The 288358-nt window shown below is 42.9% G+C and overlaps 6 protein-coding genes across 18 annotated transcripts; 2 read left to right on the forward strand and 4 right to left on the reverse strand.

The window, feature by feature from the left end:
* Window positions 1–944: 944 nt before the first annotated feature.
* MSANTD1 (Myb/SANT DNA binding domain containing 1) lies at window positions 945–21152 on the reverse strand. 3 transcript variants are annotated; one of them, XM_033160683.1, is made up of 5 exons: window positions 21036–21152; window positions 13226–13490; window positions 10754–10804; window positions 4566–4850; window positions 945–1378 (listed from the first exon to the last, which is right to left on the reverse strand). In XM_033160683.1, the coding sequence occupies exons 2-5, from the start codon at window positions 13477–13479 to the stop codon at window positions 1138–1140; spliced, it is 831 nt and encodes a 276-aa protein (XP_033016574.1). In that variant the 5' UTR covers window positions 13480–13490; window positions 21036–21152; the 3' UTR covers window positions 945–1137. The 3 variants fall into 3 exon arrangements, with proteins under 3 accessions (XP_033016574.1, XP_033016573.1, XP_033016575.1); XM_033160682.1 differs by lacking the exon at window positions 21036–21152 and adding an exon at window positions 13609–13697; XM_033160684.1 differs by lacking the exons at window positions 10754–10804; window positions 21036–21152 and adding an exon at window positions 13925–14015.
* Window positions 21153–31863: 10711 nt separating this feature from the next.
* HTT (huntingtin) lies at window positions 31864–133136 on the reverse strand. 2 transcript variants are annotated; one of them, XM_033160422.1, is made up of 67 exons: window positions 132910–133135; window positions 126169–126252; window positions 123217–123337; window positions 122863–122922; window positions 121450–121529; window positions 119135–119273; window positions 117623–117764; window positions 116169–116347; window positions 115001–115205; window positions 108294–108341; window positions 103851–103928; window positions 102285–102646; window positions 100843–100966; window positions 100555–100670; window positions 100014–100125; window positions 98218–98358; window positions 97225–97383; window positions 97033–97130; window positions 95872–96011; window positions 95656–95719; window positions 94380–94480; window positions 92820–92966; window positions 91020–91140; window positions 90761–90837; window positions 89437–89591; window positions 87072–87274; window positions 86361–86487; window positions 85011–85138; window positions 84267–84377; window positions 82553–82630; window positions 82239–82462; window positions 80530–80608; window positions 79637–79798; window positions 78230–78285; window positions 77226–77374; window positions 76549–76685; window positions 75432–75548; window positions 73837–73959; window positions 73274–73512; window positions 72843–72985; window positions 71403–71610; window positions 70319–70460; window positions 68059–68238; window positions 67239–67415; window positions 66693–66769; window positions 62376–62514; window positions 60843–60965; window positions 58906–59116; window positions 57511–57656; window positions 56240–56417; window positions 55687–55782; window positions 55312–55499; window positions 54002–54128; window positions 52369–52469; window positions 51878–52032; window positions 49820–49959; window positions 49119–49201; window positions 47875–48005; window positions 46595–46724; window positions 44941–45096; window positions 43879–44069; window positions 43277–43391; window positions 42263–42476; window positions 40433–40538; window positions 37436–37598; window positions 35806–35966; window positions 31864–32386 (listed from the first exon to the last, which is right to left on the reverse strand). In XM_033160422.1, exons 1-67 carry the CDS (start codon window positions 133095–133097, stop codon window positions 32173–32175), a joined length of 9369 nt encoding a protein of 3122 aa, XP_033016313.1. In that variant the 5' UTR covers window positions 133098–133135; the 3' UTR covers window positions 31864–32172. The 2 variants fall into 2 exon arrangements, with proteins under 2 accessions (XP_033016313.1, XP_033016314.1); XM_033160423.1 differs by lacking the exons at window positions 31864–32386; window positions 35806–35966; window positions 37436–37598 and adding an exon at window positions 39700–39810 and having other exon boundaries at window positions 40395–40538; window positions 132910–133136.
* A 3836-nt stretch (window positions 133137–136972) lies between these two features.
* NOP14 (NOP14 nucleolar protein) lies at window positions 136973–158717 on the forward strand. Its single transcript, XM_033160005.1, has 18 exons — window positions 136973–137276; window positions 138852–138986; window positions 140095–140236; window positions 140859–141001; window positions 141235–141369; window positions 143139–143261; window positions 144749–144877; window positions 145562–145844; window positions 146802–146932; window positions 147049–147134; window positions 148501–148636; window positions 149678–149779; window positions 151441–151594; window positions 151828–151984; window positions 153605–153752; window positions 156184–156299; window positions 157621–157776; window positions 158599–158717. The coding sequence occupies exons 1-18, from the start codon at window positions 137064–137066 to the stop codon at window positions 158690–158692; spliced, it is 2583 nt and encodes an 860-aa protein (XP_033015896.1). The 5' UTR covers window positions 136973–137063; the 3' UTR covers window positions 158693–158717.
* A 19711-nt stretch (window positions 158718–178428) lies between these two features.
* Window positions 178429–199611, forward strand: MFSD10 (major facilitator superfamily domain containing 10). Of its 2 annotated transcripts, none has more exons than XM_033160611.1 (14): window positions 178429–178526; window positions 179285–179402; window positions 180178–180372; window positions 181796–181892; window positions 182190–182293; window positions 185324–185482; window positions 186921–187109; window positions 188984–189092; window positions 190274–190376; window positions 192937–193045; window positions 194089–194179; window positions 196160–196207; window positions 197670–197759; window positions 199193–199611. In XM_033160611.1, exons 2-14 carry the CDS (start codon window positions 179388–179390, stop codon window positions 199294–199296), a joined length of 1413 nt encoding a protein of 470 aa, XP_033016502.1. In that variant the 5' UTR covers window positions 178429–178526; window positions 179285–179387; the 3' UTR covers window positions 199297–199611. The 2 variants fall into 2 exon arrangements, with proteins under 2 accessions (XP_033016502.1, XP_033016503.1); XM_033160612.1 differs by having other exon boundaries at window positions 178446–178526; window positions 179296–179402.
* Window positions 199612–204552: 4941 nt separating this feature from the next.
* On the reverse strand, window positions 204553–252103 carry ADD1 (adducin 1). Of its 8 annotated transcripts, XM_033160110.1 has the most exons (17): window positions 252001–252103; window positions 241256–241465; window positions 239650–239812; window positions 239066–239217; window positions 234641–234721; window positions 231296–231445; window positions 229865–230008; window positions 229662–229760; window positions 229100–229276; window positions 227604–227948; window positions 224483–224584; window positions 223228–223317; window positions 222387–222479; window positions 215976–216129; window positions 212124–212219; window positions 210029–210062; window positions 206656–206785 (listed from the first exon to the last, which is right to left on the reverse strand). In XM_033160110.1, coding segments are annotated over exons 2-17 (2073 nt in total). In that variant the 5' UTR covers window positions 241448–241465; window positions 252001–252103; the 3' UTR covers window positions 206656–206784. The 8 variants fall into 8 exon arrangements, with proteins under 8 accessions (XP_033015998.1, XP_033015997.1, XP_033016000.1 ...); XM_033160107.1 differs by lacking the exon at window positions 210029–210062 and having other exon boundaries at window positions 204553–206785; window positions 227697–227948; XM_033160106.1 differs by lacking the exon at window positions 210029–210062 and having other exon boundaries at window positions 204553–206785.
* Window positions 252104–255905: 3802 nt separating this feature from the next.
* Window positions 255906–284169, reverse strand: SH3BP2 (SH3 domain binding protein 2). 2 transcript variants are annotated; one of them, XM_033160418.1, is made up of 13 exons: window positions 284082–284169; window positions 270565–270704; window positions 269740–269842; window positions 268733–268850; window positions 267052–267122; window positions 266084–266172; window positions 263937–264002; window positions 261467–262049; window positions 260157–260280; window positions 258368–258423; window positions 257845–257926; window positions 257673–257732; window positions 255906–257078 (listed from the first exon to the last, which is right to left on the reverse strand). In XM_033160418.1, exons 2-13 carry the CDS (start codon window positions 270698–270700, stop codon window positions 256941–256943), a joined length of 1626 nt encoding a protein of 541 aa, XP_033016309.1. In that variant the 5' UTR covers window positions 270701–270704; window positions 284082–284169; the 3' UTR covers window positions 255906–256940. The 2 variants fall into 2 exon arrangements, with proteins under 2 accessions (XP_033016309.1, XP_033016310.1); XM_033160419.1 differs by lacking the exon at window positions 284082–284169 and adding an exon at window positions 283592–283614.
* Between the last annotated feature and the right edge of the window lie 4189 nt (window positions 284170–288358).

The following is a 288358-nucleotide window of genomic DNA, read 5'->3' on the forward strand; positions in this document are numbered from 1 at the left end:
AGAACCTAAACAGACCAAGCCGTCAGCATTTTATTAAATTTAAAACTGCATACAGCCAGGGTTTAATTATTCCCCCCCCCCATATCGTGCACGATTGGCTCTTCTGCATCTCTTGACATCCAATGTAACCTAAAGGTCTGAAGTTTTTACACACACTGAACATAGGAAACGTGTGCAGGATCAGGCCAAAGGGCCACCCAGTCAAGCTTCCTGTTCTCACAAGAGCCAACTAGATGCCTCTAGAAAGCCTGCAAGCAGCACCTGACTTCAGCGGCCACTCTCTTGCGTTGAAGGTCCAAGAAACATGGATTGAAGGTCATACTGGCTATCCTCTTTTGGTTTAAATCCTAAACCTCCTTGCAGCTGACCACACAGTTGGTACTGTTTGGTGACCAGAGGCGTACCTAGGGGTCCCTTTCGCAAAGAGCTGTATTGGCAGCAGGGCACCCCCCCCCCCATCACTTTACTGCAATAGTGACCCAAGTACTTGGTGTGGCTGGAAAGAGGGCAAGGTGACGGGGAAGGGTGAAAAAATTCACACGACTATGTGCTGCAGTGTGACAAGGATGGGAAGCTTCTCTCGCGTTTGATTTTGTTGTGATAGCAGCGTCGCGTCGTCATACACTTCAGCGCCATACTGTCTCCAACTGCCTTGCCACTTCTCCTACTTCTCAGCTCCAGCTGTTGTCGAAGCTCATGACCTTACACAGATAATGGGAGACAGATTTCAGGGGCGATTTTTTTTTTTTTTGCGCCAACCCCTCTTCCTCTCCCCTTTGTCGGGGGCAGACGAATTGTTCACTCATAAATCCATTCTATCCTGTTTCTGCATTATTCTCAGGTTTTAAAAAAATAGACACGAAAACATTGAACAGAAAATAGTTGGGTGCCCTAAACTGAGCATCCCAGTTCAAATAAACTGTCTAGAATCTAGAAAAAAAAAATTCACAAAGCAAGACCACATTTTATTTCATTAAGAAACACCCAGTTGTCTAGATGGCTCACCTCCTACACTGATTAAACTCTTCATAATTACATTACATTTTTTTATTTACCTGGAAGGAAGAGGCAATCATAGGATATGCAATTTCTGTAAAATAGATAAATATTGTATTTTCAGGAGCACTGCAAAAGAAACTAAACATTGGCTTTAGATATCATTTTCTCCAATAAATTCATCATTCTCTCTTGCAACTGAAGGCTCTGAACTTGGATGATGTTCTGCTGATCCAGAATCCTTCTTACTTCCCTGCAAGTTTCTTCCATTGCCCTACTCAGTTTCTTTTGTTCCTCTAGCATTGCTTCCATTAACTTTAGTTTCTTCTTTTGAAAGCTACAACTCTGCATTTTCCTTTTCTTTATGGGCCTCTCTTCAGCTCTGAAAAGCAAACATTTCGGCATTAAATCTGCTTTTGTGATCTGCTATATCACATGGTTGGGTAATATCTAATGTTCACCTGGATGGGGCAAAAGCAGGGCTGCCCTGCGCATGCATTCACTTGAACTCAAGAAGCGCCTTCCATGCTGCTGGGGACCCTGGCAAAGCAAGGGGACACTCCTGTAGTTTCTCAAATTTCTCTCAAACTTGTTGGGTATTCCATGCTCTCCTACAACCCAGGTGGAAGCATTATTTGATATACTCACCCAGCACTTAGCATTGTTTTCACAAGGAATACTGTTTGTCCACACATCCCACCAACCCAAGGTCCCAATCCTCCTCCTCCTATCTGAAAATAATGCTTTATATAACATAGCCAGAGGGCTGGCTATGTTAGGCAGTATAAACAACACAGAGTCTTTGGCACCTTAAAGACTAGCAAGTATATTATGACATATGTTTTATCAGACTAGAGCCCACTTCACTGTAGCTGTTATCTTCTGTTGTTAGTTCCATATGTACCTAGTGTGGAGAAAACAACGCAAGGAGTGATGAGAGGAAAGAAATGCAAAAAACCAAAAACTGTCAAATTGTATTGTTTAGCGTTTGGGGTGGGGTCAGTCTGGATGAAACCCTGGTTTGCCTTCCAGGCCTGCAATCCTATATCTATGAGAGCAGAATCTATGAGAGGGGAAGCTTGACAAACTAGTTCCTCTGCCGAGGGGGGCCTTTCTCCTCCGCCCCACCCAAACTGGCTGCTGAACAATAGCCAGAGATGTGTGTGAGAGTTGGAAGCTGGAGAGACAGAGATTTGCATGATCTGTGCCGGATCTTAAGTTGTGACTAGTGGAGGAACAAGATCTGTTGGGGTGTTAATGCTGCTAATAAGTCTTATGCTCAGGTTATATATATGTGTAAATGAAACCACATATCCTAAACACACCACCTCTGACCTTCATTCTCAGGAAACTGAACCCTGGAAAAAGCACTTGGAACACCTGGAGTCTGTCACTGCGTAGAGATTGTGGTGGAACATAGCAGTATCTTTTAATGAAAAACTTTGCATACTTAAAATAATTCATAATAGAAGAGTTCTAAGGGTCTAAAAGGATCTAGGTGACTTAGTAGACCACAAGCTTAACATGAGTCAACAGTGCGATGCAACAGCAAAAAAAGATAATGCTCCTATAGGCTGCATTAACAGAAGTATAATGTCCAGATCAAGGGAAGTCATGGTACCACTCTATTCTGCCTTGGTCAGACCACAACTGGAATACAGTGGTGCCCCGCAAGACGAATGCCTCGCTAGACGAAAAACTCGCTAGACGAAGGTATTCGTCTTGCAGAATGCTGCCCCGCTAGACGAAAAAGTCTATGGGGCTGCCTCGCAAGACGAAAAATTTTCGTCTTTTTTTTTCGTTTAGTGAAAGCGCGGCTGTCATTGCTGCTTTGCTAAACGAAAAACCCGCTAGACGAAAATTTTCGCAGGACGAATTATTTTCATCTAGCGGGGCACCACTGTACTGTGTCCAGTTCTGGGCACCACAATTTAAGAAGGATGTTGACTTGCTGGAATGCGTGCAGAGGAGGGTAATCAAGATGAAACCAAGCCTTATGAGGAATGGTTGAGGGATCTGGGTATGTTTAGCCTAGAGAAAGGGAGACTGAGAGATGATAGCCATCTTCAAATATCTCAAGGGCTGTCACATGGAAGATGGAGAAAGCTTGCTTTCTCCTGCTCTGGGGAGGTAGGGTCTGAATCAATGGCTACAAGTTGCAAGAAATGAGATTCCGACTAAACATTAGGAAGAAGTTTCTGATGGTAAGAGCTGTTCAACCGTGGAACGGAGTGCCCTGGAAGGTGGTGAGAAATCCTAGAATGGAATTAAGTAGCAAGTGCGCCTTCAAAAAACAAAAGATAATTGCCCCCTGCCAGCCCAAATCTAGTTAGTGTTCAAATGCATACAGAAGCTTGATGCTCCATTGACTTGCACACCAAAAGGTGTTTTTTTTGCCAATGAGCAATTGAAGGGTTAATGTAAAATCATTACACACATGCATATTGCAAACAGATATTATTCATTTCCTTTGGACACTAAAGGGTTACAACAATAATTATCTGAGCATGCACAAAGGTGAAGGAATTTGGCTGATTAGTCAGGCCAACCATGACTAAGGTGCAAGTTAATATCTAGTAACTCATAATTAATCTTGGTTTGAATTACGTTTTTTTTTTAAAGGATCAAAGTCATGGTTTGTTATAAGTTTGAGAATTACGATTTCTGTCTAGTGAATTCTATCTAGTGATAGATAGAACTCAAAACAAGTCACTTTACGAGTTTTGTCAGGGTCACTAGTCTTGACATTCATGGTCAAAATATACCCTTTGAGTAAAAGCTGGACTACCTTTTTAATTGCTTACTACATTTACAGTATATGTTGTCTGTGTGTCAATGCACTCAAGGCAACTCACAGTTTAAAACAACGGCTTACAAGTAACTCAATGCAATACAAAAAGGAACAGACAGTGAGGGAAGAGGAAAATAAGCCTGTGATGGTTCTAGGAGGGGAGGATCAGATGGAGGTTGGGTCCAATTGATGGAGGAGACCTCACTGTATCACTTCTCCCCTGATACTGCAAGAGTTGCTGATGGAGATGGTCTGGAATCCCACAAAAGGGAGCCTATAATTTTTCACATTAAAAGACAGCAGCCCTTTGCATGTTGTTGTTGTTCAGTTGTTCAGTCGTGTCTGACTCTTCGTGACCCCATGGACCAGAGCACGCCAGGCACCCCTATCCTCCACTGCCTCCCGCAGTTTGGCCAAACTCATGTTAGTAGCTTCGAGAACACTGTCCAACCATCTCATCCTCTATCGTCCCCTTCTCCTTGTGCCCTCCATCTTTCCCAACATCAGGGTCTTTTCTAGGGAGTCTTCTCTTCTCATGAGGTGGCCAAAGTACTGGAGCCTCAACTTCAGGATCTGTCCTTTGCATACATTTGACTAAACTTTGCATACATCTGACTAAACTATAACTACTACTAGACCCTTCACAGCTGAAGAAAACAAGAGAGCCCCTGAAGCCCCCAAATTAAGTGGTCCTTAGAGAAATAGATTTTTGCAGCTTTATCCTATATCCCACATAGGGCCCAATATGTAAAATATCAAAGTAATATATAACTGTTACCTTAACTTATAAGAAAGTAAGCTGGAAGAGCTCTCAGAATGCTCATCTTCAAAAAATTCTTCTCTCCCTTCATAAGTGAACTGGTTATAAGGCAAATAGAGTGGAGTAGACTTGGCAGATGGTGACTGTGATGCCTCAGTCTGGGATGTTGAAGGACCTGGCAGCTGACTGTCATGCATTTTCACATCATTGTGCTCTGACACTTTAGAAAGTATTCTATCAATGGTTTTAAAGTAAGGCCAATCAGGTGCAAGCGTTTCACTATCAGTCATACATTTTAATTTCCTGCAATGAAAGAAATAATCATGAAAACCCAGATAGTAATTTCATGCAGGTTTCAAAAATTCTACTATAAAAATGTGTGTGTGTGTTTGTGTGTGTTGGGAGGGATGTAAGTTGAGCTGTTCATATGTGCACATCATAATCTGTTCATTAATTGTGCACATTTCCTGGTCAGTATACATAATCTCCAAAAGGTCTTAAGGAATGTGCATATCTCAAATGCATTTTGTACACCATCCAACTGGCCTTGGAGAATGTGCATATCTCAACTGATTAATTGCATTCCAACTGAACTCCCATTCAAGCAAACCAAATACTTGCTCTTCATTTCTGACTCCAAACTTTTGCAAGAGGCAACGATTTATACAAACTGTCAGTTCTGCTGAAGAACTTGTAATATTTTAAGAGGCCAGGAAAGAACACTTTGACAGAAAATGCTATTCAAGCACACAAGTGTTCGAAGAATGGTCACTCCCATCATTTTCCAACCTGGGCCTTAAGGTCCATGGGAGATACACTGCTGTAATTCTATCAACAACTATGGTTAATAGCATGACAACATGGAGCAGGACCTCCCCGCTTTCTGGCTGTTAAATGAAATACAATTGTCCTCCGCATTAGAAGCTTTTTGGTATTATGAAACACCTTCAGATGTTTGGGGCCAGCTGAACTAATGAATTCTCTTTTTACTGTTACGCTGGTTGTTTGTTTATGAGACGTACTGGTTTTATATTATGTTTCATAGTCTTTTAATATAATACTGCGCATTGTCCTGCAAACCTTCTGGTTGAAAGGTGGATTCTAAAAACAATAAATAAACAATTTAGCAGAAATTATCTAAGGTGGCATGGTGGACTAGCACAAGTCTTGATCAGTGGGCTGAAGTGTATTTAACTGAGGAATTTAGAGCACACCCTTATTTTAAAAAATACATCTCAGAGCGGGTTGCACTAAAAACATTATAAACAATAAGACCAAGCAGATCAACTTCTGTATAACACATTAACAAGACCAGCACATCCATAAGGAAAGGCCAACTCTACCTAAGCAAAAGCCTGAGTGAATCAGAGTGATCAGAAGAATGTTTATTTGCATCAGCCACTAGCCGTAGCAATAAAATAAAATGTACTGAAGATTGAGGTTAAAACTTAACTATACAAAATACATTTTGGAGGTTTACATCAATAATCAAGTAATAGATCCTATTCTAATGTAAATTGTTTCTTTTATTGTATGCAATGTGTATTTGTAAAATTTGTAAAAATTTGTAAACTATTTGGAAATAAAATAAAGATTTTATTTTTAAAAAAGTAATAGATTCTATTCTAATTGCCCCTGCTATTTTTTTGCAGTTTTTGCTGTCACCTGATCATCTTGATCTGCTAGGAAAAAAGGACTCAGTAGCAAAGGTTGAGTGACCAGGCATGGACAACAGTAGAGGGCTAATAACCTCACTCCTCAAAACTTTATATAAAGAGTGCAAGCCAGAAGCACATGAGCCACTGACTCCATACTGCCATCTCCACATAGACATAACAATTTTCCCAGCAGAATTTTTCGAAATTGACCCTCAAGTTCAGCCAAAGGCAGTATATTCAATCTTGCAAAAGTGAAAGCGCGTCTGTATTTTGGAATTGTTAAATTTTGCAAATAGGGTGCCAAAGGGTCAAAATGACTAGGTGGGAAATAATCATGGCATGGACAAAATTTCCTTATTGTGGCTAAATTATTCTGTCTCTCGATATCATATAGGCACTGTCTAATTAAATTATTTGCTTTACAGAAGCCCAGTGTTAATAACTGTAGTGGTGATAAACCAGAAAAGTAAAGCTTCTGGTTGACAATTTTTGTCCAAGCGCTCTCGTGGCAATCTTGCAATACTAAGGGTAGTAGACCGGTGGGGTTTAAATTTAGATGAAGCCAATAATTAAATCCTACACCAAATCTGTAATTCAACAGAGGCGAGATTAGCCTCCAGGCGCAATGAAGCATTTGGAACACAGGATGGAAAAGTTAAAAAAAAAAACCTGCCTTAGGAGGTTAGATTGAACAGCTTCTGTAGATCCAAGGTGAGCACCTGTCCAAATCTGAAACCCATATAATAACTGTGCTAGGGGTTTAGCTTTAAGGTACACTTCAAGTGCTGATGGTATCTGATTGCCACTTTTTGAATGGAAAAAGCATGCCAGAATTTTGGCGCTTTGAAACGCTTTTTCCTTTGCATATTTCTGATATTCTCCCCAAGACCCTGTTGACTGAAAAATAAGTCCGGGATATTTAAAGACCAGGTGTATGTTTACCATTCAAAATATAGCATTCCTGTCTCTTGGATTCTCTTTTTATTATTATGGTGTTTTGTTTGCTAATACTCTACTTGACCTACTGAATGAAAACAAGATTAATCTCTTGAGGCTTGTAAAAAAGCTTTCAAAATAAATTATAAATAACATTGCTCATGTGCCAATCGGTGGCTAAAGGGAAGAGAGGGGTGCAAAAGTGCAGTACTTAAGTTGTGTCTCTGCTATGAATGAATTATTCAAATAGAAGAGAAAACTGGTAAAATATTCAAATGCAACTTTCTGAAGCGATTTGGGTGATTTCTCCCTCTCCAATTGCGACATCAAAGAATCCACACTGAAAAGCATGGCAACTCCTGCACCCAGCGACTCTTGAGAAAATTTTGACGTTTAAAAAAAATATAAATCACATTTTATGAAGTTTGGAAATTGGATATGTAAGTGTGCTTTATACAGAGCTTTTGGAGGGGTGAAAAATGAGGTGCCAATACAAAATGGCTGCCAAGGGCAGCAAAAAAAGAGGAGACAATACTCCATTCCAGTGAGTTCCATCCCTAAAAAAGGACCTCTTGAGAGGGATGACACCTCTTTTCCTTTCCCACCTCCTGTGCTGTACAACTTATCACTGGAGGGCTCAGATTTGGGGCTGGCTGTCAGTCTTGAACCTGAGCATTTTATTGCTCCATAGCAGGATAAAGGATTCTCAGAAGGTGGCAAAAGGGAAATAAAGCTGTCCTTCCTTCTCAATATCCTTGTAAACAGAGCAGAGAGTAGAAATGTGAAGAGTGGGGGACAAAAATTAAGATTGGGGTCAAATGGTTCCTGGCCTCCTTTCTTCCTCTGATGGTTTTATTTCCCTTTTGTTGGAAAGTTGGAAATCTGGAGGGATTTCATTTTATTTTTTAATCTTTTAGAATAATAGATGAAAGTTTTTTTAAAAAAAAAAACAGAACAAAATTGTTTTAGATACCTTTTACTTCTACAAAACAGGTTCCAATAAAAAGGGTTTCTAGTAACATTGTAAAATAATATATAGTACTGGGTAATTTAAATGCCAATATACTGTAGACTGCTCCTCCATAAACAACAATGTATATGTCAGTTTCACATGTGATCATTCTATCCATTTTCTCAATTAATGTGTAATTTCTTCCCCCAAAGTTCCAAACAAATTTTTTACGAAAGAAAACTGATTGGCTATTTGATAAAATATTACTGTATCTTTTTTTTACAATCCAAGTCATCACTCCAAGCAGCTAGAGAGCCTGGCTGCTGCTTCTGTTTGCAATACACACATTCAAAATAGGGCTGCAAATTCCACTGGAACGAAGAGATGCAAGGATGTTGCTGTCCCTCCCAGGGATAAAGTAAGGAAAAAACATGACTGCCTCCATTTGCAGCCTCTAGCAACTTACTTGTAAATACATACATTTGTAAAATTGAATTAAAAGTAACCTCCAGACCACATTGTCACCTTGTCAAATTTGTTGCAAGGGCAGATTCCGAAAGATAAATATGTTCCTATATACACATTAATCCAGAAGGTGTGGATCAGGTGGGCTGCTTTGGAATTTGTACGGAGAAAATTCATCAGACTTCCTTAATGTGCTTGCTACTCCATCTCTAACTCTGGATATACCATATTTCTCCGTGTATAAGACTAGGTTTCCCCCCTAAAAAATAATGTCAAAAATAAGGAGGCGTCTTATACATGGGGGCGTCATAGGTGGAAAAATACGTTATTTGTTGCTGTGCTATGCTAGGGCTTATATATAACTCCCCATTTACGCAGGGATTGCGTTACTAGGCACTGCATGTGTCAGTCGGACATGCATAAGTCTGCCCCGCCCCCTTGCCGTGCCAAAATGGTGTGTGCATCAGTGGTTGCACATGTGCCCATCGCACGCAAATGGGGATATGCCTGTATACCACTTTTTGGCCAAAAGGTCTCCAAAGCAGTGGAAAACATATCAACATGAAAGAAAAATGCCATAAATAAATCAAAATAATACAAAATACCCATAAATCGCACTGGATATGTGTTAGGAACTCCAACAAGAAACAAAGAAAGCACCAATCCAGCCACCCCTCTCTCTAGCACACCTTGGGTGTCTCTCCTGCCTCTCACACAGCAGGCAGGTTCCACTAAAAGGCTCTCATCCTAGAGCGGAAACCACTTCTGTTTCGTACTGCAGCCAACAAAGTACTCATTAACTACACATTACAATAACCAGAGCCTAGAGAGAAAAGAAACACAAGTCTGCAAGCCCAGCATGGAATGGGTGGGTGGTGGGCAGGATCCACAAGAACAGGCTCACACGCTGGAGTGTAGAGCAACTGCTCTCCCTCTCCTAACATCTCCACCAGCTGATAATTAACATTCCATACAACTCAACACTTTTACACAAAGGCCTAGGTTTTATTTTATTTTTTTAAGTCAGCAAAATAAAACTCAAAAAGGGCATGGCACCCTTTGGGGGTCATGCTGTCAAGGTTGCTCCACTGCATCATGTCGGCTGGATGCTTTCCAGCTGAGGAGGTCCAGCCCTGAAGAGAGTCACAGGTACCCAGAACACCCTCACTGCCTTGCCAAGGAGCTGGTCTTTGCCGCAGGTGCTTCTCAACTAGGCAAGCAAGGTTACTGGGTGGTGGAAGGTAATTTGTAATGATTTTGCTTGAATAAACTGAGGCACCTATGCTTTTAAATTTAATAAGTAGAGCAAAACAATGCCCTTTTCAATTACGGGGTCAAACTGCTAAAACAAAACTTGAAATAACAGTGGATCCTTATTATTATTATTATTAATTAGACTTACCGCATATACCCGAATATAAGCCGACCTGAATATAAACCGAGGCACCTAATTTTCCCACAAAAACCTGGGAAAGCTTATTGACTCGAGTATAAGCCGGTTCACCTTTGCCGCTGTGGAGGAGGAGGAGGAACGAGCAGCCCGAAAGCAGCTCCTTCCTCTTCCTCCTTTGCCAAGTTTGCATTTATGTGAGCAGCTCAGGAATGGAACAAGCTGCCTGGGGAGAGCAAAGAACCGCTGTTCTTGTACGCTTCTTAAGGAATGGTTGACTGGAGAGAGCGGGTGGCGGCACGAGCGGAGAGAAAGGGCTTCTTTCTCACCGCCCCTCACCGCCCACCTCACTCAAGTATAAGCCGAGGGCAGCTTTTTCAGCACAAAAAATGTGCTGAAAAACTAGGCTTATACTCAAGTATATATGGTATATACTAAATCCTTCCCAGCCACTCCGCAATTCATGCTACCTGTTCAAGAGGAGAGTCTGACTGAGGGCGGGAGGCGGAAACTCTGATGTGGAACTGTCACTTTCTCTATCCACAATGAACCTCAACAGAAAACCAAAGCGCAGCAGAATCCTTATACATTTATATGTTGCACGTAGGCTTATTGCAGGCTCTACAGCATATTTCTAATACCTAGTTTTCTCTGGTTTATCTATATAAAAAAAGTTGAACTATGTAAATCTTAAGCACTTAGCTCAAGTATTAATTGAGAGCGTGGGATGACTCCTCACCCCAGGCAAGGACCTTTCCTCGTGTGATGCTGCCTAACCAGCAAGAGGGAAGATTTATTTACTCACCACTTGACTCTTCTTACATCACTGCTTGGTTCTCCAATTATATGCATGCATCTGGTTGTAAAATTAAACGTTACAAATGCTAACAAGTGTTACAAATGTCCTGTTTATCACTTTTTAAAATTTCACGCATGCTTGATAGTGCTTTTTTTGGTGATATTTGATTGTGAGCAGGGAAAAGAGGAAGCACCAAAAGTGGTATCTGCCATAAGTCTCTCTCGGGAAGAGGCCCATCTAGATCACTCCATTTTGCAAACAGCATGATGAATAATAATTGATATTTACACCTTCCCTTGTGAACTAGAACAGTCTCAGCCACAGCTGAAAGCAATAAGGCGGTGGGGGGAGAAATTGCAATTCCTCTAGTAATCTCTACTTCTGGACTAAAGCAGGCTTTGCAGAATCTTAGCTATTGGACTGAAGCAGAGCTCTTCAGAACATTTCAGCTTTTTTGGAAATTAATGAAGGCATTGCTGTATGTGTCCAGATTATCATTCGTATACACAGAGCCGTAATATTTAAACTTGAATGTCTGCAAATATTTAGATGCCTTTGTTTTTAGCATAGTTTAAGTTTATGAGGGATGCGGGTGGTGCTGTGGTCTAAACCACAGAGCCTAGGGCTTGCCGATCAGAAGGTCGGCGGTTCGAATCCCTGTGATGGGGTGAGCTCCCGTTGTTCAGTCCCAGCTCCTGCCCATCTAGCAGTTCAAAAGTACATCAAAGTGCAAGTAGATAAATAGGTACCACTCCAGCGGGAAGGTAAACGGAATTTCCATGCTCTGCTCTGGTTTGCCAGAAGCGGCTTAGTCATGCTGGCCACATGACCTGGAAGCTGTACACCGGCTCCCTCGGCCAATAACGCGAGATAAGCGTCGCAACCCCAGAGTCGGACACGACTGGACCTAATGGCCAGGGGTCCCTTTACCTTTTAAGTTTATGAGCAAAAGAAATGGAGTGATTTATACACACTAGGATGCTCTCAACGCCAGTTGTATTCTGAGTCCTGTCCCGGTGGTTAAAGTACTGTGAGTATGTCACGGTCAGAGGGTGGTGTCAAAGCTCCCAGTATTGTACTTTCAAAACATTTTGGTATATTTTTTTAAAATATGGATTATATGTGTGTGTGAGATAGTGTTTGTTGATATATTTCTATGCATACACATTCATGTGTTGTGTGAGAGAAAGAGATGGAGCACCTCTTATTCCTTTATGCTTTGGGAGCCATCTCAATTTATGAACCAAAGGCGGGCCTTCAGACTAAAAACTTCAGCCCACTTTTTTCTGGATTTCTCACTCTCTTGTCAGACTAAGGGCACAAACTACCGTATGTGTTTCAGATTGTACATGTGTAAATGATACTGGTGCCATATCGTTTTGAGAATATTCACCGTTTCATGCAAAACACATATAATAACTTAAGAGGTCACCAACTTAAGATGATCTAGCCAAAAGTGAAAATGAAGGCACAAATTTATAAATGCTAATAGGGAGTCGTAGATTGCACAGCATATGGTTTAAATATAAAAATGATGTTCTAACCTAACCCACCCAGGCCCAAAAAAACCCAAACAAGCAGATTTAATATGGATGCCTGTTACTTTTTTATAATCACCATTTTTCTGCGCTGAAAGGAGATTAAATAAAGGAATCGTGTATTTCAGATTAATGAATTATAGTTAACCTCCAACAGATCCATATTAGAGATTACATGTTGTCGCAAATTAGAACATAGCTAAAAGCAGATGCCACATAGGAAAATAGGAAAATGCTTTTCAACACCATGCAAATATTTTTCTGTCCCTAGGCTGCAAATATTTCATTTTCCTAAGCCAACTTCCTCTCCTGATGGGCTCTATCTGCTTCATTATCTCATTTCGGATACCTCAGTTTCCTCCCCCAGCTGGAACAGTGTTTACAGTGTGCACTGATTTCTGTCTGCAAATGTAATTGTTCCTTTGCTAATGCTAGCTACTACAATTATAGCAACGTGTGTCACTCAGTGGTGAGGCATGCAGTTATTTTAGTCCTCCGGAGGGTAACTTCCTCAGTCTGCGATTGCAAAATTTAGAGATTTTAAAGCAATAATTATTTTATTTAAATTGTATTTAGTTTTCACATTTGAGAAGACCAGTTCAAAATCGATCTAAGCTGAGCCCGGTTTGAAGTGCAAGTGAAAGCTAAAATAAAAACAAAAAACAAAAAAATAATTCATACTATCTTTTGCATCCCCTTGTTTCATAAAAAAACAGTAATTAACAAAAAACCACCACCAAAGTTATGCTACCATTTGAAAGCAGTAAGGAGAAAAAATAGGAATGATAACATGGTGCTGTTAAGAGTGATTTTTAAGAGCCCTATGAACAACCTTTAATCTTTCATCTGTGGTTTCTCTTTGCAAGATATTTTCAGAAAGGCAAAGAGCCTGATTAATATCTAGAAATCACCCAAATAAAAGGAATTAACTGAAGCTTACCTGTACTGGAATGTCATGTTTGTAATTTTTATCTTTATTTCTTCTCCATGTCGAATTTCTCCAGTCATTTCAAAGAGTTTGTTAGCCATTTTCTCATAAACTTTGGCATTCCTTTTAGTTTGTTTCAATTCATCAAAAAATTCTTCCCAAACCAGCATTAAGCCCCTCATTTCTGCATCAGTCCAGTTCCTGGCCCTCCTGTGCTTCTCAGTCTGAGAAGAAACAATATAACTGGGGATTTCTGCAGCAGCCATTCCTGATTGACCTAAAAGGGTTTTAAAAGAGAACACTTAATATAGATTTCAGTTTTTAGTTTAGGATTTTGCAGTGCAAGGCATGCATATGCAGCTACAGGATTTGAATGACAAGAGAACACATGAAACCTCTTTGCAACAGCTTGAAGCTTGAGTGCACAAAATGGGGCCTACATCTGACAGGCAGGAATTTAGTTAAAAGCTTTTAAACAGAGAAACGTCATTTTGATGTCACGTTTCCATAGCAACAGAGCAACTGCATAAGCTACAACAACAAAAACCTTTTAACTGAAAGCCAAAGAATCAGGACAAAGTTGACAGGCCATCAATATTAAAGCTTTTAAACACTTTAGGTTTAACACAAACAACAACAACAAAAGATCTATGCAGCCTTTGAGAAGCTACTTTTAAGTTTTTACTTGTTTTTAGATTTTTCCACCCTTACCTTTTAGGCAATCTGCTGCAAGCAGGGGGCCATGGCTGCCTGAATGAGCTTTTAAGTTGTGCCTTGACAGATTCACTAGGATGAGGCAAAGACATGTACACACACACAAAAAGACCCCTTTACAGCAATTGTGTCTAAAAAGTCTCACACCTTTGTGGAAGCATAGTTAGCATCTGAAGTACATAGCAGCAGCACTGAAAACAGTTAAGCAGCTAAAATGGTGCCAGATTCCTATTTCAGGAACATGCACACAGATTTGTGTTTACATATGTGTGTGCAAGGGAGAGAGAGAGCCAGAGGCCGATTTGGGCTCCAAGATGCTTGTCTGCTGCTAAGCAAACCCATCCAGCAGCCCCTGTCAGCATGAATTTGCCTTTTGTAGGTTCATATTACCACATATGTATTTGCAATCTGAACAATTTCAATGCTGTTTGGAGTCATTTATTCAGCCGTGTGCTGCAGCCTCAGGACTGCAGCGGAGGCATTTTAAATCTGCCTTATGGTGAACCCATAAAGATTATTTACTGTGCAAAAGCGAATGGAAATGGGGAGAACGGCATGAGGATTAAAAACTCTAAATAAATTGCTGTTTTTATGTGGTAGTTTCCTTCATACGGAAGGCTAGACCTTGTTCCCTGTTGTAATAGCAACGCAGCATCTCATTTCCCAAAGCACCATTCCAGAGTCTGCGCTGTGCCAAACATGATGGACTCAGCTCTGGCTTTAAGGTCCAGGCACTTGATCCAGTGAAGCAATGCTGACGGCTAATGCACAGCGCATTAATTCTCTGTATTAGAAAGGAAACTACTGTTCACATTTTAAAAGAAATACCAGATAGCTAGCAGTGGGAAGAAAAAAAAAATGTTTGTGTGTGTTCATTTTTAAGACAGCAATACGGACCTCAGTGCTGGGCATTTCCTAGAGATTAATGGCAAGCAGAAAACAATGTACTCCGTAGGCTGTTAATCCCCAGGAAAGGGTTCTCACGTGCTTTAGTCCACACTTAAGTATCCTATACACTAATTACACGCTCAGTCTGAACAAGCTGAAAGTACAGGATCCTGAAGGAAGGGGAGGTCACAAAATGCCCTTTTCAAGGCTGTAAACACAGAACTCCTGTTCCATTCCTTGTTAATGCCCCCCCCCCAATTTAATGTAAGGAAGTCAGAATTAGGATTCCCTAGAGCAAAAGCTTTAAGTGCTGTTTGAATAAAAAACACAATTCACTTTATTGATGAGTCACAGGTTCCTATAGAAGAATCTGGCACTCAAAAGGCACCTTCTGAGCAGCTACTGTCAGTGGTCCTGTGCAGAACAACCTTTTTAAGGCTGGCAAAGTGCCACTGTATGCTAGTGGGGGGGGGCATATAATGGAGACCCAGTTGGGAGGCGTCATGTGACCAGGTGACAGATGGCAGCCAAGAGGAGGATTAACTAGAAGCAGGGTCTCCTTTTCATTCTCTGTGTGCATTTTAGACTTTCCAAGCATTGCCTCGGGAAGCACCAATGATAAAATCCAAATTTAACTGTGGCTGGCTTGGAGAAAAGATTGGGAGTTGTTTTCAGGCCACTGTTGTATAGATCTATCCCAGGGGTGGCCAACTCCCAAGAGACTGTGATCTACTTTCAGAATTAAAATCTGGCAGTGATCTACCCCCGTTTTTTTGGGATCAGCTCAAAGTTGTTGACCTTTTTTGGGGATGAGGAATGCCCCGTTTTTTAGGTGTTCGGTTCATTTTTAGTTGTTGAGCTTTTTTTAGGGACTAGATCTTCTGAAATAATTGATTTAAAAATATTAAGATTAAGATTACTTCAACTTCCTAAGCATCTAGGTATGCTTGCCTAAGGAAGAATGCTTTTAGCAGGTGCCCGAAAAGAGTCTAGCAAAGGCACGTGCTTTGCTGCAATAGGCAGGGAGTTCCAAAGTGCAGGTGCTGTCACAGTAAACAATACAGTACAGATATTATGTGGAGCCTGTAGTAGTGCTTGAAACTACTGGAGGGCAGGTTTTATTTATTTATTTATTCAGCTCCACTGAATTGAAATTTCAGCCAGGCATGTCCAAAGTCCATTTCGGGGACCTAATTCGGCCCACCAGTTGGTTTAATCTGGCCCCTGTGGCAGTTTATTTCCTGGGGTAAAATCCTTTAAAAACCTCAACAACTTCAACCCTAGAAAAGATTAACAACTTTGGTTGGCCTTTTGGTCAGCCCTCACGGCCCTTCACTTCATCAAATCTGGCCCTCTTTGAAAAAAGTTTGGACACCACTGGCTTACACCATACTAAATTTGTTAGCCTTTTAAGGTAACTCTTATTTAAAGAAGGCCCCTACCCACCCCCAAAAATACTTTTGCAGCACATTCCACCTCAAAACAAAATATTAAACAGTAAAAAAATATAACTCCTGTTAGGATAATTAAACCAATCTTACACATAGATTTTATGGGCCAATTTATTCACACAGGCTTTCCCTATGAGGTTTTGACAATTTGAGAACTCAAGCAGTGAAATTGCTAGGAACCATAATATAAGTTTCACAGGTGCAGTATGCACAGATGTTGGTCACATAAGTTGGCATCTCTTCATATATTCCTTTACTTCTCAACTACTTTATAAGAATCTGAAAGCAAGGAGACATAGCAACTCACACTTCTTCCATGCAGCAGCATATCAGAACACTAACACTTTATGACTAAATAGCTTATAATTTACTTTAATTACTTGCATGCAAGCAAGTGTTAACCATTAAGTGACAAGATGTATTCTGAAATGCAAAGAAGTGAGTTGTTTGAAAAGCACAGGAAAACATCACTGCTTATTTATACTCCAAAACAAAATAAAACAAAAAAAATCCTTCCAGTAGCATACTATAAGGGTCTGTTGACTTCTGTTTCAGTGTATCTGAAGAAGTGTGCATGCACACAAAAGCTCATACCAAGAACAAACTTAGTTGGTCTCTAAGGTGCTACTGGAAGGAATTTTTTATTTTATTTTGTTTTGACTATGGCAGACCAACACGGCTACCTACCTGTATTTATACTCCAGTCATTAATCCAGCAATAGAAAGCACATCAACACACAAGCACACCGAACCATGTGTGTTTGTTTACTACCAGTTAGGTAGACTTTGTTTAGTTTTAATTTAGATTTGAAAAATCATCCAAACACTTTTCTTAGGGGTTAAAAAAGGCAGCGGGGGGGGGGGTTAAAGGCAATGGACAAGGGGGTAAACTCACTCACAAAAAGATTGCTGTGGATCAAAACAGCAGCACAGAGAAAGCTCCGTCTTCCCTTCCAGAGATCATACAACCATGGAGGGTGGGGGCGAGGGGGGAGGGGCAGGAGTCAGTTTTAGCGACCAGGGCCATCAACTGGGATTAGGCGTTAATAGGTCACAGAGTCTAAGGTGGGTGAAAACGGCACACTTCCCTCTTTGCTCAGTCTCAGCGAACAAGCACTCAGCAATGGTAGCAGCGCTGCTTTTTAAGCCAGACACAGGAGACGACTGATCATTTTTGTAAATGGGACGGACTGGGGGGGGGGGGAGGAGAGGAAGTGAAAGAGAAAGGAAGAAAAGAGGGCTTCTCTTCACACCACGGCCAGGTTGGGGGGCGATGGAAGACGCAGGAACAAATCCCACCCTAAAGATTGTGTGGCAGGGGAAACAGCCTCTCTCTCTCTCTCCCTGGTGTCTGCTTTTAAAAAGAAAGTCTACTAGCCTTCTCTCCCCAGGAGGGCAACTGCACTGAGAAGGAGACATACAGCTGCTGAAGCCACGCCAGATATCTGGGAAGCCGGGGTTAGACCACGCCCCCCCCACCGGGACCAGCTGTGTGTCGGCAAGAGGGAAGGAGCTCTCCCTGCAATTGCCCATTGTTATTGTGATTTTGGGAGGGGGAGAAAGACAAGAGTCATTGAGCTTCTTTTAAGGGCAGAGCTTTTTCCCCCCTTTAGGCTAAGGAACCCACGATCTACTGGCGATCGACCAGTAACATCCTGGCGATCGACGGGTAGATCGCGATCGACCTGTTGGACATGCCTGATCTATCCAAATAAGGCATGGGTTGGGAAGGATTTATACCCGCATCTTCTTTAGCCAAAGGTATGTGAATGCCAGCATGTGTCTGACCCACAAATGTAAATATGCATTCCTCCCAAACTGCATGAGTTTGGATTCCTCCAGAATTGCAAAGTGGTTTACAGAAGAATATCTACGTATAAGCAAGACTTCTCAAAGTGTGGGCTGCAGACCACCAGTGGCCCATGAGCTTCATTCTGGTGGTCCACGATGGTGATTCTGCAGAGTGGTATAGCTACACGTGAGAAAAGAGCTGTGTGTGTGTGAAGAGCAGCTGGCACAACTGCCACATGTGTGGGAAGAATTGTGGTTACAGCGACTGCTCTGTTCTTATCCTGTGGGCCACCCAGCAGATGAGCAGAACAAACTGGAAGTGGACGCTGGTGGCAAGATGGTGGAAGCTCCCAAGCGAGGGAAGGGGGCACTTGAAAGGAGCAGAGAGTCAAAACATGTGGAAGAGGGAAGCCGTGAGAAAGACAGGAAGAAACTAAAAGCAAGTGGATGCAAAAGAAATGCTTTGGAATATTTTCTTATTTAGTTCAGATAAACTATATGACTTTTTGCTGATTGGAGGACATGCTGATTTTTGCATGGCTAAAATCCGGTTTTCTACTAACTGGCAATAACAAAGTAAGGTTACTGAACGCTACATTCAAAGGTCTAGTTTGCACATTACATTAAACAGAGCTAAAAACAAACTGTAATGTGAATGAGTTCTCACTCCACTCCTTTCTTGTTGTTGCTGCGCTGCCAGGAAGCAAATGACATCTGAACCCGCATTTGTGGTTTCCCCCAAGCAAACCACAAGACCAGATTCAGACATCAAAAACCAGACTTGAGTCCTGGTGGTGTGGCAGGAGTGAACTGTGTGGCAGCACTGTGAACCAGTACAATGTGCATTCACATGAAACCACCACTTGTTTTCAGTTATGGTTTATATGACAGTGCTGGTGCACTTTTTTATAAGTTATTTAGAGGAGTAAAGATTATGATGGTTGAAATGGTTCCTACTCAGGGAAATATCTACACAAACAAATCACAGATAAATCAGAATTGTGAAAAGTAGGAGAGGTTTGGAATAAATATTTAGAGAGACCAATTATTTACTTGGTCCATGGGGTCACAAAGAGTCGGACACGACTAAACAACAACAATTATTTACTTGCTATGTTTATATACTGCCTTGTGCCAATGAATCAAAGCTACAATCCAAGCTTCCCTGATTACAACAGGGAACTAAATCCTGACAGGGAGGGAGACAATAGTACTGACAACAGGGGAACACCTGGTAATGGGGATAATAGCTTCATTGATGCACCAGAAACTGAGACAGTACTCCAAAAACCTACTAAAGAGCAAGAAACTACAGGAAGGAAGCCACTGGAGGGAATGATTAATGGTTTCAGTTGTCTCTATACTAATGCACAGAGTTGGGAAACAATTATGACAAATTTGAGCACTTAATACAGGGTGGCAAAGTTACCTAATAGGCTTTACTGAAACCTGGTGGGATGAGACTCATGACTGGAATGTATAAATTGCAGGATATAACCTATTCAAAAGGAAGAGACGAAACAGGAAGAGAGGAGCAGCAGCATTATATGTAAAGGATGTGATCATGTCCTCTTGGGTTTCAAATCCGAAAGGCTAGGGAGTAAGGGCAGATAGCAGTAATATGTGTGTAAACACTACACACAACACATTTGTATACTCATGAAAACAACAACAACATGACAGTCAGTTCACCCTGATTAAATTAAAGCCCAGACCAAATTAAAACTTCTTTGGCAAGTGCATTTGAAAGATACTCAGGTTTACTTGTGGTTCAGTTGTCTCTATACTAATGCATGGTGTATGGGAAACAAGAAAGATGAATTAGTGGCGGGATGAGACTCATGACTGGAATGTAGAAATTGAGGGGTATAACCTATTCAAAAGAAATAGACCAAACAGGAAGGACAGAGCAGCAGCATTATATGTAAAGAATGTGTATATTTGTAAAGAGATCCATGACTTGGAGAATGGAAGAGAGATAGATAGTATATGGGTAAAAATGGTAGGAGAAGGAAACAACTGTAACCTAAGTGTGGGTGTCTGCTATAGCCCTCCAAGCCAGACTGAAGACTTGGATGATGCCTTCAAATAGCAGATTAAGGTAAAGGTAAAGGGACCCCTGACCATCAGGTCCAGTCGTGTCCGACTCTGGGGTTGCGGCGCTCATCTCACTCTATAGGCCGAGGGAGCCGGCGTTTGTCCGCAGACAGCTTCCGGGTCATGTGGCCAGCATGACAAAGCCGCTTCTGGCTAACCAGAGCAGCACACGGAAACGCCGTTTACCTTCCCGCTGGAGCGGTCCCTATTTATCTACTTGCACTTTGACGTACTTTCAAACTGCTAGGTGGGCAGGAGCAGGGACCGAGCAACGGGAGCTCACCCCGTCGCAGGGATTCAAACCGCCGACCTTCTGATCGGCAAGCCCTAGATAACCAAACAATAAAAAGGAGAGGTTTAGTAGTCATGGGAGGCCTCAGCTACCCTGATATCTGTTGGAACTCAACTCTGCCAAGAATGGGAGGTCCAACAAATTTCTCCTTTGCCTCACTGACAATTTCCTTGACCTCTGATGGGAGGGCATTCCACAGGGCGGGCGCCACTACTGAGAAGGCCCTCTGTCTGGTTTCCTGTAGTTTTGCTTCTCGCAGTGAGGGAACCGCCAGAAGGCCCTCGGAGCTGGATCTCAGTGTCTGGGCAGAACGATGGGGTGGAGACGCTCCTTCAGGTATACAGGACCGAGGCCGTTTAGGGCTTTAAAGGTCAGCACCAACACTTTGAATTGTGCTCGGAAACGTACTGGAAACGTATTTATCCACAGGAGGGCTTTCTCTCTTGAGCTTAAGGGTTCCTACCGCATAAGTGATGTAAGTTAAAAAGACCCACTAGACTGGAGAGCAAGAACACACTGCTGCCGTCAACTCCCATATCCCGCCTGTACTACCACAGTAGGCATGTCTGGGGTTGTGCCACCCACTCACCTGAGCATAACAGGCACCAGATTCTGATGATGGGGCGTTTTCCAGGACTCTGTCTCCATTAGGGCTGCCATGCATCTGGACATTACCAGGATTTCAAAGGCGGAATTGACATCCGGGGGGGGGGGTTTCCAAAAGGCGGTGCTTTGTCCTGGATCTTAGGCAAGTCAATCGGGAAAATCGTGTTGCTCCACACCTTGGGGGTTTGTATTAAAAAGGCTCAACAACTTTTAGGTTGTCCTTAAAAAAACAAAAACTCAACAGTTTTAGGGTGTCCTGGTTTTTACTTTTTGAAATAGGGCAACCCTAGACTCTCCATGCTGAGTTTCTCTGCACCTATTGCAAAACCATTTGGCAAGCCCATGAAGGAATAGCTGGCAGCCCTCTGGTTAGTCATTTTGTCCGTCTGCCGGCCGTGCTAGGTACACCTGCTGCAGAACTGCCTGTGGACGAGAGAGAGACAGAGAGAAGGCTGCAGCATTTGGGGGGGGGGTGGAGAAACCCAGAACAAACACACACCACAATTCCATCCTATGCAATCTCACACGTTTCTATTTTAATTCTGAAATTACATTTCCTACATTTCTGAAATTACATTGTGACCCTTTCTTTGCATGTTTTGTTTAACATAACATCCAGTCTGAAACAAGAGTTCGAAAAAGCTTGCTGACTATTTTGAAACTATTTTGGTTGGTCCTTAAAAAGATCTGTTGGATTTTTAAAAAAGAAATTGTAATGGAGCAATGCAGCTGCAAAATATACACAAACAGCCCAATTCACAAAGCCTTATTTTTTCTGGCCTTTTTTCATCGCAAAGTCATAATTATCTGTTATACTTTTTTAGGGCACAGGTCTGGATCTTTTGGGGGGGGGGGAAATCAGATAGTGTAGCAGCTTAAATCTTCTAGCTACAGTAGTGCATCTGGCAGCCTTTTCCATAACTTACCACAGACAGTCTTTACACTGAACCCATTTTCATTCTGGATGCTTTTACTTATCAAACCTTTATTAGGCATTTACATATAAAATTGCAAGATCAAGAATCACGTACAAAAACTTTAAAATATATATACACAAAGAAACAACATTTAAACTCATAGGCTGATGTATGGTGTGTGTTAGTAAAATCTAAAATTTCCTCCTGTTAAAGTGCTCCTTGAAGCACTGCTGCCAAAAATTCAGCTACCCCCGCAGTCACCCCTTGGTCGATGTCAGAGAGACAGAATCCAACACTTCCACCCTGCTGCGGTTCCAAACCATCCAAACGGGATAACACACGTTCACGCAGCGTACTGTGCAGTGGACAATAAAAGAGAATATGCTCCACAGTGTCCGGGACATTCAGGGGACATCTGCAGTATCTCTTGTTTCTGGGAACATTCTGATATCTACCCCTGGATGCTTTTTAAACTCTACTTTCCTATTTAGTGAATTACCTGAAAGGCCTCGTCTGTTTTGAAAAGGTGACGGATTTATTAGTGTCCTGCAGCTTCTTTCCGTTCCCTTTGCTTAGCCCCCTTGCTCTTTCCAGCTGCCCAGTCTGATTTGTATTGCGGCCAGATAGGGCCGTACGTAATACGTTTGTGTGTCTGCTAGACATTCACTTGCAAATATCTGGGGCCTCTAAATCCAACCAGCAGCACTGGCTCCTTCTGCCCTAGGGGTCAATTATGGTGCTTTGTCTCACCCACAAGCTGTCCCTTCCGCTCGCCTGTGCAGCTGGCATAAGGCACTCTGGGACTGGTAGTTCTTCACAGAGTATGTCACATAGTTGCTGTTTCCAGGACACTGGAGAAGAAACTGACCATCATTGCCCCACCCCACCCCACCCCAAATTTGCCTTTTGCTGCCATCAGCCTCCTCTGGAGTAAGCCTATGGGAATCAGCTGTAGGTTACCTCCCTCTCCCCTCAGAACTGTATGCAAGCAAGGCTCCTTAGCAGTGCCAGAAACATGGTTAACTCTTGTTCTGATACAGGTAGGTAGCCGTGTTGGTCTGCCATAGTCAAAACGAAATAAAATAAAAAATTCCTTCCAGTAGCACCTTAGAGCAGTGTTTTTCAACCACTGTTCCGCGGCACACTAGTGTGCCGCGAGATGTTGCCTGGTGTGCCGTGGGAAAAATTGAAAAATTATTTTATATATAGTCAATATAGGCACAGATTTAATTTTTTTTAACATTTTCTAATGGTGGTGTGCCTCGTGATTTTTTTCATGAAACAAGTGTGCCTTTGCCCAAAAAAGGTTGAAAAACACTGCCTTAGAGACCAACTAAGTTAGTTCTTGGTATGAGCTTTCGTGTGCATGCACACTTCTTCAGATACGTATGTTGTTCTGATACGTATTTATGCCTAGATGTTTTGTTTTGCTGAATTTATTCTGGTGTTTGCCAAATTGTTTATTTTCATCATTTTTGAATTTACTGGCATGGCCTGTATTTTGTATATTTGTATTTCCAGTGCTCTGTATTTGGATGTTTTCGAGTGTTTGCCGCAAGCTGCTTTGGGCAAAGCTCGTTACGGGAAAGTGACATATATGTAAACTCAGTCAAACTCAATAAATCACATAGGAAAGCACAAATCTGTCTCTATCCACCTCTGTTCTAGTTTAACTACAGACCCACCACCCCATTCTGGGGAAGGGTGTGGCAGCAACTCACTGATCGAAATGTTGCTTGTTCTGCTGTAACACAGCTGTAGATTGGCTCCAACATATCTCATAATCCTTGGGTACAGGTGTCTAGATATACAATATGGGCTGTGCAATTTATTTATACTGCAATTTATCTCTTCCCGGTGGTAATGAGGCTGCAGCCCCCTGGATCTTCTGGCCCTAATAAGCATCATACCCTGCCTGGCTCACATGTCTGGGCTCTGCATGGAAAGAGTAATGAGTCAGTGTTAGGGATGGAACATCCCAATAATTCTTGTGCTGCCCTTGCCGCAGACTCCCCACCCCTTTGTGAGGGAAGATGTGGCTGTAGTGACTGAGCCAATACAGTACTTAATCCTTCACAAAGTGTTATGTACTCAGCTAGGATAAGAGTCAGAGTCAGCGTTGGTTCCAAATGTCCTTTATTATTAACAACGGAACTAGAACTCAAGAACAACCCATGCTGCATGTGAGCCTGCCCGAGCCAGACTGACTCGCTCCCGCCTAAAAACTGTGTTCAGAGAAAAGAGTCCTTAGTTAGCTTGTTTCTGATAGGAGTGTTCACCCTCCTAGCTCTTCTGTAATTGGCTAGGTCACACCAGGAGGCGGACCCTGTAAGGTGGTTGAACAGCTCCTATTGGTTCCCATACATAACACAGACTATAGCAAATAATTGTTGGTTTACAGATTGCGTTTTTGGGGGAGCACAATAAACCATGATCCCTGCCTGGCTTGGCTGTTAAGCCTGTGATTAGTGGGAAGGAGACAAGCAGCCTGGAGAGATGAGTTCACATTTAACCATGGTTTACTGAGGCATATGAACTGGGCGAGAGTGGCTTAACCTCAAAACAGAAATGTAGCATAGTGTTATTACTGTATATTAATAAATCAAGTGCATCCATGGCAAAGAACTCAAAACACGTGATCATAAGAGGAAGTGACCCAAGTCACAAATAGCAACTGAAGACACGATACAGATATTGTGTGCAAAAGGTGTAAATCATTCATAATTGCTTAGAGCAGGCCTAGGCAAACTTGGCCCTCCAGATGTTTTGGGACTACAACTCCCATCATCCCTAGCTAACAGGACCAGGGGTCAGGGATGATGGGAATTGTAGTCTCAAAACATCTGAAGGGCCGAGTTTGCCTATGCCTGCCTTAGAGAATCCTTCCCAAACTCGGTGCCATCCAGACTACAATTCCCACCAGAGACTTGTAAGGCTATGGGGGACATTGTATGGATAAATAGGAAGATGGGAGGAAGGCAGTCATCTTTGTATGTACTCATGGAAGAGGCTGCATGTTATCACGCGCAGTCACTCCCTGAGAGTATTTTAAAATCATGTGACCATAGCACTGCTCGAAGCAGCTTAAAATGCCTTAGGGGAAAAAGGAGTCTTTGGACCACTTTGTAAGTATAGTATGGACCCTTGATTATGTGGCTTAATCCACAGATCTATGTTCTGATCCATACATTGGTCTGAGGGGCATGAAATGGGAAGCCTTGCTTCAAAACCTGGAGCAAATTGGAACCCTCCACAACCCTTTGCTTCAGCAGGCAAAGACAGTTGAAACTGATCCAGATAAACAGAACGAGATTGAGCCTCCAAAACCTCTGAACCCCAGTAAAGTAGAAAGCAAAGCCGCCTTAGTGGCCACCAAATGCCTCAGGGCCAAATTTGATGAATGCTTAAATATGTACACAACACACATTTAAAGTGCACATGCGCCATAGCAACCCTGGAGAGTGTAGTTCATGGGCAGGCAAACTAAGTCCCGGGGGCTGGATCTGGCCCAATCGCTTTCTAAATCCGGCCCGCAGACGCTTCGGCAATCAGCATGTTTTTACATGAGTAGAATGTGTACTTTTATTTAAAATGCATCTATGGGTTATTTGTGGGTCATAGGAATTTGTTCATTTCCCCTCAAAATATAGTCCGCCCCCCCCCACAAGTTCTGAGGGACAGTGGACCGGCCCACTGCTGAAAAAGTTTGCTGACCCTCTGGTGTAGTTTATCCCTCACAGAGCTAAAGTTCCCAGGATTCTTTGTGGGGTGCACTTTAAATATGCTTTAAAAGTTTGAGGTGTACTAGCTCTTGTTTTTCTGTGCTTAGTTATAGGGGTGGGAAGCATGGAAATGGGAGACTTCTCCCTCTGCCTTGCAGTGATCAGAATGGAAATAGCACACTCACACCAGGGGTGGACTCTGGTAACATAGCACCCTGAGTGAGGACAACATTTAGTGCCCACTCTAAATATTTCTTATTTTCACAATCATTCATATTGGTGCAGTTGCTTTTTTTGAATAGATCTTCTCAGTAGGTACATGTATAGAGTGGGGGAACCACTTGAACCGCCCTAAATCCGATGGAGGAAGGAGATAATGAAATTTATCTGGGCGGGTAAGAGGCCAAGAACAAAATACAAGGTACTTATAGATAAAAAAGAAAGGGGTGGACTGGGTCTCCCCGACCTTAAAATATATTACGATGCCGTTTGCTTGGCTTGGCTGAAGGAGTGGCTCTTACTCCGTGACAATATATTATTAGATCTAGAAGGGTTTGACCTAAGATACGGATGGCACGCCTACCTACAGTACAGTAAATACACAGTACACAAAGATTTTACCAATCACATAATCAGGAACGCGCTATTCAGAGTGTGGGAAAAATATAAAAGGCTATTGGAGCCAAAAATTCCAAAATGGTTATCCCCCGTAGAGGCTAAAGCAATAAAAAAGAGAAATATGAGATCTAATTGGCCTACCTATAACACTCTGCTGGTAGAGGAAAATGGAGAACTCAAGTTAAGAAAATATGAAGAGATAAAAAACCAATTGGGAGGGTGGTTGGATTACCACCAATTGTATGGAGTATTCCAACAAGATAAAAAAACGGGGTTTGCCAAAGAAACAACAAGATTGGAGGCTGATATAATAAATAATAACCATAAAGTTATTTCAAAAGCCTACCAATTACTATTGGAATGGGAGGTCATGGAGGAGACAGTGAAGTCACCTATGATAAGATGGGCTCAAGACATTGGGCGACCAATAATGATGCAGGAGTGGGAGTATCTGTGGAGGGTAACTATGAATTTTACAAACTCTACCAGGATAAAAGAAAATATGTGGAAAATCCAAAACAGATGGTACCTCACCCCTTCAAGATTGGCAAAAATCTATAAAGGAACTAGCAGTGTATGTTGGAGATGTGGGGGAAACAATGGTGATCTATTTCATATGTGGTGGGCTTGTCAAAAGATAAAGAAGTTCTGGGGTACGATTTATGAAGAGATTAAGAAAATGCTTGGAATCACTTTTACTAAAAAACCTGAGTCCCTCTTACTAAATATCGTGGATAAAGGAATTCCAGTGAAATTGAGAGAGGTTTTCCTCTATGCCACGGCGGCTGCAAGAATTTTAATTGCAAAAAGATGGAAAGAGCAAGAACCACCTTTAGTGGCTGAATGGCAAAGCGAGCTACAAGAACTCGCGGAAATGGCTCACCTAACTAACAATCTGAGAGGGGGATCAAGGGAAAAGTTTCAAGAAAAATGGGGTACATACATAAACTATGTACAAAAATATACTAAGGGACAAATATCTATGCTAGCCTTTCAATAGTCTTGGAGATAGAAAGAGGAAGATTATAATGATAACAGGGTACCGATTGATATTGTAGTGGAATGATGATGTAATAAAGATATGTGGACTTGTCGACCTACACTTACAAGTAAGAACCGGTAATATGTTTGGGTTAGACAGGAAGTCAACTGGGTTTGGATTATATATTAGCATTGATTTTTGTTGTTTGGGTATATGGGAATATGGTTTTGTTTTGTTAATGGTGGGTGGAGGGGTGCCCTTTTTTTCCCTTTTTTTTTTTCTTTTCTTTTAAATTAGGTCTTTAATTTTTTTATTTTTGTTTCTTTTTTCTTTTTTCTTTTTTTGGTTTCTAATATCTATTTATTTACATGTACATTATCTCTAGCTTAGTGGATGATGTGATTTTTAGGTGTGGTTTAAGACTAATGAATGTATGGCAAACGATAATTGAATAGTATGGAAAAACAATATGATGTGGGTTTAGAGATAAAGATAAAGCATAAAGAGTTATGGAGCAATAACCAAGTACGACAAAATGAGACTACAGACTTCTGTTTAAATTTTTTATTACTTATTTACATTTGTATTTGGATATTTACTGTACATTTTTGTATAATACTGTATAAGATCAATAAAACTTTAAAACTTTAAAAAAAAAAAAAAATGAACCGCCCTAAATCCAGTGTTGTTCACACACACAGAACCAGGAACCTGGGGGGAGGCCCCATTGGAACAGAAGGGCATCAATGCTTCTAAATATGTACACAAATACTCAAAAAAAAACAAAAAAAAACCTGCTGTTGCAACCAAGTACCACCTCTACCGAGGGCTGCAGTCTTCCTCCAGATTTCATTGGGCTCCATCAGCCTCAGCCAGCATGGCCAATGGTGAGCAATGATGAAAACCCACTTTTTTTTGCCAAATGTATACTGTTCCGTTCTGGCAGGCAGTGTTTTGCTTGTTCTAAAAAGTGCATGCCTTAGTGTTGTAGCCTGTCCTGGGACTGTCTGCTGAAGGGTGGTTGTTGTTCAGTCATTCCCGACTCTTCCGTGACCCCATGGACCAGAGCACGTTCAGGCACGCCTGTCTTTCACTGCCTCCCGCAGTTATTTATGCCACCTCATCCTCAGGGACACAGGCTTGTCACCCCTGGCTGTACTCCTGGAGGACAGGCTGCTCAGAGTCTGGTGACATTGGCTCAGAACAGCATGTTCTGCCACATTAAGAGGAGCACAATGTGGGCAACGTTGGGTCTTTGGTTTAGACAGATCACTATAAGGATCTCAGGAAGGGGAAAAACAGGAAATCTTGCTGTGTATTCTTGTTTGTGGGTTGGACTGGGGGGCCTTCCTCTGATAGGGAAGACACCTCTACCTGGGAGTGACAGGAAGGGCCCTAGAAAGTCTTCTGTCTCCTCTCCAGGGGGAGGGGGACACCCCACTAACTGCATTGACTGATGGTGCAAATAACAACCCATCCCTCCAAATACTCACAGAACCATTCATAGCAACCAATGAGAGAACCATTGAACTATTGAGGAAATAGGAACAAAACAGCCCCTCAGCAAGACATCCACTGCAGCTGGCCCCAAACAGACTTAGTGCGGTGGGGGGACTCTACCACAACCCCATACCCTCAGCGGCAGAAGAGGCGAGCGGAATGTCCTGTGGCCCAATCCATCAGAGGTGTTTCAACCACTGAAGTTATATCATGCAGTATTTCACTCTATGTACAGGAAATGTCAGTGGTGGGATTTTTTTTATTTTTTTTTGCAGTGCAGCCTCCAGATTCATACTATCAGGAGAGACCATAGCCATGACCCCAGAGGGTCCAAAACTTCAGGCAGTATATGTGTGTGTCTGATAGTGTGTGCATATAACCCAAAGGGCAGCAGTACACAGTGTAATATGCACTGCAAACCTGTGCATTGTTTCCTGGGCAAAGGTTAAAATGGCAAAACCACATTGGACTTTAACAAAAGATCTGCAGCCAGCTGAAATGCAGTGCTTTTAAAGAGATTTCCAAACCATCTTGCAAAGAACTGTTACCATACACTGCTTGCGTGAAGTAGGAACTGTACCAAAGAAAGCAAAATAAGTGTAACACCAGTCCTGAAAGACCTACATTGGCTCCCAGCACGTTTCTGGGCACAATTCAAAGTGTTGGTACTGACATTTAAACCCCTAAACAGCCTCAAAGGCCAAATATACCTGAAGCAGCATCTCCACCTCCATCGTTCTGCCCAGACACTGAGGTCCAGCTCCGAGGGCCTTCTGGCGGTTCCCTCACTATGAGAAGCCAAGTTACAGGGAACCAGGCAGAGGGCCTTCTCGGTAGTGGCACCCGCCCTGTGGAATGCCCTCCCACCAGATGTCAAAGAAATAAACAACTATCTGAGTTTTAGAAGACATCTGAAGGCAGCCCTGTTTAGGGAAGCTTTTAACATTTGATGAATCATTGTATTTTAATATTCTGCTGGAAGCCACCCAGAGTGGCTGGGGAAACCCTGCCAGATGGGTGGGGTATAAACAATAATTTATTTATTCATTCATTCATTCCTTATTTCCCAACTTCCTCCGTGCTAGTTTGTCACAAGAAGGGGTCACTGCCTCTCAGAAGCATCCCCTCCTTTGTGTGCTGGTGAACTGGAGATAGGTGAACTGTCAGCTCTCAGCTGGGCAAGCTTCCATGCCGCTGCTCAGGGCTGCCCTGGGCCCCCAGGAGCCAGCAAACAGACAAAAGTCACAATTTCATCTGGAGAATTTCATAAGTGGGGATGAGGCAAAGTTATCACCACATGGTCTTTAAACAGACATTGTTTATGTATCCATCTAGTACAGGTGAATTAAATACTCCATAGCTTATAGAAGCACCTTGAGCGCATTCTTCTGTTCTTGAATGAACAGTCTCACCATCACCATGCAAAACAAAGTTATGCATATTGCACTCCTATCATTGCTACTTACAAAATATATTGTGATATCTTAGAAAGTAGCATTTTTTTCAACATATATTTTTAGACACAGAGAGAGAGGGAGAGAGGGAGAGAGAGAGAGAAATATTTTACAGAATATGTGCCATTAAACTCTGCATTGGCATTTATAAATGTGCAGAATTTTTTTTCTAAAACAGTAGCCTAACAGAAGTACTCACTAGAATCAACTCTGCTGGGGGGAGGGGTCTTTCTATTGTTAATTGTTTTTGCCAAAATGAAAACAAGAAAAAACAACATGTGGATAAATTGCTTTTTAATCAAATTATGTTCAGATGCAATAATGCTTTAAGATGTTTAAGAACAGGAAACAGTTTAAATCCATCAGTTTAATAAATACAAATATACACATGTATACATCAAATGCAGTCACATGTATAATTTTACATATATTATATACACAAAAGCACAGTCCACATTCCTCCTGATAAAACTATTGTTTTGTTGGTGAAAATGTTAAGAGATGAATAAAAATACAGCATAATAGAAAATCAAAATATTGAACTTTCCCCACCCTGTATTTCCATATGTGAAATCAATGTTCTTTCCCTAGAAATACTATTTATGGGGGATTTTAAGATGAATTACTACTTATGCTATACATCTGTACTGGCAAAGTGCTGAGCCATAGAATAATGCTTGCATATTTATCAAATATTTGAGCCAGCTCCAGAGAAATCATAGTTAGACCTCGTTCTTAATCTGCATACAGAGTACATGGACTGCATTTTTTTTTCCAATCAAAAGACTTATCTAAAAACGTCTGATGATTTGCTGCTTACCAGGAATTTTTTTTTGCTTACCTAAAAATGTTTTGCACTAAAGAAGGAGTGGCTAATTTAATTTATTTCCCCCATTCACTAGATCAAAGTAAACCAAAAGCATCTGCAGAAAATTAATGATATTTAAAACCAATTTAAACTAATATATATATATATTCCAGTTTTTCAAATAGTGACATACAAGAGACGTAATACAGGGTTTTAAAGATGACTTGTACATCAAAGTGATATATATATATATATATATATATATATATATATATATATATATGTCTGTGTTTGTGTGTAAGAACATCCAATAGGAAACTGAGGGATGGTGCCAAGATACTCCGCTAGAGTGGCTATTATTAATTTCAAACTGCAAGTGCTTTTCCCAGTGCTGCACCATTTTACATCTTTACATCCTATACATGATACAGAAATATTTATAGAAGTTTTTTTTTAACCAATATATCGTTTGAACTTTTAAATCCTGAGGTAAAAAAGGAAGTATGGTTACATATGTCTACTCTTCTCCCCCTCCCTCCCTCCAGAACACAACAATAAGGTCAGAGAGCATCCAAACACAGTATTACATGCTGGGTATAAACTTTTTCTTTCTATTTTCTTTTTACAAGACATATTAAGGGGGGGGGGAAGCCTCTGGTCAGTATTATGCCACAAATGAATACGTACAACTACCAAAAAAACCACAAAAAAAACCTGAAGCATTTTGGTTTTTAAATGCCTGTAGCTTGCCTTGTGGGACAGGATGTTATTAATCAGGTTCACTATTAGCAACAATAAGGTGACTTACGCTGACATTAACAAGTTGCTTGGCGTTCAGTACTTGTCCGTTATCTTACACAGTAATGCTAAAGTTTATCCCAAACTTTGCAGCAAATGTGACCAGACATTCTTTTAGCACGACCCTGTTAAGAACCATGTCCAATTTCATGTCGTTTGTGTAGTTCAGCTTTATGCAAAGGAAGATGGAAAAATATAAACCTATAAAACCGAAACCCAGGACGGGACCTGAACATTTGGCAAATGTTCACTTGTCCTCATGTGCCAATCGACCCATCAGGTTTCGATATTCCGTTTCTTCATACCACCACTGTCCCCGATTCAGCATGCTGCTACCTTGTGGACATTTTGCAAACAGGTTAGAAGGCGCTGATACGGGTTACCTGGCGAGGCCACCACCTCAAAGACAGACTGAAAGGCTCTGCGATCCAATTCTTCATCTATCTGATGTCTGTAAAAGTCTATAGCCACCAAGCAGAAGAGGTTAATGTCCACTTGCTCTGATTTTCCCATTCTGCTGATAATATGTGGAAGACTTTCAAAACAGTCAAGGATATAACCAAATAGCATCATATAAAGCATTATGAGTTTTAACCACATCACTCCCCATTGGGGAAAGTAAACTTTACTCTACACATCAGCATAAAGAAACCTGATATAGTGGCTTTCAGGAAATCTCCTATTTTGCTTCATTTCTCAACTGCTTCATACAGCAGCTTTTTTTTTTTTTTTTTTTACAGAAACATGTATGGCAAAAAATAAAAATAAAAATCACCCAGTAGACTGTGAGGATAAAGATATCCTGCCTAAGTATTCTGTATTAAAATTCAGTGGAACTGATGGAACAGAATCAAGCCTCAGCATAAGATGGTGATAAATGTTATTCAACATGCTGATAAAACATATCTGTTGGCTAAAATCAAGTTTGGTGAAACACTGTGTGGTTTCTTGCTTTGAGGATACAGTGGACGCTTGGGTTGCAAATGTGATCCGTGCAGGAGGCACGTTCGCAACCCGCTGTTACGCATCTGCACATGCTTGGGTTGCAATTTGGCACTTCTGTGCATGCACAAAGTGCAATTTAGGAAGTAACCCGTTCTGGTACTTCTGGGTTTGGCGCATCCGTAACCCGAAAACGCACAACCCGCAGCGAGCGCAACCCAAGGTATGACTGTACTGAGACCAGCACAAATCCTGACGGCTCTTTCCTTGGGAAGCTTTGAAAGCGAGTCAGATGAGTCTGCACTTTCAAAAGCTTCTGTCCTCGGGCAAAAGGCTGCCCAGCCACCCAGGACAGATTTGACCGTGTGGATAAGACTGGCTGTAACCTCCACACCTTCAAAGGCATCCAACACTTCCTCCCCTACCCACCATTTATTGAGCCAAAGGTCAAGTGGGGAGTATGTGCCACAGGCCAGATGAAAGCGAGCAGCAGCTTGGATCTGGTTCTGGGAGCTGCTCCCCCAGCCATGCCTTAAACTGTGGTGAATCACAGCTTTGGCTTGTTGAAGCAAGTCACCTTTATAAGACGCCATTTTGAAGTTGGCTTGTTACAAAGAAACTGTTCGTCATGTGTGAACCACACAAGCTGTGTGGAAGCGAAACCATCTGCACTCTTCCTTGCAGCCACACCAGCGGAGAAGGCAGCATGAAACTGAGAGGAGCTTATAGGCTATGGTAAGTCCTGCCAATTCTTCGCCGAAGAATTGATGCTTTTGAATTATGGTGCTGGAGGAGACTCTTGAGAGTCCCATGAACTGCAAGAAGATCAAACCTATCCATTCTCAAGGAAATCAGCCCTGAGTGCTCACTAGAAGGACAGATCCTGAAGTTGAGGCTCCAGTACTTTGGCCACCTCATGAGAAGAGAAGACTCCCTGGAAAAGACCCTGATGTTGGGAAAGATGGAGGGCACAAGGAGAAGGGGACGACAGAGGATGAGATGGTTGGACAGTGTTCTCGAAGCTACTAACATGAGTTTGGCCAAACTGCGAGAGGCAGTGAAGGATAGGCGTGCTCTGGTCCATGGGGTCACGAAGAGTCGGACACGATTGAACGACTGAAAAACAACAAGAAGTCCTGCCACAATAGATCATAAAAAATAAAAAATAAAAAATTCCTTCCAGTAGCACCTTAGAGACCAACTAAGTTTGTTCTTGGTATGAGCTTTCGTGTGCATGCACACTTCTTCAGATACATGCACACGAAAGCTCATACCAAGAACAAACTTAGTTGGTCTCTAAGGTGCTACTGGAAGGATTTTTAAAAAAATTTTGTTTTGACTATGGCAGACCAACACGGCTACCTACCAGTAACTGGAACAATAGACCATGACTTACTGCGACATTCAAGCATAGCCACCATTTTAAAAAAATGATTTTACCACTGCATCCTGCTGATAAACCCAATAGAAACCTTTAAAAAAGGCAATGGGAGCTTTTGGCATAGAGTTTTTCACCCATCAAATTCCAAATGATCACTTGCTGCTCTTCTGACAGAATCTGTGGCCCCAGAGACAAAATATTGTGGATGAGACATCACTGAATCCCTGATGGAGACCAGGTAAACTGGTGGGGGTTTCATCAAGATTTTTTTTTTGGGAGGGTGTATAAATAACTTTGGTCACATCCACACTATACATTTAAAGCACATGGCTTTCCCCAGAGAATTCTGGGTACCGTAGTTTGCTAAGCGTCCTGAGAATTGTAGCTTTGTAAGTATTAAACTCCTGCCCACCTAGCAGTTCGAAAGCACGTCAGAATGCAAGTAGATAAGTGGTACCTTGGGTTACAGGCGCTTCAGGTTACAGGCGCTTCAGGTTACAGACTCCGCTAACCCAGAAATAACGCTTCAGGTTAAGAACTTTGCTTCAGGATAAGAACAGAAATCGTGCTCTGGCAGCGCAGCAGCAGCGGGAGGACCTATTAGCTAAAGTGGTGCTTCAGGTTAAGAATGGACCTCCAGAACGAATTAAGTTGTTAACCCAAGGTACCACTGTAAATAGATACTGCTCCGGTGGGAAGGTAAACGGCGTTTCCGTGTGCTGCTCTGGTTCGCCAGAAGCGGCTTTGTCATGACCTGGAAGCTGTACGCCGGCTCTCTTGGCCAGTAATGCGAGATGAGCGCCGCAACCTCAGAGTCGGACACGACTGGACCTAATGGTCAGGGGTCCCTTTACCTTTAAGTATTAAACTACAGCTCCCAGGATTCTTTGGGGGAAGCCATGTGCTTAAAATGAGCTTTAAATACAGTGGTGCCCCGCTAGACGAATGCCCCGCTAGACGAAAAAGTCTAGGGGGCTGCCTCGCAAGACGAAAAATGTTCGTCTTTTTTTTTTCCGTTTTGCAGAGCGCGGCTGTCATTGCCGCTCCGCAAGACGAAAAACCCGCTAGACGAAAATTTTCGCAGAACGAATTATTTTCGTCTAGCGGGGCACCACTGTATATAGTGTGGATGTGACCTTTTGTGAACACTGCGGATCATCTAGAAGTCAAACATCAGAGTCCTGCACTGAAAGCGCAGGTGGTTGATTTAAGTTAAGTGCAACTTCTTATGAAATGGACAGATCAGAACATGGAGATAAAGAAAGAGAATTTATAAGCTGGGGATGAGTTCTTCAGAAATCCTTTTAACTGCTAATGGCTCACTATTCTGGAAACCAGGGCAAACCCCCACTCCGGCTGGTGTTCAGTCGGTAGAGCATGAGACTCTTAATCTCAGGGTCATGGGCTATGAGTCCCATGTTGGGCAAAAATATTCCTGCATTGCAGGGGTGACTCTTGAGGTCCCTTCCAGATGTAAAACTCTGTGATTCTTTGAAAGCTCACCCTGCCTCCCACCAAGAGGAAGTACTCTTCCAAAGTGAATACTGCCCCATCCCAGCACCACTGGGAAACGGAAGTCTTTCTTTAGGCTTTAAAATGAGGCCTATAGAAAAATTATCTGTTTAGGATACATTGCTGAAATCCACTGGCTGGTGGAAGCACTGACAAAAAAACAAGACAGACTCCACATTGCCATGGCGACCGGTGTTCTCTGCGTGAAGTTGGAAAGGGACAGCATCACCCAGTCACGGACCATGGATGACTGGCCAGTGGTATGCAACGTTTGAAATACCTGCAAGAGTTAAAACAGATAGATCATATGCGAAAGAAAACGTTTATTAAAGATTCTCCTGCAAGAAACACACAGATATACCATACCCAGTTATATATAACTGCAGGGCTGGTTTTGTGTTTATGCTGTTAATCCTGTTATTCAATTCAATGTCAATTTTCAGGTTAATAATCCATAAATTATAAAACAAACTACATTAGGAACAAGTACATTAATTAGCAGACAGAATACTAGCACAAAACAGACTTAAAGCTAACAAATCTAGAAGGCTCGGGGAAATAAAAAGCCTTCACAAGCTTCACAACTATGTGGGTTGTGTATGCTTTAAAAATCTGCTTGATTTCTTCTTCTTTTGCTAGTCACGGAGGTGAACAATTCAGGGCACAGCATTGGGAAGCCAAGTCAGCAATGTGGCCTCACTCACTGCTCACTACCCAAACCCTGATGAAGTGTGGGTGGGGGAAACTGACACATGAGCAGCACGATAACGTGTTTCTTTAACCATGACTAATCTTTCTAATGTTGTATTAAAAGCAATATAAGCCTATTTTTTCCCACATCATATGTCATGTACTCTTGCAGTAAATAAATAATTTGTTTTCGGTATTTCAACACTTTCCCCACAATGACTATGTTTTTAAAAAAGATCTCACTAACAGGACAATCCCAATGTAAATAAATGTGTTAGGGGAGAGAGGGGAAAATGAAAGACTGCATGCCCAAATGCTGATGGATTCCAACTTCTATCAGCAGAGCCAGCTACACCTCTACGGCTGATTTGCCACCCTTGCTTTAATTATTACGTTCTTTTCATACATAGAAAGGATTCTGAGCTGTGGAAAAGATGCATGAATGTGCTATTAGGGATCTGAGACCCCAGAGGAAACAACACTACAGATCTCAAAAAACGTTTTTTGTGGAGTCAGTGTGCTGACGACTCTAAAATACAATTTTGTGCCTTTCTTACATGATTTTATTTGTTTATAAAAGTATGTATATATACTGCCCTCTCATAAAATATCAGGGTGGTGTACAGCAATATAAAAACACACAAAAATTAAAGCAGTACAGACTAAACATTAACATGATGGGCTACTCAATTTGATTTGAACATTAAATTAGAATCAGTATCAAATACATTTAAGAACTGTTACTTAAATGGGGTCTTATTTGTGCCCCCCCCAAATATAAGATTATCAGATGCTTTTTAGAAGCAGAAGATTGTTAAGGCCTGGCTAGAGTTAAGGCCTTGATCCTCAGAGACTGTCATTGCTTGCTGTGAATAATTTGCCACATACTTCACAGACCCCCCCCCTTTTTTTGTTTCACCCTAGTAGTCGCAGCTAGTGAGCTAGTGAAAATGTCTAAGCAAAAGGGAAAAGTGGAAAACCAACAAAGTGTTTGAAGTGAACAAACAAAAGAGGTCAGGGGGAGACATGTGGAAAAAATACAATTTTAAAAAATCTTACCTTATATACTACAGTTGCCATAAATTGTGGATATGGCTGCTGGTTAGATAGAAATTCTCCAATGACTTTATTCATTACATCTTGTGGAGGGAAAAAGTCGTCAAGAAACTGAGGGAGAATCCGAGTTACGACTCTGGCTTCAAAGGGAAATCCTTTTCTAACCCTAAAAAACAAACACATGTTATAACAAGCAACTATCATATTTCTCAAATATTCAGCTTCATGTAACAAGACATACCAGATTTTTTGCGCCATAGGGCACACCGGACCATAGGACGCAACTCGTTTTTAGAGGAGGAAAACAAGAAAAAAAAAATATTTTTCCTGGTTTTCTTCTAAAAGGCTGGGAGGGATGGAGGGAAGAGAGAGAGAAGGAAGGAAGGAAGGGGTGAGAGAGTGAAAGAAAGAGGGAGAAGGAAGGAAGGGGTGAAAGAGAGAGAGGAGAGAGGGAAGGAAGGAGGGAGGGAGGGAAGAGAGAGAGAAGGAAGGGAGGAAAGGAGGGAGGGAGAGAGGGGTGAGAGGGAGAGAGGGAAGAGAGAGAAGGAAGGAAGGCGAAGGAAGGGGTGGGTGGGTGACTGGGTGAGAGAGAGAGAAGGAAGGGAGAGAAAGAAAGAAAGAAAAAAAGAGGGGGGAGGAAGCCTGCTCTTGCAAGAGCCGGCGGTGGGATGAGCGCCCCAAAAGGAGCGCTTTTGGGGTGTTGATCCCATTGCCACCTCTCGCAGGGGCAACCGTGTCTCCCTTCTCCCCGGCTCACTGTGGGGCGGGCGGAGGGAAAGCGGCCCAGACGGAGCCCTCCCTCACCACTCGCCCCAAAGCAGCGGGGCTGGGCAGGAGCTAAGTGTCTCCTGTGCAACCCCACTGCTCCAAAGCAAGCCGCAAGGGAGGTAAACTGAGCCCTCCCTCGCGGTTCGCCCCAAAGCAGCGGGGCTGGGCAGGAGCTAAGCGGCTGCTGCCCAGCCCTGTTGCTCTGCAGCTGGCGGAGGGGGGCGGAGAAGCCCAATTTTGGGCTGCTCCCCCTCCCCCACCGCTCTGCCGCTGGCGGAGGGAGGCAGAGAAGCCCGATTTCGGGCTGCTGCCCCCTCCCCTGCCGCTGGGAGCCATGGCTCTGGCAGCAGAGGCATCCCTCCGCTCAAGGGATCCCACTGCCGTCCAGTGCCTTCGCTCCATAAGACGCCTAGACATTTCCCCTTCGTTTTTAGGAGGGAAAAAGTACGTCTTATGGAGCGAAAATACGGTATTCATCTCAGTCAGTGACCACAACAGAAAGGGCTTCCCTGCTGCATCCAGTGCTGATAAATTCTTTAGTGTAATCAGGGTGAGCTCCTATAAGATCTCTTAACTGAAGAAGGGTTCATAACACAACTTCTTTTTAATGAACCATCGCAGCTATTTCGGAACTCTCAGGCTGCTCATTTGGAGCAAATGAGCTTCTCAGTCAGCACTTTTAGCAACAGAATGTGAGTTTTTAAAAGTATTCTAAAAAAACAGTAGGACTTCTCTAGGTAATGTAGATCATGGAGAATGTGGAATGGCAGAGAGCACTCAGGCACTGTTGGTTCCTTCAGGAGCTAATGAGGCAAGCTCTCCAGCTGGAGCATCTTCTCTTCTGCTTTCCCACAGGGCACAAAGTTAGAGACAACCAGCTGCCTATGTGGAAGTATGTCCATCACACTGTAACCACTTGATAAACAAACGTTTGTCTTTTCAGCCGTTGTGTTTTTCAGCTGTGACAGGCTTCTACAAACGACTTACGGGCTCTAAAAATGGAAATATTGCACTTTCTCCAAATGTGTATTATTCTGCTGATGTAGGGGAAAGAAAGTGGTCTGGAAAACCTACAACTACATTTTGCGATCAATTCATTATGAAAGCATTACCAATCACGGTTTATAGGATCATAAAATACATGCTTGATTTTTTTCTAATAAATATATATGTGGTTGTTCCACTGTTGACACATTTGAGTATTGACTAGGTGTAGGATTTTCAGCAATTAAATCAATCTTGAGAGACTTAGTTTCAGATAACAAAGGTATTAACTTGATATATATGCACATATCCAAAATCTTTGCACTGAATTTACATTAGATTCATATTCCTGGAAATGGAATTTACTGTACTTGTATGCTTCATCATGACATTTTGACCCAGAAAGATGGCTGGGCTACTGGGATCAACCAAAAGGTTGCCACTTTTTCTTCTTTTCACAAAGGAAGGCAGTGTGTGTGTGGGGGGGAATCTTTTGGACACTTCATTTTTTCAAAATAAAACCCACCTCCCCTGAAGATTCTTAAAAATTTATCCTCCTAACCTGCCATGAAAGTGTTTGTGGAGCATATCTGACATATCTTTAATCTCACCTATAAATACAACCCCTGGGCCATTCCATGAAAAATGAGCCTGATAAGAATGCTAAATGAGCGCTGGACTTTGGTGAGGAAGATTCCAAACGTGCAGTCTAACCATTTTTTTAAAAGCTAAAGACAAAAGAAGTTTAGTTTATGGACCTTCTTTTTAAAAGTCTGCCCACGTAGTCTTCACAGAAGTGTTCAAGTTTAAAGTTTTCTGATGATTGTCCCACCCGTGACAGCATTTTTTCCTTAATTTTGTATCGTTAAATTTCTTAAACTTAATTTCTGATTGCATAGTTGTAACCAATAAACATTGATTTAAATAGATATGCTGAGTTTATCATTGATTCACCTCCCAACTCACAGAGTTTTTCCATAAATCAAACTTATCTCAAGCTCCATGTCCTTTTTTTGTCCCACCCGTGACAATACTTAATAAAATTGTCAAAAATATCCATAAAAATAATAAAAAAATGTGTTCATTATCTTATTAAGAACACAGTTTAAATTTTGGTTGTTAATTTTTATGTATATTTACATTGTTACACATGTGTGAATACCAAAAAACATGGTCCAAGTGTCCCACCCGTGACAATGGAATGGCCCCCCTGCCAATTACATTTTCTTTAAAACAACCATTTCCTACCTGTCAAAAAGAACAGAAACTCGCTCCATAGCCACAATGACAGACTCGCTGTCTGGAGCTGCTTGATTTTGATCTGCAACTCGCCCTGGACTTATTTTCTCTTTTCCTAAAGGCAAAATACCAAGAAAACACAGTTTTAACATACAGTACAAGGGAACCAGATAATTTAAATAAAGGCAATCAAAGTAACACAGGCACTAGAGGGACTGGCATCCATTGGCTAAGTGCTACAAATGCCACGCAGTTGGCCCCAGCCAAATCAGGATTACCAGAGTTTGAATGCTGAATCTGGAACCACCATTCATTACAGAATTAACCTCCTGCCTGACCTGACCAAATAGCCAGGAAGGGAGCCCACCATCATTGCTGAAGTGCCTGATATTAAGACAAGTTCTCTAAGGAAGAAGAGAGCACTGAGCTATCTCTATTTGAACGTGCTTTCTGGAATCCCTGAACAGCTGCACTTCTAGAAGGCTTCTTTATGCCATAGTAGGTATGCAAGCCACAAACTCTTGTCTTCAACATACCAAGCAGACAAGCTTCCCATTTTGGACTTGGGCCACAATCTTAGAAATGTGCAAGAGGTCCCTGGGTAGGTGTTACGTGTGCTATGCTGTAAAAAGCACCAAAGGGGGGTGGGGAACCAAAATACATCCTGGAGATAACAGCTTGGATTGAGACTAGGTGTTGAATTGTCCTGCTGAAGGCTTGATGCTTCACTGAATCCCTCAGGCAAGGAGATGCTACAAGGAACCAGGCAGAGGGCCTTCTTGGTAGTGGCGCCCACCCTATGGAACGCCCTCCCATCAGATGTCAAGGAAATAAACAACTATCCAACTTTTAGAAGACATCTGAAGGCAGCCCTGTTTAGAGAAGCTTTTAATGTTTGAAGCTTTATTCTGTTTTTAATGCGTTGTTAAAAGCCACCCAGTTCAGTTCTTGCAAAAGGGAAACTTGCCAGTCTGTCCCAGATCTATGTCCTAGTTCCTCAGCCAAATTATTCTTCTGGCCACTGAGTTCTCTATCATTGCCTTGGATCTTAGATCATGGGTCGGCAAACTGAGGCCCGGGGCCCGGATCCGGTCCAATTGCCTTCTGGATCCGTCCCATGGATGGTCCGGGAACAGCCGCGTGGATCGGTGTGGGGATTCTGATTCTTTGGGCTGTGCCATTCCCCTGCTCCCTCTCACACACTGCGGTGGTGCCTCCTCCCTCCCTCCTCCTGGCTTCTCCCCACCCTGCCCAGAGGAGGGAGGAGGCTGGGGTTTGTTGAGCTGAGCGCCATTTTAAGCAGCCTCTCTCCGGAGCCAGCCCTTTCGCACCCTTATCGTCCCTCCACTGCCGCCAGCCCCTGCCACTCGCAAGGCACAGGTAAGCAGCCACTGGGGCTCGTCCGGTGCTGTGATGAAGGGAGGGGAGAGTCGGGATTCCCCCCCCCCAAAAAAATATAGTCCGGCCCCCCACAAAGACTGAGGAACAGTGGACTGGCCCTCTGTGGAAAAAGTTTGCTGACCCCTGTCTTAGATGATGTCCAAGGAAGAATCTGCTAGCAGGTTATAGAAAGCACCATCTTTCTGAAACCATCTCTCACTGGCCCACTTTACCTATACACCATGAGGCAAGAATTAGAAAGTGGGAGGCAACCGAAGTAATCTAGCATTTATTTCACTGTCGGGTCAGCATTAGCTTGATAATCCTTACTCCAGAGGGCTACAAATGACTGAGAATATGAAAAAAGTAAATGTATGAGCTATGAAAACAGTTTCTGGGAAGTGTTCTTTTTATGAGGTGTGCATGTTCAGCGCTGAAAACATGTGAAGAGATCCATACCTGTATACATGCATGTCAGCATTAACCCCAATGCTGCCATGGCTCTGTGTGGGCTGTGCACATTCACTCTGTCCACACTCAGTTTAACTAATGATTCACAATCCAGCCTGGAGAGTTGTTCTGAAAGGAGGAGCCGTTCTAACCCTCTCAAGACACAGTGATAAATAATGGATGGCGTCAATTCTTCACTGCCAGACAACATCACTCCACACATCTGAAACAAACAGGAAATAAATGTAAATATCCACAGGCAGGTGTGGACTCACAACAATAAGGCCAATATGTGAAACTCAATTTAAAATAAAACAGAACTCAGCAACAGCAAATTCATTTTGACAGAGGCGCATTAAAGCACAATTTATTACCACTATGAAGCACAGTGAAGTCTAGCACCACACTGGGCTCCCATCTCTCGCAAGCATTTTTACAGATTATACCCCCAAAGAGGGCCTTTTCTCAGACTGAAATGGCAGGAAACTATCCAACTTGCTCAACATTTCCCCTTATTCCCAAATAGCTTATTTACAGGATGGTGGAAAATAACTATGACACAGCTGCATGCTTCTAATGTGGTTTGGTATTCACCGGTGTCATAAGGAAGTGAATCTTAAGCAGGTGCACGGAAGGTTCAGTGGAGTCACCTGTCACATTTTGCAGCAGACAAAAATGGGCAAAGGTAGAAGAGAAACATGAGGATACAAACACATGGCCAAGCTCTACCTGATAAACCTTAACCACAGCAGACACAAAATCTCCTTACATGCAGCTGTGAAATTCAACCTCCAAAAGTGTTTTCAGTCTGGTAACTGAGGTCACTCCAGCTCTCAGCTATGCTTTCCAAGAATAGGCTAAATTCACACCACTTAATGCATACTAAATATAAAAGCACACTGTTATGTGTTGAAGGTCATTTCCTTATATTCTGCCACGGCCATTTATGCTAATTGATCAATTCTATTTTACTTCTCAAGATAAAAGCGAATGCAAAGCCTCTCACACACACGCCATACCTACCTGTATAATTCCTGAAGAGAATTCAGGCCCTACATCAAGAGGATAGTTTTCTATTAAATAGAATGCCACTGCGCACATTACCAAGACATGCTGCTGGTTGTGGGCATTCACACAGCTGTTAAAAAGGAGAAACATTGATATATCAGTGGGTGGGAGTCTTCCTGTAGAGTGTTAAAATCAAGTGCTCTGTTCTATAATCCTTACATAGCAGGAACTACAACTCTTTGTAATGAGACTCAGAAGAAGTGACTAGAAGAAATAACTGTTTTATGGTTGTAGCTTTTTTTTTAAAACACACACACACACACACACACACACACACAAAATATCTATCAAACCAACTGTTAGCTCTTGTTAAAAAGGAAGTTTCCCTGGCTAGGTGACTGATAGCCACATATTTATGCAAGATCAAAGTATCATAAGATGCTAACGATTTCTAAAGTTTTACCCACTGTTTCAAGCTTGCTGATAACTTTTACTAAAATGTCCATTAAAGCAGACAGAAGAGGTTAACCACATCAGGTTGTGTTGCATTTTTCAGTTCCACAGCTCAGAAATTCTGTTAAATGAAGGCCATAGTATATCATTACATAAACACCTACTGTGATATTCCTCTTAGGTTGGAAAGCAGATATTCAGAGATGATTGGAATAAGCTGCTTTGCTGTTTCATCAAGCAGGTCACATTCAAGGATGTAAAGAATTCCATGTAGGGCTCCTATGCGGCTTGGCATGTGAGTGCTGCGTAATGTTGATTCCAGCAGGCGGCTCACGGGCTCTGCTACCACTTTATCCTAGTGGGTGTGAAACAATAGATGCAAAATTGTGCTGAATTAATTTACAAGCTGGCAACTATAAAGTTAGTAACAATTAACATAAAATAATGATGCAAAAGTTTATAAAATCCATAAAATATTCTTAAGTATGATGAAGTATGTCCAAGTCATTAACATTCTATCCATTCACTTACATGTGTATTATTTTGAAGGAAAACAGCTTTATATTGCAATACACGACACCAGCAACTCCTGGTGTGTCATTTGGTAAGCATTGACACACATTGTGCTGAAATCAAGAGAAAGACTGAGGAGAAGGGCCAGAATCTGGAAACAAAACTGGAAAAATACACAGACACCCTACTTTGTTCCCCCACTTTCGCTCCTTAAGAAGAAAATTCCACCAACGTCACCCACATCTGTTCTAATCAGCACTTTCCAACCGGTGGGTTGCAAGGCCTGTGCAAGCGGGTTTTATAAGTAAACCCAAAATAATTTTTGCTTGTAATTTTTAACTGGTATGATGAATACCTCTTCCAACTTGTTTTGATGAATTTATTGTTGTTTTCTTTATTTATATGTAACTTGTGGTTGATATGATGGTGTTTACAATGGTTCACCCCTCCTAATGCTATTGTGATTATTGTAAGCCACTTCGTTCTCAACATTTGTTATTGGGAAAATTGAATACAAATATCAAATCAAATCAAACTTATTAAAAAGCCGCTGAGAATTCTAACAGAATTAACAGGGACGTACTCCTCTTAGTTAAGCTCCCATGAAGGTCATCCATACCAGAAGATCAACGGCTGATTCAGTCCTGTTACTAGGCCAGAAACCAGACTGAAATGGAACTGGGAAATGTCTTGTAAATTAAAAGAAATCCTACCATTCCAAGAACAGCAGCTGCCTTACATGTAGCTGGAACCAAATACTGTATAAGGATTTCATCTTCTGATGGGTGTGTCTTCCGCAGTTCTGTTAATGTTGTGTACATCATTTCAAACTGATTCCTTTCTGTAAATAAGTCAGATACTGCTAAAAGCTGCAAGTACAAAAAACATTACAAATTAAGTCTTTTTAAAGTTGTTTATGTAACAAGTCATTTCAATGAAGTATACATAACATATATGAATACAACTTTACTAGAAATAAGCTCAAAGGTGAAAATGTTAAAATATTTCATTTAAAAAAATGTGTGTTAAGATTAATCACAAAAAGAACACTGAGATCATTGAGAGAGTTCTTTCTCTGCTTCTGAGATGGAGATTATATTTGGACTTTGGAGATAGCTAACTAAGCAGCCTTTTGTTCTTCATCAGTAGGAGAGATTCCCTCCCAGTTTGAGATATGTGGCAACTGGGAAATCCATTCTGTTTTTACAACTGTGTGTTATATTGTGGTAAACTGACGTGAGACCTTTTGGTTAAGGAAGGGTGGAAAATCCTATGAAGAAATTATAAAAAATAAAATCCCTACACATCCAGAATACTTACAAGCAGCTGTTTAATTGGTAGCCTTGAGCCCCCAAAAATGGGGAGGGAGGGGAGAAGTGATACATTAAAGTTTGTAACTTGGGATCATATTATAGGGTGGTATCTTTCATCAGGCAGATGAAGCATTTTCATTGTTTTTGTGGTCCTTAGATATACAGTGGTACCTTGGTTCTTGAACTTAATCCATTCTGGGAGTCCATTCGACTCCCGAAACCGTTCGAAAACCAAGGCGCGGCTTCCGATTGGCTGCAGGAGCTTCCTGCACTCAAGCAGAAGCTGCCTCGGACGTTCAGCTTCTGAAAAACGTTCGCAAACCGAAACACTTACTTCCAGGTTTGCGGCGTTTGGGAGCAGATTTGTTCAGGAGGCAAGCCATTCAAGTACCAAGGTTACTTGGTTACTTGAATGGCTTGGTTACTAGTTAACTCAAACCCCATGAGTATATGAGATCAGCCTGCTCAGTGACTGGCTTCAGCTTTGCACTTCTTGAAATGCCCAACAGATCTTGAAATCTCTAATTTTAGGAACTTTGTGCTCAAGATTAGGACTGTTCCAAGAATGAAAATAGATTAGATTGCTGGCCTTTGAGTATATCAGTTGTGTAATCAAGTCCCAAGGTCTGTTAAGATTTCGCTGCTCTTTAAGAACTGAACCAGATCATCCCAGGCTTGCTGTCCACAAATCTTTAGAACTCTACTTAGCACCTGAAATTCATACTAAAGTACTGGAATTTGTAGGCAAATTTAAAGAAACAGAAGCATTTATTTATGATAGCCCAAAATAGTGTTAAGACTTGGGAATTGCAATCGTATATACAATATAGGTTCTCTGGTTAATTTGCACCCCAGCCCAGATCACCTCACGTTAGTTTCCCTTCAGTTCAGTTCCTCCCAGTTAATTTGCCAACAGATCCTGTTCCAAATCAATTCAACTCACTTTAAGTTGCCCAGAAAGCTTCTGAACTTACGCATTTTTTCCCCTTTATTCACCAAAATTTCAGAACAATATATTCGTTCAATATGACACTGAAAACACTATGACACTTACAGATCGGACAACTTCACTGATGAGGATAACTGGGGTCCTTTTGCCTGGGTTGGAGGGCAGAATCCACTGACTATACAACTCCAACAAGAATTGAGAACAGGAATGTATATCTACACCGGCACGATGTTTCCTATGACCAGATACAAGCAAAGTTAATAAGCTACTACACTGCAGTTATCTTATAATAATTTATAATAATCAAAACACGTTCAGCAAAGACTGGGTCTTAGGGAGGAGAAACAGCTTTGCCATGAATTTGAAGCACTCATTCAGCTGTTGGAAGTAGAGAATGGAGATCTGCCGTCAGGTAGGACAACGTATTTCTGGCTCCAAGTTCCTACTTACTAGCAACACAGGCAGTGCTTTGATATTTTTGACAAACATGTTATTTAATTGCGTTCTAAAAGAGCACACTTGAAGGCCAACCAGGAAGTCAATTGTGGCTGTGGTTAAGATTCATATTAATAGGGAAAGGGTGCTGTAACTTAGGACTGTCCAATCAACCTTTTATTGAAGAGTGGGAGCTGGGCAATACATTTTAAATGATCCCATTCTGCCAAAACATAAGGCAATAACTGAATATTTGTTACAGGCAGTAATGCCTTTTGCAACTACTGAAAGGCAGAGTCTTCTTTAGGATTAGAGTGGATGAGAAAGACTTTTGAGTATAGCTGAAAAGGTTAAATGCAAGAAGAATAAAATAAGCGGCTACCCTCTATTCAGTGCTGAAATGTTTACTGTAAATAGTCTCCTTAGAAATGAATATTCTCTTTGGTAATTATGGGAGATGTGATTGTATAATGTCTTTTGGTTCATGTGTGTTTCTGTGTGTGTGTGTGCGCGCACACACACACACACACACACACACACACACACCAATCAGTAAATCCACTGATTAATGAAGGCACAAAAGGATTTTCACTTCCGAATGCAAAACTAACTGCAGATTATTCAGATTACAAATATATCTTACTATATAATAAAATCATATACCAACTCCAACATGAGAGAGCAGCAGGCACGCGAGCAAGAATGGGTTGAAGTTCAAAAGAGAGTGGGAGGTGTTTCAGAGATCAGTTTGCCAAACTGCTCTCTGAAGTGACTCCCATCAGCCTTTAATAGTGGGCAGGGGTGAGCCATGGGGCGGCAGGTGAGGTGTAAAGGGAGGAGGTGTTGGCCAGGTGTGGGATAATTGGGGCTGGTAATGGGTTGGCAGGCAGGTGGGGTTGGCAAACGGAGCAGAGGTGGCAGCCGTGTGTGTGCGCAGAAAAATTCAACACCTGGAATTCATGGGAGAGGATGGTGGTGAGGAAGGGGCAGGCATATCACTCTCATCGTCTTCATCTTCATCCCATTCTTCTTCCCGCAGTGGAGTGATGTTATTTCCTAGCCACACAGAGTGGATAGAGACCTTAAACAAGAGGGGAAAGTATGTTAAGTAATTGAGTATTTTTACTTCTTAAAATGCCTTCACACTTTTGACATAATGAAAAACCACAAATTAGTTTCTAGCCTGTATACAAATGACATCATTACATTTGCATCTGTAGGCAGCATCTACGGGAAACCAATAATGAAAAGGTTAATGCAGTATGTTTGCCGGAGGCTCACATAAGCCTGTATCAGCAAAAGTTTCTGGAGAACTTTCAAAGGCAGCCCCATATATGACAGTAATCAAGCCTGGGTGTGATTAATAATCTAGCCTTGCATGACTAACTGCAACCAGCCCCCTTCCAAGTTAGCATCCCAAACAAAGTTGAAGTAACATGGTCTGATGCCACTTAGATTTTTGTTTGTTACTATGGTATGTATTTCTGTGTTTTTATAGTGTAAACTGTCCTATGATCCTCAGATGAAGGGCAGCATAGAAATTTAATAAATAATAATACCTGTAATTTCCTACTATGTATAGAAATGCTATATTCACCAGTTCCTTAAGCAGAATCTCTGCCTTAAAGCAGAATTTCCTGCCTATTGGCTCCCACAGAGGAGTACTGAACCTGTTACAACCACAAAATATTTTACAAATATAGGTTTTACTTGATCTCAGCATGATAAGGCTAAGCCAGTGCAGCTTTACAGGATGTTTGCTCTTTGTTCCGCAAATAACCCTGGTATTTTCCATCATCTTGTTGGGTACAATGGTTCCTTAGCGGTGCACCAATAGATATCCAGAGGGATGGGGGAGTGAGATTTGTTTCTTGCCCCCAACCAATGCACTTTTCAGGAATGGGGACCATAGGGAGGTAATAATTCCTCTACCCCCCCCCAAAGAATAGGAGACGCATCTGGTATGAAGCTTGCTCCCTAACCTCTACAGAAGATCCAAATGGGGTCCTGATAGCCAGAGCCATCTCATCACAGTTAATGAGATCACATGTCTGTTGCTCTGCTACTTCATTCTGTTTTCAATCATAATTTGTCTTCCCCTAAAATAATATTCCTACAATCCCAAGATTGTAATTCAGCAATTCTTGTTACACTGGAAAGTCAAGAATACAAAGGTTCAGACGTTTGAACAAACCTGTCCTAGTTTATAGCCCATATTTCCCATTTCACGCTCTGTATTGATCTGTAGTAAAAGCTTTTCATGGCCGATAAGAACACCTAAAATAAAAAGAAAAATATAAATTTAGTTTAGGCAAAGCCCACAATAAGCCTGAAAGTACACATTATCACCGTGGTCAACATATAGTGCTGACCCTTTTTGCTGCTGAGATGCTCAACTTGCCTTCTCTGTGCTGGAGATTCTGCTGATATGCTCTATTTCTCCTATCACTTGGGCTACGTTAAGGAACCTCAGCTGCTTTCTTTGGGTTCAATGGAATGCCCAGCAGAGTACCTTTATATACTCTCTGGAAGCCACTTGCCTGACCCAAGGTACAGTAAGGCATGGGTGGGTGCAGGGCTAGTGCCAATCCAATGGGCTGAGGGAGAGCTTAAACAGAGAGAAAGGCTCTTCCACAAGCAATGTCAAATGGGCAAATTCGGGGACAGCATGCTTCCCTGGAGCCTTGGAAGTTAACATTTGGGTGCTGCTGCATATTTCCCTTTGCCAGTTACTGCAGACAAGACTTAGTAAGATGCAGCAGTGGTGTTAGAAGAGTATATGCCAAGGATGGTTCAAGTCTGAAGAATACTTCCACAGCAAGTAACCTAAGGTTACTTTCCGTTTCCATTTCAAAAACTGTAGAACTTCTGCATAAGCAGCCATTGAGCATGTACCTGTAGCAGAAGGAGAAAGAGACGGAACAGGATCCCATGCTTGGTACAAGTGGTGGGTGGCAATGTTGTCTCTTTTGGATGCCATTTCTTGGATTTCTTGTTCTACAATTCCTCTTATGACATTTAATTTCCTCCCAAACCTGAAGTTCAGTAGAAATAATCATAAATGACTAAAGCATCTTCTACAGTCAGGAAACATTCACTAATAAAATGACCAGGATTCACTTCTGTAAAAAAGGCAAATCAACTAATTTAAAATGCATATCAACTATTAACAAACCTAGGCTTGATTTGCTTAGAACTAGCCTAATTTAGAGATTTCAAAATTAACCAAATGCTGTGAAAAGAAAAGCCTATCATTATACAGATACAGGTATTACATAAGACAACATGGGAGTTTATTACCCATAAATTCGCTCTTTGGAGGGCATTCCTTAACAGTGGGATGGCACCCTTCCTCCAAAAATAAGGTTGGTTGACAGCACTGCAGAGGGTCACCAACTATGAGAAATACCACACCTGCAAGGACCTTTGTTGGTGTCCCCCCTGAGGCAACCAATTTAACCCATATTTTCTTTATTGACGAAAGGGAATCCTGTGAGGCAGAGCAGTTCCTGGAGTTGGGAAAGTCCATCCCCTTCCTCTTTAGTTGGCTGGGCAGGCAACTTCTCCCCTCTTTGGGGTATGAGAGAAGAAGTAGGAATGGGTTTCCCACTTGCCTTGTGGGCTGCCTTTCTGCATTTTCCTGTCCCTGCAGACATTTTGAATAGGGATTGGGAGAGATGAGGCTCCTCTGTTTGCTTTTTCTTGTCCCAGAGGGCATTTTGATCTGGAGCTTCATGCCTTCACCATGAGGTGCACCACACACTCATTTAATGCCCATTGGAAGGAGGTGAGTTGCGGTGGGTGTGCATTGCCAGCCTTGCTTGGCTGCGGTACACTTGACTTCCCACTCTGCCCCGTCTCTGCAGTTTGTTTTTCTAAGTCCAGCTTGCCTGCTTTCCCTTTCCAATGAGATTTCCCTCCCACTTTCAATCTTGGTAGTAGCCAACTACCAAGTAGTGGTAGCCTAATTCCAGCACATGGCCCCTTCCCCTCTGTTCATTGGTCTTTCAGCTGACTTGGATCCTTCCCCCTCCCTCTTTCTGGCTGCAGTAGGTTTCCTGTCAGTTGGTCACATGCACACAACATAGGGGGAAAGCTAAACTCCTCACTTCTCTGGTGCCTTGATATAAACTGGAGGGCTTCCCATCTCTTGGGCTGCTGCTTTTTATTGTTTTATGTTGGTGGTGGAGGGGGCTGCCAGCTACCCTGCCAATTTGTTTGTTACAGCAAAGGGGGGAATTCCCACCTGTTCGGCTGCCTCCGTCCTGCCTGGCCAGTTTTTGTTTCTTTGCTACACTGGAGGAGGAAGGCAGCCCATGCCTTGTGCTGGACCCAGAAGGCCTTTAGGATTCTTGCTTTTCCTGTGTGTAAAAGGGGTGGAGGAGCTGGCATGGCATTCCCACACATTTATTTACCTGCCTTTACGGGTGATCATGGGCGTCAGTGGGTGCTTCCTTGGCCTCCTGGGTGAATACATATGCATGTGTTTGCCACCAAGTATTACCCAGGGCCGGCCCAGCTATTTGGCGGGGTGAAGCCATTGCCTTAGGTAGCAGAAGCCCCTGAGGCAGTGCCTCTGCAGGCATCCAACATATCCCTGCCACCTGTGAAGAAGCAACACTGGCACTGATTTCCAGTGAGATTTTGCCAAAATTATGCAAGAGCTCACTAGAGATTGGTGCCAATGCCAGTAGCGGTGGCAGCAGGGCAGGCGGCAGCAAGGGTGGGGGGTGGCGGCGGCGCAGGCGGCACTTCCTGTTTTGTCTCAAGTGGTGAAATGGGATGTGCCACCCCAGCACTACAGAATGCTATGTTCTATATTGTATTTCTGTATTTTGGACATTGGTATGAAAAACTGATTTTTTAAAAAAATTCTGAAAAGGATTCAGGGAAAGAAAAGTTGGGATGGGCATCACCACAGACAAGTATGAAGAGCACCAACACCAGAAGTACCTTGTATCTAGAGCTTTTAAAGCTTTGTTTCGAGGCTGCTGCTCCAAGCAGCTAACAGCTGGATTGCCTGCGAGTGGTATTGTCATTGCACTCAACACCAAGGATGTTATGGCTTGAACAGCTAGAACGTTTATTTGGGTCCTCTCTGTATCTTCCTGAAAAAATGTACACATGAAGCTAAAGTTAATGAGTGTAATTCTACAATAAGAAAAGAAAAACCTGCAAAGAAGCATCGTTTCATACCTAATAAATTAGGATTACAACTGTCTTCTTGGCAGAGCTCCAATTTGCAACTAAAGAGCAGAAACATGTTAAAAAAAAAAAAACCTCTCTTCATAGACAATTTGTACATTCTATTCAGTTTTCCTTGGGAGCTCTGTCTCCTTTTGTACTCAGGCCCATCTGTTCCAGTAGCGTTACTGGAAAATCCAAATCGGCAACAATATGGAGGTGGAATTGACAAAATAAAACCATTCATTGGATTATTTTACCTCTTGCTGGCTTTCCTCTTGGTCCAATACAATTGGCTGGGTTACAAGAACACCAAGTAGAGTAGCCCATGTCTCTTCAAACTGCATGCGGTTTGTCCACCCTGAGGGAAGAGCCAATGATGTTTACCACTTCAAATAATAGAGAATTACCAAAGTATAGGTTCCACAGCTGTATTTTTATGCCATTAGCAAAAGAAGTTTTTAGAAATCTCTGAATTTCTATCTGCCAGGGATGGGGAAGATACGGATGACTCTTTATGACACACAGAGTTTATGTGCAGAATTAACATATAAAACTTGCATTCTGCAACCATAATTGCATATTTTGGCCAGTACTAGAAATTCTTTCCTTGAAATCATAGTTTTATCCATGTGAGAACCTACAAAATTCCCGCACCCCAACATTCCATCCTGCTTTCTTCTGTGGAACACTGACTTTTGTTATGTCATTTTATGATTATAAATATATCCCATTAAAAAAAACTATGACAAATGTAACAATTATATCTATGCTCACACTCCAATCTGTGCATTCATATTAGAAGCCAAAAAATTTCCCTCTCCCCATCTACATTTTTGTAAGCATGTGGAAATGAACTCTTCTTTCCAAGTGGAAAGTTGGTTTAAATTGCAAAAGTAACTTATTCTGTAGTGTTGCATAGGTCAGTGTTTTTCAACCTTTTTTTGGGCAAGGGCACACTTGTTTTATGAAAAAAATCACGAGGCACACCACCATTAGAAAATGTTAAAAAATTTAACTCTGTGCCTATATTGACTATATATAAAGTAATTCTCTTGAATAGGAATCAAATAAACACAATTTTTCCCACGGCACACCAGGCAACATCTCGCGGCACACTAGTGTGCCACGGAACAGTGGTTGAAAAACACTGGCATAGGTAAAGGTAAAGGGACCCCTGACCATTAGGTCCAGTCGTGGACGACTCTGGGGTTGCGGCGCTCATCTAGCTTTACTGGCCGAGGGAGCCGGTGTACAGCTTCCGGGTCATGTGGCTAGCATGACTAAGCCGCTTCTGGTGAAACCAGAGCAGCGCACGGAAACGCCGTTTACCTTCCCGCTAGAGTGGTACCTATTTATCTACTTGCACTTTGACATGCTTTCAAACTGCTAGGTTGGCAGGAGCAGGGACCGAGCAACGGGAGCTCACCCCATCGCGGGGATTCGAACCGCCAACCTTCTGATCGGCAAGCCCTAGGCTCTGTGGTTTAACCCACAGAGCCACCTGCGTCCCTGTAGTGTTGCATAATGACAACATAAAATACATATTTATATTTGAAAATGTTCCTTCAGATTCTATGAAGTTAAAAGTTTATTTTGGATATGCAGGAAAGGGCATCTCAATTTTGAAAACTGATAAGCCATGTCCCATATTCAGAATCTGACCTAATGAGATATGCCACATACTGCAGTGTTCAGTGTAGCAGATCAGCAAACTGAAAAGGCCTTTGCCTCTGACTTCAAAATGCTAAGGTACCTCAAGGTCACCCACTCACAACCAAGGCTTACTTTGTATTAAACAGTTTAAAATAATGTTAGTTCACCATGAACAGTGTTTTAAAATAATAAAGATTAAACTACAACTCATATATTCAGCTCAATTTATCTACCTACCCAATGTGTTAATTCGATAGATAAACTCCTTGAATACTTCTCTCTCCTGAAGAAATTCTACTGGTATTTCTGGGAAATTTGTGCCAAAATCACCTGTGGGCTTTGGAGACCAACCCAGTTTCCAGACCTGTTATAGAGACATAAAGAAATATAAATATCTTGCAGTTTGGAGCCCTACCTTTCCACAGACATTAAGAGCAGCACGCTCTTGTCTTTAAGCTAGCACCCTCTGATTTGTCAACAACCATAGAGGGAGACAGGGAAGACATGTTGACTTCTTTGCATTTGTAAGAAGCTAAGACCCGATGTCCACAAAATGACACTCCCGCTTTTAACCAGAAGGGATTCTCATAAGACCACCACCAAATTCCTAATAATAATAATAATAATAATATTTATTATTTGTACCCCGCCCATCTGGCTGGATTTCCCCAGCCACTCTGGGCGGCTTCCAACAGAAATCAAATACAAAAATATTACACATTAAAAACTTCCCTAAAATGGGCTGCCTTCAGGTATTTTCTGAATGTCAGGTAGTTGTTTATTTCCTTGACCTGTGATGGGAGGGCGTTCCACAGGGCGGGCGCCACTACCGAGAAGGCCCTCTGCCTGGTTCCCTGTAGCTTTGCTTCTCGCAGTGAGGGAACCACCAGAAGGCCCTCGGCGCTGGATCTCAGTGTCCGGGCTGAATGATGGGGGTGGAGACGCTCCTTCAGGTATACAGGACTGAGGCCGTTTAGGGCTTTAAAGGTCAGCACCAACACTTTGAATTGTGCTCGGAAACGCACTGGGAGCCAATGTAGATCTCTCAGGACCGGTGTTATGTGGTCCCGGCGGCCACTCCCAGTCACCAGTCTAGCTGCCGCATTCTGGATTAATTGCAGTTTCCGGGTCACCTTCAAGGTAGCCCCACATAGAGCGCATTGCAGTAGTCCAAGCGGGAGATAACCAGAGCATGCACCACTCTGGTGAGACAGTCCGCGGGCAGGTAGGGTCTCAGCCTGCGTACCAGATGGAGTTGGTAGACAGCTGCCCTGGACACAGAATTAACCTGTGCCTCCATGGACAGCTGTGAGTCCAAAATGACTCCCAGGCTGCGCACCTGGTCCTTCAGGGGCACAGTTACCCCATTCAGGACCAGGAAATCCTCCACACCTGCCCTCCTCCTGTCCCTTTAGGCATGAAAACGTGTAATTTACATAGTTATATAATTTACTATGAGAAAAAGATACCTAGTAAAAATCAAGAAAAAACATGACAGTATGATCAGCAATAATTTTCAACATCAACTTTAGCAGTTAAACACATACCAATGGAGGAACTCTTGCATAGCTGTTTACTATGGGCAGTCTTGACAAGCTGATGATGATGTTCTTAAGAACAGGGGTGAGGAATGCTGGAATATGGCTATTTTTCTTGTGCCCCAAAGCCAAGACAGATTGCAAACATTCCACCAACTCTGCTACTATTTCACAAGTCGTTGCAATATACTCAAATTCTTGAATTGGGAAAGAATACAAAAATTCAGTGCAGAATACTCCAATACATGCAAACATACAGTATATAAGAAATGGTACAAAGATATAAAACATGCTACAGATTTAAAACAACAAAACTGAGTAAAAGTATCTACTAGTTAAATTAAAACACTATTATATGCATATTTGAAGCTTGAATCTCCTTACTTTCTCTTTGTGGATCTACTTCATCCTCACTTGCAGGTTTCGTAATGTTCTTCTTCCTTTCTGGACTAAGAAGCTGATTTCCAGGTTCAACTGCCACTATAACAGAGACACACCAAGCATTTCACAATGCTAATCTTTAATTCCCCTGAAGTAGCATTATTGGACAAGTATTTGTATTTGCAAGCTGAACAAAAATACTATAGTTCCGTAAGACAGGATTGCACAAACTGATGACATTTTGTTGAAGCTGTTTGATCTCATGGATTTTTGTACACTGAGAACTTCACTCGCTCCAGGTAAGTAAGCAGGGGCACAAGATGATACACAAACTTGGGATTGTATTTCGTGTTTTTTATTTTGTGTCTTATGCTGTAAACCACCCTGTGATCTTTGGATGAAAGGCAGTATGTAAATTTAATAAATAAAACAAAACAAACACAAAGCAGGTCCCAGGATGAAACTTGTAAAGGTATTAGGATGATAGAGACAAGATTCTGGGATGGGCCCCTTTGATTGAAGGAGCTTCCCATACTACTTCCACCAGGTAACTCACCTGCTTCTATGACGAATCTGATACAGTTGATTACAGAGCAGGCATGGGTCACATACGCCACTGATGCCAGCAGGTTCCATAAATTAGGTTGTTGTAATGCCAAACAGCAGCAATCTAACACAGCCTGAAGATCAATACTTAGTGGAATATTCTTATGTATCAAATGCCAAGAAAGTATCTAAGGAATAAAAACAATATGAGATGAGATGGGAACATTGGTACTTAACTGAAGGGTGTTTCTCTATGGCTGTTAGGATGCATCCATGTGGGAAGTTTCTCTCCCTAGCGCTCAAAGAGGAAGCTTCCCGTTTGCTCCAGTTTCTGTTTCTTGGCAAAGCTCCTAGTTCAAACTTAACATTATACCCAGAACAAGGGACCAAAGGAACGCAACAAAGAGAGAAAGGTTGGCCTTGGTACCCCAGAGCCAGTGCTGTGACTTATATGGTGACAGGCAGCCTGCAGATAAGAGTGTGGCCGTGGATCCATCCTGACACCCACACAGAAATACCCTTCAGGTGAGCACTGCTGGTTCCTTCTGCCTATTTGCCTCCCAGGGGGCTTGGTGCCACTTGGCAGGGCACCCCAACTGATTCTGCCCTTGCTGCCACTGAAGTGGTGGGAGATTGTGCAACTTGTGGGTGGCACCTCCAGTGGTAGGTGGAGACAAGTCCCCAGTCAATGCATCCTACATCCACTACAGAATATTTTATTCTTGTAGTTATGAGTATATTGTCTCTCCCTCCCAATTAGGAAAACAATAGACATAACCCATTCCAAACTAACTGCAAAAGGCTACAGAAAGGTTGGTGCCACCCTATTCACTTTCCAAACAGGTGTTGCAGGTGCTCACATCTGTAACATACTTTCAAACGGTTTCCACATATGCCATCTCAATAGAAGTAGAAAAGAAGAAGAGTTTGGATTTGATATCCCGCTTTATCACTACCGGAAGGAGTCTCAAAGCGGCTAACATTCTTAATTTCCCTTCCTCCCCCACAATAAACACTCTGTGAGGTGAGTGGGGCTGAGAGACTTCAGAGACGTGTGACTAGCCCAAGGTCACCCAGCAGCTGCATGTGGAGGAGCGGGGAATCGAACCCGGTTCACCAGATTACAAGTCCACCGCTCTTAACCACCACACCACACTGGCAGATAAAACTCCCCAAATCAAAAATCACTAGAACTATTACCTTGGATTATTTTATAGTAAAGGCTGTGATGACACACATATCTGATAAGCAATATTCTGTTTGCTATATTTGTGGCCTTACCTCTAGTAACATTACAACAAACTTCAGAATGTCACTTTCTTTGTCAGGTGGAATGCGAAGAGAGGGTGGCAGTTTTGAAAGTAACACCAGATGCTGACTTAAAGCACGAGACAAGACCATTGTGGATTGATACATCCCTGGGTCTCCTGCACAGTAAGGACATGTCATTAAAATGTTATCGGCAAATATCAAACTTTATAATTGAGGGGCACAGGGGGAAAATATCCTATGGGTAGCTTTCCATACTATGTGCAGAAATCATCTGGGATGAATGTAGAATATGGGAACCAACATAACCCCCTAATGTTGCCCAATTGACTAGTTGTTACAGGCAGAGAAGCCATGGCAGTCAATAAAAGTTGGCAGCCCTGATATATAATCTTGTTTAACTTAATGTTATGCTTAAGATACTTTGCATGTGAATTCTTGCCTTCCTTAAAGATGTGTGATTTCTTATTAATTCTGATGTTTCTTCCTTCTTCTCCCATTGAATTTCTTATTTTCAATTTCAAGCTTGCCTAATGAAAGCTGTAGGCACAGGTGTGATGCCTATTGTGATGCCTACAAGAGTTTGTGTCATGAACCTTGCTTAGTCATTTTAATTTTTGTATGGATAAATCCTTGTTTTCTGACTGACGGTTGAATAAAATTTTGATGATGATGTCATGAACCTGCATGTTTCTCTATTCTTTTTTACAGACCAGTGGGACGATGTGTCAAAATAACATGGGTTTCATGCTAAGTATGAGGTCCTCCAGTCTATATGAGGTCCCTCAAAAGGCGGGTCCTTCAAGTCTCACCAACACTACAGCAGGTAGATGGCAAATGAGCTTCCATGTAGCTAAGAACTATGCTGGAGTTATTTGGGCAACACAGGCCCCCCTCAGAAGCCTCCCACCTGAAAAGATATTCCACTACTTCAAGCAGGGAAACTGGGGTGCCAGAATCAGGCCAACTGGGACAGCTTGTGGCTTTCTTCTGAGGAGGTATGTACTGAAAACACAAAAACAATTCCTCCTCATGGTGCTGCTCAGGAGTACATAAACCAGCATGTAAAGAACGTTTCTGTGAAGTCATGTAAATTCCAGGCAGGAAGTGTGGGTATTCATGACACTGGCTCAACAGAAATAGGATCAACTCATCATCCTTTGACCTCACTAAAGATGCAAAATAAATGCTGGTGTCTCATACTAGCATGGTCTCACTTCCATTTCCTTTCTCCATATGCTAGGAAAACAGTCCCCAGCTTTCTGCAGGCTGATCTCACATGTCTTAATGATTTGATGGGGCAGGAATAGTTTGCCGGGGGTAATTGCTACCGCACAGATTTAGTTTTGTGAATGCTGCAATATAGCAAACTGCTTTATAAAAATAAATACTCTCTACTTCTATTACCAAAAATATCGCTCAACTTCTTCCAGTATGCTGATGTTTCATTTGGCTGCAATGGCTGAAAAACCTGGTGACTGGTGGGAAGTTTTTGTACGATAGCTGTCACATGACTGAGAGTTACCCAACGGGTAGCTTCAAAAAGGCTCTTCTGATTTTTGGAGATTTCATGCATGCCAAGACTTAAACATGGAGCTAGAAGGCTTAGGTTGAAGTCCTGAAAGAACAAATGATGGATAAAAGGTTGACAAAAAAACATTTTCACACAGAAAAGGAAAACTAGAAATTCTAACAAGCCTATATGGTTTAAAGTGCTAGCCTGGTTATATAAAGATTGTCAGTCAGGCTGGAATTGAAATAAATTGTTGAAAATTTTACATCATCAGTTCCTGTCAAGCTCAGATACAGCAGACAAATTGGAGGATACCTAGTGCAAGACTAGATTATCACAACACTCTGAAAATAAGAATAATTATATCTAATGCAAAAAAACTCACAAGGTATTTAGATTTTACACATATAGGCTTGAGCTTAATGCACCTCCTAATAGTGGCAAGCACTTCATCAGAATTTATGCTAAGCCACAATTGTATGAAATGGTGTTTTGTGTGTGTGTGTGTGTGTGTGTGTGTGTGTGTGCAGAAGGGAGGCACAGCTTCAGCCTCCAACTGAGTTTGATTTACATACGTAAACATAAACGGCATATCCAATGAAATCTACGGATGTTTCTATATTTGTAAAATACAAGATATAATTTATTAAAATTCCATTGAGCAAGGTGGCAAATGTGTAACCATTGCTCCTTTTTTTTACCTTTGCTCCTTTTAAACAATTTACTAATTAGCTATAGCTCAGGGCAGTCAATTAGTCACAAAGCTGCATATTTATTAAGTCACACGGACTTAATTCCAAGTAAGCATGCACTTACTTAGCCTTAGTAATAAATTTAATTAAGATTTTAAAAGGTCCTAACTTTTTATTTAAACGAGAGAAAAACATGGATATTTGATCATAGATTTCACGTGTCTGGATTCTTAAATAAAGAAGGTAACCATCTATTCCCTGATGTGAAGACTTGGCCCCCCAAATTAATTTAGCTTGGATATTTAAAAATACATATTCCATTAGGAAGGGGTGTGTAGGAATAGCCTACTGGATTAAGCCAATGATCATACAGTAACAGAATTGTAGAGGTGGAAGGGACCCAGAGGGTCATTATCTAATCCGGCATCCTGTTCTCACAGTGGCCAATGACCATGAGCCCCGTGGTCCTGACAGGCTAGGGTGGCAGTTGCTGTCAGATGAGGAGCAGGAGGATGCAGTTGGTAGGCTGTGCACTTAAAGGGGGGGATCTGTTGCCTTTAGGGGCTGGGGAGGCACACTAACTGGATGCTTGTCATTTCCTATCCATGCAGCACAGGGATTCCCAAGCAACGGAGGGAGGGCATCAACCTGCCAAGAGGAGAGGCTGGACTGCAGGAGGAGGGGGAGCCACAAGGGCTGAAACTAGGCACCGCATCCACTGTTGGGAACAGTGATAATGGAGTGGAAATGCTTTCACTACTATATTTTTCTGCATAAAATTTCCAACTGTTAGAAATGTGATGCTTATAAAATTAACTAGTATCATAATGGTGTCAAATTGAGCATCCGGGGGGGGGGGGGGATACAATACCAGTGAAGTCTAAAACAAATAGTTAAATTACTACTGAACAGTTTTCTCAGGCCTTAATATCTAACACGAAGTATGTTTTATTGAGTTTTTTATGTTCTAAAATAGCCACATTAAAAAAAGAAGATATGTGACATGTTACTTTTGTTTGTAATCATATTTTTATACTTGGAATTGTATTTTTGTTTGGATTATTTTGAAAAAGGAAAGCCAGTTCATAAAATTATATATTAAACCCCCCTTTATTTTGTAATGACAGCCAGCTAATTACCTTATGTAGCATAAAAGAACTCAGTTCGGGTTGAGGAAGCCGATTCACCAACTCTGCACCTTCTAACAGAGCCGAGGCCGACTTCGTGTAGCATTGTGAACTCACTAGTGAAACATACCAGTCCTTTCAAGAAAATAGTGTCAATCAACTACACATGCTTAAAAACAAAAAGAGATAAAACTATTTTGCTTTAAAACAAGCTTCTAAAAAGTACTCAAAAGTTGAAAGCACACCCATACTTTTGTGCTTGCTACCACCAGGGTTGTATTTACCTGATAATATAATCCTAAATTATTGGTGAGGGGACTGACCCCACCCCTCCTCTTTCGTACAGCATCCAAGGCTTCGGCTGGATCACCACAACCATTGTGGGTGACCAACAGAAGCCTCAAATGCCAGTAAGAAGAAAATGACAATTCTGAGCAAGTAGCAGTTCACCAGACATATGGACCCTATCAGAATTTTGTCAGCACAAACAGGGCAAGCAGTGCTACAGTGCTTTGATAATCTTTTAAAAGTCTGATTCACTTGGTTCTTGTCTTGCGATGCAAAAAGGTCCACTTATGCCTTCCCAAAGCAAGAGAGGTCACTAGATGAAAAACTGCTGCGTGAAGCTGCCCTTTGCCCTGACTGAGGTGCTGCATGCTCCGTCAGTTGGCCTGGACAGTTTTTTCCAAGAACGGAACTTGGCCTTCCAACGACAGGCTCACAGGTATCTGCACGCCACTGTACTGGCCACCAGGAATCTGTCCTGGACGGAATCTAGAGATGCATCTGCCAGAAAAGACACTGCCTTTGACACTTTTAGGAGAGACTTACAAAGTCTAACCAGGTCTTAGGGAGGATCGTCTAGGAGTTCCTCTAACCATATCAGAGTCACCATTATGTCCCCATGAGTCCACCCTCTTCCTGCATTCTCTACTACTACTGTATGTAAGCTATTGAGAAGGTGAGAGGTCAATCATCCTACAGCAAAACCCCATCTTTTTCTAGATGGAGACATACTTTTTTAATGCACAGGAATCCACACATTTCTGACTGCTTTCTGTAGCTCAAACAAAACCATTCCCCCACAAACAACAAAAGCATCACATTCTTAGCATTTTAAGAGGGGTGTGTGTGTGTGTGTGTGTGTGTGTGTGTGTAAACCAAGACATATCTGTTTTGTCCTTATTTAGACCACTGTATTTGATTCTGGGCATCCTATTCTGATGAGCAATTGCCAAAAATGATCAATTAAAAATTAATTAGGCCCACTTTTAAGGACAGCGTGTCCAAAAGGAACATTTTATCATGCTAAGTGTCTCTGAATACAATTGCTCTATAATATGGAAGCAGGAATCATGAAATTGCTGTGCAAACTCTTAACGTTTGAACAACACAGACACAGATTCTTGCTTTTAGCCAATTCAGAACAGAAAATGTACATCTATTTACTAAGTTTATTAGACTGAAAAGTGTTACCTGTACATTTCAAATAAACTTATAATTACAATAAATCTACAACAGTAAGATGTGTTTTCACGGCCTTACTTTATCTGGAATTACACTTTCCAGAGCAGGCTGGCTCTCCCCATCCAGTGGGTGTGAAGTAACCAAAGACGATGGGCTACTTGTTTCTGGTGCTACAGTAAGACGAAACCTATCCAGGAGTGAGTAGAGTCTTTGGTGTCTGGAAAAAAAGAAATGCAGCCAGATTATGCAGTGCCTAGGAGAGACAAAAACATTCTTGTAACATTTCCAGTGGATAAATGTGAACAATTTCAACAGTACAAGAGATATGGTGCACTTGATAAATTCAGCGGAACACTTCCATATATGATTTTTAAAAAGCAGGATGTGCTTAACAAGCAGGAAGTAATATATTTTAGCAGGCTCAAACCTTCCTCCTAATGAGAGGCAATAGACTCAGTGGGCCCTAGAGTTCTGTTCAAGGTAAATCAATCTGCAGAAGGAATTGCAGAGGAGAACAGAAAGGCTCTATATCCTTGAGCACTCTTCCTAACTAGTTTTTGAATTACTGTACAAAAATATTTTCCAAAAGAAAGAGCTTTGCTGTTACCAGCAGAAACCATCTTAGGTGCATCCAACTGATGCATGATCGCCAAAGTGCAGGTCCTTTTGGACCCAGAAGAAGGCAGAACGGGGGCAAAATTGGGCATGGTGCGCTTTTATGCACTCCACCGATGTGCACAGGTACCTCCTCCCTCTCCAGGGAAAATGGGACAATCAGAGCTATGATTGAGGTAGGCAGGTGTGTGGTTTATCTGAAGGTTCCCTCACTGGAGGTCAATTACATTAGCATTTGTTGATAGCATGTGCAGTTTCAGTTTATTTTATTTTGGCTTTAAGCCCATAGACATAACAAACAAGAACAGATAAAACACGGACATTCTGATTTACAATTACTAGCAACAGAATAAGTTAAAAGATATACAAATTAAATCAATTATAATGGAAATTAAAAATTTCAAGTTGCGTATAACAATCCATTGCGTCTCGAGTGTCACTACTGAGGTTAATTTTTTTGCCATTTGTAGAGTTACAATTGTATCAGAATCTTGCAACAAAAGAGCAAGATGAGACTCTTCATATAGTGGCATTAAATCATCAAACCCTCCCCTTCATTACATTAGATTATTCAGTTTTAAAGTAACACTAACCAATTAATGGTTTACACCTTTTGAAATGTACGATTAGTTCCTTTTGTTACTACCCTATTTTACACCATCTGCTATGCACAAGTGCTTAATCTGCAATTCTCTTTAAAGCTTCTACTGTATGAACTGTTACATTTCCTAAGTCTCGCAAGTCTTCCTGATGTCTCCAAATGTTTTCTTATCTACAACATAGCCTGCTTACCCTCTTCCAATCACATCAAATACGGCCGTACTTTCTTTCCCTCTAACAGTTTCTCTTCAAGACAACTTAACTAAATGATTTAACTACCGTATATCGCGGCGTACAAGGCGACTCGGCGTATAAGACGGCCCCCCAACTTTTCAAGGTGAAGAACAGAGTTTGGGGTATACTCACCTAGCCCGGGCTCCATGGTGGCTGAGGTAGCGGCGGCGGCTGGAGCGGCGGGGAGAGCGTCCCCTCTAGCCGCAGAGGAGTGCTCCGTGCTTGCCACCCACGCCCAGTGCGGGCTCCATGGCGGCGGCTGAAGCGGAGGGGAGAGCTTCCCCTCTAGCCGTACAAAGTGCTCCGTGCTTGCCGCCCACGCCCAGCGCGGGCTCCATGGCGGCGGAGGCGGCTGAAGCGGAGGGGAGAGCTTCCCCTCTAGCCACACGGAGCGCTCCGTGTTTGCTGCCGACGCCCAGTGCGGGCTCCATGGTGGCGGCTGAAGCGGAGGGGAGAGCTTCCCCTCTAGCCACACGGAGCGCTCCGTGTTTGCTGCCGACGCCCAGCGCGGGCTCCATGGTGGCGGCTGAAGCGGAGGGGAGAGCTTCCCCTCTAGCCGCACGGAGCGCTCCGTGCTTGCTGCCGACGCCCAGCGCGGGCTCCATGGCGGCGGAGGCGGCTGAAGCGGAGGGGAGAGCTTCCCCTCTAGCCGCACGGAGCGCTCCGTGCTTGCTGCCCACGCCCAGCGCGGGCTCCATGGCGGCGGCTGAAGCGGAGGGGAGAGCTTCCCCTCTAGCAGCACGGAGCGCTCCGTGCTTGCTGCCGACGCCCAGCGCGGGCTCCATGGCGGCGGCTGAAGCGGAGGGGAGAGCTTCCCCTTTAGCTGAATGGAGCGCTCCGCGCTTGGCGTCAGCTCGGGCTCCATGGCGGCGGCTGAAGCAGTGGGGAGAGCTTCCCCTCTAGCCGCACGGAGCGCTCCGCGCTTGCCGCCCACGCCCAGCCCGGGCTCCATGGCGGGTGAGGCAGCGGCGGCAGCTGGAGCAGCGGGAAGAGGCTCCATGGCGGCCGAGACTGCGCACGCACGCTGAGATGGCGCACGCAGCCAGCGGCGGGACGGAACTCCGCGTAGCGTCCCATGATGTTGCCGGCGTACAAGACGACCCCCGACTTCAGACAAGATTTTTCAGGATTAAAAAGTCGTCTTATACGCCGCGATATACGGTATTTTGTTCCCTACACAAGCAGGCAGAAATTGAGGTTGCTGCTTTCCCATGTTCGTTCCGCCTCTTTGTATTGTGTCAGAGATTAAGTCTGGCTAGAAAGTTCAGTCTTTGTTTACTAAACACACTTAACCTCTTCCAACTGCAAGAACAATTCTATTTTTATAATTACTACATTTATATACCCACTTGCTCCAAACTTCTTGAAAATGCAGTTTGTATTTCATAAAAAGCTTACAATCTAAGAGGCATGACACCAAAGAAAAAAGGAGCTAGGAGAGGATTGGTCAATAAGCAAATTTGGGCACTCTTTTGTATTATTACAAAATTAAAAAGGGGAATAGTCACTGCTTGGTGAGCAGCCAACCCAATGGAGTGTGTCTCAACATCCCACCTCTCCCTCTGGTGCAATCCAATGGTATGACTGAGGATCGGCATATTTACATCAGTTTATTATACAGATATGTACAAGTCAGAGCTCAAATTCCATGACCGTCTTAGTCACTCTCAGATTCCGGAAGTGGCGCTTTGCGAGAGCGCCTCCAACAAAACAACCTGGGGACCCCAAGTCTCCTCCTTTCCTCTTTCCGTTTCAGCCCCCTACATAATTGGGGCGACAGAACTACCGATTCCCCCTCCGTCCCTGAACTGGTGAGTTGGTGTCAGGACCCTGCAACATCTGACTTGCCCCCCCCCCGCCATGGAACTCCCTCCCTGCCTATTGCCCTCACAGGAAGTCTCAGGGCTTCTCTTGTGGTGCTGGGTACTTTCAACATCAGAGGTCCCTCCCTCCACCTCAGCCTGCTCTCTGCTGCCTCCGGAGGATCCCCTGATAGTGGAGGAGCCAAATCTGAGGCTGTTCTAGTTCTATTGGCCACAAAAAATAGCAGGGGGCTACCAAGATTAATATAAAACACAATTAAAAACCATTCTGTAGTATGTAAGCAATCCATAGCTAAAATCTAAATAGTGCAGAGTTGAGGAGTTGATACTGAAGAAATGGGATCAGGATAAAATCGTATGTTAAATGAACATTATAGAAGAAAACCATGGGGGAACTGGGCTTTTCCATCCCCACTGGGGCAGACAATGCTAGCTGGGGTAGTCCTAAGGGTAATCACGAGAGTTCCACCTTCTGGACTTGGAAACAAGTTCAGTTATCTCATTTCCCGACCCTCCAAGTACCCCTATTTTCCAGGGACATCCCTGATTTAGAAAAGCTGTCCTGTTTTCTGATTTGATCCCAGAATGTCCCACTTTTCCTTAGGATGCCCCTATTTTCATTGGAGAAATGTTGACGGGTATGGAGTTATCCGACCTCTGAACCATCTGAAGGCAATCATGTATAGGGAAGTTTTTTTCAATGCTTAATGTTTTATATGTATGTTGGAAGATGCCCAGATTGGCTGGGGGCAACCAAGTAAAGATGTGTGGGGTATAAATGCTAAAATTACCATTAGGGAATTGGATGTCCCTATTTTCATCAGTGAAATGTTGGAGGGTATACACTTCACAGATGGCATACACAGTATTACAGCCATTCTAATAACTGGAACAATTCAAAGGTGACAGGGAAAAGGAACCATGCCTCCCCCTGCCCCCCGTTGGTTGGGTTGGGGGACAAAAAGTTGGTTTAAGCAAAGCTTGGGGAGGACTACTATGATTTTCTCTCACAGGAAGCTGTTTAATGCAATTACTCCTTGTTGGGGGGGAAACCTAAGCAAAATACATTTTGAAAGATTGTCACATTCCATATTGCAGGAATACAGCATCACTAATGCATTACCTGAGTGCTAATCCAGTATTCTGAAGGTATTCCTGAATTCTATCCAACTCTTCAACTGGTAACTGAGCAGTGCTGTTCTATACAAAAACAAGAAAGGCAATACATTTGTATAAGTCTGGAGAATGAAAAATAAAACATACATTATGATAACTTAAGAATAACGCCAAGAAGCTGTGGTTAGCACTAATCATTGCTTGTTACTCTAATTTTACCTAAGACCACAAATATGAACTTAAATAACTTAACTTTTCTCTTAAACTGAAGTATTTTACATACTAGATATATGTATTTTTATTTAAAGCCTTGAGACTTACGCACATTAAATATATTGTGCCCCTCCCCTTCTCATTGCATTTAAATAGCTATGTTTATATACAACATTGCACATAACACAGTCAAGTCTCCCTATGAGACATGGTAAATAATTTTGTTCCCACAATTTACTTAACAGGCAGACTGAATGTATGTTAAATTTAAGAGCCTTGCACTGTATCAGAAACACTTGACAAACAAAAGTATACATAAACATGACAATGCATTTGGTACCTGCACCGTGGCAGCTAAAAGCATTTCTACTCGACGGCAAGCAAGAGTATCGACCATGCGAGCCAGCACACGGAATGGAGTACACAAAAGCTTGTCCACGTACAATATTAAGACAGCACCAGACTGGCTGAGGTGAATCCCCTCTAAGCATTGTAGAGTCTTCTTTACTGCAGTTGGCTAAACAGGGAATAAAAGAAAATTACAGGGCTACCCAAAAGCAAATGACAAATCAAAGTTTTGAACAGTTCTAAACAAAACAAATCATTCTTTAATGGAGTTATAGGTTAAACTCAGGCAGAGTCTAAACAAAGGCAAAAATGTACATACCACTTCCTTGAGTTTCTCTTTATGTCAACCTCGCCTCCCCCCCAAAATAACACCCAACTCTAACTCTTTTTTGCATCTAATCCTGACTAATTTAGAAGATACTCTAAGGAGTGCTGGGAGATAACAATAGGGTAGATGAATGCTAATAAACTGAATCTGAATCCAGCTAAGACAGAATTACTAGTACAGCAGGTGACATTTCTAAGCAAGGAGACTGTATTCAGCTGATTCTGAATAGGGTTACATTCTCCCTTAAAATTTACAGAATGGGATTTTTTATTGATCCAGCATTGCCCATGCCACACACACACCCAAGCCAATTTTGGGAGGTGCCGTGTGCACAGGGGAAGCAAAGGGAAGAAAGCCCCATTGCTCAAACAGAAATCCTTGCACAGGGCTTTTGCTGATGGGGCTCATAAGACGAATCCCAAGGTGAGGATAAGAGTCACTGAAAAAGGGCAACAGGGAATTTTTATAACTCTAAACAACTTACAGCTGCAAAGTTCTCACACCGCGACTGAATAGCCTGGATGAAAAGTCCACTCGCTGCTGAATTCCTGTGAATGGCACTAATGAAATCTTGCACAGGTGGTTCATGGGAGAGATTAATGAGATCTTGAACGTGATTCACTGTCAGCCAGGTTAAGTGTTCAGAATCATGCAGGTTTTGGCACTATAGAAGGGAAAAGAATTTGATTCATCAATTCTAAGGCAATGTCAACTGTCAACTGGGATAGCTCAGTTAGTAGAGCATACAATCCTTCATCTCCGGCTGCCTTCTGACCTCACCCCTCCCTTGTGGTTGGCTTTCACTTCTCTTCTCAAATGACATAATCTGCTATAATCCTGTACCTACCTACTTAGAAGCAAGTTGCTTTAGGTTTAATGGGATTTACGCCAAAGTATGTGTGTACAGGATTGTAGCCTAATGTCAGGGTCGTGTGTGAGCCTTTCACAAGAAAATCCACTTGCTAGCAGGCTTGCTTTAGAGTAGTATTTATTAAGTACATATTTACAAAGCAGAGCTCATTTCTCAAGCATCTGACCCCTCACTGTCAGTTGCCAGCACTGCCTGCTTGCAGGACCAACCCCAACATAGTATTTTTGGCAAACCCTGCTGATGGAATGAAGACAATCTCTTCATCTGTCCCTGAGCTGCTGGAAAATGGCTGTAACATCAGGGGCTCTCTCCTCCACCCCACTGTTTCCGCTTAACCCTTTCTCCTCCTTCCTCCCTACTGCTTTCCACAGCCTCTTGGTCGCCCCTCTCTCCCCCCTCCCTTTGCTCCGAACCTTGTTCTGACTGTCCTGTGACAGCTAAGGTATTTATAACTTTAAGGCTGCTATCTGATGATGGCTTTTTTGGGACTGAGTATTATTTCTAAGTAAATATACATAGAATTACTTGTGAATTTTATAAATATGCCAAGTAGTATAATTTTATATGCCAAGTTAAAATGATGCATTTTATGTTGTTAAAGTAGTAAAATAAATTTAGGTTTGATAAGAAACTAACTATTGCATATATTTTCAGGGAGTGTGATGGAAATACTGAAATGTCTAAAATATATAATTGTCAGAAAGCAGAGAATTGGGAATGAAGAAAGTACAGAAAATGGCAGTGCCACAAATACAGTGGTGCCCCGCTAGACGAAAATAATTCGTCCTGCGAAAATTTTCGTCTAGCGGGTTTTTCTTCTAGCGAAGTGGCAATGCAAGCCGCGTTTTCGCTAGACGGAAAATTTTTGTCTTGTGAGGCAGCCCCATAGACTTTTTCGTCTAGCGAGGCATTCGTCTAGCGGGGCACCACTGTACATAAAATGTTTATATGCAAGATTATGCATCAAAATCACTAAAGGTATTCTCTGGGAGTTATTATTTATTTAGCAGCAACACTGTGTACATGGACCTTAACAGCATAAGGCAACAGGTCTCTGCCCAGAAGAGTTTTCAATCACAATTACATAGGATAATAATAGTAAGTAAATAATCACAACTGACTAGTTTACACACACACAGTGTTAACATGACACGGGTAAAAGACACAAAATTAAAAGCAGGTCATTGCCATGGGGGAGGCTGTGGGAATACGTTTTCAGGTGCTCCTGCACCTTGCCGCAGTTTGGTAACCTTCTGCGCTATGCACGGAAGGCAAGGAGATCAGGCAAAGGTTTGTTGCCTGGATCCCTCCGCGCTTGAGGCAAAGCGCGCCAAAAAAGCCTTTGGTAACGGTCGGAAAGAAGTTTCCCGCCCGGAAACTCACCCAGATACAGTGTTGTGATTGGTTAATGATGATGTTATGACGTTGTTCAGTTTACTAATAAAAAGCCCCTGCTCTCTGTAGCGGTGTGTAGAGTGCACGAGACAAGCCAAGAGAGAACAACCGTGCGAGACAAGCCAAGAGAGAAAGCGAAAGAGAAACCAAGCCGCACAGAGCAGTAGAGTGCAACTTCACCATTGACTGCAGTCTCTTAGTCTTTATTTCTAAGTTTTATTTTTGGCCGCCTTCTTAGTTTTGGCCACCTCTTTTATCCTTTCCTTTTTGGAACCTCAAGCCTTCGTAACTCCAGAGGAGCCTTCGTGACTCCAAAGAAACCTTCGGAACTCTAAACAACAATCTCACGATCTTCAGTTTCATAACCAGCGGACCCATTCACGGCCAATAGGAGCAGGCACTCCGGGAATTACTGGCTGTCCCAGATGTTGGTTATCCCCACAGGAGGCGGCATTATTTTGAATAATTCAAAACTTACCACATAATCACAAAAAAGGATGAGTGCCCCTCTTCGGACTATCTCTCGATTACACATGCCAAGTTTGGTTTCAGAATCTGCTTCCATGTCATCTCCATGTTTCTCAGGCCTAAACAATTTTGTAGCGGAAAGACTGTGCCTTCTGGGGGGGGGGGGGGAGGGAAAGGGAAAGGGAAAGGGAAAGAGGGGTAATATTTTTACTCCTAAATGGAGACTTTGATTTCCAGAGAACAAAACTGTCCAACTTTCTTCCAGTTTGAACAATAACCCTTCGTTGTGCAATTAATTTATCATTTTCTTCTAAAGCCGCAAGGTGGACAAGTCTTCTATTATCTAAACCCCTCTGTACAAGGTGAGAGGAACAGAAGGGAGCTGACAGAGCTTTCCTAGATCCTGTTTTAGCAAACTGAGGCGAGTGGCGGGGGGCGCAGTCACCAGACAAACTAACATCTTCACTGACTCCCCAACTCCCAGACAAGAACCCAAGAGTCAAATGGAATAATAGCAGGAACAGGGGGAAACAAAATGGCAGACAGGCAACAGCAACAAGAAAAATACACACAGATTAACAAACAAGATCCCTTTAAAAATAAATAAGTTACACACTACAGGACACCCAGGTAAGGACAAACAGGCAACAAAGAGAGACACACAGAGGGTTGAGCACCACTTCGAAGCAGGCAAAATCAGAAATTGAAGTTGCATGCTGCTTGTAGTTGTGGGCAGGGCTGATGCCAATTGTGGGCAGGACCATAGGTAACTAGTCACCCTTTTCTGTACTCTCTGACACCTGCCTCTCTTCCTCTCCGCCCAGGGGGCCAAGGGATAACAGATCCATCTTCCTAGAGGTGTAGAGTGATTGCTAGCAGAGGTCTTCTGAAATTAGGCCAGGGGCAAGTGAAATTATACTACAGGTTGAAGGTTGCCAACCCCTATTAAGGACACTGCTTGAATGAACTATGGACAATTTGTATTTATTAAATTTATGTACCACCCTTCAGCTGAGGATCACAGGGCCCTTTACAATATAAACACACAAAAATGCTTAACAAGATACTTCTACCACTTTGAGAAAAAGCCTTACTTTGGAGTCTGATGCACTTCTGACCACCAGCTACAGTTAGTATAATTAACAAGTAGTAAGATTTGACACCACAGGAGGACTAAAGAAGGATGTGTAGGTATCATGGACTGAATGAGGTCATTTAAGCTTTCAAGGGTGTAGAAATCGCCATCTGACTCATCTCCTGTAAAAAGCTTAGTGGCTGCAGCTGTGATTCTTCTGAACATTCCTAAAACAGTGAAAATGGTTTTTAAAAACCCAAACAAAATTAGAAATAGCACATTATAACAGAGATCCCTCTGACAACTCATGGTTTAGGCCACTAAAATATTTAATTCTTATCAATCTGAATGTTAAATATTGCTTAGTTAATGAAATTTCTAAGTATCATGCTTGAAGAACAAAAACTTATAAAAGTACTCCTAGGATCTTTTTTTGACTGATTTTTAGCAGTGCATTTCACTGAAATTAGTCATACCCTATCCCGGCGAAATGCAAAGCTCTCCAAATATCAATGAGTATTTTCTTCAAAACATGATCAGTGGAAAACAATGAGGCCCAGATACAGATACAAGACTACCTTTTATTAAGGGACATGGCTGCATAATTGTGTGCCCCCCCCCATCCTTCTGGCATAAACCTCTCCAAGGAGAACTCAGATGTAACCCTAAACTGAAACCTTCCTCAGCTGTGATACACACCCTGCAATTAGGCTTGAAAGAAGGCCCTTACTGGTACTAACAGAAATCTGTTTTGAAGTCCAGCTGTGGGGCATGCACAGCAGGGATGCTGTGTATCAGAGGGCCCATTGGGTGCACCAACCTATGGGTTGCAGAGTCCCCCCACCCCAACAGCACTAGTTCATTTCATAGAATAACAGAATAAGAGTTGGAAGGGTCGTCTAGTCCAACTTCCTGAAATGCAGGAATCCTTTTCCCCAACGTGGGGCTTGAATAAATAATATAATAATAATAATTTATTATTTATACCCCGCCCATCTGATTCAGTCTTATGTTCTACCAACTAAGCTATCTCTCTCTCTCAATTTGAAAGGTTTTGAACTCTAATCTTCTCAGGGGAACTAGCTTAATCAAACAGTACCATTTTTTTAAAAAAACAACAACAAGTTTTTAAATTCAGGTAAAACGGAAACAGAACTGTTCAATGGGATTCATTCCAAAATACAGTGGTACCTCCGGTTGCGAACAAGATCCATTCTGGAGGTCCAGCTGGATCCCGGGGTTTTCGCAACCCGAGGATCACTGTTCTGCGCATGCACGTGGCGGTAGACTGTTTCTGCGCATGGGGCGAAATACTTCTGGGTTTGCTGCTTTCACAACTTGAAGTTTACGTTACCCGAAGTTAATGTAACCCGAGGTGCTACTCTAAATCCAAAGTAAAGCCATTATTTTAATGGCTGACAGAATAATGTAAGACAACATATTATCTGAAGGGCAATACCTGATTTGAAGGTATGAATTAAGCACATAAGCAATGTGCCCAACTCTTGGCAATAGAATGTGTGCTGCTGTTCATTCATATCCACGTTCAAGTGTTTGGTAGTGATATCTTCCAGGAGGATCCCCACTAACTGCAACAAGAACCTGGGGAGAGGGAGTTTTACAAAGCATCATGTAATTCCCCAAGTAAAGAACAAAATAGGGTTAAGATCTATTTGTCAACACAGCCCTGGAGGGGAAAAAGAATCCCATAAGTGCATACATAAATGTATGGACACAAGAAATAAATAACTTGTATTTTCCCGTAGTAAGATTTCATTGTTGGGTTACTACAAAATTCTAGTATGTCTCAGGTCTCCTTTTCTAATAAATACACACTTTATCCCGGTATGTATTATAAGGAAATTGTACAACGACAAAAAAACAGCTAACCTAGAAAATGTCTCCTCAGGCAGATATTTATCTTGCTCTTCCAGAGTTTGTTCGTGAGTTGAGGTAAGAAGGTTTTCACCATTTCGTAGTCTGTTAATTGTTTTGCACGAGATTAAATATGGTGAGAAGGAGAGCTCTTGAATACGAGAAAGAACAATGTCTTCTGTCGACTGTGATATCAAAACGCGAAGAATGGCAAGAATGCCAGATATCCATAATTGCACAGTGCTCACGGAGGCCTAGCAATGAGAGAAAAACCCCAAAAGAAGGAAAGCGATGAAGGAAGAAGACAACACCAGGCCCTGCCCAAATTGAACTGCCTCCCTTCCCCTCCAAGGGCCAACTTTACATTATTTTTATTTATTTTAGTATTTTTAAATTGTAAACTGCCTTGGCAGAAAGGTAGTATATAAATGTAATCAATCAACAAATTGTATGTAAAGTTGAAAATACTGATGGGGGCAGGGGTGTATGATTCCACCTTCCTTTTTTTTTTTTACCAGATTGCTTTAAGTTTCCATGAATTTCCACTCACATCTTGCCAAGTAAAAAATGATGCTTACCAACGTACTGGGAGTCACAAACATGCTCCTTAAAAGCATGTCCACTGGTCGGAGGGCCGATGGTGCCAGTATTTCAAATAAAGTGTTCAATACCCCCAGAGCTTCGTGAGAATCTATATGCATCTATTTTAAAAAAACAAACATAAATCCCATTTTTTTGTCACCACCAACATTATTATGTTTAATTGTTTTTAATGATAGGTCCCCCATTTTTAGCTTTTTTCTAACAATAATGATGATGATGATAATGTCAAAAAATCTACAAAGTCAATTAAATAACAATAATAAAAATAAATAAATGCTGAACTCATTTCTGAGAGCAACCTAATCAGACCGAATTCTAATGCTTGAGTCTTTCTAACACAAATCTCAGCATGGCATTAAAGCATACCGTAAATGTACATTCAACTTTTTCCACAAAGAAATATAAAGAGCTGGGAGCATCAGCAAGGCAGGCTTATGATGCAGACAATCATGATATGAAATTTACCTGACTTTATGAAGTTACTGATTTACATTTGCCACATACAGGCAGCAACCATTGGGCGCACATCATCCCAATTGATGCACGACTGCTGGAATGTGGGCCCCTTTTGGCGGAACTGCTGGAATGTGGGCCCCTTTTGGCGGAACGGGCTTATGCGGGACCGCTGACACAAACAATGACCCAGAACACAACCCCCGTATAAAGGGGGAATTCCCTGTATTTAAACATTTCACACATTTGGAATTTTCAAGCCTTGTGGGTTTCATGTAAACGATATGCAGAGCAGACTCACTGATGTCCTGGCTCTTGCTCAAAACACGACAACAGAGACTCCTACTTGAAAGTAAGGAAGATATATTTATTGAGGTACTCAGTGACAAGGCTAGAGTAGCCTCAAACTTCTGACTAGGTAATGGGAACTGGTGACGCTTACCAGGCTAGAAGCTGCCGTCAAAGTTCAAGGAGTTCAAGATCAAAGCAAGAAAAGTTCAAATGCATAAGGAAGCTTTGCTCATTGAGTTCTCACAGCCACTAGCAAGATTTTAAAGGCATGGCAGGGCAAGCTTATGCACAAGCCTCCCACGGCTTGTTGGAATGCCAAACTTGCAGATGTGCGCTGTGTTGGAGAGTGTGAGTCGCTCCCACTTGTGGCACCACAGCTGCATCTTGAGCAACAAGCCTGCGCACTCCCCATCTGACCCCTGTACACCCACCACAGGAGGGATTGGGTGGCTGGAAGTGCCACTTCCCCATCCAAAGCTGCCAGATTGCCAGCCCTCAAATGGGCACAAGCCTGACATCAACAAAGACAATACATAAAAACCAGCAGAGAGATATTTCATGATCCAAGGATTATTTATTTATTTGAACTTAATTTATTAATTGACCTTAAGGTGGCTATATTTGAATAAAGGAACTTCAAAGGGAGACTGCAGTAAAAACTGCTGAATTTTAATTCATCACAATAAATTTGTTAGTCTTTAAGATGCTACAAGTTTGCCTGTTGTTTTAGTTGGAGCACACTTAACAAGCCTACTGGTAGTTGAAACACACATACTGCAAACAAATAGTGGAACATATATTAGTTTAGGTAACTGATAGTTTTAACCTGCTGTTTTGCCAACATTGGGAGAATGATGTCTGCTATCTGTCGGGATAATCTTTTCCATTTGTCTTCATTTTCTCTGTGACACTGCTGCAATACTAGGATGAACATCTCCAGCACCTGAAGATAAATAAAAAAATCTCAGAACACGCCACATTCCTTTATATCATTAGAAAACTATTCCTTTCAGTTCTCTTTGCCTGCTTGTCTTGACACCTTGATGTTCTAGCATTTCCCATTAACTTTTCTCCCCAAAATGCAATATAAACTTCTTCAGGTGTTTCTGTGTCAGCCTCAGCCAACACATAGTAAAAAGAGAGAAAAATAGAAAGGGAGAACTCAACCCATGGCTGCTTTTTTCATAGTGGCCCCCATGTTTCATGTAATGTAATGTAATGTAATGTAATGTAATGTAATGTAATGTAATGCAATGCATAAGGCAGCTCCCCACTTGTGTGCATTCAAGACACACGTGGTGCCAATCAATCTAAACAAAAATAAAAACAAACATACAAAAAACAAACAAATATAAAGGATATATAAAAAAACAAAAATATATAAACAAAAATAATAAACAAACATATATAAACAAAATACAAAATAAATAAACAAAAGTATAAATGAACAAACACAAACAAACAAACAAGTAAATAAATAAATAAACTAAAAATATATAGTAAAAAACAAACATTCCTCAAGCATTCAGTGACTGCCTATAATTAATTTTGCTATTTTAATACTGATCCTCTTTCAGTTGTTGTAGTTTATTCGTGTCTAACTCTTCGTGACCCCATGGACCAGAGAACGCCAGGCACTCCTGTCTTAGTTTGCATTAAATATGACATATTGTGATATTTTATTCAAATTGTTTCTAATTGGTGTTATTGATTCTTACGTCACCTTGAAACCCTTACGATCAGGAGGCAGATAAAAGTATTTCAAACGAAGAAGAAAAAATATTGAAACGTATTTGAACTTTTTCCCTACAGAAAAAATATACAAGGCATTGGAAGACTGTCACAGAAAGGAACATAATATGGAATTCAAGACCTACAGCCCAAACTATTCTAAACAAAAATGGACATACTAGGCAGCCTACAAGCATGCCTACACAATTTACCTGATGGTACTGGATAAGCCTCAACAACATTGAGACAACCACTTCTTTTTGTGTCTCCAGTTCTTTCCCAGCATCAGCTTTGTTTGTTCCTCTTAATATAAACAGATCATGAACAATGGGCTGCAGAGCTGGTATTGCTACAAAAAAAAAGTTACAATATCAATTTTAAATTAAAATGTAACAGAACTAAAACATGTAAACTCTTAATGACAGATGTTCCGCTGTCAAACCTTAGGACTAATGTATCTTTAATGTGTGTGTTTTTATGACACTTGTATTTTAAGGTCAGGAGTAGGGGGAGGGATTCAGAAGCCAAGCCTTTTATCTCTGCTTAGTACAAGACACAAAAGCTTACGGTTAAGATGATCCAGATCTTGTCAATAAAGAATAACCAAACACCCAGATGGCAAAGAACCTAGCTAAGTTACAGTAACAAAAATATTCTTCCCAATAGAAGAGTATTTCTCGAATAGGTCAACAGCTGGTAGTGAAAAGTTTCGTGCATAAAGTCCCTTATTAAAAGCAGGAAAAGGAAGCATGTAAAGAAAGCACATAAACTCTCCTGCAAATTTTTATAATGACTGGAATAATTCTCAAATTCAATGCCACAAAACCCTTACAACTTTTTAGCACGTGATATACCAAACGTTAGTTTTGCAACTTTACTCTTTAATTACCATGTGTAACGGCTTTCCTTCCACTGGCCATTATCCCATCACACAGCTGAATAATTTTAGGAATTCCAATTATCTGTTTGGAGTGGTAGCGCTCATAAGACAACAATACCAGGAAGAAAAAGATACTAGGAATAATTGCTTCTGATTCCCTAGAGAGAGAAAAAGGAAGAGAAATGTTTTAAGAGACTTCTGAAACTTCCAATAGGAGGAGGACCACTCAGTTTTGGAGGCTCAAACAGCTGAGAACTAGATTCAGCTAATGACAAAACAATCTTAAGCCTAAAAACTCTACAATTTAAATATTCCTAAATGCAGAGCAGTGAGAAAACATCATCCCCATGATCTAATTTCTTTCTTGGTTGTGGGAGGATGGCATCCCATTTTTTAAAAAAGAAAAAGACAAACCACTGTTTTTGCCATCCTTTTGAGGCCATTTTCTTCTCCCATTGCATGATCTCAGCCAATTGTGGATCATACATTGCAATGACATAATGATGCTATATACCCAAATCTGATGACATATCAGCACCACTGCAAGCAAATTAAGTGGTATTACCCTTACTTGGATGGGGAGGGGATCTGCGCCAATGCTCCCCATTTAGTACACAACTGCTATGGTTCCAGTTACAGGTAGGTAGCCGTGTTGGTCTGCCATAGTCAAAACAAAATAAAATAAAAAATTCAGTAAAAAATTCCTTCCAGTAGCACCTTAGAGACCAACAAAGTTTGTTCTTGGTATGAGCTTTCGTGTGCATGCACACTTCTTCAGATACTTCTTCAGCTACTGGAAGGAATTTTTTTATTTTATTTTGTTTTGACAACTGCTATGGTGCAGCAAGCGGGGGGGGGGGGGCGGTCTTGGCAATAGGGATGTAATTTCCCATCTACCCCCAATTGCCACGAGGAAGCAATTTTTGGAAAAATGAAAATCATTTTAAAATTGGACCTGCATTCAAATTTTTATACATATAATTCCAGAAGTCTGTATGAGACTTGATCTATACCTGAACTGTCCCACTTCAATGTATTCAAACTGCTTTAGCACAAATCCAATGAAAACCTGCAAAAAAAAAAACCTGCATTAATTTATGCCCCACCAAAAGTTTAACAAGTCAAATCACTTAATTGGGATTAAACACCTGATCGGACTTTTTAAAACAACCACTTGCTGTTCATATTACTCCACATACTGTACATATTATTGCACAAATACAATTTACATGGGGCTCGTTCCTAGCATACACACCCTCCCCATCAAACTCGTGTGGCGGTGGTTGCACGTTTTTTGAATGTGTGCAAAATGGTCACCGCCTGTATGTTAAAAAGAAAATGAACAATTCTTTTACCAACCAACATTCCAGTTGCCAAATGTGTTTCAAAATTTACTATAAAGTTCCCTTTTCCTGCCAATGCAGTGGTTAGTTTCTCTGCACATCCTCATGGTAAGAAGAAGAAGAAGAAGAAGAAGAAGAAGAAGAAGAGGAGGAGGAGGAGGAGTTTGGATTTGATATCCCGCTTTATCACTACCCAAAGGAGTCTCAAAGCGGGTAACATTCTCCTTTCCCTTCCTCCCCAGCAACAAACACTCTGTGAGGTGAGTGGGGCTGAGAGACTTCAGAGAAGTGTGACTAGCCCAAGGTCACCCAGCAGCTGAATGTGGAGGAGCGGAGACGCGAACCCGGTTCACCAGATTACAAGTCTACCGCTCTTAACCACTACACCACACTGGCCTGAAGATAGGGTCACTTCTGACACCACTTAGGGGAAGAAGCTTCCTGGTTTTCTAGTCCAGAATTGGCGAGGAAACAGTTTCCTCCATTGGAAGTATACATGGTCAGGAGTGGGGGTGGGAAGGGAGAATGTAACCACAACCAAAGGAAACCTGAGAAAACTAAGAACGAACAATTGAAGTGGTAGGAACTGAAGTGGTTTGACCCTGCCAACCCCTTCCACAAATGTGCCTAGGAGAACAGAGCAGCCAAAACACTTTTTGGGGAAGGAGACAGCCCTCTGGAGTTAAGTAGGAAGGCAAATATTTCCCTCACTATTCCATGAATACACAGGCCAGTTTCTACATCCTGCAGGATCCTGAACTTATTCAATGAACAAGTCTGTGAGTAAAAACTTCCACCATATTTAATATGTACAGTATATCCAACAGCATAATCTGCAGCAATGCTTTATTTCAAAGGAGGTGAAGTGGCATTCAGCCAAACCAAGAACGAGAGTAAATTATTAGGTTTTACAAAATAAGGATGTGATTTTTTTCTTTAACACAAATTACATCTTCTCCACTGAAGTCCTAAGTCAAGCTTATTTGTCTATAATCATACATTATGTCAATTTGAGTAAGAACACAAATGACCACTCCTCTTTAATTGATTCCACATAAGTGAAACTGAAGGACTTACCTGATCAGAGTCTAGAAGACAATAGTTAACCCGCAGCTGAACCAGTTGTGCAAGAAGATCCAAAACTTGCCTCTGCAGCTGTACAGATGTTGTTGTGGTATACTGTTTTAACGCTTTGATGACAAGGGGCTCAAACAAACGAATGTGATTATGAATAATATTCTACGAAAAAGGGAAATGCAGGAATTAAACTGGATCCCAATGTGAAAATATTGCATTTGATTGTCAAACTAAAGTGACAAAACATTTCCATAGCTATCAACTTTCCCTTTTTTTGCGGGAAATTCCCTTATTCCAGCGCCGTTTCCCAATGCAAAAAAAGGGAAGGTTGACAGTTCTGCATTTCCTGTCATGATCACAGGCCCAGTTTCAATACTTCCAATAAATCTGGTTTGTGAAAAGCAGGCAAAGGGTTTGGGATTGAAAGGTTTTAGAAACACTTAGGTCACACTAGAATGGAAAATGTCAACCTCATTTCTTTATAGGCAAGTCTTCCATGATATTTTAATAAAAAAAGGGACTGCTGTGGTTCACAGGTTTGCAATGCAAAATATTCCCCCCTCAATTGAGCTCTAATAATGAAAGTGAGCACTACTTTGAGGGGGGGGGGGATTCTGTGTCTGTGGCAAAGGACACCACAGCAAACTGAAGGTATATCTCCTCTGATCTACATGCCTCTCTATCAGTGAATGGGGCAGACCTGGATTTAAAGAGAAAGGTCTGCTGCTGTCACAGAAAATTTCTGTCATTATGCTTGCATTTATGTAACTAATTCTGTTCCCTTCAGGTAAAACATGATAAAAATCCACTTAACAGTGACAACAACAAAAACCAATACCACAATGAATAAAATGCAACAAGCAGCAGTTTTAGAAATGTATTTCTGCTCGTACCTTGTCAGCACGATTCTTCACTGCACTTGACATGCCAGCTTTTAGTTGGGTAGAAACTTTTTGCAATATATCAAACCACCTATAGAAAACAAATATTAATACTTATTATAAGTGCACATTTATTTTAGAGTATCTATATTGTTGCAGAGAGTAGTGGAAACCACCCTGTGATCTTTGGAGGAAGGTCGGTATATTATGAAGAAGAAGAAGAAGAAGAAAAAGAAGAAGAAGAAGAAGAAGAAGAAGAAGAAGAAGAAGAAGAAGAAGAAGAAATTGATCTAATTTCAAGAAGGCCTATGGTCAGGCCTAAGTGGTTTATACTGCAACACAAGAGGAGCACTACAAGTGCAGTAAATACACAAATAATTTAACAGGTGACCTGCTTGGGCTTGGCTTCTGAATCCTTCCTCCCGCTCCTAGCCTTAAAATATCAGCTTTATTTATGGGTGTCATTTTTAAAAAAATGAATTTCTGTTTTCAGAGGGCTCCAGCTGGTATGGTCTAGTTAGAACTTTAAACAGTAAATCTGAACTCTTGTTGCTGAATCTATGAACCCATGGAAAGAAGAGTAGAGACCGCATCCTCAGAAACTTGGCAGCGCAGCGCATGTGTGACCTTCCTTGCATGCCCACATGCTGGCTAATATGAATGGGCTGCAAGACTTCTGAACTTAGGACAGGCAAGCCCAAGAGGCCTGGTGGTTTAGGCCACAGTGCCACTGACGTCCCTTACATGGCAGCACCGTATTTTTTTGCTCCGTAAGACGCACCTTTTCCCTCCTAAAAGGTAAGGGGAAATGTCTGTGCGTCTTATGGAGCAAAGGCTCCATCAAGCAAGTGGAGCGCACGCATTTACAGGGAGTCGGGAAGGAGGGGCGGGCGGCAGCATCTGCTCTCCCCCGCCGCCGCTTCCCGGCTCCCTGTCAAACATCTCCTCCATTGCCCGCCCGCCTCTCACAAAAGCAGGCTTTTGCAAGAGGTGGGCGGTGGCGGGGAGGAAGGAGCAGCATCTCCTCCGCTGTCCGCCGCCAAGCTTTTGCGAGAGGCGGGCGACGGTGGCAGGGGTACAGGAACGAGCAGCCCGGGCTGCTCTTCCTCCTCCGAAGCCGCCGCCAGTGGCGGGCAGCGGCGGGGGAGACGCTGTGCTCTCCCGCTTGCCTTAAAGCCAGCTGGGGAGGAGGGGAGGATGCTCCTGTTCGTCCCTTCTCCCCGCCTGGCTTTTAAAAAAAAGCAGGGGGAGAGCACAGCGTCAATGTGGCTCTTCCCCCACTTGCTTTAAAGCCAGCCAGGGAGGAGGGGAGCTCCGCTTGCTTGACCCTCCGGAGTTGCTCCCAACGTCACCTGCATATACTATAATTTTTTTCCCCTTGTTTTCCTGCTCTAAAAACTAAGTGCGTCTTATGGTCGGGTGCGTCTTATGGTGCAAAAAATATGGGCAAGTCCTACTGGAGAGGTCTTACTTCCGAGTAGATATCTATAGGATTGCACTGTAACAGTCATCCTATTGACAATTATCTGGGAATGAGCTCCACTGAACACAGTGGCACTTATTTTTTAGTACGCATGCATAGGACTGCAGTAAAATGTGTATTATATCCTGCTTCTCTTCATCTATGCATTACAAGGACAGTGTGTGTAGATGGGTGGATGGATAGATATAATGTAAATAAAGGAATATTATTGAAATAAAAGGATAAAAGTTACTCTTACCCAGAAGTATCATGTTCTTGTTCTGCCTGCATCATATTCCTTAAGCTTGCGTCAGCAAGTGCCTGTGTAAAATGTGTGTAAGGAGCCATGAAGCAATAATGATAAAGACCGGGCCTCAAGTTTGAAGAGCCTAGGCGCTGGGCTTTGCCTTGGGATCTGCTAGGATTTGAAGACAAGCAATCGTATTGTGATGCCAAGTTGGTGCCAAACAACGTCTTTAGCAACTAGGGGGAAATGGGAAAACAAGTCTGAAATTAGGCAAATTGAGACACGGTTAACAATGTTGAAGAAAACAGATTTTCTTTTCTTTTTACCTGCTGCACACATACAGTTGCCATCATTGGTTCTCTGTTGAAACAGGATTTCAGATAACCCAAAATTTCTTCAACATACTATAAACAGGGAAATTTCAAAAAGTTGCAGTTTAGCCAGACTTTATTTATAAAGATACTGCTACACACACACACACACACACACACACACACCCCACATGATGTGAGAAGCTTGTTATTGTCACATCAATTTTATTATATTGGACTATTAAATTAAGGAACAGGAGGGGAACAGAAAACAAAGAAGAAATATTGTTATCAATGATAAAACTGACATGGCTCCCAGAATATTTCTTTACATGGGCGTTTATAAAGTAATTGTAATTCTGTAATGTTACCTCAGCAAGTAGATCAGTGAAAACACTTGTAAATAGTCCTTCAAAATTGTGCATTTTAAACATTTCATTTTGATGGCATATACTGAGTGAAGCATACCTAAAATCTGAGGATATCTCGTAAGGACAGTGGTGGAATATCTGCTTTGCATATAGAAGGGACTCTAGTCAATCCCCTGGTAGGGGATAGGGGAAACCTCTGTCTGAAATCCTGGAAAGCTACTAGTCACTGCAGACAATACTGAGGTAGATGGATCAATGGTCTGACTCAAAATAAAGCAGGGAACCTTTTGGGCCAACAGGCCAGATTGTCATCTGTCCCCACCCCTGCAGGCCAACTTACCTGTCCATTAGCCACCCAGCTATCTCACTCAGCTGTCAAAATCCCTTGCCCAGTACTTCCTAAGCACAAAGCACTGAGCTGGCAAAGGTGCTTTCTGCAGGGACTGACTGCATGATCAGGCTCCCAAAGGGGAATCTCAAGTCTCACAGGCCATTCAGGAGGGTTAAATGCAACATCCACCAGCTGATGAGCATTGACTTCAACTCTGCTTTCTGCAGGGACTGGCCGTGCAATCAGGTTCCCCATGAGGAATGCAGTTGTGCAGCCAATCCATCTGTGTCTCTACTTGCCCCACAACAGACATCACATACAGGCCAAATTGTGAGCCATGGCAAGTTAAATTTGGGCCCCGGGTTAAAGATTCTCTACCCCTGGTATAAAGCAACTTCCTTTGTTCCTATGATTCAGAAATGGAAAGCAGTGCTATTTTTAATTTGCACCCCTACTCTAATAGCACCTCCTCCAACTGCTCTGGAGACTGCTAAGGAACCTCTCCAGAGTTTCAAGGATGGCTTATCATATAATGCACAAGGGCTGTGTCTGGAAACAGGGGACACATGGATGCCCTAAAGGAATAGGCAGATCCAACAACGAGCAAATCATAGCTTTGTTTACATATACTTAAGTTCAACTGTGGTGTACATGTGCACACAAACACACTCCTAGATTCTGTCAAAAATCATGGCCCACTGAACTACCTGACAAGCGTTGCATGTACACTGAGACTTCTGACTCATTTCCTTCTTATACGAGTCTGATAGGCTGCTTGTTAAGCCACTTTTGGGGATTTGAAAGCAGAAAGAAATGTCAAAAAATCTTGGACTGAAGGGGTTCTCAGGATAGGAGTCCAAATCTTTAAAGCCAACTTCTGGTACCAACCAATAGGGACAGGAATTATTTAACAAAATATACCATCACATCCAGTCTGAGGATAACTTATAAAATGATTAATACTTGTTTCTCTAGTTGATGTAGTGACACAGTCATTAAAAAGCATTACAAGTAATTATTAACCCACTTTTCCAACATCTTGAAGAGTGGCAAGCTCTAAAATCTGAGAGAGGACATCCAAAGCAGACCGCAGAAATCCACCAAACTTTTCATTGCTGTTCTGGAGATCCAGTGTAACCTTATCCACCGATACAAAATAATAAGAATAAGAATAAGAAATTGAGAGCATAATAACCATTTAGCAAGCTTGTAAAACTCTGCAACCAATTATCTGATAATAAACCCCATCAAACTACTTATCAACAGACTACTAATAGGCAGGCATAGGATTGCTATCAAAAAAGAAACCTACTACCAAAAAATTAAGCAACTGAAGCATTTCCAAGCAGAAAGAAAAAGGAGTGAGAAAACTTTATTTGCTTAATTTCATTGTATTTGTCTATGTTAAAGAAATAGAAGCAAAGCTAGAAAAGGGGAAAAGGTGACATCTACACAGATGGAGGAGCTTCAGAATCTGGAAAACCATGGTCCTGAAAGCTAAGCAGGAAAAGTTTTGGAAATAAGGCTGTGCTTCATTTAATTTTGTGGATTAAATTTAATATGCTTCATTTAGGTATTCTGCATGTTGTTTTTATGCAGCAAGTGGGCTCAAGAAATGAAGCAAAAAATACGCTTCTCTAATGCTTGCTGCTAAGCTATGACTTGGAACCCTAAGAAAATACAATTTACAATATGAATTAACTCGGTAACATCAGAGCATGCAGGCGCACTATGTTTTGAAAATAGATTTAAGTGCAGGAGGAGATAGTACCTTATAGTTAGCATGGGTAGCTTTCAAAACATCATACAGCTTGAGATATGAAGGGAGGTGATAGAAGTTACCCAGTGTTGACGATTTGCTTGTTGGAACAGGACCTGAAGCATCAGTTTGCCTGGGAGCTTGTTAATGAAAAATATATATATTAGTGTTAAACTCTTAGAACTGACCTCCAGAGATGACAGTGATTCTCTGTGTAATCACGTTGTGGATTAAATACATGTGCACTTCAAATATCTAAAAGGTTGTCTCATGGAAGATGGAGCAAGCTGGTTTTCTCCTGCTCTGGAGAGCAGGACTGCAACAAATGACTTCAATTTACAAGAAAGGAGATTCTGACTGAACCTTCTGATGGTAAGAGCTGTTTGTGGAACAGACGGCCTCAGAAGGTGGTGGACTCTCCTTCCTTGGAGGCTTCTAAGCAGAGGTTGGATGGCCATCTGCCATGGATGCCTTAGTGGAGATTCCTGCATTGCAGGGGGTTGGACTAGATGACATTTGGGGTCCCTTCCAACTTTACAATTCTATGATTCTAAGTGGGACTTGCATGCTCTTCACAGGACTGTTTTTTTTGGGGGGGGGGGATTCCGTTCTTTAGTTCCCCCCTTAGTTGTACTTCTGCAAACCACAGAGTTCTTTCAAGTATAGATGGGTCCATTTTGGCTGTATTTGGCCCAGCAGTTGGAGAACTGAAATGATCATTACCCAACCTAGTTAACCCTTCCTTATTCCACCGAAATTTGAAACTGCTATAGGTGATAAATTTAATTTCACCTTTCCCCTATGCTCCTGTTTTTTTAAAAAATTATCAATTAAATTTGCATACTGCCCTTCATCCAAAGATCCCATGGCAGTTCACAACAGAAAAATACAAAATGAGAAAACAAAACACATAATAAAATAAAAAAGTAACTCCCCTCTCACAGTAAGCATATTCTGTGCAAATGTAGACATCAAGCAGGGAGAGATCCAACATGGTGTGAGCAGGTGTCTGTTTGTTTAAGGGGCTTCTCCTTCCTCTCTTTTGCACTCTGCAGACCCTTCTACACTCACCAATGTGACTTGCAAACCTGGCCTTTATATTTAACCATCTTAGAGCTGCTATGAAAAAGCTAATAAACGAGCCAGCTTCATGTGTACCCATTATTCTGACTATAAAACAATTACAAGATTAGAAAGAAATGGCTTTGTCAGAAAACTCGTCAAAAAGATGCACAGTTTCCAAATACTGTACTATATTAGCAGAAATAGGACAATGCTGGCGGGGGGGGGGAACTGAATTGGAAAACACAAAAATATTAATTGGCTATTCTATGCATAGCTTGACAGACTCATCCTACCTACCTGGGCTGTTTTCACTACTCTTTTTAGGGCTCATTGGTACAGATGTCTGTTCAGCAACATCTTTCTCTTTTCCCTTGCGCCGAATTGGACTCAGAGAAGGTGGATTTGTTAGAGATGGTAAAGTTGCCTTTAAAAAAGCATCGGGGAAAACAAAACAAAAACACAACTATGCTTAGTAAAAAAAACATCAACTATGTTCCCAAAGAGCACCATGCACATTAACAAAATGCTGCAGGAAAACAAGGACCATGCCAAACTGTAGTCTTCTTAGCATTAACCATTTTAGCATATAAATGGCATAAATTGCAAATCATTACATTTTAGATAAGTGTTTTAAAAACTTTAGAGCCTAATTCAATCAAATTCTTTTATAAAGAACAGATGAAACACTCTTTCTGCATCTAAGTGAAATATTTATTTTAATTATGAAAAAAACCATAAACAATAGTCGTGTAACACCTTTAACTGAGAGCAACTACGATGCCATAAACAGCAACATCTATCTGCTTATCTGATGGGACTTTTCCTTACTCTCTCCCCACTCCCAGCCCTCCAAATTTGGCTCTGGGTGGCTGAGTGACAACACTGGAGTTTATTTAATTGCACTACTTTGTGACATTTCAGTTATTCCTAATGAAATGGGGGAAAGCATATACTACTATTGCTGCTTAAGTATATTATTAGCAATATTACTAAAAAACAAAGTCATACCTTTATTGTTGAACCAGGAACAACATCATCCATTACATGAGCACAAATATTAACGACCTTCAGTAAATGGGAAAAAATTTGCTCTACCAAAATGACAAGAGTTCTGTCTGCTAGAGCTGGCCAAGGCTCCTCCTGTTTAGCACCACCAGAATTAGCATCCTCTTCAGTAGTCCAGGGGTTCTTCAAAGATTTTGAAGCACTAGCTGAAATCATAACAAGCAGCAAATTCCTTAAGTTAATTATATATTAAAGAAGTCTTCAATATGTATTAGGTAAATGTTCCTTACCAGAGTTCACTCTATGTATGTATGTATGTATGTATGTATGTATGTATCTATCTATCTATCTATCTATCTATCTATCTATCTATCTATCATCACACATGGTGTGTGGGTGTGTATAAAACACATGGTTGATAAATGAGTAAAAGCCTTCCTCTTTTTAGGGGAAGGACTGTAGCTCAGTGGTAGAACACATACCTTGCACGCAGAGAGCTCTACGTTCAATTACCAGATCTCCAGGTACAGCAGGGGAGAGATCCTGGCAGAAAACCCTGGATAGCTGCTGCCAGTCAGTGTAGACAATACTGAATAAAACGGACCATTTGTCTGACTCAGTATAAAGGTAAAGGGACCCCTGACCATTAGGTCCAATCGTGTCCGACTCTAGGGTTGCGGCGCTCATCTCACTCTATAGGCCAAGGGAGCCAGCGTTTGTCCGCAGACAGCTTCCGGGTCATGTGGCCAGCATGACAAAGCTGCCTCTGGCAAACCAGAGCAGCGCACAGAAACGCCGTGTACCTTCCCACCAGAGCGGTCCCTATTTATCTACTTTCACTTTTGACGTGCTTTTGAACTGCTAGGTGGGCAGGAGTTGGGACCGAGCAACGGGAGCTCACCCCGTCGCAGGGATTCGAACTGCCGACCTTCTGATTGGCAAGCCCTAGACTCTGTGATTTAACCCACAGCGCCACCTGGGTCCAGACTCAGTATAAGGAAGCTTCAAATCATGGATGCATTAGATCTTATTATGTACCCTACCTGGCATTTTAAGCAACAGCACACACAGTGTGGTGGGCACAAGAGGTGGGGTGGGAGCTAGGAACAAGGTATAAATAGTGCCATCTTCACATTTTAATGAAACTATTTGTCCCTACCAATGATCAATGAAATTAGGGCAGCGTCACCCAGGGCACCTCACTCCCCAAAGACCTCCACCGAAGCATATGTTGTAAAATGCAGGATGTTATCTGAAAGCTTTATTTATTGAAGAAAGAAAATTGAAATATATAGGTTTAAAAAACACTTTAAATTGTGCTTGGAAATGGACCTGTAACTAGTATAAAAAAGGACCCCTGATAGTTAAGTCCAGTCGCAAATGACTCTGGGGTTGCGGCGCTCATCTCGCTTTACTGGCTGAGGGAGCCAGCATTTGTCCACAGACAGTTTTTCTGTGTCATGTGGCCAGCATGACTAAGCCACTTCTGGCGAAACCAGAGCAACGCACGGAAACGTTGTTTACCTATACAGCGGTACCTATTTATCTACTTGCGCTTTGACGTGCTTTTGAGCTGCTAGGTTGGCAGGAGCAGGGACCAAGCAATGGGAGCTCACCCCATCGTGGGGATTCGAACTGCCACCCTTGTAACTAGTATATTCACTGCAAAAATTGAATGTTTTCTATATAGGAATAGGAATAGGAATAATTTATTATTGGCCAAGTACATTTTCCAACATACTTGGAATTTGTTTCAGCTACATTGCAATGTAAACATACAGACACTGTTCCTCTCACAATACAAAGAAGCAAGGAAACCCCACCCATAATTTACCCCCCCTTCAGCTATACAACTATGAATTTAACAATTTAATGGCACAAGGGAAAAAACTATTCTTGTGCCTGGCCGATTTTGTATATGAACTCCTGTAGCGACGTCCAGATGGAAGTAAATCAAGCAGATGATGACCGGGATGTAAAGGATCTGCTACAATTCTCTCTGCTCTCTTCCTAACTCGGGTAGCATAAATTGTCTCTATTGAAGACAAGCTAACACCAATTACCCTTTCTGCAATTCTTACAGCTCGTTGGAGCCTTTTCTTGTCTCTCTTGGAGGCTGTACCGTACCAAGCTGTTATAGAATTACAGAGAACAGTTATCTGGTCTCAGGTTATAATCACACTACTGTATTCTGCCAAACATTAGTTTCTGAACAGTCTTCAAGACACTTTCATACACGAAACATTGCAACAGCCCAAACAAGATGCTACCAGTGCATGGAAAAGGAAAGAATGAGAAGAGAGAACCTGGGTGACAGCAGTAAGCTGTTGATTAAGATTAAATCATCATTGCTGAACTTTTTTCCTACCTGCAAGCAGGTTTCCAGCCAGTATTAAAGCATCTTGGTGTGCAGAAAGATCTAGTGGGAACCAAGCGGATGAAAGCAGAGACAGAACCAAACCAGCCATACCAATAGTGCTACTCTTTTGAGAGTCTTCGGTAGTAGAACCCAGTACAGTAAAGCTGGAAGTTGAATTATGAACAGTCAGTTTCCACAAAAGGCAATATACACCATAATGCATAATAAAATATAAAAGTTAGCACAAAAAATGCAAATAAAATATTGAGGATGCCCCTGCCTCACATCTTGGAATTTTAGCAAGTTTCCATAGTGGTCTGTAGCGTTCCCTGGCCTGAAGCAATGCAACTATGGGTGCAACACAAGTTAGCTTGTGTAAAATTATGAAGTGAACCATCTAGCAACCTTATTCTTTAGCATTTGGGGAACTGAACTAAAGACTACAAAGGCTAAAGATGGAAATACACATCTCCAACTAAGTCCAAGAAGTCCAATGGGGCCTGGTAGATAGCATGAAGTTCCAACCAGGTTATGCTCCTATCTCTGTGTAGCTCCTTAGGCCTTCATCTGGGGCTTCCAGGCAAGATCAACTACTCTGAAAAGCTGGCATCAATCATTAAATAAACTGACTATCTTCCAAGGTTCCCACAGCAGCTTGTTCCAGCGGGATCCAACACACACACACACACGACTAGACTGTATCTGGAATTGCTATTCTAGTTTGCTGTCTGAGAGACAGCAACCCTCCCAAATTGTAGTCAGTCCCAGGTAAGCAGATGAAGATCAGCTTACCTGGGACTGACTACAATTTGACTCCTCCATGTAAGTGTGGACCTGAAAGAGGGGGGAGACAACCACAAAAGGAGGGAGGGAAAGAAGGAATGTGGCTGTCGATATATCTCTATGCCAATCTAGAAGGCCCATTCATGGTAAATTATCAACATTCCTGTCTCTGATTGGCACGGGATGCATCCTCACAATGTGAGGTGCTGAAGCTAAGATGATCTTTGGGAAGATGTGAAAAATAGAAAGAGTCTGTCTTAAACCGATGTGAGCACATTCTATAAAACCAAGGAAAACGTTCAAAGTGTGAAGGTCGTCTGATTAAAATGCTAGCGTTTGTGAATAGGACAACTGAGGTTGTCCTCTTAAGTTAACCATCTTTTTAAATTATCTGACTTTCTAGACCTCAATATGACAGCCTACCACGCTAATTTTAAATTTTCATTCTCATTAGGGGTCAATGGCAAATAAGCTAAGGCTACCGTAAGACAGTCCTCTGTTTTTGTAAACATGAGCTCTAGAAGCTTGTGTAGCGGAGGAAGAAACATACCTGCAGTGCCATCCTCCGCTCCAGGTGCAGACTGGAAATGATGTGGACAGAAGACACAAAGCTTCACAACAACCAAACTAAAATGCCAAAACAGAAAATACATTTCTATCAATAACATGGGGAAATATGAAGCATGACACAGCATTCCCACCCTTAGCCTCCATTATGGACGCTTGAGATATCAATGCTTTATACACAGAAGTAAAAATTATCTGACTATATTTAGAAACCCAGCTGGTAAGCTTCCAGACAAACTCACTGTTAGAGATCTTGTTGATGATGTTGTCAAGGCATGGGAAACTGCAGAAATAACTCTAGAAAGGTTATTTTCCATTGTGACATCTGTTGGACTTGGTAGTATATTATAGCCTCTGTATGTTCTAAAACAAAAGCAATAAATAAATAGGCGGTACTTTTTCCTTTAAAAGTTGAATAGTACCTTGTTGAATGAGGGAGGAATTGAATATAATTTGTGATCTTCACCATCCCACGTGAGATCTGCCTGATGTATATTCCCAGGGTTGTTCTTTGAATGTTACCCTTTTTTATAAAGTGACTCGAGGCTACCAACATGAGTCTGACCAAACTGCGGGAGGCAGTGAAAGACAGGCGTGCCTGGCATGCTCTGGTCCATGGGGTCACGAAGCGTCGGACACGACTGAACGACTGAACAACAACATAAAGTGACTCTCTTACACTAGAAAACTTTAGAGCCCTCCAGACTATAATTTGCATTAGCCCCAGCTAGCACAGCCAAGGGATTGGAATCCAAAAACAGCTAGAAGACACAAGGTTGGGCAAGGACTGAACCAGACAAGGATTCTGAAGTGGCATTCTAGATCCATTCTAGGAAATGCTATCCATTACACAGTATGAACAGTATGAAAAGTAGGAACGGTGACATTTATGCCATATTTTTATTTATTTCTTTGCTCAGGTGCTATATATGTAGCTGCTGCATTTGCTCATGCAGCTACTTACAAAAATAGTAATACTGTTGTCCCCACCATCACCCTCCAGAAGACCATAGGGGAAAATGCCCTTTTGAATATATTTGTTTGTTCAGTCTTGCTTAGCATCTAGAATCGTATTTCTTCCCTGAATAATTAGGGGGCACAACTGAGAAACTAAGTTTCCAAAAGAGATTAATCTGCAATTTCTTATCCATCTTTGGAGCAGTTGTAAAACAAAGGATATTCCTGTTATTTAACAGGGAAAAGGTATCCTCAGTCGTATCTGGTAACTTGGGAGACCCCAGCCAGTGTCCTTCCAAAAGGGAACTGGGGGCACACATGTCTATGACACAGGAAGAGTTCATTTACTTTTGATTTTTTTTTATTGTACGTCACCTTGTGAATCTAATCTAAACTATATCTTAAAACAGCAGTCTCCAACAAATCCCGTCAGGGGAAAAGGTGGGGTATAAATAAATAACACCCCTCTCTTTCACAGATCACACACACAAACGTATACCTCTCCCCCTCTCATAGACCACACATACATACATTCCTCCCCTTCTTCCCTCAAATATACCCCCACCTCCCTCTTTCTCTGCTCAAGTGCATCTCTCTCAAACAGACACACACAAGAAAGTCCTAGCATTCCCCTTGCCGCCAAAATATCCCAAAAATATTTTTATAATATTAATGGATATTGCATGTAGGAGAAATGGATTAACTGTTTCAGTTTTGTTAACAGCTAAACATGCATTTATTATTTATTATTGAGATACACAGTGTAACATCATGGTATTGGACTGTAATTTGTTTCTGTAATTTTGTTTTGGAAATTAAAAGTTTAAAAACAACAACACCGTCAAGCCTTAAGATGCAGTGTAAAACAAGTCCTTATTCCTGCAAATTTACCATGAACAATCCACTTGCATCAATGAGACGCTATTGCACAAATATCCTTGATCAAAAGTAAGAGAAGCTTCTATTGAGGGCAAAGTGAAAACTGTTTTGAATGCTTTAAAGAAATGGGGTCCAGCTGGTTATGCAGGAATTTGACTCAACATAGTTTTCTTGGCAAGCAATGAGACGATAAAGTGTAACTCTACCTGGTGATAGTGCTTACTGCAAAATGAGAAGCAGGCTGAGTTTCATGCATTAGCAGCTTTAGATAGACACTACTTTGGTCCCTTGCCACTGCTACTACTGGATCAGCTTGCCCTTGGTCACAGTTATAGAACAGCTTTGGAACCAGCCTGAAACAAAGAGAACAGAAGGCCTCAATGCAGGTCAATTATGGGAAAACAGTGAAATTTAGATTACTGTATATGCAAGCTTCCTAGTCTTCAAGATCGAAGTGTGATATTCATTTAAAGCAACAGGAAAAACTACCTTTTAGCCTTAATAGTCTGACTACCATGAAGAATCTTAAATGCTTCAGATTTTACTCCACATTACAAAACTTACTATGGCCAACATTTTTAAATCATCAAGGTATTTCGGTTATGTGGACAAATCAAATTCAAACATCTACTAATAGATGCACTGACGGAACATACAATATATTTTATAGAAAAAGCTGCTTAGATTAGTAGATCTATTAGTAAACCTCCACATCTGAGCTCCAACACAATCTCTCTAGCACAAAGAGGCTCTTCCTAATAGCCATGGCACTATCTTTTCCTAGAATGTGAAATCACCCAAGAAATGAGGTGGTGATATGGAGCCAGTGGCCACTGAAAGTGAGCCGCAATTGTGAAGCCTTGGGTAGGATCTTCCTCCATTTATCTTTAAATCCGATCAATAAACTGGCGCGTGGCAAAATGGAGCTGCTGTGTGCAAAAGAATGAGCATGTTTAACGACCCTGTAGAAGAGCTATCCTGTGGTACCAGGTGTGTGTGTGAGAGAGAGAGAGAGAGAGTGTATACAGGGACGCTCTGCAAGAAAGTAAACTAAATAAACTAAAAACAAGAAGAACTAAGGTTGCTAAGGCAAACGTACAGGTGGGGAGGGACAAAATATTTTTTGGAACATATGTATTTATATACATTTGTAAGACTCAAAGACATGGAGTAAGTTACTAAAACTAAGGAAAACTAGGGAAAATAAAGCAACAATAAAATGAAATCAAAAACTGAAAATTTATCTGAAGAAAGCAGGAGAGCCAGGAGAAACAACTTTCTGAGTCAGACAGGAGAAAAAACTGAGGAGGAAGTGCCTGTCTCCCACAAGTCTTTGCTCCTGCCTGAGGTTATGTGAGAGGAAATACCCAATTCACTGTTCCCAGCATCCCATGAAATAAACTGAATGATTTTCATGGGCTAATTGAGTTCAAATAGGGTTCCATCCCAAGTCTGAAAACTATCAAAAAAATCCAACTTTTCAGTCCTCACAAAGGACTTACAGTCTCTCTTTCCAAGACAAGGACTGCCAAACTATGTCCTGCAGCATCAAAATTCAGGAAACGGTCTTGCAGTCTGCCAAACCCAACAGAACAGTGCTATGTATCAATACACTCTTCTCTGGCAATTCCTTCACTGCATGCAAGTATCACACATAACACGAATGCTACATTAATCCCCAATGACTGCATCAGAAAATTGCAAACTGAATGTTTTTAAAAGGCATATTAAGCAAATTTATTGTAATTATTTAATTTAACCAATACCTTATTAAAGCTGCAGCAGCAACGTGCCTCACTCTAGGGTCTTCATCTCCAAGCAGAGAAATGACTACATCATTGAGCATACGTTCCTGAAGTTTTAAAAGCTATAGGAATTGGACAGCAAATGCATATACGTTACATCTATTAGCAACAGTTTATTAACTACAACTTCCACATTGAAAAAGGTAAGAAAATTGATGGTATGGTAACTAGAGATCACAATGTTTCGAACAATGAAGACACAAATTCTAATTTCATCTTCAAAAGCATCTCGTGCATGGATAACCTTTTACACAAAGGATATGTTAGAAATCCTATGCAAAAATGTAAGTGGCTCTTTTCAGCGCTGGCCCACCAATGAGGTGGGGTGAAGCACCTGCCTCAGGCAGTGGAAGAGCAAGAGGTGGCACCCCACCTCACTGCTGCAATGACCCCCTCTGGCCAGAAAGATGGAGGAATTCTGGTGCATGGCACTGCCACCTGTCTTCCTTGCCCTGGGGCAGAGAAGACGAGTGGCAACACCTTGCACAATTCCCCAGCTCTTGCAGAGTTCAGTGAGAAGAGAGGCATTTTGACAGCAGTGGAAGTGGGCTGGGGTGGAGAGCGCAAAGGGAGTCAGCAGCAGATCCTCGTTTCGCCTCAGGTGGTGAAACGGGACAGCCTGCCCCTGTCTCTTTTTGGTATGCATTAAAATCCAGGGACGCGGGTGGCACTGTGCTCTAAACCACAGAGCCTAGGGCTTGCCGATCAGAAGGTCAGCGGTTCGAATCCCCACAACGGGGTGAGCTCCCGTTGCTCGGTCCCTATTCCTGCCCACCTAGCAGTTCGAAAGCACGTCAAGTGCAAGTAGATAAATAGGTACCGCTCTGGTGGGAAGGTAAACGGTGTTTCCGTGCGCTGCTCTGGTTTGCCAGAAGCGGCTTTGTCATGCTGGCCACATGATCTGGAAGCTGTACGCCGGCTCCCTTGGCCAATAAAGCGAGATGAGCGCCACAACCCCAGAGTCGTCCGTGACTGGACCTAACAGTCAGGGGTCCCTTTACCTTAAAATCAATCTGCTTCAACATGGAATTAAATATATACTGTATTTTTCTAGGTTTTTTTTCCTAAATCATAATGTCAAAAAATTAGGGGGCGTCTTATAAATGGGTGCGTCTTATAGACGGAAAAATGCGGCGATTTTTATTTATTTATGGAATTAAATAGCTACTTTCTGTTAAGTAACCCCTCAAATCCTGACAACCATAAAGGTTAAGAATTTAATAGAACAATTACTCACTCCGGTATAATGATGTGCACCTCTATGCAGGTTGTTAGCCCCTCCTTCCAAAAAACTGATTAGCCTTAATTGAAAGATGGGAACATATAGTACAAGAGATTGTTAAAAGTTGAGCAAAGCAAAGCAAAGCATAACCTTAAGAAGAACTATAACTTAATTTTTAAAAGAAAAAAACGTAATTAAAGCTGGGAACAAAATTCCGAAATAATAACTTACCGAAAATCTATCTCAGCAAGGGTTTCCAGTAGCTCAGTCCTAACCAGCCAATAGGCACTATTTTTCAGTGTAAGGAGGTCAACCATTAGTTTTAAACCTAGTGCACTGTAGTTGCTACTGCACAAACTCATGATGCAATGCTAAGGAGGAAAACAAAAAATTAATTGTTTTAAACAATATAATTAGTAAATAGCATTTAAACTTTATAAAAGCTTACAATCTTAGTATTTGCATAGTATTTTTGAACTGGACTATTTGCCTATTATGATAACTCTATTAATAGTAACATGTAAATAAATAAAAGTTAAGTATTTATTACATTGAACAGGAAAATGAAGAAGTCCCCTGTCAAAAAACAACAACAAAAAATCACTAGTGCACTGAAGCAATTAAGCAGATGAGCCATCAGAATCTGAAGGACTGTTGCACAGAAGAGGGCCAAAACATGTCTGCTGACCAAGAGGGCGGGATTAGATCTGAAAGTCTTAAATCAGGCATAGGCAAACTCCGGCCCTCCCAAACATCTGGAGGGGACTACAATTCCCATCATCCCTAGCTAACAGGACCAGTGGTCAGGGATGATGGGAATTGTAGTCCCAAACATCTGGAGGGCCGGAGTTTGCCTATGCCTGCCTTAAATTATAGGAAGGTTAAATGTTGCTGACAATTAGAAGAAACATCTTGACAGTAAGAGCAGTAGGACAGCAGAGGGCCCTTCGACTCCACAGGGACACACAAGGAAGCAAAGGAACACAAACAGAAGGTGGGGGGGGGGGAGAAGAAAAGCTCAATCTCCTGGAGTATTATACTGGAGGAAGATTGGGGGACGGGTAGAGGGGAGGAAAAGCAGGGGAAGGGCACCACCTGGCTCTAGCAGTTTATATGCTCTGCAACACCATAGGAGCACAGAAAGCTGCCTTACTGTATGCCATGTGAGACTATTTGACAATGGAATCCTGCATCGCCCTACAGAACCATGAGTTGATCAGCAGTCCAAGGTGCAAAAGGTCTATCAATTTGTGCTGCAGGAAGTGGTTGTGCTGCACGAAGCAGACTGCTGGCTGCTTCGTAACTGTGTTTGTGAATCCCTGCCTCGGCAACAAGACCATAGAGATGTGCTCTTCTTTTCAAATCTTATATTTTAAAGAGATTTCTGCTTACCCGTACAGCTGTACAAGCCAGTTTGCATGTGACGGAGGACTCATCTTTCAGAGTCCTTTGCAATAAGGGTATACAGTCTACTAGTGAAAAGCTGTTTCCTGGGAATAAGAAAAAAACAAAGACAATGAATGAAACTATTGAAAGCATATCATGGTATAAATTCTGATTCTACAAATTAACCTGGTTGTTTACCTGTTGAAGCTCTTATGTTTGCTAGCCAATTTTCCACATCAAAGCGAGATTTACTGAGAATGGAATAAACAATTGTTCCACATAAAATGGCAGTTGCTCCTCTAATCTGGGGATCTCCATGATCAATGTAATTCACAATATCCTTTATATACTGTTCTTCTAGAAAAAATAAATTAGGTACAGATAATAAAGAACTTTGTCTTGGTTTATAGGCTTTCTGTTTCTTGCCATTTTCCACAGTGCTGAAATAAGCTTTTAGTCTTTTCTAAAGGAAGGCTGAAATTATGTATCAGATATAAAATCCATAAAAACAATAAATCAAAGAAGTGGATAATAAATGCAAAGGAGAAAATGTTCTTTAGTCTTAGACTTCCATTTTTTTGTTACAGGTAAATATGTCCATAGTTATATATTTTAATTAACAGAATCAAAACTTAGATCTCCAGCTTTGAAATTCCACTGACTTTGGCAAAACCTCAAACACCTAGGATGTGTACAGTAGTTCCAAACAATTTATAAAGTTGGAACTAAGCATGAAGCAACCATTCTCCAGCATTATCTGGGAACAGCCAAAGTTACGTGAAAGTAAGAAGAGAATTCCCATGTTGCTACCACAAAAAGCATATCCCAGTTTCCTAACCTTTACTGGAAGTACCAGGGGGCTGTCAAGGTATTCATTGTGATTTATAGCCAAACAGGAATTGTTGTTATTCCTCAAAGTATGACATAGTAGTTCTTAGTTTACACATGAGGAAGGAATTCCTTCAATATGTAATTATGGGTGCTGAAGCAGAGTGGCTTATTTAATTTCTTGATTAGATTTTTTTTATATTCATTCCTTCCCTGCCAACAGGTAATAATGGCAATGCTCCAACCATAGACAGATGTCTGTTTCACTACAGACAAGATATCTGATAAATTTCGAAAGTCAGAAATAAAAATGTTCTATTTTTTCACAAGAATACAAACAAGACAATATGAAATTCAACATACCGCACTCTTCTTTGGTGGCTTCAAAAGGCATTTTATAGAGTTTGCTGAAGAAAGCTTCAGGATGGAGTGCAACAGCTGCTCCTACACAACTCACTGCTAAGGCTTTTACACTGACTCTTACATCTTTATCAGGAACCAGTGCTAAAGAAAAGATAATCATACCTGACTATACATTTAATGAAATAAAATTCATTTAATTGCATAACACAAAACACCCACACTTTCAGTTTGTAATAGTTTCACCTGGATAATACTGCAGTAACAAGAAACCATTATACAAAGTATAGGAAGTAGTATTTAAAATATTATGAAGTTAAGCTATGTAGTTAAATAGGGAAAAGTACCAAAAAAAAGTAGACCTGTCGGAATTGGAAATGGACAAAAAACACTAATTCCACTCCAGAAAATGTTGTCTTAAAAGAGATTGATTTTAGGGCATTCTACTGTTATTTCATGTATCCTGGAGGAATCTGTCCAGTTCTTGATCACCTGGTGAACTGCAGCCCTCACCAGGTCTTTCCTAAGACCTCTGTGTATCTGAATATACCCCATCACTTCATCAGTAAAAGCCACATTCTATGGTCCTTAGTAAAGGATACAGCTTATAAAGTGGAACGTCTCCCTGTTTGTTGAAATAAATCCCACAGTGACAGCTACAGCCTCTGCCAAAGTCTGTTGGACCCACAGTGCACCTGTTATATTATAGCATAGCTTTAAGACATCAGCAGAAAGCCAGTATAGTGGTGCATGGCCTACTGAACCTGCCACAGATTTCTGTCTGCCCCCCAATTCACTAAACAACATTCCCAGTTGTAACATCAAAATCATGACCATATTCCAGCCGTGGCAGAATTTTGCACCAACTGTAGCTGAAACAAATGTTTAATGCAAAGTTTATTGGTGTTTCAGTTTGTCCATAACTTAGAAGAAAAAATAATAATAAATAATAATAATTTATTATTTATACCCCGCCCAACTGGCTGGGTTTCCCTAGCCACTCTGGGCGGCTTCCAACAGAATGTTAAAATACAATAATCTATTAAACATTAAAAGCTTCCCTAAACAGGGCTGCTTTCAGATGTCTCCTAAAAGTCTGGTAATTGGTTTTCTCTTTGACATCTGGTGGGAGGGTGTTCAGAGTGGTGAAGAGTCATGGGTGCCTCTCCCTTCTGCTGAAACAATCTCCCCTTCCTCCTTATCTCCCAGAACCAGAAAGGGGATGAAAAGAGTGGAGGAGAGATTGGCTGTGTGTGGACACAGTCTCTGATTGCTCAGAAAAAACCCTAGAGAGGAGGGGACTTAGGCAGCTGTGGGGAGGTAGGGACCTTCAGTCTCAGCAGCTGCTTCATGAGGGCCAGACCTACCAGGAAAGAGTGGCTGAGCTCATTAGGTCTGACACTCCACAAAGCCTGTGCAGATTGTGTTTGCTAATAAAGTGTTAACTAACTTGCACCGTGTGATTTACTGCTGGCTCACTCCTGACAATAAACTAGGAATTATACATATCAGCACTGAGAAAGCTTTAAATAATTCTAAATCGCACTCCTGTTTCATACATTTATAATTAATAAAAGGGAACCAAAGTCTCTCAAACTGTTCTTGACTTTGCCTTCTTTCATTTGGCTTCAACGAGTTGGAATCATAGCAACAAACCATGCTTTATGAAGCCTAAATTACGTTTTCAAACAAATCATTCATTTCAGTTCTTGGCTAATCAGAATTTTAACCAATCGGGTATTAACCATATTAAGTGAGAGAAGCAGGATGAGGTGGTTTCTATTGGTATTTATACTTACCACCTTTCTCCCCTGTAAGAAGAAAAGAGGCAGCCAGGAGACGGACACAGTGAACTAGCGGAGCAGCATCTCCATCCGTATAACAACCAATATCTCCTTTAATTCTGGAGAGCTGTTAAAAACAAACAAATTAGATACTGGTAATAAAGATATATGTTCTTTGTAACAAAGGTAACAAACATAATGGCCCCTTTGCTCTATCCTGTTATACTGCAACACTATCTGGAGTTAAACTACGGTTTGGCTTAGCTTAGCAATACTTCCAAAGCTGGGCTTGCGGTTTGTCTTGCTTCAGACAAACTATGAGCTGTAGCCAAGGTTTCTTCTTGGCTTATTGCTTGTGCACTTGCCCAGAGGAGATGAACGATGAGCTCAGGTTCAAAAGCAGCATTAGGCCAAACCAGGGCTTAGCTCTGAGAAGTATTATATGGACAGGCCCTAAGAAAGATTATATTCTCCTGCCATTCCACCTTTGCTGACATATTCCATTATAAACGGCTTTCAGATACACTTAACCCTTGAATGTGAACAACCGTCTTACCTTATTTTCATAATCATTGGGGTCCAGTTCTTCTTTTGATGTAAATTTGTCCATACTGCTGTTGGAAGGCTGTCTGCTATGACCCATGGTCTTTAATAAATGGGGTTGCTGAAGGGCTTAAAAAAAGAAAGCAATGAAAGTGATGGTTGACTTTCACCTCAAGCAATAAATATGAATATGTAGGGTCAATGATTAGAAGAAAAAAAAATTGTCCTAAGAGAGCTTCATTCTAAATGAGACAGTTCAGTAAATATTTTCTCACAGACTTTCTCCTTATAATGAACATACCAACACAAGAATTTCTGAAAGCCTCAGTTGATTCATCCTGGAGGACATTTGCAGTTTCATCTTCCTCATCTTGCAGCTGTCCAATCTGCATTCCAGAATACTGGCTTTCAGTTCCCTCAAGAATCTAAAGTGTAAAAGTAGTAAACATTAAAAACTGTACAGTTTAACAGTGCAGTTAATCCCAACTTAGAAATCTGTCTGTCACTCATATTCTTTTTTTAATTCCATACCATCTCACAAAATCCTCAGGCTCTCATTTCTAGCTATAACCCTGGAAACGTTCCCCTTGAAGCTTGAAGATGGCCCAGAATGTGATGACCAGGCAGTTAAGCAGGATAGCTAGATGGGATCATGTGTCACTGATCTTCAAAGTTATGCACTGATTGCTTGCGAACTACAAGCCCCAAATCAAGATGTAGGTACTGACAGAACAAAGCTCTGAACAGTTCAGGATCCAAGTACTTAGGGACTGCCACTCCCAATATCTATTGGTTCATGTTCTGAGACTAGCCCTCTTTCCCATAATAACAAATAATTAAAGCAGCACTTGGATCCTAGATCTAGGGCATGCCTAGTTTAACCGCTTGTGTGCAAAGGGATTTTGAGTGCACACATATATCCCCAGTCCTAAAAAGCAGCCACAAAGACTTTCTACTGAGGGAATCAGGCTGAAAAAGGTTGTCCCTGTCTGCTTTAAGTTAAATGGGTGGCAGAAGCAGAAAGAAGGGGCTTCTCCTGTCCTTTCGCCTCCCCCTCACTGCCAGAATACCTTGTAGGGAGATAATATTCTTTGTTGTTGTTGTTGTTTAGTCAATTTAATAATAATAATAATAATAATAATAATACCCTGCCCATCTGGCTGGGCTTCTCCAGTCACTCTAGGCGGCTGGGGATTAGTTGTGTCTGACTCTTCGTTACCCAACTCATCAACTAAACAACAACAACAACATTCTTAGTACTGCAAGGAATAAGATGTATAGTTAGTCTGCTCAGTGTTTGGAACTAGACTGACTCACTGCCCAATTTGGTTAACTAGAAGGGTTATAGTTATGTAATGTAAAAATAAAGCAGCAACCTTCAAAGGGCTACTGGATAAGAGGCAGGTATATCTAAACCTTTACTTTCTGCCAAAAAACTAAAGCAGGGGTCAGCAAACTTTTTCAGCAGGGGGCTGATCCACCATCCCTCAGACCGGACTATATTTTGGAAAAAAAATATGAACAAATTCCTATGCCCCACAAATAAGCCAGAGATGCATTTTAAATAAAAGGACACATTCTACTCATGTAAAAACACGCTGATTCCCGAACCGTCTGCAGGCCGGATTTAGAAGGTGATTGGGCTGCACCCGGCACCCGGGCCTTAGTTTGGGGACCCCTGAACTAAGGGATGCAATGAATCAGACTTCCCAGTAACCACTTGGAATCCCACTGAGCACTCACCATTTCAGAACTGTCAGAGGGGGTGACGGCTGAATCAGGGCCTTCTGTAGTTGTCTGAGAGCTGTCACTAATGGGAGAGGAGGCCCGAGTGCCATCATTCAAGTCTACCATAAGGTCTGACTGGACAGCACTGATTTGGCTGGAGCTTCCGCTAAGAACGTCATCATCAGCATCTCCTTTGTTAGCTGAACTTGTCAAATCACAACTTGTCAGATCTGACTCTGTCTGCAATGTGTGCTGAGAACGTGGCTGCTCAGTTATGATGTCATAGCTTGAGGAATCAGCTCCTGAACTTGCAGGCGCGGCTGTCGACAAAGCTGATGAAGCAACTACTTCACTAGTTAATTCACTCTTCATAGTAGCTAAAAAAAAAAAAAAGGTAAGAGAAACCCACAAAGATCCAGGAACTCGTTGAAAAGCTAAGAGAAACCCACAAAGATAGAGAAACACCTAAAAGCACCTACAAAATAAAATAAGTAAGCTAAATGTCTTAACAGTCACTTGCTAATATGCATACACTCCTATCTAATTTTTCATGCTTCATCTAAAACAGCCTTTGGCTAGCATCTTAACCCTAACGGATAAAACTTAACACAATGCAGAGCCAAAGCTGAATGTGCTTTCAGCATACAAGTTTCTTTTCAATGCTGGTAAAGAAAACTAAAAATGCAAACCAATGCTTAGAATTGTTCTTTCTTTATAAATTTATTTATCATTTTACAATTTTACAACGGAACAAAAATTCTTTAACAAAACCAAGAATACACATCAAATCAACTTTCCTTCTCCCCAATCTCTGGTTCCTTCTATTTTGTCTTTACTGCTGCATATCCAAAATAATGTCTTAATTCCTTAAAGGTAAAGGGACCCCTGACCGTTAGGTCCAGTTGTTGGCCGAGGGAGCCGGCGTACAGCTTCCGGGTCATGTGGCCAGCATGACTAAGCCGCTTCTGGCAAACCAGAGCAGCACACGGAAACGCCGTTTACCTTCCCGCTGGAGCGGTACCTATTTATCTACTTGCACTGATATGCTTTCGAACTGCTAGGTGGGCAGGAGCTGAGACCGAACAAAGGGAGGTCACCCCATCACAGGGATTCAAACCGCTGACCTTCCAACCTGCAAGCCCTAGGCTCTGTGGTTTAGACCACAGCACCACCTGCGTCCCTCTTTATATAATATCTTGACATATTTCACAATTGTTTTGTTCTACATAATATCATACTAGAAATCACCCAAGATATTAACATAAACAAAATACTATTCTCTGCAACTCTGCCTTCTAAAGGAGTCATATGGAGTTTCCCAATTAAAAGGCTATAGCCTTATGACCACAGGGACATTCACACACATCACAGAAGCACAGGTGTCTTTTCCTGTCTGCTCTTCAAAAACAAAATTTATATAAGTACAGTTTTTAGGTTAATTCATTTAAAACATTTTATCATTACATGCAGCCTTCTAGCTACAGGGCAATGTTTTCATGACTGACAAAAAAACTATAACGGGTGGTATGAACAGGTTACAGAGATGTTAACAACAAACATGAGAAGAAGAAGCACATCTACCTGCGAAACCTGCACTGCTGCCTTCAGGTCTTGTTTCAGTGTCATCTTCCAAACCTTCTTCTCCTAGAAGTACTTTAGCTGATAACCAAGACAATAATTGGTTTTGATTTTTTGTTTCTTGTAAAACTCTGCACACAACAATTCAATTATCTGCTTATGAAGTATTTACTGTAATAGTATTTGTAATGTCATGTTTAGAATAGATGTACTGTGAGGAACTAAAACAACATTAATTAATAGAAAGAAAATACAATAACTAGCACCCCAAAAGATACTTAGAAATGGACCAGAAATGGATAGTGAGATAATGGATAGTAATGTTGGCAAAGGAGCAGTCAAGAGTTTATCAGAACCACAAAATACTTCAAGAGATTTAAGTTCATATACTTAAAATATAAAGAGAACCAAAATATAAAGAGAACCGATGGTAGCATTTAAATGCTGGTAGCTATATTTTTTAGTTTCCTGTACAAAAATCTAGATCAGTGCCCCAGTCCAGAGAACTGCAAGCACTTCCTTTTGCCCTTCCAAACAGATGTTGTTTAGAGATGCTTGGACTGGAGAAAGCGGCAGGCAGGAACTCTGACATGTCAGCAGTAGGCAGGCATCATTTGTGGCTCTATGGGTGAGGGAAAGCATCATGTTCACTTTGTGGTTGAAATGCCTCATGTATTGCCAATAATATGAAGAATCCACAGCAACAATTGGTATCTGCCTATTTAAAGGCAATGTGAGACTTACTAAAGGGTAATGTATTTTTGTCTTCTGGGGAATTATCTCTGTCCAACGAATCATTAGACCTTCACAGGTTCCACCAAGGGCTGCTTTTCTAATTTAAAAGGTAAGGAAGTCTGAAACACAGACCTCTCTCTAACTGCCCGCGTGGCCACCAATCTTGATCTGGAGTTCTGCCCAAGAATGTGGAATTTCCTCCATGCAACTGAGCAGGCTGAAAACTCTGTTCTTGCTTCACCGACCCAGTACATACATACTGGTTACATACGCTCCGGGTTGTGTACTTTTCGGGTTACGAACTCCGCTACCCCGGAAGCGCAACCCGGCGTGCGCACAGCTTTTTTCAGCGGTTTTTTTTGGTCTGCGCATGTGCAGAACGAATTGTTCGGGTTATGTCCTTTCCGGGTTACGTACTGTAACCCGGAACGGATTAAGTATGTAACCCGGGGTACCACTGTACCAGCTTTCATGCAACTGCAGCCCATTTCATTTGCCCTGTCACTTTGGGAAATGAAGGTGCCCACCAATGCAGCTGGAGCCGGTTTGTGTGGTGTTCCCCTGCAGCACAGATCACCAGAAACATACTTTTTTTTAAGGGAAGCAAATGGCCCCTTTCCCCATGACACTACCTGGTAAGGTGGGAGGAAGAAGAGTAAAGCAATCAGAGTGGCAGAGAAGGAGAGAGAAAGAGGCATGGGAGACGAGATGGAACTCTGTGAGACCCCAAAGGCCAAGAGCCAAGAAGAATTCCTTCATCGCCACCTTCTGGAAGGTTCCTTCTGGAACCTAGCCTACAGGAGGAACGAAGTCAATGCAAAGAACATTAGAGGAGACTGCTGGATCAGGCCAAAGGCCCATCTAGTCCAGCATCCTGTTCTAGCCAACCAGATGTCTATGGAAGCCCAAAAGCACGATCTGAGCACAACAGCACTCTCCCCACTTCTGATTCCCAGCAACTGGCATTCAGAGGCATGCTGCCTCCAGCAGCGGATATACCCATCACAGGCAGGTAGCACCTGAGTCAGCTCAAGTCACAACTGGTATTGGAAGCCACTTTTCAGGATGCGGACTGCAGTGCAATCAATATACAGTATTCCAGATTTATTTTACTTTTCCATCCATCTAAGGAGGCACAAGAACTCTAAATCAATGCCTGGATGTAACAATGGATTGGATTTAGCCTAACAAAACCAGACATAAGGTTGGTCAGTAGGACAGCAAATCCAGGATTAGATGTTTAGCCTCTTCTGGAGAAAACAGTGCTCCTCTTGAAGGAGCAGGTTTAAACTGAAGTGCTTCAGGATCTGGTTTTGCTCCTAGGTAATCAGATTACAGACCTGGCCAGGAGTGCAATTCCACTGCTTCAGCTAGTGTGCCAGCTACTAACTTTCCTGGTAAAGGTAGACCTAGCCATTATCACATGTGTCTCTGTCACATGTAGTTTAGACTACTGCAGTATGCTGTAATGTAGAGGTAAAGGACGCCTGGACATTAAAGTCCAGTCAAAGGTGACAATGGGGTGTGGCGCTCATCTCGCTTTTCAGGTCGAGGGAGTCAACTTTTGTCCACGGGTCTTGTGGCTAGCATGATTAAACCGCTTCTGGTGCAACGGGACACCGTGATGGAAGTCAGAGCGCATGGAAATGCCGTTTACCTTTCTGGCGCAGCGGTATCTAGTTATCTACTTGCACTGGTATGCTTTCGAACTGCTAGGTTGGCAGAAGCTGGGACAGAGCTCACCCCGTTGTGTGGATTCAAACCGCTGACCTTCCAACTGGCAAGGCCAAGAGGCTCTGTGGTTTACACCACCGCGCCACCTGCGTCCCTTTATGCTGTAATGTAAGCCTCTATGGCTTAGCAAGTTTTTGCATAACCTTATTTTAAACAAATGCCTTCAGCCATCAGAAATCCAAGCAGTAAATAATGTCCTCTGCTGCAGAACAGATGGTACTGGCATAACATGGGACTGAGCTAATACAGATTCCTACAGAATACTGACACCATTTCATATATTGAAGCATTTCTAATGGGCAAGATTAATATTCAGCTGATGGACACAAAGAGCATGAAGGGCAGGGGTGGGGGACTTCAGGCCCACAAGCCATTCCCTCTCTGTGTGGCCCTCAAAACTTTTCCCAGGCCCAAAAACTCCTCCCTTCACGGGCCCTGCTTCAGGGCCAAGGCCCTGTGTTCTTCAAGGCCCTTGTCCTTGAATTCAAATCACTCTTGCTGGCCAGGGTGGAAGACGGAGAGGAGTGATTGTAGAAGCTAGCCTACTGTACAAAGGTAAAATGTACATTAATTTCTCCACCCACTTTTATCTGTGGCTCCACCCCACGGGCATGTGGCCTTCAGAAAGTCCCCCAGAAAGGAATGCAGCCCTCAGGATGGAAAATGCTACCGAGTACCAATATAGACCAACACAATATACTACTGAAACACTAATGCAAGCTATTAGTATGCAGCAAGCAGTGCCTCTCCAATTAACCTAGGCCAATCTTAAGGGGGGAAATGTTGCTGGCCTTAATGACGGAAGTGGGCAGTTTAGCGCTTTGTGGACCAGCATGAGTGAACTGCACAGCCTCCGTCTCTTCTTCAGCCACAAGAGCTTTGTGGAATCCAGACTTGGCATTAGGTAAAAACTTAGAATTTAAACAAACTGGCTTCATAAACACATTGTTTGAAGGTGGTTTATTTTGAAGCTGGTTAGAGTTGGTTTTAAGCAAGGACTCCTGGTTGGTATGCAATGCTAAACAATACTTATCAATCTCAGTAGCACCTCCCTCCCAGATGCATGGAATTAGGAAAAGAGGGGGCTGGGCAGGGGAGAGAGCATGTGAGTCGAGCAGCTCACTGGGGCTCCACACAGCATTAAACCATGTCAAGATCTAAAAAACAGAAGTAATCAATTCACATAAACTAGTCTCATTTCAATCCAGATAAACTAATCTAAAGGTCTAACTGCATGGCCAAAGTTAAAATTCTAATCTGGGTTGGATTCATAGAACTCTGCTTATGTGGTGTGGCTTTCATAGCTCCAGCATTCCAAACCCACTGTAGCCTTTTGCACACACCCCAGAAGTGTCTCTTGAGGGTCAAAATACTTTTTGGGTGGTATGTGATGGGGCACCAGAGGCTGCAGTGGGGTGGGGGAATTATGAGACCACAGCAGGGCTGCCTTGTGCAATCAGAAGTACTTTGTCACTCATTCAAGTCATTCCTAGATCCAAGCCATCATTATATACTGTAGACTGTGATAGTAAGAATACATATTATATATGAAGAGGCATTTAAAATGTGCAATACATAAGCATGCATTACACAAATACCATGGAAGTTGAAAACGTAATGAACAAAGCAAACTTAAAAGTAGGTGATGAAAAAACGTTTTGACTTTTATTCAAAGCAAGGTATGGTAGTCAAAAGAAATAGTCATAGACAAATCAAGCATTTAGCCAAAGCCACATGCAAGGAATAGCAAGGAATGGCTATAAGAAATAAAAAACAGTTTTCCATATTTTTAAAATACCAACTGTATATGCCAAAAGTAAGACAATAATAATAATGTGTTGAATTCTCTTAGTGACAGGTGTGTAATTAAAGAAGAGCCAAACAAGATATGCTAATGGAAACCAACATTTACCAAGTCAAAGAAATGAAAAGGGTAGAAAATGGAAAGCCAGAGACTGTGATTTCATATATAATCACCTTTTTGTTTTCTGGGAAAAACAGGGCTGCATGAAGACCCCCCTCCAGCTGCAAAATTACAGAAAGTAACAAATCAGAGCATAGATAAGAGTGAATATCAAGAAGGAATTTCAATAGCCTCTGAGAAATTAGGTATCAGAAGATTTGTTGTTAGCCACCATTAAAAATAATGCTATAAAGTATTTCCTTCTTCTAACAGTCAGCAGCAAACTTTACTACTGGATATTGGTTAGGTTTCTCATAAAGTGTGAACAAATAAGGGTCATCTTTAAATGTTACAATCGGAAATGAACATTTGTATAAAATCTAAGCAATGAAAGGAGACATAAATGCCAAGAAAACTGGAACTCATCATTTATTCCAACTGAATAAATTCAGTACTGTACAAGGATTAGCTACAGACACTTAACAAAAAGAGACTTCTGTATCAACTTGAAGGGCAATAGGTTTATAATTCCATAACTTCTAGTAGTCTCTAAGGTACCACAGGAATCTTTGTAGAGTAACTAACATGGTTCTCTGGAATTCCACACTTAAATGCATCCAGAAAGGAACACAGGACACTTACCATGAAGATTCCTTCTGGTATGGTGTGATGGAGACATCCAGCAATGTGGGTTGTCTCCTCCTACTGCCCAGGAAAAGGCAGAGAGCATGTTACCTAGAACTTTTGCTTTTAGGTCTTGTCTGACTCTTCCCCAGTTCAGTCCCATGGCCAACTGCGAGACAGAGCAAAACTGAGGAGACATAAGAGCCAACAACACAAAAGGCGGGCAACAAGGGGGACTAAAAGGAAGGAAAGACTGGACTCCCATTAGGCAAGAGGGAGACCCAACATAAGCTGCAAAAAGCTGGGGTGAGGGGCTTAGCCTTCTGCTAGTATCAGCTAATGTTTAGCCCATAGTGCAGCTTGGATGCCTCTACAAGGAATCCTCATATTAAGTGTCCAGTGTTCCTTTCTAGGTTTAGTGTGCAGGAGGCATCCAATTAATACAGGCTATGCAAAAGCTAACCTGTTCACTAAGGGGCTAAATGGATTAGAAGGGCCACTTCTAGGAAACACTGAATATGCTGTACAACACTCCTTCCAAAGGCCTCATCATCTAAAGCGAACGTTTCATCATTTGTTTCTGATGAATGTGGAAGGTGACTCACATGTTGTCAGGGACTGGCTAGATGAGAAAGAGTGGTGGGAGCCGGCTGCCCAAGAGCCCCCAGGGAGGACACAGAAGAAAATGAGTTAGATCCCGGATCATGGTGATGGGACACTGAAGAGCAGTCTGCAGAAGGGATGGGACAGGCTTCCTCAACCTCGGCCCTCCAGATGTTTTTGGCCTGCAACTCCCCTGATACTAAGGGATGATTTCCAATCTATGTGGGAAAAAGAGATTTTAAACGAAGTGCAGACTTGCGGACTGTCACAGCTCTTTCTGGAGTCCATGACATTCTCTCATGCCAAAGCTATGATCTCTCAAAGACTGAGGGACATTGCAAGACAAGAGGACATTGCTTGTGTGAAACCAGGGATGTTTTTGGGGGAGCAGATCTTCCGGAATTCACCAGCCCCTTACCTGGTGGAAATCCAATATGTGGAGTATCGCAGACTCCTCACAGCAGCAAGGTTAAACGTCCTGGAAACAGAGGCCTTGTTGGGAAGATATAAGGGAGTCCCATATGCTCTGAGAGTCTGTCCCTGTGCCTCGGGAAAGGTTGAATCAACCAAACACATTCTCCTGACCTGCCCATTTTATGTTGCCCTTAGACAGAAACTGATAGCTCCACTCTTAAGCCACCTTAGCCTGGTAGATGGAGAATGTCAGGTTTCGTTTTTGCTGAATAATTTTACTGGCACCACAACTTTTGAGGTGGCCAAATTTCTTTTTTTGGCCCTTAAACAGCGTAAGGTCAAAATCGATGGTATCGATATGGGTTTTTATGTATGATTTACTTTTACTGTATGTTTTAGTGTAAACCCCTCTGAGTTGTCTCAGGTTTTTAAAATTTGTATGGATGATTGTGTTCTGACTGACGGTCGAATAAATTGTTATTGATTGATTGATTGGCCTGCAACTCCCATGATCCCTAGCTAGCAGGACCAGTGGTCAGGGATGATGGGAATTGTAATCTCAAAACATCTGGAGGGCCGAGGTTGAGGAAGCCTGAGCTGGGAGGTGCTAGAAGCAGGGAGTTTGAGCAATCAAAGGGGATCAGGAGGAGGCGGCATTTCCAGGACAGGATTAGAGACTGAGTCACAGTATGAGCGCAAACTTAGAGGAGTCAGAGGTTGCCCTTGCTACACAGCAGCAGGACAGTCCTGGTGCTCCTGGCTCTGACACCTCAAATGAGGAGAGTCCTGCACATTACTGAGCAACAGGCCCAGAGGAGGAGCCCCTCCCCCTTAATGCAGCCTTCATTTGCTTGGGAAGGATCCAGAGTGAGAGGCTAGAGAGGGAGTTTCAGCAACCTTTCAGCTGGATTAAGACGAACCAGAGGACTATGTTGATATTTTCTGATAATAAAAAGCTAATTGCATTCTGTGCCTTCCGTGTGTCCCTGCCCTGTGGTCAACCTGGGCTTGCTTGATAGCTCCTTGACACATGTGGTGGCTCAGCAGATCTCACTGAGAGGCATGGTAGTGGAGATTAGCTGCCCTTCTAGTAGTGTGTGCCATGACATTCTGAGGTTTATGAAGGAGTTGTGTCTCATAGGTCATGGTGATATATGCATTAAGGTTCTGACTGAACTTTTTATCCCAAAGAGGTAGGATGAAAAGGGACAAATAAAATATCAGCCTGCCTAAAGTGTTTTGTGTGGTTGATGTAGGGTTGAAGAACCCAGCTCTTGCCCAGCTTGGGGGAGGTGTTTGAGGACAGAAGTAAAAAAGCTTTGAGTCCTGCGGGAAATGGAATTAACGTTTACTATGCAAGCTGGATCAGGGTGCAAAATGGCTCTCTTTGCGGAAAAGACAAAGATGTTGTTTTATGAAGAAAGCTTCCAGCTCTGAAATCATTTAAGCGAGTTAGGGGCTAATAGGAAGGGCAGCAATCTAAGAAGTTCTCCTGTAAATGGTTGGATCAGGGCTTTGAGAACATGCAGGTTGCAATGGTAAACACATACATCATGGGAGGGCAAAGTAGCAATGCATGTTCTAAAAACACTTCAAGCAAAGGTATGTTATAACTGTTTTATGTTCCTTTTGGAAAGAACAAGAGATTCTGTTGAGAGCTCCACATACAGGGTCTTCAGTTTGAGACCAGTATTGAATCCCTGAAGGAGCTGCAGCAGCTTATGTCCACTGTCTTGTACTTAAGGTCCTTGCAGATTGCCCCATCTGAAGCTTCCTAGGTGACAACACGGTGTCCACTACCTTAGATAGATGGCCAAGCTCTAGGAGGACATGCCTTTCAGATCCTAGGTGCCTAACAGGAGCCACCTCTGGTGTGGATAGATAATGGACCCATGAGAGAGTAGATATCCCAATGTAGGGGTGAACCAGTGAATGGTTTGGAGGATTTCTGAGAACCACAACCTCCTCCACTACTAGGAGTGTGGCTTTCTCTACTTAAGACAGGCCTCTGAAGGGGAGGGCAGTGGCTGTGAAGGTGTCAAGCAGTCCCTTTTGCCAAGAAGAGCTGAGGGTGTCCATGGCCTCTGCTCGATAGCGTTTGGTGAAGAAGCAGAGCGACTTAAGCTTGCTGGAGATGCAAACAGGTCTACTAAACAGCCAAAGCATTCTTGGCATACCTACAACAGATCTAGTGCTGCTCTCCATTCCCCTGGATCTAATCTTTTGTGGGTAAGCAAGTCCACAGTGGTATTGTTGGTCCCTTTGATGTGCTGTGTGAAGACTGATATGTATCTGAAAAAGTGTGCATGCACACAAAAGCTCATACCAATAACAAACTTCGTTTGTCTCTAAGGAGCTACTGGAAGGAATTTTTTATTATTTTTTATTTTGTTTTGACTATGGCAGACCAACACAGCTACCTGCCTGTAACTGCTATGAGTATGTTATCCACCCAGACGAGTGGGGAGAACAGTTGCCCCCTTGTCAATTGAAACAGGCTTTGGTACACATTCTGTTCTTACCAGCACACAAGTTTGCTGAATTAGGGACAGAAAGGACAGCAAGAAAAGGCTGATTGCCTGAAACGCCAGTCAATTGATACCTTGTCTAGAAACGACCAAGTCTTGTGCACTGCCAAGTAGCGGGGCCCCAAGCCTAAAAGTTCTGCATCCCCAGCTACTGTCACCTATCAAGTAAGAGATATCTGCTTGTGACATTGGTGCACAATGTCTAAATGAAAAATTCTTTCCAGTAGCACCTTAGAGACCAACTGAGTTTGTTCTTGGTATGAGCTTTCGTGTGCATGCACACTTCCTCAGATACACTGAAGGACCTTCAGGTCTGGCTGAGAACGTGGATTTTGACTAGGCTGGTTTAGGGTTTCTGTAGACCCTGGGAGAACACAGCTTTTTCTGGATTTGACAGAATAATACTTATGCCTGAACTATCTTTTGTCCTCCCTCTTTTAGAAGCACAGGAACATAGGAAGGCAACTTCTACCAAGTCAGAGCATTGGTCCATCTACATCAGGGGTCCCCAAACTAAGGCCCGGGTGCGGCCCAATTGCCTTCTAAATCCGGCCCGCGGGCGGTCCGGGAATCAGCGTGTTTTTACATGAGTAGAATGTGTCCTTTTATTTAAAATACATCTCTGGGTTATTTGTGGGGCCTGCCCGGTGTTTTTACATGAGTAGAATGTGTGCTTTTATTTAAAATGCATCTCTGGGTTATTTGTGGGGCATAGGAATTTGTTCATTACCGCCCCCCCCCCAAAAAAAATATAGTCCGCCCCCCACAAGGTTGGAGGGACAGTTTCCTAGTCCTACCTGGAGATGCCAGGAATTGAACCTGGGCCCTTCCATATGTAAAGCAGTTGCTCTACCACTGAGCTACAGACATTGGCCATTGCTGGCGCTAGGACACAACTTTATGCTTGTCCCTCATTTCTACCAAAACTTCAGACTGATCTTCACCAAAGGGGCAAGCGTCTTTACACGGGACAGAAACTAATTACACTAGGAGGCAAAATCAAGATTCCAGTGGTGAAGCCAAAATGACCTCCTGCCCATAGTATTGGCTGCTATAGACTTGGCAGAAAATTAAATACAGGCAACTCCCAGTTTACATGGGGGTTAGGTTCCAAGGCACCGCATATTTAAGTGAAATTGCGTATATTTGGAACACCATTGAAAAAGTCTGCAAACACCCTGTTCCGCCCCCACCCTGTTCTGCCCCCTTTTGTGACATTTTTGGGTAACTTCTGGGTTTGGCGCAATGCGAGCAGTTGTGATCACACACAAATTGGACACGTCTAAAACTGTTGCTGCCTGCAGTGACTAAGGTGGCATCCACAACAAAGAAAGATGCCTTATATTAGCAGCAGCAGCAATTTTATTAGTTGGTTGACAGAGAAAGCAACTTACTGATTTTAAAAGCATAAAGGATGGCATTAAATGCATTATAATAAAAGCCATATAAAAGTCTATAAAACAACTCAACAAAACAGCAAAACTGCATCATCAATAGACAGCAAAATCATCACCATAATCTGTCAAATGGCACCAGAGGATGACAGGCAGACCTCACTGGTACCAAGTCTCATGCAGGCCTTTCCCCTCTGGACTCTAACCAGAAACAAAGATCATATACAAAGTCTGAGAAGCAGTAACTGGTTTTTTGTTGTTGTTGTTTTTAAGGAGAGTGATCTGTGCTGACAGGCTGAAGAAAGATAATGAAGTTAATGACATGCTGCACTTCCATTCAGTGATTATAGTTGAACCCAGCAAAAAAATTCCTCCTTGGAAATCGCACTGTGTTATGACACTAAAGGAATGGATCAAATAAGTAAGGAATCAGATAAGTTGCTGGGCATGCATGCAGTCTCCCTTCACATCAACTGTGCTGGAGGGAATAGCTTTGCCCTGAATTCTCCATGGTTGCTGCCTTACTGGGAAGCCCTGATAACAGTAGTTGCTGGCATGGATGGGTTGCAGCTGGCAAAGGGGAGAGATGTCTGTCTGCTCCACTCAGGCATGGCTCAAAGAGCCATGGAGACTTGCATTAGGTCCGAAGCTTTTAGTGACAGAAACATGTTGCTGGCCTATTTTATAATCCAGGCTTGGCAGTTTGCCTTCCAGAAGGAGCCAAGGGCAGAGGAGAAGAAAGCAGACAGAGAATAAAATTGTTTTACTTTTAAAGAGGTAAATGGAGGGAGAAAAGACAAGAAAAGAGGTTTCAACAAGGTGGATGTCCAGAAGAAAACGATGAATGAGGAGTATGTGGCAGAGGCCATAGGTACTAAAGCCAAGGGACTCTTCCTGGGCAAGGCGGAGAACAAACTGTAGAAGCATCTATCAGACAAGACTTAATGGCAGAAGTTCTAGGTCACATGTCCCTTGCCTTTTCCCAGGAAGTAGGAAGAGGCAACCCACACCACTGGATGCCTTCTTCACACCAAACTCAGAATGATAGTATAGATCTTCGGAGTAAAATTACTTGGTATTCTTAAGGCACCTTTACTGAAAGATTTTTTAAATGTGCTTTAAAATTCTGTTATTGTAAAAACCAGAAATTTTAACTGAAGATGTTTATGATGACTTCTTATCACACAATTGCTTTCTTTGGGGGGGGGATTATCTTACCTATAAATTCTACTATGCTGTCACTGCGGTTTCTGCCGGTAGTCTCATCTTTGGATGCATTGACTTGTGCAATGGCACCAGCAGTAGTGAGGGCGAGGAGGAGAGGAGGAGGGGGTGTTCTAAGAAGCTGCTGTAATAGTTCCAAAGAACCAGTCACAACATTGTGGTCCCGGTGCTGCGTATAATGCAGAGTCAATTCATAAACCTAAAGGACATGGAGATCAGGGTTCAAACATTTCCGTGAATGTTCCTGAAAGCCTCTTTCTATAAAATGTGCTTTCCACAACATCCTTGTGCCCCAAACACCTTGTGCTGCTCTTCCAAGGGCAAACTCAACTTTCAGCAACAGCTATTGAAACCATGTGGGGTGCTGCAAGAGGAAGAAGGAAGCTGGAAATGGCCAATTTATGGTCAGGCAATTTAAGTTAAGTACACTAAGCAAGTGTTGATTTGCCATTCCATTTTTTCTGTTATTTTTTTCTAAATAAAAGGTGTGGCTTCACTCAGATTACAATATACAAAACTACAACTTGAAAAAGACTGTTTGGTATTCACCTGCAAGAGTGAAGTTTTTCCTTGCGATTTTGCCTATAACCACTAGGGGGGCTGAATACCCACCCTTGCCATCAGCTCCTATGTACGTCTGGGGGAATTTATCCATGACTTCATATTTACTCCTGGGTACATAAAGCTATGCTAACAATTAGTACAGGTAAACAATTAAGATTATTCGAAATATTTAGGATAAATCTGAAAATAGTTATTTGCTTGTTGCAAGCAGAATGACACAGACTGGGAACCATCTGCTTGTGCAACTGGGTTTCTCCTTCTTCTGCAGCCTCCCACACATCTCCAAAATCTGCTCTGGAGAGTCGGTGGACCATCTGGAGCAGATTTGGGGGTGGGGCACGTTCTGGGGCAAAGAAACAATAGGTTTTATTGAATAAGCAAATTTCTGTTGCACAAGGGGACAGTCATCATTGCATGACTATACCATGACCAAATCATTGCTGCCCATTACATAAATGAAAGAGAATGAAGAATTTCCTAATCCAAGCCAATTAAAGAAAGGGAAAGCAGTAGATTTCAGAACCACTGTAATAGTTAAAGTGTTCTGTAAAATATGTAAAAGACTATGACAACTGAACAGCTGCCATTTTATTCCTACCTGTATAAGTTGATCTAAGGAAGGAGAGATCTCCATTTCTTTCCGTATCACACCAAAACTACCTTTAAGACTTGTATCTTTCACCTGCTGCTGCAGTAAAGGTATTAGATACCTTAAAGTGAGCAATACGCCAAGAATTAAGACACTGGGATATTCATTTTCCATGGGAAATAATAAACCTGCAAAGATAACCATCACAGTTTAAAAATTGAGACATTTCCCACAATAGTCAAGCAGGTGCCTGGGGAAAGCCAGAAGGAAGATCAAAAGGCCTCTTCCGTTGTTGTTCCCCACTGACACCCAGAGAGGCATGTTTCCCCTGATCCCGGAAGTAGTTTATGAGCTATCTATCATTACCATAGCCTTATTCCTCGTTGATTTGTCCAATCCTGTTTTTAAGCCATTTAATTTGATGACCATCCTAACTTGTATAAGCAAATTCCATAGTTTAACAATGTGCTGGCCCTGGATTCCAGTATAACTGCAGTGTGTGAAGAAAGTGGACTGCAGAAATCAGATTTATGCCTACACTTCTGTGCATGTTAAATTGGCCCTCATTGCTTCTCAAGCACCCTCTTGACACAGTATGCTACCCCATCACATATGAGATGCACCAAAGCCTGGTAACATCTGAACTAGCCTATGGTTGCAAAGAATAGCTTGTATCTTCGGGTACTGCAGTTTCCATACTTGCTAGTTGAGAATGCATCAGGATTAATGAATGACCTACCACCACTGTCAGAGGCAGTATATCTCTAAATAACATCTGCACAAATGGGGAAAGGCCACATGTCCTACTTCCCATAGGTATCTAGTTGGCTACTGCAATAACAGCTTGACGAGACCAGCCTTTGGTCTGATCCAACAGGACTCTTCTTATTGCTCAAAGGCAAACCTGACTGAATGCTTAATAAAATATGGTCTTTTCAAGACATTTTATTTATTAGTAAAGATGACTCCCTTCATTGGATATTTCTAAGCAGAGGTTGGTTGGATGGCTGTCTGCCACTGATGCTTTAGTTGACATTCCTGTAAGGGGCTAGACTAGATGACCCTCATGGTCTCTTCCAACTCTACAATTCTATGCAACTTTATTTAGTTAGAATACTTTGCCTTTGTTTGTCTTCCCTAGAGTTGCTCAGTTAGAAGTGAAGTCAAGCCATGGTTTGGTGCTACATGAACAAACCTGTTTTTTCTTCTGCAGCTTCCAATTTTGTTGCAAGCAATGGAATTGCTTTTATTTTATATCAGTTTTTATCCAGCTGGCCAGTTCAGATTTCCATATATTCACAAAATTAGAAGTAAAAAAGAAGGGGGAAGCACAAACCTTGGCTATCATTATGTCTGAATCAGCTCATCATATGGGAAAAACAGTACAATAATATCCCATTACAAATACCCCATTACATTTCCCCAGTTTTTATTAAAGCCTAAAATATTGTTGCCCTTCTTACCTAGTAATACATTCAGTAGCCAAGTATAAAAATACTGTGTTCTTCGTGAATGCTGGCAGATGCTCACTGCTGATGCAGCTGCTGTTCGACGAATAGTAGGAGAACTGGATTTAAGGTTAGCTACAAAAGCCTTCAATAAAACCTAAAACGAATAAAGCTTTTATCAATGTTTCAATTACATCAACATTTACTTGGTTATTTACGACTGACTAAACATGAGACTGACGTACACCTTGTGCATAATAAAAGAAAAAACTCTCAGTGAACCAACACTGATATTGACCTACCATGCAAACTGAAAATAAGCTAAATTTATCCTAAATTGCAATCATAGCACTTAAGGAAATCACATCTATATAGCACCAAATGTCCTCCCATCTATTCATCAATGCACTTCTAGCAGTGCTGCAAAAGTATCCTGCCAAAGGGTAATAACATGTACCTATTTCCTCATGGTTCTGCACAGCAGCATTTGGTCAGTGCTAACTGCACTACAAATGCCTCCAACAAATGAAATCATTGATTATTTTATTTCTTAAAGAGGAAAAAAATGAAAAACATAGCTTCCTTCTGAGGATACCAGACAAAGAAAACCCCTAATAACAGGCAAGCAAGTATCAGTGCTTCAATTTGACAAGTCATAACTTGTTGCCAGTTCCCTCCAGGTGGCCCCAGTGCTTTATCAGAGGCATACTACAATGGTCTAGTGATTTAACTTCAGCTTAAACCTTACTCTGTGGTTTATTTTACATGCAGATATTACATTACAGAGTTTGATAAGGAAGCCTGCAAAATATTCTTGCACCACAGAACTGGAAATTTGCACGTGTATGTTGCGGGGGGGGGGGGGAGGCTGAATGGTTGTGTGTGTGCATGTGTGAAAGAGAAATATACCATGTTCATTCAGTGGCTGCATTTGCCTGCAATTCTAAACTAAAATTTAGTGTTACAAGAAAAACCTGTGGCTTGCTCTGATGTTCAAACCTCAACAAATTAGTCGCAACTGTAGTTAGTGGAAACAAGTCAACTTGAAACCATCTTTTACGATGCTAATTGTTTTTACTAGCTGTAGTTAAGGATTATCCACACTTTAAGGTTCAGACACACTGCTAAACTGTGGCTAGTCTTAAACAGCAGTGGAAGTCTCTGGTCTTCTCCTCACACCTATGCTAGAGGAGGAGAAGGGAGCATGTGAGCTTGCGAGCTCAAGGCCTCATGAATAACAGTAAACCATGGTTTAGTATTTCATATGAACCAGCCAATTAAGCCATGCCATGTACATGAAATAAAACTTAAATCCTGTCAGTTGAGGATTTCTAGATGTTTCCACAGAATATTCATTTTAAACTACCCAGATTCCAGAACTTGTATTCCAGAACTAAGCCCCATTTAGGATTGGAAATTGCTATTAATCCTTTGCAAACTAACAATTTTGCCTATTTCAAAACAGCGAATTTACTGCGGGTAAAATCTTGTTTCATTTACTACAGCAAACATTTTAGAAGATTATACCTTAATTTCATTGTCATTTGCAAAATTTCCAAAAGCTGCCATGATTTTTGGTATGGCTGCAGCCAGCGTTTCTTGTACTGATTCTTCAGAGCGCTTGCTTACTCGTGTTAAGCAGGGCAAAAGGTTTACTAAGTATGGTCTGTAATGAAAAAAAGAGATATAAGTATTCTTCATTGGTTTTGAACATAATATTCAAAGGTTTGATACACTTGAGAGGTTTGCATGATGTGTCACAATCCTATTTTTCTCCTTAAACAGAAATTTTTTTAGAATTATGATGAGTGTACCTTCTCTTCAGAGCGAAAGAGCACACCAGACTTCATTTTTTAAAAAGCAAAATAATTGCAACAGGGGCTAACCAGATGAAAAGCTAAAAAAAAAAATTCACCCCCAACAACACTGTAACCGGGATGGGGTGAGGGTGGTATGACCAGAATATAGGAGGCTCCACTAGATGCAAAATATACCAAAGAAGAAGTACAAAGCATACAAAAAGAGACCCTGTCTTGCTTTCTTTGCAGAGCCAACCAGTGGGTGAGGCATAATGATAACCCATGACAAATCCAACATTCCATTCTTCTTCAGAGGACAATATCCTAAACAGGGATGTAAAAAAGCAATGGCTCTCTTCCCAAATGGCCCTGCCACCTGCTGAAAAGGACCACACAATTCACCAAAGAACACATGCCCAAAAGCTGAATCTTCTGAAACATAGCTATTCAGTTGGTAACATCAAGTAAGGGTTGACACAGACACCAACCTGACACCCGTACTTAAGTCTACCAATGATGCAGAACTGCAAGACCTGCTCGGGAGCAAGTTCTCCAGCATAGGCGGCTGCTCTGCTTAGCCAGTAAGTAAAATAAATACAGTAATTGTAGAAAAACCACTGTGTGCTCTGCTGGATGGCTTGTACTAGATGGTGGGAGTGCAACTCTCTTGGTTCTGCTGGAGTTTTTCATAGCACTTGAAACCATGTACCAGGGCATCCTTCTGGGCTTAGGAAGCACTGTGTTAGAGTGACTGTGATCCTTCCTAGACAGATAGTCTAGTGACTTCTGTTCCATTGATGGCTTTTTGGGGTACAACTTCAATTTCTGTAGAAAGCCTCAGAGAGAAACCATCTGGAAACTTGTGGATCAATGTCACCAACATGCAGCTCTAGCGCTTTTCAATCTAAGAACCACAGGGAGGTTGTGGAACTCTTTAACATGTACCCAGATGCAGTACTGAGATGCATAAAGAACAAGGTGAAAGTTAATCTAGGTAAAATAGAGATTTTGTAGGTTGGGAAGTCAATCGATCTGGATGTAATTAAACTGTTCCTGGATGGGGTTGCACCCCCCTTCAAAGACCAGATATGCAGCTGAAGGTGCTCCTGGGTTTGCTACCTTCCTGGGTTTATCTCTGCTTGGTGGGGCACAGGTAGAGTCTGTGGCCTGGAGTGCCTTCTTCCAGCTCAGGCTTGTATGACAGCTGCACCCCTATCTGGAGCAGCCAGATATGGCCCATGCACTAGTTACTTCCAAGCTGAACTGCTATAATGTACTTGAAGTGTGGCTGCCTTTCAACACTGTTTGTAAGCTTCATCAAGATGCTAGCGAGTACCAGAATGTGCAAATATATTAACACCATTTTTTATTCCAGTTGCATTAATTACCAGTATGTTTCTACGCCAAGCTGAAACTGCTAGTTTAAAGCATAAACGGCTTGGGATGAGGTTACCGTAAGAACTGTATTCTGAACATACTTCAAGTGTCAGAGATCTTGCACCTCTGGTGATCCCTTAACATGTAAGGATCCTAGACATCATTTTCAATTTCAAATCAACAGGTTAATACTTCTGATTTTTCAATAGGGCAGGTAATCTGAATGGGCTTGTCCTTTTGTAATGTATACAAAGTTGTTAAGAAGGTAGATCTAATCTCTAAATAAACTTCTGATTAGCCTCCTAGACCACCAATATGAGAAATCTCATGACTGCACCAAATAACAATCCACCTACATTAAGGATCAAGCTTTTACCAGTCTCAAATTTGCATAAATCAGTGTGGCAATTCCTTAGTATTTCATCTCTTGGAACCACTCAGTCAGATGGTTACATAATAAAAAACCACACACTGCTGTCATTATCAGAGAAGATCGAGTTGGCTACTCATTTTCCTTTAAAACCAATCCACTATCTATTTTACATAAACAGCTTGGTCACAAACTATAAAGAAACAATGGAAGTAATTTTATTGCCATTGTATGCATTTAAATTAAACATCCCAATGTGTTAAAATTAGTTCACAGTTCTAGAAAAGCAACCTCACCTGCATTTCAGGGGTCGAACAAGATGTGCAAGTTCAGCAAACCTCCAAAGAGCAGCACGTAGACTTCGAGAAGCACCATTCTATTCAGAAATAATTGAGAATATATCAGTCACAGACTTCAGTCTTGATTTTACAAAGAAAGTATGAATAGGTATGTGTATGGACAGTGTCTACTCTAGACAAAAGGTAAATCCAGAGCAGAAACTCAGAGGAGTTTTTAAAGGCACACAATTAATAGCCTTTAACTAGAATGTTAGTAGGGACACGGGTGGCGCTGTGGTCTAAACCACTAAGTCTCTTGGGCTTGCCAATTCGAAGGTTGGCAGTCTGAATCCCCGCAACAGGGTGAGCTCCCGTTGTTCAGTCCCAGCTCCTGCCTACCTAGCAGTTCAAAACCACGTCAAGTGCAAGTAGATAAATAGGTACCGCTCTGGTGGGAAGGTAAACGGTGTTTCCGTGCACTGCTCTGGTTCGCCAGAAGTGGCTTAGTCATGCTGGCCACATGACCCAGAAGCTGTCTGCAGACAAACGCCGGCTCCCTCGGCCTATAGAGCGAGATGAGCGCCGCAATCCTAGAGTTGGACACAACTGGACCTGATGGTCAGGGGTCCCTTTACCTTTTTACTATACAGGCAACTCCCCCCTTACATAGGGGTTATGTTCTGGGTTCATGCACACATAAGGGGGGTCTGCTGCAGTAAATACAGCTTCCCACCCAACGGCTGTTGAGAAAGCTCCCACATGCCATTTCAGAGCCATCGGGAGTCTTTTTTTGGACTTGGTTCTCTGGGGAGTGTGTCCTAACAAGGCACAAGGACTTTCCAGCTTTCTCTCACCGTTTCAGGTCAGTACTGAATTATTTATTTATTTCCTGGCGCCACATATACGTGAGTCAATCGCGCACAAATGGGGGGGGGGAAGCCTGTGTGTATTTGGATGAGCACAGCCACTGGAAAGATCAGAGTGAAAAATGACTAAAAAAGAACAACAGTTCCACTTGGAAATATGGGGGTGGAGTTCCGGAAATCACCCTTCTACAGGATCTCAAACCCAGTGCCCTTAGTAAAAATCCAGCTCTTCATTAATAAATGGCAAATCTTGTATACTTCCTAATACATCTTTAACGATGAGAAAGATTATTTCCAAACAGCCCAACATTTCAAAGAATCATAGAACTGTAGAGTTGGAAGGGATCACGAGAGTCATCTAGTCCAACCCCCTGCAATGCAGGAATCTTTTTACCCAACATGTCAAATTGTTAATATGATTTAGAATAACCTTTGTGTTTATTACCAGTGTTTGCTGTTATAATAGTTTCAATATTTACTATGTGATTAATCACAAAGTCTTGTTAAAAAAAGGGTATTACTATAAATCCAAACAAATTAAGAACATCAAATAAACCCCCCTCACCTTTTTTATCTCCTTGTAGAGTTCTAACTGTAACCTAGGAAGACTAGAATCCATCAAAGCCTAGAAGAAAACAAAATAATATCTTTTTTAGTATCAGCAAAATATGCCTTGCTTCACTAGATTACATATTGCACTGAAAAGCTTGCAGGTTTACTTGCTATTATAGTTAACTCTTAAACTACAAAGATAGCAACTTGCTAGATCTAGAGAAATGATACTCATACATCAGAACTTCATATACTAATATGCTACAAAAACCTACGCTTTCCACCAAGTCATCTGTCACAGAACCCCAATGATACTATTCAATAATTTCATCAGCAATTACAGGGCACAAAACCAAATGCAACTTACTTTTATAACTTTATTGAGACATTCATCAGCAACCATCCTTACATCTGACTCTGCATCATCACTACAGAGTAGGAAAAGTTCCATAGCAATGCCCAGCAATTTCTGAAATTCTGGAGAATTTCTTCAATGAAAAAAGAAAAGTTATAATGAGCCAGGTTCCACTTGTCAAGTTAAACTCCTGGACATTACGCTACGTTCATAAAATTCCAAATTAATTGAAAACAGAAGAATTATTTTTCAACTTCAATAATCCCCAGTATTTTGAAAAGGCTCCTCCTCATCAAATGTTGGCTACCTTTGAATCTTGCTCCTCTCCTCCACTGCAATCCTTTGGTTGCATGAGAGTTTGAGGAAAGAGATGCAGAAGCACACTATAGCAGGAAAACTGTGACAAATAGTCATAAAACAGGTGCAACCTGAGATGTTTTGGTACCTGAGGCGAAACACCCTGCTGCAACCCCCACAATTGGAGGGGGTGTGAGGCTCCATAAAGGGCTTCCCCTCAAGGAAAAGTCCTTGCAAGGGTTTCTCCTTGAAGAGAAGCAGCAAAGCAGAGCAGAGGGACACCTCCCTCTCACTGAAACTCAGTAAGAGCAGCGTGTTGCAGAGAGATTTCCCACCGGCCTCTTTCCACCAGTGGGGGTGGGGGGAACCAGCAGCAAAGCGGAATACTGGAACGCCATGCTCTCGCCAAAACTATGGTAAATTATGGATAATGAGGTTTGTACATGAGAGAACGTATGGACTGAGGTGTGAGAGATAAAGGGTGGGAATGGCTCTTGTCCTGCCTATCATTAGCCAGTGACCACCAGCAAGTTACCCCAAGGGTATATGGTCCTCAGCAACAAAACAGTTCCCAAACACTGATCTAAACCATGGCTGAGGAGCAAGCAGGATTGAGCCAGAGTGATTATATGGTTTATGCACTCTCCCCATCCTTTCCATGGTTTTATTTTCCAGTTTTATATTTAAATCTGCATTGCAGATTTCTATGTCCTTTCTATAATTCTAAGAACAAAGTACGGTTCCCAAACTTATTATGTAACACAGATCTGCAGTTTTTTCGGAAGTAAAAACATTCATTTTCACTCTCCACTTCGCCTGCTAAAAGCATGCCTACCAAGATATGTTTATTGGGCACATATTTCAGCATGTAATTTTATTTTTAAATGCATATTTTAAAATTGTTGATTGTATTTATAGTTTGGTCATTTTAGGTCAACTTATTTTCAACACCATTGGTAATTTTAATGCATTTTTTATACTTGATGTAAACTGCTTAGATGGTTAAGTTACTAGTTTTCAAACTGTGGTCTGCAGACCATTAGTGGTCTAAAACCTTCAATTTGAAGCCCTACAGCACATCTGTGAAGAATGCTTACAATCTGAATTCTAGGGAATGCAAACTGTAATACAGCAAAATACAATGAAAGAAATAAAAGCAGTAAAAATGCAATTAAAATCATACAGCATCTAGCACAGCACACTACAGGTGAAACTCGAAAAATTAGAATATCATGGAAAAGTCAATTTATGTAAGCAATTGTTTTCATTAGCTACTGGAGTTTAATATATGAGATAGACTCTTGAGACTGCAAGAAGATCAAACCTATCCATTCTCAAGGAAATCGGCCCTGAGTGCTCACTAGAAGGACAGATCCTGAAGTTGAGGCTCCAGTACTTTGGCCACCTCATGAGAAGAGAAGACTCCCTGGAAAAGACCCTGATGTTGGGAAAGATGGAGGGCACAAGGAGAAGGGGATGACAAAGGATGAGATGGTTGGACAGTATTCTCGAAGCTACTAACATGAGTTTGGCCAAACTGCGGGAGGCAGTGAAGGATAGGCGTGCCTGGCGTGCTCTGGTCCATGGGGTCACGAAGAGTCGGACACGACTGAACGACTGAACAACAACAACAACAGACTCATGACATGGAAAGCGAGATATGTCGAGCCTTTGTTTGTTATAATTGTGATGATTTTGACGTTCAGCTGATGAAAACCCCAAAGTTGATAGTTAATTTGGGGTTCTCATCAGCTGTACGCCACAATCATCACAATTATAACAAATAAAGGCTTGGCGTATCTCGCTTTGCATGTCACGCATCTATCTCACGTATTAGTTTCACCTTTTAAGTTGAATTACTGAAAGAAATGAACCTTTTCATGATATTCTAATTTTTCGAGTTTCACCTGTATAGTTGCTACAGCAAGCAGAAAAAGTATTAAATGGTCTGCCAAGACCCTCAGCAATTTTAAAGTTGCCTGTGGGAAAGAGGTTTGGGAACCACTTGGTTAAGTGGTATATAAATACTGTATAAATGAATTTCAGATTGCTCATGGGGACAATGTTTCCACACCTTGTCAAGAGGAAGCTTTCCTATTAAACAGTTTTCCCCATTCCCCAATAATGAATAGAGTGCAATTGTTTCCAAGCAGTAAATAGGAGAAAAGACCGGAGAGCTTTCAGTGCTGTATTGCTATTAGAAACACCCCTATTTGTTCAGTGCATCATATAACATGGGCAGGACTTCAGTTAAAAGTGGGTGTATCTAACTGCAGACAGAGGTGTAGCTAGGTATATTGAACAAACTCCTCCTTATCAGGGCAGCACGCCCAACCACACAAATACACCAAACAGCAGCATACACAGGAGAACCAAACCATTATTTGCTTGTCTAATTCCTCCTTTCCCTGCCTTGATCAAGAGTAGCATAAAGCCCTTTACAAGTAGAAGGACCACATTTTGAAAGCTGATTATCAACCTTTAGATTTCATCCTGCAATGAAATGGGAGCATAAGAGCAAGTTCCCTTGTTCTGCATACAAGCATGATGAACCATTAGAGCAGCAGAAGTACAATAATTTATACGGTAGTATATACTCACTGAAACATTGAATCACTGAAACACAACAACATTTGCATATACAGAGATCAGAAAACACTTGATTACCTTAAAGATTGAGCAACTATATTTTCACATATTGTTAGGCAATGATTCACTCGATCTTTCTTGGTGGTGGAAAGTTCTTTCTTTCTAAAATAAGAGATAAGATTTGTAATTATACAAAATACCAACCTTGATATGCTTTATACAACAGTAAAGTTGAGGTAGTGAATATCAGAAAATTTTATTTTGTTGTTACAATGAATTGATACCTTGACTACATTATTTCTTAAATTCATTTATTTGGTAAAAAAAAAATGACTTAAGAATCCTGAGAATGTATATGAGACACAAAAGCAACATTTCATGTAAAACATACTCTATATATTTCATCAATATTCCAAATCCTATGATCCTCAAATGAAGGGTGGTATAGAAATTTAATAAATACCGGTAATAATAATAAAGTGTCAAGAAACAATAACAGAATGATTTCAATAAATTTCTTCCTAAAATGCTTGAGCAAGAAAAGGGTTTAGTTTTACAGGTTTTCTGAAAATGCATGGCACTGAAGTCAAAACTCAAAGCCAGATAGCCAAAAATATCTTATGAACCGCCTTGAGATCTTATGATGAAGGGCAGTATAGAAGTCAAATAAATAAATAAATAAATAAATAAATGCAAATATTCAATTCTGACCAAGACACCATTAAACTTACTTAATTATCAATAAAACTATAGCTATTATCTCAACTGAACCATTAGTTCCATGCGTCTAACAGGGCTTTGAACTTATGCTTCCTCTCCTTTCTCAAGCTACATTGCATAATGATTCTAAAACAGGGGTGTCAAACTCAAATTCATCGGGGGCCGCATGAGCAGTTTGGTCACCCTCAAAGGGCCGGTTGTATCTGTAGGACTATGTGTCCACTTTTTATTATCATAAATTATTTTCACTGCATTCAATTATGACTGTTTTTTGTAATAATGTAAGTAATAATGTCGCGCGTGCGCACTCGGTCGCTGGGCTCCTGCTGCTGCTGCCGCTTCCGCAGCCCTCTGAGTGAAAATGCGGCGGGGGGGGGGGCTGCCGTGCGCGATCGGCAGCTGCCCCCAAGCCGCCTTTTCATCCGGCAGGCTCGCAGCATCGCTGCTGATAGCGGCAGCAGAGCGACAGCAGCGGCGGGAGCCCAGCGACGGAGTGCGCACGCGCGACATTTTGCGCGTGCGCACTCAGTCCTGACGTTGCGTCGTGACATCACGACGCAACGTTACGACGCCCCGCCCCCAGGGGGGGGTGCCTCCTCCGCACTGCCGCCCCAGGCGGCGCGGAGCCTTCCTCCGCCCCTGCGGCCGGCGGCGGCTACACGGGCCACATGATGAGGTCTGGCGTGCCGAATTCGGCCTGCGGGCCTTGTGTTTGACACCCGTGCTCTAAAACAAGAGAACTTTAAATGGAAGTTTGATATGGCAAACAGATATATAGTTTAAAGGAGCATGGTACCCTAAAAAGTACCTCTGAAATCTAGCCTATCAGTTAGAATGTTATGTTGGAAGAATGTTATATTGGAACACTTCAGAGAATCAGAGTTGAAAAGGCCCTCAAAGGTAATCAGGGGCAAACTTCTACTGATGCAAGAAACCAGTGGTGTAGCGTGGGTTGCTGGCACCCAAGGTGGGGCATGTGATGCGCCCCCCTGGTAGACTTGGCAGCTGAGGTGGAGGCATGCACCAGGGTGGCCTCTTCCTTCCTTGGGCACTTTCCTGCCTTCCTCCCTCCTCGGTGGATGGCAGCAGCCTCCCACTCCATCCCTCTTGGGCAGGCCAGCAGGTGGCATTGGCAAAGGTGCGAGGGCAGGGGGTACGCTGTAATTTGAGCCCATTGGCATTTCGAGCAACACCTAAGTGACAACTGAGGTTTCAACAAAGAATAGAGCAGTTCAATTACTTCTTGCAATCTAAACACTATACTTAGAATCATAGAGTTGGAAGGAATCCCAAGAGCCATCAAGTTCAATCTCCTGCAATGCAGGAATCTTGGCTACAGCATCCATGACAGATGGCCATGGACCACACTGCTGACTCATAATGTTTAGCTGGTAATCTACTAAAAAGCCCAGATCTTTTTAACATGTAGGCCTAACTCACAACTTGTGCAGGGATTGCATTCCAAAGATTGCAGAAAAAGTAAAAATCGCATATAGTTAATACAACCCCAGCACTGCTCCTGCAAAAGCATACCCATCTGACAACCCAGCCAGATGGGCAGGGTATAAATATTATTATTTTTTATTTTTACAGTACAGTATTAGCCAGCGAGCTGAGTGGGCCTTGCTCACCAGACTCTGGGAAGTTCAAACAAGCCTCCCAGCAGTAGATAAGCAAATATGAAACTAAAAAACTCCACACTAGGGAAACTCACGAGCAGAAAGAGCTTTTAAGGCTAGCTCTCCACTTTGCATGTGTATGATTTCAGCTGGCCAGCTTCCATTCCAAGCGCATGAAGCTGGAATCACACTTTAAATTGGCATAAGTAGTGTCACTCATCCTATATCTGTGCATCTGAGTCTTCCCACCAACATTTATTTCTTTTGGAATTTGTTTTGTTAGTTTTGGCCCCGTTTTCCAACACATCAAGATATTGGATCCTATCCCAACCAATTTTATGTGATCTGCAGCTTTTATGAGCATCCCTCTGACGCCTTCATCAAAGCCATTTATAAAGGTACAATATCAAAAGCATATTGGACAGAATCCTGCACCACCACACTTCTAGGTTGATAAGGAGCCATTGATCAGCATTTATTAGGTACAGTCCTTCAACTAGTTGCAAATCCACATAAACAGTAGACTCCTCTTAACCGCAACCAACTTGCATGTGATGAAATAGACTCTAGTCCAGAAAAATGTATGCCATGGTAAATTTGCTTTAAAGATGTCACATCATCATCATCATCATCATCATCCTCTGAAAGCAAATGAGCATCTACTCACAAGCAAGCCCTACTGAATTTAATGGGGCCTATTCCTAGGAAAGTAGAAGTTTGGTTGAACTCAGTGGGGCTTATGCATGCACAGATTCCACTTAGAGCTCTGAGTGGGGAAGCAGATGCAACTTGACTAGTAAATCACTTAAACTACTCATAAATTAGTTGAAAGTATATTAAACATAATATATAGAAGTTTATTTAATATTTTTATTAAATCTAGTCCTTCCTTACATTTTAAGGCCATCCACTGCTGCAAGGAGCCTCATCAAGGCCACCTGCTGTGGAGAAGCACGGCGCACCCTCTGCCACTGCAGGGACGAATGGCAGGACCCTCTGCCCCCCACAGGGAGGCTCAGCAAGGCCCTCCACCACCACAGATATATATTGTGATATACTGTGATATCCTAATATCCCCCACATATCCCCCACATAAGAGCCATGTGCCCTTCTAGACAATCTTCCAGGGGCCACACACAGTGGTAGGACTAGAGGCAAAAGTGGGCAGATGAATAAACATAATTTTTACATTTGTACATTACACTAGTTTACACACACACACACACACACACACACACCCCTCTTTATCCTCCAGTCAGACAAGCAAGAAGCATGATCAGAGATCAAAGTCACATTCCATCTAGGAAAAACAAGTCAAGCAAGTTGCAAAGCTGGGCCAGGAGGTAACTGGGGAGGAGGTGAGGCCGGTGGAATGTACCAAGGGCCAGTTAAAGAGGCATAAAGGGCCACATTCAGGCCCTGGACCTGAGGTTCCCCAGCTGAAAATGCCATATACATTAACAAAGAATTCTGGAACAAATAACAGCTTAAAGAGCAGGAATGAGACCAAGATTATAAAACACAAGCAGAAAGATGGCAAACTAAAACACATATTTTATTTATTGTTCCCCAGATCTCTGGGGTTCAGTTAGCCTTAGCTAGGGACTGAGCCTTTAGTGAGGAAAGCCCTGTCTTGCAGAGCTCCCTACCAGCACAGGTTCAGCAGGAATAATCCTTGCTTCTTTCAGACATCTTCTGCAAGTTCTATTGTTTACACAGGCCTTCACAACATGAATTTCTCTTTTTAACCAACCTGTATCTACTGATGTTTTAAATTATATTCTTATGGACACCCTTACTGATTTTATTATATTGTGTATGTTGCATACCATTTTGACATACTTCGCAAAAGTGAGGATTATAAATATTTAAACAAATAAATATTTAGAAGTATCTATGTACTTCTATGTACCTAATGTTTCCAAAATCACTAAGGAGTTTTTAAGAAGGGCTTGAAGCAAAGAAGACAGAACGACAACTGGATTGTACTAGGTATAGGACCAGAGACAGGAAATATAATGGAGCTTGAGTTGAGGCAACAAGCATGGATATTAGATGACCTAAGAAAGCATACAGGGCAGACCTATGCATTATACATAGTACATGGGAACTGCCTCTCAGCAATGTGTTATACCGGTTTTCAGCTGGAACATGTTAAAAGAAATGTGTAACTAGCTCCCTTTTCTTGAGCCACTTGCAGCAAGTAACCATCAACTCCAGGAAGTCAGATACAGGGTAATGTAAGCTTTTAAACAGTTGCTTTTTTATTATTTCAAGTAGAATTATCTGCAAGGACACTAAGGCCTGTTAACTTTACTCAGGGCTGTAGCTGTAGTAAAGAAAACAAGGACTAGAATGTCAAAACCAATCCCACTGTAGAAAGTAGTATGGCAAGGGTCAGAGTTTTTATAGCTTTAACTTTCAGCAGCATTCCATAAATGCACCTGCTTCCTCCTTGGCAGCAACAGTTCCTCCCCTCTTTGGCAAATGCCCAGTCTCTCCCCAGGAGGTCTACCACAGACAATTTGGTGAAGGAAAACAGAAGAAGAAAGAGAAATGGTTTTTCTCTCAGGTTGCCTTGCAACACGTGCTGCCTTGGAAAACATTTTAACCCACCAAACAGTGGGCATTTCTCATGCTGTTTTACTGATCTCGGTTTCCAACTCTGGAAAACATTTCCTTCTTTAGAAATGGGCTGAGGGGGTGAGGCAGCGGGGGGGGGGGGAATTTAAGAACTTATAATTTAGACAAGAATCTTTGGACAGAAAAGGAGCATTGTTCTCCCAAGGCAACAAATTAGAAGAACTTCGCAGATGATTTGCATCAAGGTGCCAGCAAAAACTTTACAACCAAACAAAGGCATTTAACTATTTGTGGCCTGTGGCGGGGATGTTTTTAATGCATTTTCCACCTCCCCTTGGTTTTAATGTACCTGTGTGGGAGGAGGGATTGTTTGTTCATATGCTTGTCTGTTTGTTGCTTTATCTTGTCCAGCACAACCCAAACAACTTACAAATTTAATAAATACGAATGGAAAAATATGACTGGTGCTCCTGTCAAAGCCCTGGACAACTTGCAGAACATCCTGATGGCTCGTGCCATTGACACAATCACCCCTGAGCACCCTCTCCCACTTCATGGAGCCCATTTGGCTCCCATGTAGAACTTAGGGCAAGGAAACAAGCTGGGAGACAGCTTGAACGCTAGTGGAGTAAAACTCCAGTCAAATGCAACTGAACACTGGTGAGGGCTCATGATCGATTCTACTTAGTGGGAATGAAAGCAGCAAAGAAGGCATACTTTGCTGCCTCCACTGCCTCCTCATTGTATCGCCCAGCAGAGCTTTTCTAGGTAGTACAGGGCCTCTTACAATCTGGCCCAAAGGAGGGGGGAGAACTGACTAGCTCACTGTCACTTGTTTGCAAAGCATTTTGAGGATAAAATCCACCAGGATCTTGACTCTGCTGTTGCAGCAGATGACTCTCAAGGGATGTCCAGAACACTATCCAGTCCTGTTAAGTTGTATGAGTTTCAGTTGGTAAGGCATGAGGTTGAGGATGTGGACAAGGTGCTTGGATCAGACCCTTGCCCTTTTTGGCTGAGAAAAACTAGCAGAGAGGTTACAGCTGTGTGTACACGAGAAAATGGGTTATTCTCATTCATGAGTGTAAATCATCTCATAGATAATTTAATTGCAAGTGCATGGTCAGCCAAGCCAGTTGCCACAGTAACAGCCCAGGGCCCTGACTATAGCTGTGATTACTGCATGTCAGCTCAGTAGTCTGTTGGTCTGCAATTTGTCTGACAGTCTCGTTTCTCAGTTAAGCCAGTCGGTGTTACTTGTCCAGTGTTACATCTTGAATTGTTTAACTTATGGCTCAGATTCGCAATGCCTCAAGGTCTGTCTCTCCCCATGTGAACCAATTCGGACCCTGTGATCATCATCTGAGGCCCTTTGTGTGCCTCCTCCACAAGAGATCCAGAGGGTGGCAACACAAGAGCAGACCTTTTCTGTGGTGGATCTCTGCAGGGAGGTTTGTCTGGCTCCTGGCAAAAACTTACCAGGCCTTTGACTGACTGACATACAATCTCCTTTTAAATGTGTTTGTGGGAAGGGGGGAGGGGTCACGAGCTTGTTTTGTTCTTGTTTTTACTATGCATTTTGTGTTCTCCATTTGTATTTTTATCTTGCGAACCGTGAACTTCGAGTGAAGGGGGGGGGGATATACAAATATATTAACAGTAAGTGAAAACACCAATGCGAGGACTTGAAGCCTCGAAGATTACATTTCCTCGATTTTAAGAGGCTGGTTTCCGCGATGTAGCTGCCGTGCGGTGTGCACTGCTTTGCTCCTTCCAGGCTACAGCCACACTAGCCTGAGGGGGGCTCCCACCGGACCACCTCCCCGCCTCTCCCGAGCGCGGGCCCTGCGGCCGCTTTCTCGCCCCACGCCCGCTCCAGCCTCCCTTCACAACTCACGGTCTGTGAGGCGGCTCCCCGGGGGCGGCGGCGGCGGCCGTGGCGGCGGCCGAGGAGGCGGGTGGCGCCGTGCCTGGTGCTGCTGCTGCTGTTGCTGCCGCCGCCGAAGCCGAGGCAGCGGGGCCCTGCTGCTGCTGGAAGGAGCGGAGGGACTCGAAGGCCTTCATCAGCTTCTCCATGGTGGCCATGCCCCCCCCCTCGCCCTCACAGAGGCGCGCGCGCGCACGGGGGGAAAGCCAACTCCGGCTGCTGGCCGGCCGGCCGAACTCCCTCGCCCGCCCTCGGGGGACTCAGCCCGGCAAGAGCCGTCGCGGCCAGCCGCTCAGAGCGCCAGAGCGGGCTAGAGGGAGACGGCACGCTCAGTCCGCCACCGACGCGACGGCGCCATCTTGAGAGCCTCCCATCATCCCCGGCGGCGGCGGCGGCGGCGCGGAACCTCCTCGCTCGGCGATCCCCGTACAAGCGCTGACAGCTTCCCGTTCCCCAGACGAGCCGACCGCCCCGCCTCCCTGGATGGACAGCCTAAGCCACCAATCGGAGCAGGGGTGAGGAAAGGGATCGCCGCGCCCCCTTCCTGCTCAGGCGGCTCTGCCTTCGACCGTAAGGAGGCGTTTCTCCAGTCTGCGGAGAGGAAATCGGCGAGGACCAATCGCAAGAGGGAAGCGGGACCGAAGGCCCTCCCCCTTCCCACTTCTAACTGGGCTGGGCTGAGACCCCGCCCCGTTTTTCTGTCCAGCAGCCTCGCGAGCGCGACGTTGCTGCTTCGAAGGCGGTTCCAGCTCCCCCGACGGCGGACGTTCCTCTCTCATGGGCTCAGCTCTCTGCCTGGATCCCCATATAAATAATTTCAGCAAGAGTCCCGGACGGCGCTAGCTTCCGACTATGGTCCCCCTGCTTCTCTGTGCTGCAGGAGCGGTTATTTCAAATCTCGACAAATCCTTGTGTAATAAGAATATCATGGTCTTATATATATAATTGTTCATAAGTGTACCAAGCAAACACGTACATGAATGTATAGGCCACATGTCTGAAGCAGCACAGGAAGACAGGCCTGAAAACCATTTTCACTCCCAAACTGACAAAATGTTTGTCTGCAAGGAAGAAGGGAGTGAGGGAACATTCCCATTGTCTCAGGAATTAAAGTGATTACCATTTTGAAGGAATGGCCACACATACCAGGAGGAAGAGCAATCAGAGAGGCATTATCAGCTAAACTGGCAGGCAGGAGAAAAACGACACTCAGATTTCTGTTGAAATTTGTTGGAGACCGCCTTTTTGTGTGATGTAGATATGGTGTATGGGGGGGGGGGCTTTGGGCTGCACCTCTTCTGTGATATATGTATGATGCTTCTGGGGGTGGTCTTGAACGGCAGGGTGGGCAATTTCTATATAAGGGCAGGCGCTCCTTTGTTCTAGGTCTTTTCCCTGCTCTCCTGTGTGTGGGAAAACATCCTGTTGCAACAGCCTTAATAAAGATCAAGCTTACTAGATGCTTTGCTTCTAAATATTCTCTAGTTGGCCTGTTATTTACTCCTACCGATGGAGAACCTGCAAAGGGGACTCAACAAGGGCTCTTGTGTACCCCATAAGGGAATAAGAGCAGATTTTGTTTATAACACTTGCATATCCTTCCTCTTCTCCAAGGCCTCTGCTTATTTAACAGCCGATGAACCTGAGGTGGGGGGGGGGTTTATTATCTCGTTTGCTGTTTTTCATATAATACCTGTGATCGTCAGCACATACATTTAAAAATTAAAAACAAACCATTGCTACAAAACAGAACCTCTTGATTATGAGTTTTACATGAAACACTCTTGCGGGGGAGGCTAAAACGACCTGGAATGGGGAACCAGAAGGCTTGGCACAGAGGACCGTGGTCTCTGGATCCCCCAGAAAAGCGAGAGCCAAGGCTGCGTGCACACTCCGCCTTCATAAGTGAATTTGAAACATGTCCTTTCCCTCAGAATTCTGGGCACCTCGCTGGAGTTGGGATACTAGTTTCCAGCTCATTTGCTCAAAAACACTTTTAAAAAAAGGTCCCATCTATTACCAAACGTCAAAGTACTGTAAAGTTTGTATGTTCTTGAACCCCAAAATAAAGGTTGGGACATCCCCACATCATGCACCCTCATAATTATTTGGGGCTTCCTTCTCCTTCAAGCACAACAATCATGTTAATAAAAATTATCTTGTTTCCAAATTATCATAAATGCATGATCAGGACCAGCCATGATAGACTGGCATCTTCTAAAAGGATACTCTGTTTTTGCTTGGGTGTATGATTTGTCCTGGCCCAAAGCATATTTTGGAATCTCTCTCTCTCTCACCCACACACACACACACCCATACCCTTATCAAACGACTGTTGCTGGTATTCTTTGGGGGAAGCATGTGTTTCATGGGTGTAGCCAGGCTTATGGGGGGGGGGGAGAAGAACCTCAGTTATATTTTTATTGTTTTTCTTGATTTGTGGGGGGAGCTGCCCTCCTGCCCATGATGTGCTTTAAATAACGTAGATTTTACCCTAAGCTCAGTTTTTAAGACCAGTGACAGGTACCCATAGAAAACAATGTAGATTTTACAGTGGCTGTGAATGAGTAGTGTGTTCACTTCCAAACACAGCAGCACAGACAATTCATGTTCTTTATTTTTACTGATTAAGTAATATTTAAAAACTGTAATAGCAAAGAGTCAATTGAGGGACATAAAGTAAAAAATAACTATAAAATAAAAAGAACAATTTATACTATTAAAATTAATCACAATCAACTGATCAGAATCAGCATTTCCAACAAAATAAATTAATAAATAGTAAAAGTGTTAGACGAGACAGACCATCAACACAATAAACATAAGGAGACTAATTGGATTTTACCAGGAATGAAACCGTAAAGTAAGATAGAGATCCATATTTACAAATAGAATATACAACTGTATTTTGCCACAGAATCATATAATTGTAGAGTTGGAAGGAACCCCAAGGGTCATCTAGTGCAGCACCTTGCAATGCAGGAATAACATTTGTTTTGACATTTATTATTCCAAAAAGGTATAGCTAACATCATTTTTTCAACAAGTATGTTTACTTATTTTTTAGAAACTATTTTAAAAAGTAAGCTGGTTTCACGAATAATTCAACGTCCCGGAGTCTCCTTGGCAAACTGAAAGTGTTGGGGTTTTGCAGAGCTTCCCAATGTGCTGCTGCAGGAACTAAATAGTCCTTCTTTCTAACTCAAACCTTATTCCGTCTTAAAATGTTCATTTTCTTTTCTAAGCTTTTAAACATTTGAAAGAGCAACGTGCCAGCATGGCTTCAGTCTACACGGGAGGCTTTCTAAACCTAGAAGTTCAAACTGGCTTCAGATCCACCCGCTAGCTAACCTGCAATAGTAAAAATTTGGTTACATTGTGCGGCTGAAACAGTCATCTCATTCGCAATTTGCAAATGCACTGTCTGTATTTTTATTAGCATGCTTAAAAAAAGAAGAAGACATTGGAAGTTTATTCCCCCCCCCCCTCGCAAACTCCTCTCTTTGCTACTTTCCCAGCTTCTGCGTAAACGCGTCGCTGCCCGATGACAACCGGCCTCAGTTGCCTGTTTCCAATCGGCAGTTTCAACTTCTGCCTGGTGAATAAAACTAGACAGGGACAAGATTAGGCCAAGAGGTGTGCGCAGGCCCTTTATTTATAGCCCGGGTGACGCCAGCCGACGCATTGGCCCCGCCCTCGGGGAGGTCCTCCACAACAGCTCCGCTGCGATTGGCCAATTTGCAGGCCAGTTACGATCCGCCCAGCGCCTCCACGAGATTGCGCAGGCGGAGCAGTGCCAGGCCCAATTCCCCCCGCCAGCAGGGGGCAAGCGTACTCCCGAAACGCAGTCGTGCAGAATGAAGCGGCGGGGAAGCCGTAAAGAGCCCCGCGCGAGGCATTCTGGGATGCGCCCTTCCTTTCTCTAAGCGGCTTCGACTCTACGGTCCGTTTCCGCCGGAAGAGAGAGATCTCGCGACACTAGAGAAAGGGAGGGTTGCTGCGCGGAGGCTCACGTGCGACCCACGGCGTGAGCTGCTGGCTTCCGGGGCTCGTGGAGTCGGGTGAGCTCCGTCGGCGGGAGAGAACTGCGGGAGCGCCGCTCCGTGTGAGACGCCGCCGCCACGATGGGCAAAGCGGCCAAGAAGAAGGGGGCCGGTGGTGGCGCCGCGAGGCGGGCTCAGGGCCTCCCCGCCGCCGCCGCCGCAGCAGCCGCCCCCTCGGTGTCGAGCAACCCCTTCGAGGTGAAGGTCAACAGGCAGAAGTTCCACATCTTGGGCAGGAGGACGAGGCACGACGTGGGGCTGCCGGGCGTCACGCGCTCCAAGGCCCACAGGAAGGTGAGCCCCTTGGCTGCCGCCGTAGAAACGTGGCTCCGAAGTCGTGACTGTGATGATGATTATTTATTATTACTGTAAATCTGTTCGACGCTTTCTTTTAGCCGTTGCAGCCCGAAGCGACTGACAAACAACCCCCCCCCCCCACAGAGATACGTTAAGGCCGGGTGGGGGGGGGGAGAGATAACATTAAATATATACCGCCCACTTCTAAAAGGCCACAGATTGTATAATCGACCTAAGGCCTGTTTATAGAGAAATGTTTTCGCCAGGCACCTAAAGGGTTATTATGAAGATCCTACCTGGGAAGGGCTTTGCACAAACTGGGAGCCACCACAGAAAAGGCCCGCTGTTGTGCTGCCACCTTCCGCACCTCTCGTGGAGGAGGCTTATGAAGATGGTATGGAGCATGTGCCTCTCAGCACAATAAAACTTGCCAACCCAGTAAAGCAAAGCAACTAGTAAAGCAACATCAAATTGAATTCCGAACCCACTAGGTATGCTGTAAAATAGTGTATGTTTCACATTGGGCCTCTTCATAATGCTAGTACTTTGATACATACCTTGTTTGTCTTCTGCCGTTCCATAATTCACAGCATGTTCAAAGTGGCTTACAACCTGAAAAAATACATAGTTACAAATATCGCAAAGGTAGGCATAAGCATAAGTAAAATGTTAAAAAGTACACAGCTAAATTGTTCAATTTCCACATCAATCAAAATAAGATCTAAGAGATACAAAAGTAATATCACTAGCAGCAACAAAACTCCTAAACAACACCCCAACTCCAAAGTGTTTGGGAGCCTCATCTTTCATAACTGGTCAGGGGGCCCTCCCTTCCAGGTAATAGAGACCGCACTCACCTACAAGATCACCTGCAATTAGATGGCAAGACTCTCTTGACTGTGCCTTGAGTCTGTGCTGGCTGGGAATGCATGAGGTGTAGATTGTGCTCTTGCTAAATGCATGCTAGGAAATGGGGCCAGACAGTTTTGCAACTCCATGTCATGGTATGATGTGGGATACAAATCTTTCAAAGGCAGCTTACAAATGACATTAAATTAATTTTAGCAAACACTATAAATAATATTGGCATGCTAAAAAAAAACAAAACACCCAGTGTGACCTTTGCCATAAGGCAGTTGGTGAAAGAAAGGTGAGGGGGCGATTTTGGGGAAGCCTAGCTAAAGCAGGCTTTGTAGTAGTCTTTATCTGCCTTTCCTAACCTGGAATCCTTTTCAGAGGACAGTTGGTAGAAAGTGACCTGGCGGGGAGATGGGGCATGTCTAAAAGCAAATTCATATGAGCTAAAGGTATATAGCTGATGTGTAATATTTCCTAACTATGCATCACCCAGTTTTGCATCTTGGTCAAGAGGATAGTTCAGGCTGGGGGGAAAGGATGTGAGAACTAAAAACCAGCAGGTGAGCAGCTATAAAGCCCAAAAACACATTATGTATAAGGAGGTAGCATTGTAAATTAATAACACATGGCTTGTTACAGGTTTGGATATTTCTTATTGGTGCCCTGTTTGAGTAGTATTTCTATCATAATAAATTGTTGTATTGTGCTTTTCAGCGTATTCAGACTTTGCAGAAAGAATACAAAGAAAAGGAAAAATCCAATGTCTTTAAAGACAAACGTTTTGGGGAATATGATACCAAAATAAGTCCAGAAGAAAAAATGATGAAGAGGTTTGCTTTGGAACAACAGGTAATAAATGAAAATACTGTTTATAAGACTACTTTTTAATCCAGGAAAATCTTCTCAAAAGTCGGGGGTCGTCTTATACGCCAGGTGGAGAATCTGCGGTCGAGTATATCTCAAATGCTATATTTTAACTGGAAAAGTTGGGGGTCGTCTTATACGCCCAGTTGTCTTATATGCCGGAAAATACGGTAATTTCAGAACGTGACATAGCAACGCTTTAGAAATTTCCTATTCTCTTATAAATAAATATTAAATTGAATCAACATTTGAGCTGTATTTATACCAAGTAATATTTTATGTAAGTTGAATATAAGTTGTACCTTAATGCCACATTTTACTAAGATCAGTTTTTTCCACTTCTCCAAGAGGTTTGTAGTTCCCTGTCTCTCTTACCAAACAGAATTTCCAGTAACTTTAAACTGTGATTCTATGCACAGTTAATTGAAAGTAAGTCTCATTGTTCTAAAATGTATTTACTTCCAACTAAAGATGCGTATGAGTGGCCTGTTAGCAGCATGTTGGAGAGTTGATGCTAAATCATTTTGGCAGTGTTATATCTGCTTTTATAAATTGTTTGGGATTATAAGCAATTGTTCACCAATTCCAAAATATATTTTAAGGGAGGTGTTGAAAAATAGGTTGTTAGTTTAGCACATAAGGCCAACTGGTCATTACTTGTATCATGTGAGATGGGCAGCAAGAATAATGAATATGATCTTACATCATTGTTAAATTTGTCCCCCCCCCCCCACATACAAACCCAAAAAAGTTGCCTGTCTCTCCAAAACCTGTTTTCATAGAATCCATTGTTCCTCAGTCATAGTGCATTTATATGTAATTGCCATATCCCAAATTCTGTAAAGCCATTCAGAGGGGATGAAATCTCCCATCACATATATGGTGACTTTGACATTTTAGCTGCAGTCAGGAATGTACTTTTCTACATTTACTATCTACACACACTTCTGGATAGAGAACTACATTCTCTTGATCCAGAAGTCTAAGCTTCTTTGCTTAACGAAAGTATATCTCAATGTCTTGACAATGTGGATAGGAATTAACATTTTACCAAAGATCACCAAAAACACTGATTTGTTTTGTTTTGTTACAGAAAAATTATGAAAAGAAAAATATATATAATCTCAATGAAGATGAAGATTTAACCCACTATGGCCATTCTCTAGCAGACATTGAAAAATGTAATGATACTATTGATAGTGACAGCGACACTGAAGAAAGAGGAATACTCTCAGGTAAGAAGAGTGGTACATATGTCCTACTATACGGCAATTGTGTGTTACATGAGGCAGCACATTGTGTATTTATTGCAATGATGGAGTTTTTGAGATGCAAGTAGCTACAGTTATCCAAAAATGTGATGGAACATGAAACTAAAATTTGGCACATATTCTAATTTTACAGTCATGCCTCGGCTCCCGAATGCCTTGGGAGTCAAACGTTCCAGCTCCCGAACGATCGAAGTCATACTTTGAGTAGATCCATTGAAACCAATTGGCGTTAAGTCCATTGATTTCAGTGGGTCTACTTTGAGTAGGAGTAATGACAGATATGATTTAAAATTTGCTGTTTATTTCTTTTAACACAGTCTCTATAGAGTTGGAGCAATGTTTTGACATGCCATCCCTACAGATGCCATGTAAAACTCCTCAGTGTTTCCTAGGACACAGAAAAAAAGATCCTTTGGTTCTTAACAAACATTGCTGGCTTATTTGGTACTTTTGCAGTGGAATTCTAACCATGTTTACTCAGATGTAAGCACTATTGAATTCAATAGAGCTGCTCCTCCAATAAATGGGGTTAGGATTGAAGCCTCAGTTGACCTTTTCCTAAGCAGCTTCATTCTTTCATTTCTAGCGGAATTAACAGCTGCTCACTTTGGAGGTGGTGGACTTCTCTGTAAGAAAGCCATCACAGGGAAGGAAAACGAAGAAGATAAAAAACCTAAGTCACGGAAGGAGCTCATTGAAGAACTGATAGCAAAATCCAAACAGGAAAAGGTAAACTCTGGGTTTCTTGTACTAAATCTCAATTCCTTTGAAATTTAAAAAATGAAATAAAACAAGCAATGTTAACCAATATTTGCCATTTTCTGTGAGATACAGTGTTCAGTTTGGTTCTGTTTTGGCAGTGTGCAATTTCATTTTCTCTTGGTTTTCAAAAGAGGAGTTTCCACATTAAAGGCTAGTTGTATGACAGACCATTTACCACAATTATTCTGTTGCCTATTTAGAGGGAGCGGCAAACACAGAGGGAAAATACCCTGGAGCTTACAGAAAAACTTAACACTGATTGGAAGGAGGTTCAAGCCTTTCTGTTCCACAAGACCCCAAAGTCGGAGAGACAAAATCAAGAGGAAAAGCCCAAGGTAAACCTTCTTTTACTTGCTATCCAATTTTACTTCAAATAGTATTCTGCCTGTTAGTGGTACAAATACCTGTATGGAATTAAATAGAAAAACTGAAACTCTGTGAATTTTAGTGATGCTCTTTTAGCATGCTTCCCTGCTCTTTCTTAACATCCTGTGCATTTAGGTGATTGTCTGGATTCTGCTTTGCCACATCCTCCTCTCTCCAGACTCCGTAAATCTGGACAGAAGTGGATCTTCCTTATTTATCTGTAGCATTTTTACTCGTATTCAGTCAAAAATTCTAAATTATATTGCAGATGAATTTTTAAAAAGACAGCCTCTGCCCTCAGGATTACAATCTAAAAGGCACACACAATTTTGAAGGAAGGAGAAAAAAGAAATAAACTTGGGCACCAGTTCTTAAAGCTACAGTTCTTAAATAGCCAACCGGTGTGGAAACAGTTCAAGTAGCTTGATGGAATGGCAGTTGGTCGGTGGCAGTAGATGGATAGTCGGAGGCATCTGGTGTGTCAGCTGATGGAATAGCCCACCCCCCCCCTTCTCTGAAATTCCAATTGTTAAGATACATGTCTCTGAAGGCATCCAGCCTGTTACAGATAAAATCAAGTGTTTGTTCTTGTGTCCTTCAAAAAAAGTGAAGAGAGCAGGCCACCTTGTAGATGATTCTCAACTGTTTCAGTGGTGGATGTGTAAGTAGGTAAGTTTGCAATCCGGTCCGCACCTAGTAAGTCCCATTGAACACAAAGGGCTTTACTTCCACATAGACATGTATAGGATTCCATTGTAAACTAATGAGGTGTTCGTGAGCCCTGTCTGGGTCCAGGCAGCTATTTGCAGTGTCACATGTACACTGCCTTAGATTCCATGACAGAAGAAAGGTGGGAAATAAATGTAAGAAAATTTGTAATGGTGTTATAACGCTTCCTGGTTTGGAAGTTACTTAAAATATATGTTAATGAAATACTTAAAAGGTTTTTAATGCAAACTTTTATGCCAAAGAAATGGAAGTTGCTCCCAGTTCCAGTCACCACACAGAGAAAGGTTCAGATAGTTTAATGTTGCAGAAGATAAGGCTCAGTAAACCAGTTCTGGACGTGCACTGCTCTGGTTCACCAGAAGCGGCTTAGTCATGCTGGCCACATGACCTGGAAGCTATACGCCGGCTCCCTCGGCCAGTAACGCAAGATGAGCGCCGCAACCCCAGGATCGGACACAACTGGACCTAATGGTCACGGGTGCCTTTGCTTTTAAGTTTTATATATACAGATACATGCAAGTACAGAATATCCCCGTTGCGCTAAATAAGTTAAGTAATTCAAGATGTAACACTGGGCAAAAGTAACATTGAATAACAGGCTAACTGCAGACTAACAGATTGACACCTGAAATTATTGAATTAGCTGACACAACATTAATCACAGATATAGTTGTTGCCCTGGGCATAACCATAGCAACTGGCTTGGCTGACCATGCACCAATTAGCTCATCCATGGGGTAGTTTACACTCATAAAGGAAATTAACCCCATCTCACCTCCAGTTTCTTCAACACACTGTTGGGGCTGCATGCCTCTGAACACCAGTTGGGGAGAGCACTGTTTCACTTGGGTCCTGCTTGTGAGGTTCCCACGTGTATCTGGTTGGCCACTCTGAGAGCATGCTGCTGGACTAGATGAGCCGTTTGCCTGAACCAGGAGGGCTACTCTTGTGTTCCTATTGTAGAGCACAGCACAATGACTGTTACTGTTTGTGATCCCCCCCCCCACAGCCTGATGAATATGATATGATAGTTCGGGAGCTTGGGTTCGAGATGAAGGCACAACCCTCTGGTAGGATGAAAACGGAAGAAGAGTTAGCAAAAGAAGAGCAAAAGAGACTCCTCCAATTAGAGGTATGACTTTTGTGTATTGTGTTCCACATAATAATAAACTGTTTTCAGTGACTGAGTATACAAGGTGCCATAAATATCCATGAAATATTTTTACTTGAAATAGCTGAAGGACTTTCTCCTACCATATATTCCTGCCCAGACCTGGAGACCTTCACTGCAGTCCCTTCTCTGGGTCCCCCTGCCAGCTGAGGTTGGGCAAGTAACCACTAAAGACAACTTTCTTCTCAGGAGTGCCCTCCCCAGAGACGCTCACCTGGCACCTACATTATCTAGTTTACGCTACGTGGAACCTTTTAACACTCCCAGGCCTTTTAATTCTTTCTTCATTTTAGATCTGGACCTAACTTGTTTTTCTCCCTTTGCTGCTTCTTGAGTTGGTTTTTACATTGATTTTAGGCATTTTAATGCTGTTTGGTTTGGTTTTATGCTGAGTTCTGAGTTTTTATGTAACTTGATTTGAAGTTGTTTTATTGAATTGTATTTTGTGTATTTTATTGATCAGTTGTAAACCACACGGATTTTGATTAGGGGAGGCCTGGATATTGAATACATAAATACCAAATTTTCTTTGCACAATTTGAGAGCCAGAGTGCTATAATGGGTTAGAGTGTTGGATTTAGACTTCAGATTGACCTTAAAGCAGTCTAACCTACATCTTAATCACAGGATGGTTATAAGGATAAAATTGGGGTATTCTGTCCTGAACGTTTTGGACAAGATATAAATGTAATCAACAGAGTATACATGTTTTATGTTAAATTTGATTTATGTAGATCTTAATTTATTGGAATAATCAGTTCCAACCTGGCCAAGTTGGTCTGAAAGGCTCTTTCCCCAAACTCTGCCCATCAGCTGATGTTCCCAGCTTATGTCAGCTGATGGAGGACTAATGAAGGTCAGTCCTGTTGCGTGCTCTTCTGCCAGCTCAGTCCCTGCTGGTGAAGCAGACTCCTGCAGCTAGGAGGATTGAACCTGCTGGGTGCTGCTTCTCCAGTGTGTTCCTGGCAAAGCAGTTTCATCCCCACACCTTGTTGGACAATTTTGACAGGTGGAAGGGGATTGTCCACCTGTCAGTAACCTGGCATTGTCATGACAGGTGCTCGACAGACAGGTTGCCTCATAGGGTGGGGAGAGATAAAGATCTGGCCTCTTCTAGCCAGGAGCCACAAGCAGGGAGCCTGCTGAGACCCTACGCTCACCTCGTCCTGCTGGTCCGGAGGGTATCACGCAATTTCCGGCATCCCAGTTGCGCAGAGGGGTGAAACGCAAAGAGGGTAGGAGGAGACTTGGGGTGCCAAAGTTATTATGCTGGGGGAGAAGCCGGAAGGGGCCACTCCCGGATTCTGCCAGCGACTGAGACAGACATGCTTTTTGTAGCTCCGCACTGTAAATAGTTTGCACAATAAAACTGCAAAAGACCATTTGGGCTCCTGCTCCATTACTCGTGAAGCACCTTCACACGAACCTGACAGTATTTTACATTGCAGACTGACAGATTACGTCGAATGCGTGGAGATGAGCCTGAGAAAGAAAAGAAACTCAAGCACGTATCAGCTGATGATTTGGCAGATGGATTCCTCCTTGATAAAGATGACAGGCGTATGCTTTCTTATAAGGTACATGTTTTTTTCATTGAGTTTTTAAAGAAGCTGAAACAAAAAGATCACAATCCAGCCATGCCAACCTTGGGAGCAAATTGCAGAGGCCTCAAGGGACATAAATTACTTTGAAGACTAGGTATGTAACATTGCTGGCACGTGAATTTAAATCCCTTGTAGTTGTTCAGCTGGTCATGGTGGTGCACTGGGAAGTCTGCTTTCTCCCTCAGCCTGACACCCTGTATCTTGGATCCATCCCATTCAGTAATACTCCCAGTGGGAGTCATACAGGGATGGTCTGACCAGAGATAGTCAAGAGGAATGGAGCCATTGTTTCTTTTGGGGTAGTGCTCTATTACACGCTAGCAGCTGGACCACTGAATGGAAGCAAGTAGGGAGAACTGAGAAGTTGTTTTGCTGTCAATTCTTCTCCTGGACCTGCCCTTTTTGCTGTGGACACTTTCTTTGTTGTTGACTATGCCAATCGCAACTGCTTCTAGGGAGAGAGTAAGTGGGGAGGCATTTTCTGAGCCATACTCTTTGCCAGGTTTTCCTTCTCAAAGCCCTCCCTCCCCATAGTTTGCAAGCAGATCATCCCCAGAGTCTCCACCAGTCAAACAAGTAGGAGACTTCACTGAGAAGCAAACTCTGCTTTAATGCCTAAAGATTCCGCTGATTATTATATATCAACCTATTAAATAGGATGGCAAGCTGAATATTGACGATGATAAAGACGAGGAAGAGAGTGTGGAGAGAGAAGACGGCAGTAGCGATGGAGAGGAAAGTGATGAAGAAGCTGTGACTGGTGCTGATGATATTGACAGCGCCTCTGATGTTGAAACTGAAGAGGAGGTCACGGAGGTAGCCATTGCTAGCGAAGAGCAGAAAAGGGGAAGGAGGGAAGGAAGCGAGAACGAATTGCATATGAAGAAGCAAGATGCCAAAAGAGAAGCTGCAAAACGGGAGGTGCCATATTTGTTTGCTGGTAGGAAGAAACACCTTTATTCAAATTCCATTATATACTTTCTGTAGAGGAAAGCACTGCTCCTAGTTCACTGGTAGAATATAGTGTGGTCTGGTTTTTCAGAAAGAACATCCCCTAAAACATGATAGAATAATCTCTTGAAAGTTCAAATCTTAAACAGCATTTACATTGCTGCCTTCTGGTATAACCACAAAACATGGGGGAAATGTGGGATTTGGCCTGTTAGAAGCCTGAGAAAGAGGAGGAACAGTGGAACATATGTCAGAATCAGAGGAAACACCAGGGGCAGGACTATGGAAGTGAGCTAACTACCACCTTCTGATTACTAAAGCCATCTCTGCACAATGCTTGTGCTCTCCTGAACCACACCCAGTTGAGTACACCTCAAAGGGTGTTTCTGTTCCCTCCATGGCCCCACTCATTTCAATCTGATGCTCTGTGAGTGGGTGGCACTTTTCACAAGCAAAAAATCGAGTGGTAGTGCTCTGAGCCCCTAAAACCTAAAACAGTTTTTTATGCATGTCATTAAAATTCCTAAAGTGGATGGATGCTGCAGTTGCATCACTTAATTTCCAACATTCTCCTGCATAAAGACGATGATGCCATATTAAAACAACCTGGTGAGGGGGGAAAGCAGATGCAGCGTGACGGAAAGACTTGGAGGTAGCTGCCCTGGCCTTCACGGTCACCTCTGCTACTTTGGTTTTAGCCAGAGCCAGCCTATTACGGCTCAAGGGGTTATCACATTTTACTAAGCCATCCAGAGAACAGGAATTCCTGAAAGGTGCCGCTCTGGATCCACTATTCTTTAGATTCAGGGCAAAGGCAACTATTGCAGCAGCTTGCTAAAGGACAAATTTTAGTCTTTGTTTTGTAATCATAGTGCAGTTTTTCTATGGCATATGTTTGAGCTTTGTTTTGTGTAAGCTAGCTATATGTTTTTCATTTTTACAATAGCTCCAGAATCTTACGAGCGACTTAAAGCTGAATTGTTGGGAAGAACGACAGAAGAACAACTGCTTGTAATTGAACGGATTCGGAAGTCTAATCACCCAAGCCTTGCAGTGGGAAACAAAGCAAAGTTAGAGGTATGTTTTTGTGATCAAGTACATTATTCACACATCAATATGGAGGGGGGGAGTTTTTGCTAATTGAAGGGAACAAAGTACTAAGTTCATTTACTTTTTAAAAACCTATCCTGTAGAAACTGTTTGAGTTCCTTCTGGAGTATGTTGGGGAGCTGGCACGTCAGACGCCTCCGGAACTGAAAACTGTTGATAAGTTGGTAATGTAAGTATAATATATTTTTATTTCAATGTAAATCGTCTACAGCACACACATATTTCACTCCCTGTGCTTTGCTTAGCTGTACCAAACCTAAGTTAGTTTCAGCCAGTTTTGTCCACTAGATTTTAAATTTTGGTTTAAAAGATAGGCATGGCTTACAGCTGTGCAGATGTCCCTCAGCTTGGCCCAGGAACTGTAGCCAATGTAAAATCCGGCTGTTTGACTGTTCACTGAGGCAGAATATTGCCATCATGTTACCCTGCTGTTGAGAAAACTGCATTGGCTGCCAGTTGGCTACCAGGCTATGTTCAAGGTGCTGAAACTAGTATACAAAGTCCTAGGCAGCTCAGGACCAGAATCCCTAAAAGCCATCCTTTATATGTCCAGCTGATCACTGACTCTAGAGCAGGGGTCAGCAAACCTTTTCAGCAGGGGGCCGGTCCACTGTCCCTCAGACCTTGTGGGGGGCCGGACTATATTTTGAGGGGGGGGAATGAACGAATTCCCATGCCCCACAAATAACCCAGAGATGCATTTTAAATAAAAGCACACATTCTATTCATGTAAAAACACGCTGATTTCCGGACCGTCCGCGAGCCGGATTTAGAAAGCAATTGGGCCGCATCCGGCCCCTTAGTTTGGGGACCCCTGCTCTAGACAGAAAATCAGTGTACCAGCTACCTAAATGTTATGAAAATGAAATTTGCAATCATTTTATTGCCACCCTGGGCTCCATAGGGAGAAAGAACAGGATAGAAATATAATAAATAAATTATGCGAGCAGAGATTATAGTTCCTTGCTGCTACTGGAAGCACTCCCCCCCCCCACTCCAAAAAGTAAAAATCTAAACAGACAAAGGAACTCCCATACCTCACTGTAATGTGTCGTGCCTTTTTGATCTCTAGTACTGACCTATGAGGTATTGATGCCCATGTTTTGACAGGTGAGAAATTGCCCCAATTCAGACTCTTCTAGTGATAAAGTGCTGTAGACTATGAATATGTCTGTTTTCTAAGTCACTGAGAAATATCTTAACAATTTCTAGTTTTGTCAGGAAAAACCTATAAATACCTAGTTCTAAGATTTTTTTGAATAAGATGTTTACCAGCTTAGAGCTTCTAGCTCACCAGGAGGTAGGCAATTGTGACACACCTGCCAATCAGTGAGGTCCAAATGTCCTGTACCAGGATGAATAGGTTTGATGAGTTTTAGATTTCCATTGAGTTCAGCTCATTGACAGTCAATAACATCAACTGTAGTATTCTTCTGGATAGGCTGTCTGGGTAGAAATTGGGAGTAAACAATAGTTCATTCTACTTTTGGAATTAAAAAACGTCCTTAAATCTGACTTGATCTTCTTGTTAACAGGCCCTTGTATGATCTTTGCCAGATGTTCCCCAAAGCTGCAAGTAATCGTGTTAAACTTGTCCTTCAAGATGCTACTCATGACATGGAAGAAATTGTAGAAGTGAAAGGTCATGCGGCATTTCCAGGGTTAGATATGGTATATCTTTATTTATTTACTGCATTTATAGAAAATCTTTCTGCCAATGCACTCAATACAGCTTTTGGTTGGAAATATTTGTGCTGTGGCTGCCTGGTTGGAACACTGAGCTGGAGCCACCTTGTAAGTAGGTGAGAAGGATACACGATAACATTTTGTTGAAATATTAAAGGCATGGTGGAATGGCCGCTGAGGGGACTGTTCTGCCAGATTACAGCTGGGCCAAGCCTGACTGACCAAGAAGGCCTGGCTGTCTCACTCTTCCTTCTGACTGAGGAAAGTAGAATGGAGACATGCACAAATTTTATTTGTGAACCGCCCTGAGATCTAGGAGTATAGGGCAGCATACAAATTTAAGAAATAATAATAAAAAAGAGTGATTTCTTAAAACAAGTTGACTTCTTTTACTATAGTGTGCATAAACATATGGATGTTCTATGGTATAGCGCAGGGGTCAGCAACCTAAGGCCCATGGGCCGGAAGTGGCCCATGGAGGTTGTTTGACCAGCCCACAAGCCACCCCCGAACCAAGCCACCCGCTCACACACTGCGCTAAACCGGCACAGCGCAGGACTTGCTTCCGTGGTGCCGAAAATCGCGTCTGCGTATGTACAGCTGCTGAAATTTGCGCACATGTGCGATCTGGCCCAGGCAAGATAAACCTTGCTGACCCCTTATATAGCATTTATAACACGTTTAGTTGAATGTCCAGTGACTTCAAATGAGCTTAACCCTCATGCGGCATGAAATTTGGGGACATGACAGCTGCTTCTGAGAGGCTAGGTCTTGTGGTATTTTAGCAATTTATGAAACTGGAACTGCAGGGAGCAGATGTGGAAAACGATTGCTTCACTTTAGCCATTTCTTTTCTGCATGGTTACATGGCTGCAGTGATAGGGCAACGGAACCCACAAAAACAGCTCAAGCTCCTTGCTGCAAGGGCAATGCGAAACAGGGCATTAACATCCCCTTAAACAGCTTACTGAGCAGTTGGTAATGTAATTTACCACTGTCACTGACTAAATATTTTTTTCCTTTCAGCTTATATATTTGAAAATTATTGCAGTACTTTTTCCAACCTCTGATTTCTGGCATCCGGTGGTAACACCGTCTTTGGTTTATATGAGCCAGCTACTCACAAAGGTATGTCCACAATATTGTTAATGACACAGATCTTTCTATAATAACCTAGTTGAAATGTGTAAAGATTTCCATTGAAACTGCAGTTAGGCATCTAAAAGAAGATGGATCCACTTGACTGTATGCAAAGTTGCCATCTTTGTAAATGCACTTGACTATATACAGAGACCATCTGCCTAAAGTGCTTACCGTATATCCTTCCTTCCTCTTGGAGGACCATAATTTGAGGTTGAGCTTCCCTGAACACCGTAAGACCCTTCCACTACCTGGGTTTAGTGGCCATAGTGGAAAATGGGGTGAATGATGCAGGGGTTGTAATTTTGCGCAGAGCTGAACCCGTTCTGAGATAGGTAAATGAGCAAGTGCAGAACGGCAAATTATAATAACTTCATAGCTATCTCTCTGCATAGTTTTAGGGCCTCAAATCAGAATGGCAGGACTATCTGTGTGTGTGGGAAGAGAGACCACTACAGTGCAGGATTGTTCCAACCAAGAATGGGGAGTTAAAGCAATTTATAGCATATGTGTGCCCCTTTATAAAATAAAACAAGATGCATGCTCTTCACCAGCCCAACTCAGATCTTTAGACAAATGCAGATCTTGCTTTCCAGGGCTCTTATGCCAGACCTGCAGTGTTGCTGTCACAGATCATTCAAATCCATTCTGCTGAGGTTACACACGTTCCTTTCTGTAGCCACATCACCACATATTAGGGCTTAATTGCCAAGAGTTACTTGATTGCACGTTCTGTACTCTCTGTCTAAAGCTGTGGTGTACTGCCTCATCTTCCCTCATAGCTTTCCAAGGCTGCAAAATTGCCTTCCTCTTGCGCATGCATGACGTGTGGGGGTTCTGTTCCCACCCCCCACTTGCCTGCGAGCCGCATATAAGTGCACCACACCCCGTTCTTCCCTCTTCCAGGTGCAAAAGGACCCACATGTTGGCCTTTGCACACTAGATGCGGCTAAAATGGTCTCCTCCTGTACAGGTATTGTAGACCGGCTTTTGGAAGGGAGTTTCCACCCAGCTGTCAATTCCAAGTTGCATGTGAAAGCAGTCTTGGCTTCTAGTAGACGTTGGAACTTTTATTTTTCAGGACTTTTTTTGTAAAGGTGGACATTAATACGGTCTAACAAGAGTTGTTTGAGGTCAAAAATACCTCGCCCGCCATGTTCCTCACTGCCTCCTTCCTCCTCTTGAATGAAGTGAAGCGCCTCGCCCCCTTGCAGCCGGCTCAAACACTGGAGGCTGGGACTTCCCCACCTCAGTTTTAATACATTGCAGTGGGTTCCAGAACTTTCATTGAATGCTGCTTAACCTTCAGGAAGGCAAGGAATCAAAGCACATTCAAAGAAATGTATTAAAGCAACAAAAAGTAACTTTTATAGGTACAGTGGTTTCTCTACTTGTGTTCACCTCCGGTTACACATCCTTTGGGATACGTACGCGGCAAACCCGGAAGTATTTTTCCAGGTTTCGCCAAGCGCGCATGCGCAGAAGCAGCACCTCTGGTTGCAAATTTCTCAGGATGTGACCGGAGCTCCGGAACAAATCCTGTTCACCACTGGAGGCACCACTGTACTGATAACCTGCTAATTGAGACTAATTAGAATAAATAGTTGGTTTTCTGTGTTTAATAATTACGTGTGCTATTTTTTCTTTAGTGCACAGTAACAACAGTGCAAGATGTCGTTAAAGGATTGTTCGTGTGCTGTCTCTTCCTAGAATATATATCCTTGTCTCGAAGATTCATCCCAGAACTTGTCAATTTTCTCCTGGGAGTTCTTCACATGGCTATACCAAACAAAGAAGTTCAAGGTATGGTTATTGGGGAGAATATGCATACAGTAAATGTTCTCTGTCTCTCTTTCTATCTCTCTCTCTCTCTCTCTCTCTCTCTCTCTCTCCCACACACCCTTCTGAGTCTAGGTGGTTTAGTGCATCAGAATTTTTTTTAAATTCTGTGATTCTGTCTCTCAATATTTTGAAATTTATCATACCATAAGATATGCAGCCATATTAAAACTAATCTCTGTGTTCTTATCTTCCAGGTTATACCTTGGTACATCCTTTTGTGTCACTAGGAAAACGCTCAGACTTACTTGTTGTCACTGACAAAGCAGATGCAGATACCTGGCAAAAACAACATCTTCCACTCCATATTATAACTAGCTCTAAAGACGACAGAACAGGCATGAATCATCTACGGTATGCTAGAATGTGTTCCTGCTGATATAGATCCAGTGCATAAATATTTAGTGTAAAAGAACTGTCTTTTATGTGCCTTAGCAACGGACACAGAATCATATTGTGGGCAAAATATTTCACCTTGCCTTTAGGAAATTGGTTAGTGGTAGCTGACTAAACTACAATGAAGCACTCTCCTATCAAGCAAATCAGAATAAATAATCCTTTCATAGTCTTCAGTGACTAGAGAGTGGAGCCTTGCAGCTGTTGAAGAGTAAAAGTTGTCTGCAGATGAATTCCCGCTGCTGCAGGAAAGCTTTAGGTGTGCTCAGGACAGCTTCAGTCCTATTGTTCACAGACACACATGTGTTTGAAGGACCTCAGAACTCATCTTGTCCAGCCCCCGTGCCAGGGGCAGGAAGTTCCATGGGGACATCCCTTTGGAATAATGTCTGCAGACCCAGAAATAGGGCTACAGGGTGCTACTTAGAGGAACGTCTTCCTTATTGCTTAGTGCCCTCAGGTGCGATGAGGAACAACCACCACATGTAATTTCTTCTCCCTGCTGACCTCAGCTGTCAGGGATCGACCGCCTCCTCACGAGGAGGAGGCGGCGGGGGGGGGGGGGGTCATGCCCTAGAGAAAGGCAGGGAAAGCAGCTCCTCGAGGGAGGAGGGCTCTCTTAAGTTATAGGGAACCGCAGCCTCTTCTATCAACGGACTCCTCCTCCACATCTAGCCCTTCACCTGAGCTGTCTCCTGAGGAGAGGGGGGTGCAAGGGCTTGGAGACTCTGGGCAAAGACCCAGCCTGAGAGAATCTGAGGAAGAAATGCCGTTTCCGGCGCCTGCACAGCATAGAGGGGTCAGGAGGTACCACAGACGTCGTTTTAGGGTGCCGAGGCTGTGGTATTGGGCGGGGAACGGGAGAGAGCCACTTCCGGATTCTGCGAGTGACTGAGCAGACCTGTTTTTAGCTAGTTCCATCTGTAAATAGTAATGCACAATAAATAGTTGTAGTTACTAAAAAGGACTCTGTCGTTACTCATGAGCAACACTCTGGGAAGACCCTGACATCAGCCTTCCCGTGATAAAGATGTAGAAGATGCAAACTTTGATAGCAAGGGGCAAGCAGTCCTACACTAATGCTTAGAGTCCCCAAGACCCAGGGAGGTTGAGTGAAATGTAATGTGGTAATAGTTTAAATAGACCTGATAAAGCATGGAGTTTGTATGTAAGGGCTTACTGGCACAAAGCTCACTGCAAGATTGTGGGCCAGTCACTACCTTTTAGCATGCCCACAGAGGGCATGTATGCCCAACACGGCTCCTTGGCTGAAGAACAGAAATTTAAAAGTAGCAGTGTGCATTTTTGTCTCTCCTTACCAGTCAGACAGCTCTGAGCACTTCAAGACTTTACAATGGGTTGGGGAAACCGTCAACAGAATTGCTTCTCACACCAGCAGTGTGGAGTGCAAGAAAATGCTTCACTTTGGGAACATTCGCCTGTAATTGTGCTGCAGCTTTTCTCAGTTAGTTGTGGGGCAAAAGTAGATATTTCAACTGTTCTAAATTCTTCATTAAAATTGCAGTGCCACTTTTGTCATTGAAGCTTTTGATCTGACCACTCCCAATTGTTTTACAGGTTATCATGCTTAGACCTGTGCCTGGACCTGGTTAAGAGATGTGCAATTACATATGGATCACTTCCGTCATTCAGTGAAATAATGCAGCCCATCCAAATGCTGCTTAGGGCGCACACGCCAGTGGTTGGGTACCCTCGCCACCTGCAGGTAAAACATGCTGGCGCCTCGCTGAGTTTCAGTCTGTGAAGCATTCTGTAGGGCGAACACCCAATAGAAACATTTGTGGTACCTTTCCAGGTTGTACACTGAGTCCTTTCATTTGCTAGACATCTCAAAAATTGTCAGTGTGGAAAGGCAAACTGCTTGACAGAATTTCTAAGAGCAAGTGACCAAACTAATAATCAAAGTGGGCTTTTTATTAGCAGCTTTAGAATTTGGATGGGCGCAGGGGCGTTCTTAGCCCCTTGGCTGCTGGGGGCGGGAAGCCAAGAGGCACCCCTGGGGGGCGGGGCATTGCGGTGCGTGCGTGCGTGCGTCATGACGCACGTGACGCCCCGTCCTGGGGGTGCCGGGCGGCGGATTCGGGAGAATCCCGAAGCCTCCGCCCGGCGGCAGCACCCCTTCGTGCCGCGGCTGCTCGTGCCTGCGTGAGCAGCCGCGGCACGAAGGGGTGCTGGGAGGCGGATTCGGGAGTCTTTGCGGGCTGCAAAGACGGGAATCCGCCACCCGGGCTCCCTTGGCGAAGCGCAAGTCGGGGCAGGGAGAGGGACGGCCCCTCTCCATGCCCCGGCTCCGCAAGCCAGCCAGCAGCGGAGCTTGGCAAAGAGGCAAGGGGCGGGCGGCACCCCACCTGGCTGGCCCGCCCCTTGCCTCCATGCCGAGCTGCGCCGCTGGAAGGGGGGGCTATTTTCGGCGCTGCTGGGGCGGCCAGTGAAGAGGGGTGACACCCCTCTTCGCTGGCCGCCCCTGCGGCTCCACCCCGGCAGTGCCGAAAATAGCCTTAAAAAAGTAAAAAAAAAGCCTTTAAAAAGTTTATTAAAAAGGGGAAAAAAATTTTAAAAAATATTTTAAAAGCCCAGTGGGCGGGGCCGCCCCCCGGTGTGTCACCCCAGCAGGGGCGCTGCCCGGGGGCCCACCGCCCCTCCCCTGCGACGCCCCTGGATGGGAGGTTCTGTGCAACTCCTACATTGCTGGTAGAACTACGATCAGTGAACTTGTCTCATTCTCCTTAAAGCATCTGAGCTATTGACCATCATTGCACTGTGGGGCAATGAATTCCATTGGTCAATTGTGTGTTGTGTAAAGCATGTTGTCTGCCCTGGGTTTTGTCAGTCAATTTCATTGTGGGACCCCAGGTTCTTGTATTACGAGAGGGAGGAACACTTTCTCCACACCATATATAATTTCTATGAATCTCTCCCTCCCCTTTTAGTTCTTTCCCTATTAGCAAAAAGCTCCAAACACTTTAGCCTGCCCTTTTGAGAGGTGTTCTGGACTACTTTGGTTGCCCTCTCCCATGCTTTTTCCACCTCTGATACGATGCCCTTTTAGAGGTGGGATAATCAGAACTGTGCATGGTATTGGAAATGCATCACACCACAGATGAATGTAAAATCAGTATGATGAAAAGGCAAATACCATGCTAGGAATCTGAATACTAAGCTACCTTACTCATGGAGCTATCTTCCACAATCGAAAGATATTTCCTTTTTAGTCACTGACAATTTGGATGCACTCACACTGTTGGAGAGTTAGCCTTTTGACCCAGTCTGTAACACTTTACACATATTTATACTGAACTACATTTGCCGGTTTGTTGCCAATTCTCACAGTTGGGAGAGATCTGCTTTGAGGTCTTTGCAGTCTACTTGGATTTTCACATCGTGATTAATTAGGTGATATCCACAAACTTAGGGACCCAGGTGGCGCTGTGGGTTAAACCACAGAGTCTAGGGCTTGCTGATCAGAAGGTCGGCGGTTCGAATCCCTGCCACGGGGTGAGCTCCCGTTGCTCGGTCCCAGCTCCTGCCCACCTAGCAGTTCGAAAGCACATCAAAGTGCAAGTAGATAAATAGGGACCGCTCCAGCGGGAAGGTAAATGGCGTTTCCGTGTGCTGCTCTGGTTCGCCAGAAGCAGCTTTGTCATGTTGGCCACCTGACCCGGAAGCTGTCTGCGGACAAACACCGGCTCCCTTGGCCTATTGAGCGAGATGAGCGCCGCAACCCCAGAGTCGGACACGACTGGACCTGATGGTCAGGGGTCCCTTTACCTTTATCCACAAACTTGGCTGCTTCATTGGCTGCCTGACACAAGCTTGTCAGTAGCACTCCAATACAGACCCCAACTGCCTGCTTGCTTCCATTACAAGAACTCTTTGCTCCTAGCCTCTGCTTCCAGTTCCTTAGCTGCTCCCTAAAATGACCTATCCTTATTTCATGACCGCTAAGTTCACGTGGGCATCTTTTGTTGGAAGACTTTATCAAAAACTTTTTTGAAAGCACCAGGCAAATTCAGATACAATTTCACTAGCACTTTTTTGTTAGTATATGTTAACTATATTACAACTGTATCTATATATTGGTGGGTTTTTTTTGCATTTTATTCAGCTGCCTTTTTAAAGCAGAGTTTCATTTTCAGGAGCTGTTTGACAGTGTTCTGAAACAGCTGGAGAGCAAAGGGCAACGTTATCCCTTGGTGTGTGAAAAGAAGAAGCCAGTGCCTTTGAAGCTGTTCACACCCAAAATAGTGAAAGTGTGAGTATCTCCAGCTCTGGAAGAAATACGGCTGAGGGTCATGTACGGAGATTGCCTTGTTGAAAATAAAATTTGACACTTTGTATCCATGACAAACCCTGTTCAGCAGTTGAAGTTGAAGCTCTGCTTAATGCACATAATTGCTTAGTGTTTACTGCCCCATGTGAAATTAATTTGGGTGATGAGACTAGGAAGAAAAGATAAAGACATATAGTTAAGGTCCAATGGTTGCATCCTATCCTGAATCATTAATGTTTGAACTGGGAACCATGTGGCTGGTAGTAATTATTTTGCCATGAGTAGCATAAGAATTAACCACATATTTTGCCTTCCCGCATGGTTTCTCATGGTTTCATAGCAGCCAGTGTAGCATGTGATCTAGCCATAGGGCAGCCTCGGTCAAATTACTTAACCAGTCTACCCTAAGCCTACCTGAGGTATGCAAAAAACCTAGGGGGACTTCTGGTAGATATGCACCTATGTAAATCAGACACTTAATTTGAGGGTTAGTACACTAGATGCTACTAAAACAGTGCTATGTAAGGAAAGGGAATTGCAAAGCATTGTGACCTTGCTGCTGCTGCTACTGTGAAACACCAATTTATTTCTGTAACTTTATTCTAATGCCTTTAATTTACTGGCTTGTAAAAGGCATTTTAGGGACGCAGGTGGTGCTGAGGTCTAAACCACAGAGCCTAGGGCTTGCCGATCAGAAGGTTGGCGGTTCGAATCCCCGCGACAGGGTGAGCTCCCGTTGCTCGGTCTCTGCTCCTGCCAACCTAGCAGTTCGAAAGCATGTCAAAGTGCAAGTAGATAAATAGGTGCAAGTAAATAAATAGGTACCGTTCCGGTGGGAAGGTAAACGGCGTTTCCATGCACTGCTTTGGTTCGCCAGAAGCGGCTTAGTCACGCTGGCCACATGACCTGGAAGCTGTATGCTGGCTCCCTCGGCCAATAAAGCAAGATGAGTGCTGCAACCCCAGTCGTCTGCGACTGGACCTAATGGTCAGGGGTCCCTTTACCTAAAAGGCATTTTTAAGGGCTGCATCACCTATTTGCACAACAATTTTGTTAATAGCTGGAAGAAGCTACATAAATTAAAAATAACTATATATAAAGTGGAAATATTTCTGCTCTGTTTTTTAAATTTACATACGCTAAACCATATAAAAATGGATCAGATTTTTATGTTATGAAATTAATTTGCCGTGGTAATGATGTCCTCAACATGTGTGCAGTGTTGGTCATCCTGATGCAAAAAAGAGTTCCAGTTAAGTCCAGCAGAAAAGTGTGTTTGAGATAATGTACTTTATAATTTCAGCCTGGAATTTGGAAGAAAACAAGAAAGCAATAAGAAAGAGCAGGAAAGAAAACGGCTAATTCATAAGCACAAACGTGAATTTAAGGGAGCTGTTCGTGAGATCCGCAAAGATAACCAATTCCTTGCTAGAATGCAGCTTGCTGAAACCATGGAAAGGTAATGCATATATTCTTTTAACACCATTTGGTTTAGATTTGTTATCCTTGAGATAACTAAGAGAGACAGCAGTAAGGTGATCTATTGCAATGGTTTTAATGTAGAAATACAGCAGATTTCAAATGAAATCAGACCCTTCATTGGATGGTCTGTATGTTTTATAGTGCAAGATACAAAACTCTTATCAGTTCAGATAATGCCCCATTTATATTTTCCCAGCAATCGCTAACTCACAAGAAAGTAGCAGACTGCACTCATCCTCATATCTTAACATGCAGTCTGCACTGTTCTATACATTCCCAAGAACATTTTTGAAAGTTGCAGTTCCGTCTTACAGCTAGGACTGATGTCAGAAAGAGTGGTCACATTGGAAAGAAATAGCCATCCACAAGTGAATCTTTTCGTTGTCATTTCTCAAGACTTCAGGCAGTTTGTCCTCTTTCTACTCAAGCATTAGAATAATGCAGGTGACATAAGAGGCTCCTTCCTATTCTGAATCTAGCCTGTTCACCATGGCTGAGGAAGATATATGCACTCAGCCTTTGTACAGCATGGTTTGAGCTCTGTCAGGGATTTGTTTCCATGTCTTTGAAGAATCATGAATTCTGAAAACATGAGGTCATTTGAAAACCAGAAATGCTTGGTGTTCTGGGAAAAACAAACACATTTGGTTCTCATAAATTTTGAAAGGTGGATGTGATGGGTGAGGATTTCTTATACCAATTCAGTTAAAACTGTATCAGAGGTTGTATATATCTTTCAAACCTTCACTGGACGGGTAGTTCCAAAATAAAAGTGATTTTTTTTTTTTTTAATTTTCAGGGATTCAGAAAGAAAAAGAAAAGTGAAACAACTCTTCAGGAGTCTTGCTCAGCAGGAAGGAGACTGGAAGGCATTGAAAAGAAAAAAGTTTTAAATTATACAGTTTTATATTGTACAGATGGAGACTAGAGACGTTTTACATTTTGTGTTGTGCATCTTGCGTGTGGGTATATTACTAAGAGGGGGGAAACACAAACTGGACACGTAGGCATTTCCTTATAAAGGAATGTTCACGTTGAAAAAATGTATACCAAATACAGACAGATGTTCATTTAGAAAAAGAATGTGGCTTTGGAAGAAGGTATTTGAAAGAAATGTGGAAGATAACCAAACAGGGAATCCAATGTTCTCCTCAATTGGCACTGTTTGTAGATGAGCAGCAAAACCACAGGATATCACTGGGGGGGGGGGGTTCCCTGAGGCAACAATTGATTATTAGTGTCGGAAGGTGTGGTGTCTGGAACTCATAATTCACTATTGCTTCCTCTGCCAACAAAACTTGGCATGCAGTTGGCCATTCACTTTCTTTCTAATATGCCCGAGTATAGTGTGATAACATTTGTATCCTGTCCTATGTTTGTGAATATAAATATATGCATAGATGCATAAAATCCAATAAACACACATAAAAAGAGAGACAATTCAACTCAGTCCATCAGACCTAAGCAGCTCTGAAATTACGGTATTTTTTCATAACATGGAACATTTTTTTTAAAAAAGAATTTTTATTGAATTTATATTGATTTACACAAACAAAAAAGAATACGTTAAGCAATATCAAATGAATATAATCATCTTATCCAACCATTCCCCAAAACACTTACACCATCGAATAAATTTGCTTTTATAATTATATAAGTTATTTAGGTCGTACTTTCTTCTAGTGACTCTATACCTTAACTAAGAGTCATATCAAAAGAAACAAGAACAAAAACAAAGAAAGAAAGGGGAAAAAAGAACCCCACAGAACAAAACAAAAAGCTAAAACCCATCCCCAATCACCCCCCCCGCAAAATATTCTATTTCTACACCCTCTACTCCGACTTCCTGACAAATCCCTTTGCTTCAACATAAGTTAATTTCAATGTTTACAACCCAGTATTATCTCATATACATAATTTCCAGTACATTCTTAAATAATTTTTACTCCACATTCTTTCTTACAACTCATTACCATTCCCTTTATCCCTCAAATGCTGGCATGGTTACCAAGCTTTTATTGTATTTTAACACATATCTTTTATAGACCTCCCATTTTCCAACAAATTTCTGCTTTGAATTTCATCTTAAATTATTTGAGGCAATAGTGTTTTAAAAAAAAAGAACAACGATAAAAAAGAGTGGATTACATATAATCTACTATTAACACAAAAAGAAGGGAAATTTGAATTGAAAAAATATGAGGAGATTAAATGATATCTTTCGAGTTGGTTGGACTATTTTCAAATTAATGAAATATATAAACAAGATAAGGTTGTTGGATTTGCAGAAGAACCTTCAAAATTTTAAAAATAATTTTTAAATCTCCCAAATGTACAAGATCTTATTGGAATACGAAGTAATGGATGAAACGATAATGGCCTCAATGACCAAATGGGCTCAAGACGTGGGCCATCCAATTATGTGGGAGGAATGGGAAAAATTATGGCAAGTTAATTTAAGATTTGCGGCAAATTACAATATAAGAGAGAACATGCTAAAAATGGCCCACAGATGGTATTTAACACCGGCTAGACTTTCAAAAATGTATAAAAGCCTAGCGAATGCATGTTGGAGATGTGGAGCTGAGAATGGTGATTTGATTCATATGTGGTGGCGGTGTGAAAAAATCAAAGTGTTCTGGAGAGAGGTATATGACGAAATGAAAAAGATGGTGAGAATTCCTTTTACCAAACGACCTGAGATGTTTTTACTAAGTATGATAGATAAAGAGATTCCAAACAAGTTAAAAGAAGTCTTCTTATACGCAATAGCAGCGGCCAGAATAGTAGTGGCAAAAGGATGGAGAGACCAAGAAGTACCAAAAATCATTGACTGGCAAATCAAATTACAAGAATTAGCTGAGTTGGCTCTACTAACAAATAATTTAAGAGGAAATTCGTAACATGGAACATTTATCCTGGCACTGCAAGCAAGTAGCACACTGGCCTCTGAAGGAATTGGGAATCATTGTAGGCCTTTCCCTTCTAAGCAAGCTCTTGCTAATTAAAACCAAATAAGCGTTGCATATATACTGTCAGTATCCAAGGTTGTACAAGCAGCCTTTCATTCCTACAGCATGGCTTGACCTTTCTCCCACACCCCTGTAGCATGAAGTCCATTCCATCTGTGGGAAAGCGGCATTGGCTACATTCCAGTGTCCACTTGGAATTAGCCCACCTTCCAGGGGCCACTTCTGACAGGTGTTGGGGGCACCGATACCTGTCAAATCACCTGATTAAACTAACGAATTCCTGCTGAAAGTTTCAGTGCCAAAGGCAAGCTGCACTTTGGGCAGCTTGACTCAGCTGGAGCCAGTCCCAGTGGGGCTTGCATTTTGTGCCAAATGTAAAAGATGCAGAATTGGTGGTAGAGAATTCCCTACCTGCGCCCAAGTCAGATGGACATATAAATAATGAATTATTATTATTATTATTATTATTATTATTATTATTATTATTATTAATATTATTAGGTTTAAGGTGCCATTTGGCAAGAGCTGTAGCTAGGGGGAGGGGGGGCTAGCCTGGGTTTTTGCACCAAGTGAGGCTTCCAGAGGGCGCCATTGAGGCTCCCAGCCCGTCAACATTTACTGTGGGCTTCAGCCAAAGAGAGAGAAAAAGAGAAAGTGAATGGCGTTTGTTGCAAGCGCCTAGCCTTCTCTGTTGCTAAGTGAGTGTTCCTTTCAGACTCTTTCCCCTTGAAGTGAAAGGCTCATTTACAAGAGGAAGCAGGGAGAGGGAGGGAATAGTTGAATTGAGGTTGGTGGCTCTCCCCAATGAAGCTGGAGATTGGGCCCCCCCTGTGGTTTTGTAACTGAAATTCTGAAGAGAGGGATGGGGAAGCCTGCCCTCCAAAGCAAAATTGAAAAGGTGCATGTTTTGTGGCTGTCCACTGCTTGTTTTGCTGTTAAATCTAAGGAACTGGAAGGGATCCAACTCCTGGAAATATACTTTCTCCTTTTTCTTTTTCCATGTCTCAGAGATCAATTAAAAGTGATGAAGAGATCAGACTTCCCCATCCTTCCTTTTTTGGGGTGGGGGGGGACAGGAGCTTTTGTCATGATAAAAGGAGTTAAATGGCAAGTTCACAAGATAAGCACTTTGGAGTATTGCTTGCTTATAATAGGTGGGGTGGGGGGTTGTTTGGATCTAGAGGACAACATACTGTACATGTTTGCACCATTTGAATACATAAAGAGGGCACTGCTGTAAATTACTTGTACCAAATGAAAGAAATGTGATGCTGACATGTGAAGCACTTTGTATTTATTCCTTCCTGTAATTTTGAAGGAAAATGTAGCCAATCCACTTTAAATTGAGTCTTGCACTGTATGTGTCTACTCAGAAGTAAGTCCTACTGAATTCAATGGAACTTATTCCCAGGTAACTGGGGGAAAGACTGCAGTATTATACCAAACTGCGGGAGGCAGTGGAGGATAGGGGTGCCTGGCGTGCTCTGGTCCACAGGCAGGGCCGGTGCTAGGGTTTTTTGCGCCCTAGGCAAGACCACCTTCTGCCGCCCCCGCCTCCCGCCAATCCCTAGCAACGGCCCTGCGGAGAAGCCCAATTTCAGGCTGCTCCCCCCTCCCTGCCACTCTGCCACTGGTGGAGGGGGGGGCGGAGAAGCCTGATTTCGGGCTGCTCCCCCTGCTCTGCCGCTGGCAGAGCGGCACCGAGCGGGGGCGGGGGGCAGGCTGCCCAGCGCCCCCTCCATTTTTGGCGCCCTAGGCAACTGCTTATTTCTCCTAAATGGATGCGCCGGCCCTGGTCAGGGAAGATGATGGGAGTTGTGGGCTACATCAATAATAGGACACGGGAAAGCTATGTGTATTCTCCTGCAAGGGGGGGGGGGGAGAGGATTGTTGTGTGGGCTGGGTTGTCCCTCCCATGTTGCTTTATTAGGCAGGATTAGATCGGGCATGCCCCCCCCCTCCCAAGTGGCAGGGAGACCCCTCCAGTTCCCAGTTCTTTCCTGCTGAGTTCCCAGAGCAGGCTGTGTGGCAGATGAATTGTCCTCTGAGAAGAGATCTCTTGTAGATTTTGAAATCTGCACTCGAATATATGTTGCTGCTCATGAGGCAAGGCAGGTTCCCCCCAAGGGCGGGAGAGCCTGGCCGATCGCCGGGAAGGGGATGCGCCGTGATGCAACTCAACCCTACTCGGTTCCATAGGCAGCACCGAGTTGCATCTTGTCACACCACTCATTGATGGCACCTGGCCTGCTCCCACCTCACCCCCTTCCTCCGCCAGTGATGGAGAGTACCTGGACCATGCTTTCAAAGGATAAATACTGTAATCCTATATGCTAACATCAAACCAATGCAACACCAAAACAGAGAGGTATCGAGCAGTCTTGGAGGCTGCAGAAGTACCAAAAAATTTCATTTTTCTCGCAAAAGCCCAATGAAGCTACTACAGAACACTGAGCATCTGTTAGGGCAGGGGTGGAGGTGGCTGGGCACCTAGGGAATTACCCTAGGAAAAAAGCATGGCTGGCTGGCATCCTAAACAGCACCCTGCAACATTTACTTGCAGGTCCCACTTGTACACCTACTAGTTTCTGATCTAGGCTGGCTGAACATCCATTTACCAGGACATCATAACTAAAATGAACACTACTCCCGTCTCATTAACAGTAAATAGGAGGAGAAACATACAAACAGTTGTGTGTCCTCTTATGTTCAAATATATAAAAAGATGTCATATAGAGGAGGGAGAAAGGTTGTTTTCTGCTGCTCCAGAGGAGCGGACACGGGGCAATGGATTCAAACTACAAGAAAGAAGATTCCACCTAAACATTAGGAAGAACTTCCTGACAGTAAGAGCTGTTGGACAGTGGAATTTGCTGCCAAGGAGTGTGGTGGAGTCTCCTTCTTTGGAGGTCTTTAAGCAGAGGCTTGACAGCCATCTGTCAGGAACAGACCCGTCTCTACCCTGTGGCGCAAGTGGCGCATTGCGCCAGGGCGCTAAACTCCGGAGGGCGCCTGTTTGGGAGTCCAGGCTGAGTTGGAGTAGACCGGGACTGCAAGAAACAGCCGAGCTGAACAGAGCTCGGAAAGAGCCCTGCAGTGCCTGAAGCTGCCACTGGGGGCGCAGGGAGTCCTCAGCCCCACCAGAGGCGGCAGAGAGCGGTGCAGTGAAAGGCCTGACTGATTTTAGAAAGGCCTTTCTGAACCAGAGTCTCAAAGAAGAAAGCAGCCGCCCGAAGGCGACGTTGGCAGCAGAGGCGGCAAACGCGGGGACTTGGGAGTGCTGCTGTTCTGTGGCAGGTGGCTCAGGAGGTGCCCTGCCGGGGCAGAAACCGTAATTTCTACTAAGCAGCAGGAGAGGATTAGTTTTACGTAGGTAAATTCTTGGGGCCCATGTGTCTCTAAACAACTTACAACAGGCAGCAGCAATTCCTTCCCCAACTGTATTGTGCGCTTTTATGCATTTACGTGGCTGAATGACATAAATCAATTATAAAAAGCAGGAGTCGAATCCCGAAAAGTTTTTCAGTAACAGGGATCAGTCCTGGAACAGCGGAAGAGCAGAGGAAAGGCCAGCATATTCTGGGATACATTCCCTCCACCACTTTCCTGCTGAAAATTGGCAATAATTCCGCTTTCATATAGTTCAAAGTGCTCCACTGACATTATTTCAGCAATATTTATAATAATCCTACAAGGCAGATAAATAGATATTGCAAGCAGCTGAAAAGTGGCTGACCATTTCTGATGCCCACCAGTCACGCAGGAACAGAGCTTTCACCAGATGGAGGCAGTTTGGCACAATGAAGCAGCCGTTACATCATTTTCACTGATAACCTGATTCATCTTTGGAAATTGCTAAATTATTTCTAGCAACGTTTCCCTTGTGGCAAGGAGTTCCATAGCTCACTTTTCCTTAAGCCAAATACAGGCGGAGATGGTTATTTGGTTGTATATTTTCCCCTTTCAACACCTTCTCTGGACCTGTGCCCTGTGAGGAGGAAAACTTTGGTCTCCTTTCCCAAACTTCTCCATTTCTCAGCCATCTGTACTCGGCACACAAGGAGTTGCTAGTGTTGGCATTAAGTCCAACCAAAAGGCACTAAGGCATAGCTAAGGGGCAGGGTGGGCAACTGAGGAGGCACTGGGCAGACTGTGGCACTGAGGCCCACATGAAAGGGGTCTGAGCCAGCTGTTTGAAAAACACTGGGCTAGAGTTTATCATTTTTCATAAAAAGTGAAAATGGAAACAATGCACATATTATCTCAGCAAGAGGAACATGAAATGGATTTTTAAAAAAATCAAAACAGACCAATATTTTACAAATGTGGAATTACTTTTGAGAAATTTAATTTTTCAAGTTTTAAAAAATGCATACCTTACTCTATCAGCTTAGAACACCCTACAGCAGTGGAAAAGCATAATGCTCCAGTCCTGAACTGAATGAGATTGACTTTTGAGTCAATGTGGATATTTTGTGCTGTAAATATCTAAAATACAAATTAACATCTACTGTGGCAGTTATTCTTACTGTGTGGTTACAGTCAGCTTCAATCACATTCCTTTCTATGCTTCATTAATAGTACAGTCCTTTGCATGTTAACTAGGGGTACTTCTATGCTAGTGTTCATTATGGGATGGGTGCTCGTCATGTATGCATTTTATTTTTATTTTTTTTCAGCATCCCACATAGCATTGTAGACATAAAATCATTTCCCATTTAATCCGGCCCATTTGCAGTATTAAGATGGGGTTCTGAAGTCCTGTGGGGCTTATTCCTAGTTGTTAAGTAAGCAAATTATTGTCCTGGAAGGCTTTAAAAAAAGTCTCCCTGTCCCTTTGAGCCACTGGGAGCCAGCTAGGAGAGAGCTAGCGAGAGAGAGAGAGAGAGAGAGAGAGAGAGAAATAGAGAGAGCCGCTCCCAGCTGGGGGGCGGGGAGAGAGATGGGTGCTCCTAGCTGGCTCCCAGTGGCTCAAAGGGGCAGGGAAACCTGGTATATACCAGCCCCACATGTCAGCCTTCAGGTGTTGTTGAGCTACAACTCCCATCACCCCTGACCACTGATCCTCATAGCTAGGGACGATGGGAGTTGTAGTGCAACAACATCTGGGGATTCGAGTTTGAGAAAGGCACACATCTGTATATGCACACACACATATATTCACAGTTCTCTTTTCTGCCCCTGTTTAAAAACATTCTTATTTAGACAAACCTACCCAGATGCTTAGAAAGTTGAGGTAATTTTAACCAATTTTAGTATTTTTACTTTTGTACATTTTAAACTAGGGTTGTAATTTTTTCTTGCGTTTACTGGCTTGTCTTTTGTAAACCACTTTGGGGATTTTTACAATCAAACGGTGTATAAATTTTATAAAATAAACACAAACACACACACACACACACGTAGTATAGTATTTCATCATATCATAGAATGGTAGAGTTGGGAGGAATCCTGAGGGTCATCTAGTCCAGCCTCCTGCAGTGGCGGTATGTGTGGGGAGAGGGAGAAAACGTAGTATTTCATCATAGATGCCTATTGTTTTAACTATATAATTGTTAACTGGATTTGAGTAAATCTTACTCAGCCGTATAAGTAGGAATGCCAAGCGGAAACTAACAAGTATTATTATTAATGATGTTTGAATGAACAAGCTCATTTTTAATCTAGAATGGAATACCTTATTAGTCAATCCATTCACTAATGGTATGAACTAGTTGACCCGGCCATGTGTTGCTGTGGCTTATTTGGTGAAATGGAAAAGGAGAATATGAAAGAGAAAGTACATGGCTCTGCACAGGTTTTCTTGTTTCTCTACTATTGCAGTTTTGTTTAACGTCCACTGGAGGGTGCTACATTTTTTGCACAAAAACACATTTTTACCTGTCAAAGGTGTGGCATTTGTACAATCTAATTATGTACAAACACTCCCATATGGCCATGGAATGTTGTGTCCAAATTTGAACGGAATCGGTCAAGCAGTTACAGAGAAAGGTGATCGGCCACAAACATCCATCTTGAACATTTATATATATATAGATGGAGTGGTGGTGTAGGGTAGGGAGCAAAAGACCAAAACAACTTCCAATCAAGCAGATGTCAAAGCTATTTCAACATTTTAACTCTCCTAATATTTTGTTCCTTGGTTTTTATTTGATATAATATGCCTCACCCAAAGAGTGCCCCCCTTAAAAAAGGTCGAAAACTCTGGGAAGCGGGGGGGGGGAAGAAGGGCGCTGGAGGGATATTTGCACCACGGCGCCGGATATGCTTAAGACGGCCCTGGTCAGGAATGCTTTGGTGGTGTTCCCTGCTTGGCAGGGGGTTGGACTGGATGGCCCTTGTGGTCTCTTCCAACTCTATGATTCTATGATTCTATGACCCAATGGTCGTAAGAGCCTACTGCCCATCTAGACAGTAATGTGACAAGATTCACCAGCATAGCTAACCAACATGACCCACCACCCTTCTGAGTAATATCCCTCCCCACTCCCTCACTATATTTAAGGATCTGGTGACTTCTGTTTCAGTGTATCTGAAGAAGTGTGCATGCACACGAAAGCTCATACCAAGAACAAACTCAGTTGGTCTCTAAGGTGCTACTGGAAAGAATTTTCTATTTTGTTTCGACTATGGCAGACCAACACGGCTACCCACCTGTAACAGCAACTCAGTGTAACTCAAGCAGGAAAACTTAAGCGGTGTAACTCAATAGATGCACTTTTCCCCGTTTTATTTGTTTGCTTTGTAGCACCAGAAATTATATTTCTATGCTGCTTTTCATTCGCGTGAATCGCAAAGCGGCTTAGAAACAATAAATAACAACGACATGATGGAACATTACAAATGCAACATGAATCAGACAACATAAATATTATGTACAGGATTCCCCCCCCAAAAAAAAAGTTTATTGGTTTTTTAACAATGCATTAAACACTAAACAATACAAACAATAATAAACATTACAACAAAATACAAAAATAATAATAAAAACACTTATTTAATCCTATCTATCCTTTTATAACATTGTAAATTGACTTCCTCACGCCCTCTCCATCTGCGTTCCTTATAGATCATCTTTAGTAATTTCTTTACATTTTTATATTCTCCTGTTAATAAACTAATCAACTTCTCTTATCTATTAGCCTTAACCTTACTTCATCTATTACTATATCTTATCTAACTTCTATATCTGCTGCCTATCTAGTCTTCCTGCTTATTTTAAACACTAATCTTAACATCATTCTTTAAATATACTTTAAATTTCTTCCAATCTTTCTCCACCGCATCGTCCCTCTGGTCTCGGAGTTTCCCGGTCAGTTCAGCAAGCTCCATATAGTCCATCATTTTCATCCGCCATTCTTCTATCGTTGGTATCTCTTCTGTCTTCCAGTTGTTGTTTTTTTTGCTAATAAAATTATTGCTGCTGTTGTGGCATACATACTATCTTCTCTCGGGATTTCATGGTTTAAAATACCCAGTAAAAAGGCTTCTGGTTCTTATGTACAGGATGAGTCTCCATGTGGATGCTGGGTTTTGCTTCACTTTCAAAGCATCTCTACTTATCCCTACATTCCAAGCAGAGATCTTTGTTTTAAAAACAAATTCTTAGTCGGTTTTGTAATAAATCGGCTTATAATGTGACTCATGAAGCTGGTTCCTCCGCTGAGAATATATGTGCTAAGGGGGGGGGGGGATAAAAGACAGGGTAGGCCGTTTTCAACACTAAAAATGGAAAGGAGCAGAAGTGAAAACCAGACCTGATGTCATATCCTCTGATCTTAAAACCTTCAGGTCCTTAGTTCCAGATGGTCGGAGTAAGGTGGGCTCATTATTGGGGGTTAGAATTCGTTAAAAATACATTTCATTGCCAATGTGTTTAGCACAGCAGCATGTAAGCAGATTTGAAGGCTCAGCTCCAGCAAGTACTATTATCGCAACAAAAATTTGGGAGTATTTCAGAGTCTTTTGGTCTGAGGACTGATCCTGCTGATGGCTTAACTCACCGACATTTGTTTATTTGAAATACTCAAAATCTTTCCATAACCGCTCCAGATAGTTCAGAACATCTATTTAAGACAATTTCATTCAGCAAAGACAAACCTAAAGCTGAAAGCTTTTAAAAAATCTTTAAAAGTACAGTACAGTCATACCTTGGATCTCAAACGCCTTGCGACTCGAGTGTTCTGGTTTGTAAACGTTGTTTGGAAGCCGAACATCCGGCGCAGAGCCGGATTTAAGTTTGATGAAGCCCTAAGCTAATGAAGGTAATGGGGCCCTTTATATGTCCAGCTGTCCTTTGTCAACAACAAATTGTCGCTTTTTTGTGTTGCTATATGGTAATTGATGGACCTAACAGGTATCTCAAGCCATTTGCTCATAACAAACAGGAGCCTACACAACACAAAACACTCTGGCTTTATGTAGGTTTTATTTTTTTAATCTTATATTTTGGAAATGTACATCCAGGGGAGGCACCCAACTTTTGGAGCAATATTTTACCCACCCTGCTCTGTGAAGTCACCCTGTTAGCAGCACTTGAGCTTCCCGTTCCTGGTTCCTAGGAAATTGGGGGAAGTGGGCTCCAGGTTCTCCTCCCTGTGCTAAAAAGCAGGTGTCTTCCCCCCCCCCCAAAAGATCCTGGGAATTGTAGTTTGTTAGGGGTTCTGGGATTTGTAGGTCTGTGAGACCCTCTGGCCTGACCCATGGTGGCCTCATCCCAGCACACTTTGACACCCCCCCCCCCCCGATTTTATTTTTCTTAATTCAGCAGCCTGGCCCCTGTTTGCCAGCTGATGTCACAAAGTGCTGCTTTTTAGGAAAGCCTTATAATGCCCTGCAAGGGGGGTGCCTGTCAGATGTGTGTGAGAGAGACAAGAGAGAGAGAGAGAGAGAGACAAAGACAAAGTTTATCCAGAATGGATGGTGCAAGTAGGAGGCCTAGAGGAGATGAGTGGCATCATCATCATCATCATCATTATTATTATTATTATTATTATTATTATTATTATTATTATTATTATTATCATCATCATACATGTGGCTTGGCTCCCTGGCTTGACATGTTGACAGCTGTAGATAACTTGCCAGGTCTCTGCCTCTCAGCAATGTAGCTAGCTCTGCAGACTTAGCCCCTTTTCATGCTGGAGGATGGTATGTACACAGCCTTAGGTTTTAAGGGAAAGGCTTCTAGCGGGCTTCAGCTTGCACGGTGTAATAAGAATTATAGATAGATAGATAGATAGATAGATAGATAGATAGATAGATAGATAGATAGATAGATATAGATATATATTAAAAATGTTCATAACTGTGCCAAGCAAACAAGGCCACATATCTGAAGCAGTACAGGAAGACAGGCCTGACACCGTTTTTTACTCCCAAGGTGACCCAAGTGTTTTTTCTGCAAGGAGGGAGGGGGTAGGGGAACCTTCCCATTGCCTCAGGAATTAAAGTGATAATCCCTGGCATCCTGATACCTGTGTGCCAGACAAAAGGGTGTGATTAACTTGGCTGGGAAACAGGGAAATGTAAATATCTCTTTACTTGGTGGGTGTTGTGTGGAGGGCAAGAGGAAGCAGGGGGCAGGGTCCAGGATGCTCAGATTACTGCCACCAGACCTCCCCTTTCATGATGGAATCATGATGTATCTGGGGGTGGTCTTGGGTTACACCCCTTCTGTGATGTATGTATGATGTATCTGGGGGTGGTCTTGGGTTACACCCCTTCTGTGATGTATGTATGATGTATCTGGGGGGAGGTCTTGGGTTACACCCCTTCTGTAATGTATGTATGATGTATCTGGGGGGGTGGTCTTGGGTTACACCCCTTCTGTGATGTATGTATGATGTATCTGGGGGGAGGTCTTGGGTTACATCCCTTCTGTAATGTATGTATGATGTATCTGGGGGGGTGGTCTTGGGTTACACCCCTTCTGTGATGTATGTATGATGTATCTGGGGGGTGGTTTTGGGTTACACCCCTTCTGTGATGTATGTATGATGTATCTGGAGGTGGTCTTGGGTTACACCCCTTCTGTGATGTATGTATGATGTATCTGGGGGGTGGTCTTGGGTTACACCCCTTCTGTGATGTATGTATGATGTATCTGGGGGTGGTCTTGGGTTACACCCCTTCTGTAATGTATGTATGATGTATCTGGGGGTGGTCTTGGGTTACACCCCTTCTGTAATGTATGTATGATGTATCTGGGGGGGTGGTCTTGGGTTACACCCCTTCTGTGATGTATGTATGATGTATCTGGGGGGGTGGTCTTGGGTTACACCCCTTCTGCAATGTATGTATGATGTATCTGGGGGGGTGGTCTTGGGTTACACCCCTTCTGTGATGTATGTATGATGTATCTGGGGGGTGGTTTTGGGTTACACCCCTTCTGTGATGTATGTATGATGTATCTGGGGGTGGTCTTGGGTTACACCCCTTCTGTGATGTATGTATGATGTATCTGGGGGTGGTCTTGGGTTACACCCCTTCTGTGATGTATGTATGATGTATCTGGGGGTGGTCTTGGGTTACACCCCTTCTGTGATGTATGTATGATGTATCTGGGGGGAGGTCTTGGGTTACACCCCTTCTGTAATGTATGTATGATGTATCTGGGGGGGTGGTCTTGGGTTACACCCCTTCTGTGATGTATGTATGATGTATCTGGGGGGTGGTCTTGGGTTACACCCCTTCTGTGATGTATGTATGATGTATCTGGGGGGTGGTCTTGGGTTACACCCCTTCTGTGATGTATGTATGATGTATCTGGGGGTGGTCTTGGGTTACACCCCTTCTGTGATGTATGTATGATGTATCTGGGGGGTGGTCTTGGGTTACACCCCTTCTGTAATGTATGTATGATGTATCTGGGGGGGTGGTCTTGGGTTACACCCCTTCTGTGATGTATGTATGATGTATCTGGGGGGTGGTCTTGGGTTACACCCCTTCTGTGATGTATGTATGATGTATCTGGAGGTGGTCTTGGGTTACACCCCTTCTGTGATGTATGTATGATGTATCTGGGGGTGGTCTTGGGTTACACCCCTTCTGTGATGTATGTATGATGTATCTGGGGGTGGTCTTGGGTTACACCCCTTCTGTGATGTATGTATGATGTATCTGGGGGTGGTCTTGGGTTACACCCCTTCTGTGATGTATGTATGATGTATCTGGGGGTGGTCTTGGGTTACACCCCTTCTGTGATGTATGTATGATGTATCTGGGGGGTGGTCTTGGGTTACACCCCTTCTGTGATGTATGTATGATGTATCTGGGGGGTGGTCTTGGGTTACACCCCTTCTGTGATGTATGTATGATGTATCTGGGGGTGGTCTTGGGTTACACCCCTTCTGTGATGTATGTATGATGTATCTGGGGGATGGTCTTGGTCTCCAGGGTGGGCAATTTAAATGTCTATATAAGGGCATGTGCACCTTTGTCCTGGGTTCCTCCCTGCTCACCTGTGTGTGAGGAAAGCACCCTGTTGCAACAGCGAGAATAAAGGCTTTGCTTCTCAGTCTTCTCTGGTTAGCCTCTGTTATATTCTCCTACCCATGGAGAACCTAAAAAGGGCTCTTGTGTACCCCATAAGGGAATAAGGGCAGATTTTTGTTTATTACAACGGGGCTCTTGGCGGAACAATGCCTGCTGATGGTTCAGGTTCATCATGGGTTAACCTCTCACTCCCATGTTAGGTAGGTGTTCCCTGGGAGGCGGAGCTAGTTGGCATTCTAAAAGGAGGTGGAACAACCTGGAAAGGCAGTTGGGGGTTTGGCAGTTGGGGGGGATGGAGGATTAGAAAGAGAAACTGCGAGGTTAGGCTTTGGGGAATGGGAGGAAAGGTCATTACCATTGCTAACGGGATGCAGGAAATATTATAACAAAGCTGAATTACATGAGAAGAAGATTTGTACCAGTAATAACCCGAGACACCCATGTTTTCTAGTTACCTAATAAAGTTAAATGTGCTTAAACGTTCGCTGACTGTGGCAGTGGATCAGTACCTTAAGAGGTGTGACCAAGAGGAGAGAACAAAGCTTTCCTGAGGAAGAGGAAACTGTTTGCTTCTTCTCCTGTCATACAGAGGGCTGGACAGTGAAGCCAAGTGTGCCACTTATTTGCCTAAAGGGGAGGCAAACTGCAGTAGTTGGGGAACCCTGGTAGGGAGATCCCATAGGTGGCGAGAGGTTTTCAAACGTAGAGCCCTGAGGTACCCCAGAGACAACTCCCGTATGAACACTGAAGGATTCATCCTAGTTGTCAGTGAAACTTAGGGAGACTCACTGTTGGGGAAGTATTGGGGGGGAGGGAATAGGATTCCTCACAGCACACTGTTGCAACAGCGAGAATAAAGGCTTTGCTTCTCAATCTTCTCTGGTTGGCCTCTGTTATATTCTCCTACCCATGGAGAACCTAAAAAGGGCTCTTGTGTACCCAATAAGGGAATAAGGGCAGGTTTTTGTTTATTACAACGGGGCAAGAGCCTAGTGAGATTTCTTTTGTGCTATTTCTTTGCACCATCGCTGCACGTGACCCTTGATCAAAAGGTTTCTGCCCCGAGGAGCTTACAATCTTTAGTACGACGCAGGGAGGGAACAGAGGAAGGTTGAGGTCCAGGGTGGATCCAGTCCTCCTGTGCGACATATAAGCCAGGGCCTCTGATTTTGGGATTCCTGGATATTTCCCACTTCTAACCTCTTCCTCTGTTTTTATTTCTGTCTCCTAGGACGTCAGAGGCTATTGCACCGACAGCAGTTGGCACCACCCCTTAGCGTTGTGGTAGGTTAATTCCATGGGGAATCCGTCCCCCACATGTGCAGGGAGGTGGTGGTGCTGACCTGAGTCTCGGCCCAGCCCCTCGCCCACTTCCTTCCAAGCCAGGGGCAGGCCAGGCAGGAGCAGCGACCATTGGCAGCCAGTGGTGACGTGGGCATGGGCAGCCTGGCAGAGTGCTTGTTCTGTCCTGCTCCTTCCCTGGGTCAGCTGGCCAGGCACCCTCGCCAGCGCTCAGGCTGTCCCTACAGAAGTTTGGGGGCTTCTCCCCCCGGGGGCCCTATGTCTCCACCGCAGGAGGGCCCTGCCTCCACTGGCTTGCCTGCCCAGGGCTGGTGCTTGTCTGCTCTTTGCCAGGCGGGAGAAGGGGGTGTGTGGCAGGGGGGAGGCAGCAGAGGGAGGAAGATGGGAAGGAAATAATGGAGGACGGCCCACGGGACCCCTGTCCCCTAGAGAGTACAATGTCCTTCTTCCTTCGCAGGGCCGTGGGTTGGGCAAGGCCGTTCCTCCAACCCCCCAGCAGCAGCCCAGCAGTGCAGATTAAAGAAAAGAGCGGAGGTAAGCTGTGAGCCTCCGTGGCAGGGGCAGTGTTTCCCAGGGATTTTGGCCAGGGGTCCCTTTACAGGCAGGACCATCGCTAGGGGGTGGTGAGGTGGGCACCTGCCAGGGGCGCAGGTGAGGGGTGGGGCGCAAAATCGGCTCCTCCAACCAAACACACTAACTGAGCCTGTTTCTTCCTTAGGCGAGAGGCCGGCCAGAACGAGCGGGGAAAGGCTCCCACTTCAGGTAAGTGGAAATGCCAACTGAGTGTCCTAGATTTTAGGAATGCATGCCCCCCCCCTCCCTCATGCGCCAGACTGGTGCTAGCATGGCGGGGAGCCAGGCGTTAGCTGATTCCTTCATTTTTCTTTGCAGAGAGGGAGCCTTTCCCCAAAATTTATATCGTCCTGGCCAAATCCCTGGAGCGACGTGGCGACCATCAGGTACTTGAACAGAAGGAAGGAAGGGGTCTTTTCGAACCTTCTTATGGGGGTCATAGGAACCCTCTCCCCACCTGTGGCTTCCAGGGAGTGCTTTTCAGAAGCATTGCTCCCTCCAACCGGGTTGCCTGGCAATAACCATCTCCACCAGGCAATTGCCCCACCCTCTTTGAAAGCCACCTCATCCAAGATCCTCTTGGGGGGCACCTGACTCCCCTGGGCTTAGTCATTTGGTCAAAAATGGGGCAGTAGTTTGGGGTCCGTCCCAGCCCCTTCTCATAAGATGTCCTGCTTCCTCCACAGAGCCACGCCTCCAGGGATGAGGCTCCATCTCCGGCTCCCAAGATGAAGAATGACAGACCATCCCGGCGGTTCCCGGCTCCTGACCCTTGCAGGGCTTCCCCGCTGCCCCACCTCCGTACGGGCGTGGCTCCGTCCCGGCCCTACTTGGCGCAGAAGCAGCAGCCAAGGTTCCCTCCTATTAGATCTACTTCTAGAGTAGTTTCGGAGACCTTGGCTGCTGCTTCTGTGCCAAGCCGGCCGGGACGCAGCCAAGATGCCCGTGCGGAGGTGGAGCAGGACCTGTGGGAGCCCAGAACACCAGGTAGGAGGAAATGTCCCCCTCCCAGGAAATGTCCCCCTCCCAGGACTTCAAAATAAAAGTTTTGGAACTTTTGTGCAAATTAACAGAAGGAGTCAACCAGCTAAATCAGCTAACGGGGACAGTGGTAGCTGCGGACTTAGCTGTGCAGAAAAATGGATTTAAGACTTTTTGTGAAAGCTATGAGGACAAATACAATGAAGAGGAGAAAATCCAAGGAAAAAACGGTGGACTCAACCCGTCGGGGAAAGTTAGAAAAACTAGGAGGCTAAAAACAACAAGAAAAAATGGGAAAACTGCAGGAAAGAAGAGTGTCCGGTGGAAGGCGGTACAGACTTTGGTTGTTGAAAAACTCTCAAGGACATATGAGATTAGAATGGAGTACAAGCCAGTTTCCCAGGACTGTGGAATTTGGGAATTTGAAAGGGTGGGGGTGGGTTGAAAAATTATGATTTCCATGGAAATTCTCTTGCTATTATGGTTAGACATATGGTTTGGCAATGGACAATGGTTAACGGTTTTAAAATGAATGGTGAGAGAAAGGGGGGGAAAGAGTTTAATGTAAAATCAATCCTAACTATGTTGTCGCAATAGATTGGGAATTAGACAATGAAAGCTTAGAAATACAATGAGTGTGGAGGATAATTAAAAAATGATGAATTAGATTGGTAAGTTGGAAAAGTATTTTGTAAGAAATATTGGAAAATGTAAGAAGGAGAGTAAATAGTATGGGGTTAATTGGCAATAACTGTAAATTAGGTTCAATTTGGGAATCAACGGGGGGAATCGGGGAAGTCCTCGAGTGTCAAGATGGTTGGTGTATTGTAAGTGATTAAATTGGCAAAGTATTATTGTTTGCCCCAGTGAGAGGGGGGTTTATTTGGCATGCTCCTCTTGGTGAGAGAAAGGGGGGTTAGAAAAATTTAATCATGTGTTGTAATTTGGTTATAATTGGAAAAACTCTAATAAATATTATTTAAAAAAACAAAAACAAACAATAAACCTTCATATATAAATTTTCCAATACATTCTTGAACATTATACATCCGAAATTTCCAGCACATATCTTTCCTTTAACACTCAAAAGCTGGCATGGAAGCAAAGCTGTTGTTATATTTTTGCACATATCTCATATATATACCCCATTTCCCCACAAATTTCTGCTTGGGATTTCCTCTTAGGCTGTTGGTTAATAAGGCCATCTCAGCGTACTCTTGTAATTTACTCTGCCATTCTGAAATTTTTGGGAGTTCCTGGTCTTTCCAACCTTTTGCTACCAACATTCGGCCGCTGCAATTGCATATAAAAACACTTCTTTTGACTTGGTTCACCATGCTTAATAAGAATATCTCTGGTTTTTGGGTAAAGGCAGGACGTTGTTTTGAAACCCCTGCCTGTGCAGAAAAAAAACAGAGACCAGACCAGAGTTGTAATGGAAAGCAAGGTGGCTATTAAGCCTGATCTTTATTAAAAAATACTGTTGCAACACGGGGTCACGAAGTCGGACACGACTGAACAACAACAACATTATACTGCAATCCTAAGCGTTTTTACTCGGATGTCCCACTGAGTTCAGTAGGACTTGCTCTCTGGTATGTGCCTGATCATTCTTCACAGTTATGATACAAGAAAATTTGCTCCATTACACACACATTCCCAGTTAGATTCTATGTCAACAGACGAGCTGAGGGCAAAAGCCAACGAACCTGCAAATTTATAGCAAGATGATGATTTGCCTCCTGAGAAATCTCTATGTGGGACAAGAAGCTACAGTTAGAACTGGATATGGAACAACTGATTGGTTCAAAATTGGGAAAGGAGTACGACAAGGCTGTATATTGTCTCCCTGCTTATTTAACTTATATGCAGAATTCATCATGCGAAAGGCTGGACTGGATGAATCCCCAACCGGAATTAAGATTGCCGGAAAAAATATCAACAACCTCAGATATGCTGATGATACTACCTTGATGGCAGAAAGTGAGGAAGAATTAAAGAACCTTTTAATGAGGGTGAAAGAGGAGAGCGCAAAATATGGTCTGAAGCTCAACATCAAGAAAACTAAGATCATGGCCACTGGTCCCATCACCTCCTGGCAAATAGAAGGGGAAGAAATGGAGGCAGTGAGAGATTTCACTTTCTTGGGTTCCATGATCACTGCAGATGGTGACAGCAGTCACGAAATTAGAAGATGCCTGCTTCTTGGGAGAAAAGCAATGACAAACCTAGACAGCATCTTAAAAAGCAAAGACATCACCTTGCCGACAAAGGTCCGTATAGTTAAAGCTATGGTTTTCCCAGTAGTAATGTACGGAAGTGAGAGCTGGACCATAAAGAAGGCTGATCGCCGTAGAATTGATGCTTTTGAATTATGGTGCTGGAGGAGACTCTTGAGAGTCCCATGGACTGCAAGAAGATCAAACCTATCCATTCTCAAAGAAATCAGCCCTGAGTACTCACTAGAAGGACAGATCCTGAAGTTGAGGCTCCAGTACTTTGGCCACCTCATGAGAAGAGAAGAATCCCTAGAAAAGACCCTGATGCTGGGAAAGATGGAGGGCACAAGGAGAAGGGGACGACAGAGGATGAGATGGTTGGACAGTGTTCTTGAAGCTACTAACATGAGTTTGGCCAAACTGCGAGAGGCAGTGAAGGATAGGCGTGCCTGGCGTGCTCTGGTCCATGGGGTCACGAAGAGTTGGACACGACTGAACGACTGAACAACAACGATGTTGAAAAAAGCGAACTCATTCTTGAGTGGAAAGTTTCAAATATCATGCACTGAATTTTTGAACGGCGAGTCAAAAATGGTATTCAAGACGCATACCCAAACATAACCGTTTTGAAAATGTTGGAAGCTTTAGGGCAGAGAAAAGAAAAGTCCTTCACGCAGCCCATCAACGATGCAACTGGCTTCCTCACGAGGCAGCGATGGCCACTTTCAAAGAGGCTCACGCCAATGCGCGCGAAACGGCTGCCGATGGGTCCCGTCTAAGACCCTCTGGCCCCGCTCGGCCCGCCAGAAGGCCCGTGGCTGGACCCCGTCGGGAGGCGAGGAAGGGCTGCCAAGGGCCAAAGAGCCCCTGGGAGAAGAGGGTGCCTGGCCGGATCCAGCCAGAGCCTCGCAGGCGCCCGGTTCCCGCAGGAGCGGCGGGGCGTTTTTGCGCGCCGCCTCGGATGCTCGCCGGGCGGCGCAGATTCTTCTGCCCAGGGCGCCTCTCCTGTCCTCAGCTCCCGTCTTGGGAGACTCCACTTGCTCTGGCCTTGGAGGGGCAGGGAGAGGCCCCAGCCCGGAAGAGGAAGCGGCAGGAAAAGTTGCGCCACGGAGGACGCCGACGCCTCGTCTCTCGGGCAGCCGCCGCCGCTCCGCCCGTCCGGGTCCCCGCGCTTCTCCGGGCAGGTGGGCTTGCAGGCGGCCGGGAGGGGCGGTTGCAGCGCGCGGGTCCCCCGCGGCCTCCCTCGCCGGCGAGGCTCCCCTTCCCGCCCCATGCGCTTCTCTCCCCGGGTCTGGAGGAGTTCGGGGGAAGGGCGCGGATGCGCGATGGCTGCTTCCTTCTCCGCCGCCCCCTCGGGCGGACAAGGCTCCCTCCGCCGCCCTGCTCTCGGCCAGCCCGAGGCGCGGGCATCGCCCACCTGCCGGGAACGAGGGGAGAGGGGAAGGTCCCCAGGGGCAGGAATTCTGTTAGGGAGGCAGAACCTCAGATTGGTATTGATTTGTATTGATTTAGGGGGGCGGCTGCCGCCCTGCCCCCCCCCCTTGGCTACGCCCATGCTGAGGGGTCCCCCGTCTTTGCTTTCCAGTCCTGCTCCCGCCCCTGGAAGCAGTTTTGCCGCGCGCGCAGGACGCGCAACCTCTTGGGCCAATTCCCCTTGTCCAGCCTCTGATAGATGATGCTGTAGAATGATTTAAATCGTACTGCGAAATAAAGATCACTGGGCAGTGTTAAATATTTGGTTTCTTTTCGAAAATTAGCAACCCTCCTTATAATGTGGCTTAAAAAAACCCCACATACACATAATTGCAGCTGCAACCAAACAATGTATCAGTGTTAAAAATGCAGCCATAAAAGCGAGGGTTGCCATATTTCAAAAAGTGAAAATCCAGACGATAAATTTGTTGAGCTTCCCGACCCCCCGGACATTTTTACCAATTTTCAGAAATTCTGCAGAAAACCAAACCATTAAGCAGTACCACCAGATGATATGAGCACTTCAGGGCAGCGGCTGCTACAAGCGTGAGACGGTGAGACCACAGCAGACCATGGAAGGGGATGTGGTGAGAAATCAGACATTTTTGCAGCTTCATTTGTACATATGGAAAAAGTGATAATATGGAGTATGCTTCATATCCTTAATATGTTTGAATTTCTGTCTGTCAATCTGCTTTTTGATAGAACACACTCATCAGTTTTCTGCAGCTGATAACCTTGCCCAAGGAAGTCTGTTCTGTAACTATTTCAACCTTTACAGCTAGATGGTGCCTCTCTTACCACAAAGCCTCCTCTCAGAGGAGAGTGTCGGTTTCAGTCCTCATCTAGAGCACAGTGAGAAAACAGTGTGGCAGTTCCACCTCTGTGGACACTCAAAAGTTTTACCCTAAAGCAGTGATGATGGGAGTTGTAGTCCCCAAACAGCTGGAGGTCCAAGTTTGGCCATCACTCACTGCCCTAAAGACTACAGCTTGCATACTTTTAACCCCTATTCAAATACAGACGAGAGCTCACTGTTCTTCCTGCAGCAGTTAAAAGTCATCTGTACTCAGCATCAGACCTTATTTGATTGCTAAAGGCACAAATACTTCCAACTAAAGCATCTTCTTCGAAGAGCACCTGTTTAACGAAAGATCTTAATGCTGCATTGTAAATTAATGGCGTTTTGTTCCAGCCCAACAATGCGAATTGGAGCTGTAAGCTAGTTTCATTTCATTTTAAATAATACTCAAAGTAATAAAACTTGGTTAATTGCAGTAACATTTCTATTAAGGGAGAATGAGTCAGCAAGTTATCCACTTCCTCCCCTTCCCCCACCGCCCCACACCCTTTGTATTTCAGAGCGGGATCGCTGAGACAATGTCACTGGGGGAAGGCCAAGAAAGCACGAGGCCTCTCAAGGAGTCACTGGGAACTGAAGAGGGCCCTACTCGTGTGATCACCATTGTTTTTATCGCACTCCTCATAGACTTGTTGGGTTTCACCCTCATCCTGCCTCTCCTTCCTTCAATTCTTGACCATTACAGCAATAATAATGTAAGTGAGACCTAAGCCACATTTACCCAAAACACTCGCAGTAAACACGTAAAATATGATGGGATGCCACCTGTATTTGATCATGGCATGATTGTGGTATAGCAGTGCTTGGAACTCACATCTTTTAGGGAGTGTGCTCTAACAATCATGTACCACTTTAGTCCAGGTGGCAAAGTGGTCCACCTGGAATTTTGGTGTGCCAAACATCGTATCTTCTGTATATGCAGATGTCTAAACCAGACAATGCCTCTATGTAACTTCTGGGCAATTTGAAATGTTTGGATGGTTCAATGTTTTGGTATCTGAGTGAACCAGCAATGCTCATGGAGCATGTGTTACTGCTTAAAAACAACAACTTTTCAGGCAAAAATAAATGTTTAGAACACATAGTAAGTGATCCAGCATATCCGTGTCTTAGGTGAAAACTTAAGACAGGTTTTGATGTAACTCTAAACTGGTACGGTGATACTGTAGTGAATATTAATGCTTTTTTAAAGCTGCTCTTGTTATTTTAACAGTGGGGAGATTTCAGAATTGTGATGGTTAGTTTTGTTCTTCACTCTTTGTTGCTGACTGTAGGAAGGCAATGCAGGAAGCCCTTGTGTTACTCTATTTGGATGTTTACAAAAGCCCTTCTGCAGTGTTGGATGGCAGATTGAGAGGAGTTCCTTACCAGGATAGACTGTGCTCGTGTGCCCAAGACATTGACTCTGTAAAGCATATTTTGCTGCACTGTGTGAAATTTGAGCAAGCCAGGGCTGAACTGATATTACCCCTGTTAAGACTTTCCCTGGGAAAATCAGAGGCTTACTATGTCAGGTTCCTACTGGAACACCGGACAAATGATAGAACATTAGCAGTGGCGAAGTTTCTATCGGTGGTGGCAAGAGCCAATGATCTCTATTCCTAAGTCTGTACATAATGCTTATATAACCTGAAGGCGGGCTGTCGAAACTGTGTACTGTTTTATAATGAATTGTTGGGTCTCTGGACCGTAATAAAGATTTTAATTTAATTTATTTGGATGTGAAGCATAGGATTAGTAGAAGAGGAACGTGACTAGTTCCTTCCTCCCCTTGTGATGTGGCATAAATAACGGGGAGAGAGAGTGTGTGTTGTTAAGCTATTCTCTTTCTTTGCAGTGGCTAGTCTTTCTCTGAAGCACTAAGATGTTAAATGATAGTCCAAATGTTACAGAGCCTGCTAAGGTCTGATGGCAGTTGAGGCTTCCTGTCTATTAAAGCAAGTGTTTCTAAAAACATTGGTTGTGGCTACTTTTTGCACATGACAAGAACTAGAAAATAATTATTGCGGAATAATTGCATGTGGTGTGCAGCTCAGGCTGACTCTGGTCGCTCCCCTGTCCTCCATGAATAGCTCCCCTGAATTTATCCCTCCCGTGCATATTTTCTGTTTTCCACAGGATAGTTTCTACATGACGTTGCAGCACGGGGTGGACTGGTTCAGCGAAGTGGTTCAAGTGCCTTCTGAAAGGAGATACAACAGTGTCTTATTTGGAGGTATGAGTGAAGTTTCAATATACGACTCCTAGGTTTGCTCACCGTTTGCAAGGAGCACAGGACCATATAAATCTGGCATTAAATGCAGTTTAGCCATCTTAATAACGCATGGGAAATACTTCCTGATGCTTTCAGGTGGGTCCTGAGGACAACGGCCCAAAATGTTTAGGATCCATGGCGGCCTTCAAAATGTAATGCGTGGCATGGCTCACATGCGAACATGGCTGTGAAGCAAGTGAAGGATTGACCTTGATGCTGGCAGATCCATATTGCATTTTCATTTTCCATATTTTGCAGGTCTGATTGGCTCCATATTTTCCATCCTTCAGTTCTTCTCCTCTCCACTTACTGGTGCCACGTCTGATTACTTTGGGAGACGGCCGGTTATGTTGTTGACTGTGGTATGTCTGTTGACGGGACTAAAGAATGTGCAGTGTAGATCGGTTACATGATCTAAGCGACCCCGCCTAAACCCAGCCAGCCCTTTTCCATGCAGACATTATGCATTGGTTGTTGTGTGAGTCAAACCATTACATTTTCTGGATTCGTTCTGGTCAGGCTGAATTCATATTGCAAGGTTGATTTGCACAGGTAGGGCAAAATCATAGTTGTTTTTTAAAACCCACCCAATTCGGCATGAGCTGGCTACTCCTGGTGTGCACACACAGGCCTTGAGCTTTTCCTGCGTGTTCCCCTCCACTGAGGAAGAACATTGCCATTTCCTCTGGCACAGGCTGCTCTTCTTGCACGTTCACATGCTCCTCCCATTCCTCCTGGTGCTGTGGGTTAAACCACAGATGCTAGGGCTTGCTGATCAGAAGGTCGGCCGTTCGAATCCCCGTGACGGGGTGAGCTCCCGTTGCTCGGTCCCAACTCCTGCCAACCTAGCAGTTCAAAAGCACGTCAAAGTGCAAGTAGATAAATAGGTACCGCTCCAGTGGGAAGGTAAACAGTGTTTCCGTGCGCTGCTCTGGTTCGCCAGAAGCGGCTTTGTCATGCTGGCCACATGACCCGGAAGCCATACGCCGGCTCCCTCAGCCATTAATGTGAGATGGACGCCGCAACCCCAGAGTCGGACACGACTGGACCTAACGGTCAAGGGTACCTTTACCTTTACTGACTGCATCTCTTTAAATCCAAGTCCCTCAGTTGCCCATCCACACTCTGAATCTCTTCAGCCACCTCTTCCAGCGGGGCTCCTAGGTCGCTTTCAACCCCCTGTGGCATTTCAGTCGGCAGGGCCCTGGCCTCCTGTGGAGTCACACTTTCCTCTCCACTCAGGCTTCTCACACACTCTGCTTGTAGCTGTCCGTTGAACCACTGGTTCTGCCGCTCCATCCATTGCTGGCTTTGCTGCTCCAGGAATGCTGCCGTTCCTCCATTTCGGCTCAGATCCTTGCTCACAGGTCCTTCTCAGGGAACTTGAATCCCACTTCCGGCAGCAGTGTTGCACGCCTTCCTAATCTCCGAGCAATACGAGATTCCAGGGGTCCCAGGCACTTAACCAGGGATCGTGTTTCCTTCGGGATGAGGTACAGGGGAGGCTCTCGAGTCTTTATGGGATATGGTGTGTGTGTGTATATACACAACCTGAGCCTACTGTGGGTATGGGGTGTGTCTACAGCATTAACACCCCAGCTTGGGATTCAAGCATAAATCAAACATTGCTCGACTCTCCCTCCAGTTTGCTGCTTTGCTTCTAGCATCACATCACTCCAAAACTCTCTGCTGTCAACTCTGGATTTGTGCTTCTATCTAACCGCACACAGAGCCCCTTCCTTTGTTCTCTTTATGGCCCATCGCCCAGGCTCTCAACTCAATGGAAAGCCAGCCTGGCTTGTGTTTCCACACTTGCTGGATCCAGGAGTTAGGAGGGTCTTCGCTTACAGCCTACCCCCCCACCCCAAACTCATAACAATATATACCGTATTTTTCGCTCCATAGGGCGCACCTCGTTTTTGAGGAGGAAGCAAGGAAAAAAATATTTTTTCTGGTTTTCCTCCTCTAAAAACCCTGGTTTTTTTTAGGATCAGCTAAAAGTTTTGCAGCTTTTTTGCAAAGGGAAAAGCCCTGTTTTTTTTAGGATCAGCTAAAAGTTTTGCAGCTTTTTTGAAAAGGGAAAAGCCCTGGTTTCTTCCGGATCAGCTAAAAGTTTTGCAGCTTTTTTTGCAAAGGGGGAAAAGCAAAGCTCCTTTTGCAAAGAGGGGAAAGCAAAGAGGAAAAGCCCCGTTTTTATGCTGTTTAACTCACATTTCTGCAGCTGCTAAAGGAAAGGGAGCCTTTTCTACAGTTTCCAGACAGATAATCTAATCAGCCAGTCACATGTCTCTGGGGAAACAAACAACCTCCCTCTGCAGCACATTCAACAATGGAGGGCGGGGCTGAAAGGGAGCTGGGACTCTTATCTCTCTCCCATCTCTTGCTGATCAGCTGCTGAGCGGGGTCCTTTCAACACCCCCTTTTCTGTTTGTAAAATAAAAAGCATGATCCCCTTTTGGCCCCTGGGCAATTCAGCTCCAGGGACCACCATTCGCTCCATAAGACGCACAGATATTTCCCCTTACTTTTTAGGAGGAAAAAAGTGTGTCTTATGGAGTGAAAAATATGGTATTTATGGGGCAGAATCCTACAAGACTTCAACTTCTCCCTGCTGCAGCCCTCTGCACATGCCACCATAATCTGTGCTTTATATTTCATTTAAAGAAAGGAGAAGGAATATATTTGTTTACACACACACACACACACACACACACACAGAGCTTTCCTGATTCCTTTTAATGAAGTGAAGAAAATGACTAATTTATCAAGTAGCAGGAAGGAAGGAGATGGGGATGAGAGCAAGTATTGGGGGGGTAGGATGAGTGAGTGATCCAAAGGGCGGGGGGGGGGGGCTCTCAAAGGCAACTTTCCCTGGGCTCGCTTCAGCCTGGCAGCGCTGTAGATTCTATCTTACAATAAACAGCTGTGAATAGCCTTGCCTTTAGGCTAGAAGAGAAACGTTTCTATGCCAGCTGAAAAAGCTGCAATTCTTTGCAATATCAGAGATGTTTTAGATAACCTTAATGATTTCTGCTGCTTGAAGATTGCTGAATACAGAAGCTCGGACAACCCCAACATGTATGAAAATTGTCTTCAATACTGCTTTTGTGTGCATATGGCCAGTAATTGTACTAGGGTTTTTTTTCCTCGTCAAACTTTTATTCTGAATAAGTAACTTGGAATTTCTCTTTAGCTTTTGTACCAAATCGGGTTCATTAAAGAACCCAATAACATTATTCTTTTGAGGAAAACATGAGGTTTAGTCCCATTTTTTAGTTCAGGTTCAGTTTAGCTTCCCCTGTGTAATACTTTAGGTCCAAGGCAGAGCGCTTACATTTTCTTGTGCTTTCTAAATACCATTATTTTCATTATGTACCTTCTTATCTCTGTAGATTGGTATGATAGCATCATATTCCTTGTGGGCCATTTCCAGGAGCTTTGAGCTATTCATATTCTCCAGAATTCTTGGTGGAATAAGCAAAGGGAATGTCAGCCTCTCCACTGCAATAATTGCTGACTTGCAAAGCCCAAAAGCTCGAAGCAAAGGCATGGTGAGTTAACGTCCTGGTGTGAGACTTTGATCAGGATCTTTGCTGTTTAATTTTTGATCAGCCACATGGACGTGAATGTGTTCCGCATACAGAGTGGGATTGGATGACATGAACATGGCCATTTCCCCAGCTTTGTTTGCCCAATACTAGGCTAGGAATATCAGGTGCCATTTCCCCCAGAATCCCAGGGGGGGGGTGCGTGGTTAGAATTCTCCAGTCACAGTCCAACCTGACTTCGGCCTAAACTTCATGCTTCTTTCTATCCAGTAGAAAAGTTGCAGATTCCAGGTGGTATCCAGTGCAGTTCAAGGACTTCGGCCTGCACAACAGAACGCCCTCCCCCTCTTCTCCCTGTGCATAGCTGTCAACTTTTCCCTTTTCTTGCGAGGAATCCTATTCGGAATAAGGGAATTTCCCTTAAAAAAAGGGAAAAGTTGACAGCTATGTACCCTGTGCCTAAATGTGTTCTGGAGTTTTGTCCCCAACCCTCTGGAGCAAGTTTGGGGACTGTGCGAGGGGAGTAAGGGGAGGCACAGGTAGTGGCCGCAGGGAAGAAGACGTCACTCGGCCTTCTCCGCTCCCTGAGCCCCCCACTAAACGATGTTGAGGGGGCTGAGGTGTCTTCAGCCCTAAGGAGCTGGCGCCTATGCTCTCAAGATAGCTTACACAATATATAAGCTTTATCAGTACAACTTAAAACATCTTAGTATAATAATAATAATAATAATAATAATAATAATAATAATAATAATAATAATAATAATAATAAATAATTATTTATACCCCGCCCTTCCCCACCAAACTGAGCTCAGGGCGGCTAACACCAATAAAATCACAACAAAAACATAAAACAATTCATTAAAATACAGATTAAAATACAATTTAAAATTTAATCTAGACTGCAGCCTCATTTTTAAGTAGCCCACCAGTCACACCAAAAGAACGAAACATCAGGGTTAAACTGAAACCAACCCAAAGGCCAGGTGGAACAGCTCCGCCTTGCAGGCCCTGCGGAAAGATGCCAAATCCCGCAGGGCCCTGGTCTCTTGTGCCAGACTGTTCCACCAAGTCGGGGCCAGTACTGAGAAGGCCCTGGCCCTAGTTGAAGCCAACCTAGCATCCTTGTGGCTCGGGACCTCCAAAAAGTTATTATTTGAGGACCTTAAGGTCCTACCCGGGACATACCAGGAGAGGCGGTCCCTTAGGTACAAGGATCCTAAGCCATGTGTTGCATTTGTATGTGTTGCATTTGTGCAAAGTGCATACTTTCCCCAATGAAACCAACAAAATATTAAGTTATTATCGAGAATAATGAACGTGTAATTATGGGTACCTGTGTTTCAAATAGTACATGTCCGTATTTGCTGCTCTGGAAGCTCTGTTAGAGTTGGTGGAGGAGAGAGGTGTTACTAAATAAGTATTACCCGTGTCTCTCTAGGCAATGATTGGCGTCGCTTTCTCCTTGGGCTTTACCTTTGGGCCTATGCTTGGAGCATACCTCTCCATGGAAAAAGAGAAGGGAGAAATCTTCTATGTTCGGTCTGCTATGTTTGCTGTCATGTTCGCAGTGATTGACTTGGCTTTCGTCTTCATGTTGTTGCCGGAGACACTCCCCAGAGAAAAACGGGTAACGTGTTCTAGTGACAAATAGTCGCCATCTTCGTCTTAACAGAACATCAGGAAACCAGTGCCTCCATTTTTAAGCAGAATGTGGCTCAAATAAATTGTCTCACTCTGCTCTATGTTTTCGAAACCGGTCTGGAGCTTCAAGTCTGCTTGTTATTGGCAAGTCCGGGAAGCAGTTCAGTGGCAAGTTATCTTCCTTATGTTCCATTAAGTGGAATTGCAGAACACATAGTCCTGTCATCAAGGGGAGAATTTATTCACTGCATTATAAGTCCTATGTCCCCTCCAAAGAACTTGGCGTGATGTACAGTCCCCCCCCCCCCACTTCCCATTTAATCATTACAACAACACTTGAGATAGGTTGGGCTAAGAGAGAGAGAGTGCCCACGGTCACCTCATGAGCTTCATGGCAGAGAAGGGATCCAAACTCTGGTCTCCCAAGTTCTAGTCTAGCAACCAAACCGCCACATAATGCTATCTTTATTGCCCTAGTTGGAGCACGGGATATGGGTGGAAAAGGCGGACTGGGTTAAGTGGTCCAAGTCACTAAAGGCAAAGTAGCAAATACCATTTTGATGGTTCTCCATTCATTTTGCAAATGCTTAAGATAGTTTTTTTAATTATGTATTTTTCGCTCCATAAGACGCACTTTTCCCCTCCTAAAAAAGAAGGGGAAATGTCTGCGCGTCTTATGGAGCGAAGGCACTGGGCGGCAGCAGGATCCCTCGGCTGCCACTGCAGTTGCGAGCGGAGGAATGCCTCTGTCGCCAGAGCCATGGCTCCCGTCAGCTTTTGGACTGCACGTTCCTCCTCAGCGGCAAAGGGGCGGGAGGTGACAAGCAGCCCGAAAGCTGCTTTTGGGCTGCACGTTCCTGAGGCATAGGACCTGCATTTCGCAGAAGTGTAGCGCAGTGCCTCTCCCAACCGCAGCTTCTGTGCCTGCCCTTGCTGTGATGAGTCTGTAAGGGTCTGGGATTGGTGGTGGGACTGATCCTTACCTGTTTGCAATACTACATTCTTTCTCTAAATCTTTATAGTGGTGGTCAGTTGCTCTGGACCTTACGCTTTCATTATGAAGCAGTATATTCTGGTATACCATCGGTATATAAGCTTCGGTTACCTGCATCTCCTTGTTATCCAAAACAGTTGCAGTCCCTGATGCCTAACTCATTACAACAATTGATTCAGAATATTTTTTTTCTTGTTTTCCTCCTCTAAAAACTTATGGTCAGGTGTGCCTTATGGAGCGAAAAATATGGTAATCTTGATCCTTCCAAGAGCTGCCTTGAGCTACTTGGCTTTTTAGTGCAAAGAAATTATCAAGTGCCATGTTGCTTTAATTCTGGACTGAAAAGGCACACAATGAGAGAAATGATTAACAAACATAGTTTAGGCCTTGGAATTGCGCAAGTGGCTGTGTGTGAGTGTGTGTTTGTGTGGTGTCATGGTGGGCACCAGCTCTAACCATTAGCAGAGCAAAGCAGCTGCCAGATGGATGGTGTATTTCAGGGGTGGCCAACTCCCAAGAGACTGCGATCTACTCGCAGAGTTAAAGACTGGCAGTGATCTACCCCTTTTTTGGAGTTCAGGTCAAAGTTGTTGAGCTTTTTTCAGGAAGGAAACCCTGTTTTTGGGGGGTTTCCAGTCTTTTTTTTAGGGAGGAAGAAAGCTCCATTTTTTTGAGGTGCAGGGCTTCTTTGGGAGGAGCCAGTGATCTACCACAGACATTCAATGATCTACCAGTAGATCACAATCTACCTGTTGGACGTGCTCATGCAGGTAGCACTAAAGTCCTGGTTTTGTGTGGCACGCAAAGCAGCTCGGTCACAGCCCCTTCAGACTCAATTCTTTCTTTCCTTCTCCCTGTTTTGTTAGGTGTCCTCCATTATGTCGGGTTTCCAGTCAGCAGCTGGCCTGATTAGTCCTCGGGCTCTGTTCCAGTTCTCTGCCGTCAGCCAAAAGATGGAAACCTCTTCGAAAGAGAGCAAGTCCTTGAGCTTTTTTGTGCTTCCTTTTATTATGAAGTTGCCTGTGCATGTCAAAATCCACTACTTTTTTCTCCTTTGTGCCAACCCTGATGTTGCAAAACCTTGTGTTGTCTTTCTTCACAATGAGGCTTAGCCCTTTCCTGAATATATTTGCACATCTCACTTTTGCTTGAGATTTGGCAGTCATCCCAGTGAGCAAACTGGCTTGAGTTTATGCAGCACATAGCATGGAAGAATGATTGCAGAGATATGCTTTGAGTGCGTAAGGCCTCTGCGTGCATCAGCTTCCGTTGTTAACATGAATATATACTCTCTGACGTGTGGAATGAAACATGGAGTTCAAGAGAAATAGGTTTAAAAACACACACACACACACCACAATTCCAGTAAAAGGCACATTTACTCTGAACTAGTCATCACATTGGTGTTTTTCTTACCACACCTTAATAGTAGGATTAGTCAACTACTGAAGCTTTCAATGCTTTTGCAGAGAAAGCATCTTATCTCGCCATCTTTTAAAATGTATTTGTTTAAAACATATTTATGCCACTTCTTACACATATCAAGGTACAGAATCTAATTACCGTATTTTCCGGCGTATAACACAACACCCAACTTTTCCAGTTAAATTACAGAGTTTGAGATATACTTGACCGCAGATTCTCCACCCGGCGTATAAGACGACCCCCAACTTTTGAGAAGATTTTCCTGGATTAAAAAGTAGTCTTATACGCCAGAATATACAGTACTATCCCCTTACGCAGGGGTTACGTTCCGGGGATAGCGCATGACACCAAAATCATGTATAGTCAAAACGCATTGTGTGCAGGGGCGGGTGGGATTGCCAACACACACACACACACCCGATGCCTGTCCCAGTGAGCCAGCAGAGATGACTTTCTAAGGCATGGACAGGTCAGCAAGGGAACAGAGGAGGAAGGGGCTGGAAACCAGGTGTATATGCAAGGAGCCAGCCAGTATGACATCTGCACCGGATTTGTGTGCTGTAACAGCTTTTAGTCTTCCGCAACTGGAGCCAGAGCCTCATCTGAGATTTGCAAAGTCTAGAGCTGCTTTTTTTGTAGGTTTTGATTCTATTGGTATGGCCATTCTGCTGGTATGTTTACTTTTGTACTTGTTCTTATGAATGGAATTTGATCGTGGCGTTTTGTAACAGATCTCAAGATCCTAGGCATGGTGTACTTCCTGTATCTCTTCCTGTTTTCTGGTCTGGAATACACCCTGAGTTTCCTTGTCCATCAACACTTCCAATTCAGCAGGTATTTTGCATGGTATTTCTTTTATTTGTCAAAATAGTGAGCCTTACGAGACATCAGTATAAACAGATTTTTATCGTGGTATTTACTCGGATGACCTCTGTGTTTAATTACAGTATTAGATGTCATTCCCACTCCAATCCACCCCCATAACGTAGGCTCTGGTTGAGAAAACTCATCTAGTGTTGCAGTTTCTTTAAAAGAAGGCCATTTCTCTGAAAATATTTGTCCTGTTAGCTTGCATAAATCCCCCAAAGTGGAAAATCAGCTGGCAGTCCTCTCTCATGGGAGTGAACATTCCTATAACCATTTTACTTACCTATTTCCTTGATACATTTAAATCATGCTCTTCCAACAAGGATATGTCTGACAATTTAGCTCAGGCATAGGCAGACTCGACCCTCCAAATGTTTTGGGACTACAACTCTCATCATCCCTAACTAACAGGACCAACGGTCAGGGATGATGGGAATTGTAGTCTCAAAACATCTGGAGGGCCAAGTTTGCCTGTGCCTGATTTAGCCTCTCTGCAACTCTGTTAGGCTGAGAGAGCTGCTTCCAAAGGCCAATCACCCAAGTTTTCGTGACCGAGCAGGGATTCGAACTCAGAGCCAGTGTGGTGTAGTGGTTAAGAGCAGTGGACTTGTAATCTGGGGAACCGGGTTCGCGTCTCCGCTCCTCCACATGCAGCTGCTGGGTGACCTTGGGCTAGTCACACTTCTCTGAAGTCTCTCAGCCCCACGCACCTCACAGAGTGTTTGTTGTGGGGGATGAAGGGAAAGGAGAATGTTAGCCGCTTTGAGACTCCTTCAGGTAGTGATAAAGCGGGATATCAAATCCAAACTACTACTCCTCTTCTTCTTCTTCTTCTTCTTCTTCTTCTTCTTCTTCTTCTTCTTCTTCTTCTTCTTCTTCTTCATGCTTGTGCTCTTTTGGAACGTAGAGACTGCATTCTCCAGGTCTGAGAGATCTCCTGTCAAGGTGCTCTGCTGCGGACCCAGGTGTATGTGGCAGCTAAGTCTGGGAGGCTGCCTGCCTCTCAGATTCCCTACAATGTGCTAGAGCAACACTGCGTCTTGCACCCCAAGGCATTGTGTTAAATTATAATATGCAGAGCTGTCAACCTTCCTTTTTTTTGCATTGGGAAACGGCCATAGCTGTCAACTTTCCCTTTTTTTTGCAATGGGAAACGGCGCTGGAATAAGGGAATTTCCCGCCAAAAAAGGGAAAGTTGACAGCTATGAACATGGCAGGCACTTTCCCACACAGGCCCTGATCCCAGATAAGTCTGCTACTGCCGGGGCAGGAGGGTGGGCCCTGCTAGGCAACAGGAGGCCTGGCAGCTGCTCAGTGCTAACACTGGTTCTCTCATATCTTTTGTTTACCTCAGTTTCTGTCAAATGATTGCAATGTTTTTATTGATTTTTGCATATTTTAACAATGTCAACAAACATAGGAACATACAAACGTAACCCATAAATCCTCCCCTCTGCCACCAAAGACAAGAATATTCCCAGACTGTCCTCATTACTGTAGGATTTTTAAGAGCTTAGTTTTTTAGGATTCATTGTTGGTAGCTGATTCCGTGTTGTTGTTGGTGAAGCTGCCCACGAAGCCCTCCAACTTGCAGGGACACCAGAAACAGGGGCCAGCTTTTCATTTCTGACTCTGGAGATGTTTTGGTGGCCAGAAATCATTCCTGAGAGGCAATTTGGTTTGTAATGATCAAGAGTTGCCCTGGCACTTAAATGTTTTTCATTATAAAAATGTGAATGGAGTCAAGATTTCACCCCCACCCCAGGCAACACATAGGTGTTGCCAGGTACTTAAAGGACTCAGCCCATGACATGAATTTGCATTTGCTCATTTATATGTAGAAATGCCCCTGGGAAATTAAGACGGTGTCTGGTTGGCCAGGTGTGTGACTTAGCAGCAGTACACCTTGCAGGGCAGGTGGTTATCTTAATATATTTAAGATTAAAAAGGAGAGGAGAGGCAAAAGATCTGAGTTATGCTGGCAAAGTCCTGGGAATTGGACCCCCTGGGCCACACCCCCCCCCAACATCCCTGTATGTTACTGTAATAATTTTACAAGCCTTCTGTAGAGGAGAGATTGGATGCTTTATGGCAAGGCTTCTTCTTGTTACTGCCTGGGTAGAACTAACTACTACTAACAAACATGGTTGCAAATCAAGCTAAACTACAGTGGTACCTCAGGTTACATACGCTTCAGGTTACATACTCAGCTAACCCAGAAATAACGCTTCAGGTTAAGAACTTTGCTTCAGGATGAGAACAGAAATCGCGCGGTGGCGGCAGCGGGAGGCCCCATTAGCTAAAGTGGTGCTTCAGGTTAAGAACGGACCTCTGGAACGAATTAAGTTCTTAACCCGAGGTACCGCTGTACTTTGCCCCTAAAAGGGCTGTGTCAGAAATACTAAACTGGTTAGTTAGGGAACATGCCCAAATATCCACAGTAAATATCCCTTAAAATACAACAGCCATGTTAATTTTGGGAGTTTGGACATGGAGAAGAAAATAATTTTTTCCTGCTTTCTCTTAGTCTGGAACAAGGGAAGATGTTTTTCTTCATTGGAATTACGATGGCTGTGATCCAAGGAGGCTACACTCGCCAAATTGAGCCAGGAAATGAAGTGAAGACTGTAAAAAGGGTGGGGCTTGTTTTCCATTTAAATGAGTCTTTTTTGTACTTTCTTTTGCTTCAAGCATACAGTACTTGAAGAATTTTCAGGAAATGTGTCTTCTGTCATTTAACTTGTAATATATATCCTGTTGATTTCTCCCCTGCCTTTTGTGAGAGAGTACACAAAGCATTTTAACAGGGAAACGGTTCGTGTTGGAGAAGGTCAGTGTTCAGTAGACCATAATAATGAGACGGAGAGAGAGAGACAGAGAGAGAGGCTGGCTTTGGGGCTATGAAGTGGATATAAAATTGTCTTTAAAGTGCAGTTTCTGGTGGCCATGACGGCCAATTCCACCATCAAACAAACAATTCCAAACCAACTATTTTGTTCCGAGCATAAAATTTCTTGTCAGTTCGCCAAATGAGAACAGAAAACCATCAATAAAATAAAGGCTCATTATCCTATTCTCCGTTTTCTTGCAGAGATCTTTAACAGAACTTTGGGGGGGGGGAACTAGAGAAGTTCTGAGTCAGCTTGCATGCCACACTTCTGGTCATTTTACTCGCATATAAAATGCAATTTTGAAAAACTGTTGTCGGATAATTAAACTTGAGGAAATTAATCTTTGAAATGATATAGAGCATGTTAACTATATATGAAAATGAAAAATGGGTCTATAGGTTGACATTGTCATGGAATTATCCCTACTACATGGCTCTTTGGTTTCCCTCCCCCCCCACTTAAGGCAGGAAAGCTCTTGAATTTCTCAGTGCAAGGGGCTTTTGTGGCAGGCAGGGGGGGGGGGAAGAAAGGAGAATGGGAAAAGATGAGGGTGGTCACTGACTCCCCGCTTGCCCCATCCAAATGTTGCCATGTTCCAGGGAACCAGCCAGGGCTGTTTCAAGGTGAGCAGATGCTTGGATCTCAATAGTTGAAGCAGAAGACTGGGTGGGAGCCCAACTGCTCTCGGAGTAGGGCAGGCCCAGGAGAACAAGCTTTGGGTTTTCACTAGAGTTTGTGTACTGTAAAACCATGAGATTTCTCACTTTGCCTCCTTTTCTTTTCGACAGGCGATAATGCTGTCAGCTCTTGGTTTCCTTTTCGTTGGCTGGAGTTCTAATACGATCCTCCTGGGCACAGGGCTGTTGTTTTACTCCTTTGGTGAGCTTCTCAAACAAATCTTTTCGGGCGCTAAAGCAAAGCGAAATTGGCTCCATAGATTTCTTGAGTTCATTAATGCAGAGTGGATTTAGGTTTCCAAACTGCCTTCTTTGCTTATCGATCTTGAAGGATATTGAAGGAGCTGTCCTTTCGAGTTTATTTTAATGCTGATGACATTATAGAAGTTGCCATGGCGATGTTTAAACACGTCATTAACTTGTGTTGCCTCAGCTCATGGCTGATCTTTCCAGCCTCCTTCTAGGGGTTGAAGAAGATATCTAAATTGTCAATTATCCTGGCTTAGCATGCTTTTCCAAGAAACAAATGTGATGTCCCAGACTGCTGTTTAAATATCAGACCACAGGCAGAGGAAAGTTGCAAGTCCAGGCTGTCCAAACAGGGCGTGTATTGCTCCATAGGTTCAGTTAAGTCGCACAGGGGTCAGCAAACTTTTTTCAGCAGGGGGCCAGTCCACCATCCCGCAGACCATGTGGTGGGCCGGACTATTTTTTTTTGGGGGGGGAAATGAACGAATTCCTATGCCCCACAAATAACCCAGAGATGCATTTTAAATAAAAGAACACATTCTACTCATGTAAAAACACGCTGATTCCCAGACCTTCTGCAGGCTGGATTGGGAAGGCGATTGGGCCGCATCTGGCCCCAGGGCCTTAGTTTGCCTACCCATGAGTTAAGGCAAGGACTCTTGAACCTAGGGGATGCTCAGTTTCCCAGCTGACGACTGAGGAGATGGGCCAGTCTTTTCTTTGCAACTTAATCCCTGAATTGCAAATACTGCAAAGCTCTACAAAAAGACCAGTGAGGTATTTTCCAAAAGAAAGGCCTTACTGCAAATTTCTGTTCTCTGACTGGAAGGCATTCCATCACCTTTTGATGGCTCCTTCCTTTGGATCCTCATCTTTGGCTTTTTCTCCAGAGGAAGGGGGTGCGCTGACCTCATAGATTAGCTCGGAAAGCTTGAGGAGCCCCTCTGTCCCCTGCTGCAAATACAGAAAGGCCACCTGGCAACAGGAGCTCTTCATCATGCTTGTGAAAAAAACATTGCTGAGGGGAAGGTTTGAGCACTGAAAGTGCCCCAACAAACTCCTCCACGTGTTCATTTAAAGGCAGAAGCCGGAAGGACCAGCCACCTCCCATTTCCTACATCACAGGATTAGACTGGATGACCTTCAGGGTCCCTTCCAATTGGACAGTTCTGTGATTCCATGATGCTGGTCCTGAAAAAGAACAAGAGTTAGAATGCCCTCCGGGAGGCTTGCAGACAGAAAGTCCCAGTATGGACATTTATGTTTTCTCCTGAGGCACCTGGAAGGAATTTGTTCACTTCGGGATCTACCAGCATGATCAACTAAGGCAGGCACCCCCAAACTCTGGCCCTCCAGACTACAAGTTCCATCATCCCTGACCACTGGTCCTGTTAGCTAGGGATGATGGAAGTTGTAGTCCCAAAACATCTGGAGGGCCGAGTTTGGGGGTGCCTGAACTAAGGGATAGTTTTTGGTATGACTAGCATCTGCCTGACCAGCACTTTCAGGGGGGGGGGGAACTCACCCTAAATTGTCATTAGGACTTAAATTCTGAATTCATCACTCCAGCAATGTTTAAGGGGGGGGGGCTGATTTAGAGAGCAGTTTGGCAAACTGCTTTAAGACAGTCTCTGTGCTCCTGTATGAGCAGACAGGAGTGGAGGAGCTGTTCTAAAGCCTTTGCAAAAGCCTCTTTGTGCAGCTTGTGTATGAGAACTACTTCAAATGGCCCTTTTGCATAGGGTTTAATCCCCATTCAAGTGATGAGCAGGGATTCGATCCTGCTGCTTTGGCTGTGGAATCTTGATTCCTACTGGGAACTGGATCGTAGCCCATGCAGGATTAAACCATCTCCTGCTGCCCATCCATTGTTAACACATTTGCATTCTCACTTGTTCAATAATTTTCTAACCTGTTATTAAATTACTTGCAGCTGCTGCTACTGTTGTTCCTTGTTTGTCTACGGTGGTGTCTGGCTATGGTACGTGGCTGTTTACTCTTGTAATGGGCAGAGCCCTTCTCGAATGAGTTTTTTGCTTGCTGTTTTAACTGTGTTTTGAATCTGTAAAGCCAGGCTGCTGTCAGATTCTTTTGCCTCATAGTTCGAAATAGATTAAACACAGAATTTGAAATTGATTCCACTTTGTGTTGGCTCTTGCTCTGTTTTGTACAGCACACAGTAAGGGCAGTAGGTGTGTGTCAGACAAATGCAAGCACTCAAAATACCATTAATTTTCATGGAAATGAGTGAAGGATCTGTTTAACTCTCCCTTAAGAAATGTGGGACTTCAAACGCCTTATTACTGACTGGGTCATGCCAAGTTTTTATAGACTGCTTATTCCTGTATGGTGCTAGTGACTACAGATATATGACACTAGAGCCCAGAAAATGATTTCTAAATAAAATAGTGCATTTTTGCAGGTAGAAACTATTGCCCCATTTTCACGTGTTGTATGTACACAAGGGAAGATAAAGACATTCAGTTCAAAGTAATGGTAGGAATGACAATGACTTAACAAATTAACAAAGTAATGGTAAATTACTTTAAATTAAATTAACAAAGTAATGGTAGGAATGACTTAACAATGGCTAAGTAGAAACTCTGTGCTCTAACCCAAGGACTTGCTCAAAATTCCTCTGCCAGTTAACTGGCGAGTAAAATATACCTCAGGGATCTTCACATGGAAATGTAGTTCTGATGCTGAGTTTTAGCAGCAAAGTACACTCAAGATTGTGGGATTTAGGCCTCACATACTGGTGGTAAACTTGCCTGAACAACTCTGCTGCATGTTCTTGTTTCTCATAAAGGGCAAAGTTGAGAAGAACTTCTAACACTATTGGTCCAGTTGCACCTAAAAATACAAGATTAAAGGGACAAGAATGAAATGGAGATAGTTTGAATGCTCACTGGGTTTGACAGTGCAGACTTGTTCTCATTATTTGAATAACTGAAGGAGTTGGGTTATGTTGAAAGTGTTGCTTAGCTGGGGCTGTTTCTGATGCAACAAAAGTGTTTCTTTTGTTTGTAAGCCATTTTTGTCAACGGACAGCCGTCTAAATGTAAGAAGTAGATGAACTACAGCAGCTTTTTAGTCTGAGACGTCATGGCAAGCGCACAGATACTCCTGCTACCTCCCTGCTGCATAACTCCTTCCTTGACTCCACTACTTTGCAGCCATTTTGCTTGAGCTCTCAAATCTGGGTCTGCTGGCCAAGCCATAGTTCCAGCCTCAATAACTCTCAGGAGGCAGTGGATCTGGTCTTCCTAACCAGGGCCTCAGCATAAAGTTGCATAGTTCCCTCTTAAAAACCCAATCCTTTATCATTTTATTTCTCAGATGTTTTACAGTGCTGGGCTCTGCACTTGGTTTTGCCTTGGTAGGGAAAGCCAAGAAGTAAAAAACTGACAAGTAGTAAATGATGATGGTTCTTTCTTTCATAGGGTTAGCCAGCCAAAAGGGAACCGTAATGGGAATCTTAAGGAGTCTGGGGGCCCTCGCAAGAGCTTTTGGACCAATTGTGTCAGCAACAGGTAATTGACTCAAAAAGTTGGAGTTCTTGATGAATAGATGCAGGAAATAATGGAGTAACAAGAACTCAGGCCACAGTAATGGTTTGATTAATATCAGTTTTACAAGTCTTTTGTAAATTTATTTCTTAATATTCGTATATCGAGTAGAAACAAAGCACCAGGACAAGGCCCTGTTTCGGAAATTCTTCCTTCAGCTAATTAAGTATTGAAGTCTTAAGGTCTACGTGTACCAATGTGTTGTTTAGAAACACATGCACCCTTGTCAGTAACAGAAACAATCTATTGGTCTAAATGGATTTCACCAGGGAGAAGATTGAACCTCACACTGCATATCAGGGGAAGTGTTTCAGCTATGGTAGGATTCCTGTTTTCATGCTTTTGTCAGGAAAGGTTGCAGTAGCAACATGCATTTTCCTCGATACTACAAAGCGTGGCTGTGATACAGAGAAGTCCATCCCTGCTCCCCACATTTTGTTTGTAATTTGCCTCACAAGATAGTCTTGGCAGCCAGCCAAAATTAGAAACATGCATCTCTCCCTCTCCCTTCTAACGTCCAAAACTACAAAATGCCTGCCTTGAGGTTGTTGCGGTCACTTTCTTTGCTCTTGCTCCAGTTTTTTGTTTGTTGTGGGGACTCTTCAGCCCTCTCACTCAACCTTCCCTTCCCACCATTAGGTTTAAGAAGCATCTTTTGGATAAGAGCTTTTTTAAAGGGGAAATGCTGCTGGTCAGAGTCTCTATTTTTGTCCAATCTCCAAATGCTTTTTGAACTTAGGAGCTTTAAAAATCAATTTGGGTATTCTTCCAGGGAAATTCTGAGGGGGAAAGGTAAGCTTTTTTATCTCACTGTGGGCTTGCTGTAGATGTTTATGTGTATGCTTTGACTCAAACCGGCTCTGTATTGGAAAAGGCGGCATTTGAGGCCTCCCCGAGGAACTGACCTTCCTATAGCACTTGCTGACTAGAGAGAAGCTGAGTTTTGAACCCCTGTTACCTCACAGGAGCCTCCCTATAGCTTGCGCCAGGCACAGAGCCTCAGAAAGCAAACAGACCTGCAGCAAAACATTTGTGGAGCTGATTCGCATCCTCGCCCCTTTGCCATCCATGAGCCTTTCCTCATGGCAGAGTTCCTGGAGCATTATCTGACACTTGCTGTCTTGGGCAAATGTGGTTGTTTTTTATTGGGCCCCAGCTGCTGCCGGTCTGTTGATATTGTTGGGTGGGAGCAGAGGGTTCTCCTTTCAGTTCGAAAATTCCAGTCCAGGTAATATTTAATTCTGGTGAGGAAAACCTGCATCTTCTGGGAATGGCAGAGCTCTTCTCACTCAGTTTGGTACAAACTGTTTCCTGGAGGCCACTTTAGGAACGTTCTCGTTTTTTTTCTGATTAACAATATTCTTAAATGCTGTTTTTCCTCCTTCCTTTCTTTCCAGTATACTGGCTGGCAGGAGCTGAAGTTTGTTTCACTGTCTGTGCCTTTTCGTTCCTCCTCCCCTTCGTTCTCCTTGGATACATTCAAAAGCAAAGGAAAGAGTAATCAGCAACTCTGGCTACCATTTTCCAAGAAACATTGGAAATCGGGCCCTTAGGTGGCTGGGCTAAGAAACATTTTGTGGCACCTCTGGCCTTGTGCACACATTTCGAGAAGCTGAGCCTCCGTGTTATTTCTGCTGCACTGTGGCAAAGAGCCCTGGAGAGAAACCTCAGCTACTGCCTTTCAGCAAACGATACCTTTGCCATAAAAAATGGTCAGATACATTTCCTGTTCTGCAAGAGAGTGCACAGTGGTGGGAAAGGGTTGTTTGCTTTGGCAGAAAGTGTTTAAAGAAGGAAATGAAACAATATATACAGACTTGCACTACACATGCTGCATAAATTTTGTTGAATGTGTGTGTTTTGTCTGTACCTATACGTGCGCACACACATGCAAACGTACAGGTGAAACTCGAAAAATTAGAATATTGTGGAGAAGTCCATTTATGTAAGCAATTGTTTTCATTAGCTACAGGAGTTTAATATATGAGATAGACTCATGACATGCAAAGCGAGATATGTCAAGCCTTTGTTTGTTATAATTGTGATGATTATAGCGTACAGCTGATGAAAACCCCCAAGTTGAAATTGTTAATTTGGGGTTCTCATCAGCTGTACGCCATAATCATCACAATTATAACAAACAAAGGCTTGACATATCTCGCTTTGAATGTCATGAGTCTATCTCATACATTAGTTTCACCTTTTAAGTTGAATTACTGAAAGAAACGAACCTTTCCACGATATTCTATTTTTTCGAGTTTCACCTGTATACTATCCTTGAAGTACATTTTCTAAATAATATATTTACTGTTGCTTTGTCTGCCAGTTTTGAAGCACACACAGGTCCTGTTATGGGAACACTCATTATTTGCAAATTCAATTATCCAGAAACAAAGAATTATGCCCAAACCTCGCTACAAAAACAGCCGATTCAGATATCCAAACAGTCAGAGTTTGCCCACTTCCTTACTTGTGTTTTGCTGGTTGGCTGCAACCATTTCAGGAAAAAACCCGTGGGGGGCAGAGACTGGACAAATCACAGATTAGAAATGTTCCCATAGGAAATAATGGAAATCATCAGCTCGTTATACAAATGATTTCCTGGTAATGCACCGTGTTTGGAAAGCAGGACCTACGTGCACAACATTTCCTTGATACTTAGCTATTGAGCTCAAGTAGATCTGTATGTTTTGTATATTGATGCCAAAACTTGAGTCTTAACAGGTTGCCAAGGGCAATAGTTGTTTCTTTAAACCAAAGACTTAAGTTGCAAGCTGGAAAAGTATGTACAGGTATATCCTACGGTTAGCTATGGGAGGCATTAAGTTGTAATCTTTTTCATGTGCAAAAGATTGCATAGTTAAGGTACTATGTAGCTAAGGTAACCAGTTGTTTTTTTTTTTCATAATTATGATTCTGGCTCTGTTTACATAAAGTGTATTTTATATTCTTTACATAAATATTTCAGATTAAGTTTCAGGGATAACGGGAAGACTTTTCATGCATGCATCAAACCACTTGAAGGGAGTAACTTACGCCTTACCACATGGGGTATTTGAAAGTGAGGCATGCTTGGATTTGGTCGATTATTCAATATGGTGTGAAAGCATAAGACACAGTGCAGTCTAAATCATTATCTGCTCAGAAGTAATCTATTTAATTCTATTAATTCAGTGGAGCTTACTCCCAAGAAAGTGGTTAGAGAAGTCCCATTTCCTGTTCTGTGAGGAAACTGTGCTGCCGGTACTGTGAATTTAAGCCTAGCAACAGTCATCTACCAATAGCTCTGACTATTCTGGATCAACACTCCTGTTTGGGGTTTGTTGTTTTTTTAAAAATATTTTCATATTTTATTGGAATTTGATTGTTTTAAGAGTTAAAACTAGAGTAGAAAGTCAACCAGATTTTGGTCCACAGTTGCAATATGATTGATACAGGAAAATCTGGACAGGTTGACATTGAAGATGGCTTCATATTGTGCCTTGATGTTGCTTCATAAAGTGCAAAAGACCACTGTGCCAAAAACTTCTACCATAGTGTCTGTGGAAACCATTGTAGCACTTAAATTACAGCTGTGCAAGACTCCCCCCCCCAAAAAAAAACCTAATTTGGGCCCTGATTCATTGATCTGGTTCTGCCCTTAGTATAGACCTAATCTGGACCTGGAAATACAAATCTTTGGTGCATTTGCATTGAGAAATCAAAACGGCCATTCTTTTTTCTTTTTCACTAAGTGCATGAAGTTGGAGACATGGTAGCACCTACAACCCTGCTGAAGGTTCATACAGGTGGCCCTAGGGCAGGCATAGGCAAACTCCGGCCCTCCAGATGTTTTGGGACTACAATTCCCATCATGCCTGACCACTGGTCCTGTTAGATAGGGATGATGGGAGTTGTAGTTCCAAACATCTGGAGGGCTGGAGTTTGCCTATACCTGCTCTAGGGTGTTGGTGGTAGCTACTTTTTGAAGTCCCCCCCCCCCACAGTAAAAAATGTCTACTCAGGAAGTCCCCTTCAGTTGAGTGAGGCTTACCCTTTAACTGAAATCCCATTCCCACTTAATGTAATACCACTTTTCCTTGGTAACTCCTTGCAGCAGCTATAATACTGAATCATTGCTCTAAAGAACTTTTTCTCTACAAGCATACTGTTTTTTGTGTTGTGCAATTTTTTTGTTTTCCCTGTATAAAACTTTTCTTTGAGAGACGTAATTTTTCCTTCAGTTATTAAAAGCACAACTGTCTTCGTGCCTTATCCAGCAAGTTGGATCCCAGCTGGTTTATTCTCCTGAATTCTGCATAGCATCCCAGGGTTTTATCTGTTAGGAGAAGGCAAATTTTATTCTGTCCTCCCCCCCCCCTCTTTTTCTCCTGCTACACAAGCAGCCAGCACACCAGCTGCCTCTGAACGTAATTGAAAAAGAGAGCAACAGGAAAATTAATAAAGCCAGGAATGCAGGAAGAGAACAAAGCAGAGAGGGAAAGAAGAGATAGGAAAGTGGGGAAAATGAGAGAGCAAGAAAGAGAGGCAGCAAGAAAAACAAGAGATTATTTGGAAAGCAGGCGGTGGTAAAAGGATCTTCTCCCCTAATTTATCTCCTTTCCTTAATCTATAGTTGGCTACTATGACCTCTGCCAAAAGCATAACAGAGGGGCTGGCCCCTCTCCTTAAATTAGAACTGTGCTATTTTTCTCTGTAAAATAGGCTAAAGGGTCTGTTTATTATTTACTGCTCTGGTGTACATGAGGGGTTAATTGTCATTGCAGCCTCTAATAGGAGTCTCATGTAACAAAGGTCACCTAATGAAGACCTGCAGAGCCCATTCTCACCAGGTCTGTTTTGTGTCCTCCCACTGCATAGCAGTGTTTTGAAGATGTAGTCTTTTCAATAAACGTTTTAAAACGGAAATTTTTATTCCAGTCTGTATCTGTATTGGATTGGATTTTGTTTGTATATATGAAATGGTTTTATCTCTGTTTTTTATGGTTAAATCACTTAGCTATGTTTCTGAGAGCGATTTATGAATTGAGCTTAAAAAAACAAAATAATAAAAATTCCTTCCTTCCAGATAGTATTCATATTATATGTAAGATTCAGGGCACAAACTTTAATATCAATATACATCATAGTCCTTCAGTTTGGCTGCAGGCCCTCGGCAGCTTGGCCTATCTAGTTTTGTACAGATCATTCACGTCGAGAATAAATTGTAAGAGTTGGGTCAATGTAATTAGCTTTGGCCAAGGTAAGCTTGTGCTCAGGATCTAGAGAAAAACCAAGACTATTTGCAGATGAATAGTGGAAGAGAAGCACCTGACAGCTAGAACTAATCCACAGATAAATGACATTTATTGTCCAGTAGCATCTTAGAGGGAGACTCTTGAGAGTCCCATGGACTGCAAGAAGATCAAACCTATCCATTCTTAGAGAAATCAGCCCTGAGTGCTCACTAGAAGGACAGATCCTGAAGTTGAGGCTTCAGTACTTTGGCCACCTCATGAGAAGAGAAGACTCCCTAGAAAAGACCCTGATGTTGGGAAAGATGGAGGGCACAAGGAGAAGGGGACGACAGAGGATGAGATGGTTGGACAGTGTTCTCGAAGTGACTAGAATGAGTTTGGCCAAACTGCGAGAGGCAGTGAAGGATAGGCGTGCCTGGCGTGCTCTGGTCCATGGGGTCACGAAGAGTCGGACACGACTGAACTGAACAACAACAACAACAAGCATCCTAGAGACCAACTAAGTTTGTTCTTAGTATAAGCTTTCGTGTGCATGCACACTTCTTCCGATAAATGCACACAAAAGCTTATACGAAGAACAAATTTAGTTGGTCTCCAAGGTGCTACTGAACAATTTTTTTTTTTATATTGTGACTGCGTCAGAGCAACACAACTACCTACCTGAATCTAAAGTTGTAAATTTACACTGTTGAAAGCCTGTCTGTGGGTTAGGGAGCAACTGTGCAGTTATTGGGCTCCTCATCACAGGTTTCACTGGTGATGTGTGATATTATTTGGCCCTGAACCTTTCTGTCAGGGGTCAATGTATTGGCTTGCTGGATTCCTGCAGCCATATGCTATAGTCAAAACAAAATAAAAAATAAAAAAATAGGTAGCGATTTTGTTTCCATGCTGCTCCGCTTGCCTTTTTGTCCCACTGACTATGGGGGGGAAACACGGATTCATCGGAAGACCTGAATCAGCATAGGATCACGCTTCTCACTTGTGTTGAGGCTGCACAACAGGCCTACATCATCTGCCATGTCTCATCTGTGTTGGGGGAAGTGATAGTTATCATGGACATTAAAAAATAATCAATGCACCGCTGCACAGATTGGCTGTATAGTCCAGCAGATTTGGGGTGTTGTCTCTACTCCAAGCAGCCACCAGCCACTGAAGGCCGGGCTGTAATTTCTACTCTGTTTCTGAAAGTGGTGTGTGTCCCCCTCCTCTCCTGGGTTTGGAAAGTATAGCAGACACAGCCATGCTGTAGCCCCAGTGTATTCTAGCCTCCCCATCCTCTCCTCCATAGCTGGTATGAATAATCTGTTGGTGTCTTTGGATCACTCTGAATTGACTGCTTACTTTTCCATAAATGTGCTATGATTCTATAGGAATGCTTTGATGGTGTTTCCTGCTTGGCAAGGGGTTGGACTGGATGGCCCTTGTGGTCTCTTCCAACTCTATGATTCTGTGAGTCTTGCAACAACATGAGCTCAAGAATACCTGGATCTCAGAAACGAGGCACAAGGACACACAACTCCTTTAAAGAATTTTATTTGTGTAGAATTGAATTAAACAACAAAAGAAGAAGAAAAAATACAGGACTCTTCCCTTTCCCTCCCTGTCCCACTGAAGTGTGTTCTCATACAATACACAACTAGATTTCATTATGTAATAGAAAGAATTGAGAACTACAAAACTGGAACTTAAAAATCATTGCATATGTGGTCAAAGATTAGAGTCCCTACATTTTATAACAGAAACACTAAAGCAATGGCTTTTGTAATGCAATTTCAATCCTGGCAATGAGACACGGTTAAGCTTTTAGTGTTCACAGGACACACAGTTAGGAAACAAGCTCAAAGCCATTAGTGCCATGCAGTCCATATGAAAAATTCATTTCTCTCTCTCTCTCTCTCTGTTATCAGCACTTCTGCTTTCAATTAGTGATGGTTTTAGTACCACCAACCCTCCCCATCTCCCTGTAACCCTTCTGCACAGGTGTTATTTATTTATTTATTTTACCATTTTAAAGTGATTTGTTTCAAACTGGTTTCCAAGGTACCTATTTGGAACCTATCATAGGCATAATGTTTAGAATAAAGCTGCACCAGTCACTGAATTCTTTCTAATCTTCTGTGCTTTTTTAAAGCACGAATTGTAAGGCATTCAATACTAGCTATTTCACCGAACTTCAATTAAAAACCTACACAATCTGCCCCCCCCCCCAGTGGTGCATGATTCAGTACTGAAGTTAATCAATAAAAATCAGCATCTTCGTTCCCAACTGACCTTAAACGGTGAGTCTTTTCTTTTGTTATAACCAGAACTTAGTCAACTCTACAGGTTTTGAAGAAATACCAATTGTTTCTGAAACATTGCCTTGCACAACTCAAAAGTTTAGTCTCTGCACTGTAGCTTAAATCAGTGAATCCAGAGAAGCAGAAGAGATTAGCAAGCTGTGCCAAATCAGTGCCAGATTATGACAAACCTTCCAAGCGTTCTTGGAAATGAGCCACATGGCCTTGGAAATGACTGGGACAGCTACCATAATTGATGACTCACACTGTAGTACAGCTGCTGTTGCATCCACAAGTGGCGCAAAGTATTGGAGCAATTGAGTGAGGTCATGATCCGGCTTAATAAAGGCAGTAGGTGTGTGCCTGCTACTAGGAAATTTTGTTTTCAAAGGCTTGAAATTAACTTCCAAATTATCAGGTGAGGCTGGATACTAACTTTTGGTAGAAAAGAAATTAGTAAAATAAGTGGTTGTTCTGTCAGTTTATTAGAACGCAGGCAGAGGGATCAGCAGGAAACACCACAAATCACTTCATTCTTCTTACACATAACAAATAGATTTAAATTTCAGCTATGCTACAATACAGAATAAGGGAAGAGAAAGACAGCTTTCTGTAAAGCCTCAGTGTAACGTTATTTCTAATTACACAGTGCGAAAGCAGGTGCTCGGTTCCATAATACAACCTCTCAAAATATAACTGCAATCATATCCAAGTTGTCAGTATTTAAGAAGCCACTTGGTAACAACAGTAGGCTCTGGGACAAGAACAAATGTTAGAGTGAGCAGACAGCAACACCCTGTGGAGCAAGACCTTGCAGAAATCCACTGACTGCATATATAGATCAGCATGGGCTCTCAACGTGACACATGGGGTTCCATGGAAATCATTTAGCTTTGTTTACGTACTAGGGATAAACCCTGGTTAGCTGCTGTTGAATACGCAGGATTAGCACCTTCTGCTCATTAATTTTCCATTATAATCTGAAGCAATCAAGCTATAGCTTGAGGGTGTTGCTTGTTCTGCTTGTTACTAAAGACAAAAGAAAACACTCAGTAAGAACTGATACATTCTAGTGGTTAATAAACTTAGACTCTAAACCATGACAGTATATTTGAAGGTATTTAGGAGTCAGTCTTCTTTTTGTTTTTCTTCAGGAAGGAAGGTGTACGGAACTTCTTCTTCTTCTTGGACGGAGACTTCCCAGGAGACTCATCACCGCCTGCTTCGGCCGCTGCCCCCTCCTCAGCCAGTGGGGTCACTGCCTCTTCACCCGGCTGAGATTGGGGTTCTTGATTTTCAGGAGGTAACTCAGTCTGGCTTTGGGCAAGATCTTTGTCACTTTTATCATCCTCTTTTCCAAAGGTTGGGAAGCCGAGGTGCTCTGAAGGCTCATCAGGGGTGAGATCTGGGAGGCTTTGCTTGAAAGTTGCAGCATCACTGTCATCGGTGCAAGTCTGGTTAGGCTGCCTCTCTAGTGGAACAAGAAACAGGAAACATCTGTTAATGTGTGCCTGTTGCTGAAATGAGGTCTAACAGAAATTAACTGTGGAAAGCCTACATGCAGAGCCAGGTATTTTGAGTCTCTTGGTAAATGGCCTTTGGGCAGAGAGATGCAATGGAAATATTTATTTGAATTCCGTCTTCTCCACAATGCTTTAGAGTAAAAAACCAAAGTGTCAGAAGTTTACATACTAAAAAATCTGCTGACTTCTTACATTTATGAAGAATTGTGCACTCTTCTCTATAAGCACACAGGGTAACATACAATAATGTAGTGCTCTTCATAATAACTGCATTACAAAACCTGAAGTTGTCCTTGCTATGGATTGCTTAGTAGTCAGTATAAATGGAAGATGCATACTGTATTTTTCTGTGTATAAGACTAGGTTTCCCCCCTAAAAAATAATGTCAAAAATTAGGGGGGGGCGTCTTATACACACATCTCCCCCCCCATTTTCTTAAATCTGAGTTCCCAAAGATAGGGGGCGTCTTATAGATGGAAAAATACGGTATGCTTGTTTCTCCTTATTTTGCAAAATAATAATAATTGGATTCAGTATTCAGACGGAGTAGCACTGATGACTTAATGAGGTTTTATGTTAGCCTCTCGCAGGGGCCCAAAAGACTGGCTTACACGAAGGCATTCAGTATGAAAAATGAAGCCACACTCTCTGCAGATGAAGGAGCTTTTATACGAAGCTCAGCAATGCTAACTATTGCTCCCTTATCCTCAAAAGACATCTCACCTGTATCTTCAAGTGAGCCAGAGTTTTGTGTGACTTAGAATCTTAAATTCTGCATTCTTTGCAACCTGATTCTTGGTTTGTTCAAATATTACACAGAGACAGGGAAGGCAGAGGCATGAACTACCCTTTTTCTGCTTCCCCTCTCGCACTGCAATGCAACAGAAGAAAGGAAACGCCGATGTATATGGGTGATTCACCTTCTGTTCCCCTCACTTTTGCACAATACATGTTGTACTTTGCCATCTCATATCTGCTTTTTAGACACAGTCCAAAAATTTAAACATCATTAGGAAGGTGCCTCTATCTCTGGCCTTATAGGAAGTGAGAACAGACTACTGTGAAGAGCATCCAGGACAGAAACAACAGGAGATGATCTTATGTAGATCAAATCTTATCTAGCTCCTTGAATTACTAAGGATGTTAGGATCCACTGCACAAGCTCTCTTCACATAAACACAGGAAAGCGCAAACCACAGCAAAGTTGCAACAGCAAACATATCACTTTCTTTCTGAGGCACTGGAGGTTTATGGCCATTTGAATTGCAATGGCTTTAGGTACCTGCTTCATTTCTAGTACTGCATCGAAAATACCATGCTGTGGTTTGTATTCTTTTAAGGTTAATTTAATATTGCATTCACCTTCTTTGTATTTGTATTTAACAATTCCCTGTTTCATCTTTATTTGAAGCATGGAACAGGAAAAACCTGGGATTTGTTAGCTTAGTGACGATAACCACTTCAAACTCAGCAAACCAAAACGTTAGAAGTTTTAAAATGGGTTAAGATAATTTAAAAGCGGGGTAAAATGAAAAAAGCTATTTGGAAAGTTAAAAGCTGCAATTAATTTCTTTTATTTAAATATAGCTCTTTAAACGTAGTTCAACTATCCTCCTGTTTTCATTGTTGCTATTACAGCAATTAATTGCTGCCTTCACATGGAAGAAAGGAAGTCAGATGAAAATGGAGTCAGACTAACAGTCCCGCTAGCTCAGCAATGTTTACACCAGACGTTTTGGACCACAATTCCCATCAGCCACCGCCAGTATGGTCATGCTCCCATCAGCCCTGGCAACATACAGCTGTGCTGGTGAGGGTTGTAATCCAAATTGTAGTCCAAAAACATCTGGAGGGAACCAGACTGGCAAAGGTTGGTCTACAGTGAGTGGCAGTGGCTCTCAAGAGTTTCAGACAGGATATTCCCAGCTCTACATAGAGATGCTGGGAATTTAAGCTGGGACTTTCTTCACGCAAGGCAGATGCTGCAATAGAGTTATGGCTCTTCCTCAAGCTTTATTGGCTTCCCTTTCCATTGTTAACCAGAGAACATGGTTCGTTTTTCTGTAACAAACCACAATCACTAGTCTACATTAAGCCGTGATTTGTTGCTGGCTTGCTGATTATGACTTGTTAGGGAACCACAATCCCAATCCCTGGTTCAGATGCAACAGAAAAATAGGTCTTCCCAGTTTAACCCCTGATATGCCAGAAGAGGAGTGAAGTGGGAGCAATCAGGCAGCATGTGCCAGCACACTGCCCATTCATGCTAAACTGGTAAGTCTGGCTTTTTGTTACGTGCAAACATGGCAAAGAAACGTATGGATATGGCTTTAAGGAACAACAACAAAAACTTTTAACATTTATTCAGCTCAGCAATTTAAATGCACCTTTCCAATGGGACTTACAGTTAGATTTTACTTGAAAGAATTTCAGAATCAAAAATAAATTGAAAATGTAAAGCTTCGTCGATGCCCATGAAGAAGCACAGTAAATGCTATATAAAATAATGCAATTGGTACAACCATGTGCTGAAAATGGCACTATAAAGCCACTCTCTAACACATGATTATAGTCCAATTTGACATGAGGAGGAGAGGGGACTTTCCTGTCCCACAGAAATGTATGTGGAGTGCTGTCAAGGAGGCATTTTAAGAGAAATACAGGCTACCAGATTTGCACTGTCTACCTTCTTCTCTTCTTTGTGCTCCTCAGCATGAAGAGAGGGCCTCGGACTCCCTCCTCACAACAGGCAATATGCCACTAAGGACACTTAGGAAAACAGACACAATCATGAAGAGATGAACTTCTTTGAAACATCCTTTTGTCTCTTAAGGTGATTTTAGTTTGTTGCCATTGATATAAGGAACAATGCAACACTACCTTATTCTCTTCTTTACAGGATATAAATCAATAGTTTGGAGTCGAAATCAGTATGTGAACATCTACTTGGAGTGTTTTATACATATGGCTACCAAGTCACACTCAAGTCTAATATAGACTGTATTTTTCTTAATGTACCTCTGATCTCTTTGTTCTGGTAAAGCAACTGAAATAGTTAAGCAGACTTCAAACTATGTAAAGGATGACCAAACCAACATAGGGAGGAAACACCACAAAATATGCAAGAGAATGAAGCACAGCACAGAGAAGTCAGGATAAAGCAGCAGGAACAGGGATGGGATGGTACTTACTATGGCAACAGGTACTCTCTAGCATATCCACCTCCTGTTTGTAACGCAGCCACAAGAAGAAAAAAGCACAAGTAGAGAATCTATACATCCATCACAGCCATTGTGTTATATTAAAAGAATGGTCGTTACCATTCTTATACAGAATGAGGTGGTGTGAAGAGACAACTTTTTAACAGACAAGTGATAAACTCCAGGGTAAAAGGAAAACACTGAACACATCTTAGATTACACCTGGTTTGAATACTCAACTTATTTTTACCAATTCACTGCAACAATATGTCTGGTCTTGCTCTCATTAAGCAGAGACCTTAAAGAAATCAAATCTTTTAACTTTGAAACCTATGAGCAGAGGTGTAATCCAATTACAATAATGCTTAAGAAATGTGCAACTACCAAGCAGAATTTGCTAAAAAAAATTGCATGATCCAAAAACCCGTTTGGGCAGGCAGATTTCCCCTCGCATTTCAACAATGGAAACAGCTCTAGACAGGAGTCCATATATTCAAGACGTGCGTCTCTCTGGAAGTGAAATCTCCTTTTGTTGGTAAGTGGGGCTCAGGTGCAGCAGTGGTTGGTGTGGCATCGCCAGTTACCAAGAGGAAGGGAGACACAGCCGTGGGGAGCTTGGTACAGCAGTGTTTGAGTGGTTCTACCACTGCACCTGCACTGCACTGAGCTTCCTGCCACTTGCCCCTTCCCCTCTCGATAACTGGCAGTGATGAGCAGTGTTGGGAAGTCAGATCAGCAAAGCAGTGGTGCCCACTACTGCTCTGGGGTACATAAGAGTTGCTGAGCACAGTGACCCTGCTCACTGAGACACACCGGGACATTAACTTCACCAATATCCTGATGCATGGCATTCTACAACTTGTGGCTGGTTTGGTAGGCAGCTACTATTTGGTAGCATAGATATTTCCTAGTAGCCAGCTGTGAGATCAAATCCTAAAACAATAGGCTCAAGATCAACTGCTGACAAGCATTTCTGCCAATGAAAGTTTCAATGAAGAGGAGAGAGATCATGGCAGAGTGGCTGGCTATTAATGATCAAGTCTTTCAGTACTGCTGAAAGGACACTCTGGGAACCCTCAGCGGAAAGAAATAATTTCAAAATTCTCTAGCATCATTTTAATTTCAGCAAATTTGTAAATTCTATTCTTGTGACTTTGTTAAGTTGACCATCCAAAAAGCTACTTTCAGTCTCCCTTTTCACAATATTTAGCTATGTTAAGTTTTCTAACAGCATGAGCCTGTGCCAATTTACTTGGAAGTAAATCTCACAAACAGCAATTACTCCCAGGTTAACTGGGAACAGGATATTACCAGTAAAAGGGGCTCTGAAGTTGACTTTTCCTGATCCCACAAGCAGTGAAAAAGTTACACTCGAAGCTGGAAATGACCCAAAGGAAGTTTCTATTGCCATTATGGAATAGAGAATTTGGAAATACTGTGTACAGTTTTTGGAGACCGCTGCTTGAAGAGAGTGCCAAAGAGGTGAGAAAGTTGCGTAAGAGTGCAACTGAAGAGATCCAGTGCTGAAACATCTTCCCTATGAAGAAAGGTTAAAGCACTAGTGGCTTTTCTGTTTGAAAAAAAAACTTAACAGAAACAGGACAGAGGTTTACAAAGTTGTGTACAGTGCAGATAGGAAGAAAAACCTCCCTCCTTCACAACACAAGAACTCAGCATCACTCGATGACACTACTGGCAGCAGATAAAGGAGAAAATGTGTAAATAATCCACAAATTAATTAAAAGTCGATATTGCTAACTAGCTAAGATGGCTTTTAAAAAGAATAAAGCAATTCATGAAAGAAAATTATTGATAACTCTATTAGACGATATGCCACTTGTCAGGAGCTAACAAAAGGAGATGGCCATCACTTTCCATGTCACACGAGACAGACCGTGGTCTTGCCCAACAGGCAGCCCCTGTGTTCTCAGTGCACATTTCTTTATTATTGCGAACACAACCACTAGCACATTTAGCTATATGTTGCTCTACAGAATAAAATAGATGAACACATTTTTATCTGATATCAACTGAAACATGAACACAGAGGTGCAGCTACACAAACTCTTAGCTCCAGGGGACATACCTTCCTCCAGTTTAACTGGAGTGCTGGGTGGAGTGCAAGCAGCAGGGTGCTCCAAAGAGCTGCTCTCCCTCTGCTGTCTGGCATCTTCTGAATCTTCTACAAAATATAAAGAGTACAGACATGGTTAAACAGATCGCTCTCACAATTCACATAATGGTGCATAAAGGATCTTAACTTTTAATGAAGAATTCTGTTCAGAGGCTGTTTCTAATGTAAACGAAAACACGAGTGCAACCGAGCAAAAATGTATTACTAATGGTGCCCTATGTTAAAATAGATAGGGAAGTTTGATGTTTCGTTTTAGAATTTACTGTGGTTGATGACAAAATCTGAAATTCACAGGAGGCAATGAATGGAACATTATATATATATATATATATATATATATATATATATATATATATATATATATATATATATATAATTGTAAACTAAAAAAAATAAGATTTTTTGAAGAATGTTTAGTTTTGAATTTTGAAGTGAATTTAATTTTAGAGATATGAAGTTATTAAAGTAAATTTGGAATAGGAACCGAAGGAGAGAAAACAGGGGAAGTCATAATGATGATTCGACCAAGATTTTTTTTTAAATAAGAAGAATTGTTAGTATGTATGTATTTGTTTAGTCATAGTGGTGGGTAAGTGTTGGGGGTTAATGTTGGTGAAGGTGATGGAGTGTTTTGTGTTATGAAAAACTAATAAAATCTTTATTAAAAAAAAAAAAGAATGGAACATTATATAAATTATAAGCACAAACTGTAAACGATTCCAGATTAGTCCAGCTACTACAGATCACAGAAAAAACATAACTGACCATTGCAAGGAACTTTGTTCAGCGGAAGCCTCTCTAGCAGGAAGCAGTTAAGGAACATGGCCAACCATAAACTAAAGCGAAGATATTCACAAACCGGACTGGTCTTGCCCAGCTGGCAGCTTCACTGCCTTGCCTGCCACATTGAGCAGCAAGATTTTTGTCGACGTTAGCTCAACTGTGTGTAGCTGCTGCTGCTGAAAAGCTATGTACTGACGTGCAATTCTCCATCCTCTTTCTACCCAACTAGTCAACTAAGAACAATCAGCCTGGGGTTACAAGGCATCTGTCTAGCTGCCTTGGCAATGCAAATGTGTTCATTTTCTCACCCTGCAAACTGAATCCCATTGTTTCTTATAGGAATGCAAAAGAAAAAAATCATCCTAAAGGAGAAGCAATTTTTGTTCAAGGCTCAAATGCAAGGAAGGGAACGATTGTTGTGTAGTGGCAAGCATTTCATCCTTGGGAGACTGATCCCTATGCAGCCACAAAAATGACTGGCTGGCCTTGGGACTCAGTCTCTCATTCTCAGCCTAATCTACTTCACAAAGTTGTACTGAAAGTAAAGTAGGCAAAGAGAGAAAATATATGCCACCCTGGGCGCCAAGAAAGCCTGGACAAAAATGTAATCAGTAACCATTATAAAGACAATCAGTTTAAGCTGAAGTATCTCATGCATTAAACACACAGGAACAAAAGAGTTTTCAATTGCTGGGTCAACTTGTTCAAAATTTCTGGATTCTGAATAATGTTAAGTCTTATGATTTTTAACATATACCAAATTATTATGCTTTACTACTTGAAGTTTCTAAATTACATCCATTTTGTCTGAAAAACATTTTTCACAAGGGATGCCAGCATATTATATCCAGTAAGTGTACTATTTTATGCCTGTGTACACAATAGCTGGTGGGACACAGGTGGCGGTGTGGTCTAAACCACTGAGCCTAGGGCTTGCCGATCAGAAGGTCGGCAGTTCAAATTCCCGCGACGGAGTGAGCTCCCATTGCTCAGTCCCAGCTCCAGCAGTTCGAAAGCATGTCAAAGTGCAAGTAGATAAATAGGTGCCGCTCCGGCAGGAAGGTAAATGGCATTTCCGTGTGCTGCTCTGGTTTGCCAGAAGTGGCTTTGTCATGCTGGCCACATGACCCGGAAGCTGTACGCCAGTTCCCTCAGCCAGTAACGCGAGATGAGCGCCGCAACCCCAGAGTCGGACACGACTGGACCTAATGGTCAGGGGTCCCTTTACCGTTACCTTTCCACACAATAGCTGACCTTCACAAATCAACAAATGTACACTCTTACACAAAGCATGTGTAGATGCATTGAGATTGCTTGTACCTGTATTCAGTGCAATGTGTGAGTACGCCTAGAGTTGCTGAAAACATAGAACAATGGGCAGTACTAGGCTCAGCAGGGTATTCTCCCCCCTGCCCTTTTTGCTTCTTTGTAGTTTCAAATAGCTTTTCTGTATATGTTTTATTGTATTGGGAAATAGCTGTGAGATGCTTTATAGCAGGGGTGGGGAACTTTTTTCGCCCTGAATTCCACATTTCTTTCTCACCTCCTCCAACCCATGGGCCAATTTTGACAGCTGGTCAAGGCCATTCAGTTGTCAAAATTAACCCACGTGGTGGGGTGAGGAAGCCTGCTTCCCCACTCCATTCGTCGGCTTCGTGGAGAATTCAATTCTGCCCTCTGCAGGGGTCTGCTCACCAGTGCATTCCCCGCAGATTCCACATGGCAGGATTGAAGCCTCCACTGACCAGCTGATGAGTGTAGAGTTCAATCCTGTTCTCTGCAGGAGTCTCCTCTGCCAGCACATTCCCTGCAGGGAACATGCTGATGTGCTGATGAAGCAATACCCAGCAGGACTAAACCCTGCTCCCAGCAACATCACCAAGTGACTTCATTGATTGACATGTGGGTGTGATTTGGGATGAGTCAAACTGGAACGGCCCAGATTGGCTGGAGGTACCCCTGCTTTGTAAGAAGCAATTCATAAAGGAAATAACAGGGTTGCAATGGGATTTGATTAGGAATGTTTTAAGATCACAGTTCTATTATGTTTTGCTTTTTGAGCTCAACAATATCATCAGTAAGGATATCTATACAAAAACCGTTTCAACTTCAACATGAAAGAGCAACCAAGTCTCCAAACTCTGTGCTTCTGGCAGAGAAAATGAACTACAGTAGCAGCAATAAATGAGTGTTGTCAGGGATTGCCCGGCTCCTCACGAGGAGAAGGTGAGGGGGGATCCTACTCGGAAGGAGAGCCGGGGCAAAGGTATTCCTTATGAGGAGCGAGGGGAGAGAGATCCTCCTCTTGAGGAGTGGGACATGGGGGCTACTTGAGAGGAAGGGCTGGTTGGAGGTCCTGCTCAGGAGGAAAGCAGGGATAGAAGTCCTCCTCGGGAGGAGGACTGGGAGAGCAGCTCTTCACGAGAGGAGGGCTCTCTACGTTACAGGGAACCCCAGCCGCTTCTGTCGACAGACTCCTCCTCCTCTAGCCTTTCGCCTGAGCTCTCTCCAAGGGAGGGGGAGCTGCAAAGGCTTGGAGACTTTGGGCAAAGACCCAGCACCACCAGCCAGAGAGGAGGTGAGGGAGAACTGCCGCTTCCGGCGCCAGCACAGCATCGGGGGAGGGGGGGGTCAGGAGGCACCGCAGACGTCGTTTTAGGGTGCTAAGACTTTGGCGTTGGGCGGGAAACCGGAGAGGGGCACTTCCGGATTCTGCAAGTGACTGAGCGGTCATGTTTTGAACTAGCTCTACACTGTAAATAGTAATGCACAATAAATAGTCTTAGCTACTGAAGGCTCTGTTGTTACTCATGAGCAACACTTGGGAAGATCCCGACCAGTGTTTAGTTTAACATTGCTTCTTTCTTATCACTGAAGTTGTCTGCAAGATAATGTGTAGCTTGCCCTAGCCAACAAGAAGCCTACCGTCAACACTCCTCCTTGTAAGGGAAGCCTGGCATATTAAACTACACATTCAAAGTATATTGACACCATAGTAAGGCAAGTTAGATATACACAAACCTGACTGCCTCTGTTTCCTTTCTACTTCTCTGCGATACTCTTCTAGTTCTTGGTCTGTGAACTTGTTGAAGGGGTTTGGTCCTGTTGTGCTTACGATTACTCGCGGTTGGTACTCCTTCTCAATTATTGCCTTTGATGCGGTCACCAATTCTCCCTAGTTGGAAGAAAATAAATGTTTTTCATGAGATGATATACAGTGCACTAGCAATGCCTGAGGGCTAAAACAATGGAAGAAATTATTCAAAATCTGATTAAAAAACAAGACTGAAAAGATTTTCATTTAGAGAAAGTAAGAATGTCCATTTTATCACATGGTTATTGCATCATGACTACATTCCGCAATAGAGCGAGACTAATGTGTTCCAAATTTGTGAAGAGTTTTCAAGTGAAAGACTGCCTACACACATAACAAATTAATAATGGTAACAATGATAATAATAATACTCATTTAACCCACTACATGAGAACAGGCATTTCAGGGATAGCATCACACAAACATCAGTGTTTCTGCCACACTATATCCACTCTTAAGCAGCACAACAAAATATAGCATCACTACACAATATTTAAAAGCACCCCTTGGGAAGCAGTGGGAACCAAACTGTTAAAAGGTTCAGCTACAAGTCCAAATTAACCTTGTCCAGAACATTCAAAAGTGGGGACAGGCCTTCAGGGAAGGCTTTCCTCTACGGGCTTTTCTCTTGTGCAAAACTGACCAGAATTTCCCTTTTACACTTCCACTGGGTGAAAAATCTTGACAAGGTCCACAGCCACATTTTAAATGTGTGCTATAGAATTACATCTTTGTCATAATTTGCACTGGAGACGCAAAAAACATTTAACATCGGTGACCACAGGTTTCTTGATTTGGAAGGGCAGGCCCTCGTTTTTCTATATTCTTACCCTGTGGGGAACAGAACCCATGGTCCAGCGAAGGAGGGCACTTCTTCCAGGACGTGGACTCAAATAACACAAAAGCCAGGGTATATTGTTCTTTCACTCTTTCAGGTACTTTTAAACTTACAGAAAGAGCAAGACGGTAGTGTGGAGCTCACCAAATCATGTGGGAAAATATGTCAGGAAATCATTCCCAGGAAGAAACAAGATACTCAGTTTCCCCAGGAAAGCTGGCAGATACATCTTGTCAGCACGTAATACTCCATGAAGGGCGTGTATCAGATGAGTTAAAGAATTTTAGACTCCTCTGATCAGATTTCAAAGGCTCATTTCTGGCCCATATCCCTGAGTGCCCAAGCCTTGTTGGAAGATATTAGAGGATGCTCTTGTTGACCGTTAGAGAACTCCGATGTCCATTCCCTGAGCTTAGATTCCAGCAGGGGAAAAAAGTGGATGAGCAGGAGAAGGAAAATAAATAAACTGTGAAAGGAGCCAGATATCGGAGGATGCTCTAACTAATTCTGAGACACTTCCTATGGCAGTCAACTATATTTTTGTCACTTTCATATTTTATTTTATTTTATTTCAATATTTGAAGGTACACTTTGTCACTCAACAGATGTAACCCTATTCTACAATACTAATAACTAACCCAACCTTGATTTTTATAAATTATTATTACATACTATTGCGTTTTAAAAATTCATTCATATTCAGTTTCATCCTTTTTAACAAATTTCTTACTATGTTCTGCTATTCTTTTTCTGTGGAATTCACATATGAAAAGTTACTGTATTTTTGGATCCGTAAGACGCGCCTGAACTTAAGACGCACCTAGTTTTTAGAGGAGGAAAGGGGGAAAGCCCTGTTTTGTTGAGGATCAGCTCAAAGTGGTGCAGCTTCTTTTTCAAAGAGGAAAAGCCCCGTTCATCTTGGGATAAGACCAATTCCAATGTCTTAGCTCAGCCAGGACAATGTAATTCAATGTAAATAGATGCAAAGTAATGCCTGAAAAGTATTAATTCCACATATATCCTCATGGGGACTAAGCTGGCAGTGACTGACCAGGAACGAGACCCTGGGGTTGTAGGGGATAGTTTGAGGAAGATGTTGACCCAGTGTGTAGCAGCTGTGAAAAAGGAGAATTCCATGCTACGGATCATTAGAAAAGGAACTAAAAACAAATCCACCAATATCATAAAGCAGTTATGGCGTGACAGAATTTGGAATACAGTGTACAGTTCTGGTCACATCACCTCAAAAGGGATATTGCAGAGGTGGAAAGGGTTCAGAAAAGGGCAGCCAAATTGATCGAGGGGATGCAGCAACTTGCATATGAGGAAAGGCGGGGAGTGTGGTCGGCTTAGAGAGAAAACAAGCAAGAGGTGACATGATAGTAGGGTATGAAATTACATGTGGCGTGGCATGGAGCAAGTGGCTAGAGAAGTTTTTCTCCCTCTCTCGTAACACTAGAACTCAAGAACATCCAATGAAACAATGTTGGAGGATTTGGGACCAGGAAACAAAAGTACTTATTCACGCAGTGCATAGATGAAACTATGGAACATGCTCCAGCAGGAGGTAGTGATGGCCAGCAACTTGGATGGCTTTTATTAATTGGCCACAAGCCATGATGGTTAGTTACACTCTGCCTCCATGGTTAGAGGATATACGATTCTGAATTATCAGTTGCTGGAAACCCTAGCAGGGGGAAATGCTTTGCACTTGGGTCCTACTTGCCAACTTCCCATAGGCATCTGGGTCAGCCACTGTGAGAACAGGATGCCGGTCCATATTTAGCAAGACATGGTTGCTGTTTTTAACCCAACTACATAAAAGAGCAAAAAAGTTGTAATACAAACAACTTTTTAAAACTGTAAACATAATAAAATTATCAAGGCGTAGATAAAATTAAGTGTTTTTAAAATTGCTGGCGTCCATTTTTCTTGGGAGGCAATGGAAGAATGAACGTCCGGGGGGGGAAGTCAAACCACTGGAGCAGTGCCTGCTGTGGCTGTATCAGAGTCTGATACAGGAAAGTCATGTCTCTGGTTTCGCTGCTATAGGTGCACCATGATGTTTCTTCTCTCTGCTCTCCTCCCAGCGGTCGCTGCTGTGGATATACTACCTGGTCTGCCTCTGGGCACTGACATTGCCTGCAAGGGATTCCCACGCAGCGGGGTTAAGGTTGCCAGCCTTCAGGTCACATTTGCGGACAACTCTAACGCAGAGGTGGTCCGCCAACAGGTCTGGTGCCTGAAGTCAGATTCCAATAGAGCACGTTCTTGTGGATTCCTGCCATCTTCCATTCTGTGGACATGACCAAGTCAGTCCAGACGTCACTGAGACAGAAGTGCAAACAGGTTGTGAATGTGGTCTTAGGAGAGCACATCTGTAGTGAAAGACCAAAATCTTTGGCTTTGGAGCAAAGATTTCTGGGTAAAGCAGAATTGTGGGTATCGCTGTGCCATGGGAAAGTGACCGGAAAGTGCCCTTTGGGAATGTAAAAGGGGTTGCCTTTGAAGAATTTTACAACCAGGAGATTGCTGGGGGTGTGTAAGTCTTGGCTCCAGAGAGGCACCCTGGCCCCTGATAAGAACTAGGCTGGGGCCAGCTGGTGTTTATCAAGTGGATGAGAAATTAGGGAGGTAACGGCCCAGAGACTTACATCTGCCTCTCATCTTTGACAGGTGAGAATAATGACCTAAGGGCAGTGATTGGCTAATGGGATTAGAGGCCAGGTCCTCTATTGGATACTGAATGGAGGATTCCACGTGGCCTAAAGCCTTATAAATTCTGGGCTGTGTGATGCAATGGAGCTTAGCTTAGCTTAGCTTGGAGCTTTGCTTAGCCTACCACCGGAAAACTGCTGCTGGGAGAGCTGAGGTGTTAGAGGGCTCTCTAACACCGGACTTAGCCATTATGGCTCGGAGGAACATCTAAGGACTTTGCCGGCTTGTTCAAATGCAAATACAGCTAAGTATCAGCCCCTGCCTTAGGGAGAGGGATTAAGTAAGTAAATGTCTAGTCTAGTCTAGTCTAGTCTAGTGAGAATGTTTTTATTTTCTGCATGTGACTTGTATTCTGGGAATTATGCCTTAGTGTTTTGTTAACTTTTGAATAAAATGTTTAAAAGAACTTTTGTTCTTGTTTTCTGTTCACTCTGGTACTTGCTTGGCTAATTCCAGTCCAAACCGCTTGGTCATTCTACTGTTAAGAGTTAAACACCTGTGGCTCTGTTTGAGCTGGGGAGGCTGTCTGCCGGAACGTAGGAAAAGCGGCCCCCGCGCTTTGTCCTGTGGCGTCAGCCAGGTTCCAAACTGCAGGGGGTGGTGGCAGCGAAAGATCTACCTTGACCCGGCCGGAGGGCTGGGGAGAGACAGAAGAGAGAGAGGATTTTTCCTCACCCCGGACGCCAGTGGCTGAAATAGCCTGGAGGCGGGGGTGGGGAAATCCTACGAACCCTACAACATCTCTGTTTGAGACTGTCCTGCCATGTGATGTCCAGATCTTCCTGACTCACTGCATGTTGCCAATAAAGCTCAACACACAAGCCTGGTAAATCTTCATCTTGGTATTGGTCACTAGCCTCACATTCTCCATACCCTTTTGGAGAGGCAAGCCATTGTCATAGCTGCCTTACCAATACGTTTGTCCAGCTCAGTGTTGATGGAAAGGTTACAGGTTATGGTGGGGCGCAGGCAGACAAAATTGTCTACCACCTTAGGCGTTTGGTCACCAATGCTGACATGTGGAGTGCTTGTCGCCTCCTGAGCAAAAATGTTGGTCTTTGTCAGACGAGACCAAACGGGCAAAATGGTTGACGAGTAGCGTTTCCTCAGAGTGCACAGTCAAGACTGAGTCATTTGCAAACAACATCTCTCCAATAGGAGCCCGCCACACTTTTCTTTGTGAAATGTGGAGACGTTTAGCCAGCTGAAGCATGTCAGAGGTCAGTACCCTGTGTCATAACAATCAGAGCCAAAATATCACTATCAGAGACACCATATGGAACACTTCAGTGATTCAAATTGTGGTTTCTGGAGTGCTAGAAGCACTTTGTTAAGATCCCAGATCTTTGCTGGACAGGTTGACTAAGGAGAGTTGCTCCCTATAAAAATGGAGGATGCTAGAGCTGATAGGTTTGCTGGAACATTTAGAAAGCCCTGAGGACTCTGCAGAGGGTATTAGGCTGAAGATCTGTGCAGAGTCCATCTTGTAGGAATGAGAGAAACTGTTTAAGTCCTGTGGTGTTCGGTTGCTGATTCTTCTTGCACTATCTCAGGAATGCCACCCAGATTTTTTTATTTATTGTGAAATTAGTGTATGGCTCAAGATATCCTCAAAAAATATGCCTACTTCTTAAATTAGCGGACTGTTATCAAGCTGTAGCACAAAGCTATCCCAAAGCAAACAGCCCTTGACTCCACGGCAAGAGGAAGAACAAGGCTAACTAATATTTTAAAGCTCAACTGTCCTTCATAATATTCTATACAAATACAAACTAATGGAATCATGAAGGTATCTGAAAAGCTGATAGATAAGGTACAACAAATGCATGGAACTGACTGCTTTTATTTTTTTTCAATTTCTAGTATGAGCTACTCTTATGGCACCAGACACCTTAAAGACGAAGAAATTATAAGTCTTCATGCAATATAGTCTACTTTATGATGCAACGAATGTTATCCCAGGTTGGCAGGTATATATGCACATGAGTATAAACTCTGTGGAGAGAAATTTTAGCAGTAAGGCCTAATATTTCTCTTTCTCCACATTCATGTAGCAGAGGAGAAGAGCACAAGAGGGTCACATCAGAGATGACCAAAGTGATGCTATTAGTTTCAGAAAAATAACTTAGGGCTGATTCATATATGTGTCAATGTCTGATGTGATGTAGTCCCTTTCACTGTAATTGGACTACCTAATATAGGGCTGCGTTTGTAGAAGATTTTCCCATATGGCTACATGCCAGAAACGAGACTACTTTAAAGCGTACCGCCATGTTACATTTTATGGTTTTTCACAATTTCAGATACATGGGTTCTCATGTGAAATTTGGCCAGTACAATCTGTAAAACGACCTTAGGAAGCCAACAAATGACTCAATCTTCAGAGGCAGTACCATTTCATCCATATACAACACCCCTTACATGAAAACAGCTACCATCATGCTTTACGTATTTGTGCTGCTTTTAATTTTTGGCTAAGCCTGTGGATATTTTGGGTATTACACTGATGTAACCAGGTTACTTAACAAAGACCATGCATAAACAAAACTACACTGGGAACTGTACAATTTTCCATATGCTATCCATGATTATAAAAGGAATAAGACTAACCTCCATTTCTTAAAAAAAAATATGTATCAAACAAACACATGCATAATTTGTAGAACCATATAACCTTTTTAACATTTACAAAGAAATATAAGCTACAACCCAGGGCAAGAAAGAGGTAAAAGTGAAAGGTAAACAATAGAACTTAGAGCAGTTATGACATGGCAGTAAGTACCTTTCTAACAGAGACAGATTTAGCGGGGTTAAAGGCCTGCTCTGTGGGATCGAGCCCTTCAATTGTTTCCGTACAGTCTGAGAGGGGAGCATCCTGCAACAGTAAATTGAGTGAACAGAGCAAACCAAGCTCGGGCTTTAGATCATCAGCTTAAAGCATTATGGCATGGGATAAATATCATGCAGAAAAACAGTAAATTGTGATACAGAAGCAATGGCAATGAAGCAACATGCACCGATACACTGACCCCAACTTGAAAAATTCCCTGGCCATGATGATGACTAGTCAAACTGCATAAAAGTACAATAAAAAAAATAATTGGGCTACCTTTTGCATCTCTAAAATCTACTGAGTGAAGTCATTCAGTTCTATGCTTTCTCTGAAAAAGCATACATTATACCTATTTAAAAACTATAAAGGTAAAAGACAGTATCTTCAAATGAATATGTCCTAAAAAGAAAGTTTGCAATAAAGAGCTCATTGCTGATTCAATGTACTGTAGCAATAATGGCTTTGGGCTCAGCAGCTTTTTCAATACAGCTGTGACACAAAGTCTGACTAGTCAAGAGTGGGTTTTTAGCCCATAGAGAAGCAGCCTTGGTGTCTCTCATGCACTGCAACCAGCACCAAAGGCAGTATACTTGCTAATAACATGCTTCCCACTGAGTTTCTGACCCTAAACATGGTTGCAAAGACAGCAAAATGTTACCTCTAAAACTTACCTTATAAACAGTTAACTTCTGCCAATTAAAGAATAATTTCATAGTGATACATTAGGTGACAGCAGGAAGGTACTATAAAGTAACTCTAAGTTTGTATTTAAAGCAGGCTATGTTCTCACCTGCACGAGGCTCCTGTCCACAACAACCCCAGAGAGAACCTGTGACTGTGGACCAGCAGTTTTAATGTCTTGCAGGTTTTGCTCTCGGATCTGTAAACGAAAAAGACATTAATATGAATAACAGAGAGAACATAACTCACCTGCCTGTGTGCACCACCATATGAGCTCCTGCATATGAACCTTGGTCAAGTTGGTTTGGATATACAGTAACTGTTCCATCAATTACCACTGCAGGATACTATTTTATATTTTATTACACATTTGGGGCTACAAGCATCAGTCTCTCAGAAGCTTCCACGGGTAAAAGGTAAAAAGGACCCCTGGACAGTTAAGTCCAGTCAAACTTGACTATAGAGTGTGGCACTCATCTCGCTTCAGGCCGAGGGAGACGGCGCTTGCCGCAGACAGTTTTCTGGGTCATGTGGCCAGAGTGACTGAACAGCCTCTAGGATCCTGCACTAAACCCCAAATTTAGTGACTGCAAATTGGCAGATTTCTTTCTTTCCATAGGCTTAGTTTGAATACATTGTTCTTCGTTTGCAAAAGGAAGAGGATCTTTCGAGCAATGCAAGCGAGTATGTTCACTGCTACACCAACAACAATAAGCCGATTGCATCAAAAATTCCAAAGCTCAATTCTCAGAAATAGTCCACACACACAATATCTACCTACCTTTCTAAAATGCAAAATTATGACTATAGGGACAGTGGGGGGGCCCAACATGGTTAGCTTCTTAAATATGCATTCCAAAGTAATCAGGGTTGACTTGGAAAGTCAAGGAAGTATGAAGACATGAACAGGGTGTGGGAGGGAGGGGGGCATGCTCTGTGGGGTTGTTTGAAAAACCAATCATTATCTAAGCAATATATCTGGCACACTTTATATATGCCAGCCTTCCCCAACCTGGAGCCCTCCAGAGGTTTTGGACTCCAACATCAGCCCTAGCTAATGGTCAACAATCCAAACTACCAGTACGGGACCAGATTAATAGCCGCTGTGCTATTCTGACCAGTTCTTGCCAACTTGATGAAAGGGATATGAGACTGTAATAAGTAACTTACATGCCATATTTGCTAAACAAGCTGAATAGTCAAATCCCACATAGGAGAAATGTTTCTTCTAATTAGCTCACATATTTTTAAGGCATTTTGTCTTTATTTTTGATTCTCTTGAGATTTCAACTACGATATATGCGTACGTTCAATGTGGACTATAAAAAACATTCAGAGATTACAAATAGATTGCCAGTACAAACCTTGTTCCTCATTTCTTGGACTTCCTTTGGGTTAGTGTTCAATGGAACAAATAGATTTTGGACAGCAGAGGTGGCAGTTCTATGTCCATCCTCTTTAGTCCACTGTAATATCAAGAACAATTACATAAAATCAAAATTGCTGTAATGGCTAGAACATTCATAGCAGCAAGTTTACAGCACAGTAAATCATGCATATACAGAACTGAGAAATGAATCAATGACTGCATTCCAGTATTTGTAAGGACATAACCATCTCTCAGCTTTGAAACAGCTGTTAAGCTGGGTTTTTTTTGTAATTCAGAGCAAATATTTTTTAAAAAAACTAAATATGAAAAGGAGTCAAGTATATCACAAGGTCCTGAAAAATGCGTCAAAATATCTTGATTATTCTGATTGTCTGTATTAACTTAAGAATATTCCAATAAATGTGAACTAGCTAAAAATGTTACTTTGCTATTTGTATTAACCACAGAAGGCTGCAATTCCTGAGAGTAAGTCTAACCATACTCAAGTCCCATCTGCACTACACATTTAAAGCTGTATCATACTACTTTCAAGAGTTATGGCTTCCTCCCAAGAATCATGGGAAGTGTAGTTTGCTAAGAGTTGTTAGAGGCCACCTATTCCCCTTCCAGAGCTGCAGGTTCCAGAGTTCCCTGGGAAAAGTGATTGACTGTTAAAGCACTCTGGAAACTGTAACAAACTCTAGTTCCCAGGATTCTTCGGGAGAAACCATAGCTGTTTAAAGTGGCATGATCCTGCTTTAAATGTATGGTGCAGATGGAGGCTCAGTACAGGACTGAGCCATTAAAATATAAATCTATCAACAATGCCAAACTTCCTCAACTGTCTTTTAATTTCCACATCATTGATTCACTTCCCTGATATTTAGACACATCAAAGCCAACAGAAAGCACAAGATGACAGGAATATGAAAAGCAATGTGATGTCAATAACCAGGTTGAGTGAACGATTCTGTACTATGAGGAAAGAGTGGGCATCACCAAAGTTTGGATTCAAAACAAAACTCAATGTAGTTTTCAGAATTGTTTTTGCACAGGCAAATAGATGGATCAGCCTAAGGAAGGAGTTTGGTGATGTCAAAATATTTTGTATAAAGCTTACAGATTCAAAGATTACAAAAAATAAAAAATAAAAACCCATACACAAAGCACTTCCATGATTTCTTTACAAAAGGTTGTTTCATATGGTCAGTACATTTAGTATGCTGGAAGGGGACTTTGTGCCACACTGATCTTTTCAAATGCTCAGTCTCATAAATTATACACCAATTATTGCACAGAAAATGTACTGAACACTTAAACAAACCTGTTTAAAGATGCTGATTCCCCCCAAATAATTTTAAGACGAAAGATAGCCAGAAATAGAACTCTTTAAAAAAAGCAACAGAATTTTAAAAATGTTTTGCAAGTATGAAGTAAAAAAATGGAATGAACATGGAGCTATGGATACTCACTGATTCTTATCTTTTCACATAAAAATAACTCCAGGTTTTTATTAAAGATATTTAACAACAGTATTAAGAACCTTAGTATAACTGGTACTTTAAAAATATTTAAGAGCATTAAAAATCAAATACACAAACTGAGTAAGATCACATTGTTCTAGCAAAATATTAAAACAAGTTTATAGTTTCAAGTGATTCTTCCATTTTATACTTATTTCAGATATTCACTTCATTACATGTGTTCAAAAGACACAAACTCTCATCAATATTTTTACAACATAGGGCACTAACTCTTTCTAGAATAAAAGAAGGGTTCGACAGTGCTAGATATAGTATAGCAAAAGGGGAGGGAGTCACCACACAAAGAATCTCTCCTTTGGATTCCATTTTCTCCGTGGATTTTTAGATGACACTACCTTCACTAAGAGCAACTACATTCCCCATTAATCATTCTGAAAGGGAGAAAAAAGCAACCGAGATTTAGGGGGTTTTCCACTGAAAGCAAATGAAAGTATTCAAAGGAGAACAGGAGAAAGTTAACAACTTTTGAACAGTATGATTTTTCATGCTTGACACTGATCTGTACTACCACTAGAATGGCTATGAAGGACTCTATGTTCTTGTCTCAAGTTCCTACATTGTCAGCTATGTATCAATTAGCCACGTTAAAGCCGCCATCATGCACAAAATCTGGATTTTAGAATAGAATAGTATACACTATCACAATAAGCATTTCCAAACAGCTATCCACACGATAGCATTTGAAAACCTTTAGTCAAGACTGAAGTGCATATTTTAACTTTGTAAACAGCAATGTTAAACGAAGTTTCCCGAACAGTGCCTGGTGGTTGCCTGAGCTGCACTTTAGTCATGCCACACCCAGCTGGTACTAGAGGAAAGATTTTCAAATTATGGCCATCTACTTACATGCAACAATTCATGCAGAAGGCTGTGAACACTGGGAGGCTTTAGGGCGGACAGAAGCATAGTGGGTAGAGCAGCAAAAGAGGTCAATTTATTAGGAAGCAAAAGTGCTGAAGAGGAAATTAAAGCCTGTGGTGTTAAAACTCTAGTCATTTTTGGTAATCCACTGATCATATAAAAGGCAGTTCAATACGATCCAAATCAGGCCCACAGATTTAACTAAAATGTGGTAACTGGCCAAGTACTTAAAACAAATACCACAAACTATGAGAAGGCAGCCAGGATACAGATTTGTAGACCAGCTAATGTCTGTTGAGGAGTGTTCATAATTTAGACAAAAATTAAAAAAATACTAATTCACTTTAAGTTTTAACTAGGCTATTTTCCAGAAAGTACGGCCAAAACTTCCCTGATAAAAAAAAAAAAACCATTTAAGTAACTCGAATATATAAAACAGAGCCAATAAGACATTGGCTTGTTCATTTATTGCTGGCTTAGCAGTCTTAAATGTATAGCTCTCTGCACCCTTCCATTCAAGTTGCAATGAGAATGCAGGTTTATATTTCATTACTAGAGCATATTAGAAATGAATGTTTCAAGTGAAGCCAGATTAGACAGTCAGGAAAGAGGGAGGAGATAATGTTGCATTTTATTCCCAAAGCCTCACAGTGCCTGCCACCCAAAGTTGCTCTACATCATCTAACTATGAACAGTAAGGTAGGCACAGACCAAGCAGTTGGTAATACAGCTTGGCACGCAGACACCGGACGAGAGAGACTGCAGCAAGGGTTTCACGTGATCGTGTGTAATGTTCGTCCACACCTTAGTCTTCGACTTGGGGCTGCCGCCATTCTGCCCTTCTTCAGAAGCATCATCTCCTCGGCCAGAATTCAGCCACCTTGTCTTCTCTCGCTGCTGTTTCTGAAAACTATGCCGCAGAGGAGAGCAAGTGCCCGAGTCCCCATCGCTAGCAAAAGAATACCCCGTGACACTAGCAGGGATCTCCACGTCACTGTATTTTTTAGATTTCTCTCTCAAAGCAGGGCATCGATAGGGATAGCCAGTTCTGTAACCCTAAGGAAACACCATAGCAGAATGCTGTCAACATGGCCTCAAAACCTACCCATTAAGCAAATTTACTGACAGCTATTATGGAAACATTTATATCATGCATGCCAAGTTCTGCCCTTGAATAGCTTTGCCATTTTGGTGATCTGAGTTCACACAAATACATCAAATTACTAAACGTGCTTTGAAGCACTTTAATTATATTGGCATGCCCATGAATCAGGATTTAATTATATTGGCATGCCCATGAATCAGGATTATGTCAGTCCAAAAGCTCCTTTGCACAAAACAAGTACATTTTGCATTTAAGAGTAATAAATATGAACTAGAACGTATGTCGTATGTCCAAGTCTCAGTTCTTCTCTTCTATGATGTAAAAACACAAGGCATCCAAGTGACCACTAGTAAACTGGGCAATGCCAACTGGGGAAAAAAAGGGATCAGGAGGAGGCTGGGACTATCAGACTCCGTTAAAGAACACAGAATGAGAATTTGAAGGTCAGTCCGTCTCCACTTGTGCCTGCCCACCTTCAGTAGAAACTCTTCTCCAGATGCGCCTGTCACCTGAGGTGCAGTAGGTGGTTACCACAGAAAAGGGCCTCTTTGGTGGTGGCACTCGTAATTATTATTTACTTACATACCATAACCAGTGTGCATTACCGAAACCTCCCACTAGGGAAGTTCACCTGGTGTGTATGCTAATGCCATTTCAGAAACAGGAGGAAACCGTATTCCTTGAAGCTTGTTTTAATTTAATCTGGTTTATTTTTTTCCTCTTTTAGAATTATATTGCTTTGGTTCTATTCTGTTTTTAAAAAATCACCCTGGAATATTGTTTGAAGGGTGTGTTAAGACATTTAAAAATCCCATAAATAATAATAATGCTGAATAACTGCAAGTCTACAGCAATTTTGTTTTGTTCTTGCTATAAAGGAGGTCAGGGTACCGTTGAGGACTAGCCTCTTGACAGCTGCCATTGGAAATGGAGCTCCACAACCTACTCCTGGCATTCTTAGAAAGTGCTTTTCTTCCTAGCCTTATTTGTCCTTTAATTATGTACATTGTCTAAACAGAACCGAAACCCTTGAGACCATTAGCATGTGTTACAAGATCTTTCTGATATAAAAAAATCAGTTGAATAGTAGATTTTCTCTTACCAAATTATCAAGCATTCGCATAAGAGCTTCAAATTCCTGCTCTCCAGTCTGCCATTTTAGGTAAGATGTTGTCCCCTCCCCTGCTAGAGGCTCATGACCACGAGACTTAGCCTTGTATTTTCCAGGGTCCAAGAGCACTAAGTTGTCTGCCCCCCCTGCACTGGCCAGAGTACGTACCTTAAAATAATCAAAACAGATAAACGTTTCTGTGATAATGAATAAATCAAACATATTTCAATGTCTAATCAATAATTACGCTAAATGTTTCATTACAATGTCTCTAATCAAAGTGCCATTTAATAATAGCAATAATACATTTTTATTTATATGCCACATCTGGCTGGGTTTTAAAGATAAAACTACTAATTCAATAAATTTAATTCAACATTACCATTCACTTACAGTGCTAAAATAAAAACCTGCCATATAGTTTCAGCAAATAAATCTTTTCATTACACTGTCTGCTATTCACATTACCAGCCTGAGTTTTTTTAAACCTGATGAAGATAAATAAATAATAACGAGATTCAAAAATAAAATAAAAACAATCTAGCATGCTTACTTGGATCTCACAAGCAACAACCAAATTATGCATATAGTAGAAAGCCTCTTCCACGCTTTCTCCAGCTGATACCAAACCATGATTTCTGAGTATGAGAACCTTGGAGAGGAGATAAAGAAAGGAAGTGTTGCACAAGTAAGAAGAAAAACCAAAATAGACTTTCTGCTTGCCTTTTGCGCCTTAGATGATGTTTGGACACTGACCTTGCTTTTGGGGCCCAGATTCTTCTGAATCAACACTTTCTCCTCCTCATCTACAAGAATCCCATGGTAATCATGATAGGTTACTTCCCCAAGGGACAGTGCCTCTGGAGAGATTGGCAAGAGACCACTTTTCATCGCTGACACCTAAGAATATGACAACAGGTTTCATAAATAGATATTTATGAAGAAAAAGAAATTCTTGGCAGAAGGATGACAGTATGGAGAAAGGCCCCTCTTTCAGGGCTAGGAAGGCAGTCTCCAAATTTCACTGCCAGAGGAGGCACTCCTCTCATCAACCCCTAAACCAGGTTTGGGGAATCTTCGGCCCTCCAGATGTTGATGAACTACAACTCCAAACACCCCTTGCTATTGACCGTACTTACTAGGGTTGATGGGAGTTGTAGTTAACAAAATCTGGAGGGTCAAAGTTCCGCATGCATGCCTGCCTTAGACAAACTCTAAGAATGAACAAAACCTGACCTGAGGCGGCAAAATATGAAACTGAAGTAAGTGGACAACTCCATTTACCAACCTACAGAAAGTTGGTAAGATACCTGCCCTCCAGAATAACAGAAATTAAGCAGTTAGTATAGATTTTCCATTTCTCTCCTCAAATAGAAGAGGACAGCTAACATAGGGATGTCAAAAAGAAATGCATCCCAGGATGTAAACCCTAATTTCATTAACCCTCTAAGACAGACACTTTTGGAGTGCATAGTCCTCTGCAGAACACAACTTCCAAAGGCCCCACTGGATGAAGCAAATGTGTCAATTTTCCCCAGAAGGCTGTTGTGGTGAAGATTAGGGTAATCCGTTCTTTCAGGTAATGTGCAACAGAAGCCACAGAAACCTTCCCACCCAAGACTGACCAAGAAGACATAGCGCCCTATGCTGGGTGACGCAGTCTTGTCCTTCCTACACAGTATTTTCAAGTTTATCTCCAGAGTAAATGCAAAGAATTTTAAATATGAAAATTTATTTCTCTGAGATACATTTAAGGTTTCTTTTCTCTATTTTAGAAAGCTTTGTAATTTCTACCCCTCAACAGTGAGTCCTTTTGGTTACAGGGCATGCAATGCCCCGACTTTTCTGGATTGGGAAATAAGAACCACACATGTTCTTTCTCCTCCTGGACTGGTGCAGTGCAGAAGAAGAAGAAGAAGAAGAAGAAGAGTTTGGCTTTGATATCCCGCTTTTCACTACCCAAAGGAGTCTCAAAGCGGCTAACATTCTCCTTTCCCTTCCTCCCCCCCAACAAACACTCTGTGAGGTGAGTGGGGCTGAGAGACTTCAAAGAAGTGTGACTAGCCCAAGGTCACCCAGCAGCTGCATGTGGAGGAGTGGAGACACAAACCCGGTTCCCCAGATTACGAGTACTTTACACGAAATTTCCCCACCACTACACAGCTAGAGGAAGAAGGAACTTCTTACCGCTGCTCCTGCCGGTGTGTGAATATGAACGATGCACTTAATGTCAGGTCGAGCTGCATAAATAGCCGAGTGCAATGTGAAGCCAGCCTGATTAACTCCCAAATTAGTGCTTCCACGATCAACAACATCACCTTGAATATTTATTTTAACCTGATAACATAAAATAGTATTAATTCTAGAAATGAGCCTACCGTCCTATCGCAGGAGAGAAACAGGCTCAGTATTTTCAAATCCACCTCAATGAAAACAAATGTAAGATGGATACAAAAGCACCAGTCATATCAAATAAGGACAGGAACAAACCAGTTGATCAGTCGCTCACCAGAGAACCCTACGCTCTCTGGCAAGTACCCCCAGGAAGGGGGGGGGCAAGTGGCTTCTTTCTCTTTGCATTGGTCTTTCACAAGGGGTGAAAGCAGCAGGGAGGTGCTGCTGGCAGTTTCTCTTCTTATGGGGAAAACGGCTGGGGGGGGAGTGCCCCTCACTTCCACTGAAAAGGCTTTTACAGGGGTTTATTTTATGTTACTCTTTGAAGGGGTTTACACAAATACATTAGAAACAGTTTGCACTGCAAGTATAGTTCTTTATTGTGGTGGAATGTGGGGGAGGAAAGCGAACACCTAACTTTAATCGTCAAAATATTAGGGGGCCAGATAATGAAAAATCACCACATTCTCCCAATATATCTGAGTGGCTGTGCTGAGCTTGTAGAAAAGTTGGTTAAGATTGGAGGTTTTTTTAAAAAAAATAGGCTCAACATCCATGGAATGACTACAGCCAACTGGAGAATTTGCAGACAGATAATATGCTTTTCAGAATTATTTGCATCTTTACAGGTTTTCACATATTCTTTTATTTGATGATGAACAGTAATCATGCTGAAAGCAGGAATAAAATGTCATTTTTATTCATAACACCTCAAAAATTTGTGCAATTCAACATTAGAAGGGTTTTGCAACTTTTTAGGAGTTCTTACCATTTTTATATTAACACTATTGCAAAGTTTTTTTTTTTTTTTTTAAAAAAAAAGGTTAAAAAAAACATGTCTTAGGCTGCATTCACGCATGGAGTGTGTATTGCGTTAGTGCTTCTGTCCTGACTTCCTAATGCTCTTCTCGCACTGCAGTACCTGTATGTTAAGTAAAAGTGTTTATTGAGTTAAATTCACATGAGTTGGTGATGCTGACTCATGCCCCACAATGCACCTGGCTGAATCTGGTGCCTCTCTCATGTATGTTACTGGACAGATTTGGCAAGCAAGTTTGTGTATAAAAAGGCTCAGGTTACTGCATACAGTGAGCGTCATGGTAAGAGATTGCAGGAACTGAAGTCCATCTGCTGGAACTGTGTATTTCTGCGAAGTCTTTTTGAAGAGATCACATGAGAAGAAGTTGGAGAATTGCCAGACTTCAGAACTCAGAGAATTCAGTCAAGTGGCTCAGGTCTCCGAAAAACTGAACTTAGAACTTGCTAATGGACTTTGGTTCAAAAGGACTTTGAAGTACAGAACCCTCTCTGGGACCAGAGAGAGAAACGCCTTTGTGTAACCTGTATATAGAATGTGTGTGCCAAGTAAAACAACTCTGCTAAGAACAGCTGTTTTGTGTTGAAGAGCTTAACTGCTTTGCTGAAGCTTCTATGGCACACATACAGAGAACAAGATCTATAGGAGGAAGATAAATACACCCCGCATACCACCATGTTGCACTAAATTTCATTCAAGGCAGTAGGTAATGCAGTGTGAAAGGTAGGTAAAAATAATCAGGATTCCACCTCTGCTCAACAGCTGGTGAGCAGTGGTATCAATGCTGGGGTATGTGTGATCAAAAGGGAAAGCTCTTTGCGCAGTATCACACCCACACACCCCAATTCAACCCAACTGTTGAGCAGTTGTGTGCGTTGATGCCCCACAAGCAACTATCTTTTAAGGTAACAGCTTCTGGTGCATCACCCAGAACCTGCAGGATTGCAGCTGATCCTGGGATGGTTAGCTGAGGAAAGCCACTAGTGGAACCTCACCCCTATATCTTGCACGATCACAGCTGTTATGGGGAGCGGGCAATCCTGGGGGGGGGGGAATGAGGCTCAAGGCACAAGGCTTTGCAACCTGCTTTCCTAAATGAAAACCCCTTGCAGAACATCCTGCAGGGCCTCAGTCAGTGCACAGTCCTATACAGAAATTCCAGGCTTGCAAACTGTGTTCTGGAAGCAAGTACACCAAAATGAATGCTGAACCTGTGCCGTATTCTACTAGGTTTCTAAAAGTGGCTTTTATGTAATGTGAAAGCCTGAACATAATGTGCATATTAACATTTAGGGAAATGCCAGTAATGAAATGCTGTGTGAATGCAGCACAAATAATTTACCGGTAAAGCCAGCAGTTTGAGTGGTCTTATTTGCAGTCTAACATACAGGTTCTGGTCTGTGCAAACTAACATCTTGAAAACTTCCAGAACTTTAGAAACCAGGTTCTCACACTTCCCCATTCCTGTGACTGGGGATGGACGGACCCTGAGCTATGTAGGAAAGGATGCAGCATCTGGAACTCAAGTGTTCAGCAAGCAAGAAAAAGGAATGAGTATAATTTACAAGTAAGGTGATCCTAACTCTCTACTTAACTAATTTTGAGAAAGCTCCCAAAAACACAGGTGGTGAGATGCTGTTCAGGCAGTGGTCAAAGGAAGACTACAGGGTAGTAAAGTGCTTACTTGCTCTTACCACATGGGGTCTGCCCACTCAAAGGAAGGGACAAGTGCTAGCTCCTATTTCCTAAAGTGCAAGAATTTTTAGATGCTTCTTTGCACAGGCGCACAACTCACTGATATGACTATATAAATACAAGAAATAGCTTGCAAACTGACTATAGGGAAGAACTTGTTACAAATTCAGCTTCTTTCTTATTAATAATTTATTATTATTATTATTATTATTATTATTATTATTATTATTATTATTTTGCAGATACAGGAAAAAGAAAACATTGTCAAGTCAGCGCATATTAATAATAAAAATTATCCCATCAATCTTGATTTAGACATATATATTAATATAAGCAGTCCATTTGTCCAAATGGATGCCCAAACAAGACGGACAATTATAAGATTAAAAGTTTAAAAATAGAAAGGGCAGAATACCCTTGCACATAAGACATGGAGTGATTAAATACTACAGTCCCAATCCAATGTCAGTTGTGACCAAATTATGTTGATAGCAACTGGCCTTAAATTACTAATGACTAACTTGTTCCATTGCCTTTAATAGTGCTCTGTCACATCTAAATGGAGCTGTATTGTGACCCGATGTTCAGGATTCTGATTTGTTTGAACAAAAGAGTCTTTCACTTACCAGACTGGATGCAGTAACTTCACTATAGAGAAGCCCAAAAGGCACAATGAGAAAGTGTTCCTGCTCTGAATTTACTCTGACCTACAAAAAAGACAAAGGAAAAAAGAATGAAAACTGAGTATATGGAGACAAGGAAACATCGCTTTAAATAACTGATTTACAAAAAAGACAAAATCTAGAAATTGCAAAATGCATATAATTCAAATGCACTGGAAAAAGCCATTATTACACGTAGTAGTAGTATTTAAAACTATATTACCTGCCTTTCACCAACAGCTCTTGGGGCTTGTTACAATCAGAACAGTTAAAACAGATTACAGTTGGGGGAATAGGTTGGGCCCTGACAACACATATCTTAGGTGTGAAAGAGCTATGGTAAAGAGATGTGCCTTCAGCATTCATTTATACAGTATTATACAGCATAAAAACCACATAAAGAAGCCAGATACACCACTGTGCAGAGGGGCTTCAACAACTTAGGTTCTGCCACAGAGAATGATCTCTCCTGGGCCCCCTCCCTCAAGTGAACTTCTGAGAAAGGCAGAACCGCAAGAGGGCCCCCTTTGCTGATCTTAACACCTGGGAGCGTCTGTAAGGAAGGAGGTTGTCTTCCAGATATATGGAGCCTCAGTCATTTAGGGCTTTAAACATGAGTAGGAGCACCTGAAATTAGGCCCAGAAAAGAACTAGGACTTAATGCAACTGTTTTAGAACAGGAGTTATAAGAGTTCTACAAGAAACCTCCGCCAGTAATCTGGTTGCTGCATTTTGGACCAGTTGAGGTTTCAGAATAGCGTTCAAGGGCTGCCCTATGTAGAGTGCATTGCAATAATCCAATCTGGGTGTAGCATGGCGTACTATGACCAAGACATCTCTGTCCAAAAAGGGCAGTAGCTGGTGAACCAGCTGTACCTGGAAATAGCCACTCCTAGCCAATGAGGCCACCAGGGCCTCAAGTGACAATGTTGGATCCAGCAGTATCCCCAAGCTACAAACCTGCTTCTTCCAGGGAAGTGTAACCCCATCTAGAACAGACTGTCTTCCCACCTCCTGGACTTCAGAATTTGGAACACAAGTACATGAAAGAATACAGAGACTTTGTTTTCACGATACATGTTGGAACAGTCAATGCTTTCAGACTCAGACTACAAACATTAGTGAGAGTTTAGACCAGACTTTCCCAACCTGGTGCCCTCCAGATGTTAATTACAGCTCCCATCATATCTAACCATTGGTCACATTGGTCTGGCTAATGGAAGTTGTTGTCTCTGGGCCATAATGCCTATAGCACGGTGACAATTACCAGCTTTGAGAACGAAGGGCAGTGAGATCCATGTGAACTGCTCTTCACTCAATTCATAATTGCTACGAAGTTCTAATGAGAAGTGAAGGGACTTCAGAAGGGTCCAGAACAGACATGTCACTTAATTTTGAACCTATGAACATTCCCAAAGCAGCCACTATTGACATTTATCCTGCAGTCTCAAATCTAATCAGCAAAACTGGTGTGAACAGGAAGAAAAAACCCTTTGCATACAAGAGAACTAACTTCATTCATGAGGCTGCTGACCCAGTTTCCATCTTCCTCTCTACCTCAATGCCAAGTGGCTGGTTAAGAGATTTCACACAGCCTTTTCAGCAGACCACTTCCAGTTTGTAGGAATTGAGGTAATGGCCAAGTTTCAATAAACATGCCCAACCCAGCTCCTTCCTTCACCTGCAGCAATGGACTTAATGAACATGTGGGGGTGAATATGGGCTGTGAATTGGAATTAGAGGACCAGCTCATTCTTCCCCCATCAAAGCAGATGCCTTTTAGCTAGCCTTAAATAAAGAGGAAGAGTACTTCTAACTAAATGAACATTTCTAACATACACATCTACCCCCTGGAATACCCCTGAAAAAAAAGTGTCCAGGGTGGTAGACTTTCACCTCCAGGCAATGGACAGGAGAGATTTCACATAAGTATGAAATAGCCTGGGAGGAAAGACACTGGAGAATGTGACAGATCCTCTAAAGTTACCCCATGTGAGGTAACCCTTGAGCCTTCACCATTGAAGTGTTACATCCCTTTCTTACATTTTACTCTTAGTAAAAGGTGTGGGTCTGTCACTTACTTGGCCCAGAGGATAAGCCAGGCATCCCCAATCTTTGGCCCTCCAGATGTTTTGACTACAACTCCCATCATCCCTGACCACTGGTCCTGTTAGCTAGGGATCATGGGGGTTGTAGGCCAAAACATCTGGAGGGCCGCAGGTTGGGAATGCCTGGGATAAGCCAACAGCAAACAGCATCAAGCATATGGGTAAAGGACTGCAGGCTTATTGTAGTCTGCTCTGTCTGCCCAACCAGGAGAAGCCAAAGGTGGTAAAGACAAAACTGAACTGCAGCCTCCTCTCAAAGCCTTGTTTGTTTCTAGTTGGGACACTGCCTCTATCCATCTCTCTCTGATGTTGGCTTCAGCAGACAGGCCCAAGAAGGGAAAAGTGCCAAACACTTTCCCCATGAATTGCTTCACAAATCACATCTAAGGTATGCTCACAAAAATGTAAAGTGTGAGTAAGACAAATCTGTTTTTGAAAACATGCACATCCTAATATGTTTGGTATTCAGACAGCAGATTTGGGAAAACAATGGTTTGATCAAGAGCAGCCTTTGTGTAAGGACTGCTATTTGTGGAAGGGCTGGCAACCTAGCAAAATTTGCTTCTCACAGAATAGGGAGGATAGGCTATTTTCACCAATTTTCACCTCCTCCATCACTGTTCTGAGGGCTTCAACTGTTAAGAAAAACCACATGACAGAAAATCAGAAGTCTGGAAACCTCTTCACAATTAAGCTTTATAATAAAATACAAGAGTGACTTCAATTCTTACTACAGCTGTAGCTTAATGCTTATTTGGCACGTGAGTAAGCTCATTGTGATGCTATTCATTCTTCTCAAGCATTTATGACATGGGTGCCAATAAATTACTCACAGTATAGACATCTGGAGCACACAGGCCAAATGGTTTCACTTAAGATGTGAAGTTCCAACAGTTATACAGTGGTGCCTCGCTAGACGAAAATAATTCGTTCTGCGAGTATTTTCGTCTAGCGATTTTTTCGTCTAGCGAAGCACCAATGCAAATCGCGGTTTTCGCTAGACGAAAATTTTTTTTTTTTCATCTTGCGAGGCAGCCCCATTGACAAATTCGTCTTGCGGGGCAGCCTTCCGCTAGACAAATGCCTTCGTCTAGTGAGTTTTTCGTCTAGCGAGGCATTCGTCTAGCGGGGCACCACTGTACTAGATTTTACAAGAGATACAGTATATGTCCCACTACTTTGTCAATGGAGCATAAATAATTGCTTCTATCTAAGGAAACAAGGGTAAACTTTTCCAAAATCTTATTTTAGTACAGTGGTGCCTCGCAAGACGAAATTAATTTGTTCCGCGAGTTTTGTCGTATAGAAGAAATTTCGTCTTGCGAAGCACAGTCGGAGGAAGCACGGTTTTACAAAAAAAAAAATCGCAAAACATTTTCGTTTTGTGAGTCTTGGCCATAGGAAAATTCGTCTTGCGAGTCACCCTTTCGTTAGCGAATGCCTTTCGTCTAGCGAGTTTTTTGTCTAACGAGGCATTCGTCTTGCGAGGTACCACTGTATGAAGACTTTTCAAATCTCCTTTTTAATGAGTTAGTTGGGACATATCAGCAGGCAACCAATATTTCCAAATTGCGGTGTTAATTTCCATATTAGCATCTTTACCATTTCATCTGTTCCCTTAACCACAAACAGACAACTTCATAATTTTGCAAAGTGGTGTTAGGGTTATTCTATGGGCACAACTCCAGGACCTAAAACAATTCAATCCCTTCACAGTCACCCATGGTTTATTATAAAATTGGTGTCAACTAGCAGTAAAATCATCACTAGTACAATAGAACTAGAACATTCACCAACTAAGTAATTTTCTTTAACATTATTTGTATATCCCTTAACTGTAAATAAAACTTCTAAACAGATTACAAAAAAAATATACAACATACAATAAAATAGTTAATGAAGGTCAATATTAAAATAAGTTTTTTAAACAGCAAAATAAGGTCTCTGAAAGATCCCAAGAAGCAATGATCTTTTGCCTTCCAGAACATAAATATACACCAACACACGAAGTTATAGAACTGCATGCAGAAACCCATTTCCCTCTCTCCCGCAAATGAAATTAAGACAATTTTCTATTATACCCAGATCCAAAATTAATAAGGTCCACTAGGGGCCAGATAAAGTTTTGTAAGCCGCTTTGAAGTATTTTACAATCAAGCGTTGTATGAAATAATTTAATTAAGTTGTTTCAAACGACTGGACTCCTCCAAAATTGGTTATTCCTAATCTACTCTAAATAACAAAAAAGGAGAAATATAGATATAGATGATTTAATACTCACTGTTATGTGATTGTAAATAAGCTGTGACCACCCAAAGAGGTCAGCTAGTCTGTAGAAGGCTGCCAACTTGCATCTCAACAGTTTCTCGCCCTTGTCATAAGCAATTGAATCTGAACCCCTGAGATCATTCACAGGGGTCACCATGCCAAGACCTGGAGAAAAGGAAAGACATGCCCAATATGGTTTACATCTCTTAATAACATGTCTAAATGGTGTGGCCATACTCTAATTCCAACAGGAGGCTAACACCATAGTCAAGTCAATTCACAATATGAAATCTGAATCCTTTCAGCTGATGCAAGGCACCACACCCGTTTAATGAGGAACTTCTCTTTTAAAACTGAAGTCTACATCTATTCTCTTTCACTGAAGCATAACAAAACCATTCCAGCACTTATTACAACATCTCCTAATTTCCTAATCTTAATACAATAAATTTTTGAAACAAAATGAGAGACAGTTCTCACTAAAAGAGTTGTTTCAAAACTGCTCTGTTTACATTCAAGTTTGGATTAGTCCACCCTTAGTTTTGAATTCCCCAGCTGCAATCCCTATCCACTCCCAAAATATCTGCTGGAACTCACTCATGTTAAGGGCAGCCATTCCACCGTGAGGTGCTGCTGGGTAGACATTTGGAACATTTGTCGTCATGAAATCTGCAATCTGCTGTAAAGCCAGTAGACCTGTTGGGTTCTTTCCTTTCTTAAATTGTTCCTGGATCATCGATTCCAATTCTTCACAAAATGCCTAACAACAGAATAACATGTTAAGACACCGAAATACTGCAGAACCTCAAGCAAATTGGATTCTCTTAATTCCTCCCTTCTAGATCTCTTGTCATTAATGCTTCTCACAGACAGAAGCATCTCTATAGGAAGAATTATTGAGCCTGCTCCTGCTTTTTTTGTTGCATTGTCTGAACAAGGGACTTGAGGCAGAAGAGACAGACACACAAGTTCTTATCAACATTGTGCCCCATATATTACTGTTATTTAAACTTCATATCAGCTTGACTGCATCCTGGGATTGGGCGCTCTCATGGTCAGAAGTGAGGTGTGTGATGTCTGGAAGAGGGCTCCCTTTGTTTAGGGAATTGTTCCTCCAGAGAGGCTCACCTTGTGTTTATTTCACTATATTTTAAAATGCCAAGCAAAGACTTTTTATTCGCTGAAGTTTTTTAACGGTTAACTTTTTATTCTTTTTATTGTTGTTGCCAGTTTTTATCCAAATTTTAAAATTTTGTTAAAAGTTTCTTGTTGTATTTCATTATTATTGCTTAAGCAGCCCTGAGACATATTTCTGCCATCCTTCAATATAAATATTACAAAAATAAATTATACATTTCATAGAGAAGCTTTAACCAACTTATTCTACTGAGAAATACTCTTACTGCAAGCTGGCAGCTCAACACAACTGAGGACAGCTTCACACAGAGCAATTTTACTGCAGAGACCGAATCTGTGTATAACCAATGGGCACAGATACAGGATTAAGAAGTAAAGTTTACATTTCGATTTGGCTATAACTTTGTGCTACAAGAACTTGTGGCTTTCTTCTGTATCACCAGATGCTTTTGTCACAGGGTACTGTGAAACCTATCATTTTCTACATGGAAATTATACTGTACAAGAAAATAATTTTATATAAAGCAGCCTAGAATTGCTGAAATTCCTGATACCTTAATGACACCAGAGCTAAATGGTTTCACTCCCCCCCCCCCAATTTTTTTTGGTTTCAGCAGCAATATACTCAGAAAACATGGGTGCTTGCTGGAATGAGACCATAGCTGGGATTTATTTATGTCATTCACTAGATTTCTTAGTTACCTGGGCATTACACAGCATAAATAAAAAACACAACAGAACTGTAAAATGCAAAATGCAAAAGGCTAGACACTTTCATGAACAGGAAGCCTTTCCCAAGAATATATCATCGTCCACTGTAATAAATCAGCCTGAACTTGATTGAAACCTGGGATTTGGAGGACTCCAAGGCAACAAAAGTACTTGCCACTACAAAAAACAAAGGAGGAGCTCCTGTGTGCCACAAGCATACACAATGTGCCTTAAGACGCTTTGAATTCTGCCACACAACTTAATGCTGCCTTTTTGAGGAAATGTTTTTTTTAAAACTCTGATTTTTTTTGTTAGCTCTCTTTTAAAGTCATTTATCCTAAGTATTTATCCTTACTGGGCTTTGAAGGATCATGGAGACTCTCTTCTTCTGTTCCATCATATTGAAATCCTGGCGAAGGTCAGGAGCCATGTTCCTCTCTCGCAAGTACTCTGGGTTATTTTCATCAACTCTATCAAAATACCTCTCTTTATGAGGGGCTGCTGGAGGTGGCGAGGTTACCACCTCTGCTCTAGATTCACCATTCATAGCACCTTTTCAGTGGTTCTATGGAATAAAAATAAATAAATCAAAAGTATTCCAGTTAATCCATCTGCTAAAGTTTAAATGATTACACTGGCCCCTACCCCTTTTCCCACTATATCCTTCAGTGGACATGGAGAGAAATAAAAGTTGTTGAATAAGGAAGCAAAATCAGAACATAAGCTTGGTGTTAAATTGTTTCTACAGTTCAGAGCCCAGCTCCTGCTCTTGAATTCAGCAGGGCTTCTCTCCTTTCCCTCATTCTTAACTATCAAGTCACAGAGGACACAGCTGAATCTCTATACTGTATTAACTTCGTTAGACCTAGTACCTATTCAGCACTCTAAGTTTTGTGTTTCATATTTTTATGTTGTAACCCGCCCTGTGATGGTTGCCAGCCTTTGAACAAGTCAGGATTCAAAGCCAATTCAAACAGGGATTTAGGATACTACATTGTTCCAAGATTTCCTGAGCAATTCTTTTCATAACTGCTCATTAAGACAATAGAATTGTTCAAATTGGGCAATTAACTTTTATGGGCCTTACAAGGTACTAGTCTTAGATGTCTAAGAGGCACAGAACAGCTGATCCTCCAGAGCAGGGTTTCCAAAACTTGGGTCTCCAGCTGTTTTTGGACTACAGTTCCCATCATCCCTGACCACTGATCCTCCAGCTACCTTGGGATGATGGGAGTTGTAGTCCAAAAACAGCTAGAGACCCAAGTTGGGAAACCCTGCTCCAGAGCATCAGAGATCCTGCTGGCTTCTGCCAAGCAGAAGGTTGAAAGTGTTTTCCTTTGCTGCTGCGTCAGCTCCAGGCTGACACAACAGAGGGGACCAAAGATGGGGCTTCAGATGCCATGGATTCAAAGCCTACACAACACCATAAAATATTGTGCTCCCAGCATAGTCTCCCTGCAGTTAAGAGGCATCAAAAAGGATGAGGAAGGGGGGGGGGTCTGACCACCTTTACCTCACTGGATCTGGCTGGGGAAATCAGTGTTGTGGAAACGGACCTTCATTGTGAATATTTCCTTCCTCTGCAGTTTACTGCAGTGGCAGGAGGCCCATTTTTCTGTATTAACACCTACCTCCCACCAGCACATACCCTAGCTGTGGTGGTAAAGACTTGGACTGACCTAACAAGTCTTATAGAGCAGATAAATATGAAATGTCCAGCTGCCCGAATTCTACTTTGCGGAGACTTCAATGCTTGCATTGGGGATGGCTCAGAAGGAAGCCTAACGTCACGGAGAATAGATCTGGATGACATTTTCCCCTTTACTCGCATTTCCATGGATAAGAAAGTTAACCCTAAAGGATTGAAACTTCCAGAATGGGCTTTTCTGCAACATTTCCTAATATTAAATGGATGGATAAAACATTGCGGCTTACTTCCGGTGGTAGCTTCCAACCTGCTAGGGCAGATCTTGGTCTCTCCAGCACAGCAAGGCTACACACCTCCCACCAGTAGTGCTTCTACCACCCCTCCCCATCAACTTCGGAGGTTGAGGACTCTCCTTAGAACATAGCCACAACGCATTACACACGATTATCAGAGTGCATCAGTATCAGAACAGGGCTTAGAATATGGCTTCTACTTCAGTATTAAGAGTAGTTCACAGTAATCAGTGTTATGTAAAACTATGTTGCTGTTACATTTCAAATGGTGTTTTTTTTGGTTGTTGCATATATATTGGTGGGGGCGAGGGGTTGAACAATTTCTTATTGTCTATCCTTATCATGATTTTATTTCACTGTGTTCTTTCCATTTTGGACATTTGCAGCTAAACTGAAGGGGAAGCTGGCACCAAAACAGGAAGCCAGCAGTCAATAAAAGAAATCAGTTTGTTAGCAGACTGTTCAAAGATCAGAACACGCTCCAATTTAATGAATGGGGTTGGCACCACTGGAGTACTTTGCGAGGATTAATGCAGACAACCCAGTTCTCAAAGCTCTTATACTGGCAGGAATTGCAACAAACAAGCGAAGAAATATGCGGTGCAATTGTTTAAAAGATGACATCTCTGTGTTTTATATCTGGGACTCAGTTAATTACCAATCCTATTTAAGAGGGTCCTTGTAGATGAGGAAGCTGCCATATTAAAATAAAGATGGCAATCCTTACTTTCTTTCTTGGCAGAGAAACCATAGGAAAATTAACATAGGAGGGTGTGAGAAATGAGGAATTATGAACACTTCAGTAATTACTAACAATATTTTTATTTGCATCCTGCCCATCTGACTGGATTGCCCCGGCCACTCAGGCTGCCTTCCGATGTTTTCTAAAAGTCATGTAGTTTTTTGTCTGTGACATCTGATGAGAGGGTGTTCCACAAGGTGGGCACCACAACTGAAAAGGTTCCCTCCCTGGTTCCCCTGTAACTACACTTCTTGCAGTGGGGTAACCTCCAGAAGGCCCTGGGAGCTTGACCTCAGTGTCTGGGCTAAATGATGGGGGTGGAGACGCTCCTTCAGGTATACAGGGCTGAGGCCCTTTAGGGTTTTGAAGGTCAACACCAACACATTGAATTGTGTTCGGAAACGTACTGGGAGCCAATGTAGAACTTTTAGGACTGGTGTCCCAGCGGCTGCTCTCAGTCACCAGTCTAGCAGCCACATTTTGGATTAGTTGTAGATGGTATCATCCACATACTGATGAACAACCAGCCCAAACCCCAATGATCTCTCCCAGTGGTTTCATATAGATATTAAAAACCAAGGGGGAGATGATGGAGCCCTGAGGCACCCCACAAGTGAGCACCCAGGGGTTTGAACACTCATCTCACACCACCCACTTTCTGGACATGGTCCAGGAGGAAGGAGCAGAACCACTGCTTAACAGTGCCCTCAACTCCCAACCTTCTGAGACGATATAGAAGGATACTGTGGTCAATAAATAGCTCTGATTAGAAAATGTAATTGGTCCCTCCAACCTGCCCCCCCACGCTCTTTCAGAGAAACTCCTTAGCTTCCTGCATTTCCAAACCTTTGGAATGTAAGGTAATTAGCGCAACGAATTTTAAAGCCTTACTGATCCACATATTATTGGCTCACTCGTGTTTGCCAGAAATGAAGGAAGTAACTTTCCAGAACAGAGAGGGGCCGTAACCATAGTGACCTTGGCAAGGGCTGTTGTGGATTGCTATCAATGGAGTTTACTCCCACATTAGTGTGCAAAGCGCTGCAGCGTTAAAAGGAATGTGGTGAGGAGTCAACACTTGTGGCCAGGAACGGCTGAAAGAAAATTTTAGAACTGAGAGTCTCAAGTGAAGAAAATCTGGCTACATGACTGAATATCAAACCCAGATTATAAAAAAACCAACAGTTTCCCCAAGACCTATTGGCAGAGAACTACTGTGCTTTAGGCTGAAAAACCGTACTTGACTTACTCCCAGGTAAGTAGATATAAGACTGCAGCTTAAGTGGACTTCAAAGCCTATGAAAATGCACAACAAAAAGACTTAAATTTTTAAATGTGACAAATAATTCCTGCTTCTTAAAAAAAAAACTTGCCATTCTTCCTTCACATTTGCAATGATTGACAGTGAATTAAAATAGATATGTTACTGGACAAAATCCATGCATTAAAAAACTGGAGTTTTAATAAAACTCTTTACCACTAGCCCTGAAAATGTGAAAGAAAAAAGAATATTGAATCACAACTAATTTTGTTTTAAAATATGTTCATATTCATTGAATTAGAAACATCTGAATACATAACTTCATTAAATCGAATGAATGTATATCTATAAAATACATTGGAGGACAACACAATACAGTACCAGTATTGTTGTTGTTCAGTCGTTCAGTCGTGTCCGACTCTTCGTGACCCCATGGACCAGAGCACGCCAGGCACGCCTATCCTTCACTGCCTCTCGCAGTTTGGCCAAACTCATGTTAGTAGCTATATATACAGTACCAGTATATATTAGAAATTAATGGTATAATGCTGGAGATGTTACACACTGAAGATTTCCTCAGCTGGTAGAGGTGTCCGACTCCTAACATAGTTTTCTGGAAAATAACTTTGGGCTTCATTAGCCAAATTATGGACACTACATTTTTTATGAATCCCTGCTATTGTATTAATTGGTTATTTGATGGATTCAGATGTCTAATTAGAACCCTTATTAGTATTTCTACCAATACAATTTGTTTTTCTAAAGTATTTCTGCCATCGCTGCCAGGTGACTCATTGCAATCCTTAATTTTCATCATGGGGGGGGGGGCGAAGAAGCAAAATAGAGGGCAGGTTTGAAAATGGTGGTTCTAAACAGCAGAGGCATGAATAATGGAGAAAATGTAGTGATTTCAAACAATGGCAGAAATGTGAATAGAGTAAGCAGGGGGTGACACTGAGAGTAAAAGTGGGATTGTACCTTCCCACAGTCATGTATTTCACTCTTAGTACATTATGTTGTCTTCAACACGAAATTCCAGATTCAATGAAGTAATTTAGAAAATATTTTATTAACAAGCAAACTTCCATACAAACACAACACCCAGCAACTGAACTTAAACATTCTCTAACTGAACATCCTAACCGGCAGGCCTGTTATTAAGATTCACCTGAAAGATGCAATGAAGTACAGTATATGAGAATTTAGGAGGGGGGGTGCACAAAGGAGGCTACAGAATAGAAGAGAGGCAGAGGCAAAGCAAAGAAATGAAGGCGACCTGTGAGCAAGGCAGAGTTGAAGAAAGCGGGAAGGAGGGGAAGAACCATGTATGAGCTCCCTGGAGGAAGAAGAAGAAGAGTTTGGATTTGATATCCCACTTTATCACTACCCGAAGGAGTCTCAAAGCGGCTAACATTCTCATTTCCCCTCCTCCCCCACAACAAACACTCTGTGAGGTGAGTGGGGCTGAGAGACTTCAAAGAAGTGTAACTAGCCCAAGGTCACCCAGCAGCTGCATGTGGAGGAGCGGAGACACGAACCCGGTTCACCAGATTACGAGTCTACTGCTCTTGGCCACTACACCACACTGGCTCTCTGGAAAAGGTGGGGTGTAAAGGCAAGCAATGAATAAATAACAAATGAAATATTTTTAAAAAGCGGGAAGGAAGAGTGTGAGTGCACGGTGGGGACCAAAGCAGTATTAGAAAATTGCCAAATAGCACCTTAAACCTGGGTTGCAGTCTCCACAATGGAATGTCTATGTGCTTTTTTGTGCAGTAACATTTATTATTTTTGTTGTTCATTTCTATACCACTTTATACTGTATTTTAACAGAAAATCTCAAAGCCATTTACAACACATTAAAACATCAAATAAAACAATCCAGAATATTAATTCGAGCTTCAAGGAAGATATTTCAGATCCTTCTCTTAGTGACGTTTTGCCTTCCCCATATTTCTTTACCTACTTAATTTATAGAGCTGCCCCATAGAACTACTACTCTAGGTAGCCAGTGTGGTGAAGTGGTTAAAGTGTCGGACTAGGACCTGGGAGATCAGGGTCCAAAACCCCACTAAGTCATGAAGCTCACTGAGTGGCCCTGGGCCAGTCACAGACCCTCATAACCTATCTCACAGGGTCATCATAGGGATTAACTGAGGAGGGGAATGAGCCATGTAATCCTTGGAGAAAAAGGTAGGATATAGATGCATCGAAGCTCTTATATAAATGGATCTAAGCTCTTCGGCTTACCTGCTTAAGAAAACTGGAGGGGCCAGCCAGATGGGGGTGTCAGTCACCAACCTGGCATCCAGAGATCTCCACATGCTTACATACGTGCACATGTATGATTTGCAATAAAATAAGAAAAACCTCTTTTTAAAAAGCCTCTGAATTTATGCCTTAAGGGGAAATACTTTCAATTTCTGTAGCATTCTACTTAGGCATTTTACTCTCAACAAGAGACTGTTTGAAATGCAGCCTTCAAGCCAAAAGCTCCACCCTGAATGAAGGCCAAGACAATGATAAATTTAAAAACTGACAAAGAGAAAAGATTACGTTACAAGGCTTATGTTTTTTCCAGACATGGAACATGCATCTTAACACAATACAGATGTGTCAAAGCATTAAGTATGTGCAGTAACATGTAGCCGAAGTTAAGGACAATTATAAAAGTGGCAACTTGAAAAGAACATGGAAAAGTTTCAAAAAAGTAGCCACTGCAATTTTCAAATGGTACTGGGATGCGTTAAAAAGATCAGAGTCGATAAGTCTATTTGGGGAGGGAGAAGGCTTTTAAACAACCTGTCTAACTTATACAATAATAGTTTAAACCTGTTAACGGAGATAGTAACGGAATAGACACAGGCCATGTTTGGACAGCACACAAAGCACAGGTTCTCAAGTTCCCCCAACGCCTCCTCCTGAACAGTCAGGAGGCGGCGTCTGAATTAGGACTGCCATATGTCCACTTTTTCCTGGACACCTCCTCTTTTTCAGGGGTAAATTTTCTGTCTGGGTGGATTTTTAGAATTTGGCAAAATGTCCAAAATTTCTAGTTGTTGTTAAAGTGTGAGAAAGGAGGGAAATGCAAGGAATCCAGTCCCCACCAAGTTCCCTCCCAGTCTCATATAAGAAGAAGAAGAGGAGGAGGAAGAGTTTGGATTTGATATCCCGCTTTATCACTACCTGAAGGAGTCTCAAAGCGTCTAACATTCTCCTTTCCCTTCCTCCCCCACAACAAACACTCTGTGAGGCGAAAGATAGGTGGAGAACAACGAAGCCCCCCCCCTAGTGATAGGAGGTGGTGCAAGGTGGTTGGGTAGGAAGGAAAGGGGGGGTCATGGACACCATCTGCTGCTTTATCTGATGGCATTCTAGTTAAAACTAGGAGCAAACAGTGTCCCTGCACTTCAGGCCACCAAGGAGCAGCTGCCTGCTGCAAGAGAGCATGCGATCTTATGCAGAGGGGGCTATATGGTGCAAAAGTAACTGCTCCATTGTCTATTGTCTGGGTGCTATAATACTGCACTAAAGTGGCAGTGTAGAAGTGGCTGTCAAATGTACAGTGGTACCTCAGGTTAAGAACTTAATTCATTCTGGAGGTCCATTCTTAACCTGAAACTGTTCTTAATCTGAGGTACCACTTTAGCTAATGGGGCCTCTCGCTGCTGCCGCACCGCTGCCATGTGATTTCTGTTCTTATCCTGAAGCAAAGTTCTTAACCCAAGGTACTATTTCTGGGTTAGCGGAGTCTGTAACCTGAAGCGTCTGTAACCCGAGGTGCCACTGTATTATTTTATTGTTGAAAGTTTCTATTAGCAATATATCACAGCTTCTATAGCCAACATACTGTATAGTAGGGGCATTTAAAATTAGTCATAGCAATCCATAGTTAAAAGTATAAGTCGGGAAATGTGTCCTTTGTTTTGCTCTTCAAAATATGACAACCCAAAATGCTTTCATGCTTTGTTAACTACAGCTTGCCATGCCATCAACACCTGCAACTGGTAACAAACTTAACAAGCCAGCTTTAGAAATCATCATTAGCTAGTTTCAAATTAATCAGTTAATGTTCAGGTTTTGCAAAATCACATGTCAATGTGGTGTCAGGCCCTGCATGCTCTGGCAGGGGAATGAGGTGAAGGGAGGTTTTTAAGTTTTGCTATTGATAGTTAGCTCAAATTTTTAAAAAGCTGTGGACATATGAGAAACAGAGCCTTTCACTCTGTTGAACAGGAATACCCAACATGCTGCCCTTCAGATGTCGCTGGACTACAACACCTATCATACCTGGTCACAAAGCGGAGGGCCAATCCAGTCAGATGGGTGGGGTACAATAAATAAATATTATTACTGGCCTCTGCTGGGGTGGATGGGAGTCCAATGAAGGTAGCACACTGGCTGCCCTTACTGTAGGATAATGCTTGCTCAGTTCTCTTAGCTATTAATTGAAGCAAGCAAGCAAGCATCCAAAGCTTAAAAACAAGGCTTCTTTCTACGGACACCACACCCAGTAAATGCCAGGGCCCTGCCTAAAGATTTTTCTTTTTTTAATGGAACATCTGGCTGTACTGTGTAGCAAAGTGCCTAATCTCAAGTGGACCGCCACCTAGATGCCTTTGCTGTGGGTGCTCCTGCAAAGTGAACTAAAACAGGTGGCTACTAGGAAGAGGGCCTCCTTGGTGGTGACACTCTGGTAAAAAAAAAAATACCCTCCCCAGAAAGGCTCATCTACCACCTTCTTTTGGCCACAGATGAAGACTTCATTCCCCCACAGTAAATGCTAACTACCAAAAGCCTGATGCCTAAAAGCTAATAATGGTGCCAGTTTACTGCATATTGGAAAGAATATTTGCAGTTAAGTTATTTTAATTATTATAATTAAAGATGTTCTAAAGATTACTATAGTTAAAAAGCAGACTACACATTAAAATGAAAACACTTAAGAATGCTAATACAGATTGGGTTTATACTCAGTATAAACCACAAACTAACCCAGTTCAATTAGGAACCAAGAGATTTCCTCCACTAATCCAGGGGATAGCAGGGTTGATCTATCACTAATAGCTTCTTTGTACACTGAGCAGTCTCTCCACTCAGTTTCTGCATGTCAGCCACCTATGGACAGGTGCACTCTCTTTCTTACCTTCTCTAAGGCAGAATGCAGTATTTTGCATGAAATGTTTGAACAATAGAGTAGTTATCTTACGCAGGGGCCCTTTTCTAAATGTCCCCCATTTTAGAGATATGACAGTTGGCTATTAATATGACTGCAAAAGGCAGGACCAACTTTGGCTAGCTCCACATAGAAATAACTGCAGCCCTAGGATTCATTTAGCTTCTGGCAATGCAGCATCAACTGCCTAACACCAAAGGGAGCTCCTGCTCCTCTCTCTGGAAATAAATCCAATAAGCCATTTTCCAGCTTCTCAACTGCAGGGCCCCTGCCTTCAGGTCCACAAGTTTCATTTGGGAGGTATGTGTGTCTGTGCAGAAAACTTAACAACTGAATTATATGGAATTCAAATTGCAATCCAATGCAATAAAAAGCAACAAAAAGAAAATTAAAAACCTCACCACATATAGCACACATTACAACTGATATAACAGGCAGAAAAACCAATTCAAGTCTTTGAAGTGTCTATGTTTATGTAGCTAAACACCAACGCTTATAAGCAAGCAGGAGGAACCTGAAGCCTCAAGAGTCAAAGAACAAAGTATTTTTTGAGGGGGGGGGACTGGGTGGTGGAAAGAAACAGCCCCAAAGTAACTCAAAGACCAAAAATGTTCAGAATCTGAGAGGGAAAGAAACCCTTAAAACTGGGAAAGGGAGGAGATAAAAATATAAACCTGTACAGTACATGGAACAAGAAGACAAGTTCTGTACGTGCAGAGGTATGTGAGCACACAGTACAGGCAAACATCTCATTCTCTGGATGGAACACTTCCATTGTTTTTATAATGTCCTCGGGCACAGAAGCACTGCAAGCAGTCACCAGTGGACAAATAAAGCAGTTTATGTTCTGGGCTTGGGGAGAAGCGCAGTCACCCACTCCCCCCACAAAATAAAAAGAGAGGTAAGATGCACCTGGAGAGAAGCCTCCAAAACAAAGCATGCCTCAGTGAGCACAGGATGCTGAGCAACTGTGGGGGGCGGGAAATGGGGGGATGGAACAGCTGAAGGGCCCGATCCCTACTTCCAAGGTGGGGGGGGGCATGCTACAATACACTCAAAGCAGGCCCACCCATGCAGTGTTGTCACACTGACTTGGAGACCCCCGAGGTCTGCAGGAGCACACAAATTCTTTTAGCAAACTGGGGTGGTGAGGGGGGGAGCTGGAGCTGCCGCCGCCGCCGCTTGAGCCAGGAGTGCAGGGCCTGTTCTGTTGGCACTTTAGCATCTTCCCAACCCAGCAGAACCAGTGGGGGGCCCCCAGCTCTGGCCCTGGGGAAACGGACGTGGGGCACAGCTGCGGAAAGTGGCCACCCCCCTCCTCTTCCTACGGGGAGTCTCCCCACCCCCCTCTCGCCTGAAAACACTCCAGCTGGAACAAACGCCGCAGCAGATTGAATACTCTGCCTTGGGGGGGGGGGACACACACACACACACAAAAGAGGGGGTTGGGAAGGGTGGCCGCGCGACGGAAAAGGCGGGCTACAAACATAACAGCAATGACGGCGCGACGGTGCCCTGACTCAAGAGCATCTGCCGCCGCCAAAAGGGCTTCGCTCCTCGAGCGGCGGCGGCGGCCCCGTCTCGGGGGGGTGGTGGTCGCTGCAGAAGAGAGGCCGCTCCACCCCCTGCCTTGGACGCGACCCGAGCCTGCGGGGCTCCCTCGGCGCGCCGGAGGGGGGGGGGCAGAGATCCCGCACAGACAACGAAGCCTTCAAAGGACGAGCATTTCTTGGCGGAGAGGGGAAGAGGGAGGGAGGAGTCACCTGTTCAACAGCGGAGCGGCCCCCCCCATCACCACCCGAGCCCCGGACGACGCCGGAGAAGGGTCAGCACGGGCCAAGGGGGGCGCGCACACCCTCGACCCGCCGCGGCCGGGGGGGGCGGCAGCTCCTTCCTCCCTCCCTCCCTCCCTGTGGGGCCGCCCCCTCCCAAGTCCCAGGGGAGGCGAGGACGCGGCGACGCCGGCGGGCTCTTCTTTACCTCCCTCCCCTGAAGACGAGGAAGCGGCCGCAGCCCCGGACGGATCCGCTACAGACGCGCCTTTCACAGCCAAACCGACCCGACGCCTCCTCCGCCCGCCCTCTCTCCGCCGCGCCAGGGTGCGGCTTTGAAGGGTCCGCAGGCCAATAAGCGCGGCAATCATTGGAGCGCGCCCGAGTCCGGAGTAAGCCGCCTGCTCATTGGCCGGTCCTACAGGAAAAGAAGGCCCGCCCACCCGCCTTCTGGGATCGTAGACTTATAAATGAAGACTAGGGATTCCGCGGTGTGCTGCGGAGCTGCCCCGGGTCCTTTCGGGGGCCATTTCCTAGAGCAGGAGGCGACAAAAGGAAGAATCCGGGGTTTTTAATCCGGTACAGCAGCTCCTCGCACACGCATTCAGGCGAAATGTTGACTTGAAGGCGGAATTTATTTATGTTTTTAAAAGAAACGAACTACCCCCTTAAACGTTTTTTTTTTTTAAAGTAATAGCCAGCAATTAAAGTGCAAGCACAGGCGGTGGGTGAGTAACATTCTGCAGCCTAATGCAGTGCAGTGGAAGCTGTTTCTAAAAATGGATTTTACATAATTTTACAAAGCTAAACACAAAAACAATGAATGAGGCATACCAACAGAAAAGAAGCACATCGTATTCCCTATGCAGTGGAAGTTAGTACAGTACTGTAGCAGCAGCAGCAGCAGCAGCATATATTACCTGTTCTTCACCCTAAGGTCCCAGGGGTTACAACAATCATCAATTAATGTTATTTTCACTATTAAAAACAACTTTAAAACAATTTACAATCACAGAATTAAGGTGTGAGTCTTAAAAAATATACACTCCAAGGGTCAAAAGCCAGGGCAAAGAGGCGGATCTTTGGCATTTGCCAAAAGCTGTGCAATGAAGGTGTCAGACGCACACCTTAGGGGCTGCCACAGAGGAGGCCCAAACCCAAGCTGCCCCCCATTGAAGTTATGAGCACAGAGGAACTACCAGGAGGTCCCCAGCTATTGATCTTAACACCCAAGCGTGTCTGTAAGGGAGGTGGTGGACTTTCAGGTATTTGGGGCCTGAGTTATTCAGGGCCTCAAACGCCAACGTGAGCACCGTGAATTGGGCCTAGAAACAAGTTGGCAACCAGTGCTGCTGTTTAAAACAGGGGTTATATGATATCTATATGAAGCCCCAGCCACTAATCTGGCCAGTGCATTTTGGAACAATTGAAGTTCCTGAGTTGTCTTCAAGGGCAGCCCCAAGATGTGGGTAGTACAACAAATGAATGAACCAAAGAAAAAGTAGCAATTGTCATAATGAGCAGAACATTTTAGGCAGAACAAAGGATGCTGTGCTGGCTGAGTAGTAGTAGTAGTTGTTGTTCAGTTGTTCAGTCATGTCCGACTCTTCGTGACCCCATGGACCAGAGCACGCCAGGCACACCTATCTTTCACTGCCTCCCACAGTTTGGCCAAACTCATGCTAGTCGCTTCGAGAACACTGTTCAACCATCTCATCCTCTGTCGTCTCCTTTTCTCCTTGTGCCCTCCATCTTACCCAACATCAGGGTCTTTTTAGGGTCTCATGAGGTGGCCAAAGTACTGGAGCCTCAACTTCAGGATCTGTCCTTCCAGTGAGCACTCAGGGCTGATTTCTTTAAGGATGGATAAATTCGATCTTTTTGCAGTCCATGGGACTCTCAAGAGTCTCCTCCAGCACCATAATTCAAAAGCATCAATTCTTCGGCGATCACTCTTCTTTATGGTCCAGCTCTCACTTCCATACATTACTACTGGGGAAACCATAGCTTTAACTATACGTTAAAGTAGTAGGAACTAGCAAATCTAGCCAGAATTGCAGTTCGTTAGCTCAATCACACACATTAATCATTGTTTAAAAATGTTTAAAGTGCTTTCCCCCCCTTGTCAATTCAAAATATCAGTGGATGGTGAGTATACATTGTCTTTCAAAACTTGATTATTACCCAATGGAAATGGACATGGTCTTAAAGGATATAAGGAACCAGTGGCTTCTGACAAATTTTTCACAGCATTTGTCCGGTGTCCTGGACTTAGAATGGAAGTCATGACATCTGCAGTGGAATCCACAACTGTCCACAGTGTCTCAAGAGCCATGGACTGTTGGAAATTGTCCCAGGGAGCCACTGGGGTGGCTGCCATTGGGGCAGTGGGTGGCAAAGGCACCACACACAAGTCTTCATAAGGAGGAGGTTGCTGGTTTTGTTTTTAAAACATCTGACATGCAGTTTTTGAACAGGGAAACTCATATTTAACACTGTAAAGTACTCATACGTAATCTTATTTGTCTTGGATATTGGTTCACTAGAATGTGTCTCAACTATTTCCACATGACTTCAAACATCAAGCTAATACTTCCTTTTTATTGTAAACTAATGCTAATACTTCTTTCCAATTTGGTCTATTCCTTTTGAATAGGTTATATGTCTCAATTACTACATTCCAGTCATGAGTTTCATGCCACCAGGTTTCCATAATGCTTATTATATCATGTTTGACATTCTGTATTAAGAGCTCAAGTTCATCTTGTTTATTTCCTATGCTCTGTGCACTAATATAGAGGCAGCTGTAAACATAAGCCATTCCCTCCATCTGCTTCGTTATTGGTTTTTTTTTCTTGCATGTTAGCAGGTTCCTGTAGCACCACCCCAGTTTCCTGTCCATTATTAAAGTTATTATTCCCAGTACTTGGTGTTCCTATCCTCTGAAATATTGTCTCCCTCATCCTGAGGATTCAGTTTAAAGCTCTCCTAATCATGATGTCATATGTTTGACAGGTGGCTTGTTCCGCCCACCTGTCCAACTTGTCCTGCCAAAGGTCCTCATCCTTTGCCTATTGTGGGGTGGGTGGGAGGCTTGGTGATATCTAAAGGGATAGGGGAGTTCACAAGCTGTAAGGGGTGGGGATGGCAAGGAATAAGCTAGGAGTGGGTGGCTTTTCAGGGACATAGGCAGTTTGTGAGCAAAGTGAGTGGGAACAGCAGCCACTGGTGCTACAATTGCAGGTGAAACTCGAAAAATTAGAACATCGTGGAAAGGTTCATTTCTTTCAGTAATTCAGCTTAAAAGGTGAAACTAATATATGAGATAGACTCATGACTCATGCAAAGCAAGCTATGTCAAGCCTTTATTTGTTATAATTGTGATGATTATGGCGTACAGCTGATGAGAACCCCAAATTAACAATCTCAACTTTGGGGTTTTCATCAGCTGAACGCCATAATCATCACAATTATAACAAGCAAAGGCTTGACATATCTCGCTTTGCATGTCATGAGTCTATCTCATATATTAAACTCCAGTAGCTAATGAAAACAATTGCTTACATAAATGGACATTTCCACAATATTCTAATTTTCAGAGTTTCACCTGTAATGTGTTGGTCTTTAAAGATGCCACAAGGTTCTATACCCAGTGCTTAGGTAGCTGTGCTCCCTTGGGTTGAAGATTTCAAAAGACATTCTTCGAAAAGGAAAAAATGTGTTTCCTGAATATTTTATATAGGAATAGCACACAACAGTATTTTCTTTGTATCTGGATTAAACTTAAATTTTGTGCATTTGTGGTGTATGTACACATAACTACTATCTATGGTAAGTAACTCATGCGTGCTATATATGACAAGGACTTGAACCATTTCTTTAGTCTGATGCACCGGTTTGATTATAAGCATCTTTGAAGCATCTGCATTCAGCACTTGGTGCAGAAAGTCTCCCTTACCTTGATACAACACAACTTCCATAGAAATGCCTTGCGTTCAAGACACAGGTCTCTTGCACAGCAAAATTCTAATGAATACACTGTGAAAGATGTAGTATGGAACTGTTGACTTAATATTGAACCAAATAATTATACAGGAGCCATCACAGATGTACCAATACAAATCACAGATTGAGAAGTCTTTATATAAACCCTGTTCAGTAGAGTTCTTCTTTCATAAGAGCCATAGTTCGTTGGTATAGTTCTTACAATATAAAAATAATGAAATATAGGACATTAAAAACCCTTATTTTTCACATTAATTTGCATGATAAAAACAAGTTGCCATTCTATTTATTCATTGGGTTAATACTTACGGTTAATCATATGGTCAACACATTTCTTTAACTCAACTATTTGGTGTTAATAGCAAAAAGTGCATATACTTCAATATCCCTGGTAGATTTTTCCAAAATTACAATTTGGCATCAGCTGAATTTTCACACAGTTACCCTTGCACAGAGGTGCTTTTTAACTCATTAAGCAGTGCAAAATACAACAATATTGTGTGATGTGTGTAAGAGTGAGAGAGACTGGTGCTTACTCTGACAATTATCATGAGATCCAAATGCCCTTAAAATATCACAATTGTGACAAAGCAAAAGTGACAAAGCACATTCATGTATGGCTTGTATTATGGTGCAGAAATGTACTTAATAATAAATATTTTTAAAACCGTTAGTCTAAAGAGATTGCTAAACATACAGGGATGACAAGACAAACTACAAAGCTACTAACTTTATATTCTGAAGGGGGGGAAGCATGCTGTGGTTTGGGTGGGTTTTGTGTTATTTATAGCTAAATTATAAACTATTTAAAAACTCTGTCAAGCACCAGTGATGAGTCAAAAACCAGCCAGGAAAACACACAGCAAGAAGTCATTAGCTGCACTTTGCTTCTAGACATGTCTCTTAGTAGCTCTATCAGTTGTCCAGATGACCCATTCAACTTCACTTAGTGGTACAGCAGTTTAGAGGAGGTGTATTCAGCCCTCTTCTGTAATTGGTCCAGACTCTTTATGAAAAGCACAGGGGGAGTGGGGAGGGGGAAATCAGACTGTAACTGTTCATTAATGGGGAAGGTCAACAGTTGCGTCCTAGGATTCCATAACTGTGCTTGGTGTTAGAGCGAGAGTGGATTAGGTAGATCTGTCACCTGGGTCCAGAATAGCCGTAAGGAAATTGGAGGAGCAGATTGGGATGGCTGGGCAAGACATGGCTGCCGTAGTGCTCAACCAGACTTCCAAGGCTTAGAAACACAACATCTGCCTCCAGGTAAAACTTTGAGTCCTGTTGCAGAAGTAAAATGGACATCTGAAGTCACTGACCACCACAGAACATTCCATGACAATACAACAGACATACAACTCAGAGCAACTCTGACATACAGCAAAACATAACTAATTGGCTACACTCCAGAATGTTTGCACGCCTAATTCTGGTTAATGTTCAGATCAGAATACTGTATTTCCTCGCTTCAAACATACAAAGACCTAAATCTGAACAATCGGATGAGGCCCTTCTACATCTCCTTATACAGTGGTACCTTGGTTTTCGAGCGCCTTGAAAGTCGAACGTTTCGGTTTTCAAATGCCGAAAACCCAGAAGTAACTGCTTCGGTTTTTGAATGCTTTTCGGAAGCCAAACGTGCCACATGGCTTCCGTATTGAGTTTTCTGGACGTAAATGCTTCCAGAAATGCATGCTTCAGTTTTCAAACGTTTCAAAAGTCGAACGGTCTTCCAGAATGGATTACGTTTGAAAACTGAGATACCACTGTAACCCAAACTCTGTGAAGGAAGATTAGTTTAGAAGTACAGTGAATATTGTTTTATTCAATCACAGAAAATAGAAGGGAATAGCTGCAAACCATGTTTTTACCCACCTGTTGAAAGATTCTGTAGTTTCTCACTTTCCTAATAGATCCATCCCATACAACTAATACCTTAAAGGAGGAGAGAAAAAATCAAGATAAACACCTTACAACACCAACCATGTCCCAAACATCTTCCCAGCTGGTATACTGCGAACAACATTATTACAATTTGGTTTATTACCTTGCCAGGTTTTGTGGATGAATTCCTAATACAGAATAATCCACTTTTCGGGTGTCCTGTGGGATTTTCTGATCTGAACATCCTAAAATTGTAGGAAAATACTGGATTGTTACTTTTTTGAAACAACAAAAACAAGCTTCAATATGGCAGTTATGACAAACCTGCCAATTGAATTCTCAGCAAAAGCACTCATTTTCAGAACAGGTTAAAGATTTGCATAGCCACTCAGAACATGGATATTTGAGGAAACCACAACATACCCATTATGGGAAACAGATACATACTGCACATCAATGAGAGCAATCTAACCTAGTCTTAAGTTGCCACAGGATCCCATCTTCAAAGCTCTCAGCACCCAATAATCAATACTACAATAGTACATATCAGTACATATCAAATGCCTAGAATTCTGGTTTTCAGCTCTTTGCCAGCAGCTATTTCCCCTCAGTTTTCTGACTAATTTTTGCAGCAAGCACTAGGAAATATAAACATACCACAACGGGTTGCAATAAATGTATTTTACCTTTCAACTTCAAGGGATTCAGAGGTGTTCACAAATACTGAATTAGGCAGCTCAACCTGTATGAAAAAAAAGGATTGTCAAGCCAAAAGAATAAAAAGAGTGCAATAGGTAAATGCCTATCAAAAGCAACTTTACGATCGATCACACGTGACCACACCCATCTGTGGATCAAGCCCAAATCACACACATAGGGAAGCATATGTGACGTTGGGGCAACATTAAGAGAGTTGAATTATGAGTTGGAACTTCATCAACACAAGTTTTTTTTCCCTTCAATGCCAAATTACAGGAAATGCAGAATACTGACTAAAATAATAAAAGGCAGATGCAGCAGTACCAACAATTCTGTAACTTGACTTAGCACTCAATAAAAGCCTGGTAGAGTGCCCTCTTTGCGCCAGGCTTGCGGGAGGGTGAGGTGCCACCAAGCATGGGCTTGGGGCTGCTGCTTCCAAACTCTGTCCCTCCTCTGTGTCTCTTAGAACTGTAATCACCACGAGACACTGTCTGCAGCAACTTATGGAATCAACATCCTGCATACATCTACCAAATGCTTGGCCTTCCCCCCACCCCACTTGAGTGGGGCTTATCATGTGGCAACGGTTCACAACCAGACTTGGTTGGCAATGGTAGGAGCTATTGTCCCGGGTGCATAAAGATGGGCTCCCTGCTTACCTTCTGGAGCTAGATCTAAGGGGCCTTGAGGCTGTGGACTCAAAGCCTGAGAGATGGCTAGCCAGCCATACCCTTCAGGTCAACAATGGAGGTCATAAGCTATTTGCTACTGGTCACTTGCAACAAGGTCCGTATAGTTAAAGCCATGGTTTTCCCAGTAGTGATGTATGGAAGTGAGAGCTGGACCATAAAGAAGGCTGATCGCCTTGATGCTTTTGAATTATGGTGCTGGAGGAGACTCTTGAGAGTCCCATGGACTGCAAGAAGATCAAACCTATCCATTCTGAAGGAAATCAGTCCTGAGTGCTCACTGGAAGGACTGATCCTGAAGTTGAGGCTCCAGTACTTTGGCCACCTCATGAGAAGAGAAGACTCCCTGGAAAGGACCCTGATGCTGGGAAAGATTGAGGGCACAAGGAGAAGGGGACGACAGAAGAAGAGATGGTTGGACGGTGCTCTCGAGGCTACCAACATGAGTCTGACCCAACTGCGGGAGGCAGTGGAAGACAGGCGTGCCTGGCGTGCTCTGGTCCATGGGGTCACGAAGAGTCGGACACGACTGAACGACTGAACAACAACAACACACTTGCAACTACTTTCTTGTCCTAATCTGCTACTTGCTGCAAGTACAAGCCCACATTTTCAAACACTATGGACTACATATTTGAATACTGTGACACACATTACAACATTCCTACTGCATCAATTTCCCAGATGTTTCTGGACTACAACTCCCATCATCCTTGAACACTGGCTATCCTGGCTGGGGCTTGTGGGAGTCAGGTGTTCAACAACTTTAGACTGTGATCTTCAGATGAAGGGAAGCATATGAATTTAATAAATAATAGTAATGAATAATACCACTGCATTATTTTTTTTGATGCAAAGGCAATGTCATGGTGAGCTGCATGTGAATTTAGTGTATACTCCTACTTTACAAGTGCTTTTGCTGTAGCCACTCAGTAACATATGAATCAGTTCTGCTTGTTTAAAGATCATTAGATGATTTGCCCATCAATTCCAAATACTGTACAAGGTGTATCAGGGTTCTGGTACCAGCCAACAGGATAGGACTGTATAAAGCAGAGCAATCTTATGGAATGAGCTGCCTTACCTTTTCATAGTCACCATCGGACTCTTCTCCAGATAAGTCTGATTTTGAAGGCAATAGTGGTTTCTCAAATGAGGCAACTCGGAAACTTTGTCCGTCTGGAGAAGATCTTCTAGGAGAGTCTAAACTGAAATTGGAAAGGAAATGCCACATTGTTAACAGATTACGTAAGGAGATTCACATATGCCCAGTGCTTCATATGAACTGAGCCTGGGATAGATCTACTGAGTCTTTATAACTGAAGCATACAAATTGAATAATCCAATGCAACCAATAAATGCACATGTAACACTTGTGGCTGCACACAGCAGGCAAAAACTGGCAAAAGCAGACAAGTCGCTTTGCTCACCATTGTTGATCTTCCATTGAGAAACTCCCAGTAAAACTTCCAAGGGATCCTAGAATGCCTGGGAGCAAGTCTGAAAGCTAACTATCTAAAGCCATTCCAGATGTTTAATTAGGATTAAAGGTAAAGGTAATGGACCCTTGGGAGTTAAGTCCAGTCGTGAAAGACTCTGAGGTTGCGGCGTTCATCTTGCTTTACTGGCCGAGGGAGCTGACACTTGTCCACAGTTTTTCCGGGTCATGTGGCCAGCATGACTAAGCCGCTTCTGGTGAAACCAGAGCAGCGCATGGAAACGCCGTTTACCATCCCGCCAGAGAGGTACCTATTTATCTACTTGCACTTTGACGTGTGCAGGGACCGAGCAACAGGAGCTCACACCGTTGTGGGGATTCAAACCGCCGACCTTCTGATCAGCAACTCCTAGGCTCTGTGGTTTAGACCACAGCACCACCCGCGTCCCTTAATTAGGATTAGGGGACCACAAATACAGTCACCAAGCAATCAGGAATCGAATTCAGGCAACCAGGACAGGGTTTTAGTCAGCAGCCTGGAAAAACTGCAGTGTTTTGCCGTTTGTTAGACTCTGTGAAGCAGCAGCAGCAGCAAGCAGGGGCTTAAAAAATTATGTTCTTCTGCCACCTCTGATGTTACATCAACAGAAAAAAATAATAAGGGAAAATATTCACGAATGTTTTCCCTTTGAGTTGTGTTTTTAAATTTTGCTTAGTTTTTTAATCCACCCCCCTCCTAAAATCTGAGATTATAAGGGGATTAAAAAAAAATAATTATTCACTGTGAGCATTTATTTGTAAGGTTGGAAACTCAGCAAATTGTTTGCAAGACTTCTCTGGCAGCTTTCTATTCCAAGGCAAGGAGGTGGAGGGATGGCAAATAAATTACTACCACATAATTGAATTAACATCAGAATCTCCCAAGATGATCAATACACATTTGTTTTCCAACTTACTGTGGAGGCAAAGGATTCTCCAGTTTAGAAACAGGCACACGTGGTTTCTCACAAGGCACTTGAGGCTTAGCTGGTACTTTTGGTGTCAAAAGTCCAGGTTTCCTTGGTGCCTGGGTATTTACCAGTGGAGTCACAAGATGCTGTGGTAATTTGGGCTTGCTGCTTGGCAATGGAGGAGGCACTTGTGCAGAAAGTTTTTTCTCTTTAAACCTCTGACTCTCTTCAGCAGTAAGTAAAGCGCAGGTCAGCGGCAGACGTATACCTGAAGAAGAGCAACTCTCTGTGAGGTAGGTGGGCTTTTTGGCCAGAGGAATAGGAGGCACTGGTGGACCCTGGGTAGTTATTTGATGACGTGTTGGGTGGGGTCTCACATCATGCTCTGCTTGGTATTGAAAAGGGAATTCTCTCCTGCTTAAGAGGACTTCAGGCCTCACATCTGTTAAGCTTTTCTTCAGGGAGGGCGCTGGAAGCACTGGCACACCACACCTGCCGGAGAATGAGTGTGCTTTTGTCTCTGGACAGAAAGCTTTTCCCGGTGATGGAACCGGAGGAGGCGGGTACACTGGTGGAGATACTACATGATCTGTGTAAAAAAAAGAAGCAGAACAAGCCAGTCATTGAAATGGAAGTGTCTTCTACTCAGAGGAGAATCTGACAAATTTATTTAAATTGTAAATGGGAGAGAGGAAGAAATGCCATGAGGCACAAATAGAGATGCAGAAATTAGAACAAGCGACAACAACCACTTAAAAAACTGTATTTAAGAAGTTAGTGGCATTACAGTCCATTTAGTATGTGATTTAGAGTAAGTCACAGACCCTGGTAGTGGCAGAGAAGGAAGGCGCATGGTCTAGATCTGGCCATCACTCAGCAGGACACTAGTCCAAGTGCTCGTTTGGAGTCTCGTCAGTTACCAAACCGTTATCTGGTATCCAAGGAAAGACACTTCAGGATGCATCCCAAAGTTATATTTTGTGGGAAGAATGAGTGACAGAGGTACCATTTGGGATTTTGGTGATCAAGACTTCAGCACAGATGTTGCAATTCAGATTTGAAGAGACTTGGAAAGTTACTTGTTCTTTTAAAAGGGTTGTGAGATTGACTAATTGGGAAACCTAGTTTAATTCAGAAGCAGGATATAGCTTATCTCAATATATTACAATAGAAGGCAGCATGCCTAGAGAGTGGCAGGTGTAGCTAGGAACTGAGATCGCTTATATTATTATTATTATTATTATTATTATTATTATTATTATTATTATTAATACCCTGCCCATCTGGCTGGGTTTCCCCAGCCACTCTGGGTGGCTTCCAACAGAATATTAAAATACAATAGACTATTAAACATTAAAAGCTTCCCTAAACAGGGCTACCTCGGTTTTCGAACATCTGTGTTGACGAACATTTTGGTTTTTGAACGCCATAAACACGGAAGTAAATGCTTCGGCTTTCGAACGCGCCTCAGAAGTCGAACATGCCACACGGCTTCTGCTGAGTGCAAGATCCTGGGACCTAGCTGTCAGCTATTGAGTTTTCGGTTTTCAAACGTTTCAGAACTCAGTCTTCCAGAACGGATTACGTTCGAAAACCGAGTATATATATGCTTAATGTAAGTTGCAGCTGGATTGTTCTTGTTGTTAATCATTTCTTTTCCATGTTTATATTTGGATTTATTCATTATTATTTTTTTAAAAGTAATGTATTTCTTCAGCACAGAGGTGAGCACCCTTTTTGACCCTGAGGGCCATGTGCAGAGGTGGTCGCTTACCATGAGCATGCACACACTCATCCTTTGAGATCACCCTTTAAAGTATCGCATTGCTGGAATGGAGAAGGGTAGACTCCTCTCCCCACCAGCAGGGAGACATCTCACTTCTCTTAGCTCACCTCAGTTTGGCAGGCTGAGTGCAGCACAATTTACACAAAGAGGAAGGTGCATGAGGTGACTCTTCCTGTGTGCCTTCCTCCCCATTGGAATAAACATTTCTCTGGGATGCTAACCTGATTTTTACCAGTGGCAGCAAAAAGCAAGAGTTTAGAGTAGACAATGCTAGGATAGGTAGAGAGTTTTAAATCTGTCTACCCAACCCAGTGTCCTGATAGGAATGGGAATTGGCCCATTCGATAGGCAGGGAGGGGGTGATACACTGAAAATGAGGAGCTATGTGTTCATGCAAGTGGGTATATGTAAAGTCTAGGGTAGCCACACCCACTTTCCGCATTGCTGGGCTGTGGGTGCCAGAGAGTTTACCAATGGTGAATGTAACTTTAGCCATTCCTGCTATAGATCATTATTTTCATTAAACCCTCAAGGTTTTTCTCCTCTTACCAAGTACCAATAAATCGTCTTCATTTAATTCAAGCTTTGCACCAACCAATTTCACTAATTAGTTACAGGCCATAGCTGGTCAGATTTCTGCAAATCATTGACCCGGTTTCTGTGGAGATGTAACTTCCTAGTTCCACATACCTTCACACTTTATAACATCCGAGTTATCTGGTTGCAAATATTCATCATCTTCATCCTGGTCATAATCTGAAAATCAAGGTAATGCATTAAATAGCACAGCAAGGTTACTTGACAGTACATGTCAGGGGCTCTGCAGAAGACCAGCCAGAGGAAAACATGATTGGGCTGGAAATGACACAAAGCCAGTAGCATTCTGCTCACATCCGTACACAAGGCCTCTCAAAACTTGCTGTGGGGGTGGTGCAGTGCCCCTTTAAAAGGCAAGCAACCAACATAAAAGACAGAAGAGAAGCCCTGCTGCATCAAGACAAAGGCCCACCTAGTCCAGATTCTTATTCTCACAGTAGGCAACTGGATACCTCTGGAATTCCACAAGGGGCCAATTATAACAGTGCTCTCCTGACTTGTGGTGGCCGGCAAGGGGTATTCAGCAACATGCATCCTCCGCCAGTGGAAGTACAGAATAGCCTTATCCTTCAGGAATTTGCCTAGCCCTCTTTTGGAGCCATCCAAATTGGTGACCATCACCACGTCTTGTAGAATTCCGCAGTTTAAACTATGCGCCATTTGATGGCTGAGTCTTCCAACATTCAGCTTCAATGGATGGCCCCAGGTTCTAGTGTTATGGGAGATGGAGAAAAGCTTCTCTCTCCTCACTTTCTCCACATCAGTCATAATCTTGGAATGTTCTGTGGTGGTCTGACTTCAGCTCTCTCATGTACCCACCCCCATTGCCTTTTTCTAAACTAAGAAGTCCCAGATTTTGCAACCTTTCCTCATAGGGGCTCTAGTCACTTGATCGTTTTGGCTGCTATTTCCTTAACCTTTTCCAGCTCTATAGTACGGTACCTGTTTTCCAGGTGAGCTGGCACAGTATTCCAAGTGTGGTCTCACTATAGATTTGCATAACAATTCTATGATACTTCATTTTCAACTTGTTTCTTAATGATCCATAACATGAAGTTCACCATATTAGGGACAACCATGATACATGAGCTTTGCTACTAATTAGGGATGCTGTCTGTTCTCTTTCCCTCCATGTACCTTTAAGAGCTCATGCTTTGGCAGTGGTACAAGTTCTCTGGGGTGAGCCAAAGGGCAAGAGCTCTAGGGCACTTTTCCTGGGGTTTGTGCACCTGGGAGGAGAGAAGGAAGCCAGTCCAAAGGGACTGCGGAAAGGAGTGGTCCTAAGCTTCTCGCATGGAGAAAAGATATAGACAATCTGGATCTTCTTTGGAACCTGTTGCCCCACCCTTCCAAAAACAATGTCGTTTCTTTATTTGATCAGTTTCTTTATTTGAGGGTGAAACAGAAGTGGAGACTAAAACCTAAGAAATACTTTGCTGTCTGGGAAAGTGAATTCTCCCTTCCCAGAGAGAACATATCAACTGCCCCAGAGCTGGTGCCATTTCTGATATTTTTTTGAATAACTAAGAGTTCATACAAAATTGTATTAACAGTTTTTTGGTTTGTCTTCTGCCTTATTTATATGCTATCGTGTTTTTCATATGGTTATAGTGATTGTATCAGTTGCTAATTTAAAACGTTATTGCTATTACTGTGAACAGCTTTGGGTTCAACATTGTTGTTGGAAAGGTGGAATACAACTGTTAAGTCAAACCTGATTTGGATAGGGTTGCCTTCCCACAAAGGGCATTGTTCACTTTGGGGGTTTTCCTGCACTCATTGCTGTCTGTGGAAGTACAGGTGGCAGCTGTGGCTAAGGAGTGTGGCTGGCAACAAATGATCAGGAGACTTAATGTGTGCTCCTGTTTGTTCCTTGGCAGGAGAGGCTTGCTGCCACAGTCAATCAGCTGATCACCAGTGAAAGAAGCCTGCTGGGATTGGCAGTGTTAGAGCCATGTTGGGAACTCCATAATGCGGAGCCTGAAGTCATCACCTGTAAACTGACCAGCAGTGACTGCAAGCAGCACTTGAGTCCTAGCTGTGCAGCAGAGGAAGATCCAAGGTGAAGTCAGGTGATTGATGGTGGGCAGTCCCACCCACCTGTCAAAGTAGCCCTGTTGGGGAACCCAGGATCTGGCCCAGCCACTGGAAAAGTTCTTCCCTCTGCCTCACTCCACAGGAAAAATGTCTACCAGGCGCATCACCTTTATGAAAGGGGAACTTCTAAATTATCTTCTCACCTGAATTTTCCACTAAATGTTGAGAGTAGTGTATATTAATGGGTCGTTCTATTGAGCCATAGAAACTGTCAACATCTGAACCAGAATCACTAGAGAGAGAGAGAGAGAGAGAGAGAGCGCTTTTAGAGATGGCACTTGTACATTGGACTTATGGGAAGAGAAAAACAAGAGCACATTGATTGTGGAAATACAAAGTAACTGGAAAACTATAATCTTATGTTACTGACAAAATGATATTGTATTAACAGGCAACATTCTTATTTTAGACTTTATAGCAGCCTTCTCCAACCCTGTGGAATGCCCTCCCACCAGATGTCAAGGAGATGAGTAATTATATAACCTTTAGAAGACATCTGAAGGCAGCCCTGCATAGGGAAGCTTTTTAATGTGTAATGTTTTATTGTGTTTTTATATACAGTGGTACCTCGACTTACAAAGTTAATGCGTTCTGAAGGCGCCCTCGTAAGTCGAAATCTTCGTAAGTCGAAGGCGCCATCTCCAAACGGCAAAAACAAAAAATCATATGTCAAAAAAACCGCAGTCGAGGTATCGTCCCGCTGCTTTCCGTTCGCAAGTCAAAAAATTCGGAAGCGGCGCCCATTTTTTTGCTTCCGGAGGTCATTCGGAAGTCGAAAAATACGGAAGTCGAGTCGCTCGTAAGTCGAGGTACCACTGTATGTTGGAAGCCGCCCAGTGTGGCTGGGGCAACCCAATCAGATGGGCAGGGTACCAATAATAAAAGTATTTATTTATTTATTTTTATTCTCTTCCCTACTTTAGGGGTAGCCCGTGTGGCACCATCCAGATGTTTTGGAATACAACTCAGATCAGCCCCAGCAAGCATGGCCAGTGGTCTGAGAAAAAAGGAGTTGGTCCAAAGCTTCTGCAAGCACCAGGCTGAGGAAGGCGGCTTAAGGCAAGTTCCTTGTCATTCTTCTGCCATGATGCCTGTGCCAGCAGGTGCAGACCTTAAGTCAGTAACAGTTTCCTTCTTCTCGTGGTAGTGATCTATTTCTCTTCTAAGTGAGGCCATCCAGTCCTGAAAGACAAATGATGCATTATTTGGTAGGATTTGTAAGCAACAAGCATTTTGAAAGAGGTATGTTTCCAAGATAGAACTGCACAAGCAGCAAAGAAGCATGTAATATTCAATTAACTAATTTGTATTTTCAAAGCAACTATTATCCAAGATTTATACAGGGGAGTAATCTGACATGGGCCAAGCTCACACCACGGCCAGATTTTTAATAGTATGAATGATACAACTGCACTATGGCCCATGCCTGCAATGCAGAACAGACCCTAAGCTTTCATTTTTTTTAAAAAAAGAAGTAAACCTCTCACCCTACTAGAAGGAAAGTGATGAAGAAAAATATGCAGGCACCATTCTAAGCAATTTCTGTGGCATACGCCAGCCTGGCTGCTCCCATCTTTCAGTGTTTTTAACCAATGAGTGAAGTTGGAACTGGGAATGATAAGTGAGTTATTTGGACACCATACTGGGATCCTAAAGAGCTACTGCTTTCCCCTCCACTCTAGTGCACTTTTCCTTCTTGCTTCTGTTTCATTTTCTAGTCTTTCGAATCTCTGTAGTTCTAAAGACCAACTTTTGCCCTTCCCTCAATCACTCAGGTGGTTTTGTTTGAGGGTAAGGTAGTCTCTACTACATAATACAGGTGAAACTCGAAAAATTAGAATATCGTGGAAAAGTCCATTTATGTAAGCAATATGAAGTAGACTCATGACATGCAAAGCGAGATATGTCAAGCCTTTGCTTGTTATAATTGTGATGATTATGGCACACAGCTGATGAAAACCCCAAAGTTGAGATTGTTAATTTGGGGTTCTCATCACCTGTACGCCATAATCATCACAATTATAACAAATAAAGGCTTGACACATATCTCACTTTGCATGTCTCATATATTAGTTTCACCTTTTAAGTTGAATTACTGAAAGAAATGAACCTTTCCACGATATTCTAATTTTTCGAGTTTCACCTGTAAGTAGCTGAAGTCCAGGCAGCCCCTAAGAATTCACCATACAGTTAACATACAATACAGTGCTCTACATGACTACTCAGAATTAAGTATATTTGTATTTACTCCTAGTTAAGTGAGTATAGGATTGCAGGCCTTTGCTTGCTTGTGAGGAAGGAGCAGAGGGTGAGGGGGTCAGTATCAATACAAAACAAACAGAACTTACACAAAAACATTTATTTTAAAAATTATGAAAGAGGACTATAAAATTAACAATAATTTTAGCACAATTAAATTATTATTAATAAAATACAATTATTCTATACATTTAAAAATCATGTTAATTATCCCAGTGGGTCTGCTGTTGGAGTAGAATATTGGAATGTAGGGTTTTTTGTTTTTTTTACTGGGCCATTAGGAAAAATACTATCCTTACTATTTTACCTATGAAGAATTAAAATAGTAAAAAGGAAAAATAAAATTGAAAGTATATTACTCTGCTTTTCACAGTTATTAGCATATCATTATGGCTGTGAGGGGGCGTAGCTGTGACTATCATGAAGGGACCTTAAACTTCTGAATTTGCCACTACAGTACTGGTAGACATGGCTAGGAACATAGCATTGATTGCCTTTCAAATATCTTATTTAGAAAATAAATTTTATTTCACCTTTCTTTCATCTTCAGAGGCGGCAGAAAAAAACCAGGTCCTATGCTTTTTGCTAATGTGAACCAACTTGAAAGGAAATACATTGTTTGATGTTGTTTCTTCTGCTGCCCGCATAACCCTGTGTAACAATGAAATTATTTTTTAAGCTAAAATCGTGTTTATAAAGATAGCAAAATTGACATACCACAATTGCATATAGACTTTTCTGTCCCAAAGACCGACCAAAGCAATCCACAACACAACATCTGTACTGCTTTGTCTAAAAGAGCAAGAAATGATTCCATGCCAAAAGAAAGATATCTCACTGGCTCAGCCATAAAAATGTAACCCTACTAAACTACAGGTGGAAACAACCTCCACAAATTATTAGGAGGACCACATGAAATAGTTTCTAAAGGGGTAGCCATGTTAATTGTTGCAGCCAAGAGTCTTGAAACCACCTTAAAGTACATTTATTATGGCATGCTTCTTTGTGGACTACAGCCGACTTCCTCAGCAGCATGAAGCATTCTCCTAAATAGGCAAGTACTACACAAGCGTAAAGCAAAATGCAAATGAAAAACAAGCAACACTGTGGGAACTATATTAAGGCTTAAATATATGTAAATAATTACAACAACAATTCACAAAACCATGCTGGTGAGAACACAAATAACCTTGTATTGCTAAGCTAATTTATGCATTAATAATTGAATTCATTATATAGCTACTCCATACCATAAGCTGTCTAGGCAGCTCCCAAAGCAAATTCAACCATTAAAATGCATTGATAGACAGATGCTCCATGAATATGACTAAAGTCATCCAAGCTGATGGCCGTCACTGCATCTTATGGGAGCAAATTCCATAATTTAGCTATGGGCTACATGAAAAAGTAGTTCCACTCTCCTGAATCTTCCAACGTTCACTGGATGGCACCAAGAGTTCTAGTATCATAAGGTAGGGAGAAAAACTTCATTTCTATCATGATGAAATACTGCAATAGGATAAACTATATTTCCACTTACCTATTATAGCCCTTCAGTGAGAAGGCACCCTGAGGAGCTGCCGAAGTGCTACTCTTAAAGTAGTAAATACATCCCTTATGGATAATCACAAACCTCAGTGGCCCTGGACCAATATCAAGGACATGGAAAGAAGAGGGGGGGGGGAAAGGACTTAATGTATTATTAGATCACAAAAAATGTAGTTGCTTACATCAACACTGATGGATCTATAGCATTTCCAGATGCCTATCACAATGCTAGGGGATGCCAGCGGCCTTCCCCCTTCCCATCTGAAATACTCTCTACGTGGGGCAAAGTAGTATTTTATAAAAGTCAGTGAAGACACAATCCTGGCTCCTTGTGGATGGTTTTGCAAGCCGGATACCTGCCTCAGGAACACATGTTCCCTCTTCTCTCCTTTCCACCCTGGAAACTGCTTAAACAGGAATCTGGTTAGCATCAGATTCGGTGCAGAAGTAGCCATAAGGCCAAGTAGGGAAAGGAAGGCGACATTTGTGCCAGAAAAGGGACATGCTACTAACACATGTACCTGGTTTGCAAACCCTATTTTGCAGGGAGCTAGTGTTACATCTGCACCACACTTCATTGGCTGATGACTCAACCACATTCTACACAGCTGCAACAAAAGCACAGCAATAGGATGTGGGGGTGAGTGTACATTTAGTGCACTAAAAACAGATAGTGAAATAAGGCATGCCAATAAAATTAAATCTAGTCCACTTTGACCTAGTGCAGAGATAGCCTCCATACAAATATAAGCATATACTTTATCACAGCTTGGAATGAAAGCATTTGAGGTTGGCACATCCTTATTTTCTAACTTACATTTTAAGAGCTGGAACTGAGTTCCTCCTTTTTTGTGCAGGTATCCTGACTTGGTAACACCTCCAGGCATTGTCAGTAGGTTCTGTGCTCCAATAGCTTTCATTGGGACAGGCCACAACGTCTCTTCTGAAGTCATTGTTCTGAAATTTACAAAATGATCACATTAGAGATATCACTTCATTAACATACACCAACACAAATTTACATGTAATGCATTATCTACTTTGATACAGCCTACCAACAATGATCTATGCTCTGGAAACAGAAAGAGTGATCTAGCTTAGACTGCTGCAATGTGTTGTAGGTCTGCCTTTGAAGACTGCCTGAAAACTGTGTTAGTTCCATATAAAGACAGCACACCAGTAACTGGGATTGAGTACTGAGAACCATTTTGCCAGTGCAGGTACTTAAAAGCGCCACTGAATTCTGGTTTATTTCCAAGCATAGTTCAGAGTGCTGATGCTTACAAGATGCTACAGAATACTGTTAACAAAGGGCCTAATAAACTTCCCACCATAGTGATAAAGAATATTCCCCGCCCCATCCCAATATAGAGACTAAAACTGTAGACATTACCAAAGAACAAGTCTCCCTGAATGAAGTGCTTAAAGGTAAAGGTAAAGGACCCCTGACAGTTAAGTCCAGTCGTGGACAACTCTGGGGTTGCAGTGCTCATCTCACTTTACTGGCAGAGGGAGCCGGCGTTTGTCCACAGACAGCTTCTGGGTCATGAGGCCAGCATGACTAAGCCGCTTCTGGTGAAACCAGAGCAGTGCATGGAAACGCCGTTTACCTTCCCACCTATTTATCTACTTGCACTCTGATGTGTTTCTAGGTTGGCAGGAGCAGGGATCAAGCAACGGGAGCTCACCCCGTCCCAGGGATTTGAACTGGTGACCTTCTGATCGGCAAGCCCTAGGCTCTATGGTTTAGACCACAGCGCCACCCGCATCCCTTGAATGAAGTGCTTACTTCTGAGTAAACATGCATAGGATTCAGCAGCAAAAGGGAAGTTTCGAGAACAGTGATGGGGTGGAGGGGGAAGCAAAGATGGCAAACCAAAAGCAAGGGAGGGAATTCCTTCCTGTGGACCCGGCACCAAAAGCCAGCATTCATTCTCACCAAGCAGTGGGGGCAGGGATTGCCTAAAACAAACCATAATCTCCTTCACTCACCCTCCTCATACTGCACAGTCAGTACACGCCCTGCTCCTTTTTGTTTTGGTTTCTGGTACACTTTCAATCAAAGGGGTAGCCCACTAGTCGTAGCTTACAGCAGAAACAAACAAAAGTCCAGTAGCACTTTAAAGGCTAGGAAATGTATTACTGCATAAGCTTTTATGGATTATCAAGAATGGTGCATCTGACGAAGGTGACTGTAACCCAAGGTACCTTAATCATAATAAATCTGTTTTCCATAAGTGGAAGTTTATGGGGAGGCCCTGTAAAAAAGTCCTGAGTGGCACCTTTAAGGCTAACCAATTCAGGCCATGAGGCTGTACATAGTTATCATGGAGCAATTCCCGTGGAATTCATTGTGGCCTGCTTCTGAGTAATGTACAGTTATTGTATGAACAGAAACAGTAGAATCTCACACCCTCCAGCCTTTCTCCAATGAAAACAGAGGCATCCAATCTGTGGCAGATTTGACCTCTTCTGAACCAAAGCAGGACACTTTTCAGTTAACTTAGGTGTAAATTTGCAAAGCTTAACGTTCCACAATATCTTTGCAAGACAGGAGAGGGGGGAGAAAACCTGAATGACTTCACCACGCTCCCATGACCTCCATCAGGCCCAGCTACCTGGGAATAAGCCCCACTTAATTCAATAAGAGTTACTTCTGGGTAGACAATGTTTAAGTGTGTGCCACATATCGAAAACCATGACAACATGGCACTCATCTTGATTTTTTTTTAAAAAAATATATTTTTATTTATTTATTTTTTTGCTTTCAGTGGGTTTATTGTTCCAGTTGCAGATGTGTGCTTTCCAGCTGGTGAGCGGCACACAAATTCTTCTGCTGGTAGCAGAGAACATGCTTGGTGTCAAAACGAATCAGAAATTCCAGGAAGTTTGCAGTCTATTAAAAAAACACACGACAAAGCAGAAAGTCCCAGTTTATTTATGTACTTCGGAAAGACACACAACTGACCAGAGCTGAAAAAAGGAACTTGAAATGCACACAGTATTTCCAAATGCAGTCTTCATTGCTTCTCTGCCCTTGCGTGACTCTGTATGATCTCTTTTAACAAGACACAATTATGATCTAATCAGTCTGCTCTGCAATAGTTCCATCTAGTGCCATCTTAAGACTGAAAGCTAGCTGCATACAAGGGTTTAATGCATGGGTGTAGCCAAGGGGAGGTGTAGCCAGGAGGGGCAGGGGGCACCTGCCCCCTCCCCAGATCAAGTAAAACAATAGAAATACCGTACTTAACCAACTGACCAATCACATCGGTTCTGCCCGCTCTAACAAAAGCCCTGCCCTCCCCCAACAAAAATCCTGGGGTTGGCAAGGTTTACCTCGCCTGGGCCGATTCACTCCAGCGGAGATCCCTCTATCTGCACAGACACAATTTCCGGCGCCGTGGAAGTGAGTCCCCGTGCTACACCGGTTTAGCGCAGCGCACGGGTACTCGCTGAGCAGGCGGCTTGGTTTGGGGGTGGCTCGTGGGGCAGTTAAATGACCCCCGTGGGCCACTTGTGGCCCATGGGCCTTAAGTTGCCGACCCCTGGTTTAATGCTATACCCTGTTAGAAATATTATTTCCCCTATTTCTTTTATCATCCTGGTTGAGAAAGAAAAAAAACCTGCAACTCTGAAGCTCAGTATTATGAACACTGATTGCTCTTCAGCAACTCTTTCATAAAAAATAAAAAAGAATTATTAGGTTTCCAATAATAAGTAAATACAGAAGCAGAGTAAGTTATCTGTTGAATTAAGGATGCTAATGCAATTTCATTTCACTGTTATACTTCCCCCACTGAACAAACAAACAAAGCATGCCTGCAACTTTCACAGGGGTTATGTTCTGGGGATTGTGTCTAAAGCCAAAATCGTGTACGCATTGGATTTATTGGCGGGGGGGGGGATTGCCAAAGTCATTTTTCCTGGGCACCCACCCCATTTATTTATTTATTTATTTATTTATTTATTTTCCAAGCATGTAAAGCTGAATGCACACAAGTAGTTGGAAAGCCCCTCCCTATGAATTAAAGTAAGTAAGAAAAGGGAACCATACACACATAAAACTGTATCCACCACCAGCTAATCTACACTGTGAGTTAATTTCTCTTCTAGAGCTAACAGCCACTCTATGATATGAATGCTCAATCAAGATTTTCTCTAATACTGTACAGTACTCTTTTCAATTATTTATTTAAGGCATTTATATACCTATTAATCATTAGCATTTCCCACGATGCACAATTTCCATACTCATTGCCATCAAGAACTTAATGATCTCTATGAGGCACTTGATTGTTACTGACTCTGAAAATACTGAGAAGTGCTAAAACTGGATCTTAAATATGTGGACAAAACATTCTCTCTAAAAGAAAGAGCAAAGAGCAAAGAGACTTGATTTGCAGAAAATCAGTGCAGGTTATTATAAATAAAATATCCCTCATTCCCTAGCTGAAGATGAGCCTAAACAACTCTCACCATACCTGGCCAATTGGCCATGTTGACTGGGGACTAATGGGAGCTGATATTCAAAACATCTCTGCTGGGCACCAGGTTGAGGGAAGCTATTCTAGGCTATAGAATCACAAGGTTGGAAGGGGCTTCAAGGCCAATCTAGTCTGAATCCCGACCAATGCAAGTAATTTGCTGGTACTGCATCCACCTCAGAGGTTTTTAAGTACAGGCTGCATGACCACCTAACAAACAAAAAGTTCACAACTTTCCAGGGCACTCTGTCTCACTGTCAAACTGCTCATACACACATGAAGATTTTTCTAATATTTAGTCAAAATTTGCTCTCCTGACATTTGAACCAGTTCCTTTGAAATGAGGTACGGAGGAGACTGTTGTGCGCTTATTATATATGGTTTATTTACACATATACAACCTGAGCCTACAGTGGAGGGGCTTGCAGCATTAACTCCTATCACCACAGCTTTGGATTCAAACAGACATCAAACGCTGCTCTCTGACTCAGACAGAGAGAAGAATTCTAACAGCAGATTAAAATTAAAAGGTGAAAAACAAAACCATAAAATAGGCAGATATAATGAGTACAGTTGCACAATGCCTTAAAATGACAAAGTCCACGTAAAGACTACCAGGGTTATCAGATTAGCAAGAACATTTCCAACTATTGACATTATTGACATTATGCTATTGACACAGCAGTTGCCTGGGTCCTCTTTCCCTCTCTTTGTAGAGCAGTGTTTTTCAACCACTGTTCCGCGGCACACTAGTGTGCTGCGAGATGTTGCCTGGTGTGCCGTGGGAAAAATTTGTTTATTTGATTCCTATTCAAGAGGATTACTTTATATATACTCAATATAGGCACAGAGTTAAAAATTTTAACATTTTCTAATGGTGGTGTGCCTCGTGATTTTTTTCATGAAACAAGTGTGCCTTTGCCCAAAAAAGGTTGAAAAACACTGTTGTAGAGGGAGGGATTTGCTTGCCTCTACTCTTGTTCTCTAAGAATTCTGAAAACTTGAAAGCTTCAGTTCCTTGAGTAATTGTCAAGCCCTGGATTCATTTACAGAGGCTGCTAGCTGCTCCCATACTGCTTTACCCAACTTGGATTGCGGCACTCTCCCTTGTCAATTTGCTATATTTTTGCCAGGTAGAACACAGTTATCCTCGTGGGAGAAAACTGAGGCAAAGTAGAAGTTATTATTCATTATGTTATTCATTACATTTCTACCCCACCCTTGATCCCAAAAGAGCCCAGGGCGGAAAATGCACCTTGTGTCACATTTCTCTAGCAAAGCTACTATTTCCTTGTTCTTTCTCTTGCTTTGAACACAGTAAAAAAAAAAAAATCAGTCTTCTTATGAGCATCTCTCACACACCAAGCCTCATTCTATGCCTTAGCCCCCCTGACACTCACTTGTTTCTTTGTCTGTATATTATATATAACATGGTGTCCTATGAAAATGTTTCTCATTGATGTCTACTACTCAGTGAAAGTATATAATCATTTCTTGGTGCTGTTCTACATGAGCCAGCCCCTCCCCACCCAGTTCTTCTTGCTCTTTCACCATCTGCCACAGTCAGAATACATCCACAATTTAATCTGCAAGCTCTAGCTTTCTCGTAATGATCTAACAAAGGAACTATTCGCCCAACAACTAGCAATTAAAGCCCTCAAGTAAAACCTCCATGAATAGACCAGAAACCCTTATCAAAAGGCTGTATTATCTCCAGGAACATTTCTAGCAAAAAAGTTGGCCCAGTGTTGCTCAGTATTTGAAATTAAAAAATCTATTTTAGAATAATCAATTCATATGTAGTGTCTCATGTATTATTTATTATAGTCTCAAGGATCTGTACCATATAAAGATTCACTAGTTTAACCCAACAACAAACTCTTTCTCCACATCCACATGGAAAGTTTATACAATGAAAATGCTATGGCACTCCAGTTTATGACCAAAATGGCAGCTTAACAGCAGACACCAAAGAGAAATAGAGTGCTATTTTCATGCCACCCTTTGCCCAACGTTATGAAAATTATATCACCTATCCATCTATAATCTGGGGCTGTATTTTGTAAAAGCTGGAACACTGATTCCAATCTACAGCGCTCATAGTTTAAGTCTTAATGCAGTGGCAGTTGGTGCTTCCAAAATGTGTGGGGCTTGTCCAAGTCACACTTATCCTGCCAAGCTATCCAACCCCTCAGTCTCATCCACACAAAGTTCCTCTTAGGAGTCAGGAGACTGCAGTTGCTCTCATGCTCTGCTTGTAAGCTTCCTAGAGACATTTAAGTGATTGCTGCTAAAATGGTGGACTAAGATGGAGACAGGCAACTTGTCTAAGTTAGTACAAAGCAGAGCTAAGGCCTGAGCACCAAACACCAAACACCTTTACTTTTTATTTGCTACACCACCACAGAATGCTGTGCTCTGAATTGCTTCTCTTTCCTTCAGCACCCCCACCCCGGCTTTCCATGGTTCTGGAAGCAAGAGGAGAGGGAATGAATGTAACTTTATAAAACACTGCACATGTTATTTCTCCTCACATCTTATAGAAGTGAATTCACAAGATGTGGCAATGACCACTATATTAATGGCTTTAAAGAGGATCAGACAAATTCATAAGAGTGTCAATGAACAGCTATTATCATTTACACTTTCATGTGGTATTTCAATTTCACTGCAAATGCTTTATTTTGTGCAAGTCTGTGTTCTGTTGTGTCATCCACTGGTGCGAAAATATATCCAGTTTGAATTACAGTATATGTGTTATATTTTACAGGTATGAATTTTTTTACATAGCACACAATAGACATGCATATCTCATATTAATTCAATATTTCCCTGCATGCTCCCTTTCAAAGTTAATGAATTTTCAGAAAGTAGCCCTGTTACTCTTTTTCGGGGAAAACAGCAAAGAGCCTTCTGACACCTTAAAGACACAGCTAACGAAGTGGTTAATTGCTCACCACAAAGCCATTTATGACTGTAAACCTAATCTACTTCCAGGTAAGTGGGGATACAACTGCAGCCATTCTCACTATCTTGAATTCACAGTTCACTATAAATTTGTCATCCTAGCTCACTTCCCTCACTTGGGCATCAGGGTTGGTCAAGTTTAGTTATGTCAAGAAAACTGCAAGGAAGGGGAGGAAAGAAATTTTAGATTTAATTCTACTTTTTTAAAAAGTATTTTGTTGTTGTTTAGTCATTTAGTCGTGTCCGACTCTTCATGACCCCAGGGACCAGAGCACGCCAGGCACTCCTGTCTTCCACTGCCTCCCACAGTTTGGTCAGACTCATGTTGGTAGCTTCCAGAAAAGTATACGGTGGTCAAATAAAGGTAAGGTAAAGGGACCCCTGACCATTAGGTCCAGTCATGTCTGACTCTGGGGTTGTGGCGCTCATCTCGCGTTACTGGCCGAGGGAGCCGGCGTACAGCTTCTGGGTCATGTGGCCAGCATGACTAAGCCGCTTCTGGCGAACCAGAGTAGCACACTGAAATGCTGTTTACCTTCCCGCTGGAGTGGTACCTATTTATCTACTTGCACTTTGACGTGCTTTCGAACTGCTAGGTTGGCAGGAGCTGGGACTGAGCAACGGGAGCTCACCCTGTCGCAGGGATTCGAACCGCCGACCTTCTGATCAGCAAGCCCTAGGATCTGTGGTTTAACCCACAGCGCCACCCGTGTCCCTACAGTGGTCAAATATGGGTATTCAAATCAGGGTGGTTCTCCCCACGCCAATAAAGAGGCTAGGACTTTAATGGAGGATTGCAAATAAAATCCACAGATATTGAGAGATTATTCTTCTCCCTGTAATAATGAGTGGTCAATTCCATTGGTTTATAAAATTCACAATAGGAGGAAGATTAAGGCTGAAATCCTAACCCCCTTTACCTTGGAGTAAGCCTCACTAAATTCAATAGTTCCAGTTACAGGTGGGTAGCCGTGTTGGTCTGCCATAGTCGAAACAAAATAGGAAACAAAATAGGAAATTCTTTCCAGTAGCACCTTAGAGACCAACTGAGTTTGTTCTTGGTATGAGCTTTCGTGTGCATGCACACTTCTTCAGATACACTGAAACAGAAGTCACCAGATCCTTAAATATAGTGAGGGAGTGGGGAGGGGTATTACTAAATTCAATAGATTAGCTTCTGAAAAGACAGAAGACTGCAGTCTTTGTTCATACAGACTGCCTTTAGCAGCCAACACCGCCTCAGAAATAAGAAAAGCAAAGAGGCACCTGTATACATCATTGACTTTCTCACATTTTGGAAACCCTTCACTCAGCCAAAAACAAATGCCTTGTGATATTTACCTCCACATGCATTCTATTTTAAAGCACAGGTAAATGAAGCAGCTAACGCCCAGCCATATCCCGCCATGGTTCTAAATCTCTATTGTGCTTCATGATACAGTAATAGTGTTAGGAAACATCAAGTAAAGCAACAAGCCAAAAATTACAATATTAATTACATAAAATATTCACTTAAAACAGTGCAGATGAATGAATGTGGATTCCATTCACTTCAAGGAAGTACATTCCTGAGCACTGACCAAACAAGCAAACAGGGAATTTCTGTATCTGCATCCGTATTGATGACTCCAATGAATTTTGAACTGATTCAGCAAATATCTTATACATAAAAGCCCAATTACAATTTCCTGTAATAAAAAAATTTTCTTTTTACATATTCACCTTCTCCAGATTCCTTGAAAATTAATTTTCTGGCAGAATTCAATTCTTACCAGATTCCTTCTTCCAAAAACTCTTACCTCCAAACTATTTCTGCCCAAATTACATTTTTCTTCACCTCTAGGAAAATACTGGTTTCCCCCCCCCTCACCTCGCTCACGCCAGTTCCCACTTCAATGAAGCACAATCCTATTATGCCTGTAGTCACATACACCTCAATTTTTCAAAACAGATATGGCAACAGGCAACAGTTATCCAAACAGCAGCCTTCCATCAGAATATACTAGCTCATTCACATTTCACACAATCCCGCATCCATGTTTATAGACTGTGCAAGTACTAGTAGGTATGTTATTCTGCTTTCAACCACAAAGACACGCCGGAAGCAAAACCTTTTACATGGTGGTTCACTGGTGCCAATGCTGGGTTGGAGTCTTAAAGCTCCTCTGCATTTATTTATTCATTTGCTACTGTTGGAAAAGCAGTGCAAACACATTCACTCAGCAAGTATGCCTTGTTCAGGATTGCCTCACACTGATCTGTTCGTGGAAGAGACTGTCATAAGTAAGTTCCTTATGCATCTCTCACTATTTAGATGTAGCATAATCTAATACTACTGAGTGGCTCTATAAATATATCAGGAAGCAGGGGTGACAAAGGGCACACCTGCTTAGGACCCCAGGCTACTCAAGTCATCTTTTATCAAGTAATTAAGTCACAGGAAGTTTTTAATGTTTGACATTTTATTTTATTTTTTATATTTTGCTGGAAGCAGCCCAGAGTGGCTGGGGAAATTCAGCCAGGTGGGTGGGGTATAAATACTACTACTACTACTAATAATAATAATAATAGTTACAGGTAGGTAGCCGTGTTCTTCTGCCATAGTAAAAATAAAATTTAAAATTTAAAAAAATCCTTCCAGTAGCACCTTAGAGACCAACTAAGGTGCTACTGGACTAAGGTGCTACTGGACATTTGTTATTGGTATGAGCTTTCATGTGCATGCACACTTCTTCAGATACACTGAAACAGAAGTCACCAGACCCTTATATATAGTGAGAGAGTGGGGAGGGGTATTACTCAGAAGGATGGTGGGAATGGGTGATTGGCTGATCGGTGTGGAAAATCTGTTAACGACTGTTAATGACTGCAATTGGTATTATATAAGGGTCTGGTGACTTCTTCTTTTTTTTTTAAATAAGAATTTATTGGCATTTTCATAACAAAACATAAACCCACACCCACACCTACATATATAAATCAAATACAAACACAAATACAATTCTTCTTGTTTACACACTTAAGAAAATATTCTAGTTCCAAATCTTGACAATTGACTTCCCCCACCCTCTCTCCTTCGGTTTTATATCCATATTCTACTTTAATAACTTCCTTTCTCTAAAAATTTTATTCACTTAATAAAATTCAAACCTTAAACAACAATCTTAATAACAATTCTTTGGATCTTAACAAATTATTCTTATATTAAATCTATTCTTCTTCCCTTAAACTGCTGCTAATATCAAAAAATTTCAAAATATCCCTTTTCTTATTAAAAGTTAAAATAAAGCTTAATGTCTTAACCCTCCGATTTCAGATTACCATAACAGAGCATTTATATTTTATACTTGATAGAGTTCACCCTATCCCCCCTCTATCCAATGTCCTTCTCCATCTTTCACCGGAACCGCTCCTCAGATTGTCCTCTTTTCTTATACGCCCGCAGAACCAGACACAGAACCAGACACCGTCCCCAACAGTCCTTGCATCGAGCATCAGGATACACTGTTCATCTTCTCTCGGCTTCTCCCATTCAATGCTGCATTCTTCTATTTGTAAGAGTCTGGTGACTTCTGTTTCAGTGTTATCTGAAGAAGTGTGCATGCACACGAAAGCTCATACCAAGAACAATCTTAGTTGGTCTCTAAGGTGCTACTGGAAGGATTTTATTTATTTATTTTGTTTTTAATAATAATAATAATACATATGGCTGTACTGGATGAGGGGTTGCATACCAGCAATGTCAGAGCCAAAACATACAGACTTCACACTACAAAAGGGACTTCCTTTCTTTGCTTCCTCACTGTGTGCTGGAAAAGGGAAAAGCCTTTCTCAGCACAACCAAAGGAAATGCAGCAAACTGGAGATGCAGGAAGAGGAGAGCACTATCACATTGCATTTACTCCCTGTTTCCAACCAAGCTCTTGGTACTACACAGCTCCACTGGCTCTACGGTACTTCTCAGCTGCCAAAAGCTCACCAGTCAAGACATTCATTGGAGGGGATGGAACAGAGGCCGGTGGCAAGACAGAGAGCCAGAATGGGGTATGGCCTGCAGACAGGTTGGGAGACCTAATTTCCGCTTTTAAAAAGGTATCTAGGGATAGGACTCTGACAGGGACTTCAAAGACATTCCTCAGATGTGCTATTCTATGTACAGAATTTGAGAGCTGTAAAGAACAAATTCTTTTTCATATTTTAGGCTATATAGGTTGCAATAGTCATATTGTAATGACTTGACAAATCCAGGTCTGAGAAAGGCGGCTTTCTTCAAAACTAGACTCTAAATTGCCTACCAACTGCCCTCGCAAGCACCTTATGCCCAAATGGCAAATTTTAGACTAGCCAATATTTGCTCAAGTCATCTTGGTTTAATGCTCTTCTTCACCAGGAAGGGACTGAGCAACAAAACAGCAGCCACATATCCAACCCTAAAAAGCAGCATTGCTATCCTACTGACCAGGGTGGGTTGGCTTTCCAGAGCTAGGTGCCACCAGCCAACAAGACGTCTCCAAGTCCTTGCCTGCTTCTCCAGGCAAAACCAAGAGAAGCAACCGCAACTATTAGAGGCCATGGGGACAACCAATGCAGACTTTGCTTGGTTTTCAGGTTACTGGTGACAAGATTGCTAATTCTCAGCTTTCAGAGCAAGGCTACATACTAATGGAAATATTTCCTGTTCTTTGATTTGTAAGCCCAAGCAAGAGGAGGCTTCTCCTTGCTATCACCCCAAGTCTCAGGAAAGTAAGAACCCAGTGCTCTACAGCAGGGCCGTCTCATCCATAGAGGCTAGTGGCGCGGTGCGCCAGAGCGCCGGACCCCTCAGGGGCGCCCCGCGAGCCTGTCGGCATACTGGGCGCCCCCCTCCCCAACCCGCCCCCGCCCCCACGGGCGGGCTGGTGGCCGGGCGCTCGCACGCCGGCAGCGCAGCCACTACCGCCCATGCCGCTCCCAGGCAGGCTGCGAGCTGGCCGCCCTCGCCTCCCATCCCGGGAACACTAGAAGGGCACAGAGCCCCGCGCCGCTCCAGCGCCACGCCCCTCATCCGCTGCTCGCCCGCCACCAGGGAGAAGGCAGGAGGAGGCGATCGGTGGCGGCGAGCCGAGCGCGCAGTGATCAGCCTTCCCTCCCTCCCTCTGTCCGCCCCTCTTCAGCTGGTGTGCGCGCCCTGCCTGGGAGGTGGGCGTGATCCCCGGCGGCCGCCCCTCCTCTCAGCACCGCAATTGGTCGTCGGGGCGCTTCTCCAGCCTGCTGCTTCCCGGGCAGCCAGGAAGGAGCCTGAGGGGTCCCGGGCTAGGCACGACGATCCCCAGCAGCCGCCGCTCCTTTGAGCGCTTCTCCAGCCTGCCGCTGCACAGGACTGGAGTAGGGCGTGGGGCGGCGGGAAGGAACCCGAGGGGTCCTGAGTGGGGCACGATCCCTGGTGGCCACCGCTCCTCTGAGCGCTTCTCCAGCCTGCTGCTGGAGCACTTTTGCTTTTTATTTTGGAATCCCACCCAGCTCCATCAAAAAAGGGGGGACCGGTTTGTTTTAGACGCTTACCAAGGTCCCCTGCTGCACGTACACACGCACACACACACACCCCATGCTTGTTTTCCCCGAGTTTGTGGCAGAACTGGAGAGTTGGAAGTGACCCCACGGTGTCATCCAGCCCAACCCCGCGCAATTAAACGGGTGGCGTTCCACATTTTGTCCTGCAGCTTGCCCAGATGGTGGATCCTCTGGCCCCTTCCTGGCCCCCGAAAAACACTGCTTTTATTCTTGGGTGCTTAGAAGGGGTTTCTTGCGCCTTTGGGGGGGCTCCCAGTCCCAGCCGCCCTGCGCGCTTCCAGGTGCATTGGGGGTGCTGGAGAGGAGCAGGTATATTTGGGGTGCTCCCCCACCCCCGGAGGCTCCGGCTGGTTGGAGGGAGGGAGGGAGTTAGGGAGGCGGTACAGGGCACTGTTTGCCAAAGGATGGGGGGCGTGGGGGGCGCCGGACAGATCCCTGCACCACGGCGCCAGATAGGCTTAAGACGGCCCTGCTCTACAGCAAAGTCATAAGCAAGAGGACAAGTTCTCTAAGCAGGTTTCCAGTCATGATGAGGATGCTGAAGCTGTCGGGAATCCAGTACAGACCCTGCAGCAGTATGTTAAGGTACTCCCTACCGGAGATCCATTTTCTTTTGTACCAGAGACAAGCCATCAAATACTGCCCCATGTCAAGAACACAGCAGTAGCTTAAATGTCAAGCTTATGTACAGATGCCCAACAAGATCAAACCACATTTCTTCAAACTGAAGACGATGAATGCTTCTTTTGGAATACAGTATATATATATTTTTAAAAATCACAAAAGTTGAGCTATCAATGTAATTTATTTTTATTTATTTATTTCATAAAATTTATCTACCGCAGTTGCAGGGCGTTTGATTTTCGTCTACCTCAAGCTGTTTGAGAAGCTGCTGTTAGGTTTGTGCGCGGCGGACACCCGCACTAGGAGATCTCCCCGCTGCAGTCGGTCCCTCGGCCTTCTTTCTGGCAGAGCTGGCCTTATCAGCTCACACAAGCGGAAGAAACTTCGCCGAGCCAAGAGAGACCGAGGAGGAGCCGTTCCCCATGTGTGAGGAGACGCCTTCAAGCGGCCATGGCGCGCAGCTCAAGGGCGCCGCGTCCACCAGGCTCTCCCGCCCGCCCGGAGCTCGGCGTCCGTCCCGTGCTCGCTTCCACGCGGGGCCTGCCGGGCTCGCACCTGGGAAACGCCGCCGAGGGAGAGGCGGCCTGAGCACCTGCCGCCAGCGCAGCCAACCCCCGTAGCCGCTGAGCAGCAGCAGCGCTTGCCGCCGGTCCCGAGCCTCCAGGGGCGTCTCCGCAGGGCAAAGGCCGCTCGCCGCCTTCCTTACCTGCGCGCATAGCGCGAGTCTCGTCAAGGGCGCTTCTTCCCGCCGCGGCGCCGGGAGCCCCCCGGAGCCGCCATCCTCGCCGCCTTCGCCTTCCCGCCCGGGTCCTCCTCACGCGCGGACTTGCGCCTCCCTCGCAGCGCCCGGCGGCCCCGGCTCCTCCTCTCCGCGGCCAGGAGAGCGGCTGAGGGAAGGCGGAGCCGCGGAGGCGGCGCGGGACACCTTCGCGAGAAGAAGCCTCGAGGTGCTGCGGGCGCCCCGCGGGCCGTGGCTGCCGGCCCAGCGCCCGGTACCGGGCTGGGAGTAAGGCTCACCGAAGGCGCGAGAGGCCTGAAGCGCCTCTTGCCTCAGCCCGAATTGTAAACGCAACTGAAACCTTTTTCTTCTTCTTCTTCTTTTGCTGAATTGCACGTTCACGTAGTAAATCCATCTCCCTCCTCCGAATTCTTTTCTTCTTCTTTTCTTTTGCGTTACCAGTGACACGTTAAGATGAATAGATAGATGGAGGTTCATATGCGGAAACCCCTGATTTGTAGACTTTCAAGAGGGTCCAAGTCTGGGAGGTTTGAAGAGCTTCTTTCTTCTTCTTCTTTGGTGATCACTCCTGGCCTAGTAAGATTGTCTTCCATAAACAGGGTTTTAACAATGAATCCTTAAGTGACTGTGGAGGCCAATTCTGGACCCACACATCTTTCCACAGTGGGGACATTGGTTTCCGGGCAGGAGTTGATCACGGTGTGGATTTGCCAAGTGTGCCTTCCTCTCAGCATGTTTATCCCTTGTGTCCTGAGTTTGAGTGTCTCCAAAGCCCATGACACAGTTGGCAAAGGCTGTTCCCCAACTGGAGCGCTTGCAGGCCAGTGTTTCTCTGTTGTCAGTGTTTATACTACATTTTTTTAAGATTTGCCTTCAGACAGTCTTTAAACCTCTTTTGTTGACCACCAGCATTACGCTTTCCATTTTTTAAGTTCGGAATAGAGTAGTTGCTTTGGAAGACATGACCAGTCCAACAAAGTTGATGTTGAATAATAATAATAATAATAATTTATTATTTATACCCCGCCCATCTGGCCGGGTCTCCCCAGCCACTCTGGGCGGCCTCCAACAAATACCAAAATACAATACAAAGTCACAGTTTAAAAACTTCCCTAAACAGGGCTGCCTTCAGGTATTTTCTGAATGTCAGGTAGTTGTTTATTCCCTTGACCTCTGATGGGAGGGGGTTCCACAGGGCGGGCGCCACTACCGAGAAGGCCCTCTGCCTGGTTCCCTGTAGTTTTGCTTCTCGCAGTGAGGGAACCGACAGAAGGCCCTCGGCGCTGGATCTCGGTGTCCGAGCTGAATGATGGAGGTGGAGACGCTCCTTCAGGTATACAGGACCGAGGCCGTTTAGGGCTTTAAAGGTCAACACCAACACTTTGAATTGTGCTCGGAAACGTACTGGGAGCCAATGCAGATCTCTCAGGACCGGTGTTATGTGGAATCATTGAAGAATCATTGCTTCAGCACTGGTGATATTTGCTTCTTCTAGTACACTGATATTATATTGCCTGTCTTCCCAAGTGATGTGTAAAAAAATTCAGGGACACCGTTGATGGAATCTTTCGAGGAGTTGGAGATGGCATTTATAACTGGTCCATGTTTCACAAGCATATAGTAAGGTTGGTAGCAGTGGCATAGCAAGGGAGGGGCATAGGGGGCGCTGCGCCCCGGGTTCCAGGGGGGGTGACACTTGGCCCCTCCCACCACTCCCCGCTGCCCGGCACCCCGTCCGTGCTGCTCCATGGATGGCTGGGGCAGCCCGGCGGCTCCCCTGGTCACCGCAGGAGCAACAGCGCCGGGTGGGATGCATCCCGCCCAGCGCCGCTGCTCCCGCGGCAACCAAGCAAACCACTGACCAGCACTGGGCCGGATGCACTACGCATGCGCGTTATTCTCGCGCATGCACAGCCCGTCCCAACGTGCGTCACGGTGCATGCGTCATTATGTCACGACGCCCCGCCCCCAGGGGGGTGCCTCTGCCCCGCCGCCCCGGGCGGCGCGGAGGCTTCCTCCGTCACTGGTTGGTAGTGCAATTGCATTGTAAACAAGCATTTTCGTTTCCCTGCAAATGTCCCAGTCCTCAAACACTCTGCACTTCAATCGGGACGAAGCCGCACTCGCTGAGCTCAGGCAGTGCTGGATTTCGGCATCAGTGTTGGCCCTTGTGGAAAGATAACTGCCCAGGTAGGAGAAGTGATTGACATTTTCCAATGTTATACCATTGAGTTGGATTTGAAGAGCGCAGTCTTGGTGACTCTGAAGAAAGAACTTGCAGGAACCTGAACATTTGCTTTGCTACATGGTGAAAGCTACCCTGGGGCGAAATGTAAATTGGTCCCTCAGTGCTCTCTCATTTGCAGTGACCCTGAAAATTCTGGATACGCGTAATTGGAAACTGCTTTCCAGCGCTGAATTAATAGGAAACCTGCAGCAGCTTCAGTCATCTACCACCTGTAGAAACACCTTCAAAGAGCTACCGTATATACGTGAGTATAAGCCGACGCAAATATAAGCCGAGGCACCTAATTTGACCACAAAAAAACTGGGAAAACTTATTGACTTAAGTATAAGCCGAGGGTGGGAAATGCAGCAGCTACTGGTAAATTTCAAAAATAAAAATAAATACCAATAAAAGGCTTGGAAAGAAAGGGTCTCTTACAGGGAGGGCTCAGGGGGTAAGGGGGCATATTGTGGGTACATTTCAGGGGGCAAGGGGAATATTCTGGAATGGATTAAGGGGGAAGGGGGCAGATTCTGGGAAGGTTTCAGGGTGGGTGGGGCATATTTAGGGAGGGCATGAGAGGCAAGGGGGCATATTCTGGGAAAGTTTCAGGGTGGGCAGTTTCTAGGGTGGGCAGAGCTGGGATGGGCAGGGGTTAAGAGGGAAGGCTTGGAAAGAAAGGGTCTCTTTACAGGGAGGGCTCAGGGGGAGGGGGCATATTCAGGGAGGAATTAAGGGGGGAGATTCTGGAATGGATTAAGGGGGAAGGGGGTTGATTCTGGGAATGTTTCAGGGGTGGTTGGGGCATATTTAGGGAGGGCATCAAGGGCAAGGGGGCATATTCTGGGAAAGTTTCAGGGTGGGTAGTTTCTAGGGTGGGCAGAGCTGGGATGGGGGAAGGGGTTAAGAGGGAAGGCTTGGAAAGAAAGGGTCTCTTTACAGGGAGGGCTCAGGGGGAGGGGGCATATTCAGGGAGGAATTAAGGGAGCAGATTCTTGTAAGGTTTCAGGGGTTGATAGTTTCAGGGTGGGCAGTTTCTATGGTGGACTGAGCTGGGATGGGATGGGGGCAAAAGCAACAGGCTCTCTGGGGCTGAGCCGGCTCGCGCGCCTGCTCGTCCTCCTCCTGCTCCCGCTGCCCCTGTCGCTACCTGCTCGTCCTCCTCCTGCCGTCGCTACCTCTGTTCCCCTTCGGGGAGAAGGGACGGGAGGAGGAGGAGGAGGCGATCCTCGCACAGAGCAGTGACTGCTCTGTGCAAGGCATCGGAGAGGAAAAACATCGAGGAGCACTTTCTCCCCACTTTTCCCTCCCCGATGCCTTCCGCAGAGCAGGCACAGGATCATAGAGTCTCAGCGCAGTTTCTACAGTGGGCAGAGCTGGGATGGGCAGGGGAAGAGCAGGCACAGGATCATAGAGTCTCAGCGCAGTTTCTACAGTGGGCAGAGCTGGGATGGGCAGGGGTAGAGCAGGCACAGGATCATAGAGTCTCAGCGCAGTTTCTACAGTGGGCAGAGCTGGGATGGGCAGGGGTAGAGCAGGCACAGGATCATAGAGTCTCAGCGCAGTTTCTACAGTGGGCAGAGCTGGGATGGGCATGGGTAGAGCAGGCACAGGATCATAGAGTCTCAGCGCAGTTTCTACAGTGGGCAGAGCTGGGATGGGCAGGGGTAGAGCAGGCACAGGATCATAGAGTCTCAGCGCAGTTTCTACAGTGGGCAGAGCTGGGATGGGCAGGGGTTAAGAGGGAAGGCTTGGAAAGAAAGGTCTCTTTACAGGGAGGGCTCAGGGGGAGGGGGCATATTAAGGGAGGAATTAAGGGGGGAAGTTTCTGGGAAGGTTTCAGGGGTGGGTAGTTTCAGGGTGGGCAGTTTCTATGGCGGACTGAGCTGGGATGGGATGGGGGCAAAAGCAACAGGCTCTCTGGGGCTGAGCCGGCTCCCGCGCCTGCTCGATACTTGTCCTCCTCCTGCTCCCGCTGCCCCGTCGCTACCTCTGTTCCCCTTTGGGGAGAAGGGAC

Source organism: Lacerta agilis, chromosome 9 (assembly GCF_009819535.1).
Source record: "Lacerta agilis isolate rLacAgi1 chromosome 9, rLacAgi1.pri, whole genome shotgun sequence".
In the NCBI taxonomy this organism is placed as follows: domain Eukaryota; kingdom Metazoa; phylum Chordata; class Lepidosauria; order Squamata; family Lacertidae; genus Lacerta; species Lacerta agilis.

What these genes read in the sequence shown, in the direction of transcription:
- HTT (XM_033160422.1), bottom strand. Translation starts at nt 133,097, where the DNA reads ATGGCCACCATGGAGAAGCTGATGAAGGCCTTCGAGTCCCTCCGCTCC. An exon ending in TCTTACAGGGGAGAAAGGTG is followed by an intron (nt 98,359 to 100,013) that starts GTAAGTATAAAT and finishes TCTTTTCTTTAG; the next exon opens with CACTGGTTCCTGATAAAGAT. An exon ending in TGGCTTGTACAGCTGTACGG is followed by an intron (nt 96,012 to 97,032) that starts GTAAGCAGAAAT and finishes TTTCCTCCTTAG; the next exon opens with CATTGCATCATGAGTTTGTG.
- SH3BP2 (XM_033160418.1), bottom strand. Translation starts at nt 270,700, where the DNA reads ATGACTTCAGAAGAGACGTTGTGGCCTGTCCCAATGAAAGCTATTGGA. An exon ending in TCAGTTCCAGCTCTTAAAAT is followed by an intron (nt 269,843 to 270,564) that starts GTAAGTTAGAAA and finishes ATATTGGTCCAG; the next exon opens with GGCCACTGAGGTTTGTGATT. An exon ending in TCACTGAAGGGCTATAATAG is followed by an intron (nt 268,851 to 269,739) that starts GTAAGTGGAAAT and finishes ATTGTTACACAG; the next exon opens with GGTTATGCGGGCAGCAGAAG.
- ADD1 (XM_033160106.1), bottom strand. Translation starts at nt 241,447, where the DNA reads ATGAATGGTGAATCTAGAGCAGAGGTGGTAACCTCGCCACCTCCAGCA. An exon ending in CCATGATCCTTCAAAGCCCA is followed by an intron (nt 239,813 to 241,255) that starts GTAAGGATAAAT and finishes TTCTGTTGTTAG; the next exon opens with GCATTTTGTGAAGAATTGGA. An exon ending in GCTGTATTACCAACTGCTTG is followed by an intron (nt 224,585 to 227,603) that starts GTCTGTGCCTAC and finishes TTGATATTACAG; the next exon opens with TGGACTAAAGAGGATGGACA.
- MSANTD1 (XM_033160683.1), bottom strand. Translation starts at nt 13,479, where the DNA reads ATGGCTGCTGCAGAAATCCCCAGTTATATTGTTTCTTCTCAGACTGAG. An exon ending in AACATGACATTCCAGTACAG is followed by an intron (nt 10,805 to 13,225) that starts GTAAGCTTCAGT and finishes TTTTACAACCAG; the next exon opens with ATGCATGCATATAATTGGAG. An exon ending in GATGTAAGAAGAGTCAAGTG is followed by an intron (nt 4,851 to 10,753) that starts GTGAGTAAATAA and finishes CTTTCATTGCAG; the next exon opens with GAAATTAAAATGTATGACTG.
- MFSD10 (XM_033160611.1), top strand. An exon ending in GGAAACCTCTTCGAAAGAGA is followed by an intron (nt 189,093 to 190,273) that starts GCAAGTCCTTGA and finishes GTTTTGTAACAG; the next exon opens with ATCTCAAGATCCTAGGCATG. An exon ending in ACCAATTGTGTCAGCAACAG is followed by an intron (nt 197,760 to 199,192) that starts GTAATTGACTCA and finishes CTTTCTTTCCAG; the next exon opens with TATACTGGCTGGCAGGAGCT.
- NOP14 (XM_033160005.1), top strand. Translation starts at nt 137,064, where the DNA reads ATGGGCAAAGCGGCCAAGAAGAAGGGGGCCGGTGGTGGCGCCGCGAGG. An exon ending in CAAAATCCAAACAGGAAAAG is followed by an intron (nt 141,002 to 141,234) that starts GTAAACTCTGGG and finishes TTGCCTATTTAG; the next exon opens with AGGGAGCGGCAAACACAGAG. An exon ending in GGTGCCATATTTGTTTGCTG is followed by an intron (nt 145,845 to 146,801) that starts GTAGGAAGAAAC and finishes TTTTTACAATAG; the next exon opens with CTCCAGAATCTTACGAGCGA.